Here is a 288,358-nt window from a genome sequence, read left to right as displayed (position 1 = left end):
ATACCACATTTAGCTTTTTGTTGTTGTTGCTTTCTCCTCTAAAATTCAACATCCCAGCTCTCCCTGCTGCCCAACACCTGTTTGAGGACTCAGCGGACTTTGTGCAGATGAAGGCACTCGTACTGTTTCAGAACACTGCTCATCTAGGTGTATACAGAAATAGCAACTTACATACATATTAAAACAGCATTTTAGTCAAGCAGAAAGGTCAAGCTAGCACTAAGTAAAAGTTTTGGTGCTATTTCCCCTCCTCCATTTACTATGTATCAGACAAGTTCTTTTAAATCTTACCAATTTTTCTTTCTCTATAGTGCATTGCACCACCAAAAGCTCTTGACCAGCCCTTACTACCCCAGCAGCATCCACCACTGAGTTGGTGACAACTGCTAACCTCCAGCTGGGGCTGTCCCACCTCTGGGCCACCACATCGGGGGAAGAGAACTGCTGCAGAAGACCCCTGCAGACCCCATCCGCTGAGGCTCCCTCAGCTGGAGGCAGCACAGACATAGGGGTTAACTCACCCCAGCTGGACCAGATTCACTCTGGAATTCGCTGCTGGAAATGAGGCAGCTGTGGTCCCTTCAGAGCAAGGTCAGTGGTGAGCAAAGCCTCTCCCCAGCAGTGTCCCGGGGTATGGGAGCTCCAGTAGTACCTCCGGGGCACATTTTTATAGTCCTGGGGCTGCTGTAGATGGGAAGACAGCAGCATGCGGTGGAACAGGGGCTTTTTGGCTAAAATGCAGCCAAAATGAGTGCAGGGTCAGATGAAGTGGCCAGGACTGGGGCTGCTCCAGGGAGTGAAACACTTGGCTTCCTTGAGGCTCTGTAGGGACTCGCAAACAGGGAAGAAAAGAAAGGCACATAATCACAGAAATAATTGCTGAGGAATATCAGAAGGTCTTTGTTTGTAGAGTGTTCTCTGAATCTCACAATAAAAGGTAATAAAAAGAACAGTAATTGGCCACTTGGGATGAGGTTAATGGTAAATACTCCTTTATATATATATATATATGTATATAAAAGTCTGTACTTCAAGTAGATCACTTATCATAGTGTTTCCTCAATATAAGGACATTTCCCCACACCTCTGCGCTTTTCTGCTTAATTTGCCAGTGACTTCTTAAATTATAGCATCTAAACAAACCAAAAAAGAACATTTTGCTGGTCTGAATTAAAAACAAATCTTCCTAGGTGGAGAATTGTTAGCATTTTTAACTGCTGTCTCTGGAGCTTGGCCTTCTGGGGTTTGGGATAGGGGGCACATTTGCCGTGTTTTACTTTTGGACTCGGTTGAACACAGAAGCACGTGCTTGGGAATGAAAAGTTCTCACAATACCTGTCTTCAAAGAATTATTCACTCTTTTTTTAAAAGGGAGCTAGGGGAATTTAAGGGAACAAAATTTCTGGTGTTCTTTACCCTGGAGGATACGTGCACCTGTACTGTGTGGCCAAAAGCAAGCTGAGACAGGAAGGGGCAGCAGCGCCAGAGGCAGGGCTCGGCCCGCCTGGCGCGCCTATGAGCAGCGAGACGTGTTGGCTTCAGGCGTGCGGTGCCCAGGACAGCCACAGCCGCGGTGCTCGGGGACCTGTCCCGTTCTTGCTCTTGCTGCTGAAGTCACAGGGAGTGTTGTCTGAATGGAGAGAAGACGGTTCTGGTCTTACAGGCGACCGATCAATATGCTTCTCAGTGAATGGTTCAAGTTCTGACGGATATTTTAAAATATATTATCATGTACGTTTAAATGCTTTCCTGAGTTTTAATTAATTTTTTAAGCTAGCAAAGAGAATGAACTGTTTCAGGCACCCAAAACAACACAGCTTACTTTGAAGCTGCTGCCGCTTTTGAAACGGTGAGAAGATGATGCAGGAAAACAAGCCATAACCCAAATTGCTATTGGCCACACTTGGAATTTCACTGTTGAGTACAGCACCTAAGTAAATTTATGTTGCTATACTTGGTTGTTTCAAGCAAAGCTTAGAAAAATTGCCAGTAGAGATCTATGCTCCTGCTTTCTCTTTTTGACATTCTGTCTGGAGTAACATATTCAACAACAAATGTGTATGAGAAACCCACACAGAAGAAATCAGCACAAGGCCATCTAATAAATGCTAGAACTGAAAAAAAAAATAACAGTTGATTATACACTGGGAGAAATTTGCAGTACTCTATCAAATCTTCGATGCTCAGCATCAGGCAATATGTAAAATGCCATACATCAAACCTGTGTACAAAAACCTGTCCTAGCTGAAAGCCTATGGTCTATGCGATAAAGAAAAGCAGACCAGAAAACTGTTATCACCTTTTTTACATCTTAAAAAGTTATTTTTATTAGCACAGTATATTGTGTGGATAATTCACAGGAAACCATATAATCAATGACTTTCACCTCTTTTTACTTTATATGTTGTGCAGGGTCACTTCTCTTGAATGCAGTGATTATTTTGAAATTATTCTCTAAATTATTTGCTTCATTTGTTCATTTTTCAAAGGAAAGTTAGTAGTAGCGCTTTGCCTGGGAGGTTGATGTTCAGAATTGGCAGATACAAAAATGACATTGTATCCTCCTGCTGTTTGACTGGAATGGAAATAGCTCTGCCAGCCAGATTTCTGGTGCAAATAGAGATTAAATATTAGATGTGTTGACAGTTTATCATTCTTCATCTAAAAAGATCCTATTCTATCTTCAGTAATAAACAAGATCTACCATCTATGTACTTTTCAGATACAGGAATGTATATCGAGATTAACTTCAGTGAAGTCAAGGGAGCTTTGGACACGTGAGATCAGTGTAAGAGGCACCAGGTTTACACAATGAAGATCCGTGCAATGAAGAGCAAATCTGACAGAAGAGATGAAAAATAGTAAGTGCTCTGTTGTTGTTGTTACTAATTGCTGTAAACCTCAATACAGCACTCCTGTGATTAATATACCCATTTGCTTACTTCCTTTTTTTAGTGTTGATAATATATACATACATATGTTATGGCGGTGGTTTTCTTTTCTTTATTCATATTATGGGTGACCTATTTTAAAACTATTAACCTTTATGTGTCATATAAGCTAAAATTGCTGTACAGGATCTTGGTTTGGTACTGGTCAAATAAGCCAAGAACATACTTCCAATTTTAAAAGGCATGGTCTGTTATTGTCTATTTGTCCTGTTAAAGGAAAAACAGCAACAGCTCCTCGGTGCTTTAGCCATCTCTGCTAAAATAAATAAATAAATAAATAAATAAATAATATTAAAAAGCCCCTCATAACATATTTACTTCAATGCTTTATCATCAAGACATCATTATGCAGGAAAATGCCAAAAATAATCACTGCCTGTTGCTGTTGCAGTGTTAAAAGGGACACTAAAATTACACTGTGCTCCCACTCCATTTTCAGATCAGATTTGCACGGGTTCTTGAGCCATGTGCTTTTAAGGTTTGTTTCTTCATGCCAGCACTCCTACTTACAGCTATTGACATTTATTTCCCTATTTTTGTCTGAATAAATTCAATTTATTGGAAAAAGCTACACTATCAAATCAATAAGACATATGGTACCCATCTAAATACATATGAAGTTGTACATATAGTAATTCCTCTAGGATTTTAGAGCTGCATCTTTTGAAATAGTAGCTGCTAAGAAGGCGTAGTAGTCAGAGTGCTGTAAAAAAAAAAAAAAAGGCAGGAAACTGGGATACATCAGATACTTCATCCCAAATTGTCAGTGGTCAGTCGTGTCTGCTGACATTTATGGATTATGCTTTCCTCCCTTGACGCCAGCAGGCTTTCCTAGGTTTGAAAAGCCCTTTCTGGAAGGGAGACCACGCTTCTGCTCCCCAGCCGTGTGTCTGCTGCCACGGCCCCAGAGCTGGGTGCTGGGCACTGGGGCGGGCAGGGCCCTGGGGGTCCAACGCGGGTTCTTGCTTGCATCGGGACCCTCCAAGAGCTAGGCCATGCATGATGAGCCACCCAGCCAGCATGAGCACAGGAGCTTTGCCCCTGTTTTCCTCAGCTGGTTTGAAAGCTTTGCTCCTCAGCTGTTGGGCAGAAGAGCACAAAGCAGTGCTCGTGTTTGCAGCAGGCAGAAGAGAGAAGGCACAGGGAGGAAACAAGCAGCTACAGGTTCAGAAAGCAACAAGACCTTTCATCTGAGAGGCAATCCTGTGTACCTCCTATACACAAATCCAGAATGATACAAAGAGGACAAGTACTACAGTATAAATATGCATGTGTTGCACCCTGAATAGAGTATCATATGTTTCCTGTCATCATAATAAAATCTATTTATAAATTCAGATTTCTTTGGAAAAAAGAAACAAGGCTTAATTTGACAAACCCTTGAATAATTAGAAGCAGAAACAAGATCTCATGATTTGACACCTAGCATGAGGATACAGTCATAGCACAGCTCACGTGGGATGGGGTGCTTGAAGCCTGTGCCCTGGCACCTACCCAGAGTAGGGTCTGGAGAGCAGTGATGCACATCCCACTGGGCAGCCTGGTCCTGGGGTCCTCAGCAAAGAGCTGGGGTCAGCTCCAAAAGGAGGAAAAAGGTATTGCTGCTGAGTCAAAACAATGCTTAAAGATACCACCAGGAAAGGACAAAAAATGGCTGCAGAGACAGCAATGTGCAATTGAGTGCAAATGTGCAAATGTCAGTGCTGCCTTCATCCTTGCTCTATGATGTTCAGACCCTGGGAGAACTGCACCAGTTGCCACTTGTAATTCAACTGCAAAGAACTATTTTTTTCTAGCAGCACTGAAAACACAGCCTTGCCTCCAAGATATATTGCCCCTTTGTCAAGAAAATAAAACCGTACCTTCATATTTCTGGATTGCAAAGGGTAAGACGAGACTCTGTATCATTAACTGGGCAGGTAAATATGACTTCAAACATATAAATACCTGATGTTTTATTCTGTACCCAGCAGGGCAACAAAAAAATGAACACCAGGCCCCAGAGCAGGACATCCCCTAGAAGCGGCTGCCACCTGTCCTTGCACCCTTTTTCACCTGGCTCGGCGCAGGAGGAGAGCAATGCATGGTGTGGGCCCGGCTGGGCACTGGCCACAGTCAGAGGAATCAAAGTGCTCTTGTTCCAGGACATCTTACCCAGCGCTCCAAATTGTGCTGCCGGATGCATGAAAGAAATACTCTATTGCTCCAATTTATTTATACCATTAATACTACTTATTCTATTCTGTTCTGTTCTGTTCTATTATAATTTTATTTATATTATTTATATTTTTTACCATCATATAACCGATATTATTTACATTATTTGTATTGTTTACACCATTTGTATTATTTACATTATTACATTATTCATTACATTTAGCTCAGTTTGGAGTCTTCCTGACTTTCATCAGCCCTTATATACTATATATATATATATATAAAAATATATATCAGTTGTTTTCATCTCCTTGTACTTTGGCAATTGAGGTTCAATAGGTCAAGATCTCTTCTTACTTCCTCTCTTGATTCATATGCATATATTTTATATGTCTATAATTATATACATGTATATAGTAAAAGGACTTTTTTTTTCTTTTTTTTTTGTTTGTTTGTGCTTGTGGAATCTATAGCCAGGCTGAATTACTCATTCTTTTAGTATTTATATATGCTTTGCAGGCAAATGGTGAATTTATCACCAGCAATCCAAAGAACCTGTGTATCTGTTGCTTTAATAAACTGCACTAGTCATTAAATCTAGCCATGATAGTTCTCATTGAATGCAACCAAACTCTTTAAGTGTGGCCATGGTAGTTCATGGAATGTGACTAGATTGAGGGTGTATTATGTTATATGTGAGTCTGTAATCGTGATAGTTCAGTGCCTTGAATGCTACCGGACATAAAACAGCTAATTGGGCATCACTCCCCATTACGTTAACCTTTAACACAACAGTGCTTATAAATTAAAGTGTCTTTAGATTTTAATGAACAATACAAAGGAAAACTCATTGTCCAAATGTTTGCAAGTAATATTCAGGATTTGAGCATGATACTTTTCTATTCCTGCCATACGGGGAAAAGGCACTTTAAGGCTACAGGAGGAAAAAATCAGAGCCATCTCTGTTGGTAAATGACACCAAAGGACTTTGGCAATTAAAGCTGGGCATGTGCGTAGCGTCTGCTCCCTCATGCTCAGAACTTATGAAATCTGTAGTTCTTCTGAAAACATTTCTTGAACCAAAAGTAGGTAAAGTTAACAAGACAAAAACTCTACAGCAAATTATTCACTCAGCTTTTCCACCTGATGATATGGTTCCCATTTAGCTGTCTAACAGTTATATACACTGAATGCCTGCACAGGAAAAAAAAAAAAAAAAGAATCCTTTTGCTTGTTAGATAATCTTTGCATAAATACCCAAGTGTATAAAATCACTTCCTTTGTTAAATTGAAGTAAAAACAAGCTATTTACAACTGCACACCAGTAACTTCTTAACCATGTGTAACATGAGGGGGAAAAAGGTTTAGAAACCTACTCTGGAAACACTGTAGGACATGAATTCTGTATCACCCACAGATGTAATAGCGAAATGGTATAATAGTCAAGTTCGAATGTTTGGAAAGTAATGCCTAAAACATTGTATTTTATCTTCAATTAAAAAGCTGTTGAAATAAGATAGAACAGATATTTCTGACATTCACAGAATTAAAAATGTAATTAAGCTTAACTGACGTGATATCAATTACCTTATTTTTCATCAGAAAAAAAAATCATAGCATCAATTTATCACACAGAAGAATAAATTTCAGAAATGATGAGAGAATGTGTTTGGACACACAGGGTTATACATGAATCTGAGAGCCTGTTGTGCTGGAAGCAGACTGTTGGGTGGGAGCTGCACCAAGGGCATGGAGCACGGCACAAGGCAGAGCCCCACAAGCAGCCAAACCGAGCACAGCATATCGGCATTCACAGCAGAAAGGGTGAACTGTGGCCCCCCACTTCAGAAAATACTCTGACAAAAGATAGCAAGTTCCCATGTCAAAACCAGGAGGTAAAGATCAATAAATATTCAAATTAAATGAGATGTTAATCAAAGGCAGGAAGGCTTATGACATTTACCCAGGCAAACCTGGGAACTAGCGGCAGCAATCACTAACATCAGTGATTATCTTCAAGAGCTCATGGGCATCCCAGGGGATAGGTAAGAGAGAAAGAGTGCTTATCCTTAAAAAGAGGGACCAAGGGAATTAAAGCCCAGTCAATCCAGATTCAGTAACTACAAACACAGTGCAGCACAGCATCAGGCAGGTGATTTATTAACCACTGGAGGTAATAAATAGAACTGGCTGCAGTGATTTTCAGTTTCAGGGCTTGCCTGCTGGTGTCAGTCCAAAATGATAGTAAGCTTTGTCCAGAAGAAAAAGGAAGAGAAAGAATGGTATCATAAATATTGGCAACTACCTATTTGCTGCAGCCAGTCCACTTATTAGAGCTGACTGAAGAAGTTACTGCCACCAGATCTTTCCTTCATTTGTTTGGGACTTTCACAAGTTTTGCAGGTTTGGGTAATTTTTACAATCTTCTGTCATGTTCATCATGGCATGAATATATTTTATAAGTACATTTGGGATAATAGGCAATTCATAAGCATTTTGCACCTTGTACTCCAAAGAACATATGTAATTTCTTGCAAAATTTCCATGGCCATGCTTTCTGTCACCCATGCTTCTCCTAGCTCCCTGAGGACCCAAACAAGACAAAAGCCTCCTCTAGCCAAAGCTGAATTTGAGACCCTGATGCAGTTTTTAAAAGCTACAGAGCTATTGGATTTTGAAGTGTAAGCGACACTCCAGCCCTGGTGCTCCTGCCCCTCCTGCGGAGCCCAGCTCAGGATGCTCTGCTGACCAGCCACTGGCTTCTGGATAGAGCAGCCAAGCCGAGGCGGGTGCGTGCTGTGAGCTGCAGGGATGTCAGCCCATGCAGGGTGAGGGTGCTTGTGTGCAGCGGCACCTTCCACTCATCTTTACTCCAGGAAAAGACTACCACAGGGCAGCGATCTGTTGGACAGTAACATCAGATGCAAGGACCACGGGGTGACAGCAGGCTTTCAGCAACAGGAAGCTGTTTATATGAGACTGGAGGGCTTTAATGCTCTAAATGCATTTCCTTCACCTCATGAGAATTTTTCACTTCAAAATAGGGCTTTATCTAACCAGTGTCTGGAGGAGGCTGCAGAATCTGCGTAAACCAACCTCTGAGCTTTCCCATGCCATTGGTGGCCATTCTGTGTCCCATATTCAATGCATTTTGCTTTCTAGTAAGCTACCTAGATCATGCCATGCATATTGCATACTCAGGAAAAACATTCAGTTACTTTCTTTACCTTCAGAAAAAAAAATAATATTTTATCCCCATGCCTTCGTGTATAAAAAGATGTACATCTTCTTTGTGTTATGGTAAAGGAAGGAGCGAGCTGACTTTGGGTTTTGCTCTTTAAACACCAAAATTCATTTTCAGTTTTGTTATTTGCTTCTAAAAGCAATACTTCACCATGTCATGACCTCCCACGTCTGATAATGCTGCACTCAGAGCTGTGCTTGTTGCCAATCTTTAGATTTGGCAATCAAAATGAAATACCTTGGTATGGTATAGCCAAAATTATTAAAAAGTCATAACTGAAATTTTCTTGATTTGAAAATGACAGTGTGTCAGTAACTGACTGAAAGCCTAAACAGACTGTTAAAAGAACCCATTCTACATAATATAAAATTCCTCAAATAGCAGCTTGTATTTTCTCAAACCCAAATTTTTTGTCACGCCTCTCTCTAGTTCTGCTCGCTCTCTTCACTCTAGACTCCAGGAGAGGAAGGGTGATTTCATGTTTTCATAGTTAAGTTATTCAGTGAGAGCTTAAGATCTATGGCTGTCATGTAATTTTACTCTCTGGCGTGTCACAACTGGTGTACCAAGCGTCACACGAGATGAGTTGTAAGTAGGTCACGGCAGAGCCACCCGTGCCTTTCTCCAGCAGCACCACTCTGCAGCGCCTGCTACCGTAGTGCTGGAGGGTGGGTTGTCTCCCGTCAGATGCCCAGGTCTCAGCTTGCATTTTTTGTTACAGATTGTCCCAATAAAATTATTTTTAAAGGCTTTGATTAGCTTAAAACTCCTAAGCCAGATGAACTCTGGCTGTACTAGCATTTTGTTCCAGCATCATGGTGTTTCTCTCCTACTCATCCCCTTCAGGCAGGAGAACCAGCATGGCTCAAGACAAGACAAGGAAGAAAATGTAAAAATATTAACAAAGCAAAAACATGTTATGAAGCCTCCCATCTTGAAAAACCCTGAGTGAGAAGTAATTCTATATCTATAAACTTTTAATGATAAGCTTAGTTTCAGCAGTGATATAAAAGTGGATGCTAGGGATGCATCCATTTGAAGCATGTCTACTGCCTGCTTGACACAGAATTAGTCTCCATGTGGTCCTGATCCAGCTCAATACTTACACATAGACACAGCCCCATTTGTATCCTGCTGAAACAGGATCTTGCTTACTTTTTATTAAGTTGAAATTATTTTTTATTCCTTCTTTCTAATTTTTGTCCTGCTGTTTCTCCCAAGTGCTAAATTTGGCTGCAGATCAGGATTTCCCAGAATTAAATTTGAGGAAATATGAATTTTTAATTAATTAGATGGGGTATAGCTGCCCTGACACAACTGGATCCTCCCCTGCTCCAGCCCAGCTTCTCCTCTTCTCCTTTCCTGGTATTGAACTCACAGCTATTAGTCCATTTCAACAATTTTCCAAGATTTGTACTATTCCAGAAGCAATCTTTCAGTAATCAGCAGGCTGTACTTCCCACTCTTCTTATATGCAAAGGTTGTATAAAACTGATACTAAAAATTAGCTTAAAAGTTATCAGTGCACTTCTATAGACCTCTTCCTATGGAACGCATTTTGCTGCATGATTTCAAATGTTTTTTAGTAAGCAAGGATCTCAACCAGAAAGGAGCCAGCGTTTTGCAACACTGATACCAAGTGACTTTGCATAATATGAATCTGAATTAATTTTGCAAAGCCACACATTTTGGGAGCAGAAAATGGCTGGTGTATTCACATTATGAGATTATCTATATGTGAACAGTTGTGGCTGCTCATTATTTTGACTGCAGAAAGTTCCATTACTGTGGGTGGATGGGCCTTGGTATAATAAAAATTATTTATGAGTACTGTATATTGCACAGAATGATAGTGCATGGTTTCTTTGATGGTATGTCATATACAATCAAAACATCTGTCACCGCACTAAATGTTTTCCTATGTATCACTTTTTTTTGCAAGGTCCCAATAAATGGGATGGTATGCTACCTTCCTTGACTTTATCAGGATTTTCATGAAAAAGAACACACCGTCACAGTGCACATGGAGGGGCAGGACAGTTGGTTGCAATGAAAATGCCTTTAATATCACCATGTACTAGATAAGAGCAACATTCTGCCAAGTTTTGTAGTTGGATAAACAAAAAAAGCTTCCTTTAATTCACACTGTGAATTCATAGAACCATAGAATATCCCGAGTTGGAAGGGACCCACAAGGATCATCGAGTCCAACTCCTGGCTCCACACAGGAACACCCAAAAATCAGACCCTGTGTCTGAGAGCGGTGTCCAAACGCTTCTTGAACTCCATCAGGCTCTGTGTTGTGACCACTGCCCTGGGGAACCTGTCCCAGTGCCCGGCCACCTCTGGGTGCAGAACCTTTCCCTAACCCCCAGCCTGAGCCTCCCCTGTCCCAGCTCCGTGCCATCCCCTCGGGTCCTGTCGCTGTCCCCAGAGAGCAGAGCTCAGCGCCTGCCCCTCCGCTCCCCTCGTGAGGGAGCTGCAGGCCGCCATGAGGCCTCCCCTCGGCCTGCTCTGCTCTGGGGTGAAAAAAACAGGGGACCTCAGCTGCTCTTCATACATCTTGTCCTCCAGATCCTTCACCATTTTCATAGCCCTCCTTTGGACATTGCCTAATTGTTTTATGTCCTTATATTGTGGCACTGAAAGCAGCACACAGTACTCAAGGTTAGGCCGCACCAGTGCAGAGCTGAGCGGGACAATTCCCTCGAGTGGCTAGCAGTGCTATGCCTGATGCACGCCAGTGCATGGATGGCCCTTTTGGCTGCCAGGGCACACTGCTGGTTCATATTCAACTTGATGTCAACCAGAACCCTCAGATCCTTTTCCACCAGGCTGCTCTCCAGCCTCTCGTCCCCTGGTCTGTATGTAGAGCCAGGGTTCCCCCAACCCAGGTGCAAAATCCAGAACTTGCTCTTGTGGCTGGTTGGTTACTGCCCAAACTTCTAATTTGTCGAGAACTCTCTGCAAGGCCTCTTCACCCTTGTAGGATTCAACAGCTCCTACTAATTTAGCGTCATGTGCAAACTTACTTAGTATGCATTTGAATCCTGCATCTAGATAACTTATTAAAAAAAAAAAAAAAAAAAAAGGAAAGGAAAGGAAATAAAACTGGCCCTAAAATTGAGCCCTGGGGATCCCCACTAGTGACTGGCCAGCAACCTGATGTAAACCAATTGTTCACCCATTGTATTATGTACTTGTCTAACTGTATACTGGACATTTTGTCCAGAAGGATAGTGTGAGAAACAATATTGAAAGCTTTGCTGAAATACAAAAAGATTACATCTACTGGCTTCCTTTGGTCAACTAGATGGGTAACCTTGTCATAAAAGGAAATTAAGTTCATTAAGCAGGACTTTCCCCTTGTGAACTCATTGGCTATGACCAATGACCACATTATCTTTGAAGCGTTTTTCAATAACTACCAGAATGATCTTCTCCATAATTTTGCCAGGCACTGAAGTGAGACTGACAGGCCTGTAATTACCAGGGTCTTCTTTCTTATCCTTCTTGAAAACTGGGATGATGTTTGCCAGCTTCCAGTTGATTGAGACCTCTCCAGATTCCCCAAACCACTAACAAATGATTGAGAGAGGTCCCACAATGACATCAGGCAGCTCTTTCAGTACCCTGGGGTGAATACCGTTGGGCCCCATAGACTTAGGTGCATCCAGCTGGAGCAGCAAATCCTACATAGGCTCACAGTCAGCTGGGAGTTTATCATTTTGGCAGTCACGGTCCTGAAACTCACAGCTCTGGGGGGCAGATTCGGGCATGACAGAGCAGCACCAGCAGCATTAGCCTCATCGTCACTTCTTCAGGCAAGACCGCGAGACTGCAGGCAGCATTCCTGCAGTTTCCAGACCCCGGGCACTCTGAGCACACCAGAGTTATGGCCAGCAGGAGTCAGACAGTCCCAAATCCTCTTGCTGTTGCATATTTAATGCTGTCCCTTTACATCATTTTAATATATGTCTTATATATAGTTATGCAAAAGTATAGCTACTTATTACCATCCTGAAATCTTTTTGTTATAAGCAGTCAGAGAAGGCCTGCATGTTTTCAAATTGCACAGTTCTCCTCTAATCTTGTTTTCGTAATGAAATTTATTTAAGTCTAATATAGGCATAATGTACAGTAATATATCTTCTGCACCTCTGAATGAATGTTAAAAGTATAAATTAATTATTTCTCCTCCAGTAGATCTCCTTTTTATCTCTGTTCTATAGACATTAGAGTAATATTTTTTTCTCCTGAATACACTGATGAGGATCCAAAACTAATTTTCACAAAAATGAGAACTCCTTAAAAACAGGCTTTTATCGTATTGTACAGACCTTTTCAGCTGTACCAGTGTTCTTCACGTTAATCTCAGCGTTTGTTTTTAAGTGGGTCTTGTTAAGTGCTTTTCTCCATCTGCAAGGGCAAGGCCAGGCCTGGCCTGGCACCTGCCGTTGCCCTGCCCCGTCAGCACGGTGGCCTCATGGCACAGGGCTGTTGGGCGAAGGGCTGGTAGCCACTCCAGCCCCACCGCCAGCTGGGAGCTCGGCAGCTCTCCCAGCGTTAAACTTCCCACCTGTTTCAAGGCCATGCAAAACCTGTAAGGGACATTTATACCGCTGTGTCATTTAGACAGATGTGTCATGGGCATGTATGCACTCAGACATGCTTGTTCATCATTTCATTTGCTCACTGGAGGTGATAAAACCTTTGACGCAAGGTGTGCAGTTAGTAATAGGATGTAATCATTTTCAAAGGAACCTTGTCAGGTTTCAGAAAGTTTGTATTCTTGAAAAGAACCACTAAAATCTCTGAAAACCCAGCCCTAAAATAACTGCAATTTAAAAATAGATCAGTGTGATTTTATTCTTGCTGTACGTGGCTCTTTCTTCATTGCTGTATGGAAAAATAAAATAAAATAAAATAAAATAAAATAAAAAAGATGAATTCCAATGAAGTAGTTATCCTGAAAGCTATTATCACAAGATTGATTAACATATACTGCTTTGTTTGAACAATAGGTTCTGGAGAGAGAAAAAATACATTTTCCCTCAGTCTTAATCCATGAAAAAGTTATTAGACACTTATTTCTCAATTGGCATGGTAAAAATCAATACCAGTTTTGCAAAGATGTGTGCAATTTGCTTTAAGAATTTGTACTTGCATGATCTTCAAATACTGTGAGTTGTTTGGTAATTATTTGCTTCTAAGGTTGTATAGATTCTTTTTTCATGTCCATGATTTTACATTGCTGTAACTTTTGTCGACTTATTGAAGTGATTCCTGATTTACAGCAGTGGATGGTAAAAGGAAAATTAAGATGCCACTCAATTCATCATCTGGGTTTGACTTCAACAGAAACACAAATGATGCATGCGTAATAATGGCTCCAGCTTAGATCAGTATCCAGCTACGTGGGTGACAAGCCCTGGTACATGTCAGGCATTGCCATAATACTTTTCATCCTTCCTGCAAATTGTATGTCGAGGTTCATAGGACCACGTACAGCATTTTGATGCTGTTACTTGTTAGGTGTATTGCATTAGGTAAGGACCACAATTTACGTATGGATCAGGTGCTGCCTTACTCCATCCTCATAGTGAAACCTTCGGCACATGGGCATTTGGTTGGGAATCCTTAGCAGCAAGAAACATCTTTCCTTGAACATCTGTAGAGCAATTACTGAGGTAAACTAAACAGATTAACAATTCAGGGGCAAAAAAAGTTGTATGGGAATATAGGGTAGACTGAGTAAAATACAAAACCCTTCCTTAAATATATTTTTTCCTTACATAAATACTCTTAGGGCTAGGTTCTGAGAATTTTCTTTCTTTGCACTTCTGTTCTAGTTTCTTCTAGGAAGTTCAAAAGTGCCATGAGACCACCTGCTATATCATATTCATAACCACTTCGATATCATGAATCAATGAATCATGTAATATAATGTAATAATAAGCAGGTTGGGCTCCAGTGTTTATTAGCTGATGCTCTCTTAAATAAGTTCATGCTGAAACAGAGTCCTTCAGCCAAATTTTTCCACTTACCCTGCTGTTCAGGGGCAAACCAGAAAAACTAAGGAAAAATCAGAGCTGAGAAGGCACCGCTACGTCTGAAACCTGCTCGGCCATATGAAGGGATATTAAAAGGACACAGATATCTGAGCACATTTTGCTAAAGAAGGCAGCCTTAATTTTAGCTGGCTGGCAGATGGGGTTTCTCATTAGCCTGTCTTTTCATCTTATTTCACGCAATTAAGCAGACTCGGGAGGGCCCTGCAGAACTGGCCGCCTTCCAGAGCCTCGCGCAGCCGGCCCGCACGGCATGCGCTCACTCCTCCTGGCCGGCGGCCCTGCTCTGCCGGTCCTCCACAGCTCCACCGTCCTCCTGCTGCCCCACTGCCGGCTCCAGCGGGCTCTGCCGGTCCTCCACAGGAGCACAAGCAGCCCGACGCGCAGACGGACGGTGTAGGCCTGAGAGCAATTAAATGTGTCGCACCCATTCCCAGCTCTTTCTCTAGCAGCTGGGTCCCTGTCAAGATGAGCGGAGATCTCCACTAGGTTTCTTCCAGGAGGCACACTGAGCAGCTTGATCCGACAGAACAGCCTCAGTAGATCGATATACAACCGCGTACCTGCAGCCTGTATATGCCCAAAGCCCCGGCCAGGACCGCCCTCGCCCGACGGCTCGCCCCGCAGGGCCATGGGGCAGCTCCTGCAGCTGGCAGCACCGTGCCCACCGCCACCCCACGAGCCAGGGGCGCCTGGTTCCCGTCTCTGCCTTCAAAGGGGCTGCTGGTGTGCACAAAGCCCACGCCTCAGGGCTTGGAGGACAGGCCCCATATTTTGCAATCCATTGACTCTGTGTTATTTCTCTGTTCCCATAGAAACGTAGGGGTTTTAAGGAGTAGTGAGAAGCTAAGACAATGGAAATAAAACAAAGCTAAACCCTATCAAACCTTTGTATATCCATGCACTGAAGGAAGAAAATAAAATCCTTGACTCCCTTCTGCATCCCGTAAAGCAGAGTAATTTAGTTGGCAAAAAAGAAATTCTCTCATAGATGTGATCCTTTTGAATTGTTTGCTTTTTTACTGAGGCAATTTCAGCAAAATGCTTAGCAACACATATAGAAGGGAGCTTCTAAATCTTTTTACTAATTCTAAAAACCTCAATTTCTTATTAAGTCACAAGAGATAGCTCTTACTTTGTTTCCAGCAAAAGGTAATTTGGGCTTTATTTTATTTAGAATGTTGCCCACCATGCTGGAGAGGCAAGATTTCTTAATTGCTTTGTTGCAAAAACAATTTATGTGTTTTTTTTAATGAGTTTAATTTTCTTTAAAGTTTTCCATGTATAAATGTGGCAGCATTTTGAAATCAAATAAATTATCCACATAGCTGCCTCAATGCTCCCATCATTACACTAAACACTTGAAGATTCTACCTACACAAGACTTATTGTATAGAAAATATGTGTACAAAGAAAGAGTTTGAGTTGGCGTTAAAAAAAAAAAAAAAAGGCAAGAAAGAAAAGGAGAGAGTTTATTACCTGTATACTGGAAGCTGTCCTCCTACTACAGAGCTGGGGGCTGAATCCAAACATGGTGAGCTGCCACAGAAAGATAAGGTCTTGAGAAGACGGTAAAATGTCTGATCATGCAAAAAAAATCACACTGTGTTTTTCCTCAGAACTTTCTTTAAAGCAACTCATATAACTAATGTAAGATCAGGATGGCACACAGGCAAAATCAGTCTTGATGGCCTGTATGTGAGTTTTCTTCCATTGCCATGAAAAAGAACGATGGTAACGGGTGAGGATCATGCCCAGTTGTGCCAGTACTATAAATAAACTGGCAATGTAGGACTTGGTTTACAAGACAGAGGTTAACAGCTCCAGACAAGAAAGCAAGCTTCAGCCTATGGGCTGAAAAAATACAGAACCTGTATGTGCCTGGTTTGTATTTGACTACATATACGAATATCAGCTTCTCCAGTAATTAAGTAAATATTTGTGCTTAGCATATTTAAAGATGGTGACTCGTCTGCAGTTTTCACTCCCGCCAGCGCTCTGCGCTGGTAAATGCGCGCTCCGTAAGTATGGTGTCAGCGGAGACAGAAGGGCTGGCTGCCTGCAGGGAGGAACGTCGCCTCCGCAGGCGGCGCGGGAGCGGGTGCTCACAGCCGTGCTGGAAGGAGCGCACAGGAGCACTCCACACGGATGGGTGAGGCTGATGAACAGCTCCCGGCCAGGCGAGCAGGGTCTCCTGGTGGGGCTAACTTCTTCCGAACCTTAGCAGAAGAATGAGGTGAGAAATTGTTACCATTGGAATTAACCAGGTGGAGGAGAAACTTGTGAAAGAAGAGGAAGAGAATCTGCTGTCTCCTCAGGCATTTTGATGAAAATAGAGGAGAGGCTCCTCACAAAAAGATGAAGAAAAAAAAAAAAAAAGGAACTACTGCAAAACACAAGAGAGAGAGAAGGACTGCCACTGATCAGCATCGCAGACGACTGGGAGCTAGATGGGAGGAAGCAGAACTGGACTGCAAGCAGGACACAAACAGGACCCACCCCATCACCGTGGACCTGCTCAGCCATCCCCATATTCAGACCTGCCTAGTCCCATACAGCAGCTACAGCAAAGGGTTGGAATAGGTCATAGCTGGGTCAAATGTTGGAGAGACTTCAGGAAAACCAAGTGATCCAAACCAAAATCTCTAAAAGTGCCTTAATTTCCTTACCAGGCTGTTGACCACAAGCTCACTATCATCTCAAAGGTGCAAGAACATGAAATACATGCACCATTCTCGCTTGTAAGCTGCAGGCACTAGTGGTCAATTTACATGATATATAGGTTACAGCAGATAAAGAATTCATGAAGTTAGGGTTGAATCCCTCTGCTGTCAAGCAAATGGGAACATTTCCACCACAGCAGGCTAATGATTAATTTATACAGAAGTACTGGGACAGCAGACAAAAAGTTCTGTTTATTGTCTAGACAGGAGACAGTTTCACCTTTCCCACCCCAAAGAACATTGCCGTTTCTAAAAGTTATGCAAAATTCATCCATAATTCTTTAGGAGGAGCATTAACCTGAAAATTCAGTTACACACAACAGGAAGGGCTTGAAAGGGAGGTTTAGGTGTAAGCATATATTTCTCTTATAACTTCAGTTATAAAGTTGCAATGCTGCCATCACAGTCTCAAAACAGTAAAATCCTAAAAACGGTATCTAAGAACAGAGGGGTTTGTTGCAATAGGAATTGTGTTCTCTTTTACTTCTTACTCATCTCCAAGCCTGAAGATTGTGTACTCTGACTAGCGAATTCTCGCTGCTCCTTCTTCATGGTGTTGGGGTGCCTGCAAGCTCACCCCATGCCCCAACTCACTTCCCGATGCAGCTGTCCCCAGGCCCACTGATGGTGCTCACCCGCGGTCCTGGAGCTGCAGGTACTCCCTAGCCTTGGTTAGCCAAGGAGAGAGGAGCATTCCACAGGCAGCTGGGCAATGGGAAACCTTCCCGTACTCCTGGCAGTGCACAGGAGGTCCTTCCTGGATTGGTGGCAGACTGGTCTTCTCAAGGACCCAGGGAATTTGCTCAAAGGTTTTAGAACTTTTTACTTGTCATTGGAAACCTGATGCTTGCAAAAGCTACACACAGCAGTGAGAACTCTTGGTCAAACAACATATGGTTTTCAGGTTAATTTGCTTCCTGCTTTTCTGGTGACCTCTCATGCAAGTACTGACTAGCATAATGTCTGCTTAATTTCTGATATTTGAGGAATTCACAGTCCCAGATTAGAAATGTTTGGCTCTGACTACCAGTTGTGTATATTTCACAGTTATTTAGCTTTGGCACTTCAGGTCTATCAGAAATACTCAAAACTTGGGTTAAAATATTGTTTGGGTGAAAACTGAGTAGAAAGCCAGAAAATTTGACTTCTGAAAGGAACAGGGAAAGTGGAATTAAAACCATGTGTGTTAGAGGAAGAGCCACAGTTTCCAGGCACACTTTCCCCAGAAGTTCTCCGTGAGCGAACCAGGAGGATGCTCTCCAGCCTCTGAGCTGCATCAGTCATCCCAGCTGCTCGTTATTCATCACTCTGACACTGCAGTTCATGAAGCAAATGTGGCATTTGGGCTCATGATCCAAACCAGGACAAAATGACACTATATATCAGCCTGTAAGCGTGGAAGCATTGTGGGGAGGATGGCAATCACACAGGACAAAGTAACACAGCTTTCCATCTCTCCTCCAGCACAGCCAAACATTTCAATGGTAAAACAGAAGCAACAAGGTGTTCCTCTGGAGCTGATGCCTTTTCAGGCATTCCTGAACACCAGCATCGACCCACACTTTCCTGAGAACAAGGGTCTCTGACTGCTGACACTGCATGTCTTCCTGGAAGCGCCACCTCCATGAGATGACAACTCTAAGCGTAATGTGACAGTGACAGCTAATTAGTGTTTTGTGATACTGTAACAGTGTCATTCCTTAAAGTATCACTGTCCAAAATGATGAGTTAACAAGGTGGCTCTTGTATGGCAAGACTCTAAACAATGACAGCTCGGCAGTCAAGTAGGTCATCCCCTGTAAGACTCTGGTGCTCATTATGTTTAGAAGTACCTCACTATTTCAGAACACTTGGACTAATATTTTCATTCACAATAAATACAGTTCAGAAGCCATGGAGTTCATCAGCCTGCTCAGGACAGCTATGAGCATCGCCAGCTATTTCACTAGTAGGACTGTTACCCTGGAAATGTTTTTTCTCCATAATAATGTTAGAGATTGAGATAGGCTGATTCCTAAGTGTCTATTTCCAGATAAGATATTATAGCTATTACATGCCCACGACACATGCCGGGAAATAAAGAGATAATCCTTAAAGTGAGATCTTTGTTGACCATCAAGTACACAATGCAGCCAGGGCATTTTCCTAATATTTGCTTACTCTCAGCATGAGCAGCAAGTATGATTTTGATTCATTTCTTACATGGCTTCAGGTGATTCATATGGATTTCCTTTTGGTCCCAACAATTCTGCATGCTGTGTGACCTAAAAGTCCACTGAGTGATCAATAGGGGCGGTGTCTGACAAGAAGGCCTTGCTTTGTCACAGGGGTCAGGAGCTCACACGTACGTGCAAACATACAGCATGTACTTCAGAGAAAGCCTGGCCTCTTCCCCGCCAGCACCGAGGCCCTCCTTTGCCCTCCTCTCCACGGCAGCCTGAGACATGTCACTGCTCTTCTCCACCCCCGACCAACGTTTCAAAATGCCTCCTGCCCGGCAATCTCCAAACGCAGACGTACGGGCAGCTCCATTCCCAGCCCGAGCAGCGCACCAGGCTACAGCTGGAGGCCGGATCAGCACCGCTGGCACCGCAGCGAGGCCGTAAGGAAGAGAGGGCACGCACAGCCCTCGCGCCATGCCACCGGCCCCGCTGTGAGCCCCCGCAGGGCCCAGGGGCACGGCCCCGCCGTGCAGCCGGCAGCTCCGTGAGGGGCTCGGGGCACGCACCAGCCCCTGCACGCGGCCTCGCGGGAGCGCGGCCTCACAGGAGCACGGCCTCGCTGCCGCGCCCCCGGTGAGCTCGTCACAGCTCCTAACCGAAACGCGCTCGGCTTCTCCTTTCTCCTTATTTCAAACAGGTTCTGCCTCTGTCAGGAAAATAAGCATCTGTGTTGCCATTTTTTTAGAATTTTTTTTTCAGAAAATGTGAGGGGTTTTTTCTTCTCTTTTTTTGTGCAAGATTTCAACTCTTTGACTTTGGAAAGAAATCATTGTGGAGAAAGTATTTCTTGAAATGATGACAGAAGCAAAATTATATTCCTTTGTAGAAAACAGGGACATTTGAAGACAGGCTTAGCGTCTTTGTTCTTTGTTCCAGGAAGTGTGAATGCTCGGGCTCCTAGACCATTAATCCTTCCCCATTTTACTTTTTGAAGATGAGTATTGCAGAGAATGAGGCATTGTGCTCAAAAGTTCTTTTCAGAAAATATCTTTTCCCTCCACAGTATGTTCCAGTCATCTGATAATTTGCAGGATAACTTGGCAATTCATGGCTTTTCCTCATAAATATTTATTTTCCCAGGACACCCCCGTGTGAATGGGCTCCCAGAGCTGCAGCCTCTCCCCTGCATGCGTGGGGGACCAGGCTTCACAGTGGCCTTGAACGCGTGGGAGGGACGTCCCCGTGCGCCCACCAGGCTGCCACGCCGCCTCCAGGCACGGGGCAGGATGCAGCCCCTGCAGCGTGCTGGACCAGGGCACCAGGAGCCCTCTTCTCTCATCACGCACCTTGTCTCCTGCAAGGGAAACCCGTGCCACCCAGCCTGGGCTCATTCTTCCTTTACTCTGTAAATATTAGTTTTACATTCGTTTTTCTCTATATTGCTGGCTCCAAGACTATTCCAAACAAGTTTTCAAAATCTGCTGTCATGAGGCTCAGAAACTTAATTTACTGCCTCCCACAGCACCTTAGCATGAATATCAAACAAAACTAGATCATGTTTTCCATATATTTCCTTTATCAACTGCTGCTCTTCAGGTAACTTTCAAAATTCTTCAAACATACCTACTTTTCTTGCTGAAGATAGATCTTAAAAAGGACATGAATATCTCACTGACTTTTGAGTCAGCTTTAAGAATAGTGTATCCCATTCCTCATTTCTACTGGATTTGCCTTATTTTCACAGTTATTCAGTCCTGGTATATTAGTCCATGTTTTTAAAATACTTATTCAGCCTTCAACGTATTACCCTTTAATATTTTCAACGCTGCCTCCTTTCTCTGTCAAAGCCATCTGGGATGCTGTTCCTGGTTAGAAAGAACTGGTTCCTGCTTGGAAAGCCTCAAGCCCCTGAATCACAAAACTGTCTTGTCCCTGCTTTACCTCCAGATCCTCAGCAGGCTGGAGGAAAGCTGTATGGGTCCCCAGGGGGCTTTCAGCAAGCTCTGCTTTCACCTGAAGTCTTCACAAAGCCCTGTGCCATGAAAAGCAAAAGAAAAGTGCAGGGAAATGTGCATTGCTATTAGAAAGCTTGTGTACAGATTTTACTCCTCTCTCTGGAACATTTTCCTTTAAAAGGTATTCTCCCATTTTTCAGCCAGTTTGAAAAAAAAAAATTGGCTTTTCCATGGAAAGAAAATGGATTTCACATGGGTTGGTGGTCCGCACTCCAAATATCCAACACCGGTGCATGGTGCTGCAGGAGCAGAACCCCCCCCTCCAGCAGAAATGCAGGTGCTTTGCAGCAGCACAGGACACACAAAATCGGGGATGGGGCGCAGGCGGTGCTGGTTGCGGCTGTGACCGCGCGGGCTGGCCCCAGCCCCGGAGCCCTGGGCTCTGCGTGCTGGTCGGGGCGAAGGGACAGGGCAGGGGGCAGAGCTGGGAACAGCGCAGGCATGACGCCCACCTCCTGCCTGTGTGGATGGTTAGCCTCTTCTAAGGCAAATTTGTCACTGCATGGAGTCCTGTGTTATCCTAATCCTCACAATGGATTTATTTTTTTTTTCAAGTAGTGAAGTTGCAAACATTTCTGAAGCAGGGAAGAGGTGCCCTGGTCACCACTGCGTGGGCACGGCTCGCTCCCGCGTAGCATCCTGCACCGCCAGCGCGGCAGGGCTGGCTTCCCAAGACGAGCAAAATTGCTCCTTTTGTAAAACCCACCTGCAGGCCGAACGACAATTTCCCTGCATGGGTTTGCAGGATGATCTGAAACAACTTCAAGCTATTACTGAAATGAATTTATCTTTCTATTTATCTTTCCATTTCCATTTCTATTTATGTCTCATGTTCTCTCTTTCCTGTATTATTGTGTGTCTCTCTTCTCTGCTTTCATAGATATTTTTGGATAGAAGTCATACTTTATTCAAATTTTATAGGGCTTCCAAGCCTACAGTTTCCTCACCATGTTAAAATTATGATGGAACTGTAATATTTACATGAAGATTTTCCCCACATTTATTAGGAAGTTTTTAGTTCTTTACTTACAATATTCTTCTTACATTCCAGCTTGTATAATCTGGTTATGTCCTTTTCTTCTCTGCATTTTCTTTCTTCATGGAAATATTTAAGACATTTTCCATTTAGAAGAACTGTAATGTTGCGTTTCGTTATGGAACATTGCATATTTTCACAGTTGCCTTTTTCACCTGCCTGTGCTCCTCTGATGTCAAATACTTTTTCCAAGTTAGATGAATTTCCAAAAGTTTCCATGTGGCATTTACCCAGAATTGTTGGAAATGTTCAAGAGGACTTGTCCTGCTTAGGCTGATGTGGGCAAGTCTCACAGTCCATGTAAACCTCTAAACCGAGAGGGTTTTTCCTTTTGCCCTATTTAACAGGGGTAAATGTCAGGATTACAGGCAAGCTCCACACATGGAAGGAGACATGAAATGCAAGCACAGTGCACACCTGGTGAAGGACCTGCCTTGCAGGTGAAGAGCTCTCTACATGAACCAGCTGGTGTTCAGGTGCTGGCCAGCTTCTGCCCTGCTGCTTTCACAAAGCTCCCTGTCACCGTCACCGAGGCAAGAAACCCCGCGTTAATCAACCAACGCGGACAGCACAAGAGAACCAGCAGGTTTTCTTGCCCAGCCGGTACTCTTACATCTTTTGTGTCATTGCTCAGAGTGCATTAACACCAGACTATGACACATGTGGAAGTGTGAATCTGAGGACCATTCAATCCTGTGAAGTTTCCCACTTTATCAGTTACAGAAGCATCTCTGCTAACTTTGTGCTGTGAAAATTCAGCGTTCAATACGCTCGCAATTTCTCAGCTCTTAAATGGTGTGGAGCGGTCTAAATGAGGGTGCGCTGGGCTGGTCAGCTGCCCTTGCATGCCGCGTCTGCTTCTGCGTGTGCTCCCATGAGGTCCTGCGAGCTCCGCACATGGACCTGCGCGTGCATCTGTGTCTGACACACTCCTCGCCTTGGGCCTCCTTGTGGCCAAGTCCTTCTCCACTTCTGCCAGTGGTACCAAGTCTCTGTGAAGTGTGAAGTGCTGCAGACTCTCAAGATGTCATTGGTTATATATAAAGAATATATAAAGTGTAAGGACAGTAATTATAACCAAAAAAAAAAAAAAAAGACCAAGCACAAAAACATGTGAGTTCCATCTCCAGAGCTGCTACTTGGAACATCTTTGATGAAACAGTTTTCATCAAATACGGTGTTTTATCAAAGGCAGTGTTTCAGCAATATAAAGATAGCTAACAAAATTTTGGGGAAGCATTATGAGTCTTCACTCATTTCAAAGACAGATAATTGAGATATGTGGACAATTTAAAGTAGAAGAGGATGCTTACAGAAGTATTGAAAACAACCCTGGAATTTTTAAGCCATTTAGTTTTAGAAACCTCACAAAGGTATCTATCAGAAGTGAGAAGCCAGCCTGGCTGGCTGGAAGGCTGTCAGTTCAGAGACAGAGAAGGCTCCTTCAACGGGAATTTCGGAGTTCCTGAGCTGGGTGCCCATCACAATACACTTTATATATTTTGTTCAGTATTCATTCCAATGTGAAATCACAACAAATTACAAAAAAAAGTGCTAGTATTTATAGCAATTTTATGTGCAATGCAGATGAATACCTGTTGAAAGTAACTTTGAATTCCCGAAATTTCCCATGTTTCAGTCTCTTCAACTGACAGCGTATTGATTTCAGGTTTTGTGCTCATACTGACTTCAGCACTGACGTGGAGATTTCCCAGACCCTTCCCTCTGTGTTAATGAGCAGGCCCATGGTCCCAGTAGTGGTGAGAATAGCCCCCCCCCATGCTCCTGTCTCAGGGAGAAAAGGAAAACATTTGATGCCAAACCCAAGTCAAATTCTCTTATATAGTTTTAAACGAAAGGGAACTGAGCCCTGTAGAACTGGCCCAAACTAGTATCAGGATCTGAGTCACTGCACGTGGCAAAATGGGTGAGGAAGAGGATTCTGGCCTCTGCCCGGGATCCATTCAGCAGCTGCTACCCAGCGAAGCTAACACCAGCAGGTGAGGGCACTCTGCCATGAAAGCACAGCGCCGTGCTGTGCTGCTGCTGCCGGCAGTGCTGGATGCGGCCCCTTGGCTTCGCCCTGCACTGCTGGAGCCCCGGCGCAACCCCTGGGGAGCAGCAGCCCTGCTGCAGCAAAGCTGGCTTCTGGAGCAGAGCCCACGCCGTGGTGTCATCACCCAAAACACAGCCGTCAGCTTCACTGCTTCACAATGTAGGAACAGAAAAATAAAATCTGGATGCCCTTCACCATCCAATTTATGGATGATAAGTGAAAAATGAAGCCTGAAGCCTTCTGGAGTGTTAGCCGTGCTGTACTCATAAACAGATGTCTTATTTACCTTATCTTGTGTTACATGAATAAATACTAAAAAAGCCACAGTAGTAAAGTATAAATGGGCTGGAGTGAAGATTGCTGATATTCCTGTATTTAACAAAATCAAGACACTAAGCAAGATTTCAGCTGCCTCAGATTCCCTCCAAAATAAAGGTAAAATCATACAGTAGCTAATACAACAGAGACCAATTTCCATTTGGGACCTTTTAGCTCTCAGCAGCAGCAGCACTTATAAATAAGAACAGCGAGGAGCACAAGTAGTTGTGTTACTGTAGTCAGGATCAGAGTTTTGCTGTAGACCTCTGTCTACAACACTCTGAACTTGAAGGGCATCACAGCGCACTGCTGCCAGGCAATTTGGCTTCGACACACACCATGTCACCAAATACACCATCTCACCAGGCTTGTGAACAGCCTGAAACAAGCCAAAGCCAGGTGTGAAACAGAGGGAGGGATAACATCTCGAGTTTGGGGTGCAGGACTGATTGCCCGGTGCACGCCGCTTGAGGCACGCCGGCGATCCCCTCCCCAGCTCGCAGCCATGGCACGGCTCCGCGCTGGCCCCGCTGCCAGTACTGGTACTGGTGCCAGGACCGGTACTGGTGCCAGGACCGCCCCTGCTGCCCGGTGGACCCCGGCCCAGCCATGCCACAGCCGAGACAGGTCAGAGGCCTCACGAGGCAGTGGGTGAGGAGATGGCTGTACCAACGGTGCACAGAAGTGTGACAAAGCTTTCTTATTAGACGTTTCCCCTGTCTCCCTAGGAAACCTTTGGGGGCCCGAGGAAGACCGGCAGCAGGAAGAGCTGGTGTGGTGCCTCGCTGGAGGCACCGCCGAGCCAGGAGAGCAGGAATAGCCCACTGCGGGCCTGGGAGGAGACACCTGGAGAGCAGGACACAGGGATGAGCCTGCAAGAACGGCCCCCAACCGAATATAAATAATATTGTTGTATTAATCGTAAATATAAATCATATCAAGCATATGCAAATTCCATAAATCATGTACATATGCACCTGGCTGCCTGTGAGTAAATCCCAGTTAATTGCTTAGATAGTCCCAAAACAGATGTCTCAGATCCAGTATACGCTTTTCATATACACTGTTTGCTTCCGTGGTAGTAAAAAACGTACATAAAATATAAACCAAAACAAAACATAAAGAGAAGGGACAAACCAAAACGTTCTCTGAGGAAGGGCACAGAGCATCGTGCCACCTGAAGTAACGGCCACAAAGCTTATTTAAATAAATCTTCCAGTTACCCAGCATATAATGGGGGAAAGCCTGCTTTTTGTGCGGCAGTTGTTCCAAGGTTGGCTGACTTCTCCAAAGCTTTTCTAAAAAAATAAATACACCCCCATGATCATATTTGTGCACTCCTGCCAAATTCTGTTTGTTTCTCTTCCTGAAAGGATCCTTTAAACTGCAGCTACACAGGAAGCCAAGAGAAAGGCACCACACTGACATCTAAAGACATCAATATACATACAGCAAAATGCATAAAGTCTCTGAATGAAACTGTGCAGGCCTGAGCACTTAAGACAAATCCGTCCCTGCTCCACCAGTGGGGACAGGCCCACTCCTCCCAGGGTGACGGTCAGCCAGCTGCACGGACAGACCTGGAGGAGAGGAAAGTCCGAAATCAGCACAGCTCAGGTGCCACCCATCTCTGACCAAACCTGGCAGGCAAGCTTAAACTAGAAGCACAAAAATGACCCAAATTTGCAAAAGTATATGACAAAGTGATTATAAAAAGCAGTAAAACCCCAGATACTTCAAGTACACCATCTTACGGGAACTGCTGAGACAGCTGGATTCTGCATAAAGATTATTTTATGATAATGCCACAAGGTCAGGGAGCTTAGCACAATTCACAGCTCTGCCTGAGCAGTGGTAATTTCAAGAGCAAAGCTCACGATCTCCTCATTTGGCCCAGCGTGAAGGATGAGCTCTGGAGAGGAGATGTCAGACAAAAAACAGGCAGCGGCAGAGACGAGCATCATGCAAAGGGCGCTGGAAACCTGGGACTCTCTGGTTTTCCTCCCTTCTCCCATTGTCAGATCAAAGGAACAGGCTGCAGAGGGGTTATAGATAAAGACAATCCCCACTTCTGAAAATCTCAATATTACAACCCAACATAATTTTATTTTATTTTTAATTCTAGATTTTAAATTTTTGCATCTTATTTCATTATACTCCATAACATTTGTTATACTCTATTTTTCATCTAATTTGCTATACTTCTTTAAGTAGGATATGAAATGTAAAAACAACATCGCACCATGGTCTCAGCGAGGAAAATACGAATCTCCGGTAGGAAGTGAGGCTTCAGCAAGGCCCTTCTCCCGACCACGTGCCTTGCAGGCAGGCGCCAGCGGCCGCAGTGGGACCAGGGGCAGAGCACCCAGCACATGGCTCCCTCCGGCAGCCCAACGGCGTTCTGCAGGGCACTGCTCTGTAGCTCCCATGTGAGCAGCAAGCACAGCGCCCAGCACACAGGGGGTGCCAGGAGAGGCACAAGTGGCAATTACGGACCAATCTCATCCAGAAATTACGGCTGCATGACCAACATCCACTGCAGCTCTTCCACAAGGCAGTGCACCAACCACCTTTTACTCACTCTGATGCTTGAGAGGAAACCAGCCCAAAGTGTTTCTCCAAGTCAGCATTTATTTACTATCTACCAAAGCTGAAACACAAATGCAGGCATATTTTTATCACACTTTTCAGCTCATCACTTGTTTTCTTTCTAGTATTTCCAAGCTTCTAAGTTTGAAGAGCCAATGTCAAAAGCCTTTTGAACTGGTTTATATCTGTGTTGGGTGTTTGTACGTGTGTACAGAAACATGTATAATGGTTTACAGTTGTATCTGCCACTACCATCTAGTTCAGGATCTGTGGAAAAATGTGTTAGAAACTTGTGTTTTTAAGGTTTGTGGCTTAACTTCTACAGTTTGCCTGGATGAGACCTGACAGTGTGTTATCAGCCTGCAGCTGATATTATACACCCCCTCCCATCCATAAAACAAACAACGCAGACTGTGTGCATAGTAATATAAAGAAAGTAATGCAAACATTTCTTATTATGCAAAGCTGAGCAGGTGTATACTGCAGCACTGTGACACCACAGATTGTAACAGCAGCAAGGAACAGGAGTGATTTGCCATGCCTGTACTTACTATTCTTATTCCTCATTGACAAATAGACCTTGGCAAATGAAATTGCATGTCAGTCAGCACTGAAAGTGTGGGGTATTATTCATGGAAAGTCTGTGCGTTACTCTAGCAGATGCAACAGTGAGTAGCTTTTCTGCTCAAAAAATAAGTGACATGGAGCTCATATTGAAGAGAATGAAAATCGGGGTTTAGGTTGAATGGGAGGGAAGGGTGTGAATTCCTGTGCTACTGAAAGAGAAACTGTCAGTTTTAGTATAAATTAATAAAAGTGACCATTTTCTCCTGTGTCTGGGGCACCAATACCCCTACTAGGCATGCAATCTTTTATCAACATATTGCTCATAAAATCATCAAAATAATTGCTTTCGTGCTTGATCACACCATCCTGTCATTAATAACACTGGCCCTGTGTAAATATAGCAAATATTAAATGCTGAAGATTATTTAAGCATATTACTTTCAAGACTTTCATGAAGCTGAACTGTCACTTGCTTATTTGGGTGAGTTTTTCAGGGGGCGAAGGGGGGAAGCCTATACTGTTTTGTTTACAGAACATAAAAAGGATCTGTAACATGGGGAAAATGAACCATAAAAAGCTGTTTGCTTTGCCTGTCCCTCTCTTCCTTCCTGGGGTAACTCACGCTCCTTGCAGTTTACTGCATGCGTTGTGTGTGTGTGCTCATAACCCGGGGGCTCCCCGGAAGCAGCGCCCAGCCACCCCGGCAGCGCCCGCAGCCCGTCGCAGCGGGAGCGGTGCCACGGGCATGGCGCGGGGCTGTGCTGTGCGTAGCTCCCGTGAGAGGTGGTGTGAGGATCCCAGAAAAGGATCTCTGGAGCACCACGCTATTTTACGTGGATATCCCCAGCACAGACCTTGCAAGCCCCTCTAAAATCAGAATAGCACTGGGAGAAAAAGCGCTCCCAAGCAATCCCAACCGCCTGTGAACGTGAAGAAGGAAGTGACAGAAGTAGTACCAGCACTGCCATCAGATCCAGCCACTGTGGGCTCAGGAAAATCTACAGAATAAAGACAAGATGGTAAATAGTGAAATAGTGGAAGAAAAGAAAGGCACAATTCAGCTTTTTCTTTTTTTTTAGCATTTCATTCACTACTGGCATAGTAATGAGACATCCCAAGAAGTGGGTACAGTACTCATCCAGTGAAAAACAGACCCTTGCCAGACCCAAGGGCACACCTGACTGTAGTTTAAAGCTTACTGTTGTAACTAACCAAATCCAAATAATTACATTTTTCAAGTCCTCAAAAGATTGTCTTTGCAAACTTTAATCTTATCAGATATGATTCTTACCATTAATGGGTTTTCCTTGGCAGTTTCAGAGGGCTAATGAGCTTGCTAACATTTTCACATCAACTTTTGGCTCAAAATATGTTTAAATGTTCTGGTTGTAAAAACCATGGTAGTTAACATGAGTTCATGGTTATTAATATTTTTTCTAAATGCATTTTCAAAGACACTGAAACTCTATGCTGCCAAGGCCACTGCAAACGAAAAACTATTTGGGGCTTACTTTTCCAACTCCCAATCCACATATGCCGTATGCAGTAAATCAACCCCTGAAATGTATTCACACAGCAAACAACATATGGGCGAATATTTCTCCCAGCCTGGTGACTATCCCTCTAAAAACTCCACCTTAGCCCACAGCCACTCTTCAAACTCTGGGTGTGCTGCAGCAGGACTGACCAAAGAATAAGGATGGAAGTAAGAGACTTCCCACCAGGCTCTTCCAGAAATGTACTCATTCTTGATACTTAATAAGCAAAAGCTGCCAAGAACTGAAGGAGAAAACACACCCCACTGATGCCAAAATGAAAATGAAGATGACTGTCAAACTCTGGCATCTCAGGTCAAAAAACATTACCCTTCAGGCTAGGTATTATACAAGCTTGGTAAAAGCCCGAGAAGGCAAATTAATCCAATTTTTATTTTACGCGTGCTGGATCCTGCTCTTCTTCCCTCTACCATCTCTCCTTGTCCCACACGCTTGCTGTGCTCAGCCAGAGAGATGTTCAAGGTGCGTTTGCTCCAGCAGTGCCTGAGATGTTCCGGGTCTGCTGGCACTGCTGCAGCGTGGGTTTCGCTGCTGGCCGACACAATGCCTTCAACACCCACGGGTGTGGGAAGTGTCACAGCATGCCTGCGCTTACGCAGATGCATCACACATCAAGCCACACCAGCAGTGACTCCTTTTCATCTTGCTAAGATTCATACCAGTATTTTGCCCTTTCTCTATCAATAGAGAAAAGCAGTCAGAACATTGCCCTTAAGCACTGCTTTAGGAAAAAAGTTTTCAGAAAGGGAAGTCGGGAACCATTCACAGAGTATTTTAAAAAGAAACAGTGTCTTTCACCATGAAAGAATCTTTTCTGTTCAGTTTGTCTTATCACCTGATTGATAGTCAAACAGTTTTTCAGCTCCAGTTCTCCTGCATGTGTTAACATTTAATATGTACACAGAGTGTAGGGGCATAGTAAAGGATCAACAAAAACTGAAATATCTAACTACTAAAAAATTTGCCCACTTCCTGATTGTTTCTTCTTCTTAAAGTTGTGGAGTATATGTGTTTTGTTTTTTTTTGTTGTTGTTGTTGTTGTTTTTTTAATGACACAAATGTTGCTAAACAGGAATCTGTACAAAAATAGCAAAAAAGGTTATCTTTCTGAAGTCAACATAAAAAGCAAATAATCACATGCCAAAATTCCTCCTCCTATAACATACTCTCCACATCTCAAGAGCTTTCAGCATCTTAGTAATGACTCTGTAAGAATAGACAATATTTTCTTAAACTCTCTTTTCTTTTGTAATTCTGCTTTTATTTATTTCAGTGCTCTCTGAATAACATGAGCATCCTGAAAATAACAATCACAATCCACTGTGATGCCTTATTTTTGAACTTTGGTATGAAAATCAACATTAATTATCCGTGCATTGGCTTCCAAGGCCAGATAGCCTACAGCTGTCCTGGCTGCAGTGGTCAGCATCACTGAGAGAGAAATCACTGGGCTGCAGGCAGAAAAAAAATCACTCAGGCTCTCTCTTGGCTGCAGTACTGCATCATCATCTTGCTCAACATTTCTGGACTGTGTTAATGTGCTGGGCAAATTAGTCACCTGATCCATTGGTGTCACCGAGGGTCTTTCCATTAGTTTTAATGGGCTTTGGGTCAGACCCATACACAGGAGTAGTTAGTGAATGACCAATCATAAAAACACCTTCTGGTGACACGTTGGATATTCTCGAACATATGCCAATATTCTCAACTGTTTATGACAAATAACCGTCACCCCTCGCAACATTATGCTTGCAGAAAGGCTCACGATGCACAAATCCAGTGACAGGATTTTCGCGTAGTTCTGTTCCGCACTGGCAGCGCTGCAGCAGTCATTGAAAGAGTTCACCCAGACGTAACGTTTGTGGAAATGGGTTTGCACTGTGAGGGAGCCTTGGGCTGCGTTCAGTCACAAACCCGAAAATACCCCCATGGTAAAATGCCCCGGCAGACAGCAACCGAGCAGGCAGATAGCAGCTTGGCTGCCGCCTCATTTGGTGCCTAAGGCGTTGGATGAGACAATTAGAGCTGTTGATGGATGAAGTACCTCAGCAATAACGCTCCCAGCGGAGATGGGGTTCAGTCTGTCTGACAGCCTTTTTGCCAGCAGCAGCCCGACCACCAGGGCCCGGGCTGCCCAGCGCCCAGCAGCCAGCGCTGGGCGAGCGGCTGGGGTCTGGGCTCACGGCCGCTGCAGGGCGGGTGGCACAGGGTGCCAGGAGGCAGGCAGGCAGCGGGGCAGTGCGCTCACTAGGATGGTGATGCTCTGCCTGGGAAAAGTCCCCCCCGACCCCGGCACTGAAGGGAGCCCTCGGGCCGAGCCAGCACCCCCAGGAGTGGGAGATTTCAGCAGAGCAGGGGCAGCACCTGGTGACCTCGAGAGGAACCCAGGGTCTCCCATGCAGAGACCAGGAAGCATCAGCCTGCAAGTGATGCTCCAAAACCAGAGATTCATTTCTCCATTCTTGTCCTTCTCTTTGTCCCTGTATGTAATTGACTTTAATTAAGCTCACATAGCTTCTGCATGCTGAAACCTAAACGTCTCTTGGATCAAATGACAGCATCAGGAGAGAAATGACTGCAGTGTAGCACGTAAGTATTACTGCACAAAGGAAAAATCTTTCTAACATTGGGTTTGTTTGTTTCTTGTTTTGTTTTTTTCCTCTAGATGATTTTCTTAAACTTTTTGCTTGCTCACTCTTCTGTTTATCCTTTGGTAAGCCATCAATAGTAACAGATAAATAGTGCCCAAGAGAGACCTGAAGTCAAAGTTTTAGAGGAAGACAGGCTGCAGACAATATAAATATTGTATTAGCCCATTTCAGTAAAAGGTCTTCCCAGCTGCTGAACTGAATCACATCACCAGTAATCCAAAAAGCACTACGTCATGCTGAATCAGTTGCTGTGGTTTTGCAAGCAAACACACCCCATCTAACACATGTAACCAACAAAATCAGACTCTGGAGTTAGCTGTGCTCTCCCAGCCTTGTACAGGTCAGCGCTGTGTTACGGAGGGCAGCAGCACCTATTCTGGATGGAGACCTGCTCCATGTGGGAGCCACGGGCTGCAGGGGGACAGCCTGCTCCACCAGGGGCCTCTCCCCAGGCCGCAGGGGAACTGCTGCTGCGTGCCTGGAGCACCTCCTGCCTCCTGCTGCACTCACCTTGGGGGCTGCAGGGCTGGGTCTCACTCCTCGCTCTCCCAGCTGCTGTTGCACAACACTCATTTTGGTTTTGTTTGTTTGTTTTTCCTTCTCTTAAATCTGCTCTCACATAGGCACAAACAACATCACTTACTGGCTCAGCTCAGGCTGGTGGCAGGTCCTTTTTGGATCTGGCTGAAACTGACCCGTACCTAACATGGGGCAACTTCTGGACTGTTCTCACAGAGGGCACCCCTGTAGCCCCTCCACTACCAAAACTTTGCCACGTAAACCCAATAAAGCCCTTCTCAGCACAGAGCCCTCCCCGGCTCTGCCTTGCTGCCTGGCCCTGCTGCAGCACAGGCTGAGGGCGCTGGGGTCAGCAGTGATGCCCCCCCTTGCCACACCAGCTCCTCCACCTAGCTCCGCGCTGAACCGAGGGCGGGTGACAGCCTGCTGTGGTCACCTCCCAGCACGGGGCCACAGGGACATCGTTGTGAGTCAGCTGCAAACCAAGGAGAGGCTGGGACCTCCTGAGACCCACAGCATGGATGCCAGAGGTCTACATGGGGAAGCGCATGGGAGATAAATCCTTTTAGTGTTACTAGGTATGCAGAAACTGCCCTTAAAATTTCTGTGCTTCAGAAAACCAAAAAATTGATAAATGAGGATTTTTCTCAGTTACCAGCTACCACTGATTGCAGCTAAACCAGAAGCAGCAGTGTGCCTTACCATGTAACTGCTGCAGTAAGCAGACACTAAACTTGCCATACTTCCTTTCACCCACCCCAGAACCACTGCCGCAATCCTTTGGCGTGGTCAGAGCCTTAATCCCCCGCTCATGACCCTCATTAGCCCCCACATCAAGCTCCCCCTGCTCTCAGAGACCTGATTAGGAAATGAATATCAGCTGTTTGTGCAAGTAGGGCCCTCACTCTCAGCTACTGATTTCACTTCTTCCATTGCTTATTGATCCCGTTGTAGCTCAGATCTCTCACCTCTAGCTCCGACCAGGCTCCCGCTGGCCACAGACTCATGCTCAGTAATTACCTGAAGTTCACAAATTTTGTATACAGCAAAAGCTGTGGAGTTCAGTTCACATCTCTTTTGTGTCAGTAGAGTACCAAGCAATCCCACCCATTTCAGCACAGTTACCCTCATTTTCTCCCAGTGCGGTGGCCATCAGAAACCAGCTGGTCATTAATTTATAGTTCCATGTTCACTCCGTGTGTGCCTGTGTGCAACTCTATGAAGATCCAGATATTTATCTGTTTCTGCTGCAACAATGAAAATATACGGTACAAGGTAGACGCAAAGAAGCTTTCAAACTGGAGCTAAAATTTGTAATAATTATGATGAATTCAAATAGAAGATTTGTAATTATTTGCTAGGTTCAGATATGGGAGTCTTTATATGCATGTACAAGAGAACTGGATGCCAAAATAAATGACTATTTTCTGTATTTTGCCCTTACTCTGTGAAAAAAAAAAAAAGACCTCAGAAGCTCTGAGCAGAAGCTATTAATGAGGACCAGCGCTTAATTCCATCACAAGGATTGATTTGCTGTGGAATTAGTGCAGTTTAAACCCAATGAGCACCTCAGGTTTGTTTTACATGTGTTTTCTCCCCAGATCATAAACATACACACACGGCCTAAGCTTTAGGAATGCAGTAACTGAAAGATCATTGTGACAGTATCACTTTGCGTCAAGGTAAAGAGCTAAATAATTAATTGTTTAAAATATTCATGTTGGTGCCTGATGGTTTTTCATGTCTAGATATTTCTGCCTGTAAGATCAGCAGATATGTTTAAATGTAAAGTAAATTATATGTTTGGCATCAGCTTTTTGCCCGTTAGAAAGAGATGCTACCTTGAGGTAATTGCTTCAAGAAGTAATGCTAATTTTGTTTTCACATCTTGCTTACAGAATAAAGGCTTACTCTAATTTGTGTTTTTTACAAAGATATAAAGTCTAATGCTGTTATCCTCATTGTATTTTGACACGGACCATTAGGATAAACAGCAGAACTTACATGCCGCGAATGCAATGAACAACCCCAAGTGCATCTTACTCATCTATGGGTTTTAAAAATACATTCAGTTTTTGGAATATGAACATAGAAAAGGACTGAATAGAGGGGAAATGGAAAGGAATATGCATACTGTGTGACGTCTTTAGTATTCCAGGGTGAGAAAGCCGCAAACAGATAGTTTACCGTGTGCCCTTTCATTCGAAAGGCCACCTGCCAGCTCATTCCCATTTTCCCTTCGCAGGGTTATCAGATGCATGTAAATGAAAGTATTCCTGGGACAGGCAGAAGTGCTCATCCGTGTGAGAACGCACCGCCTTTGTGAATGAGCCTGGCTGCAGTTGCTGCTCTTTGATACGTGCTAAACAGAGCATCTCCCAGAGCAAAATTTTTAACATGTATTGTCAGCATACTCTAAATTAAGCCACCCATGAATTAAACAAGGCAATTTTAATCTGATTTTATTATCTATTTTTTAATCTGATAGTATTCACAGCCCAAACGTCTCAGTGGCCTTTGATGTAGCTGTGAGTTCAACTTCTAAATCGTCCCTTGGCAGTGTTACTCGTGTCACTTTGCAGGCGTGCAGAGGGAGCCATAGCAGGGAGAAGGGATTTCAAGTGAAGGCAAAAAGGGGCTCCTGCAATTTTAGCATGGGAGCCTTGTCCTCCTGGTACCAGCCTGCGGCTGTGGAGAGAGGGCGGCTTGCCACAGAGATTTTTGTTGGCAATTTTGTAGAAAAGTCTTTCACTTCCTGTCACACCCCAAACAGCCAGAAAGCAGATTATTATTCTATTGTGATTCTGTTCAAAACAGGAAATGATTTTGTGCATGCCACAGAAGACAGCAGGGTTCAGATGAAGTCTACAAAAGCCTCAGTTTTTCTACAGGCAGCACAGCAAACATTCTTTTTTTTTTTTTTTAATGACGTTAATTTACCATACTTGTTTCTCTTGGGAATATATCCTCATTATGCCCCTAAGGTATATCTTCTTAACCTGCTTGCTTTCTTCCTGCAAGATGTTCCTGAAAAACTTCAGGAGGCAGTTGAGGAAGAGAAATGAGACACAAACAGTCGTTCACGGTATAATAACCGCTTTTTATTTTGAGTGAATGTTCTTCCTCTTACTTTTGTTGTTTTCTCTTGCCCTCCAATCGCGTCGTTTCCTCAGTAAATGAATGATTAATTGCAACAAGCAACTGCTGACCCTATCATAAGTGCTATTGAAATGTGGGCTTTATTAAACATGGTTTTTAATGTTACTAGACTCACTTAGCAACGTCTAGTGATGGATGGTATCACACAGAACCGCTCACAGCGGCTGACTCAGCCTGTCTGCACACACGCCGTGCGAAGCGTCCCCCTGGCAGCCGCAGCCCGAGCAGGCGGGCACCGCTGCCGCGCGCAGCAGCGAGCGCAGCTCACCCGGCTGCCTGCTGCCTGCCGTGCAGGAGTGGCCAAATCACTAGCGGGCAGGGCGACACGTACATACATGCCCCACACTTCCAGGGGACCTCACCAGGACTTGATCATGCTCAGAGATATACAAAGAAGGCCCTCGAGTTCTCGCCATCTCTCCAAGAGAGGCTTCTCAGGCTAAATGCCATAGACAAATACAGGGAAAGGACAACAGCATCTCAAGTGCCTTTCCCACGAGAAGCCTTAGCGGTGTTCAAACAACCTGAAGAATCCAGCACAGTGTTGACATCAGCCTCAGCAGCGGTGACCGTTCCCAGTAGTGCGTGATTAGCAGCATGCTGTGACGACCAGGAACAGCAAAGCCAGTTCAGCCCCTGACCAGGAACTGAAGTCAGAGCGCTGGTTATGCAGTAAAGGTCTCCAGGCCGTGGTTTGTCACAGCTTACATGTGCAGCATGGGAAGAAAAGAAAGCCTGCCTAAAATCTGGCATCGGTTTCAAAACTGCATCATCAGAAAGGCTGACTTGGCTGCCCTTGAATTGAAGTTTAAATGTAATGGGACTAGGGGCTATCCTTTATCAAAAATAGTCTGGTTTGGTTGCTGTGTGTTTTTAACCAGCTGAAAAATTCTGTAAGTTTTCAATGGACATCAAAATTAAGCCAGGTTTGAGCAATTCCGTCCCCTCCCTCCCCCCCCCCCCCCAAAAAAAATAGATAAATAAATAAATAATGAAATAAAGGTAGATACAATTTCTAAAAAGATATTTCAAAAACACCCATTTATTAATGGCATACTACTGCAGAGTATCATGCAGGCAGTTAATTGACCAGAAAAGCCATCCAAAATGGACAAGCAGTGAGGAATCAAGTAATCATTAAACAAAGCAGTAAATATTTGCCATGCAGAATTTCCTCAAACTCCTCCCCAGATTTCCCTGAACTTTCTTTACATTAAATTCCATGGACAAGAAGAGAAGAAAGCTTTCTATTTTAACTCTTGATGGAACCAGTGTATCACCTGTGAAGGGAACTATGTCAGACTTGTAATGCTAATTGAATTCTCATATCAGTAATATCAGAGTGATTAGCAAATATATTTACAATTATGAGACTCTTAAAGTATTATGTGAAATAAAAGATCAAACATACCTCATTATCAGGGAAAATGAGCTGAAATGACAGACTATATCAACATGCCACGCTGAGAAGATAAAGATCATGTTACCACTGAAATTTTCATATCCTCAAAAGGTCAAAATCACTTCACCATAAAATTTTCAGTGTCACAAAGCTTATAAGTTGTAAATGTGTTTTTGTTCTAGTCTAGTCATGCACACAAATTATTGGAACCCTTCAATTGCTGAAACATCAAATAAAAAAAACAGGATGTGATAGTTGTCATCATTACATTAGACTGAATATTTCTGAAAATCTAATCCATTGGAGGTGGTAATAATTACTGTAAAATTGCTTTTGAAACTAATTTGTTCATGCACACATAAATGAAAGAGAATTACATTTCCCATTTTGCTTTTTTGTTTGCTTGGGGGGAGGGTCGTATAAAGGAGAGAAGTGACAACAGACTCTTTTAAATATTTGGGTTTTACTTAGGTTTCGATCCGTCTTTGGAATTTGCTAATCGAGGACCTTGTTAAAGAAGCAGGGCTCATGCCTGAAACGCTATGGCGCCTTAGTCGGGACGTTCATTTCAGCCACGGGTTCGGCGCAGCCCTGCTCTGCTCCGCCGATTACAGCGGCGCAGTCTGCAGCCGTGCCCCCAGCCACTCCTCGCCACCCCGCGTGCTCGGTGCGGGGCGTGCAGCAGCCTTGCAGTGGCTGTGCTTTGCTCCATGACCAGATGCTGGAAGAGAGGTCACTGGCTTGAAACGATTAGCTGTGAAAACGATTGACTGCACTGTACCTGATCAGCCTCTTGTCGATGAGCAGCATCGACACACGCTGTTTTCTGAGAATAACCAGAGGCTTTGCATGTCCTGTTAGTGCCTGCACCGGCTTTGCGGCTCTGATGCTCTCTCACGCAGCAGTGCTCTCAGGATAAGCCTCTGCTGGGCTCAGAGGAGTTCTCCAGGGTATCAGCCAGGAAAGCTTGATTATTGGCTTACTTTGCTCTTCGCTTGCATTGTGTGGCTGGCCTGGACTTACATATATTTGCATTTAGTGTATCTTGTTTCTGTCAAGGAACCATTTTGTCAGGAATGGTTTTTGTTCAGATTCAAAGTCACAATGCAAAGTCAAGACAATCAATTGCTCAAAAAGCCAGCAAAATATATTGAAAATTATCCACTTGTATCTCTTAATCCTAGTACTGCCTGGCTTGCAGCAGTGAGACTGCAAGTGCATGAACTGCTTGCACCCACACTGTGCAACTTCTGCCTGGCCAGCTATCCCCTGTTGTGGCAGCACAGACGGGCAGGCAGTGCTGGCCAGGGACAGACAGGGGCTGGGCTGGGCCAGGCTGTGGGGATGGGATGGGATGGGATGGGATGGGATGGGATGGGATGGGATGGGATGGGATGGGATGGGATGGGATGGGCAGGCACTGGGCAGCCATGCAGGTGGGACTCAGGACCTCCAGACAGAGGTCTTGCTTTGGAAATGTCATAGTTTTCAGTCTTCCTGCTATTTCTGCATCGTTGGTATTTCTGCCACCTTGTAAAATAAGATAAAACTACAAAATGTCACTGTACTGAGAGATTTGTATATTGCCTTGCCTTTCATTTGGTCTTCCTTGAGAGCTAACCCATATTTAGCAAGTGTCTTTGGTTATCGCATGTTGTTTAAGACTTTCTGGTTTCATTTTGTGGGCCATAGCTTTATCCTTGTTATTTTCAAGAAGAAGAAAAACACATTCAGTATCTAGGCCCCAGGTGTGATCTAAAAGCAATTCTGAAGCATGCAATGAGTCATCAGTATTAAGGAAGATGGTTTTTCTCTCATAGGTATGGGTTTGTGCCTGCTTATCTCAAATATTTATTCCATGTTTATCTGAAAAATTCCTGACTTAATAAATTGCAGATAAGGGATTTGGTTCTGTTGCAATTTTGTTTTTTAATCATGACAAATTTTGCTTCTTTTCTAACAACATTATCATTCCCTTGTCATTATTTCAATGTCTTCTTTCTCTGTTGCTGATAAATGAAGCTTAATTGAACTAATATTGTAAACTGTGGGGGCAAGCCCATTAGCTTGCCTGAGCTACTTGAACTGTATTCATTGGTATAAATTAACTAACCGGATAATAAGGGAGTTTACAACTTAGTTGCTGACTCAGTAGACTGAGACTAAGGTCTCATCTGCATTTTTTTAACCACCTTCAGCCCCAGGATGTGAAGTCTTCAGTACTGGAGTTTTATCTATGAAATGAATCAAGTCCTGTCACTGTAAGAAAAGAAATTTTATTATGCACTGTTAATGAGATATTTTGCTTCCTGTTGTCAAGCACTAAAGTGTCATGAAAATTCCTGTGGATTAATGAATGCTTATGAAGCCAGAGGGACACGACGAGTTCAGATTTTCTGTAATTGCTGGAACTTGAACCTTCCACTCCACGTGCACACTACTTTCATCTGGGTGATTAAGTTTTTGAGAAGTGGGCAGATGGGAGACTATTTCCAAGCTTTGCCCACAGTACCTGTAACCTGTAATGTTTCCACTAAAAAGCTGAAGCTGCTATCACACACAGAAACAGAAAGTCTGCTAATTTTTTTTAGACCGAGAATATCCTTTGAACCATTATCTTGAAAGGAATCAGCTCCTGCTTCAAAACAAGGATTGAGATTTATTCCTTTACCCGTGGGTTGGAGAGTGTTGGCATATGGTAGGGTCCCTCATAGTAAAATCCGACAGAAAGAGCACTGTTTCTTGCAAGTCATGCTCAGTCTTGACTAGAATAGCATTTGGGCAGGGTGTTTTACATGTGAAATTTCAAGGGGGGGAAAGGGTGTTGAAATTCAGAGCTAAAGTGTGTTTGGTCTTCCAGCATAAATTACACAGTTGGTTAATATTATTTACTAGTGTAAAAATGTCCTCATAACATTCAGGCAAATATAGCAAACATCGAAATGCACATATTTGATAGATCTCTGTAAGAAAACAAGGTATGTCTGGGTATCCATGACAACAAAGCCACTAAGATCCATGGGTATGCGAGCAAGATACTGTTTAGCATTATGTAAATTAAAAAAAAAAATACTGATGCTGTTAAAGACAGAGCTTTTCATGCAAGCACATTAAGTTTATTACTTATCCCCAGTCAGTTTTCTCGGTGGCCAAGCTGCTGGAGGCATGTCAGAGCAGAGGGGGCTGTGGAGTGCAAGAAGGCCTCGGGGCTGCCAGCAGGGCTCCGCACCACCGAAACCCCCGGAGCAGGTCCACTGACACCCCGGGAGCAGGTCCACTGACACCCCGGGAGCAGGTCCACTGACACCCCGGGAGCAGGTCCGTCCCAGAGCGGCCGGGCGGTCCTGACCGTGCCCCCAGGGGTCCCCTGCTGCCCGTCACCCAGCCCACAGAGGCAGCGAATCTCTCCCGGGCACGGCCAAGTTGGGCCAAGAGCAGCAGCAGGCAGAGCCTGGCTGAGCAGTTCGTGGGCACCCCTAGGCAGAGAGCTGAACTGGAGGGGTGATACTCATGAAAAGAAATGCTGTGTTATGCTTAAGATGTGTTAAGGAGGGAATGGCGGCAGGGAGAAAACAAAGGCGTGCCTCTGTCCCACTCCCTGCTTGGTTCCGGTGTCATCGTCTTGTTCTGTGGACAACTGCTACGTAAAGAAGCACCAGTTCAGAACTACCTCAAACTGATGCTAAAGTAAAAACAACCTGGAAAATTCTGGCAACAGGAGAGCTGCGGCCCTCCGAGAGCTGCAGGAAGGAAGGAGGTAGCTTTAAAATTAGGAACGACGTCTGGCTCTCTTTGGATGGCCTCTCATGAAACTCAGCTCTGGTCCATCAGCGCTTGCCAAAAACCAAACCAAGTTAGTCACTTCCAGATTAACATAGACACAGTCCCTCAGCAGCTCTTCAGCTTTAAATCCCTCAAGCCTGAAGATTCACGTGGAGCAAGAACCAGAGGAAAAGAACAAGGACAGCCGAACAATGGCCACACATTTATTTCCTTGGGTTTTCATTGTGGTTACACTGAGCTTTTTTCGCTTCTCATGTGTTCACGAGCACTAAGGGACCTCTTCAAGTGTCATGGCTACAATAAAAACCTGTACACCATGGGAAGTTCTCAGTCCCCCTGTGAAGTCACCCTGTCCAGAAGTGGCTTTCAAAAAAATACTGTGGGTGTTTTTCTTCACTTGGCGATGCAGAGGAGGAAAGCTGGCCAGCATGGCCAAGCAGCAGCTGGGGACAGCCGCTGTGCTCTGAGGCAGTGAACAGTCAGGTGCAGTAAAAGGGATTTATGAGAAAGGTGGCCTTGCTGTGCAAATATTGATGGCATCTGGCAGGTGGAGCCCTGTCCAGTGCCAGGGGCAGCATAAAGCAATCCGCTTGCCCATTTGCAAAGTGTGTGTCTGAACCCTGCAAGAAAAATTGGGCATAATGTTGTTCCCTCTTCCACAGGTATGAGCCTGGTGGATTCAGAAAAGTCACATTTGTTATAAATCCAGCCTCATTATGCCTGTGTTCCCATCCTGTTCTGTTAGGTCAACATCTGATATAACCACTTAAGGAAAAGCAAATTCAGATTTTCTTCCATGACTTCAGCAGGGAGAGCTCCCTCCATCCAAGAAGGATGGCAGCAAAGGCAGGCCACTGACACAGTGCTGCCAGCAGCAGCGCACCCCCAGGACTGTGCAGAGGGGTCGGTGGGGCTCAGTGCTCCCTGCCAGGCTGTGCTGGATGCTCCTGGGGGCACCAAGTCCACCCCCACCGCCTGCACCCAAAGCTCGGTCTGCACAAGAGGTTTGGGATCAGCCTTAGCCAAAAGCCTGGACACGCTCTACATCATCAAGAAGAAGGCTCAACAGGCAGAGTACATGCCACGTGTTGCTCAACCGCAGAACTTCAGATGCTGCAAAATTTATTTTTAGACTGAATAGTTCACCTCATTGCCTCAGTTTTGTAACTCTTCATTTCTGACATAGCTAATTCTCCAGAGCAAAAGTGAGTGGAAAATGGGTAACTCTGGGACTGGAATTATGGTGAGGGTCACTGGGTAATGCGCATGATGCGGTCATGATTCCAGTTTCTCTCTGAAAGGCTTTGGTGTGTTGGTTTTTTTTATTTATTTATTATTCACGATTAGCTTTTTTATTTCCTGACAAACAAGCTGTGTGAACCCAGAGTGCCTGATGAACAATCTGCCGTTATATTTATGAACTGTACAACTGGCCAGATTTTGTGACACGGGTAGCAATTTAGCGAAGGAACAAAAACAAAACAATTTATGCCTGGGTGAAAACCATGTATGCAAAATGTCAGCTCAGGGCAACTTTTCACAGATAATATATAGTAATTATAACTCCTGAAAACAAGTTCATAATGGAATCGCTGGCACGACCTTCGTGGCAGTGATACGAACAAGATGCTGCCGTGGCAGCCGCGCACGTGCTGAAGGGGTCGAGGGATGCCAGCTGCCATGAGCACCGCAGGGATGGGACCCGCTGCCCACCGCCACCATCCTGGCTGCAGTCCCCTGCTTGGAAGGACAAGTGGAGGTGCTTGTCCACCACCCTGCTGGAGGGGCAACAGGGCAGCTGCCAGCCCCACCAGCATGAGCCCGTCCTGGCTCTGCCCCTCTCCTCCACACCGCTGCGGCCACCAACATACAGCCCTCCTGCATCTTTACTCTCTTCTGTCTCTGTGTAGCGGGCCCGGTAAATCAGCCAGCTCACAGACTTTCCCAGGTGCAATTAACACACCCTGTTCTTTTCTATCAAGTGGAGCTGAAGAATTTCAGCATGGCATAAATTAATTTAGCCTGCAGTAGTAAAGTGTATTACAGAGATGATTATATTCCTATACTAAAGTGTATGAACCTTAATAAAAACCCAGCTAAACAGCATATGGAAAAGGTAACATTGCAGATTTATCTTTTTTTTCTGTATTCTTTTATAGCCTCCATTTGCTTTTGTTCTCTTTTTTTTACCCTTCTTGCTTTTATGTTTGCAAGTGATAAATTTTTCCATGTTTTACATTTTATATTTAGTTTATCTCTTTATTTTGTACTCATTTTGCATTGAAAATGGAATGAGTCTTTAGAATAATACAGCTGATATTGAATTTTTTAAATTGCTATTGGGTATATACTGCACAAGGTGGTTATCTGATCTCCAACTTAATCATGTGAAAATATTGCTATGGGGAAAGCTGGCTTGGTAACAATGAGACCCCTATGCTTTCATAAAATTTATTTAACTATCAACCTATTATAAAGCATTAATATAGAATTCTCTTACATTCTGTGGCATTCAGGTCAGATTTATTGTACATCATTGCTGAATTCACACCAAAAATGAATTCATAAACTTACAGTCGCTATGCTGTATGCTGTTTGAGCTTATCAAGATATACTACTGCACTGAGGATTTCCTAGCTACAAAAGTCAGTAAAAATAAACAAAATGGTGGGGTTTTGTAGTTCAAAAGTTGAGATTCAGGGGTGACATAGAACATTATGTATTTGTTCTGCTAGAACTAATGGTTATCTAAAGCTTGAGGAACAAAAGGTAGATTAACACCCTAAACATTTCCAATACCTCAGAAAACACACAGCACTGGAATTTACAAATGCTACAGTCACAGCTCATACATGTCTACCATAGCTGTAAAAATAATAACAGCACTTTTTCACAGTGATCATTTATTGCCAGTACACTATTAGTATTGTTTCAATGCTTTTGTAAATATTGGTCTTATGTTCTTTAATGGCGCTACTGCAATGTTAATTTAATACAGCACTGTGGAGCGCGTGGTCTCACTTGGCAAAACAAGCAGCAATCCCGTGGATGGAAATGCTCCACTCAGCATCGGTCTGGACTGATCAGCCAGTGCACAGGGGAAGCGGAACAATGCGTCTACTAAACGCTGTTCTGCTAAGAGACCTCTGCTGCTGCAGCCCACCCAGTTACTTCTAGGTGCTGGATTTGAAATCCAAGTGCTGCAGAGTGATTGACATGAGGAAAATCCAAAGCAAAATCATTTTGTTGGTGATTTTGTACTAATCTACGCTCACACAAGGGTGACTGTGCACAACGTTTTGCCCTGTAGCCTGAACTTGCAATGCCCCAACTTGCCTCGAAGTGGAGATGACTCATCTGGCTGCAACGGGAGCAGATAACTGCGGGTTCGGGGCGGTGAACCAAAGCCACAACTCCGCTCTGTCCTTCAGGTCATGCCAGAGCCTTACCATGGAAATGTGAACAGCCACATGGTGTGTAGGTTTGGGACCTATCGTTCATCTAAACTAGATGCCTGTTGAAGAGGGTATCTTGCCTGACGTGTTTGATTTCAACTGGACTGGATTTACCTATATCATTTTAGCCTGTAGGACATTTGACACAGATGGCACAACACAAGGCATGCTGCCCTTGGTTAGCAGCTGCAGGTGTGGGCCTTTCACAGGAAGCTTGGAAGCTGCAGCCTTGTAAAGTTTCCTGTATCACAAGTGGGTTTTTATTACTACAATAATTCAATCTGTTCAGGGGCTCCAAGTGAAATTATTTCTTCCAGAATTTTTACTAAATGCAGTATTGATCGTATCACAGAATGATCACGTTGCTAAATTGTAATCTCCATAATAACTGACCCTTGGAGCAACACCCAGATCACACTGTCTGTAGAGGATCCTGTCAAAACTAGGTGACTTTGGCCTCACCTGACTCCAGTGAAAGTGGAAGAAAGGCGATAGGTTTTGTTGGTAAGCCCCCAGATGGACAAATCCAAATGTATACAGAAACAGAGGAAAGGAGAGAGTTAGTCTGAAAGCAAACAGTCCCTTTTGAGATATTATGTTGACTTCTCTTCACATTATTTAATGTGAGATATTATGCCCTAAGGATGCTATATATGAAGTTAGAGAATTACACTAAAATAATGTGAATCTGTAAAGTGCTTTTTTCCCATTCTTAGCCCACCCTAAAATGAATTTTGGAGGCATTCATGTCAGGCTGTAGAAGCAAATGGGGACTCTTTATTTTCTGTGCAACCTAATCACTCTATTTTTAGTGAATTTATCTCTATAGGGCCATCAGAATTTCCATGCTGTGTAGGAAAATCCAACACATCTGCTCCAGCTCCCCTTTCCTCAGAAGGCTAACATCAGAGATTTTTCCAAGGAAGATGATAAAATGCCTGAGCTGAGAGTTAACAAATACAAGAAACACAACAAAGCTACCATCATGCAATGATGTTTTATGTTCTGCAGCTTTTAGATAATAATATTAAATATTATTAATTATTTTCTGTATTTTCCGCAGGGACAGTATGTGGATGTTCTTGCTATTTATTGGTACCATTGGATGCTGATAATGACTCAAATGACGACTTTCAGCAGTGAATTCAATAGCTATTAATTTCTGAAGTAAAGTAGGAGTGGTTTTAAGCTGGTTCCCTTCTCATTTATGAGACATAAACTTGTGACAGACCCCCCGTGAATCTTTGTAGCTGTTACCTTACCAAAAGGGAAGGTGGAGACTTTTCTTCCTTTTGATTCTGGGAGTCATTACAATTGTCAGTATAAGTTGTTACACCTCTGGAACCAAAGTCAACCACAGCGTAAATCAATGGATGGATCCGGTCTGTTGGTTTCTTTATGTATCAAGGGGCAGTAGATATCATGTTTGATTTCTCAGGCAGTTGATTTCAGAGGCATTTGTCTGATGTAAAACCAAGTTAACAGAGCAGAGAACTTAGCCTACCTGAATCCAACATCACTTTCAATATACTGTTGTGGGTACAGATGTTTCGGAAGAGAGCAAAGGGTTAAAAAGGTAAGCTATTGAAGAGATGAATACTTAAACAAAAAGCAAGTATAGCAGAAGACTTTGAATGTTAACTTTCCTTTGAATGCAATTTTTCTTCCATTATGGAAATGGTTAACATAAAAGCATTTCATACTTGTTTTTCCAAAAAGTTTTGCTCAAGCACATTGCATATTCCCAGTAGAGAAAAGCAATATCATACAATTGATGAAAGCACTGCACACTGATGAAAGCATGGCTTATTCAAGTCTCTGCAATTGTGATACATACTAGGATCTTCTGCATCTTATTTCCCTGTGTGAGGTGAGATATACAGCTGAAGTTAGCCACTGAACTACTACCTGGAAGTGTGTGGAGCTAGTTATACTGATTGTAGCTGGTATAGCCAGCTGTCCTTCTGTCTGTATTGGATCTTAAGGCTTGCACCTTCAGCCTGTATGCAGTGAAGCTAATTTCCCTTACCAACACAGTAGGATTTGGTCCTTCATATTAATTCTAGTTTGGTAGTTCCCAGCTCACTCCTAAGGATCATCAAGTCATTCCTGAGGGTTGCAGTCACGTGAAATCCATAACCTCATGATCGAAAATCTCACTGTCAGAACTCAAGACACCTGTCTAACACCTACACACATGACCTTTAAAGTAATAATATATATTTTGACTGGTTCTCCATTTTACCTCATCTCCAGCATTTATTGTGATTTCAGACAGTGGGACATTCATCACAAGGTAGTTTTCATGTCATTCCATCAGAAGAAAAACTACTCCTCAAAACCTAGACTTCATTCTTTCAGGGCTGCAGAATCACAGTGCTAAGAAATTAAGCAAGGAATTCTGCAGCAACGGATGGGAGCTATAACAACTTTCCCCCATTGCCACTCTGAAGATTTTCTCAGGATTTGGGGAACTCAGAAAGTTTAATGCAAATTTCTTTATTCTGCAACCATTAAGAAACAATAGAAAAGGCTGTCTGGTGCTGTATGTTGACATACAGGCACTCGGGATCGCTGCAGATAGGACATGCGTCAGGGCAAAGCAACGGTGGCAAATTCAGGCTCTGCACAAAGGCCTAACAGACCAGGCAGACCCAGAGGTCCCTGCCAGCCTCAGCCATTCTGTGACTCTGTGATGTGTTGCCTTATTCTCTTGGTCTCTACCCCAAGTATCAGGGCCCCAAGAGCACAATGAATAGGCCATAGCAGCCTCAGTCACAGATCCTGTCTGTGTTCACGTGCACAGACACACACACATCTGCAGGCTGCAGTTTCACCTTGGGTACGCCGGGCTGGAGCTGCTGAAGCCCACGGAAGCCGATGCCAACCTGCGTGTACCGCCTCATGCGCAGGTTTGGGCATTACACGAGCTACGTTGCTTATAGCTCTAAAACTTAATTTTAAATGACTAATCATTAAAAGCAAAAGTTGGTCTCTGCCCTCTAATTTAAAGGTTAACTGGACAGAAGGAAGAAAAAATGTAGAAATTAGCTTATGGAAACATCACCCAAATGAGGTTACTCCTGCAGCCAGAACAGAGAAGCTGTGTCTGCCCCGGGCGTCTCACAGGGCTGGTGGCACTAACACTGACCATTAGTCCTCTGGTTCCTCTTCTGGCGCTAATCCTCATCTGCTGCTCACAGCAGAGCACTGAGCATCCACAGCACATGATGGGGCCTTTCACAGTAATTTTATTACACCGTTCTACTGATAATGGCTCAATTTGCTGGAGTACATCAGTGAATAAATGCACAGTACTGCGATTTTTTTCAGAAGACATACCTAGAAAGCATTGTTGATCTGCATAAGCAATATCATTTGGCCCCAAGTTTTAGAACAATAGTGGTGGCTGAGCTGTGGGGGAAGGAGGGCAGGCATGAGCCTGCTGAGGTGCATGTGCGTGTGGCTGGACAGGAGCACGGCCAGCAGCGCAGGCGGCCTCACTGGCTCGCCACCAGAGGCGAGCTCAGGAGCCAGGCTCTGCCAGCCACAGGCAGGTCAGGTACAAGCCTCCACATCGTGTCCTGGGGAGCAAAACAAAAGAAAAGAGGGAAGAAAAAGACAGATCTGAATTTTAGTAAAAGGTTTTAATTTTAAGCATCTTCTGTTTACTCCTCTCTTCTTGAGCATCATCGGTTAGTAAATAAAAATAAATTATCTTTGCAAACCATGCAGATTAAAAATAGATCATTATTTTATTTTAGTTGCAGTCTGTTTCTCAGCCATATGCCTTTGCTAATCCTACCATGGGCACCATTAGTACCCTTCATTCCAGGTGATCTTTCTAATACAGCCTTTGTGGCCTTCTGTATCTTGTTTATATTAGTTGGAGTCTAAATAGTCAGTTTAAGAAAATAAGCCAAATTTATAAATTAGTTTTCCTTCATAGCCCAGACCAAGAGTTTGCTGGGCATTGCCTGTATCTAGAGACCAAGGGCAAAATTAAAAGAAATGTTCTGATAAAGATGTGAAGGAAAAAGGAAAAAAAAATCATAAAAAATTTAAAGGCAATGGAAGTTTTGCCATTTTGTTTCTCAGGATGAGGAGTTTGCCCTTGGTGTTTATCAGCATATTCAGCCAGGACGTAGCAGAGCTGTGCTGGACCCACTTAGGGCCGGTGCCACACAATCTGAAGGTGGGGGCTGAGGTGCCTGCCCCCCCAGCCTCCTGCTTCTCTTCTCGCGGGGTGCGGCAGTGCCGGTGGGCAGCACGTACCCAGCCGTGCCCACACCCAGCACCCAGCCGTGCCCGCACCCAGCACCCAGCCGTGCCCGCACCCAGCACCCAGCAGTGCCCACACCCAGCACCCAGCCGTGCCCGCACCCAGCACCCAGCAGTGCCCGCACCCAGCACCCAGCCATGCCCACACCCAGCACCCAGCCGTGCCCGCACCCAGCAGTGCCCACACCCAGCACCCAGCTGTGCCCGCACCCAGCACCCAGCCGTGCCCACACCCAGCACCCAGCAGTGCCCGCACCCAGCACCCAGCCGTGCCCGCACCCAGTACCCAGCCGTGCCCACACCCAGCACCCAGCAGTGCCCACACCCAGCACCCAGCCGTGCCCACACCCAGCACCCAGCAGTGCCCACACCCAGCACCCAGCCGTGCCCGCACCCAGCACCCAGCAGTGCCCGCACCCAGCACCCAGCCGTGCCCACACCCAGCACCCAGCCGTGCCCACACCCAGCACCCAGCCGTGCCCACACCCAGCACCCAGCAGTGCCCGCACCCAGCACCCAGCCGTGCCCACACCCAGCACCCAGCTGTGCCCACACCCAGCACCCAGCAGTGCCCGCACCCAGCACCCAGCCGTGCCCACACCCAGCACCCAGCCGTGCCCACACCCAGCAGTGCCCACACCCAGCACCCAGCCGTGCCCGCACCCAGCACCCAGCCGTGCCCACACCCAGCACCCAGCAGTGCCCGCACCCAGCACCCAGCAGTGCCCGCACCCAGCACCCAGCCGTGCCCGCACCCAGCACCCGGCAGTGCCCACACCCAGCACCCAGCCGTGCCCACACCCAGCACCCAGCCGTGCCCACACCCAGCACCCAGCCGTGCCCGCACCCAGCAGTGCCCACACCCAGCACCCAGCCGTGCCCGCACCCAGCACCCAGCCATGCCCACACCCAGCACCCAGCCGTGCCCACACCCAGCACCCAGCCGTGCCCACACCCAGCACCCAGCCGTGCCCACACCCAGCACCCACCAGCGCCGCTTGCCACAGCCAGACGCAGGCCTTCAGGCTGCGGTCCCTCGGGCAGAGCCTCAGGAACCACACGCGTTCTCCTCGGTAACAGCAGCCTGAATTTCAGGTGCACCAGCCATTGACAGCTCCCACCACAATGCTGCCTGCCAGTACAGTTTCTTTGGGACAGAAAGAAAAGAGCTTTGCCAGTTTTCAGTCAACTTACGACACTGCCCTGATCTCCAGGCCCTGCTCGCACACCCTGTAGGACTGACCAAAGCCCGGCCGTGCCTTGCAGCTCCGCGGCATCGCGGGGGGACGCATGGCAAGGTGCCCGCCCACCGCCTGCACACCAACAGGACCCCCGCAGGCCCTCAGTGCCCATCATGAAGTCTGAGTCTGTCGCTTTGGTGTCAGCAAGTGTCTGCTGTCAGGCTTTATGTACGGAGCCGTCTCTAACACCCTGGCTTGCCCCAGCTGGAGACCAAGGCACTGCGCACCCCTGCAGCCACGCCGTGTGAGGGGCACTCACGGCAGCCGCGTGCCAGCACTAAGGAGGGATGTTCTCAAAGCCTGCGGTCAGGTATCTTGAAGTAAATCACACAAGGCTGGAGGTATGCATTATACGTCAATGTATCTAGTGAGATGCAAATTGAAACATAAGATTTTTCTCAGTAATGTACAATAAAAATTCAATGCTTAGCAGCTGATACAAAGCATATAAATATGTTTTCAAATAAGTACAACGGCTATGAAATCAGGAATCGGTAAGTCATAATGCATTTCAGCACAATACTGATGAACCCATTTTTCTGGCACATATGAAATAAGTAGCTCATTTTAATTCTTTATAAATAGCAGATAACAGCTTGAGAGGTATGCTCCATGCAATTCATTTTTATGACTCTGTCTCCTCCACACTTGATGCTCCCATGACACTGGGGTCGGGAGGAGAGGATGTATTATACATTCTTTCTTGCTTTTCTTTTCTTCGTTGCTTTAGAGTGTAGCTATCATTCCAAAAAATAAAAAATAAAAAAAAAGGCAAAACAGCAATTTAGTGCGTCAGAGTACCATTTGACTGATGTGGCCAGAGATCATGTCATTAGTAACTTTTTCTGTAATTTATTTCACTTATCCATGCTTCCTATCTCTGCTGTTGCTTTGTAATCATCACTCCCACTAGGCATTGTTTTCATATCAAGGCACCAACTAAATGAGCTGAGAATTAGATCTATATTACATCAGCAGTGGGCATTGCAGATATTACCCACACATTAAAAGAGAAATTCAAATGAAACAAACAAGAACATGTTCCTTCCTATTTCAGAAATTGATCCTGATCCCACAGTTTAGTGGCTGAACACTGTTCAGGAGGAAGAGATGAGTTTTGTCACAAGCAAGCTATTATATGAGATCATTAACTGAAATAAGATTACTGCTACTCTATAATTTCATTTTTCTTTGTTCTTAGAAGATTGACTACGCTGGAAGAGGGCTGATCCTTTGTTTAGGTAACAGTCTAAGGCTCTAAAATTTAAAAGTCTTGTTTATCAAGGGATTACACTTTTGCATATAAGGAAGACCAGCAAAAAAAACACAGGTCCACTGCTGGTGGAGGTAGTCAGTGTTTATCTCGGAGACAAAATGCTCCTTGTGTCCCTAGCCATTGCAGAAGTAGCACCACAGTGCTGTGGGAACCAGCCATCCTCTAACCCCCATGGAAAGGCAACAGAGTAAGGGGCATCAGAGCAACAGCAGCCTGACAACATCCATTTTGGTGGTTTTGCCACTTCTGCATTGCAAGTGAAAAAGCACGGCCTGCACCTCCTGAATCTTGTGGCTGTTTCAAATGGAGGCTAATCAGAGGTGCCTCTGAGATGCCTAACGTGGGTCTGATGAAGGCCTAATGAAGGTGGTAAGCTGCACATCTGAAAGCAGCAGTCAGGTTCCTTTTCTTCTACAAGAAGACTGGTATAATAATAATTAAATCAGGTCTCCATTCAGAAGAGAGCTGCCAAGTGTCTCATCTCAGCCTAATTCTGCATCTACTTCAGCAGCAGCAATGAATTTCCCATGCTGTGTGCCACACTGCTCGACCCGCTGAGCTCCTCGCTGGGGCGCCCCGCACTGCTGCATCCTCCTCCAGCCGCTGCACGCGGGGCCAGGGGGCTCCTCCCAGGTCCCCTCGTTATTGTGGTCATTCCCCCACTCTCCCACCAAAGCATTTTGCCTTTCAGTGGTTTTATCCATTGCTGTATCTCCATTTACCACTGGCATATATTGTTTTCTACCCACTCTGTGACATAACAGTATTTTTCAGAAAGGCCCTATTCCCCAAATACCTCTTCCCTCATCTCTCTGTAACCAAAGGAGCAGAAATATGCGGTTGCAGTTAAAACCTGGAGCACAGTAAGCAGCATGTGGGACAAGAGTGACCAAAGCCACCACCATGAGGCTGGCAGCACCACACACCTTGCCCCAGTGCCACTGTGGTTGAAGCCTCCTCACCCACTGCAGGCTGCTCGCAGACATGGGATGTGTGATGGTCCTGTCCCTGGCCCCTTGCAGGGGCTGAGCTGCTCAGGGAGATGCAGGACAGCATGGGACAAAGAGCTTCTGTGTGGACAGAAGCATGGACACACTGACAGCGGTGCCACCAGCCCTGCCAGCCCATCGCATCTTTCTTGTTGTGGGAGATTTGGCTCCAGCATCTGCCAAGGATGTGTATGGATGCTTGATCACACCTTATTAAGACTGAAAACAATTAGCCTTCTCCTGTTTCACAGAGTCTTTATCACGATGGAAATTCAACTTCATTTAATACACAGCACAACAGCAAACTAAGTGCAAAATGGCAGTTCTGTGGACTGTAGCAATCCATGGAGAACAACATGTGTATAAATTAAAAATCAGAGTCCTAGAAGGCATAAGTTTGTTGTGGAATGGTTCTTTGTAGCTGTCTCGTGAATAACTAATGATGAATGAACGTGTATTAAAAACGTTGAGTGACGTGGCAAAAGGCAGACATGGAAGAATCTCCTTTTGCTACACTTGGGCACCGTCTGCCCTATGCCAAAAGCTGTCCTGTAGTGCTGAGCTTAATCTCTTGTAATGCTAGGATTGATCCTCATCCTTGTATCATGGTTGAGAAATAAATGGTGTGAACTGTGTGATCCATATGTTCAGCTGTCCTCCTGGCCTCCACTGCAGCCTTTACAGTGTCCCACCCCAAGGGGCATGGAGCTGGTGCACGAGGTTGGGCCATCGCACCGTGCCGGCACTTCCATGCCGCTGCCGCTGCCGCTGCTCAGGCCGTGCTGGGTGCACGGAAACACACAACCAAATGTTTGGGTTAATAGTGGCCATCCTTCTTCTGTTTCAGAAGTCTCCGTCCTTCCATCAGATCTGAAATATCATCTGACCAACTGGCTGAAATAATGGATAGCGGCTGACTCCTAGCTGATGCAGCTGTAAGTATTAGCCAAATAGGTTTATACTTATCAGCGTGCTTTTCAGCAGTTCAGTCCATGCCCATGTTTTCTCTCCCCTTTTTTCCTTTTGCTGTTGCTCTCTGCTGCCTCTCCCCGCAGCAGTGACAGCGCACCAGGACCATGTGCCCACCCAGGCCCACCACCAGCCTCAGCCATGCCCTGTGGGTGTGGAGACCAGTGTCCTGAAATTCTCCTTGTGATAGCGAGGCAGCTTAGAGGACTCCCAGCATGGCCGTGTCCTCGCACAGCCTCCCTGAACATCCTCCCAGCGCACGGCACGCCTGCCCCAGGGCTGCTTTGTTTCTTCTTCACCAGCAAATTTGCCCCTCCAAGTTTCCGTACATGAAATTCCACATTGTGCTTCAGCCTTAGGAGGGTCTCTTTTCTGCAATGAAAGAAGAAGTTGAGGGCTAGGGAGAGGGGACACGTTTCTGGAGGTCTGCTCCCTGGGGAGGAGCAGGACAAACAGCCTCACAGGGCAACAGGCCCCAGGAGTGGCCTCCTGCAGCCACCCTCTATCTCTCTGGTGCCCACAGATCTTTGGCTTGCCGCTGCCAGCTGACTGTGTGCCCATGCTCCATTACCATCATTCCGGAAATGTGGAAAGGCTGCAAACCAAAACCTCTACAAATATTTGCTTTAATGTTTAATGAATTTGCTTCAGCTGTGTTTACCCTGCTTTTGTGTTCACTTTCTCCCAACACTCATGCATAAAAGCCTTGCAAATATAAGTCAAGGCTGAAGCAAAAGATCCGTTAAGGCTTCCTGCAGCTCTCTAGTGGGAGCGCTGGGCGGCACGGGGCAGGCACTTGCGGCACTGCCCAGGCACAGCACCCACCAGCGGCACCTGCGCTGGGACGCGGCAGCAGCCCCGGCAGCCGGCTGGGACCCTGCCACCAGCACAGCGTGTCCTGACGGCATGGAGCAGAGGCACCGTGGCGTCCCACCAGCCCCATGCCCCCGAGGGCTCTCAGAAAGCTGGCATTTGCAGAGCACTCCAAGGCAGGCCAGTTCCCAGGCATCGTCACCGTCTTCTGCTGGATGAAAACAGATGACATCTCCCACCCTGGGCTGAGCTCCCCGCTCACTGGTACCCATCACAAAGGGTCAGAGCATCTTCCCAGCATGGGCTAACCCACAAGGGCACTTAATTATATAGATAACATAGTTTGTGTCACAACTGATCAGACTTCATGTTACAAAAGAATCTCTTCTGAAGTAAGAGGTCAAATGCATCTTTTTTTGTGAATGACAGTATGCTCAGCTACTATGAGTAAAATTGTCCAAAGGGGGTGTTCTACCCACACCATAATGTATTTATTTATTTATTTATTTGGTTATTTATTTATTTTGAGGAGAGAATTAAGTTGGACCACTGACATTCTTAACTCCAGAAATGCAAATATATATATATATACATACATACATATATATATATATATATATCATGTGTGGATTAGTAAGTCAGGACAAAATAGAATTCAGTGCACCTCAGTATATTTGAGAGTGATTAAAATCTGTCACATGACAGAAAAGGTGCCTGCTATTTTTTCTAGCAAGAGGTGATTGCAATTCCATTTTTGTGTTACTGAGAACAATGGAGGCACACTGTATATTACGTTTATTCACAATGACTTTCACCTACTCCACTATAATCAATGTTAAAATTCAAATCAATAGGACTATTTATATGCCTTAAGTTGGGTTTGTAAATGAAGGTCATCGATGAATTAGGGTCTCACAGTGTAATCATAAAGCTTCAGAAACAAAATAAATGTTAAAGCATAACCATCTGACCTAAACGTACTTTTTATAGCAACCAATACCCAGCGTCTATGAACACTGTGAAACCAAAAATAAAGTCTCTCCATAATGGGATATTTGTTTGCATTTATTGTGCAGCTGGATCAAGACAGAATAATTGTTAGTTTCTGTAGCCCAGAAGAGCACGTACAAGGCACTCCCATTTCCTTTAGTTCCTTCTACTTGGATTTCTTTGTATTATAGGCGATACTAAAAAGTTTGATCCATGCTTTTCCTTAGTGTTTATACATTATTTCTTTTAATAGAGGAAATAAAATGTGAGTGGGTACTGTGTCTTAAGATAGATTCATTGCCAAGTTAACATTAGATGTTATTTTAAAATCTCATAAAATTGACAAGTAGCATGGCTTGATGAGTTGTAATAAAGAAATTTTGTTTGCTTTGAACAGCAGTCAGAAGTAATGGTTATATCTTCAGACTTACAACAAGAAAATGTTTTTGATGTATTTTATAATTTGTACAAAGAGCAAGAACAGTAGTACATGGTGAGGCCAGATGCCTGGAGACTGAAGTCTGAATGAAGCCATTTAGATTAGACTGGGTGTTTTAGTGAATGTTTCTTGAGTATTGGCAAGAGGGAAAGCATACTGGGGAAAAAGGGTAAAAGGTAAAACTCTCTCTTGTGAGACAGTCTTGATGATGCTGAATAAAAATAAATAAATAAATAAATAGAAACACAATTAGGGGCACAGTGCTACATGGGAAAGCTCTCTGCTGTTGGGCTGATAGCATGTTGGTGTTTTATGCAACCCAGGAAAAAGGAAAAAAAGTCAGGCAGGAATGTAGAGTAGCAGCATAAAAAAATAATGTTCCTTTTGACTGCATTCACCTGGCCTATTCAACTGATGCATAATATTTTCCAGAGCCTGTCTTTCCTTCCCAGCTGCATCACAAGATGAGGAAATTTGCCTTACAGAGATTTGTCAGCCTGAAAGTATGGAACCCCTGGCAAAGAAGGGAGCGCAACAAATGCACACGAGGCCTCCAGTGGTGTAGGGGACAGGGGCAGTGGCGTGGCGCTGGGGTACCTAGCACAGCAGGGGCCCAGAAAGGGCTCAGGATGCTGGGTCCAGGGTTCTGCAGGCCCACGGACACTGCATGCAGGTGCCTGCTGGAGACAGGCTCTCCTCGGCTTGCTTTGGTTTGGGGGCCTGAGGCAGAGCCTAGCGCTTACAGGTGCTGTGCCTGTTGGGAGCCCACAGCTCTTGCCCCTGCTCCGTGCCCACTCCACGAGCAGCACCAGGGCCTGCCTTCCTTCCACAGCCCCCTGGTGTGCATGCTGCTCGTGAGGACGCAGGGCTCTGCCAGGCCTTGTGCGCTCCCCCCACACCCTGTGCCGCACCACACATGGGCAGGATTGTAAGCAAAGATCAAGCTTCACGGGCAACACTGGGAAAAAAATTCTGTTTTGTCAAGGGGGAGAGATGGAGAAATAATTCTGACACAAGTTGTGAAGTTTGGGATGCGAACTATTGATTCTGAAGTATTTTTATTTCCTTTAAAGCTAGGACAACAAACTATGGATATTAAATGGTACTTTGCGACTAACCAGCTTCTCAGACCTTTATGTTCTTGCTAACGATTTAAAATATAGGCAAGCATGGCAAGGCAAGCTTTCATCAGACGTTACTTACAAACAGCTTACTGCTGTTTGCAGGACAGGAATAAAGTGCACATGCACCTTCTTCAGCTGTGAAATAAAAAATGCATTTGTTTTCTTAAAAGAAAGAAAATACCCCATAAGTGCATTGTGATAATGAAAATCAATTCAACCTCTGAGGTCTCCGAGGAGTCACTCTCATCACTCTGTAATGAGTGCCCGCACTCCCCATGCAGGGAGGAGCCCTGGAGCTGGGTGGCCTGTCCCCAGCACCGAGGGATGCACACCTCATGGCACCTGTCCCACAGGGAGCACGGGACGTGCTCTAAATAACACCCCCCTGCACATATATATTTATATATAAAAATATATATTTGTACTTATATGCAACTTTGCGGGTGACTGGCATGATGAAATACAGAATAAAATGGAAATGCAGTGGGGAAAACCACAGCTGAGCCTTGGTTCATGGCATGTACCTCCCAGCTACAGCAAAGAGAATAGAACAAACTTGAATGCACGTGAAGCTGAAAGCTGCTTTCGTAGCTTTTGTGCTGTATTTCAAGTAAAGTGCAGGGGGGCCTCACACCAGCACTTGAAGGAAGAAACAATTCCAGTTTGTGAGAGAAGGGAGGTCAGGATACCCTTTACATTTGCCCTTGTAAAAAAAAAAAAAAAAAAAAAAAAATGTAAAAGGAAGAAAATGTTGTTTGAGCAGCAGCGTTGCAATGAGCGGCAGCGTTGCAATGAGCGGCGTTCCCCTGTGGTCGGGCAGAGGACCGCCGTGTTGGGGTGAGCAGCTCTCCCGCTCCGAGGCCGCAGCCTGCACAGGCCGGGCAGCGCAGCCCACATGGGCCATGGCTCTGAGAGAGGGCCTGGGCCTGGGCCTGGGCCTGGCCTTTCAGGAGCTCCGTGTGCTGAGCAGCGCGCGGGTTCATCAGTGATTTACCTTCCACCGAAGCGTTTCACTGCCAGTCTTCACAAGGATCACCCGATGTGCTGAATGCTTTTAAAAACCTGTTAATCTGCTGTGGTGCCCGAGCATGGATTGAGTGCATTTGGAAGCGTAGCACCAGACCTTGCATAAACAGAGGGCTGTGCCTGCATGAATATGCAGGAAGGAAGAAAGGGCTTTCCAAATAAACTGTTCATGGCATATAGCTCCAATGGTTAAATGAAATAGATTCAGAGAAATGCTGACACGTTTTATAAAGTACATGTATCTGTGCCAGACATGATAGAGTGTTCAGAAGAGTGCTACAGATATTTAAATATATTCTCTGCTCCACAGGGGTAATGTTTACAACGCTCAAGGCTTAAAAAAAAATAAAAATGTGATTTTTGTTTGTTTGGTTGTGTGGATTTTTTTTGCAAAAATGTTGTCCATGAGGGACCAGGGGAAGGCTATGCCTCGGCAGGATGGGGCTCACCGTGCCGGTTAGTGCGGACCCTAGCTGCTTCCCAGCTGAGCCCGTCCCAGCCATCCTCTTCATTTTATGTCAACCAGCTATAACTGTGCAAAACCATGCTACTAATCTCATATTTTTCAGATTAATTCCAGCAGCATCAACATATTGGAGATTCAATTAGCTAAGTTTTTAATGTGTTTGTTTTCTTTTAAAATACCCACAGTCATAGTTGTTAGCTTTGTTGTTATAAAAAATGCCAGAACCTATTTCAATTATTATTACTTTTAAAGCCCAAATGACACTTTTAATATCCTCCTGGATGCTTATTACAGTAGGAAATAGCCACGGGAATCCAGTAACATCTCTCTTTATAATGGATATTTATGATCTTCTCGTTACTTCTTTGGCCTCACCCAGCACTCACACCCATCTTAGTGTTACAAGGCAATAACAGGAGCAAGACTTCGCCACAAGACTAAATGTGAAATAGAAATATTTTAAGATGGTAGATAATGATAAAGCTGTAGAATAATGTCTGATGGACATATGGAGTTGATCCTAGCTTCTCCTGGTCAAAAGGGGAAGCAGTCTGGCCATGAGTGCTCGGTGGCCCTGCTTCCCACCCCACCTGGCAGGAAGCAAGCTGGGCGACCGTGCCTAGGTGTGTGTCACTGGGAACTGCTATGAAGTGAACCTGGCAACCGTGATATCTGGGAATCAGCGTACACAAACACCTGAGAACATGCTGCAGGGGCATATGCAGAACCTCGGTGCTTGCAAAACAAAAGCTTTCAGCATCCTGGGGTTTGGTCCAGTGCACGGCTGCAAAAGTGTGCAGGGCTTCTAACCATCCTTGTTGAATCCTTGAAGAAATAGAGATACACCCCTTCAGATAGTAATTTGAACTACCCTTAGTAGTAGCAGATTACTACCCTTAATAGATTAGTCTGGTGATACAATGCCCCACCAAATTGCTTGCTTATGTACCTAAAGCCAGAAATGGACCTCCAAATGCACTGAACAGAGTGGTGGAGAGAAGCCTCCACTTTCTATTTTCTCTTTCAGGGCAGTGCTGAATGCAAGCTTTAGTGATTTTGCCCAGAATCTCATTTTACCTGATCAATGATTCCTAGGAAAATCATGCCACAAAGGTGTGAAGCATGAAGCTACTGATATCCTCAATAACACGTGTGCCCCCTCCTTAAGTAGGCATCGCTATTCAGAGCAAGCAGAGGTTCCTATGCCTGGGCTCAAAATGAAGGTGCTTTGCTTCAGCAAATGCCCATGCCTACCTCCTCCTCAGCTGGCGCCCACCGCCGGCACCAGCATGTGCCATTGCCATGCCAGGGAAATGGAGCTCCGTGGTCATGCCCATGCCGTGCTGCTGCAGCACTACTCCATCAAGGCCCGGTCTCCATGGATGCTAGGCTTTAGAGAGCAGTATGGAAAGGAAAAAAGGAGTGTGGATTACACTGAAAGAAGGCCTTGCATAAAGCCACTGTGACACACTCATACTTCTGCGCTGGCTTCTGCCAGAAACTCAAGAGTGGTCAGCAGAGCAGGAAGAAACCCACCGGTGCCCACACTCCTCTCACCTACACCACGTTAAAATATGGGTCTAACGGGTGTTGGTACAGCCAGAGCACGACCTTAGGGCAGTAACTAAAATCCAAACCCATGACCAAATTAAGAATAAAGTACAAAAATAACACACTAGAGAGATGCATTAAAAATACCCATTTACAAATGTACCTTTTAGTATCTGCATCTGCCCTGGCAATGTCTGGAAGATCAGCTGCTTAGCATTTGGACTGGAATTTATTTTGTGAACTGAAGTGAAAAGAGTGGAGCTCAATGCTCATGTTATTGATACGCTGGTCGTCCCAAATTTCTCACCTCACTACCCAAATTGCTTTCTAAGGACCTGATCCAAAGCCTACTGAAATAAAGAGGAGTTTTTCAATTAACTGCAGCAGACTTTGGATGGAGCCCTGCCTCTTGCAGGGGCTGTTGCTAAAAGTCATCGCTGTATAAGAATTGTATCGTATTTTTATGAACTGGTTCAGTAATATTCTCAGGCTGAGCCCTCAAAGCGCAATGCACAAAAGAGATTGTTTGTATATAGTTTTAATCATAAACTCTCACGTCTATGAACAGAAATATATCCTCCTCCCCACACATCCCACAGGGCAGGTATCCATCACCTACCCCTCCCTGTCCGAGGCAGCACAAGCTCACACGAGCCTTGCTGTCCTTGGATTGCTCTCAATTTATTGCTCCTCTGGCTACCAGGGTTGCGTTAGCGGTATGCTGTCCACCTGCACTACGGTACAGATCCAGAAGGATTAACACTGAGGTTCCCTTATGGCTCCCCAAAGCCGGGATCTCTGAAGCTGTGAAGAAGCCAGTGATGCTCCCACCACCCCGCAGTGCTCCGCTCCCTCGAATCACGGCACCCTGCTGCGCAGCACAGACTCAGGCGCAGCATATTGCAGCAATGTACTCCATCACAGACGACACTGCACACACAGCAGTTCTCTTGTTTTCTACACAAAATAATTGATGTTTTATCCATTTTCCACCAGCATTTTCCTTAGCCTGATTTTCAAATACAGTCCTGCTTGCAGAGCAGTTGGTGCACATCAAAAAGAGTCAAACCATTGTAGAGCTGAGCTCAATAATTAAACAAGTAAGACAGTATAGAAAGAAACGAACTTTAAGTGAAACTGGCCTAGATTCTAACACTAGAATATCAATTTGAAAGCACAAGGCCAAAACCCGCATCCTACAAGGCCTTACAGCTATCAAGACACATCTTTGAATTCCTGCAGAGGGGATCAGCTTTCTACTTAAACTTTGTCACATCCTCCTCACAGGAGAGCCTCTTTTAACTTGCAGATGCCTCTGACTTCCACTGTAAATTACTGCAACTGTATAGCCTAAAAGCAGCAATTGTAATGGCAGGCCCTGGCAGTTTAAATCACTGCATCAAATGCTAACAAATAGTTCTCTCTTCTTCCTGCATAAGCTAAATGTATTCATTACAAAATTAATTGTGCAAATAAACAGATACCGGGACTCCTGTCTGTCCATGGGATATATTGGCAGACTAGTATAATGTAATCAGCATCACAGACTGTAATCTGACCTCCTCTTCCTCCTTCTCTTACAAAACAAGGCTTGCACAGCACTTACTGGTAACAGCAGGCATCTGTTTGAATTCCAGAAGTTATGCATATACAAAATGAAACCTACTGATCCCGGGTCAATTGTTTTTAATAAGTCTCTTTGTTGACATCCATGAGTATAATCTTGCACCTCTCCTAAGACTGCCAGCACGCACCGCTCACAGAAAGCCCCTCGAGCCCCTTGTGCACCTCCCAGGTACCCACAAGTTCGGGTCACCTCAGTGTCCCAGCGAGAGGCATCCCAAAGTACGCCGCTCCTGGTCAGCCTGCCGCCGGCCAGCCCAGCACTCCGCCGTGTGCCTGGCACCGCGCCTCCGAGCTGCACGGCCCTGGGCAGGGATTTCGCACGTGGAGCAACCCTCCACACCCCTGGCCTCCTCCGCGTCGGCCATCCCTCGGCAAATCCCTGCTCCATCAGTTAGCGGCAAGCAGCTCTTCCTTCTGTGTCTATCTGATGCATAAAACACCCCAGCCTCACCTCCTCCAACCCCTGCTGCTGCTGCAGTGTTTTGCCGTGGGAGAGCGGCCGCGGTCCCTGCGGGTTCCCTCCTCGCCGCCTCAGGGAGCGCGAGGGCAATGCAGGTAAACCAGCTGTGGCAGGACATTTCTCATACATTTTTTCCCTTAATAACCATACTTGTTTTATGCCCCGTGAGCCCTCTGCCTCTGCACCATCTCCTCAGAAGGCTACCCTAGGCCCTGGACAGTGAAAGAGCCTCAAATGAGAGAGACGGCCACTGCAAGGAGGATCACTGCTGCTTCAGCCCCCTTCTAATGCCTTTCCCTTTGCCTTCTTTCCAGTGAGAACTGCCTGGTGCTTTGGAATCTCCAAGCCATTCCCAAAAGTGCACGCCTGTCTGCCTCTCCCAGAGACACTTCTCATCCCTACCCGTAATGCTAGCTGAAGTAGTCTGATGTGAAAACATTAATGACAGAAGATGCTTCCAGTTTCTATGTCAAAAATCCTCCGTAGCATAGGCTCTATCAGACTTTGCAAAGGTGATCGTTTTAACTTGTAGCCCTGTCTGCTTAGGAGGTGACAAAATATTCAAGTGAAGAAATGATAATAATATTAACATCCTCTCTTGATTTTTTTTTATGTAATTTAATATTTTTAGCTTTTTAAACTATTTGCCAGCACTATTTTCTCACAAGCAGGGCACAGCTTGTGACCTCAATCTGACTAATGTCGAATCAAATGTGATGCACTCAGGAATGCACAAATAAAAGCCTGTTTTCTCTCTCAGCTTTCTGGCCATCATTTGTAGACGCAGACTTGGCATGGGAAGAAGTCTGGTGGGAGCTGTCTCTGGTCTGGACTCCTCAGCTGCAGACAACCCAGCGTTTTCTATCTGAAGTGTCGTCTGCACAAAGCTTGGAACCAGCTCTCTCCACCAGCTGAGCTCCACATTTCCCCGGCACCCCGCAGAGCCCCCAGAGCCCTGCACACGGGGGCATGGGCAGCCTCAGCCAGATTGGCCATGGCCACGCAGGCCATTCCCTTCCCGCTGCCATGCCGTGACGCTGGCCAGCCCTGCCACCAGCAGCCTGGGAGCAGCGCCGTGAGAGCGTGGGCTCAGCCGGCAGAGAGAGAGTGCTCCAAACCAACTGCAGCACATGCAAGGACAAAAGGTCCGAGCTTTGCACAAGATTTTGAAATAAGCCAGGTGCCAAGGAACATCCTAGACATGACATATCCCAGGATGATAAATCCTAGAATTGTGCAGACCCATGGAAAAACTCACAGTTATGTAAAATTGACAAGGTAGGAGCAGGGATGGAAGAAGAGAAATCTCACCCCCCAAAAAATGAAATTACAAGAGAGACAATAAATCTGAGACTATTCATATTTAAATAGGAGCTAGACTCCTAAGAACAGGGAATTTCACTTGATGCACGGGCAAGTAGACAGAAAAAGGCTTGTTATATCTTCATCTTCAGTAAGCCAGAAAATTAGCTCCAATTTCTGCTGTCCTTACAAAGGACTGCTGTGACAACCCATAAAACTCTCGTCGTACTGCGATGCCATGGCTCAGCATTTCGAGTAACTTGAGTACTTTACCGCAAGTGTGTATATCTGCTGGGAGAGGTACCAGCACTTCACCACCACACCCAAGAAAACCCTTCCATGTGACATGGATCTTTGGGGGGTCCCCTGGAGGGTTCAAAAAGAGGGAGATTTGGAGATGTGTGCTTTGCATTTCCATTGCTTTGATAGACTGGCATCATTAGCTTCCCATTTCCAGAGTTAACAGCAAACTTCACAGTGAGTAAATCCTCCCCGTGTGCCTCATGGAAAACTGAAAGTTGTCCTGTTCAACCAGGGCCAGGTTTTCAGCATCCTTTATGCTCACGGTGTCTCTAATTCTGCAGTGTCCTGGCAGAGAGATTAAAACAACCAAAATCCATTACAAGCCCTTAATTGACTTTCTCCAGAAAATAGATGTTTGTATGCATGAGTCATAGTAGTCACCATTCATTATGATGGTGTTCTTGTGCTGCTAACTTTAAATAAACAGCAATGTTTTGATAAAGTTTGCAAAAACATAATTAGTCCTATGGGCACAATAGCTTCAGATTTCAAATACTCATTCTCCAGCTGTAGTTTTTATAGATTTTTTTTTTTAATTTCGAAGGAGCTGATCACGGTCTCCACTGAAGCTCAAGATCGGGAAGGCTGGGGTTTAATGGCATTCAAACTTTTATTAAATTATATGCAGGCTGAGAGATGCAGTATGTACGTCTTCATTTTCTTTGTTATATGCATCTGTCACAATCTAAAATGGTGAAAAAGAAAGAAAAATCCACTATAAATACAGTCTTCAACATTAATTCTATTGGGATTCAGTAGCATATAATCTTTTTTTTCATGCAGTCCTTTATTTCTTTATTTCTTTGATGGGCCAAAACACACTCTAATAACAGAGTTGCTCTTTCTGAAAAGCTGAAAAGGAAGTACTGTGGTAAAAGATGACAGGACGAGACGGGATGAGAAAACCACAATGTGTGCGTCATGCTGGAAGGGACCGCGGGGCGAGGGGAGCTGCCCCTCGGTGCACGCGGGACGGGGCCAGCAGAGTGGCACTTTGCAGCTGCTGACACGGGCACACGCCTGCGTTGCCAGCAGCCCCAGTCTTATCCACAGCCGTGGCCATCGGGTTGCACGGCGTGAGCTGGCACCTGGGGCCAGGTCACTTCACAGGCAGCCACGTCCAGTGCTGTAAGAAGTGCAAATCCCTGGGGAACAGGAGCCTTTGTACCCAAACAGCGGTGCCTGTAAGGCCCCCTGATGTCAGCTGTAATCAACCTGCTTTCAGAGAAATGGAGTGCTGCAGCATACTCATTTCCAACAAATTCAATATTTTGCTGTTTAGCCTGACTTTTAGATTTATTTCCCAATTGACTAACTCGTAAGAGCTTTCCTTGTACATGGGTGATGGCTATTCTTAGACTTTAGGAGCAGTGCATGGTCTGCTCGGGCTGTAGTGAAACAGTGAGTATTTTTTTATTTATTTTGCTCTCTTAAAATGTCAGGATTTAATACTGTTCAGCTTTAGCTCAGCTGCTTCAGCACAAGCACTTCATTGCAGTTTGCCAGAGCCAGGCTTTCTGACAGCTACAGCATAAATCCAACCACACTGAGCCAGGGCCCTTCCCAGCTAGGGAAAATTCCCACTGTGCTGGCAGGGGGCTTTGCTCGTGCTTGTTTGTTCTTCTAGGGTCCAAACCAAGCTCCCTGTAGGGCTAAAAAATGGTGTTTTTCCAAGGCTGGTGAGATGGAGCCTTTTAAGAGGCACAGCTGTGCTTCTCAGTGGCATTGCTGTTATGGCCCTGATGCAGGACATCAGATGAGGGCAGTAACTCCTCACCCTTACAGAGCAGTACTCTTGACGCCTGATGACACCAGAGTAGCAATGCCTTTTATTTCCTTATTCTGCATAGAGCAGTATTCTGTAGAGACAAGGAAGATGCTGCTGCTGAAGCTGCACCAGGTCCCCTGGCAGCATGCGCTGCTGGCTGCTGCTGGCTAACCCGCGCCCCTGGACAAGGCGCTCCCTGCCGCGTTCCTGCACTGCCCCGGCAGCACGCTGCAGCCGTGGGCACCGCCGGGCAGGCTGGGGCAGCCAGCCGACATCCCTCCAGTTCCTCACATGCAGCTCCGGCAGCTGCCTTCACTCTAACTTAACATCAGCTCCATAGCGCGTTATCACAACTGAATCTGAACAGACATGTCTGTATACATTCACCAGCTTATTTCTCTCTACAGAATTATAGCAGTTTTGGTTATAGTAATTTACTGTGTTTTGTCTTGGGAATTCTCTGTACCTTTCAGGTAGCAAATTCTGGGGTTTTTTTGTGTGGTTTTTTTTTTCATTGCCTACCAGTTTTTGCTCTTTAATCCAGCCAGTGGCCATTAACCCAGCCTGATCCATAGTTCACACAAGCTACTGGTTTCCCCAGCAAAAAAACAGAATGTGTTCTTTGGTGGTTTGACTAGATTTATTTCCCACGCTAGCTAAAGTAAATAGCAATTACTTTTGAAAACCATGTATTTGCTAGGATTTATATTTGAAACGTATAGATGTTTTCTTCACGCCTGCCACAAGACCATTCCCTGGAAGGTCAGTGCTCTTGGAAAGCTGGAGTTCCAGCCCACAGGCTGCTTCTGAGGACTTCCTGCAAGCTGGGTGGCAGTACTGCAAGGCAGAATAACAGAAAAAGCATGCACTTTCGACAGTAGTAACAGCATCAGGGAAGGAGACAGTGTGAGGGTGCATTCAAGCCAATAAAAGCTTAGGGCAAGCAAGAACCTCGAAATGTTACATTAAACCAGAAGTTTAAGGACTTCCAGCTTGGACAACCTGCACTTTCTCTCCTCTAGATTTGATCCATCTTTAACGCAAAAAGAAATAAAGTAAAATAAAACATTGAAATTGTCTCCACAAATACTCCATTAATATACTGCTGTGCCAGTGAGGGTGACATGGGAACGCATCATTTCTTTAAGGCTTTACAGATCATACCTAACATGTACCGTCATTTCTGTACTATAAATTCCAATAATTTGGGAACAGTTTAGCAAACTGCAGCAGAAATGGAGAAAATGAATGCCTTGCAACAAAAGAGCCTTAACAAACCACACAGATTTTCAAAGCAGGCTGTGTTAGAGGTTAGTTATGCTCCTTCATTTGCTATAGCAACGGACACTTTAGCTGGAATGTGTACGATGTCACACCATTTTCAGCTTTTTTTTTTTTCCGTAACCTCTCAGATGGCCTGGAAGTCTGTAAGCATCTCTTAATAGACTCTTGTTATGAAAATTCCTTTCTGGGAAGCATCTAGAGATAAAAATCTTTCACTCTCAAAAAAAAAAAAAAAAAAAAAGGCTTTCTCTGGTGCAATTGTAAAGCAATTTGGCATGCAATTAGTCAGGAAGCAAGAAAATGTTCAGTTCTTTTTTATTCTTTAAATTAATGAAGGGGAACCTTGTGTATGCATTTTGCAGTCCAAGCATTTCAAAAAGCATATCCGAGTGTTTCAGCGGACAGGGCAGAAAAAGCAAAGGCCACAAGGACGGTTTTTTGTTTCCCGAGAACAGGCTCGTTCTCCAGATCCAGACGCCCCTGGTTCGGGCCGGGGCCCCTTCACAAGGCGCTGCCGAGGGGCGCTGCTGGGCTTGGGGGCAGCGAGCGGGGCCCCAGCACGTGGCTGCCACCAGCGCCCCCCGGGACCTGCCCATAGCGGCCTGCCGATACGGCTCCAGGCCCCTGCCCCGCGACATCCATTCCATAAAAACATGTAAGGTTTAGACAAAAAGACCTATCATACTCTCCCAATTCAAGAGAAAGTAAGATTTAAAAAAAAAAATGAGGTTTGTAAAAACTGATTTTCAGGAGATCAAATTAGTTGGCTGAATTGAAAAAATATATTTTTTTTAAATGCGTACGGTTGACTTGAAACAAAAATATTCAGTATTGCCACCAAAGTAAAGATAGGAGGGAGTACACTTTCTATAATTTAAACATGGGAAACGTCTAAAGACAACGTTTGAAAAATGAAAGTATCTGAAGAAAAGTTCTGAAATTGTCTTTATTTGTGAACAGAATGCTTGATAGACAATTTGACAAAGCACACAGTAATTTGGGTTTAACTTTCTATTCTTTTAAAGCAGAAAAAATGCAGGCTGAAACTTTACCCACCTCCACCATGAGAGAAGCAATGAAATACTGAACCCTCTGCTGTCATCAGCACATCAAAATTGTGCTGAAACATTAGAAACAGCATGGAGAAGACCTACAAGAATAATTTGCATCTGGAAGCCTTCTTGCAGTAAGAGGTTTAGGGAGATCAATGATTCATTTTACCCTGAAATGCTCAGGAGTTGACTTAAACTGATGGCAGAGGGCTTCAACCTAGCACACAAAACTATCCTCACATCTGTGAAGAAACAATATAGTTCTGAATAAGCCAAAATGGATTTTTTTCCTAGATAAAATGCTTTTACTTAATCACAAGGAAAAGGGCTTCAGGAAGGATTTACAGGTTTAATTTTAAAGCTTCTCTTACGCAAGAGGTCAGACTAGCGGATCATGCTAGACACATCAACCATACAATCCACACATCTGTCAATAAAGAGGCACTTAACCAGTTTCCTGACGAGCAGGAGTGTGGTGTGCTTCAGGATGCTGAAGAGTTATTTTCCTTCATGGCCTCCAGGTAGAGGTGGGTGCGATGAACACACCCTCTGCTCGGTCCACCTGGCACAGGGACGCCTTTGCCACTGCATACACCTGACGTCTGTGCTGCTTTGACATCTGCAAAGTACACGGCCAACACCTACAGCCACACAGAAACACAGGAATAAACCGAACTGAGGAAAGGCCACGGAAGGGGCTCCTGTAATATTCCCCCTAACCTCACATGCAAAAGGGAAACTCTAAGGCAAATGTACCTCTTGTCCTTTCTCAGCATCAGCAATGACACAGAGCATTTCACAAGTAGCCCCCACCACACCAAACGGTCCGGCCCCCCGTTGGCACAGCTGCTGCAAGAGAGACTGCCAGGGTCCGTGCTATCAGCACTGGAAGCACTGCCTGTTTCACACCTCAGTCATAAAGCTGCGCAGAAAGGATCCAAACTCTTCAGTTTCACAGGCACTTAAGGAGCTTAGAGGAAATTAAAGGATATTATAGAAACATGAATTATAAAGGAGGAAATAATATGGGATTTTTCCTCCATTACGTCCCACAGCTATTCTAATTCCTCTCTGACACCAGTAGGCTTGGCAAGATCCCAGGTCACTGAGGAGCATTTGTAGGGAGCACCAAAGGGGGCCTGGTTCAAAGCCCTTGGAAACACAGCCCTGGACCTACCTGGGTGCCCGCCGGCCCTGGCAGAGCTTTGTCGCTTCCACACCAGGACCGTCCCACGCCTGCGCACATCCGCACCTGGGCCAGCGCTGCAGGGCTGGGCGAGGGCACCAGGCCCCCGGGGCAAGCTTTCGCATCAGTTTGCTCAGTCAACATAACACTGTCTTGGGACACAGGCACAAAATGAAAGGCTTTCCTCCTCCTTTCAACAGCCTTTCATTTCCTACACGCTTAGGGCCAGCTTTTAATTATATACACAAGAGAAATGTAATGTCTAAAAGGACGGGGTTGAAGAAAACCAGATGCAAAAGGGAAGGTCTCCAGCCTATTAACTTACATATCAATATGGTCTACAAGTATAAATACCTTCTTTTAAAAAGAACAGTTATCAGGGCTTCCTGACAGGAGCAATACGCAGAGAACGCGTACCCCAGAGCACCACATTCGCACCACGGCCCTCCTTGCACTGACGCCACCGGGGAGTCCGGGCCGCCAGCAGGGCCGGGAGCGCTGCTCGCCAGCCCGGCCCACCGCCCACAAGCCTGCAATGCATGCCTCCAGTTAGGAATTTATTTCTGAATAAATGGCAAGTAAAATGTAAAAACTTCTGCATTTGGACACAGCAGTATGGGATAATCGAGCAGCCTTAATAATGAAGATAAATTTCTGAGCACGTCAAAATATTTATGGAAAAGAGTCAAAGAATTAAAAAATGCACAGTGATTCCTCAGACACTCAGAGTAAAGTTGAAGACAGTATCCCATCTGTAAGATTTTGTTTCATTTCAGTTTCAATTATAAGATTTTATTCTTGCTATTAATTTCCACTGTCATCTGAAATCTAAGAATTTGACATAGTAAGACTCAATTGTGGTGGGAAATGGAAGCTTCTCTACTGTTTGCTGTGTTCAGTCACGACCGCTATATTTTTAGTATTAAAACAAAATTTTAGCAAGAATTATGCAAAGATTACCAGAAGTTGTAAAAGCACATCTTTATATAAATAATGCAATGACTTTGGTTTAGATGAACTCACCACTGCTGATTATTTTCTACCATCATTAAATTAATTTTTGTTGCTGACGTTGACTTGCCCTCGCTGGGATGCAGACCTCTGCACGCCCCCCCACCCACCTCTGTGCTGCTCACCACCGCTTAACTCGTACCCGTGTTGGGAAAGGCAGGGAGGAGAGGCAGCCTCTGCTTCCGAACTCTCCAGTCACTTGTCTGTCTCTGTTCCTTTGTGCTCCTTTCCCTGAAATGCAGTAAATCTTCTCCTGCACACGGGAATTTCATGCCAGCAGTGGCCAATCTGAGAGTAAGGACTGCATGGATGAAAAGGAGCTTGAAGAGAGGTGTTTGATGATCTGCCTTCACTCTCATCCTCCTCTCCAGGCTCCTGAAGTCATTGCCAATGCATAGCTAAATGAAACCAAAATTCTTAGAAGCTAAAAAATGAGCAGAAATCAGAAAGAATCTTTTCAAGTGGCAACGGAAATGCAGGATAACTCTGTTTTCAGCTATCTGCAGGAAATTTTATGTTATGATCCATCTTTCCCTCTACTCCCCTAACCAGCACCAAAATACACGTTTCATTTTTCACATCGCCTTCAACAAGCATGCAGAATCAGCTGCTGGATAATGTTCTGCAAAGACAAATCCATGCAGGAGAGGAGGCACGAGTGCCGGGCTGCAAACATTTGATTGGGATGGCAGCACCAAACCTGGGCAAAGAGGAGCAGCCGGCCAGGCTGGTGCCCTCGGTGGTCTGTCTGCCAGCAGCCCAGCGTGGCAGCCCTGTGGCACACAGCAGGAGCAGGCTGTCGGGTGCGCGGCACAGCCACCAGCCCACAGGGGCCCAGGGATGGGAGGTGGGGGCGTCCCCGCAGCCCCGGCTCTGCAGCCGGCGGCTCTGGGCAGCAACAGCGCATGCAATGGACCAGAGAGCAGCATCACAGATGAAGCTGGGGTCCTGTTACTTGTTAGATGAATTATTTGTGGAAGAAGGCAGATGGAAAATATAGAAAACCATTATAAATAAGCAGTTCTGCGTTTTGTCAGTTTTCCCATTATGCCATCATGCAATATCAGTAAGCAGTCATTTCTAATTGACTTTAAAATCCATCGTGGAGGAAGCTTTGCAAAGCAGCTGGGAACGCACCCATCCCACCAGTACTTGGGGCACGTGCGCTTGTGGTGCCCACCAGCAGCCAGCCCCGCGTGCACCGCACCAGCCCCTCTGCCAGGCAGGGAAGGAGCCTCCCCATCTTATCTGCCCAGGGTGGGCACCGGAGCTGGGGGACAACAGAGCAATGGTGGCTTTCAAGGGGCTCTGCTGGGGTTTTGGACTTTTCCAGACATAACTCAAGGTACAGTGAATTAGAGGCAGATTTGCAGGTTGCGTATCCTGAGCGGGGAGGTACAGCTGTGTGTCTTTGACATTGCCAAGTAAATCTGAGAATCAGTGTTTTTTTCATCATCTGTGAATAAACAGTGACTTTCTTCCTTTGTTGTTTGCTTACCTTTGGGATTATTATCACTTAACAGCACTGCAGGCACAATTAGGAATGCCTTTCATTGACCAGGGCCTCCTTTACACAAATTTAATAACAACAAAAAAAAAGAAATTCCTCCCTGAATTCACAATCTGAACATATTATATTAGCTCCTGTGAAGGCTCAGAGTACTGTAGTGGTGCCTTTTGTCAGGTTCAACAGCAGCTGAGAATAGGTTGTCACCTGGGCACAGCCCCAGCCGACACTGCCTGTTCCCAGAGCCTTACCTCGGGTACAGTGGCACAGCTGCAGCTGTGCAGCCGCTCTGCACCTTTGCACAGCCACCCCACATCCACGCACAGCCACCCCACATCCGTGCACAGCTGCCCCACATCCACGCACAGCCACCCCACATCCACGCACAGCTGCCCCACATCCACGCACAGCCACCCCACATCCACACACAGCCACCCCACATCCACGCACAGCCACCCCACATCCGTGCACAGCTGCCCCACATCCACGCACAGCCACCCCACATCCACGCACAGCTGCCCCACATCCATGCACAGCCACCCCACATTTGCACACGCGCGCCCTGGCCTGGCTCGGGCTGCATGTCACAAACAGCACTAATAATTCACTACAGCTGTGACACTAATGCTCCCAGCCTGCTTCCTTCAGAGGATCACTAATTTCCCTGTGATAAAAAGTGAATTTTAATGGCAAAGAAGAATTTTTAATAGAGCAGAGGCATTTCCTTGTAATACCTATGCCATTTGGATCGTATAGTTGTCAACTCCTTTCTCCTTTCCATGAGCGCTTCTCACCTGGTGCTGGAAACCGACCCCGCAGCGCAGGACGCCTGCAATGCCCACACCAGCGCCCATCCCTGTGCCTTCCCGTGCCATGCCGTGCTGTCCAGCCCTCAATCCTCACTCGTCCTCCCAGTCACGCTGACTACAGGTGAGGCCGGGGCTCTCCTGAAGGATGGGCACACTGGATTTCAGGCGGGCGTCCTGCCCAAGCTGGCCTTGCTGGGGCCGCCTCTTGGCTGCTACACTTCAAGTTTTCAGGCCCTATTCCACGGCACTAGAGCCGGCTGTCAGACTACGTTCACAAAGGACACCTGGGCTATTGCATCAAGAAAACTTTTTCAATCCAGCGAAGATCAAATGCAGGCAAGTACAGAGCCAGATTTTCCAAATTTTCTGCATGCCTTATCCCTACTGATAAGTAGTAATTTTGAACCAGGTCCTAACTGTATTAACCACTCCCAAATCAGAGAGGACAATGATTATGCTTATATGACTGCATTAAATAAGCAAGTAACCTCAAGGCCAAAATACTTGGCCATGGAAGAAACCCTCAGGGCTCATACCGGGATGGCTTTCCTGGTACTCAGTGGAAACCATAGAGGTGCTCCATGGGCACAGCTCTGCGTTCCAGGTCCCTTTGGCCTGGAGCTGTCTCATTTTCCTTAGCAAAGACAACACTGCACAGAAAACCAGCTGTGGTCTGCGTGCAGGATCCTGGGACCCTCCGTGGTGGCAGGAGGTTGCCAGGGTCCTGGCCTCAGCAGGCTCCCGACCCACGGCGCTGTGGGCACCGCTGGGCCCAGCCACACTCCCCCACCTGGCCTCGTGCAGTGCTCTTCGTGGTAGAAGTGAAACAGCGAGAGCAGAATGGACTGAGATGAGAAACGAGGGGGTGACAGAGGCAGAGGCCAGGGCCAAGGCTGCTGCTGCTCCCAGCTCCTGGGTGCGGGGCTGTGCTGCACCTCCCGTACCAGCCTCTGCTGCACACCATGGGTGAAGGAGCTCATCCGGAGCGGTGCTCCTGCGGGCAGCGATCTCCATGGACCCACATCCACAACGCTCACACATGAGGAAACAGCCCCACGTACCGCCAAGTCAAAAAAATCAACTATTAGAGCTGTGGACTCTAAGTCTTAAACTTTATAACTATTTTCAGCGAAATAAAGCTCTTCTGCAAATGTAAAACTTTTGTGGGCATTTTTTTTCCATTGTGTTGAGGATTATGTTTAACTAGGAAAAAAAATGAATTGGCAGCGTGCACACAATTTAGTCAGTAGTGGCAGAGTAAAATCTGTTTTTGATTCAGTTTATGCCACGAAGTATGCATTTTTTAAAAGCACCTTCAGCTTTAATGATGCTTCCCAGTTTGTTGTCTGTCCCACCCACACAGCCCCGTTTGTCCATTCAGCAGGAAAGCTAGCTGCAAACCTGCGCCGCCACGCTGCATGAACCACTTCCCACTTACAATGTTCACGGTGAATGAATCATATTTGCTGTGTGTGAAATTATTTTTTATACTCGTGAAAAGAGCGTGAATAGAAGGGGCCTATTTCATTTTTACGTGGCAGTTCCCAGGACAGCACTGCAAATGCTGTGGCACATCTCCAGGGCCTGGCCCACTGAGAACGAGCAGCAGCAGTGGGATGCGTGGAGGGAGGCGAGGGAGAGGGAAAGCCTGATAGCAGAAATCATCTCTAACGGGTCTTTAACAAAGTTATCAGTTCTGTGTGTAAGCCACTAAAGACATGATACTGACAACAGCACAAATAAATTGGAAGTCTGCAACACAAACACTCCTGAAAATTTTATATTTACATGGCAACCAGCTTATTATATTTACATGAACATCTGCTGCAGGTTCACTAAAATCTTTAAAGCAGATGGACACGAAGAAAGAGCTAGTAATTAACAAAGCTATATGTTGATTAAATCAGCGTGTGGTTAATTTTAATGATTACTGATCTTTATTGGGGTCCATAAGACTTCTCAAAATCAAATCCACTTTAGCTGACATGTTGATTAGCCACAGAGCCGCAGAGAACAATGCTGCTTGCTGACGTGCCACAGCATGGTGAACGCCCCCCAGAGTAAGTGGCAGCCTTCTTTGCTTCACAGGGTGAGGGTCTGATCCTGCTTCCAATGAAATTAATTGGAGCGAGTAATTGTGGGCCCATGCCAGAAAGGGCTGTCGTGGGCATCCATTGTGACTTGGACACAGAAAGTTTCCAGAATTAATTCGTTTTGAGCTAGAGCAGCCCTTTCAGAAAACCACAAACCAATCTCCATTAAGACATTTTGGCAATGAGGAGTCAGCCATTAGCTCTGGTAGGATGTTCCAGTTATTAAATTACTCCTGCTGTACATAAAATGCATATTTATCTCGGCTTCCAGCTTTGGATCTTCTTATATCCCTGTCTACTTTGAAGAGCTTTCAGTTATCAAATTCCTGCTCCCTGTGTACATATCACAGGCTGAGACCAAATAATGCCTTGCCTTTCTCTGCTGAATTCGGCAGATCAGCTCCTTGTTTGACTCAACTGTTGGTGCCTGGCCCCTTCTCCTGTCCCCCACCCTCCCCACGACCTCGCATCACTCCTGCCTGCAGTCCCTGTCCCCCACGTGTGCCCACGGCAGCTCATAGAGGAGACCGGCAGCCCCCAGCCCGAGCCACCTCTGCTCCCCGAGCCGCTGTCCCTGTGGATGGAGGTGGGGCCGGCCAAGCCCCTTGGAGGTGTCACGGTCACCTCCAACCCCTGCTGCCGTGTCTGTGCACGGCAGCCCCGCAGCCTCCTAGGTTCTCACCCAAGATGTCACGCTGCTGTCAGCAAATGCCATGCAGATACTTGTGTATCGATGCTTTTCCTCCTCTACCACATTTGTCATCTCATTAAAAAAAAAGTAATCCTTATCTAGTGGTCCTTTTTTACACCACCACAAGTTGATTGACACTAATTAGAATACATTTCCTAATTGTTCATCAGTCGAGTCCCGTGTCAGCTCTTCCCTTACCGTGCCTGGGGCCGTGATGCGCTGACCGGCCCGGACAGCCCGCAGTGAGCAGCGGGCCCCCAGCCCCAGCCCTGCTCTGACGCCCCCGCCTGTGCTAGGGGCGCGGAGCAGCCCCACTCTCCGTGCCACACGCGGCGCCCACATACCACATGCTTTGAAGATAAATTGAAAACCCCGTAGGTTTGGAACATTTTTACAAAATTTCCACTTTTCTTCAGGCCAGTTCTATTGATGAGGAGAAAACAACAGCAAAGTGTTAATTTTAGAACTTTCAATTTGTGTGATTTGAAAACCAACTGAACTTCCAACACCTACCATGGAAAAGTGGCCACGGTTCAACAGCCTCAAGCAAAAATGCTGCCCAATAGCTTAGGTCATCCTTTAAATACCACTTTAACCAAGAAAACTGAGTCGCGTTGTGCCAGTTGATGGAAGAGAACATGACCACCCCAGCTGGATACAAAGAGGCAGCTCAGCTACCCTGAATTATCTTACCTGTGAAAGCCAAAGTAATTAAAGAACATGGGTAACACAGTTTTGGCAATCTCCAGCACAGCATAGCAGCTCAGCAGCAGGCCCCACCAGCGCCGGCTCAGTGGGCAGCAGCCAGCGGCAGTGGGCTGGCGTGGGGCGGCGTGCCTGGGGTCGCGGCTCCCTCAGCCCTGCAGCCCCAGCACCTCTCGCCAGCAGCCGAGCTGCACTGCTGCTGGGGCCACGGGGCTTCCGGACGAGAATTGCCATCGCGCATCATGTCAGGCCAAAGCATCCCTCTGAACATACACGTAGCAGGCAGGAGAGCTTCACCTGGCTTCCTGTCACTAGTTTGGGTGAAGAAGGCTGAAAATGATTTCTGGGGGGGGGAAATAAATAAATAAATAACAGGGAACCTAGACCAGGAGTTGCAAAAAAATTAAATCCCTTCATGATGTCTGACTATGATTTCAAATGAACAAAGTGTAACAAGAGGAGGCCAATATTGTAAGGTTAATTTATATCTGAGCAACTACAATTTTTCTGTGGAAACCAAAGCAAAATGCCACTCTCACACAGTCTGGATTTTCTCCAGGGCAGCATCTGCTTTACCCCAGCTTATTTTCTGGTAGGTATGTTCATCAAGTCACATTCACAGGACACCGCATGAGCACAAGCTTCCTTTAATAGTTGCTGGAAGAGCGTTGAACAGCCATATAAACAGTTCAGGATAAAGCATAGAAGAAAATTCTCTCAAGGCAATTTCTGGCACACAATGTCTCCAGATAGCATTGTAGGGCCTTCTGCACATCCCAAAGAAGATATGTAGAATAAAATCGGCCCACTCCTGGAGGGGAAAAAAAAAAAAAAGTGTATTAAAAACATGTGGACTGATTCTGTTTTGTTAGCGAAACATAAGCTAAATAGGTGTAAAGGAAACCTGCAGGCCCAGTCCCTACCAGCCCTCCTTGCCCTGTGACGAGCAGCAGTGATGCCAGAGGTGCCTCCCACTGCCCCCGCTCAGAGCAGCAAGGTGCCGGGCAGGCAAGCCTAGGATTGACACGGCTGAAAAGCCTGCTGAAAGTTACTCACGGTCATTTCAGTAAAGATGGAAGAACAGGTTAAGTAATCCAAATAAAAGCCATGCTTATATTTTAGATGTTTAAATTTTGATATACTTGAAAAAGAATGGCTTAAACAGACTTGCAAAGCCAGCCTGGTGTTACACTAATTACTGTAAACGAATTCACCAAAGTGTGCAAACTGCTGAGTCTGTACTATAAAAACCTTCCATAAATACCAGGCACTGGAATCCAAAATGCTTCAGCTCGTCCTTAGCAGACAGGATTATCATAGCAACTCTCAGTGTGCTCACAGTATATACACAGAGAAGCATTAGCAATTTAACAGTACTGTTGGTATAAACACATAAGGCCTGAAACCATACCACTGCCATCATTGGGAATAGTCCTGCCTTCATCTAGCCATATACTTATTTAAAAACCATTGTTCTCTCTGCAAACATTTAAAACTAATCAGCACTTTTTATACTTCAACAAACAGAGCATGTGTGCCACGCTACCTCTGTGCATTTCACTGTAGCAATGCCCTGTAATTTTGTAAATTGTTTGCTCCTGCAAAAGTCTACGGAAACAAAATGGGATTTTACAGACTATTTAAAAGCGTGGTTTTATCAATGAGGAAGCACACAAAAATGGCCTGATCTCTAAGCAAATAGATAACTCCGATTAAAAGAAAATGGAATAAAAACACTCTAAAATGCTAAACTCAGCCATCACAGATAAGAAATGCTGCCATATGCTCCTGCATAGCTTTGCTCTCATTCAGCAGTCACAGGGATCAACAAAACATTGTTAGGAATTATTTCAGTTAGCATGGATGATACTGCAGAGATTATATTGATTAAACCAATAAATCCCAAGCACAGATCAAAAGCATCTGATACAGAGAAAGAAAGCTGAGTAAAAGACGGGAAGTGCTGCCAAGAAGATCTGCAAAGGTTCCACCAGTCCAGCGTAGCTGGCAAGCCCGGTGTGCTAGCAGAAAGCAGCACCTCCCGAGACGTGGGGCTGGCGCCAGGTAAGGACACTCGTGGGTCTGCCTCAGTGGCACACCGGGCGCTGAACCCCTGGCGCCAGCCACATGGGCGAGGACGTGACACCGCTGTCACCCCGTGACAGCCCTGCTGGGTGGAGGTGTCAGAGAACCACAGCATAGAATGGCTAGGGGTACCTTGAAGATCATCTAGTTCCAGCCCCCCATGGTGCCTGCCGCCTCAGGGAGAGTCGCAGTGCCCGCGCAGGAGCTCAGCCTGGACGTGACAGCCCAGGGACCTCCCCCACGGGCAGCTCTGCAGAGCCCTTCCCCTGCGGGGCAACGCAGGTGGTGGCACCGGTCACTGAGCATGTAGCATCTCCTGGCCCTTCTTGTGTCTGGCACCTGCCTGCGTACGTAGAGTCATAGCATCACAGAGTCATTAAGACAGGAAAAGACTTCCATGGGCACAGCCTCTATCATCGCTTTACCTGCGATACCGTGTTTTCATTCTGTCATTTTCAGAAAAGTGGTGCGATCATTAGGAAGAGTGAAGTGAAGAAATGGCATAAGGAATATTCAGAGGTATCAAAGAGAAACATACAGAGAGATACTTTCCCCTTACCAGACAGCTACTTACCAGACGATGGCAATGCAAATGAGCTACAAGTAAGAAAGAGGTCAGTAATTCTGACCACAGATTTTAGAGAAAAGCCTTTTTCAGAAATACACTTTTAAAAGTAGAGGGAAGATGTTTACTGTAATTTATTGTATATGGTGTCTTTCTTCCTGCTCTAAAGGAGGTGACAGCATATTAATGACAATCTGACAATCACAAGTGGCATTACCTTGGAAAATTAGCAAACCAGGAAATCACAGAATCACAGAATTGTAGGGGTTGGAAGGGACCTCAAGAGATCATTGGGTCCAACCCCCCTACTGCAAAAAAGTGAAATAATCCTACTGTCATCGGAGGAAATACAAATGTAAGCAGAAACAACAGACGGACCTTCAAAATAAACCTGTGAAACTCACTGCCAATGTATATAACTGAGATTGAACATTTGATAGAATTCAGAAAAATATAGATATGTATATGGGTGCTGAGAAAAAATGCTGTGATTTCAAAAGGATTTTATGGAAGATGATATAAACACTTTTACTTTAGCAAAGGTTTCCATAATTACCCATTTCTGTGTTTTTCCTATCCCTTCTGAAGCATCTGAACCTGGTAAATCGTAGAAGAAAGAATAACAACACAGATGGATCACAGATCTGATCTCATATATCAGTCCCTAAAATTTTAGTAATAAGATGAGACTCAACTGGAAATAAATGAAAACTATTAAGCAAGGTGAAAAAGCACATATTGAATAGGAAATGCAAACCTAGAAAGGTAGTAAAAGCTAGAGACCCTGGGGCTGGATTGGACAGTAAATTAGAAATGAAAATGCAATAGAATTTGGCAGCAAAAAAGGTCAATGCGATTTGGGACTATATGTGCCAAGAGTTTCCTTCACAGCGCAGGGAGGATAGAGCCCATTACCAATTTTCTAGATTTAAGCCACTTGAGTAAGTTTCAAATCAATATCCAAACATTTGGATGCTTAACCAAATCAAACCTGAAAACCCTTTTGGATTCTCACTTTGGTTCCTAACATCTTTATGTTTGGTCTCTTTTCTGAGAATTCAATCTGTTGCAAAAAAAAAAATGAATCTTTCAAGATAAGCATCTGCAGTTGACAAGAGGCTATTGTGATAGGCTGGGGGATGGCTTAGCATCCTCGCAAACTGGGATTTTGGAAATAGAAAAAATTGCTTTGCTTTTAGTAACACATTTCAGATGCCTGAGAACACAGCCATTGGTTCTCAGAACTACTGTTTTAGTTACTCCCAACCCAAACCACAGCTATTTTACTTAAACAATACTTTCTTCTGATGCCCATTACCCAGGCCATTGGATAGCACACACCAATAAGTAACGAGAAGTCTCCAAGTATGATACAAAATAGCCCTTTCACTTCTGAAGACCCAGCAGCAACCTTCCTATTGCCAGAGCTTCATTTACTGTCGTTTACTAATCCATAACACAATGAAAAACATCCAGTGAACAAGATTTTCTGTAGGTTTTCCTCTGAAATGCAAGGTCCTTAACATACTGAGCGAGGACTAAGCTTCAGAGCCATCCGCTTCCTCTAAAAATAATCTTACTCATACTTAATGCCACACGTATTTAGATATTATGGTGCAGTGAATAGTAAGAATTATTTCATCTTTGAATGCGTAGGTGTTGCGCTCCTTTTATAACCAAAATTACATCTTTCAGCTGTTCATTATTGTTTGATGTAACTAAATCTTCAATGTCAGGGAAGTTAAAATCACTTCAGCCTAGACATTCACTAGTAATTTTCTTTGAAGAAGGTAGAAATTTATTTGACTTGACCTAATGATTGAACTAAGTAGGTTTTCTTCAAGCCATCCACCAAGCGAGACATATTTACTTTGTGTGCTCTAGAGTTGCATTATAAATGTTCCCTTTAAGTACAACAACTAAGGAAGCTTTAAATGACCACACATCGTTGAGACAAATCCAGTGCTAAAACCTTGCTGGTTTTTTGAGGCCTGTCTTGAGCTGACTTTGCCCTGGCGGGACTGAGTGCCAAAACAGCACTGCTTCACACCACCTTAGACCTGGGGCATCTGCAGGGAACTGGGTTTGAGGCGAGGACTCTGTGTCCTCAGCAGTGCCATCCAATGCCAGCATCAGCACCATTGCCAAATTGTTTTACAGTTGCTCCAAAATAAAACAGCATTACAATACACAAACATTAGAGACAACAGAGTTCAAAACGAGAACTGGGTTCAAAATGAGAACTGGGTTTGCCAGTAGACATCCCATTTAATGGGATGGAGAACTGGGACTGCCCTAAATAGGTGGGATGGGCACTACTGCTCCTCATGCGTGGCAAGCCCAAGAGAGCTGCAGGAATGATGTGGGGCTTTCCCTGATGACCCAGCAGGCTTTGAACAGTTGAGGTTCACAGTTTCCAAAGTCCCTTAAAGCCTCCACAGTCTGACTCCACAGCTGTAATTCTTGCTTTCTTTCAACTGCTTTGTAAGAAAGTCACAATTATTTCTTGCTGGTCAAACTCTTTTAATTTTGCTATTGTTCCTTTTGACCTAAGCTGCAGGTTAACTGAGACCCAAATTATGTCTGTTGGATACAGCAAAGCACATAGCAAGTAACCTTAAAAAATAGAAGATTTTTTAAAAGAAATACCGAAAAGGCTTGGTGCTGCTAGTTATACTCAGTCTTTAATTCTTGGTCATTACACCAATAAATTATAGGCTCAAATAAATGTACTCTTTTCTGGTTTCCTGGAAGATGGCAACAAAAACCTGAGAAATTTATCTAATTGTCAGCCTCAGTACAATAATACATGGAAATTTGTATTTGGCATCAAACTACTTGAAGAGAAAATGATGCTGAAGGAACTCTTGCTCAGCATCACCCCAAAATGTTCCCCTCCATTCCATACCAGCTGCAGAGACAGCTAATGATGATGCTGGAATGGTTTGCTGACAATTACAGAAGGGATTGATGTACCTTAAACTGTCCCAAATGGCAATAGTTGCTCTGCAATGTGGGCAGAAAGGTCAGAAATAATGGAACTTTGCTATGAAGCTGTTCCCAGTAACACAGCAAACTCAGGGGCAGCTCCCCCTGTTTCTCTGAGGAAATAAAGCTTTGCTTCGTTTCCTGACTCTGCACCTTTGATTACTACAGAGGTTCCTGCTCCCTGCATTGCACAGTGGTGAGTCTAATTACTGGCAGTTGCAAACTTAAGAGCCTGTCATTAAAAATTCTCTGTAAGTCACACTACTAAGCATTTAGTGTAAATCAGAATGAAGATGCATTACAATGAGGATATCAATCTGAAAACCAAATTGTAATTAAAAAAAAAAAAGTTATCATTTGGTAGGGAGGGTTGACTAAAGTGCATTACAAGTTAATTTTTAAATCAACTACAATAAAATAATGCAGTGGTTGCTATACAGATCAGAGCGAGGCAGGCAGGAAATTAAAAACTAAGGTTTCTACCTGAATTCATCTGATACCCATAAAATACTCTATTCATTATAATGTTAAACAAATGTGAGTCTGTCAGACCTTCAGGTGGTATAAATTAAGAGATCTTCCATTTGTTTCGGTGTAACAGTAACTATTTACACCAACAGAGAAAGCATGGCTTGAAGTCTTCGTCTTCACATTTAATCTTTTGTCTTTTGCTAAGCTATCAAAAGACATTCTTACAAAAAATTATTCTTATTAATTTTATCAGGCTGCCTTCTGAGGCTGGAAGCATGGAGTCTGATTTTTATCTTGGCTAAGCTGGTATAAAATTGAAGGCACTCACCACTCTGGTGGCAATACACTGAACTTATCCCAAGCAGCTGAGATAATCTGCTGACAACCCTCCAGGGTTTCTTTTCAAGTTGAGAGACCACATTCAAATACTGATGAAGAGCAAGTACTGCCTGGCTTCCTTCACACTGACAGTCCAGGTAGACCCATTTACTCTTCCTGGACCCTAAAATGATAACTTTTTCTCTGCAGAATTTCACACTGGGGATCAATCAGTATATTGCAGACACAACTGAACACACGGCCTTTAGATAAACCTTTGAAAAGGACTTTCTAAATCGTACATTTATGGCAGAGAGAACTCAATTCTTTTTTTTTTTTCCTTTAAAACTCAAATCCACCAGTCATTCATTTATTCACTCCATAATTTCTGCCACGTAAGCCCCTAAGTAGTCATATAGCTCTTCAAAAATAATTTGAATGCTCAGCCACAGCCGCTTCAGAACCGCGTGAAGCAGGAAATGGTCGGCACGCCACTGGTGATGATGGGGCTGCAGCCAGGGCCCCCGGCCGTGGGGATGGCACAGGACATGGGGCTGCAGCCAGGACGGCTGGCCAGGGGATGGCACATGACAAGGGCCCCTGGCCGTGGGGATGGCACAGGACACCGGAGTACCCCCAAGCAAAGCAATGGCTGCTGCCCGTCAGGCCTCTGCAGAGCTCCCGCAGTGCTGGCCCCAGGCCCTATGCCTCAGGAGCAGTGGCTCTCCGCCGTGGCCTTGCCGGGGCTTCCTCCCGCAGTCCCACCACCACAGGAGCTGGGTTTTGCTCTTTCGTGATGCCACGAAGCAGGGAACAGCCTCACCCACGCTGTCAGACGGGGAGCCAGTGCCTTGTGCAGCTGTGGCTGGCTCGCGTGCTCTGGCAGTAACTCAAGCCTCTGCGTTCCTGTGAGAAGGTAGGGATCTGTGTACCTATCCGTATGACTTGTCCAACATCCGGCAGGCTGTCTATCGTAGACTGAGATATTGAACAGAGGTAGGATAAAAGGTAGGCTGGCAACTGACTCACTTCATGCCTGCTGTGCTGTTGCTTCATTTAGCTGACGATCCAGCAGACAATAGATGGTTTGTAACAATGGCTGTCTGCACAGAGACGGAAGACCTCTGTAGTGCAGCAGAAGTGACAGAGCAGATGATAACATCATGAAAACAAAGGAGTGAGAAGATGAAATTGGAAAAGCAGTGAGCAGTGGGCATGCAAATGGAATTTCAGAAGAGAGATTAATTAGAATTTATATTGATTAGGGGAATCACAAACCTATTTAAAACATGCTTATCATACATGAACATGAATTGCTGTCTACTCCATGGTTACACACCAGGGTTCATAGCGATGCTACACAGTCCTACTGTACTGGAGCATGCCCTTCTGCTCTAGTATGGAAATCTCATTGAAACACATGCTATAGAAATACAGCACATAGTTACCTTCAGTGACAAAAAAGAGCTGTGTTATAAAGCAAGTAGGAACTCCATCCATAGCCAATATAATATATTCAGAGACAAATCCACTATGGTCCCAGTCTCCTCCCATTCATTCAGAGATATCTAGAAAAGGAAAGCTGCAAGGTGTCTGCACTGTCAGATGGAGCACCAACGGACACTCGAACAAAAAGCAAGCAACATGCCATGCTTGATGAAAATCAGTCCTGAAGTTTGCCCAAAGGCTACAAAGGGGCAATGAGCCTTGTAATGCTAACATCTCCCTTGGGCAGCATGGAAGGACTGCAAGTTAGAAACTGCTTTCAGACCTAGTCTTGGCCAGTATGAGTACATGCCCCACCCAAGAAATATTTAATGTTCACAGGCTTCACCATCATCAGGAGTTCAAATCATACGTACATCTTTTGTTTAAACGCTGTGCTGTGGTGAAGCAGGAGGAGGTGAGCAGCCCTGTTTTGGTCCTGCAGTCTCTGCTCATGCCCAGATCTGGAGGACAGCTGGGGCTTTGGTACAGGGAGATGCCTCTTGTGGGAAACTTCCAAGCTGTATATCTACAGCATCCTGATGGGCCCCATCCGCGCTACCTGGTGCGGGGCAGCCCTGGCTGGCTGCAGGGGACACAACGCCCCGCACTGCTGCCAGGGGACCAGCATGGCGGGCTGAAAGCCACTGACGTTGACCAAGAATGAGAGCATCCAGGGAACCCATTTTAAAATAAAATTATCAACTGTTTGTGAATATACTTTCACCCTGGCATATATCATTTTTCTGCTTCTGGTTAGGCTCAGCTACTTCAAACACAGGTTTCAGAGCCTTCCCCCTTTTTGTGTTGGGATAAGAAGGATTTTTTAAGGGAGTGGCACCCATTTTTTCACAGTTGCACTCCATGCCAGGCTTTCTTTGCTAAATATCAACCATGTGTTACTAGAGTACTGACTGCTCTTAGTTTCTGTTCTTCTGTACTTTTATTCTTAAACCATGCCCATCACATCCTGGTGACAACATTCAAGCGGTTCTGAAGATACACTTTATGTATCGTTTTCTCTCCAAGAGTTCTGATGACTTTGTAAGCTAATTAAAATAAAGCTTCAAAGGGTTTTCGTAATAGATTATAATATCTTTGGTTTCATGACATCTGTTAAAATTTACAACTAAGGATGTCATTTTTGGTGAAAAGTATGTTCTTTTACATCCAGCCCATTTATTTATGTATTTATTTAGTGACAGAGCATCTAATTTATAACAGACATGCAAAGGCAATCATTAATCATACATTTGTCATCCAGCACCTTCCCCAGTAGTTAACTAAAAATCTGCAGACAAGCTGTTTGAATGTTCTGAAGCCAGTCACTGAAAACTTGCAAATAAAGCTGATAATCACCTTTTCATTATCCTTTTTTTTTTTTTTCCTCCCCAAAAAAAGTCTAGCAGAGCTTTGGTAGAAGAAAACAAATTATGGGCAAATTAGACACTGGAGTCATCTGGAGTTGTCTTGTTTTTTTCAGACAGTCTTTGCACTCTGTTATCGGAATAGTTGCAGAAAAGGTTTCATGCTTTTGTATATAATTCCTTTTAAGGAAATATCTTCTGCTATATTCTATGCTGTAATCAATTCAAAATGCTGGCATAATCATTTAAAGCACAACATGTCTGTTCATTTGATTTGCAATTTGCCTTGATGATCATTCTTAGCCCCTGAAAAAGACTCTGGACATGAAATTGTCCATGCAAATACGTTGTAAGTAATCTGCACAGGAGTTAATTTCAGTGTCTCAAAATACTACATTCCTCTGTATGTGTGGATATCAGTGCTTTTTAAAAAAATAACACAACTTCTCTTTTGCTGAAGAACTCAGCCCTGCCTTGCTCCCCAGCGGTGGTGGCTCTGTCCCCCAGTGCCTGCTGAGACACAGCGCTCCTGGGAGCTCTGAACTGACAGCATGCCCGTGGCTCTTGCTTTTGGCCATATTACATACATTTTGGGGTGATCTCTTTGCATGCTTACAGTGTTGTTCTTGGCACTGCTCTCCTTCTGCAGACAGCTTCAGAGGGAATGTTGTCCTGCTCATTGCCTGGGCTGAGAATTAGCATGTTTTGGTGTACCTGACATGGTTGGCCACATTGAGATACAGGTATGAAGGTCATTATACATGCCAGTGATTAATGGATTAATATATTTGCTGAGCTTTTGTCTACAATGAATATATTCAGTGTTCAGTGTGAACCCAGAGGGTATGCAGCTCAACTTTTAAAACCTATCTTGCAAAAACTGATGAAAAGAATTGTCCATTACCAGATGGGTTAGATGCAGTGCATCGTCTTCATAACAACATAGAAATACTAGTTTAAAAAGTACAGTTTTATATCTAAAGGTTGCTGGTTTTTAAACATTCATAATAATAATAGAAGCCTTTCTGTGGACTGTGCTGCAGCAAACTAGAAATTGTCCTTGTCAGTTGTTAATTTCAAGGTAAATGAACTTGAATAATCCAAAATTGTCCGTTATTGTGATTTGTTTCTGAAACATTACCTCTCCATTTTGGAGAATATAGACTTTGAAACATAAAACCCAACTAACTTACAGAGGAGTTGGGTATCCGGCAAGCAGAACAAGAATTGCATGACAGTTCCACAAGGTAATTCTTCTAAAATGTGTCGTCAACAGCAGTGACTGTTTTCAACACCCTTAGGATTTTGAGTGAATACCCTAGAGCAGGGAGCAAATCACAACTTAGCTAGTTGTCTCAGGAACTTGGCCTTTATCACCTGATAAGAACCTCTTTGTAAATTCAGAGGAAGAGTGCATTGAAACAAAGAAGCCATTACTTCCCCAGTGTGTTTTTTGGCGAACTCTGAAGCAGGATTACAGAAGGAGCTGGTGAGGACAACAGCACGGTCCCCTGGGAGAGCTCCAGCCACTTAGGCTGTGTCGGACGTTAACCAACATCACTCATGGTGTGGGAGGAGGGAGAGGAGCTCAAGCCTTCTTTGTGCTCCAGGTCTGACACTGCCTTCAGTCACAGAACACGTTCACACTGTGTGCAGCCATAATTGTCACTCTTTTGCATAAAAAGAAAAATATTAACCAGGTTACAAGTGAATCTCAGAAAAGTAACAGATTCATGCTAGTGCTACAAAAATGCCCTATACCTCCCATTTTAAAAAGGTTGTCTTCAACCTCTCATATTTTGATTTCTGAGCTTTAGTGCTTTTTAATTATGTAGCAGTGAGAAAACAGCAAAGGGCATCTTTAAAAAAAAAAATTTAAAAAAAAAATGTTTAAAACTGAAAATTGGTTAGATCACTGATATTCTGAAGTACAAATATAGACAGAACCAGATTGCCTAGGCTACTTACACCACCTCCATGCATTGCAAAACTTAGCTGGCCTCAAACTAGCCTGAAACTAGCCTGATATAGCTGAAAAACACTAAAAAAGCTTAATTTCATCTTAGCATTTTTTTTCTAAACTGGCTGGGATATTCACAGCCTCAAATACTTTGAGTTTATTGTAGATAAGGGAATTTTTGCATTATGACATGGAGTGATTTGATACAGAACTTCCCTTGACTATCTTTCCACACACTGCACAATGCTACAAATATGCCAAGTAACACACAGTTATAGCAGATTTTTTGGAATTTCTTTTACACTACTGTGAAGTGAATTGCAACATCTTTTGAAGTAAAACACTCTTGCAGAAATAAAGCAGACCCCTGTAGCAGAAGGACGGTGGTATTACATTGCTTCAGCATGGTACAGTATTTATTCTTTTTGAGAAAATGGCTTTTAGCACACCTTGTATTTGCTTTATCACACTAGGGAAGACAGAAATCCAATAATATTCACACAATTTCAAAATCTATTGCATAAAATGCATATATCTATGTGATATCAGCATGGGTTAGAAACATATTTCAACATCTAGAAGCGTGATAGAAGTGAACACTGCTGAATGTGAAAAAGGATCGCTGTGAAGCTACAACAATAACCTAGGCCTTGATTCATCTTGATCTCAAACATGTCTATATCTTCATGTAAACAAGTATCCCAACTCTCTATTGTCTTCATTAATCATTAGTACACCGAACAACAAAACATCTTTTGTGTAATTCTTAGAAAACTCACTCCCACTTGACACTTCCACATGACACGTCAAATACAAAGGCCAGAGGTACAACTATGGTCAATGCTCAGCTTACCCACCATCAGTGAGTGACCTGCTTCAGTTTCACATACATTGTATTCTTCATATAAAATTTTACTTAAAACACTTTGTGACCTTCACTTGCGGCTTGTAACCAGGATAAGGAATTAAGAAATGGGGTTCCATCTTTTGAGATCTTTGCTCCTTTCTCCCTCATCTTCACCACTCAGAACGAGCAACCTTCCCTTCAGGACTGTTTATAAGAGCCTCGTCATTGATCAAATATGCTACCAGAACGGCAAGCTCCTAATGTAACTCAGTGGGGCAAAGAACCTTTCTTAGCGCTCTGAGAATGCCAGAAATCACAACAGCCTCTGTAGCATCACCAAAAATATGTTATTGTATTTCTCTGTTTATCCCCTATATATTCCCCCAAAAGTAAAATTGTTGTGAATTAAGGACTTTCACTCAGTCTTCTTTTAAGAATACTGTTTTTTTCATACCTATAGGAAATGGCTCATACATTCATACATGAGGAAATGTCATTAAGATTTGAGATGCCTTGGTGAAAAGTCAGGCATTAAATGCAGGTGCACCACAAATGCCATGGTGCAAGGCTTGCCAGGATGTTCTTACCTTCACTTCTTCCTTCAGTAAAGTGTTACCAGAGGCAGGGCAGGGATCATTCATGCCATGATGCTTTCTAGAATCAAATCATCATTTCTGCAGTCTAAGGCAAAATATATCTGAATCAAAGGGCATCTATAGCAATAATATCAAATATGACATGGCAAGTATGAACCAGGTCTAAAGACTTTTTGACTTCTTAAGATGTTCAATTGAACATTTAAAACGTTTAGTCTCATATCAGGTCTAGAAAGCACCCTGGGGGCAGGCTTAAGTAACTACGCCATTAGGCAGTGAGCTGCAAATTGCCTATTAAGTCTGACTGAAACTGTAAAATTGCTTTTCACAATGCAAATTAATGTAAATAAGAACAATTGGTTACACATATCACAGACTATCAAACTGATGACAGATGATGCATACTGTTTTTTTTTTTTCTCCTGAATTAACATAGCTTTAAAGTTAAATTTAGTGTGTATTTAAGAGGATGTTCCCAGGATAAATTCTACCAACATGTTATAAAAAATATGTACGTCAGGATGTGTATCCTCTCTTATATGACATAGACCTGTTCTTAAGCACATCAGTGATACTTTCTTTCAAATCTAATAGAAACACCACAAAACAAGCCGTTTAGCAACATATTCATCTACCTCTTAACCTCATTCAGAAGAGTGAGATTATGAATCTGTTATAAAACCATTAGGAAGCAAGGGAAAAAGCTGAGCATTTCAAAAGTGTCAACAAATGATCAAAGCCCCCGTGTCGATCCTTCGGGCTTCAGTCATTCACTGGTGGTAACAGCTGTGTGCAATAGCAAACACTGTCATTGCTGAGAGCTTTGACTGGGCATCATATTTTTTTAAAAATTGTTTCAAAAAGATGCAATACAATGCAAATCAGAAAGACTTCCTTTTTGGCCTCATCCAAGGTTAAATTAAGTCACATAGGCACAACCAACTTAATTCCTTTGGAAGAACAAGGTCTATGTCAAGTGATGGACTCAGTCTTATCAGTCTACTTCTATTTCACAACTTCATCTTTTAGGAATGTTTCACACTGACAGTAAGGAGCAGACTTACTTCTGCAGTCAGAGCTAAGTTTTCCTATTTAGTGGTAAGGGAGTTGTTCTTATCAGGGATTTTTCTTATCAGAATTAACATATGTTATCTGAATTTTTACATTCCCATTAGCTACAGAAATATCTGTCATAAGTTTATTACAGACTCTTGCATAAATCAGATATCCTGATAGCTCCCCAGAGGCTGCTTCTTCCAGCCTCTACATCCATTACCCAGGCAAAGGGGGCATGGGTAAGCAGAGCATTTGGTAAGAGCTGCCCATACTGCCCACGCACACGGGCAAGGGTGGCCGTGGGGCCGCGTTCCCAGTACCATGCACCCATCTCAGCCCCGTGCCAAGGACAGCGATGCTCCACGCAAAGGGCACGGGAGTGGCCGAGCCCAATGCCCTCCCCGGAGCAGCAGCCCACCGAAGGGTGCCGTGACCATCCCTTATTCCCTTTGGAAATGGGCAGAGGCACCTCTTAGAGGAAGGCTGAGATTACCCTTTAGCCACACGCCTCCCAGCTTGCTGTCTCAGGAAGAATGTCATCCCATTCTTTTATTGCTGTACTGCTGTGTTTTCAGCAACATTTTCTTCTCTTTTTCTGTCATTTTAATTGCTGTTTTAAAGAACTGCATTTGGAAAGAGTGTCTGGTACAAGGTGCACGGGTCAAATAAACACCATGTTTGCTTATCTTTCAGAGTAATAAATTTTAAGCAAAAAATAATTAGCCACAAGCTGGGACTGTTTTCTTTCAGCCTTGGGGACCTTTCAGTGGCAATGAGCTTTCTCTGTCTCCCTCTCATTAACATATTGGTAGATATAGATTAATTAGACAAAAGGAACTTACACCACATATGAAAACATTGACCTATATTATAGGTTGGTTCTCTCCGTGTCCTCTGGGGTTTGTTCAGGTCTTGCTGAGTTTGGCTTTGCTGAATGCATTAGAATCCTTTTATATCACATTACTCATTATCTGGAACATAACATTAAAAAATTTTAATCCCCACATCAGCCAAGCTGCCCTTCTCTTCCTATAACATTATGGCATTTACTGATACGTTACAGATGAAGGCTTCATTTAAATAAAGTGCAGCTTGCAAACATTCAACAGGAAGATAAAATGGCATCAACTATGCTGTATTTAGCAACTCCTCTCATTGTTAATCCCCTGGAAATGGCTGGAAGTTCAGCAGCTTCCTGCTCGAGGGGCCAAGCAATAACCAGCACAGCTCTGCTGGGGTCACCCCTCTAAGTTACCCCTCTGCTAAGCTCTGCTGAGCGGCATGGAGAGACCAGAGCCCTCAGCTATGAAACCTCCCTGCAGCCTTTCAGCAGCTTCCAAGCGTTTTTGATGAGTCTCCACCTTGCCTCCAGGAAGTCTTTCTCCCGCATCTTCAGCGGTTTGATCATTAAGGAGCTACATCTTCAATGGCTGGTGCATCAGGCACTGCTCCCGAAGCTCCACAGAGCTGTACCATAGGTCAGAAAGGAGGCTTGGACACCTGCTTCCCAGATAACCCACAGCCCCTGTGCTGGCAGGGGCTCAGACATCACCCTCTCTTATGGCCTTGCCCGACCGACATTGTCTCTTGACATCACCCTGTTCAGACTCGCCCAGCCATAGCATTACTCATGCTGGTAACAAATAAGGCTCAGGTCAGCTTCTGCAGCGGATGGAAAACTGTACTCTCTCCCTGCAGGGTCATCTTGTACCCACATACCCATGGAAAAAACAGGAGCCCAGAATCTAAAAAATGGCTGGATCTGTAGTGTTTCCATTGCCCCAGGTCTCAGATGTGATCTTCTTTACAGTCAAGTAATAATTCAATGGAAGATGATATTGCACTCTATCTGAATATAGTTCCTTGATAATAGTGTTCAGCATATGCACACATGCTGAAAACCTGTATTAACTGAAAACAAAGTATAAAATTAATTCTGAAAATCAGCAAATTTGAATGTTAAAGGGCTGTTTTCTGAGCATCATGGCATTCCCTGTAAATCACTAATGATAAAATACAAGACTTTATGTTACTAGCAGACACAGATAATAGGAACAGACCCTTTATTAGGATTTTTGAAACAGCACCCTCTGTACATAAAATCATACTGATTTATTTTAATGCATGTTGTAAGTAAATTCTTAACAGATGGATGGAGCACCAGAAGGGTAACACAAGGGAATCAGCAGGTGGACAGAGAAGCCAAGAATGGACTGGCACTGATCAGATTATCAAATCCAAATACCTTGAGACAAGCACAAGCTGCCCACAAAATAGGCTGGCACTGATGAGATAAACAAGCAAAAATAGCATAGAAATGCAGACCTTTCATAGCATCCTTCTCCAGACCCAGGGATCCTTCCTGGAAACTAAAGCATTGCCACAGAGATTTCCAACAGCCTTTCCCCATGTGCCCAAGGCTGACAAGGCCACAAGATAGGAGACATAGTGCTGTTGATTCCCAGGACTTGTGGCAGGAATTAGTTCTCTCACATGTAGGCACAAACACATGACAAGTCTCTTTCACTATTCTGTACACAAAAGTAGATGTGGTTTGAGAGCTCCCCATTGCTAATGTGTCCTTATAAATACTCTTGACAGAACAAACCAAAACTGAATTATCAGACTGTCATTCAGTTCTTACTCCTAGTAATTTTTCCCAAGGGAAAAAAAAATTTGCTTTTCAGAACAATTACAATGCTTCATCTTAATGACCAGATATGCCTTTTTCCTGTCCTGCTTTCCGATGTTACATGTACTGTTTCACCCTTGTAATGACTTCTCTGGCTGGCTGCGCCTGTCATGCAGCTCTTACCTTGGTCCAGCTTTCACTGCATAAGTGGGGCTTCATCACAGTCCTCACCAGTACCACCACAGGAAGGTATTTGCACTTTGATCTGAAGGGCTGGCCAAGACTCAGTCCCTTGAGCTCTTTCTCCTGAGAGCTGAACAATTTGAAGTATACTCCTGACCCACAGCCTCCACTCAGAACAACCAACTTTAGTATCTTTAGATAAAAAACTTCCATATACATGTTGTGCCACAATTTGTAACAGGTCTCTTGACCAATTTTAATGCTTTACCATCCCATTTCCTACTGAAAAAAATAAATAAATAACATAAAAAAATATCTCTCTCTCTCTTTTTTTTTTTTTTTTTTAAAAAAGAGGGAATTCTAACTCTGGCTCCAAACCAGCAGAGCTCTCACCTACACACTTAGCTCACATCACATACGCTGGCCCATTGGACTTAGTAAGGGCATTCAACTTGCATAAATGACAGTAATGGCCTTACTGAGAAACAATAAAACAGAAAATTCACAATGTTAAGTGCTCAAAACAAGGAGATGTAAAACTTGCAGAAGAAATCAATCATTTTTGGTCTCTTTTCCACTCTAATGATTGTAGGTGTTGATGCAACAATTACAAAGAAACATTTTGATAAGAACTTGTAATATATATGTCAGTAGCACCTTTTAGCAAGATATAACCTGAGGGTCAATCAATGTGTGCCATTCCACTTGTTACTTTGCATTTTTATACATATCTCTTGACAAGTATTTTTATATCAGAAAAGACTGTTTATGATGTTTGGGAGAAAAAGAGCTTTAAGTCGCTAAACCAAAATCCTAACTATAACTGAAGATTTAGTTTAATTCTCTTATCCTTGAAAGTAATTATTTACTCAAAACACATTTCCAAAGGTGATCTATTATATCTGTGTTACATATCTGCAAAAAGTCAAGGAGTTATGCTTGTCAAAAGAGATGTAAGAGCCTAACATACTAAAATGCAACTGAAACAGCTTTTTGCTATCTTATAAACATTGCCAGGATTAAATCTTGCCTTATCCCTTGCCGTTCTGAGAGCATTTGCACGTGATTTAATAACATCTAGATGGGATTACGGTAATTCCTTGTTTGCAACTCCATCAGCATCACCATTACAGAATCTGCATTTTGTGCTCAACACCACAGCTTGAACCACCTAAAAGCAGGTCTGTCATGAGGTTTTGATACCAGTCCCTCCTCTTGCCACAACACAACATACCTGTCAAGTGTTCAAGACCCAAAGAGACTTGAGAATAGATTACTGAAGTGAATTTTTAGCTACACACTAAGTTCATTAAGGTCTCATCTTGTAGTCCAACGAGAACCATTAAATTCAAGTGAAGTCAGCCAGAGACAGAAGCAAATCTCAGAAGCCCAAGTAACATGGAAGGGGATTCTTCTTTCACAGCCAGCCTCACAGAAAGCTCTGGCTCTTTTCCTAAGCTTTCTTTTAAGCCCTTGCTCAAATTTAGCAGCGCGGCATGTTGCAGGTGATGGAACGGAGCCTGCGCATAGATCTGCGGGCACCATGCCTGCAATGCCCGTGTCCTAAGGACTGCAGGAGCAGGGTGACTATTCAAAACCAAACATCGGAGAACCAATGAAAATATCATGACTAAAGTCTACAGGCCAAAACAAGGTCAAGGCAAGCTTCTTCATCAAACCAAAATCCCTCCCAAGTAGCTTGTTGCCTAGACAAAACAAGATACTGCTCCAGTGTTTGACCTTACCCCTTCTTAAGCACTGGAGCAGTTACGCTAAATGTGCACCACTGGTTTGCTGGACCAACCCTTCTCAGCCTGAACTCTCAATGCCTCCATGGCCTTGTGGTCAGACAATATGCAAGTAAAATATCTCCCTCAGCCAGGGCTCATGAACAGTGACAGAAAACAGCATTCAGCTTGTGTGCAGCACAGAGGAAGCTAGACAGCACAAAGTAAAAAGTTAATCAGTTGTGCTAGAAAAGGTGCCAAGAGAAAAGTTCATCCTTGCACATATGCTGGACTTGCAGTGAAGCAGGGAACACTTACAGGAGGGCTGGAATATGCATCTTTGGAATGACAAGTCTGCCGCTCCTCCCAGCCCCAGAGACGTATCTGCTGGGAATACAGCCAGGGATGCCATTTGTGGATTATAGTTAAATGTTAAATAGCTAATAATGGACATCCCGGGGAACCCCCCGCTCCCTCCCCCCCCGCCCCCAAAAAAGAAGAAACCTCTGTAACCACCGTTACAAAGTGCCCAAAAATCAGCATGAAAGCAATTTCCACATATGTGCTGTCACTGTACTCCTGTACATTTTGCAACAGAGCATTTAAAAGGTCAAATAAAAAGACTTTGTTTGCAATGTAAAAGTCAATGACTTGAAAACATGTTACACAAGTAATCTGCAGGCACCGAGCGGTACCTCCTTCGAGCTGCCTTGCCATGCTGATTGCAATGCAATTTACACAGCTGGGCAGGCCGACAGGTGGCCAAAGCGTGCCAGGCAGGTGGCTGCCTGTTAGAGAGTGAAGGATTATGCAAGAGAGAACATTTCCCAGGGAATGGGATTTCATCAGCTATTAACACTGGCAACTGCCAATAGCAGGTGACTGTAAGTACAGGGGGCCATAAATACAGGTTTCACTGTACTGCAGGACACTCACAATAACCATCTAATCATGACAACTGTCTCCTGCATAAGGAAAGCCAGAAGCTGCCCCTTTATCCCAGAACTTTAAAAATCCCTCTGGTGGGTAGAAGTGGAATGTCTAAAAACATCTGCAGATGCATGATGAATGCAACCTGCAGAGAAGTGCGCAGTTGAGTTTTACTGCTGCTAACCCAGCACCTCAGCTGCATCTCGGGGAAGCATCTGGATTAGGTGGAAATCCAGAGCTTTGACTGTTAGGGCCATTTGAATTTGTCTTCCCTATTTCTGTGTGCACCTACCAAGATAGCCATTTGGCTAGCTAAAGCAGCATCATACAGATACCAAAGGAAGTATTATCCCCAGTTACTTCAGGCTTGCAGCATGCCTGTGATTAGCGCGAATAAGAACAGATGGAAGAAAGAGGTTAAGTAAACTGGCCAAGGTTATATACAAGCCATGAGTGGCAGACTCTTCTTTCTGGCCTCTCGGCTGCTCACATTTCTCATATCATTCCTACGTGATATGGAGGATTTAAATGCTACACCAAAATCTGGACCAGATAAATATACCTGCTTGCTTAGTCACTATCAAAAAAGGTTCATCAGTTTCCTCTTTTAGCAGATTCAGACAATATCTTAGGATAACTCACCAATTTATGACAAAGATTTAATATTATATGTGTACAAATGAGACCAGTAACATAAAATAAAGGCTAACAAGCCACCTGCTTCATGACACAAACTTTCATAAATGTCATAAAATTTTATGCTGTCATAAAATAGTGCAATGGAAAAAAACTTCCATTATTTCACTGCAAGGGGCAAAAGCCTTTATGGTGCTTGCCAGGACTTGTTCAGCAAAACACAAAAATAAGCACACAGAAACATATTGAGAAGAAGGACAAGGTAATAAAATTCCCCAGAAAGAAGGCTGATAATTGACGCATACCAGCATGTCTTTGCATGATGGTGCTCTATATCACAGTTTTTGATTGCAAGATTTCTAGGACACAGACTGTGTCATCCTCCCTCCTAGAAATGACGCACATTTTTACCAAGAAATTTATCCTAGACTGAGCAAGTGTCATGAAACACACCTGTAAGGATAAGAAAACAGTAACGCATTAGTTTTGCAGGTAGAGAGACTGAAGCAAAGTTGTGGAACAGTGAGGAGGGAAATCCAGTCAATGGCCCGCTTCATCCCAGTAATTATTTCTTGGTGTCACTGTATTAAAATATACTTCATTTAAATAAGGGAACATGATGTATTGGCACAAGCACAATCCAGATTACTTGCCTCCTTTTCTCTCCACCAGTATTCACATTGCTGTGCACATGGACAGCTCCCGAAAAACAAAAAGCAAGAGAACAACACTGCAAGATACCAAAATATTAGTGCTTTGTCCCTATGCTCTGTATTGTTTGGAAATTATTGGGATTTGGAAATTTTCTGTTCAAACTTTTCTGTTCACAATGTCATTTATATCAACACTGGGAAACGTGGAAAGTCTGAAAAAATTAGGCTGAATAAAAAAAATTAAACAAAATTCATCAATGTAAAGTATCCTGTTTTGAGTGTATACATTCACAGGAAGACATCAGTCTTTCAACCCACATTATCCTGGAACTTCATTTCATGTTTGTCTCAACTATTTCATTCTCACTCTTTCAGAAAAAGAAAAAAAAATGAAAAAGAAATGTTTGCATTCAGAATTCCTTACTGAGTAGAAAATTGAGATGAAATTTTTTTCCTCCTGACAGGGTGCTCAGCACTCTGCTGCACCCCAGCAGTGCTGTGGCCCTGGCACCTTTGATGGTCCGTGGCCAGCACAGCTGCACCAGTGCATGGCTGTTGGCACCACTAAGCTTTCTTTGGTTCATCAGTTTTCTGTCAGATCCAAGATATTCAGATAAATATTTACAGTCACTCTTGTATGAACTTCCCTTTCGTCAACACTATAAAACGTAAAACGTGACCAGCTCTCAGTTAGGACTCAGTTCATTTTAAAATTTCTCTCTGAATGAGAGAAGAAGAAAAGCTGCTTTGCAGGCTGCTCATTCAGGCAGCTGCAATGGGAAAGGGCTGCCCAGGATAATCACCAGACCATCCACCAAGGCTGAATCCCCAGCCAGTCAGGGAGGCAAGGCAGGTATTTCTGGACAGCACATCTCATGCAGCCTCAGGCCACAAAGCTTCGCTGTCGTGAGCATGAAGTCTGTCAACACCAAATACTGGGCTGGTGTAGGCTAAGGAGAGAGATCCCATCTCTGATTTGAAAGCAAAATGTGTTTTTGTGGGAGGCGCTTCTTATGATGTAAGTGATGTCTTTGTGGGACCTTCTAAGCTGTTTGCAAACATTACAGACCATCCCAGACAGAATAGATTAATGGGGTGACACAAACAACAACATTAGGGAATGCAGAACAAATGCAACAGCCATGGAGTTACACTATTTACCCTACCAATCTAAGCAGTAGGTGGTATACACATATGTTATCGGTATCAAAAAATGTAAGATTGTATACAAACCAGTTAACTGAAACACTGCGTGTTATATACCCTATGAGTCATACTTGTTAACATGAGGTTTTTACTGCATCATGTTTGCTACTGCAAATTTCTTGACTAGACATGCGTCAAGAAACAAACAAAAAATCAGCTCGTCAGTGTTAACTTTTTACTTTAATTCTCATTCAGGGATCTGCTGCCATTCGTTTCCTGAGGTTCACAGGGTCATCAAAACTAGTTTCCAGAGTGAATTACTGAAGGAGGGCCAAGGAAATTTCTGCCCTACCCACTAGGCAGGTGAGCAGCATTGCATGTTTCAAAATGCTTTTGTGTACTTTGTAGTTTAAGAGCACATGCATGAAATATTTGGCAACTTTCCACACACCCAAGCAGGGAAAAAACTGTGCTGTGTGTCAGATATTACATATTATTTAAATCCCAGCTCCCAGGATCCAGCATCCTGTATCAGCAATAATGACTAAAACTATTGAAAGTCATTAAAGAACTTACTAATCAGACTTCTAATTGAGGATATCTGCTTCCCATTACACAGAGACAAATTAAGCGGGTTAAAACAGTTCCCAGAAAACATCTGCTGAAGCAAGTCAAAACTAATGATAAATAAAATTGTGTTCCCTTTGTGGTTGATTTTTCTCCCATCTGTACCTACAAACACGCTATCATTACTCGTCACTCCAAAACAACTTTGAAGTACATTCCCATCCTCTCACAACATCTTTCCAATAGCCCTTTAATCAAATGTGAACGTAAACTGAAATATTCTCTTCCACACTTAAACATGTTCACTTGTCCACTTGCAGAGGGCAGAATACCATCTATGCCTGGTAGCACAGCATGCCAAGCTGTGCCTGCGTCTGCATTCCTGCCCAGGCAGTCTGCAGAGCAGCACACCAGTGCTGAGCACGTCTTACTGTGTCAGAGCCAGACGCTTCAAGGTGTGGAGCTTAAAACATGCAGGGGCAGGGGTAGTGAACTGCATCCTAGAGGCACTGTTGCTGTGCTCCTTTTTTCCAGGTGACTTGCCACCCCACCCCAAGCAGTGCAGATGACGTGACACGCTGCAGATGGCTCAGCAGGCACCCAGGCAGCAGGCGTTCTGCTCGCGGCTCAGGCAGGATCTCGTAGCGCAGGTGTTGGATTTTGCACTTGCCAGCTAGCTGGTTGCAGCCAATATTTTTGTGAGTGTGTGTGTTTTTGTTTGTGTTTTTTGTTGTTTTTATTTTTTTTAAGAAAAGTAGTAAAATCCCAATACCAGACCCACTAAGAAAGTGCTAGTAACCATCCACATTGCCTGCTCAAATGCTAATTGGTACATTGGAGATATAGATGTAGTACACCATCTGGGCAGATCTCCAGAGTCGTTCTCAAGAAAGGTATGTTCAGCACTGCATGTACCAGGCGGGCTCTTCCTCCTCTCAGCACTACCAGCACCATTCAATACAGCACACAGCATGCTCTGCTTATTGGCTGCTGCCCGAGTAGATAACCATGATCTTTATTTCCCCCAGAGGCAGCTATCTCCAGACGTCAGTAAATTAGAGAGCCTCCTTGACACTGACAGACAAGTTGTCATGGAGCTATTTTTCTCTTTAACTGAGCTGCAGAGAGCTGTGCCTGCGTATCCCATTCATGATAAATGGCCTGAGGTATTCATTTGCTCGCTTGCTTATTACATTGCCCACTAATATCTTTGCTCCAAGTACTCACATCACTATGGCTGTATAGAGCCTGTTTCCTACGTTCCCCATGGACAGCAGCTGTTCTGACAGTACAAAATTTAAAAGGACACCAAAATCAAAGTCCTTCTACAACAGTTTCTTGGTCTACCAGGTAGCTACACAAATAACATTTCCCAGCCCGGCAGGACCTTCTCCAGACCTCACCAGGCATGTGACAGCTTCCTTATTCACATGGGGCTCTCACACTTCTGCCACTGCATCCCTACCGTGTTTCCCAGCTCTGAAGACATTATGCAGAGCTGGCCCCGTCTGAAAAGCCATGATGAGATAAACTATCCACTTGGGAGTTTACATTTGTCATCTGACATGGTAATACTTAAAGGCCAGACTGTTGACAGGCTTGAGGCATAAATACATGCCCATAGCCACTCTGATTTTCAAATTACCTAGATACTCAGCTTCTCAGAATGGTTAAGAGGTTGGAAAGGAGCTCTGGATGTCACCTGCCCAACCCCTGCTCAAGCAGGGCCACCCAGGTTGCCCAGAACCATGTCCAGGCAGCTTTTGAGGATCACTAAGGAGAGACTCCAACACCTCTCTGGGCAATCTGTGCCAGCAGCCCACCACCTGCACGGCACAGCAGTACTTCCTGACGTTCAGATGGACCCTCGTGCGCTCCGCTTTGTGCCCACTGCCTATTGCCCTGGCACTGGGCACCACTGAAAACAACATGGCCCCATCCTCTTCGCACCTTCCCTTCAGGCATTTACGTGTATTGATGAGATGTCCCCAGATCCTCCTCCAGGCTGACAGTCCCATCTCTCTCAGGCTCTCCTCATAAGAGAGGGAAGAGAAAGCTTAAAAGAAAGGGAAGAGTCTAAATTTAAGTCGATGAAAATACTATATTAATAAGAATTGAGTATATTTCCAGAACAATTAAGCTTTGAGAAAATCCTAGTAAGCATCCAGCTGCATCTTTAGAAGCCTAGAATCTTTTAAATAATGTCTTCCAGTGACCAGAAATTTCTGCTTTCAATCAACAAACCCATACACAAACTCAGATAAAATTCCATGGAAGATGGTCAGGGAAAGTTTCATTCAAACTTCAGTTGCTTCAGTGAAAGCATGCAAATGAACATGGAAGGTCACTAACAGGTCCTGGCTGCCAGCCCGGTCTGGTTTTGGAGCAGTGAACGTGTGTAGCCCAGGCACAGTGCACAGAGCGTCTCACAGATGTCAACCAGAGCTCCCCTCTGCTAACTGAGATGCATTTATTGTACATGCAGACTCAGAAATTTGGAATCGTAGGGATGGTTATTGCTGAAACAAGGTCATTTGAATCCCCCATCTATTACAGAATTTTTGCATTTACATTTTATTAAGTTTTCACCTCCTTTTCATGTTTTACATGTGCAGATGGATTTGACACGTGCTATCAAATGCTTTTGTGAATGTAGGGATTTTTTTCTTTTCAAATAAGAAAGCTGTTCTATGAAATCTAATGCATGCATTGTCTGTCCTCCAGCTTTATCAGTGCCAAGTTTCCAAGCAAGAGCCATCAGGAAGCTTTCGACCATATACTTTCAAGACAGCTGTTACATATGAAAAATAAAATAAAATAAAAAATGCCCCAAGACCAGCAGGGAGAGTTTTCAGGTATCAGTAGTACCTAGCTGATTAGTACAGAGGTGAGACAGAGCAGGAGCCTAAATCATGAACTTCAGCTGTGCAGCAGAACCAAAGCAAAGCAGAGGACAGCAGTCCTGGTGAGCGCAAACTCAGAGCATCATTTCATTGCACGTCCTTGGATAACTCAGCAGAAGAGATGCTAGTGATACTGGTGGGGCACAGCCCCATCCCAGTGATCCTGCTTAAACAACGGATTTCACATTGGAGGCCTCCCAACGAAAGCACCTTGACATCTGAACCTAGGAATTTTTGTTTTCAGTTGTCTTACCTCAGCAAACATGGCAATTTACAGAGGCTGAGAGGATTTGCAAAAGCAACTCAAATCTTACAAAACGGACTAAGTGGTCCATATTAGAAAAATCCTAGGCAACCTTGCATAAAAGCACCTTCACACTGTCACTCAAATTACATTGAGCTGAGCTCACGCATTTAGATCCTGAGAGAACAGGCAGAGAAAAGTTCCTGGGGAATCTTTATTTTATTTACAGATATATCAGTGCCCTGGAGAGTTTACTCAAAATCCACTATTGATATTCAGATTATGATTAGTGAAAAGGAGACCAAGACCTGCATGACTGCTACAGAAGTGCTCTGACCACACAGCATAAGACTCAATATATGTAAAGAATGGTGTTTTGGAGGCATTGCATGATCCCACTACACAAACAGGGTTCAAGAAAATGAAAACAATTTTTTCTTTTCTTTTGATCTACTGCTAACACACTACTAGACTGACTCATGCTGCTGGTTGTGTTTCTCTCTTCCCCTCCTCCTATATCGTTCATGTGCAAGGAGGTGTTTTACCTCACCTTCAATGCATTTCAGAGACATCACAGCTTTTTCTGCACATCAGACACACAATGTCCTAAAGCAAGAAGCTGATAGGGCATATAAAACAGGTCAAATAGCAACACAAAAATGCTTAAGTAGCAGAAAATCCTTAGTTAAAGTCATTGTCTTGTTATAGTCTCCTTGTCTTGAGATTTTTGTATTATATTTATAGAATATTGGATGAAAGATATTATCAGGAAAAGAGGTGAGAAAAAGGGGAATAATGTCAGAAGAAAAAAAAAAAGCAGATAAGTTATCACAAATCTTAGCAAGTTAGATTTCAAAACTAAATTTGATTTAAATTCTCCTGTTCCCCAGACTCACAGATCCCAGAATCTAGTAATTGGCCAGTGAGCTTTTAGAGGGTTGTGCTGAGCTGGCAGTTCTCATAATAGTCCACTGCTAAACCAACACCTTAAAAGCGTTCTCCTCTTGTCTGCATCACCATCCGCTATAGCAGTGACACTGAAAATGTTTTTCAGAAGGAAGCTGCTTCACAGCCCTCTGGTTGGAGACTGTCTATACTCAACACAGACATCTTTAGATGTGATAAACACTTCTGTACTAGCAGGGACTACACAAAAAAACTTTATTTTTTTTTCTAATTCTGCTCCATATTTCACCACATGCAGCTATAAGCACATGACTGGACCTAATATCTCATATGAGCTCACAAGAAGTAGAAAGATATGCATAAACATTTGATGAAGCTTTCTGAGGAAAAAGGTTGAAAAAAAAATGTTCCAATTTCATCCAACACATTTTTCAGCTTTCGCTTTGAAAATGTATGAGATCCCAATAGACCAATTCTGCTCCAGCACAACACAGAGGTCATCACACCTACCACAGAACAGTAACACGGGGTTTGACTCCCTGTGACCATCTCCTTGGAATGAAATGGGCAGTCATGATGTATCTATATCCACTACTTCTGATGGTTAAAAAAAAGTTAATTAGAACTTCTGAAACAATGAGACATCCAATTTTTCAAATATGATTCATCCTGTGTCTGAACTAGCCTCCTGAGGGTCATTTTCATAGTAAATTAATCTCTCTAATGTCAGACTTAAATTATCGGCAGTGACACACATGACCATGGTGTCAGCAGCAGCAATGGCCTTGCTGCAGATAGGTGTGTTAGTGACACTGATGATACTGAGTCTGACAATATAAAAAATTAGCTTAAAATTAAAATAACTCTGATGACATCAAATGCAACAGAGACTCATTCAGACCCTGAATGTGCATGCCTCTAGCTGTAAGCTCTCTTTTTCCCATCTGGAAATGATGGGACTAACACTACTAGCCTTGTTTGTACAGTGATTTGAAAAGTACTGTTGAAGAGTGCTATACAAATAGATAAAAGACAAATATTCCTGCTGCTCCTAGCCAGTGGAGCAACAAGAGTAGCAATGGCTATTGCTACTACTTTCTGGGGAGGGAGTAGACGTATGGGAAACCAACTAGCCCGTATACCCCTGTTGGACGTGCACTCATCATATCGTCTTCTAGTCACCCAGCCATGGAGGACATAGGCCTTGGAACTGCTAAAATTAAACAGGATTTTCTTTCTGGGTTGATGCTAAGCCCTGTGTATTACAGCAGAAGCTCCTAAGTTGTGTTCAGCTGTGAAATTCTAAGAGGTCACAATACGTATTGCCAGCTAGGTAAATATAATCTAAGTAAAATGTAGCAAATAAGTATTCTAACTATTCATCAGTCCAGCCTCTGCCGCAGAGACTACAGTTTTCTTTTATATAGTTTTAAGTCATGAGCTAATACACCGCAGAAATAATTTTGTCCACTGCCTGTTTGCAAGCAAGTCAGATAATGTTTCATATTTTTGTTGGCAACAAGATAAACATTTGAAATGAGTTCTAGCAAATATACTGTGGAATCTAAACCCTCATTTCATTTGCCATCAAAATTCTACAACACTTGACCAAAATTTTCTTCTCTTGGCAAGCACTCTTGCCAAGAAATTCATTAGCCAGAAACTGCAAAAAGGGAAGAAAAAAATCATTATAAGCGCAGGCAGAGTAAATTCATTTGCTGATTAACACAGGTGTTGCTTTCATTTTTCTTTTACAGTCTCAGTTATCATTGTCCATATACAGGACATGGTAACTATTTAACCACATAACCTTTAGTGTCACTTATAAACTGGACTTAAATCGTGGCCAGGTTCCATATTGATTAAGCCTGGTATGGCACTTTGCTGAAGAATGCAATTGTAACTCTCATTAAAAAATACTATTTAAAAATAAGAGGCATGACTTTTTTCTTATGTATTTCCCATGTGACTGGTTGGGTTTCTCTGTTCTCCCTGGTACCTGTCATTTCCCACAGGCACTCTCCCATGACATGCCTGGGCCCTCTCCGCAGCCGCTGCAGAGATGGGCCCTTTCCCAGGGCAGCTCAGCATGCCTGCAAGCTCCCATTTTAACTGCTCAGGAGTCACCCATCCTCCCATACAGCACGCACAGAGCTGCAGCCCCACTCCAGGCACCTGCATTGTGTCCCTGGAAGGAGTGAAGACACCATTCAGTTTGTAAGCATGGCAGTACAAACCTCACAGGTGCATTAGTAGATGAGGACATTGATGAGTTTGAGACTACGGGATCTGACAGGTTACCCTGTGCTGGGTGTTTGTGTAACACGAGCCCCTGGTGCAACTGGTGATAACTTGTCTGCATTGGAAGAACGCACCCTCCTCCAGAAAACACAGTCTGAACAGTCAATGCCATAAAGGAGGGAATATATGCACCATAGTCCCACACAGAGAAATACTTCTGAGAGCTATATTAAGCAGTGGAAACAGCTTCATGGCAGCAAATGCCCTGCAGACAAAACAAGGGCAACACTTCCACAGGTAAATGTGCTCATCCTCGAGAAGACGCTAAGAAAAAGGTAATCTAAATTAACAACAGCTGTGAATCTAAAGCAGATTACTTAAACCTCATTATAACTTTGTGTGGACAACATTATTCAGAAGTAAAATTCCCCTGATTGCATTGAATTTAATTCTTTAACAAATTATTATTGCAAACTGTCAGCTTTCAACCTTCTTTTGAGTGTGGACACGTACAATAGGCCGGAGGGGGACGCTGCAAACCACCATGCGGCTGCGGACATGCAGCTTCTCAGGTTTGGCGTGCAAGCAAACCCCAGGACTCCCTGAACCTGAAACAGGGACTGAAAAAGTGAAGGGAAAGCCACATTAATTCTGCCCAGGAAAGCTTATGCATTAAGTAATCTATGCTAAGTGTTTATTTGGACAATTTTTCCTCAGTACGCACCCAGACAAATGGCTGGTAACACAACATTATCAGTTTTCTTTGAAAAGCCAGCCAGGCCTATAGACAAATATTTTGTAAACTTCAGAAAAGCTTTGCAATTTACACTGTTATTTAAAAAAACCCTCCCAGACATGCAATTTAATGCTACATTCATAAATCTGATCTACAATTAAGAGGCACGTTTAAACACTGTGGATTAAAAGTCAATACACAAAGTATAGCACTGATAAGTCATTCTGCCTTAGCCATATTGTGCATCATTTTGGTAGGAAAAAAACACATACCATCTCTGCTGCTATTATTGCCACAGTTACGCTAACAATTTAAAGAATAATTTAAATTCTGGAAGTTGATTGAGTCACAGAAGAATTCTGGGTGATCACACAGAGATAAAATGAGCTGTAATCCCGGCTGGAGAGAATTAACTTTCTTAATGCCCCGATAGCTCCAGAACAGATGTCCCAAACAGTCTATCCCAGAACATCAGGCAGACACGAGTGCTGCTCAGGCCCTTTCCCACCAGCGGCAAATTTGCCCACGGCGTGGGGAAGGGCCTGGTTTGGGGCTGCCCCCAGCCCTCCCTGGCCCCTCTCCTCACACCCGCGGCTGCCATCCCGACCGGTCTGGGCCCACAGCTCCTCTCCCTGCTGGCTCCACGTCCCAGCTTCTCGGCCTCCCCTCCCACAGGGCACCCAGGGCCTGCCCACCCGTGAGCGGCGGCCTTGACCAGGGGCGACTCACCCGAAGCAGCCCCACACACAGCACCCCGCTGTCCCTTCCCTAGCTGTGCAGGCATGCTGCCCTGTGTTTGTGTTCAGCCCTTCACAGAGAAAGTTTCAAGCCCCAGGTGTTTACCACTCCTGAAACAAACACGCAAAATGAAACCCAGGGACCATCCTTGCAACCACCATCATTGGATAATTACAAAACAAACTAGGCAACAAAATAAATGAAGTTGGTAATTTATTATTGTTTTATTGCTTCATAAGTGTGCTGAAGAATGTAAATTGGGTGCTGTATTAAAAGTGACAGAAGTGCATTGAATCCCGAACTGAGAGCGTGATTTTACCAAGTTGTTTGTGCTCTTCAGCATCTAAAGACAGTGACAGGGAGGGTGGAAGCAGCAACGCAGAGGTGCCAGGAGCTGCTGTGCACAACCAGATTACACACAGGAACGTAATTCGAGCGTGCGAGCTCTTAGACCTACTCTGAGAAACATCACCAGCAGAACGCTTGATGGGGTTGAGGAACGGGTGGCTCAGCTCTTGAAAAGCATCAGAAGAAATAGGCATATGGACAAAAACATGACCACTGGCAGGGCGCAGGACATGAGGAGAGTGATGGTGACCAAGAAGACCAGGGAGCCTGGAGAGTGACACCAGGGAGCTGTCTGTCGGAAACAGCAAGATCCGATGCTCCAGGCACTTCTTGTTTAGTAAGGCTTGTTCCTCCTGAAGGGTTTACTTCAGGGTGATCTTGCATTATAAGGCAGGATTACCCTGGCTGCCTGAATTCTGCCAAGTACAAAGCACAGTTTATGAATTATTGAACTCTTCATTTTCTATGCGCACTCTGGGAAATGGCAAGGCTGCATGTTAAGAGGACAACCTGCCGATTATTCAATTTTTATGGCTTTATTAACATGGCATATCAAGTATACACACATCAACAGCACAGAAAAAAAAAAATGTTTGCTTTAGACTCAAGTATTATGCAAAGCAAATAAATTATTACAAAAAGGGTTCCCCCCAATTTGTTAAGCAGGTTCAATTATCGTGCCACTTAACCTGACTATTTTAATGTTCATCTCCTTCTCACTCCATGTGAAAGCTTTATTACCAGCAGTATAATCATTTAAAAAATAAGCTAAAGCCTTAGACTGCTGAAGAGTTTGGGTTTTAGAGCTTAACTCAAGGTGCATAGCAAGAATTACTGAATCAGAAGAAAGTTGGCACGTACTGTGCCTGCTGTTGAATACATCTCTGATATCGTTGCAGGGAACAGAGAAAACAATCCCTTGTTATAATTAAAGGCAAAAGTGTGAACGTAGCTCCTCTGATGCCAGCATGAAACAAAGGTTCAGCAGTTACCTGTGTTCCTTATCACCAGGCAGACAAATTAATAAGATATTACATTTGTTTGTTTGTATTTGCCTCTATCAATCATACATATCTGCATGGGTAGTAGAAAATATGACCAAATCTAGTATCTGTCCAGATCAAACAATTTTTTACACACTCTTTGAGTTACTTACTCAGCAAGAAGATAGACTGTGTTAAAGTCAAGTACTTCAACTAAACTGCAGCAAAGTGGGGTTTGTATACAATACCACATAGCAGGCTTCATTGCCTGCACTTCATAAGCTGCTTCTAGGTGTCTGTTCAGACTGACCAACTAGTGGTTTTTATTATCTATTTGATAATCAAACAAATCAAATATAAAAAGCTCTTTGCTAAGACTAGTTTGGAATGACCACTACATTGTGTTCTACATAAAGCAACTTCATGAAAGATCTTCATGAAACCTATTAAAGTAGAATCAAAATTTAAATACAACTTCGTGTCGTGACTTCCTTGCTGTTTGATTCTCTTATAGACCTGATTCTTCCAAACATTTAAACAGGCCTGTAGTGAAGTGCATTCAAAGAAAATAATTATGTAATCATTTAAGTTAGAAAAGACCTTCAAGATCATCAAGTCCAAACACCAACCTCTCCTACCGAGTTCCGTAACTAAACCATGCTCCTTAGTGCCATGTCCATGCATTTCTTAATTGCCTAAACAATTAAAAAAAAAAAAACTTAAAAGACTAAATCCCAACTCCATCAGCCACTCCTCATAACACATATTTTCTAGTTTTTTCACCAGCATAGCTGCTTTTCTCCTCACACATTCAAGCAATTCAACATCCTTCCTTCCGTGAGGGGGCCAAAAACAAACAGTATTTGAGGCGTGGTCTCAGCAGTGCCACACAGAAATGATCAATCACTTCCCTAGCCTTGCTGGACACACTATTCCTAAGGCAGGCCAGAATGGCATTGGCCTTCTTGGCCACCTGGGCACCCTGCTGTCCCATGTTCAGACAGCTGTCAACCAGCACACCCAGGGCCTTTTCTGCCAGGAAACTTTCCAGCCACTCTTCCCCAAGTTGATGCTACTGCATGGGGTTGTTATGACCCTTACGACCCCAGTGCAGAACCCAGCGCTTACCTTTGTTGAATGTCATGCGATTGGACTTGGCCCATTGATCCAGCCTATCCAGATCCCTCTGCAAAGCCTTCCTACCCAGATTGACAGTCCCAGGTAACTTGGTATCGTTTGCAGTCTTACTGAGGGTACACTTGATCCCTTCATGCAGATCATCAATAAAAATGTTAAATAAAGCTGGCCCCAATACTATAAGCCCCGGGGGACACTACTGGTGACCAGTCACCAACTGGATTAACTCTGTTCACTGACTTTCTGAGCTCAGCCATCTAGCCAGTTCTTCACCCAGAGAACAGTACGTTTGTCCAAATCATGAGCAGCCAGTTTCTCCAGGAGAATACTGGGGGAAATCAGGAAGGTACTGAAGGACAGAACTAATTTTCAACATGTAGACACTGTTGACATACATGGGATTACTTGTGTACATGTTAATCGTGCCAGTAGGAATCCTGATGAATCAGTCAATACACTGTGAATCCCAGCTGCACAAATCAGGTATGTGCCAAGAATGCTTCTGAAAAAAGACGTTTTAGCATCTGTTTAATTCTAATGAGGTACTGCAAGCTTTGTTGAAATAAGACCTATGTAAGACAGATGCAAACTTTTTTAAATTTGAAAGGAAAATATACTTAACAAAATATATAAAGATGGCATCAGGAGTTAGTAAAACTATTCTTATAAAATACAACTATTCAGTATACTTATTCAATCATATTCTTTGTCATTTATCTGTCTTTACATATGTAGAAGAGAAAGATCTACTTCTATTTGCTAGATGCTTAGCTTTTTGAAAGAGTAGCATAATAACTGAATTGATAAGTAATGAAAGCACTAACTGTCATATAAAGATTATGACTCTAGTGCTTGGTAGTGCAATTAAATTTAATGTTTGTTTCTCTGTCTCTGTGAATAACGATAAGATTTCCCTTGTGACTATCTAGGCAGCTGACTGATAACATTAGGACAACTGCTCTGGTTAGCCAGTGCAATTCGTTACTAACCATGTCATTAAAACTAAGTTCTGCAATTACCCTAAGTGACCGTAAGTGGTAAGCAAGAAGATAGTATTTAAGTGTAATTACCTATACAATATACCTGCAAAAAATAAAATAAAATACAAAATAAAATACAAAATAAAATACAAAATAAAATAAATTATTCCCAAATCTGGTCACCCCTTAAAAAAAAAAAAAGCACAACTCAATAATACTGAGAAGTGAAGTTGTATCCATTTTTTTTGTTTTGTTTTCTATTACATGCTGTAATACTGGTATGATTAGATTCAGATATCAATTTATAATCCTCATTTTTTAATAAAACAGCTAGAAATACATTAATAACAAGTGAAAATCAATCAACATCAGAAATGGTCTCTGAAGAAAGGGTAAATTGAGAAACAAAACTTGGCATTTACAACAAATAGTTCTTGAGGGAGAAACATTATGTCTGATATATGTCAACTATTATCTAATTAAATAAAGGAAAACGTTCTGGTGGCAAGTCATCAAGAACCCTAAAAATCACACTTGTTCTTCAGGAATGCTTATTAGTAATAATGGCAGTATTGTTTCAGAGTAATGTGCATGTTCTTACAGAGAAGTCAACACTATTCAATAAAACCCACTTTTAGAGACAGCAAACATCTCACAGTAGAGCAGAATTTGAAGACTTCGGGACTGCGTAACTTTAATGTGTAAATTTAATGCAGATCATTTACCTAGCTCATACTGGAATTTTTTTGTGGAATATATTGCTCACCGTTTTCTCCCACTACTTGACCAGCCTCAGTGGTGTCTCAGGTGTCTGACCCACATTCAGTAATAACAGTAATGATCACCCTGTCTTCTGCTCATATAAACTAAGTTCCTCCATTTTACACAATATTGTCATGACTACCCTGGCTGCAGTTGCTGCTAATGAGAAATTAGTGATGCCCTAACAATAGGAGAAAGCTGAACATATTTAAGTCAGGTCAGCTCTAATTGCACTGGGTTAATCACTGGGATCCTCCTCCAAGCAAAGCCCAGTTTCCATCGTGCACCCTGCATGTCCATTTCTTTGCCCGCATAGGCAGGGCTGCTGCTGCATTTGGCAGACACCAGGTCCAGGCATGCTGGAGGTTCTGGAAGTCAGATGGCTTTAATGCTGCACCCATCAGGTCTCCTGAGTCCAAGCTTATAATTTTCCTTCATTTTTACCATTACAATCATCCAGGCATTACAGCAACAAAACTCTCTGTTGTTCAAAACAAAGTTCAGCCCTGCAACACCTACCAAATTTATTGAAGGCTTCCTCAATCACCTGAATTCTTGGTGATTTGAACTTATTTAATGCCCCCCAGGAGATTCAGTTAGTCAAGGTTGTACAATATGTGATATACAGGATGTGACTGATGTTAAATTGACTACAAGATAATTAGATGCTAATGTCACCGTTGTGTCAGGATGACATGAATGTCACTACCACAGCTGTGTAATTTGAGTGACTACAATGTCACCCTGAAGCTTATTTAATGCACTCCAATTGTGGTACCAATGACATGTTTGCAGTATTGCCCTATCTGTAGGGTGTGCTATTTGGGTGTAGGCAGACACTACAGTACAGCTGCTTACAAGCACATAGTAACATAACACTGCTTCACCTACGGTCGTTGAAAAGCATGCAACCAAAGAAGCAAGAATGAACTGAAATAACGTTCTTCACCTTCAGCTCAGCTCCCACCTAACGCATCTTTCCCATAGACCCACACATGGAAATGCTTTTCTCTATTCTCCAAGATGTGGAAAATGTCTTGGACATTCAGAATCTGATAATCCTGAGTAAATGACTACAGTCCATGTAAGAAGAGAAGATAGATGAAGTGTAGGCAGATTTTTGTAGCTTTTCTCTTCCTGAGTTACCATGGACAGCCCTGGAGGAGCACATTGTCCTATGCCAGCAGTCCTTGGTGGGTGATCTAGGATCACAGACAGGTTCCTCCCAAAGCATGTCTCTGTACTAAGTTTTTGGTCAGGAAGAAGCTTGCCCCCAAATGCTCATGGGGTAGGCACAGGGTTTTCTGCTCAGTACCAGCTCCTTGGCTGTGCAGACCTGGCCTTTGCTAATGCATGATGCACCAGCAACACAAGTCACCAGCAGTATAAGTAGGGGGGGGAAAACAATTTGGAAAGGATTTGTTCAAACCCTTTGAACATACCACTTTAGAAGAATGAATTAGGAGAAACTATGTAAATCCTGATTTATTTATACTTTTTTTTTCTCAATTTAATGAAGCATAGGTTTTAATGAAGAAATTGAAGGATTAGGGGGATGGGGGAAGAAGGGGCTTAAGGGCCACCAACAAGTAAGCGTAACATGTCATGTTGAATGTGTCAACAGATTATCATAAACAGAGCTGCATTTCACAAGACTACACTTAGCAGTTATCTCCTCTCCTCCAGTTTTTCAGCTCAATAATCAATATCTAATCAGGTGTGAATCATAATATTATACAAAGGATAAGAAATTCTGTTCCTTTAAAGGTATAGGATTCCTACTTCTGATATTAAAGTAACAATATTTACACTGATCCACAAAAGAAAAGTATTTGTGAACTGAAAAAACATCACTCATACCTGAAGCATTCAAAGCTCTCCTGTGACTCTTTCCCACCTCCTTTTCTTTTGCTAATTATACTCATGGGTCTCCTCCTGCTCCCCACCTCCTCCTGCACAGGTCAGCCTTCCTTCCCTCTCCTTTTCCAGCCCCTTCTCTCCAGCCTTGCAGAAGCAAAGGTCTATATGAATGTGCCTTGGATGGCCATACTGTAATCCCCATCCTGGCCCGGAGCTACTAGTTGTCCCTTCACTTTTCAGTTACACACTAATCTGCAATACTTTCCTACAATGCCTATTTAAAAACTACACAAGCACAGAAATGGTGCAAGCCATACCCAAACCCAAAATTGCCCTGCCTGATGCAGGTCTTGTCCATGCAACTCCACTTCTAAGGCTTGTTTTCTGAACTGTCTCCAAGGCAAGATACTTGGACATTTTGCAGTGTGTATTTTCCCTGACCATTCCTTCCACCAGGGCCTCTTCTCTGGGTGGCAGGGAATAATCACACTCACAGAATCATTCAGGTTGGAAAAGACCTCTAAGATCATCTAGTCCAACCTTTAACCTAGTACTAAAGTCCATTATTAAACCATGCTACTAAGTTCTAAATCTATGTATTTCTTGAAGACCTCCAGGGATGGTGACTCAATGACTTCCCTGGGCAGCCCATTCCAATACCACACAACCCTTTCAGTAAAGAAATTTCTCCTGATAGCCAACCTAAACCTCCCCTGGCACAACTTGAGGCCATTTCCCTTCATCTTACCACTTGATGCTTGGGAGAACAGCACAATCCCCACCTCGCTACAACCTCCTTTAAGGTCACTGTAAAGTACCATAACGTAATATCATTTCTTGTGTACACATCTCTCTCCAACGACTTCAGTCAAGCCACACAAGACTTGTGGGTGCTAAAATACTGACCGCACCAGGGAGGGAAACGTGGAAGTCCAAATAGCAAAGTATGACAGAAGAAAGGCAGTTTACAAGGAATTGCGCTGCACCAGGAAGAAATTCATGTGGATAATTGCATATCCAAGCTCCTCGACCTCAGCGAAGTGTTTGTGACAAAATGCCCTCTGCAGCATGAGGACTGAGCAGCACTTGCTTTCATTCCAGGCAATATAACGAGAGGGTACATGAGACGTCAGCACCCACTACACATACATCTCTTCTGTTTTTATGAGATCTGGTATGTAAAACCTGCTCTCTTCTGCACAACAAAACAGAATTTATTTTAATCTCAGTTGGATCTTATCAGACATACTGTACCTATCATCTCTTTGACACAAAAATCAGAGATAAAACTCAAAATAAAAAGAGATGGGCATAAAATGAATAAGGAAAAGGATATTTATAAAGATATGAAATTTAAGTGCACAAATGTAATTCAACCCTCCCTTTTTTTTTTTTAAAGTTGTTGTAGCCAGATGTCAGCCACTCAGAAGAAATACAATCAGGAGTAGCTCTATAGTCTACAATAAAAACATTCCTACCTATCCTAGCTTTGAATTTAATTAAGAAGACAACATTACTCTTTTCATTTTAATTACATTCTGAAAACTGTCTTTGTTAGGTATCTAGAAGTACAGACAATCTAGGTCTTAATAAATATATTCGTCCATGGTTTGTGAGATCCAGGCATGTATATTTGAAGCTTAAATGCCTTGTATTGGGAACTGTATGGAAAACCTGATATTGAAAGTTAAGCTCATGAGGCATCAATCACTGAATGCTAAGCAGCAGAAGTCAAGAAAATTAACTTTTTCTTTTTTTGGAGCTATGTCAGAGGTTGAGCTCCAATCGTCATGCCAACACCACTTTCATGAATACTCACCCAGTGAGGTACTAAATGCACTGCTACATGGACACGCACTGCCATGAGGAGAGCCATATTGCAGCAGAGTTTTATGGGGCTCCACAAGGGGACACCCCTGGCCACGCACATCCCACCCCTGAGCAGGAGCCACGTGGGATGGGGGAGAACACATCCGACAACCGCTGTTTCCCTCAGCCAGGCCAGAAAGAAATAAGGTAACTTACAGTACAGCACTACCATCCCATTCGCCAAGAGGCACGCTGCAACCCCAGCACCGCCAAGCTGCCACCTCCCATGGGTCTGTCCCCACGCAGCAGCAGCCCCCCGCAGGCACGCACTGCAGCAAGGCCAGCACATCCCCAGGCAGCAGGCAGAACGGTCCTGCGGGGCCGAGCGCCCAGGACTGGAGTGGTGCAGCCATGTCCACCAAGGTCCTCGAGACAAAAAAGCCAGACCTTCTAAGTCTGCCAGCTTCTGCTTAAACAGCAGCAACTCTGGGGACGCATCCTATGCCAGTAAACAATATTCATATATGCAAGTGACCAGTTAGGTGTATAATTGCCCCTTTATATTCATTCTCAGTTGGAACTTTTGAGTGCTGGGCATGTTCAGAAGCTTGACACTAAAACATGCAGAGTGGTACATTAAGGCATCAAAAAGGGTAAATTAAAAGTCATTGCCATGGCTACATGACAACTTATTTTGCAGTATAATATGTTCTATGAAATATGTATGATCCTATTTAATATATACCATTTGTTTTTAGCATTTCATTTCTGATAATAGCCTTTTAATGATAATCACAGTCTTTTAATGATTGTAATAATTAAACTCTTATAAATCAAGATGTTTTATGTTAAATACACTGAAATCCTCTAAAAATATTTATTTTTTCCCTGCACTTTAAAAGATGCTTTGCTCCATTGCACTGTCTGGAATCTGTTTAGAGCAGCATTCAAAAGTCTTCCTGGAGCCTCATTTCCTTCCCCCAGCTGTGAAGGGCTCCTTATACCTGTTTCTTCTTTCCTTAAGGATGTAATAAAGAAGGCAAAATCAAGCATCCATTGTTTTCATTTCAAGTGTCATCAATCATTCTTCATCTTTTTATTAACCACAAATCAGTGAAGAACTAAATGTTGGCAATGAACTTGTAAACAAAGAGCTCAGGACAACAACACAACGCTGTCTCCAGACAGCTAGAGACACCACTTGTTCTCCCCCAAACAATCAATATTTATTTTTATAGATTTTACTTTTTTCTTTCAGAGCTAATATTTGATAGCTAAGTGACTTAAAACTTTCCAATTCTTCGAAAAATCCACATCCTTTCAGTCTTGTTAAAAAAATATTGACAACTTTCAGTAAGGTAATGTATCCAGAGGGGAATCTCATAATTCATTTGATCTTGCAGTGCCCCATATTACATAGGAAGGTTTAATTATACATCTTACACTTACTCACTCTTTTTGACATAGTTTCATTAGATTTTTATTAAAGACAGAGCTAGGAAAATAGAGCACTATTAATACCGTTATTTATAATGCTTTACCTTGTTAAAAAAAAAAGCAAAGAAGTGCAGTGAAAGTGCTTCTATATATCTTCCCAGGCAGATCTGCCCTGTTGGTTATGCAAGGGCAAGATTTTTCTCCAAATAGGGGATTCACCAAGAAGTTGGAGATGGGCTTGACTGAGACTGTGTATGAATTTGGGTCACACTCAGGGACTAATTTCATCAGAAGAAACATCAGCATTTGGCTAAGTTGATGTTTTCCACCCACCCAGTTTCCTACATGTTTTTTGAAAGCAGGCACTTGATTATCTTAAATATTTCCATCCGTCTTTCAAGCTTAGTTTGGCTTATCCAAGAGGTTTCAAAGATCTTTGGAAAAGACATACATGAATAGAATGCATCACTGTTTAAGTCTCATTCTCTTGGGAATTCACCTTACAGAAATGAATGCATAAACTCATTCTTACAAGTTCTTGGTGCATAATGAAGTGCCTTCAGATACCCAGAAGGCTACTGAGCTAGGTCTCAGACTGAAACTCCGCAAGTCCCATATCAACACGTTCACCATTTGTCAAGATTTGTAGAAAAAGCAGAACACCTTTGAGCTGTGGGCTTCAAACGGGACTGGGGCACACTGAGCATCCCATAGAGACCCACAGAAAACAAGCGACTGCCTGCTCAAACGGTGTTAAGGTAGTAAAGGTGAGGCTATTCTATTTTATTGCTCCACAGCAGTTTTCATGACACTTAATGAGTGGTGCTTCAGTCTCCAAGAAGAGGTCTCTTAATATCTTCATTAGTCAGAAAGAGTCTGAAGGGAGAAAAGGAGGATTTTCAAGGTCCTAACATGAACCCCAGGATAAATGAACACTTAAATGACAGTTTGGCCCATTGCTTTTGTGCCCCTTTGCTAAAGCTTTCCTTCTGTGGCCTTGACAAAACAGCAATTTGATTGACTTACCAGCATCAGCTTCTCCTCTCAGCTGCAGCTCCCATTTTCAGCTGTCTTCTGCTCACACTCATAAATGGTCATAGCATTACAAGGTGGCATGGAAGCTGACATCCCTGTCCAGGCTGGCAGGGAGCTAACCCAGATGTAAGGATAGTTGTATTTGAAATAGATGATACTAAACCAGATTTGAGAGCTGATAGCACTCCCGATAGCATAAGGTTAGTCGGGTCAGGTCTGAGACTACCACACCTCGCACACAGAGCTCAGCTGTAGCTCTGTAAAGCATCACAACACAACTGTCAAGTGACACAGCGCAACTGTAAGCAGCCAGCAGGGTTTTAAATCACATTACACTGAGCAGTGGCACATCTTCATCCAGGTGATGACTCAACCACGGAGCAGACAGCACTACCGGAGTGGTGTTTTCTCTGATGTTTTCCAGCAGTATATACACAGTACTTCTGGAAGAGACGTGGAAGAAGAGGTAAGCTACCTGCACCTGGCTGATGGCCAAGCCTAAGGAACAAGACTGTCTCCCAAGGGGACAACGAGCACTGCAGCTCTCTGTGTGCACATGGAAGACACAGCACCTCACAGGCTGCCATGGCTGGTGCTGGTGCTGTGCCATGCCTCTTGCCTCCTTTCCTGCCTGTGCCCCCAGCATGGCCAGACCCTGTCCTGCACACCCATGACAGGAGGGTGACAGTGTCAGAAGAGGTAACTCTGCCCGGCCTGAAAATGAAGTATTTGGTCGAAGTATGAATCCATTATCATTCATCCAGATACTTTAACATTTTCAATGAATAAAAAAACTCAATTTAAGCAATAATTATAGTAGATCCCCTCTCTATAGTAACAATGAAAAGTACATTATCACCACCGCTTGTGGCAACAACTTGAACTAAAATGGGTTAGAGGGGAAAAAATAATTAGAATGAGACATGCACGCCTGACTCTGAAAGAAAGATTGTTTATGTCTAATACATTAGAGAAATTGCTCAAGAAGAGTTCAGCAAGAACCTGGCTTATCTGTCACATACAGGACACTGCATGCTGGCTCCACAGGTTGCAGCAGCCCAACGGGCAAGAACCGATGCCAGCTGCCAGCAGGAGGTCCTGACAGCATGTGGGCAACATCCCCTGCAGACAGGTATGTAAAATACACCTTACAGCTTTATCTCTAAGAGGCTCTGGAAAAATAGAGATGGAGAAGAGCAAGAGCATCATCTAGCATACCACCTGCCTCAGGAGAATTGCTCCATGCTGTTCACCATTGTAAACAGTAATGTAAGGCAGCATTGCTTATCGGGAGCTGGACCACGTGTCCCTGCATTCACGCTGCGGCTGTGGGCACACCAAATCGCTCAGACTTTAACACTATAATGGACCACTCATTTCATTCTGTTCATGCAGCAGTAAGTGGGCAGGACACACTGTAGCACCCTGGCCTCCTTCCAAGTGCAGAGCTATCAGAATCCAACCAGGAATACAACAAACGAGAGGGGAAGGCAGCTCTTGTGCACCTATGTGTACACACACCTGTGTGGGCATATATACCTATATACTTGTATGCATTACATACTTGTTTTGGTGTGCATACTTACCTGCTTCATATACACAAGACATCTCAAAGCACCTCCAGTCAGCAAAGAACCCTCCTGCCTGTAGCCATACTCTGCCCCATGGTAGCAGAGAATGGATGAAGAGCAAAAGAGTTAAATTAATTGGATGGTCTTTGGTAACATCTATTGATACTCGACTTTATATCTATGCTTGAAGCCAGAGGGGAAGGAACAAGTGACAACAGCACAGTTCACAGCCACCCTCTTCTCATCACGGCCCTTGGCTGCACGAAGTTACCCACAGACCTCGCCATCTCTGGACATCAGTGGGGTGATGGCTGACATGATCACATACATGTGTCAGCCACTGCAAGGTGATTGTGCACATGGAAGGATCAACCTTTTTCCACCTCCACGAAAGCAGCGTAGGCCACGCTCCGTGCCATAAGCAGAGCTCCCACATCTGCTGCGCTACGTGACTCAGGCCAGCTCCCACCTCTCCCACTGCTGCCCCACCAGCAGGGTGAGCTTGCTCACTGCCTGCTTTTACACACGGATGGGAAGGGGCTGCATAGATGGCACTGGCAGGTGGTGGTAGTAGTATAAAGCAAGGGTTTTTAACTAAGGCAAGGCTTTCACAAAAGAAGCTGCCAATCAGCCCACTCTGGGGGCAGCACTGACCAGCTCCAAAACAAGAAAAAAGAAAAAAAAAGAAAGAAAAAAGGAAAAAAAATCTGTTTCCTTTCTTTCCCTATCTTTGAAGGTAAAGTCCCCAAAACACATCAGTGCAAACAGTTGAAGGATAATGTACGTATAATAAATAAGTGCAAAAGCAGCAAAAGCTATGTATTAAAGAAAAAAAAAAAAAAAAGATATTGCAAAGGTAGAAGGAAAGTACTGGCAATAAACAGAAAGAAATATTGAAACTACAGTCAGGAGTAGTACAAAAAATTATGTCCCCCTGCATTAGCATCACGTTTTGCTAAGTATACCTAGAAGACACAAGATTTTGTTACAAAAGCTGATATTTGCACACAATCCTGAGGTCAGGAGACCTCCGCAGGGCCAAATGCCCGCAGCGGTGTGAGGAACCATCCCTGCCCCGTGGATCCCTCGGCTGAGCCGTCGCCGGCCACCCTGCACCAGAGGGCATCTCCCACTGCAGGCAGCAAGAGGGCCATGTCCACAGACCGACAGGGAGCATCCTCTGGCATTTCTATGTGGAGCTGCAACATGGGCTGCATCAAAAAATAATATTTCAAGGCACACTTGCTTTTCAATAGCTTGAATCAAATCCTTGTTTTAGCATTAATTCTAGACTAAACTATGGATCACAGGCCTTAATTTTCCGGGGGGGGAGGGAAATAGCGCCACACCCCTGCTTTTCTCATTTGCGTTTCAGGCCTGAAAAAAATACCCTACAGTCAAACAGGCTTTCTTCCAATTACTTCACTAAAATTTTTCTATTGAACTCCTGCAGTGTGCTTCTCAACAACTTCTAAAAGGATTTATTAGCATTAAGATCAATAGTTATCAAATATTTCCTGATTATATCAAAAATAGATGCTTGTAAACAACATCGTAAGAGTACATTTTGAACTTTTGTAAGCATTTCTTTCATTTTCCTAATGATTTTACATTCATTTATTTTAAACACTGAATATATGCTGCCATCTACTGGAATGATAAGTTAAATGATACATTAAGCAAAATTTAAATGTTTTTTCTCCAGAAAACTTGAGAGTATCAACCTCACTTCCCTGCAGTTGCTCTGGTTAATTCTAAGGGACTGACTATCACTTAACAAACATGTATAGAAAGACTAGGCTTAAAACAGTGGGAAAAAAGCAAAAACGGTGCAAAAAAAATCCTAATACTCCTTAAGGGTTTGATCTCCTTATACAAGGGGCAAAACTTACCTCTAACTCACTGCACCTTCTGCAAGTTTACTTGTCTTCTTCGAAGCCAATTAGTAAATTGCACTTTTTTTTCCTGGACTACATATTTAGGCTTTTAGTAAGTAAAGCACTAGGTGGGATACAAACTTTACAATTGACAAGGACTTGTCCCTGCAGCTCAGCATCGAAGCCAATGCCCTGCCCGCTCCATCCTGATGTACTCACCTCACTGGCACCCCCACACCGGGTCCAGAAAGGGCTCCCAGGGCACGGAGCGGCGTGTGCTCACCACGGCCTAACACCCTTTTAAAAAGGGAATTATTTTTGCAACATTGGACAACGAGAACAAATTAGTCATGATTTAGCTTTAAAATATTGTTACCAGGTAACTTGATTTACCAAGAAGAGGAAAACAAACCGTTGTCTGAACAATTCAAGGAAAAATATTACCAGGAAAATTACCAGAAACAAGCAGCTATTAATTAGTAAAGTACAATATTTAATTACCTCTGTATATTGAGGGTTCTATAGAGCTCAGTCTTGACCACCCTGTACTTTTCAGTTCCTGTCCCTCCACTGATAACTCGTTGGACAATGTGCAGTCTGACCTACGCACTACATGAATGCCAACCTGGGGGAAAGGGCAGGGCCTGACCCCGGGGGGGTGCAGCCTGGGGCCCCTGGGGAGCAGGCACATACCGGCACCGATGAGGGCGTTGGGTGAAGCTGAAGAGCACAGCCCCAGGAGCTCACCTGTACTGTCTCTCCAGCAACTACAGCTTTGCATCCGTGACAGGGGCATGCTGTGCCCCAGATTTCAGAGAAAAAAGTGTAGCTTACGTTGTCAGTCTCGCTTAGACTTACGAAGGGGCCTTCAGAGAAAATACATCCTGAGCGCCACAGTGCGGTCCTCCCCTACCTGCCCATCTGTGGGCTCACCGCCATTCCCTCTAAATAAGCACAGTTATGACCAAAAAGCATTTCTCAGCCAAACACTGACATAACGCCTTACCTTCTTTCAAGGATGCGCTTCTACACTGCCTGAAGAACAGTAAAACTTAACCTGTGTCCTATTCACCCCCCACATAGCTGGCCAGGCCTGAGCCACCCACCCACAGCGCTGCCTAGCCTTTCCCCACGTGCATGCAGATTTCTTTGTACCCCAGACTATAGCAAATGAGCTCCTGGACTGGCTGCCAGCTGGAATTGGTACAACAGCCCTACCTTGCTCATCAAGTTTTCAACATCTGATATTTTGTCACCACCAGGAGATCAGAGCTAATGCCAAGACCTGAGATGCCAAATTGGCCTGGTGCAGGATGCACAGGGAGAAAAGTTTTAATGGCTTACACTACCAAATGTCAGAATGAAAAAAAAAAAAAAAGACTTAGTGTTACTCTTTATTTTTCAGTGAAAAATAAGTTTGTGTATCCTTCATCAAGCTGTAAGTAACTTTGCAGAACTAAAGCTATTCGGTGGAATCTCATTTCATTTCTAAGTTCACGTGCCTAACAGGCCAACCTGTGAAATTAGAACTAACTAGTTAACATGCATGCACACCCAGTTGTAGCTCTGCCACACCAAAAGTGACAAATTCTCCTAAGAATTGTGTGCATATGGTGCAGCTACTGTCAGTATTTCAGATGTAGCTGTACCAGCAGTGGGAAGAAACCTCCGTGACACCTTCTGGTGGGTGAGATCAGACAAGATGGGCATTTCAGGTGGAGCCGCATGCTTCCTTTCCAGCACTGTGCTGTGAAGAGGGCGCATGCAGTGGAGCAGGCACAGACACAGGCCCTGGACAAGAAGCACAGCTGGTGCACAATCACTGCTGAAACTAAGAGACGATACCAAACCTTTCATATCCAGAAAACACATCATGAACAGTCCTTGTATAAATTTGCACTGCTCTTATCAGCTGGCTAATTCAAGCAGTTTCAAGGTCCTCATCAGCTATACTGTTGCTTAGGTGAAGAGGTCCTCTGGGCTAAGAATTTTTACATGTCTAGCCTGTGAAGGATGTTCCTGTTTGAAGAGGAGACTTGTGAGCTGTCGAGCACTGGCTGCTCCCACTCCAGCTCACCCACATCCCGGTCCTCCACCAAGGCAGAGTGGGAGCATGTTCATACCTAGAAAAACCACTTGCAGAGCAAAGCAGAGCTCTCTCATTAGACATACAGGAGCATGGCCGCTCACTGCGCTCTCCCAGGCCCGACCTTCTTCGCCGGGGCGGAGGTGCCGCAGGCAGCAGCTCGGCTCCCTGGAAGCTCTCGCAGTGCTGGCACAGCCCAGGGGGCGAGGCGGGGGCACTGGGGACGGCGGGTGCCGATGTGGGACGTTCTGTGACGTTGCATTTCCCCTGCTCTGGCATGGCCAGCAGCACAGGAACAGTGAAACTTCGGGTCACTGTGTGCACTTGTAAGAAACATTGAAGTCAGGCCTGTTTTTAATTATGAACCATTTAACAGTGTATTTTAGCTAATGCATGGCTAAAAATACTCAGCAGATTAAAGAGAATTTATAATGCAGAAATAATCTGGATGAATGATGGAAGTTGTCAGAGAACAGCTAGACCACACCAAACAATGAAAACACTATTGGAGACGGGCTATTTAAATATTAAATAAATATCCAGAATTTCTGTAAATGCTGAACAGGAGATATGATGAAATGTTATTTTTCCTAATCTGTTCATAACGTAATTATGGACTCTATACTCCAGCTAAAATGATCATTTATCTTACTCTAAGTATTTCAATTGCTTTTTCTCCAATAAATTACAGATATTACCTACAAATGGTGACTAAGCACATCACAGAAGTTTCAAGCACTGCTGATAAGCCTATAAAATATTTAACATTTGTCTAGCATATGACTTCATTAAAGTATTTTGTGTCTATTTTTGTGGAAGTTTTTTCTAACTAAATTAGATATTGCTAACTAATTAATTCTACACAGACAAAATAATGGAGGGGGGAAAGCTATTTACAGGTAAATATTCTGAACTGTATTCCTTTTTTTTCTAATACCACCAGTGATGCTAATACTGATAGCAATACATATAAGTTATTCTTCTGTGATTTGATCTGGGGCCTGTAGGCAGATTTCTGTGTAACAGCCACCAATACATAGCAGATATATTTCCATAGTAACACATACACGCAGAGAATTTATGCAAAATACACCAGAGGCATAATTAACTGTATGTATGAAAACGCATAATGACCATAATCAAAGTAGAAGATGTGTTAATGGCAGCCAGCAGCCAGGAAAACACTTCCGTGTCACAGGAGGTTGGAGAGAAGCAGAAAGCCCCTCAGCCATTCTCACAGCGCGCGGCACGATGCACGCAGCCACCCAGGCAGCACCGTGCTCTCCTGCTGCACATAGCCTTGGCACAGGGGGCATCTGGAGTCTGCTGCCTTCACAGCAGAGGAATTTCAACCCATTTTGGTGCGGTGCTAAAATCTAGTTCTAAGAAAATGGACAGGTAACTGCACGGATTTGCAGTACTTATTTTATCGATGTAAATACTTAATGCCACGGCATTCCACCCAAAATACCAGTTATTTACTGTTCTGGGATCACCGAAAAATCAGGGCTAAATAAGAGACTGCAGTGAGGTTGTTAATGCAATTTATTTATTTTTTTTTTTTTTTAGCCAGGTGAATATGAAAAGAGGGTCTAGTATCACAGTTTTGTGATTTCTAAGAATGAGTGCTCTTAAGAAATATTACCTCCTTGCACTAAGTCTATACAAGAGCTCAGCTCAAATTATGAAAGTGACCTCAAGTTTCAGCATTTCCATAAACACTCACAGTTCGAACATTTCATTTGAGACAGCAAGGTGATTGTATGTCTTCTACTAGAAGCTTTGGTTACTAATTTCATATTGCAAATGTAAGATAGCAGTTCCTGGAAGAAAAACACGATTTGATAGGATTTGGGTTTAGCCTGATTGTGTGAAACAATGACAGTCAGAAATAAACATGCTTGTTTTAAATATATTATGCTCTAGTGCAAGAGTTAGTGAGGTAATACACCTATTGAGAGAGAAATCTAGAAGTGGGAGGAACCAGACCAAAGGAATTACTCCTCAGAGCAGCAGCTTATGTGCATTCAGAATCATACCCATTGACATTTGGGACAAAAATAAGCATTTACTGATTTACAGCTAGAAAAAGACTACTGTGGTTATCTAGTCTGACCTTCTAGATAATGCAACCAATTTTAATTCTGTAATTCTTACATGAAATCCATAGCTTCTGTCTGACTAGAGCACAGACATACAATTTGATTCAGTGACTTCAAGTGATCGACCAGATCTCTAAGTGGGCTGTTCCTGTGGCAAGTTACACTGGCTGTTAAATAATTGCAACTTGTTTATTCTCTAAATTTGTCTGTAGCATCAGCTTGCAGTCACAGAAAAAAATTCCTCACAAAGGGTTCTCACAGACAATGATCACATTGCCTCCTCACTGTCTCCTGGACAAACAAGATAAATCCAGTCAATACACATGGCTCTGTGTAATTGATTTATCTTCTGCAACACCGTTTTTGTTTTTTATTCCACTTAGCCTGAAGAATAAACAGCTTAAGGGGAGTGAGCTGAACTCAATTACATTTTGTGCATGGTTTATTAATTTACTATTCATCACAAGTATAAATCAAAAGAACGCAGTTGATGAGCTTTGGTGTCACTGAGGTCATAAACTGAGGAATCAGTGACACAGCTGTAACTTACGACATCCTGCAAAATGTCTACAAACAGTAGAGAAACACAATATGGAAATGAATTCTCTCTCAGATCCAAAAAACATTAAACTTCACATTTATTTTAAAGCCAATTTTCAGAGCAAAAGGCAACTTGTAAAGTGCCCTTGGAAAGAATACTTATAAATAATACAGTAAAAAAGTAATTTCTGTGTATAGAGAAAAACATACTAGGCAATTTATTTTTAGCATTCATTTAAATATATATATATATAGCATTTATGGTTCTAGATAAGATCTTAGCCTAATTGAACCAGGATATATTTCAAAATTCACACTGACGTGCTTTATTCATTATTGGTTTTTTGCAGGCAAAGTGGCTTAAGTTAGGAAACAGTTCTTTGCCTTTCCTTTACAGTATCTTCACATTTCCACCATCAAGACTTACCCAACCCCGTGTCAAAGTAACACGTCAAGCACAGAAGTTTTGACCTAGTGAATACTCAAATGGCTTTGTTTCTTGCTTTCTAAGAACTGAGCATGCATTTGTCTCACATTTTCAGTAATCTTGGTCTTTTCATTTGATGCTGATGTAAAGCTCTTACAGTTCTCAAGCCCTCTTCTTCAATTTTTTTTTTTTTTTTCAGAATTCTGCTTTCTTTCTCTTCAAGAAACTCAAGAAACTCTTGAATGTAACGACTACCTTTCTCTGTGGTGATTTACATTTGTGTAACCCTATGCAGCATTTGAGTTTGGCTGTCATGTTGCTCATCCTCTGAGTAGATTATTATCTATTGCAGAAAACAGGCCAAATCGCCTAGATCCATGTCAACAAAAAGAATGTATGGCATGACACACATCAAGCATGAGGATGGGTATTAAAAAGAGCTAAACACAATTAGAAATTCTTTTTTTATTTTCTTTCCCCAACTGAAAGGATAAGCATTATCATCGTTGCACATTTATTTAACTACTTTTGTATGGTTTGTAAGCATCAGCACAACTGTCATATTTGTATCCAAATTTTATCTTGGAAATAGCTAAACTTCTCCTAGAATTAGGCCCACAAGTATCTGCTCCAATGTCAAAGCATGTGTTTGCGAAGGCTTGATGTAGCTCTGCACAGCTCTCCACACGCAGGAACGCTGGGCGTCACCTCCATACCAAGCAGCACGACCACTCTGCCAACATGGGGCCAGGAACGAGGGTCTTTCATGAGGCACCCAGCAGTTCTGGGTGAGATTAACAGCAGATATCACACCTGCTTATGTGCATGGTGACATCTCTTGTCCTCGTACAACAATTTTCATCTTATTTATGGCTGATTTTTTTTTACTTCTCGGCATATTATGAAAGAATTATGACCATCCCTTCCTCCATGGAGATTTTTCTTGTCTTTTCTAGTCTGATGCTAATCTTTTCCTTTCACAGAATGTCAGCCAACACACTATTTAGTTTTACCCTTTTAGTTCAGCCAAGCAACTTAGCCAGATTGGCTGTGATACACATCCCAATGCCCTCAGTAAATGATATGCTACCTGTAGTTTTCTTTCAATACAAAAAAAAATAAACGAACCAAAAAAATCACTTCTGGATACAGTGCAATGATGTATGACTTCTTATCTTACACATTTAATTTAAAAAAAAAAAAAGCAGTAACCATTTCTTTCAGTGATTATAATTTCTTTCAGAAATTATATTTTTCCTAGTGTTGTCTCACTGTCTCCCAAGGCATGTCTCTGAAGACAGATGTCAACCTACTGCCAAATTTAGATTTAAATTTGTTTCATACACTGTCGATCTGTGCCAGAACAGAAGTGACAGGTTAAATATAGTATTTTCTATCTGAGAGCTAATGCCCTGATTCATCTAGGGGAAAGGAGGGAGGAAAGATGCACAGGAGAAAGAAACTAGTGGGTTATTGTTTGGGGGGGAGGGGGGAGGGCTATATTGGTTGGGTTTTTTTTTTTTGTGGTAGTAGCCTTCCATAATATAAAGAAGATGTATCTCCTACAAAAGAACAGTTGCAGGATCTAGCTGTGCAGTAAGGTCATTAGTTAAGAATATGCGAGAACCAACTCTTATAGGAAAGACTCTCTCATTGTAATTAGTTAACAGGTATATTACAAACCTGGAGGATGACGCTTTTAAAACAATTTTTAAAATTTCTATTACTTATGGAAATTCACCACACTGATTCTAGACCTAGGCCAGAATGCATTGCTGCACTGAAAGCCTAGTGACAGTTTTAAACTCTAAGAATTCCTCTAATAATTCACAGTAGGTAGAGCTTAACACAGTGTGCCATGGGGAAGTTCCAGTTCTCCCTGTAGTGGCAACCATCCTCCTGTTTGTTTGCCTTTCTCTAATGTTAACTTATATTCAATCTCTAGCACATTTGCCACAAACTTTGTACTAAAAGAAAGGCAACATAAATATGAAACCCTTAAGGCAATTGAGGAAATGTTAAGAGCCTGATCTCCTGAAGCAAGTGACCAAACTCGTAAGAATAATGCATGATGTATAACTCTAATACTTCATAAAGAAAACTTTCATGAGGAGATGCTCCGTGGACTTTTCTGTTCTTGTTGGAGCAATGGCAACTACTTGAAGCAGTGGCAAGAAACGTAACATACTTTCACTGGACAGACATGGCAAGAAAAAAAACAACACACCTTCAAGACTACATAAGTGGTTCTTCATTGTGTTTATCATTGAATACCTGGTTCCCAGAAAATATAGCTGAAGCTAACTCTTCCAAAATGTTTGCTTCTTTAAGTTTCAGATAATCAGGATTGTTAGTTTTCAATTAACCATGATCTCACTCCACATTAAGATGGAAATTTTCCATATGAAAGTCATTATTGAATTACAATTGTAGAATATAAGCCCATTTAAAGAAGTAACAGATTGATGTTGTAAATAAATCACCTAAAAAAATGAGAGGGACCAAATCCAACAATTCTACCAACATTCTTTACTCTGAATTTCCCCTCATCTTTCTTACCTCTTTTTTTTTTCCTGACATATGGACTGCATGAAGTAATTTTGTTATTTTTAAACTTAAAAAGAAAAAAAAAAATCCTAGTCCTGCTCTCTGAAGAGAAAATTATCATTAACTGACAAAAGTAGGACAAAACCATCCTACCTTTTAACTGTAAAGGGCAAAAAAGCGTAGAAAAGGCAGAATAGCAGAGAAAGTTATATCTAAGAAGGAAGCAAACTTTTTCATCTATTCATAGAAGTGGGTTTTCTAATGTTCCTTATGCTTGATACCACTACGATAGTACAGCATTTCTTACTTCAGCATTGTAATATATGGCACATCTAAATACTCCCCTTGTTCTGAGTGGCAGAGAGCTCATATAGTAACAATACACTAAAGTGTTATATATGTATCAATGTATCTTAGAGATTATTGTGATAGATAAATACATAAAATGCCTGTCAGTTGCAGTAGCAATGAAATCATACTGTAGTAACAGTGCATCAACAAAATCAGGCAAAAACAACCACCACCACTACCAAATGCCTTCAGCTCCTTACTCCCTGTAATCCCCTCCATCTCATTTCCGCATTGGTTCTTCAGGAGCTGACTTCTTCAAGTACCAGAACCTTTAAAGACCAGTCAAATAATTAAGGATTTAGATTTCACATATGTAGGCACAGTAATTAAGCCTAGAGATCTACCTCTACCTTGTATTTCTATCATACGTAAACTTAGCTGTAGAAGGCTAACAGTGTCCTGTGCTGCACTGGGAGGAGCATTGCCAAGAGGCCAAGCCAGGCGATCCTTCTGCACTGCTCAGCACTTGTGAGGCCGTACCTGGAGTGATGGTTTCAGTCCTAGGCCCCCCAGTACAAGAGAGACACAGAGCTACGGAGAGTCCAGTGAAAAACCAAGATGATGAGGGGCCTGGAGCACTTCTCCTGTGAGGAGAGGCTGAGAGAGCTGGAACTGCTCAGCCTGGAGAAGGGGCAGCTCAGGGGGATCTTATCAATGTCTATAAACACCAGAAAGGGAGGGTACAAAGAGGATGGAGCCAGGCTTTTTTCAGCAGTGCCCAGTGAAAGGAGAAGAGGCAATGGACACAAAGTGGAGCACAAGAGGGTCCATCTGAACATCGGGAAGCACTGCTGTGCAGGTCACTGAGCACTGGCAGAGGTTGCCCAAAGAGGTGTTGGAGTCTCCTCCTAAGAGATCTTCCAAAGGCGCCTGGACATGGTCCTGGGCAACCTGCTCTGAGTGTCCCTGCCTGAGCAGAGGATGGACCAGAAAGACCCAGAGGTCCCTGCCAATCTTAACTGTTCCATGATTCTGTGATATTTTTTTTTCTTTATATAGTCTCTATTTCTAACAGACTTTTCTGAAATTCTTAGAAATATACTTTCCTCTGTTTGCAGAACTTATTTTTCTTATCAATAATAATAATAATAATGCACTTACTTGTTTTCCAGATGAAAGCTTTTCGCTAATAGTGTTCTGTTCAGGTTTAATGATGTGATACACAGTTTTTCCAATCACACACTGAAGGTGTGCTTTGACTTAATTTGTTCACCTTCATCTCTGACATAATGTCTCCACTGTAGAAGTTTAGGCAAAGGAATTCTACTATAAAAACAACCTTCATGACTATTTCATAGTATATAAAGAAGTAGGAAGTACTCAAAAATGAAATAAACAGGATTTGATATTTTCATTGGAGCTGAAATTAAATGAACCTCCATACTGCAATATTCATTTAATATTAATGAAATATCTAGTCTGAAAGTTTAGAAATTTTAAGAAAATCCATAGTTGAGCTCTTCAAAGCTCATTTTGCGTATCTCAGAAAGGTGGATGAATAATAAAGGACATTTTGATAGACAATATGCCATGACATATGCAGATGAGAAGTAATAAAAATGTAAGGTTTTTCTCAGATACTCTGTGCAAGAATTCCGCCAGAATGGGGTGGACTGACCAGCTGCCATCTACAAGAAGGAAAATTGACTGTAAAAATATCTGCTTACATCAGTCAAAGTTAGACCCATCCAAACTTTGAATTTCACAGCCAATAGACAAGATGACCCTGTCTGTTGAGAAGGGCAGTCTGCTCTCGGGTTACTGCTTGACTTTTGTCAGTTAGCTTGCTCCCTTGGTGTGGATGTTAACACAAAGATCATAGTATTCTGGTAAGCATGATTTAGTCTTCCTTCTATTTAGCTGATTACAAACAGTGATTCTACTTAAGTACAATGAATTGTATCTTTATTCTCACTTGAACAACATCAGACACAGCCAGTCTCATACAGATGCAGCCCAAGAAAAGATGGAACAAGAACTGTGCCAATGCCACGCCATGCGGAGGGCCAATTTTTCCCACGGTCCTGTAGCACCACCGTCAGGCAGTGAGAGGAAATCTTTCCGCTCTCTGATCCCAGGTTTACTCGATCCCTCTGCCACGAACCCGAAGCTGTATGTATGTATGTATGTATGCCCTGTTCCCTCTTGCCCAGCGTTCACCTCACGCACACCAAGTGCATGCTCCCACTGAAATCAAATACAAGGATTTACCCAATGAAAACCAGTGCAAACTACAGTCTTAACTTGGCGGGGGCGGGGAGTTTGATTTATTGATAAACTGAATTGATTTCTGAAGTAACCATAAAATCATGAAAAGAAACTGCTGTCACAGTGGACCATCAATGAAAAACCATAATAATGATGTGTAATAAATGACTGCCAAAGAAATTAAGTTGGATACAGTACCACTTTTGAGGTCAGTTGTGTATTCGCACCAAGAAAACTGTTCAGTTCTAACAACTAGAAAAAATGTGGGGAGGAGGAAAATTCACTTATGGAAAATTATATCATGTGTAGCTAAGCATTCAAATGAAGATAACAAGGATTGATGAAGGGTAAAATAAATGTGCACATTGAAAAAAGTACTCAAATTCTGTAATGATCAGAAGGGAGACTCGATATTCCCACTCAGTTTCCTATAGAACAAAACGGGAAAACATAATTTAATTTAAAAATACTAAATCCCAACAGGTGTCAAAATAATTGTCTTCAAGCAATGCCTACTTCTGCGGAAGGTCAGGACAGCCAGGATGGCATGGCAATGGGGAGAGCAGCATCTGTGCCCAGGGGCAGGTGAGCCCAGGCTCTGCCCCCGAGAGCCACGGCTGCTGCAGACTGTGGAGCTGGAAGCTCTAGAGCAGCATCCCCTCGCTGCCAAAAGACGGGTATTTTAATGTATAAAAGCATCTTAAACACATGCTTTTAAATATTTCATACTCATATGCTTACGTATGTTTCCATGTGTTTAGCAAATGAAAATAAGTTAATTCTAGAATTATGTTTTTTAATGAATTTTCTTAATCTTCTTGAAATGCAGCTGGCACTGGTGACTGAAAAAAGAAACAGTACCAGGTTCATCTTTCATTTAATTTACATCTGGGTTTGTTACTTAAGGAGCATCAGTCATTCTAAATTAACTTTACACAGATACTCTTTGTTCAATGGTAGAGATTGATTTTAATGCAACAGAAATTAGAAAAATTAGGATGCTTTTTATAAAAAGGTATTTTTTGTCCTGAATGGTTTGCCTCTGGTCTGTTATGAAGAGTTTAATCGAATGAAACATTGTCTGGAAGAGATCTTCAAGTTTTAAGGAAATCCTTGCTAGTCACAGTTAACATTCATGAAGTACAAAGAATAAGTACATAATTCTTAGAATGTAATGTACAGCACTTTAAGAAGATTGACAAAACATTGCCTGTTAAAAGCTTCATATTAACATACTAATGAAACAGTTTTCAAGCCATTATGGAGACACTGAAGTTTTTATGGTAATAGGTAATACAGCAATAATGACCTGTAAAATGCACAAGCATAAAGAAAAAAAAAATGTTAAAGGTCCATGCTTTGAATAGCTATTTGTTTAAGAGTACAACTGTGTTTGGGAATTGCTGTTACTTCTCTCTGGCAGAAAATGATCAGGACATTGACACCATTTCTCCCCTGTCCTAGAATGGAAACGTGAGACTTGCACAGAAAATTCTGCAAAGCAAGTCTTGCTGCTCTGTTATAAATAACACAGCTCTGAATGCTACACTGGAACAAATAAGACAATGTGCTTTGTGTCAAATTTGTAGAAAAAGGTGCAAACCTTGTCACTGGGACTATGTTTGTATTTAATCTTCCTATCTGCCTTAAGATCCAAAAATTACTAGTGTACAGTAATGCTCCTTGTACTTTTCTGGAGTATTTTGTATCAGACACCAAATACAACTGGTGAGAATTAAGCACATTAAGTCCTCCTTGGAATCGTATTAGCACACACAGATCATTTCCCAAGAAAAAAAAAAGAAAGAAAGCTATCATCTGCTCCTTTCACCCTTCCATTCAGAGCCCCTCACCAGCTTAATATCCTGCTGTGCACCTGACTGGCTCCTGAACCGCCTGAGTCTATTACACACTGCCTTTCAAGCTGTGCCTCCTGCTGCTGGGTTCACTATTTCTGCTGCCGTGCCATGCCGTGCCGTGCCGTGCCGTGCCATGCCTTTCTCCCTGCTGTTTCTCCCACAGTTCCTCTCCCACTCTCTCTTCACATTCCCTCCATTAATTTTTCCCTTTACTCTTCTGCCTCCCTGCCTCACACTCCAACATCTCCGCAGAGCTCCCCCCCACCCCGTACATGTTGCCCACCAGGATGGAGATGCTGTGCGGCTGCCAAGGCCTCTGGTGTACGGTCACCTCCACAGCGCACAGCTCATCCAACAGCAGCAAGCAGGCACCCTCCAGCTCAAGGAAGTGAGCAGAAGCCTTCTGGGCAAGGATAGCAGCTGGCAAATATTTTTACAGTACTTTGCATCATCTGGTCTTGGTCTTGACCTTGCTTTGAGGATCTTTCTCAAGAAAACTACAACCACACCTTTAAAAATACCTGAAGAAACGAGGCACAGTACTGAACTGGCAGCACCCACAAGTTTCTCTAGTGTAAGATCCTGATGTAGTGTTCAGATTTTCTCTTTCTACCTTTCAACTCCTGTCTTTCATTCATTTATTCAATCACTTAGTTAGTTAGTTAGAAAGCCTTCTTTTATCTCAAAAGAATGAGATAACTTTTCAGTGTTGGGTACCCAGTACAGGACACACCACTGTGCGCGGGGCTGCCTGCCCTGGTTCAGAACGGACGCATGAACTGGAAACTACTCCCAGAAGGGTAAGTGGGGCCCTCAAACACTTGCAACACCTCCTCAAGGAAGAGGGACAAACCAGATTGGGACTGCTCTGCCTAGAAATGAGACCAGTGAAAAATGAGGCTAACAGGGGGCAGCTACGACAGAACCCTAACGCAGCGCCAGTGCTGCTGCCGTGGCCCCACGCTGCCAGTAGCTGGGGACCCGCGGCGCTGTGCAGGTGGCACCACTGCCATCACAAGTCACCGCTGACCTGGAGCAGCACATGTCATCCTGCCACGCTGTGGCAGTGGTTCTTCTGCCCTGGGGCTGGAATTGGCAGAAAACCCTCACTGGCTTTTTCTGCTCCGCTTGGAGATAAAGCTGCCATAACTAGGGAGTTAAACACAACGGGCAAAATCATGCAGATTGCTGCGGCAAAACAGAAAATCACGGGTATCTTACTTCTCCATCCTAACACCTTTTCCCCTCACACACCCAGAAGACGTTTCTAAGAGGTGTCGCCGGTCACTGAACAAGTGTGGTGGCCCACACTCTGCCCGCCCCCTCTGCTTCCGAGCACCAAGGCTCTTCAGATACTCCGTGTCAAACAGCACGAGCAAAACCTCATTCCAGTGGGTTCAGGCACAGCTTCTGACAGACCAAAGCCACCAAGCAAAATCTGGCAAGGTTCTCCAGATATCCCACGTGGACATCTCGGTTGTAACACAGCGGTTAATAACCAGCTCCATCAGCCTTCGCCAAACACAGCACACTACTCTGGATATCCACGGCATTAGCGTTTTGAGACTGTTTTTAATTTTCTAGCTGGAGTGCGAAAATGTCACTCTCCCAGAGGAAACACTTGATCTTCCAAAATAATAATACAGACACTGTCACTCTTAGTAAGCTTAGTAGTTCAACAAGACTACCACTGGAGCACAGCAATTTTTTCTTTTTCTTTTTTAATCCATGAAGTAAAAATAGATAAAAACATCAGTGAAACAAATTGAAATAAGAAGGATCAATAAGCAGAAAAATAATGCCATGATCCTTTGTCTGTCTTGATTAAAATTCTGATGGACAGAATAAAATCACCTTCAGGAAAGAAATATGAGTTGAGGAAATACAAAGACTGAAAAGACCCCATTACAGCACCAGTCACGAAAAGGAAACTTGTCACAAGATCACCCAAAAGGTAAGTCTTCCTCTTGAAAAAATAACCACGAGAGCTTTTAACCACACATAAAACAAACACAGCATCATTTAACAACAGAAACAACCGCCTCCACAGAGTAAACTCCATGGAACATTGCTGTCGCTACAGGAAGGCCAAGGCCAAAAGCAACTACTATACCTAAAAAAACAGTTTTGTAAAAAATTGATAACCAAAGGTAAGGGTTCACTTATGCCATTTTCAGGAGGGGAGGAGCAATCTAACTTCAAAAATGATCTGTTATTGTCTACACTGAATGACATTAAGCAATGGCATATTTTATCTGCTACACAGGCATTCTTCTACATTGCTGGCTGACTTGTTCATGAGCACACTTGTTCATTCCACATATACAGAGACAGGGAACAGTGCATAAATATATTACAGCTTACCAAAGCTTGTGAGAATCAAAAGAAGTATATTCCATAAAATGCTCTTAGTCCCTCTTACCCCACTTTTGAAGGAGGAGGGGAGGGGAGGGGAGGGGAGGGGAGGGGAGGGGAGGGGAGGGGAGGGGAGGGGAGGAAGAAGCAAACTGTTGAGAATTGTCTTTTTACCTGAATAATTCTGACATATTTCAGAGATCCCTTACAAGATCAAAATATGTTCTTTTTGTGAAAATGTCATTTACCAGAACCATAAGGACGACTGTGAATAACATTTATAAGTATTCCACTCTATTTTTGAATCAAAGCTTTCATGCACATGTATTGGTGCTACAGCTGTGACGGTGTAAGTTGAACTGACTAAGTGAGCCACACCATGTTTCTAATTAAATTGTTTTGACCATTAACAGAACTCTGCTGCTTTCAAAAGCAAATCCTTGGATTTTGATATTAGGAAAAAATGTATCCTGGTATGATTTAATTTTTCTTCAAAGAACCTCAACTTTCTAATGACATGTTATTTGACTCCTGGCGTTCCAGTCCTTTTTAGATGAGTATGTTAAATACGTAAAGAAGGCCTTCCTTCTTCACAATAGAAAGTGACATAATTAACTAATGACCTCAAATTAGTTCCTACTTTCAGGCCTACAGTGTTTTTCCTAAACACATCAAGTCTATTAATTCTGATATTTCTTTGTGAACACAGCTCAAGTTTATCACCTTATAGAAACACAAAAACCAGGGAAGAGATGAGAAAAAGTAAAGACTGGCTCCAAGTCAGTCAATAAGCTCCCAGGTTCCACCCTGTTCCATGTTTGAGGGAGTCCTATATAGCCAGGATTAGCACGCAGCAGCATGGTGAGGTATTTCATAGAGCATTTTATCATATCATTATATTTCTAATTCCCATGTGTCAGCTGTATTAGCTTCCATCAAAACACTGGATGTATTGCCAGCAGACCATCAAGAGGCTTTGGCTCTGGTGTTCCCAATAACTCTGCTGTTCCTCCTGCTATGGATATGAAGTTTTACACTGCAGAATTTTAGTCTCCCTTCCCTTCCCTTCCCTTCCCTTCCCTTCCCTTCCCTTCCCTTCCCTTCCCTTCCCTTCCCTTCCCTTCCCTTCCCTTCCCTTCCCTTCCCTTCCCTTCCCTTCCCTTCCCTTCCCTTCCCTTCCCTTCCCTTCCCTTCCCTTCCCTTCCCTTCCCTTCCCTTCCCTTCCCTTCCCTTCCCTTCCCTTCCCTTCCCTTTCCTTTTTTTCCCCAAGCTGGTCTACTTGCCCATACATGATAAAAAAATTACTTTATTTCAGCTGCAAATGAAGGCTGGGAGAACGGGCCACGTTTCTGCACTATTGGGTATCTGTCTTACAGCAAGGAAGGGCTAGATAAGACAGCAATTCAATGCAGTCAATGACTGTTCAATTCACTTCTACAGAGACATTTGTTTGCACAGGGTTTAAAAATTCTCAGAGCAATGTCCAATATTGCATACAAAAGAAATTAAACGCTGGAAAAAATATTTTGGTGCTTTAAACTGTGCAAAAGACAAGTGAGTGAAATAACTTTATCTGGGGTGGAAGCTGGGCCATATGTAAGTTCAACTAGATCTCACCTTCTTTTAGCCATTTTTGATTGTCAAAAATAGGAATTTCTAGTAACTTACAGCTTAGTGAAACACCAATATGTAATTTCAGCTGGCTTCCACAGTTCTCTTGCATTTTTTTCAGCTTCTCTGTCTTCTTCATGTATTGCCAAAATTATAGTCAAGCTTAATTCACCTTACAGCAGAATATATTTGTGAACAATGAAGTATAACAGTTGTTTCAATAACACTTACTTCTCTCAAATCCTCATCTGAAAAACATCTGCAGATATAATAAATAGGCATATTTAAATATTCTAAATAATAAATAATTTGAGACCTTACTGCTTTTCATTCCCACCTGTATGTTGACCTTTCAGACAGACTGAACATCACCTTTCTCTCGGTAAATAAAGCAAGATTTATTATGGCATCTGCAAGATATATTATGGCATCTGCTACCGTCCTGGAATAACCTAAATTCTCACGTGAGGAATAAACAGTTAGCTCTATTCTTCACTTGGAGGCTTTCCAGTATAACAGCTCTAAAAAAAAATATTCCAGTTGTTTGCGAAAATATTTCAGTTATACACACTGCCAACCATTAGTCTGTTCAAACAAACAAACAAAAAAGGAGCTAAAAAAGATGCTTCCACAGATGATCGATTGGCCATATGTGTTGCCATTTGATAGTTCATCTATTTGTTCCTTCATTCCCGTTATTCATTTAGTCATTTTCTGCAAGTAACTGAATGTCAGGAAGGGTTCCTCAGCAGGTCAGATCTCTGCCTTCACATCATGCCTTGTGGTGGGTCCGCACTGCCTGGATCTCTCTATGAGAAACTCAGGGTGAGGAGCAGCCTTCCGCTCTGGGGCAGCTCCTGAACGTGTACGGCAGCCCCTGCTCTGCCACACGCTCCTGGCACTACAGCGCTGTTCCTTTGCAACACTGGAGACACATTCAGGATTCATTAAACTCGATCCCATTCTCACCACATCCCCCCTGCAACTGTGTGTCCTGGGAGCTTCTCACAAAAAAAAAAGCCTCCACAGCAGTCTGGGCACTGCCACATTGCTGAGATCCAAACCCTGCTCTAACCTCCCTGGGCATCCAACAGATGCACAAGGAGGACCTTATTTATAATGTAACTTTTTGAGAGGATAAATATTTGAAGTGAAAAAACAATACTGCAAATGCCCTACATTCTTTCAATACAGCTCAGGTAACCTCTCCGTGACTTTCTAGTTCTTTTACAAGACTTTGATCAATAGTTTGTCCACACTCGAACACTAGATTAAGTTATAATAAGTTATTCAGTATTCAGTTAACAAAAATAAATAAATAAATAAATAAACAAAGCTATGTGTAAAAAGAGAGTTTCAGATAACTGAAGAAAATGTCCAGGTATAGGTTACAAGCTTACTTATGAAATACCATACACCCACATGGTAGAAAAAATCCTGCGACATTAATTGTTTAAGCAAAAATACTGTTGTGCTATCAACATATTTTATTTGACGTATTGCATTCCAGAGGGCAGTATAAAGTAATTTGCTCTTGGCATGATTTCTTACCACTTACATTTCATTTACTCCACCAAATGTTCAAATATACACATACAATGAGTTGTGTGTTAATCCATCATCTCCACGCAGGGACTGCAGACCTAGGCTGTATCTAAGGTTGTTTACACCAGACACTGAGGAACAAGACAGGGCTAGCACTATCAGATAGGAGGTGAGATATCATTCAGCCAGTCAACAAAGTGTTTTCTGCTATTTGTGAAGACACTTTTCATAGTGAAATGCAACTTGGGGATTCATACTTAAGTTACAGTATCGGTGTAAACAGTTTTGCTATTACAAAAGCTCTCCTGGGATTCTTTACTATGCACAGCAAATGACAGAATCACAGAATGGTTTTGGTTGAAAGGAACCTTAAAGCTGCCCAAATCCCACCCAGCCTGGCCTTAGGCACTGTCGGGGATGAGGGATCTACAGCTTCTCTGGGCAGCCTGGGCCAGGGCCTCGCTACCCTCATAGTACAGAATTTGTTCCTAACGTCTAATCTAAGTCTCTTTCATTTTAAAACTCTTTCATTTTGTCCTATCACTACACCCCAACTCCTGTCCTCCCCAACTTTCCTGTAGCCCCTTTTAGGTACTGGAAGGCCACTAAATTTTCCCTGGAGCCTTCTTTTCTCCAGGCTGAAAAACTCCAGCGCTCTCAGCCTGTTTTCCTAGGAGAGATGCTCCAGCCCTTTGATCATCTTTTTGGCCCTCCTCTGGACAGTCCTTCATTTCAGGAGACAAAGAAATACAGTATAGATGAAAAACTAGTATTTCCTGGAATCAATTATTAGATTAACAGATTCTAAACTATTACTAGTAAAAGCATGAATAAGCATTAATCTGAAATAAGTACAAAAAGAATGATTACCATGAATAGTTGGATTCAGTAACAGACTTTGATTATTTTAGCGAATGCAAACAGATGCTTTAGGAAGTCTGAATAATGACCAGGAGCTCAAAACAAAAATGCATCACATTCATCACATAAAGTCCCAAACTGAAAGAGCAGTGGTGGAGTATTTATTTATTTAATCTTCTGCCAGCAGTCTACAGACATAGAAGAACTATGGATTTTTTGGCAACCTTTTTTTAAAAAATAATGAATAAAAAAAAAATCCTTGATTTTTTTAAGTAGCTGCTTTTCAACACCTGCAGCGCTTTTAGAGCTACTTTTACGGTAGGATTCACACACGGCGAGACTTCATGCGCTCGGCCACAGCGCAGCGGAGCGGCCCGGGCCCCAGCAGCCGCGCACCGAGCAGCGCCGCTGCCTGCGGCCGCCGCACGCTCCCGCCCCGCCGCGCCGCCGGCCCGCCCCCGGCCCCGGCCCCGGCCCCGGCCCCGGCCCCGGCCCCGGCCCCGGCCCCGCTCCCAGCCCGGCTCTTCCGCCTAGGCCGCAGCGGCGCCGGGCGGGGCGCGGAGCCATGCCGGCGGCGGGCGAGCGGAGCGCGGCGCGGCGGGAGGCCACGGGGCGGCGGCTGGCGCGGTTCGGCGCGCTCCGAGGTGGGGCGGCGGAGGCGGGCCGGGGGCGGCGGGGCGGGGGGCCGCGGGGGTGGGCAGCGCTCGGGGCCCGCGGCGCCGGGAGGCGGGCCCGGCTCCGGCCCCGGCCCCGGCTCTGACCCGAGTTCCGCTCCGCCGGGCAGGCAGAGCCGTGCGCCCCGGAGAGTTCTGGGACCTCGTCGCCATCACCGCCGCCGACGGAGAGCAGGAGCTGGCGTACCGGCGGCAGCTGGCCGCGAAGCTGGCGGCAGGGCAGCTTCCTCTGGGCGTGCGGTACCACGTCTTTGTGGATCCACCGGGACCCAAAATCGGTGCGCATTTCATGGCCAGCTTTCTCGGTGCCGTGGCGGGGAGCAGGATTTCATCGGGCGGTCCGTTGCGCAGGAAGGTCGCTTTGGCTGCAGAGGGACAGAGGGGCCCCGTGGTCCTCTGGTCAGTCCCCAGCGATCAGGATCCCGCTGGGCATAGGACTGCTCTGACGCTAGTTCCTGCAAAGGTCGTTGCGTGAGTTGTACTCACTTAATGCCCTGTGTAGTCATTCCATTTTCTTATTCCTCTATCCTGTGCTTATATAATTATGATCACTTTCAGTCAGGCAGAAGTCGGCTTTGTGTTTAAGTGCTGTGACAGCTGCCTCTTGCAGTGGAAGGGCTCCAAAATCTGCTAAAACTTGAAGTATTATTTGGAATACAAAAGTAGGTTCCGCATCATTACATAGTATGTTATTTTGATTCACGTGCACAGCTGCAAACATCACGGGTTTGGTGCTTTTTGGACTGCGTGTAAGTATGTTTTGGCAATTAAAATTTCCATTGTGGTAACTGGGACTCTATCATGGTGGTTTTGAGTGAGGATATGTTGATGATGCCGTAGGGCACTCTTCCGCATATAGAATACAGAATATCACTAACTCATGGTGGTTTTTTGTTTGGTTGTTTTTTTAATAAATTCTTACTACTTAGCTTAACCTGATAAATTTAAACTGATTCTATTCCAATACATTAACCACTGTGCAACAAAAACCTAGAAGAAAGTAGTCTTACTATCCATAATGTCATCCTATAATAAGTAGTTCACTTTGCTGTAGAAGGTAACTAATCTCAGTAGTATATCTGCAGTATAAAATAGTAGGCAAGGATTAGTTTTCAGCAATCCAGCTGTTCTAAGTTGTAGAAGCACCAAAAAAAAAATCCCAAACAATTATACTTTTCCCTCATTTCCTTATTGTAAATGTCAAAAATACTTTGGAAAGCTTGCATCAACTCACTAGTGAACTTTTGTGTGACGTATTTCATGCTGGAGCCAATTTTCTTGGCAAGTTATGGCCTGTTGAAATGATGAAACACTTCAAATGCTGAGGTTGCTCAGAGAAGGAATAGGAGGAAAAAGCATGTCTTTTCACAAGACCTGCCTGTTCGAGGTGCCCTTCTCTTTGAGTGCAGAGTTTCCTGAGTGAGTGTCCATCATCTTTGTATGATTTTATCAACTATGGTGCAGTAGAAAGACTATGCTGTCAGAACTGGTTGAGGAAATTTCAGATGGATATCTGTGCATCCATTTACAGTTTGTTAAAAAAAATTATCTCTGCAGTCACGAGGACTTTTAAAAAACAAATCACAGCTTATTTTCTACAGCAGAATGAAGCAACATTTAAAAAACAATACCTGATCACCCTACCATAGCACCAGATCCCAGTATGCTTCACGTGTCAATACATACATTATTGGTGTTCTTTTCAGCCGGTAATAAAATATTTCTTCCTTTAGGAAATGGTGGATCGACACTTCATGTTCTCCAGTGCTTAGAGAATCTCTATGGTGATAAATGGACTTCTTTTATTGTGCTGCTAATTCATTCTGGTAAATACTGTTTGACATGCCACACTTTTAAATCATACCTTTTTATTTTTAAAAAAATATGTTGGCAGGTAAGTAATAAGAGTTCTGAAATACAGTTCCCTTAGAAAAATAATCCCAAACATCGCTGATCTGATCATTTGAATTTCAGCTGAAACTTCTGGAGGCGTTGCCATCACTTAAGCATTTGTTTTCAATATTTAAGTTGTTCAGTCAGTCAGTGGAGAAGAAAATGTAATTCACAGTATCTAAATTAATCTTCTGCCTTGGCATGCCAGTTTAAGCAGCCTGGTCTGCCCAAGGGGGTCCTCATAAATACGTACAGAATGAATACTTACCACCTTACCCAACTAGTCAGAACACTTCCAAAAGCTGTTAGCTGGAAAACTCTGTCTCTTTTGCAGAGGAAAAAGAAACAAGGTAATAACCGGTCACCTTACCAAATTGCTGCTTATTTGACTCATCTCTGATTTAAAATTGCTTTGAGGCATTTTTTCTTTATTTTCAAGCAAAGAGCAGGAGTCATTTGATTTCGTCACTTTAGTTAATAGACACACGGTTCAGATTCCAGCTCTGAAGCAAAGTAAAGGTAATGAAATCAACAACTGTTTAAATAAAAGCTACTTAAGACATACTAAATTTTGGACATAAGGTCAGATCTGCCTTGAGAAATGTTTAAGAAGAAGGATGATTTTTTAAAAATCTGACATTTTCTAAGGAATACATAGTATATGATCAAGCTATGTAGCCGTACAGGTTTTGTTTATGCTTACTTACACTTTCTTAAGAGACTGTATATATACTCTGTAATTAAAAATGTCTTTTTTTTTCAGGTGGTTATAGTCAACGTTTACCAAATGCAAGTGCACTGGGGAAGATTTTCACAGCTTTGCCTTTTGGTGATCCTGTTTACCAGATGTTGGAGCTTAAGCTTGCTATGTACATTGATTTCCCCAGTCACATGAAACCAGGAATTCTCATTACTTGTTCAGATGACATAGAACTTTACAGCACTGGAGTTGCAGAAACAATCACATTTGATAAACCTGGATTTACTGCTTTAGCTCACCCTTCAGATTTGACAGTTGGGACCACTCATGGAGTGTTTGTTTTAGATCCATCCAGTTTTTCAGGAAAAGGAGGACTTGAATACGCATCTTGCCATCATTTCCTACACAAGCCTGATGTTGAGACAATGCGCCAGTGTGGTGCAGTATGTGTAAGAGGGAATTGTTCTCAGCCATGTTCCTCTGGAGACCACAGTGACTCAGAAATGGACTCAGAGTGTGTGTATACAGACAGTATATTTTACATGGATCACAGCATTGCAAAACAATTATTGATATTTTATAAGCAGATGGATACTCTTTGCTGTGAAATAGATGCATATGGTGACTTCCTTCAGGCCCTGGGACCTGGAGCCACTCAAGATTACACAAAAAATACAAGTAACGTCACAAAAGAGGAATCGCAGTTAGTAGAAGTACGGCAGAAGCTATATTCTGTTCTGAAAGGAACTCCACTTAATGTTATAGTCTTAAACAACTCTAAGTTTTATCACATTGGAACTACTCAGGAGTACTTGTTTCATTTTACATCTGATAGCAAACTGAAATTTGAGCTTGATTTACTGTCTGAGGCTTTTAGCATCTTTTCAGACAAAGCTGAGACCTTGGATAGATCAGCAAGTGTCATTCAAAGCATACTTGAGCCTGGGTGTTTTATAGGACCTGGATCCGTTATTGAATACTCTAGAATTGGACCTGAAGTCTTAGTAGGGAAGAACTGCATTATTAGTGGATCCTATGTAAATTTGAGAGTAGACATACCTTCAAACTGTTTCCTGTGTTCATTGAGTATAAAAATTGATGATCAAGTAAAGTATGCAAGTATGGTATTTAGTGTAGAAGATGACTTGAAAAAGAGTGTGAAATTGCTTTCAGATATATATTCACTACAATTTTTTGGGGTCAGCTTACTGGAATGCTTGGACCTCTGGGGTGTACAGGTTTCAAACCAGCTCTTCTCCAGTGATAATACCCAGTTTGGGTTGTGGACTGCTAGGATTTTTCCTGTTTGTTCTAGTTTAAGTGAATCAGTTAGAATGTCATTAAACATGTTAAATTCTGTGCAGCACAAGTCGGCTTTTAAATTGCATGGCTTTAAGCTCCTGTCTGTTGAAGAAATGCTTTCCTACAAAGATGTGGAAGATATGTTGAAATTTAGGAATCAAATTTATGATGAAATCTGTCTACAAAGACAAAAAGAGAAATCTGATTTGTAGAAGGATTGGTACTTGAAGAAATTTCCTGTCTTTCATTGTGGATGATGTATTACTTCCCAGATTGTAATAATCATAAGGAAAAAGTACACAGATCTTCTCATTGGCTCTAACAGCATGATATAGTTTAGCAGTAATTTATGTTTCTCACTGTTCCTACTGCCTTTTTACAATAGTGTTTCAAATAGGTATAGGTAAATTGATTTTATTTTTTTTAATCGGGACATCCTATCGAAGCATTAATAATTTCCTTTCCTTTTTTTTAATTTTGTATTTTTTTGTACTTACTGTTTTTCGTCAGAGAAAAAGTATTTGCGTGAGAAATCAACCTTTCCCTTATGAGTAATAACATTGGGGTCAATACCTGCCATCAAGACATGTCAATTTTTTGTAGAAACGTAGAATATCCTGAGTTGGAAGGGACCTGCAACAATCTTAGGGTCTACCTCCTGGTTGTACACAGGACTAACTAAAATTTAAAACATATGTCCAAGAGCATTGTCCAAACACTTGAACTCCAGCAGGCTTGGTGCCATGGCCACTTTCGTGGGGTGGGGATTACTGTTTAATTATTTGGGAGGTGTTAGATTGAGTGGGCAGCTATCAACTTTTTGTTATCCACCGAGATACTGATACATGTCATGGGCAAATTTGCACTTCTCTAAACTGAACTGTCATAGTCCTTGGAGTGATGTTTAATCCTCATGCAGACCAGTGGACTAAACAACAGAGAGATGAAGTATTTTGAGTGGTACCACAATGCACATCTTTGGGGAAACAGATAATATTACCTACCGTGTAATAACGATAAACAGAAATCTTTTGGTTTCTATTGCTCCATCTAGCTCCATATTCTGTCTTAGGTCGTGGCACCACAAAAATGCTATTCACAGAGAGCATACAAGCCTATGTATGTATTCATTCACATTATTTTCAGCAGTTCATTATGTAAGTAATCAGTCCATGCTTTTGTAATACAAGGTGAAAAAAGGTTTGCACAAAGTTTATATTCAGATAAATCATTTATTTTTAATTTGTCTTCTGTAATGACTGCTTTTTTATTTTTTCCATTTCACATTATTAAGAATGTGTTGTGTATTCTGTAACTGTAATTTGACAGCAACATAATGCATCTTTTTCTCTTGCATTTATCAGTGGGTTTTCATGTTTCATTTTGTGTTGTACAGTCTCCTTTTTAATGGAAAAAGAAATTGACCCCTAATTCTCCCAAAGTCAGGATTCAGTTTAGCTTCTCTTTTTTGAGCCACATTGGTGGTTTTACCTTACTGGGCAGCTGAACTCCCAACATAACCGTTCCCTCACTCCCCCTCCTCAGAAGAAGAAGTGGAGAAGAAAGTATGCTGGAAAGAAAAAAAAAAAACAAACCTCATGGGTTGAGATAAGAATAATTTAATTAAAGGGGAAGGGAAGAGGGAAAAAAAAAAAGAAAGAAAGAAAGAAAGAGCAAAAGCCTCACAAAAGCACAGAGAGGAAAAAAAAATTATTCTCTACTTCCCATCAACAAGCAACGTTCAGCCATGTCCCAGGAAGCAGGGCCTCAATAGGTGTAGTGGTTGTTTGGGAGGACAGTCGTCTTCATAATGAGAGCTTCCCCTCTCCTCCCCCTTTCCCGCATCTTACTGCTGAGTGTGGCACTGTGCGGCGTGGGATATCCCTCGGGTGGGTTTAGGTCAGCTGCCCTGCTGATGTCCCCTCCCCACCTCTTGCACACCCCCAACCTGCTGGGGTTGTGGGGGACTGGGGGTGGTCTGGAGGGAGTCCTGATGCTGTGCCAGCACTGCTCAGCAGCAGACGCGACGCTGGTGTGACACCAGTGCTGTTCTAGCTACAGGTGCCGAGTACAGTCTGTACGGGCTGCTGCAGGGAAAGTTAACTCCATCCCAGCCAGGGATGTGCAGTCATTCTGCAGGTTGGCTCCGTTTGCTTTTACTGAACTACTCTCATTTCTGGGGACTCCATCTTCAATGTGCTGTCAGAGGTAGGACACCTGTTCGACTTGTCCATTCTATTGCTACTTGGAGTGTAAGATTCTGTTTGTTTTCCAAAATGTTACCAGAAACTAACTGCTACAGTTACTTTATCATTCCAGGTTCCCTATCACTTCAGGATACCTGAAATTCTCTCAGCGTACCTATGTGTAATAGCTGCATAATAACTGACAATAGGCTGTGGCAGATCCTTTTCAGAGGTCTGGCATTGAGCTTTGGTTTTGGTTAGTTTTTCTTACATCCACATGTATTCTGTTAACACTTCAGGTTTCTCCCAGAGAATAATGTTGTTTTCAGTTTTCTTTCCATATTTTGCAACCCATTGAAAATTTCTCTCATAAAACTCTGCAAGTTCTATTTATGAACAATTTGAGTGCTCTGATAATTCTAAGCACTTCTAAAGCTGATAATTTAATCACACTAGCAAAATATCCTGTGTTGAGTTGCTTCAGAAGGAAGAAGAGGTTTGGATTATAATCAAAGATAGGGGAAAAGATGCCAAATCAGGTAGTAACTTGGCCTGCTTTTCAAAGTCACTCTTATTTTAATGCTCAGTATTGTAAAGAAGGACAAATATTATCTGATTTTTTTTATCGAGCTTCCTGTAACTTCATTATTACAATGTTTGTCTCCCTGCTGACTGAATTCCCTAATGGCATCTTTCTTATGCCATCTACAAAGTAGTAAGTACCATGTATTTCATTGCTGAAAGCAACCTGGGTATAAATGGGAAATGGATTTGCTTCTGACACATAAGTAATGGGGAAAAAAAAAAAAAGTAAAAATAAAAGTACACTTACTAAACAGTTTTGCATAGTATTGGGGTAGATATGATGAAATAGCAGCTGGTGTGGTCTTATAGGCAGTGTTCCTTCCCAGCAAACACAAATAAGGAAGGAGCGGAGACCTGGCCAAAGTCTTACACTGTCATGGTTGGCACCTGGGTCAACAAGCTGCCTCTGTCAGTCCACCAAGTGCACAAGGAAAAGAAGGAGGTATTGGAGTATTTCTCTCTCAGAATTCCTTTCTCGGAGTGCTCCTGACCTTCCTTGAACCACTCAGATGTGCTGGACCGGCTGCAGGCCAGAAAGGTAAGAAATGACCGCCTCTACTCACAGTCCTGCACAAAATGTTATCCTCTGAGACATGCTAGCTAATACTGTTATAATTGAATAAGCATATATTTGACCTTCCAGGTAAGAAACATTACTCTGCTTTAAGTCTTTATGCCATTCCACACTTTCCTTCTGCAATAAATATTCTTGTCTAAAATTTTGGAAAGCAAATTTTGGTCAATATTAGCCATCAGTCATGTCAGTAGAATGAATGAATTTATTCCACAGATATTGAAATATCTGTATTTGTATTATTTTTCTTTTTTAAACTAAAATCAAATATATTGTAATATGTATGAAAAACATTAAACAGAGCTCTGTGTTAAAATACTATTTTTATAATTTTCCTGTATTTTTTTATATAGAGTTAGTTGTGTGCATGTTCACATACATGTTCTGTAATTTCATTCTTGGATTCCACATTTATTTATAAGTACTTTTTATGTATAAGCTTCCACTGTTTTCCACTGAGCCACAGGAACTGTGTGTTTGCCCATTAAATTTCTAATGTATCCATAACCCTTTGTGGCTTTTTTTATTTTCAATGAAATCATTGTTGTGAAGTAGAAGATTAGAAAGTTGTGGAAACATTCTAACAAATAGAGGAAAATGGACCATGCCATGATAATATTACTGCATGAAGATTGATAATGGTATTGGAAATCCAGCCATACATTTGTCAATGGCTAGTCTAAATGAAAGATTAAAATACACATCCATTGAACTTGATTATTTTTGTTGAAAGCCTTTGGTAGATGAGTCATATTTTTTGCAGGCTTCTTTGAGACTTTTAAATGCTGCAACATGGATTTATCCTGTCAAGCTACAGCAAGTAGCTAGTTTTGTTGAATTTGCGGTATCAGCTTTAGAATAAAATCTGAAAACTTGGAATGAATTCTGTGTTTGATTGAAGTCACTAAGAGTTTTGCCTGTGATTTAAGCAGGGGGCAGGACTTTGCCCTGGGAAGCATGTTGATTGAGGAAAGGATGAGCAGGAGATTAGTAGGCAAAGAAAGTGTGAGAACTGCAGAACAGAGTAGTGGCAGGGAGAATGTTTAGTCTATGATGGATGTAATGTCACTTCTGAATTAACATGATATTTTTGTCAAGAGAAGAAGAGAGAGGAAGTGACATTATCCTTGATGACACAATTGAAAAATAACGTCTTTCTTTAGGCACTAAATAATTCTTTACTGTATGTATTACAGCTACATGTGTAGTGTGGATGTTCTTTACCTAAAACAAATTATAGTCCTTAACGCAATGGATATCTTATAATGTGATGAAATCTCACTAAATTTAAAAGGAATTCAGACTGGAAAGTTCCTGATGATAATAATCTAAGATTGATGTACAAAATACATATATCTATTTTATTTATATTGAATTTTACAAAGTTTAGCTGATCTTTCACAATTTGACTGTTAAGGCAGTTGACAACATTTTTCTTATTCAGCCAGCTGAAATAAGCATATCTCAGGGCAATTGAGAGACTTGTCCAAGGGCACACAGTAAAATTTAACAGTAAGATAATTGTTCCCAGAGAGTTTGTGGAGTCTCCTTCTCTGGAAATATTCAAAACCCGCCTGGATGCCATCCTGCGCAATGTGCTCTAGGTTGTCATGCTCAGCAGGGGGGTTGGACTAGATGGTCTTCAGAGGTCCCTTCCAACCTCGGCCATTCTGTGGTTCTGTAATTCAGGGATTGCTGGTTTCTAATACCAGATTCAGAAAATGACTCGCTGTGGAATCCTGGCTTATGATTTTCCTCCAGTCTGATTAATGAAGGATGCAATACTGAAAATGACAGTCAGGTAAAACTTTCTAAGAACAAGAGGAATCTATTGAAACCTGGAGTTTACTTTTGAGGAAGGATTGTTGAGTTTCCTAGATGGATGCAGAATTTCTATGGGCCTCTACGTCACTGCCTGTCTTCATCCATGCTGAAGTGCAACTGAGGCTGCTACAGTCTCAAAAAAAAAAAAAAAAAAAAAGCCAAGATGAATGTTTAATCATTTTATTCATGTCAGCTTTCTTTATTCAATTAGTTTTGCTCTGTTGTGCAATAATAGGCCTCATAGTGAACATCATCTTAATGATTTCCCTGTCTGCTTTCAGAGCATGCTATAATCAACAGAGATTTAGCCATATTGTATATATTATATTATGAAATTTGAGAGAAGGGGATTATTTCAGTAAGCTTTTAGGCAGGAAATTGAAATCAGGGCAATTGGGCACTTAAAAAAGAACACAAGGGAAGGCAGCTGAAATAAATAAATAAACAAGAGCAGTTGGAAGTTATCTTTGCCAGAGGAATTTGGGGAACTGAGTTAAGAAAGAAAGTTCCATCATTTGGATCTCAAAAGAAATTTACATCCTTAGGAAACAATTATGGATATGATCATAACATAATGATATTAAAGTAAGCATCGATTTTTTTTTAATCTAATCTTCTCAGTAAGTGATGTAAATGGTAAAATGTAAAATGTAAAAAAAAATGCCTAACTTGGACAAGGAGTTAGTGCTGCTCAGCATTTCCAGCTTCATGTTCCTAAATCTCTGATATAATAGATTCATTTTCTCCTCTCTGCGCATGTGGAAGATTAATCCCTGTGCAAATGCCACTGTAGTATTTTGATAACAAAAATAGCAGTACTAGTCTTCTGTACACTTCCTTTAATCCACTGTCACATGGAAGCTGTTGTAAACACCTGTTTCATTATATGGACTATTGAGCTCCTTCTGCTTTATTTTTATAATAACATGTTTTATTTTAATGTCCATTTCAGTTTCTGTGACATATCTGAATGTTACCACAATTACATGGAAATGTACAGGAGCAGCTTACAGTAAATTTACTCTTTAAGTAAATGATAGATATGAATATGTTCTAATTAATTTTAAATAACGATCATTTCAAAAGACTTAGTCCTGTAGGGCCTCCCTAAGAAGGACATTTAAACCCAGAAATGGGAAAAGAATTTTGCGCATGGTACCCTGTAAGATCGGGCATGACAGCTGCACATTCCAAACATACAGGCAAAATGAAGTAAAACCTCTAAAAATTAATCAAATGAATTTGTACGCCTGAATACTCTGTAAACATTACATTTGAATACAATACACAGTGAAAAAAAATTGCTTTTGACATGTTAGTGCTACTTGTATACATGTTAATTAGAAATTGCCTAACACAGTAGTAGATGTATTTACTCCTTTTTTGTTTGTTTGCAAATAGTCGGTTAACAGGTTCTGCATGTTTTAATTTTTTTTTTTTTACCCATATATTCAATTATTCTGCAACTGCTTCTCAGGGACAATGATGTGAATGTTTCAAGAATTCACCTGTTAATTGTTTTCAGAAGTGTAATACTGATGAACTAAACAGTTATGTTGACTTCACTGCCTCACTGCATTATGCTCCCTTGCTGTAGTTTCCAGTCAAAAGCTGATCTTCCCTGAGCGTCCATATGAGTTACCGTTCACCCTGAGTGTCTCTATGAATGAACATTCACCTACTCACATTTGCAAACAGTGAATAAAATTATACTATAGAAGCTGATGGGTTTTTTTACCTAACTTCATGATGTAGAAAGAATTAGAGAACAAATACTACGCACGTTATTTGCATCTTTCAAAGCCAATAATTTTACATCCGTCTCATGGAATTTACGTGCTGTTACTTTATAATGCTGTTGTAGTGTAATGCATTTTCTGCTCTTCAGCCCGTGGCTTCTTACCTCACCTCCCACCTCACCTTTATGCTTCTGGCTTTGCTTCACCTCGCCTTGCCTTGCGTTTAGATGCTGTTGAAAGCCTTTTCCCTCTAAGCAGTGCCCCATCAGCTGCAGGAGCAGGCCTGCAGACAGCAGCGCTGGGCACGGCACTGACAGCAGCCCCGGGATGTCCCCCACAGGCAGCACGAGCTGCAGCACCAGAGCCAGCCAAAAAAGGGGGATCCCTGGGCCAAGGAGCTGTCATGGACCTGTTTCAGACTATCCCATGATTTCTGCCTGAACTGACAAATTTCCAGTTTGAGTCCTACTGTGCCTCCAAGCCTGTAACTGACCGCCGGGTGAAGCCAAGCCCCTCTGCAGGCCAGCTGTGCGTGCAGTGACCGCCATGGCAAGTTCCCCACCCGGTGCAGAGCCCGCTACTCTGTGCTGCCCAGCATCTCTCACCGGCTCACCCAGGCCAAGCGGGCAGCTGGGGCATCGTCCTCAGCTGCTCTGTGCAGGAAGCCCTGTGAGGGCAGAGAAGATGCAGCGATCAAGCCACAAGGCACGTCCTGGAATGTTCAGGGGGTTGTGGGGAGAGGGTTATATTTTTATGTCCTTGACTGCAAGGGTTTTTTTTTTTTTTGTAAACCTCAGGCTTTTACAAAAAAGAACAATATTGTTGCTGTTTACAAAAGTGAAAGCAGACTGCTTTCATCCATAGTACTGGAAAAGTCTGGAACAAGGCATGCCTCTCCTGACTTTGATCACGCCACATGGCCGTTCTTCCCCGGACCCGCTGTAGGATGGACACTGGGGGGTGGCCACCTGCCTGAGGGCCAGGGCTGCTAGGAGCGCCTCGGTTGTCGGCGTGTGAGGGAGTGCTGTGGGCACGTAGGCTGATGCAGCGCAGCATGGCTGAAGGCAGAGCCTTTCCAGACATCCAAAGCTGGTGCAGCTGCCTTCAACCACACCGCTTGTGCACAGAAGCAAGGAGAGGGCAAAATGCAGCAGTGCAGACATGCGCACAGTGGAAATGGGGAAAACGCCGAGCCTCACACACCTGAGAGGGAGGTAGTCGAACTGCACGCAGCAGTGGCAGCCATTTTGACACCCGGTGTCAGCCAGCAACCTCTGGCTGCTCCAGCTGCAGGCCCCTCTTCCAGAGCTGATCCTAAGTGCACTGGTGACAAAGAAATAGGCAGATCTGTCTTATTTGACAATCTAAGGCAAAATTCCTTAAGATTGAAACTGTTGTGCATGAATGAATCACAAAACGCTCAGAAACCTCCGTTAATGTAAAAAGAAAAAAAGCTTGTTACTGAGTTCCTTAATCCAGACCATGGAAATAGATGTGTGCTGGGGTCTCCTGGCAGGCCTTTTTACCATAGCACGCTAATGGGTAGGGGAGGTGGCCAAAAACTTGTCTTGGGCTGCACAACCATGGCTGCCTTTTAGAAATTTGAAGAAAAACAAACATCACTAAGCTAATAAAAGTAGCGGGAGAGCAGACACCCTTTGCTGTGCTGTATTTACAGCTCTTCTGGTTGCTTGGCAACTGAATGAGGAGTATCGGTTAAGAGGCTGGTGCCTTTTTGCAAATATTTGGTTGCATATCACAGGGCATATTGTCAAAACAGTTCAGTCTTCTGAAATACATCCATGGTTTTATGTGTAAATCAGTGCAAATAAATGGATGAGCTCGTGATGTGTCAGGAACTATCACAGGAGTGCAAGTTTGTTTACAGTGGGGTGCAGCAAGTTGAAGATTTCACGTATATTATATTTACTTATCTTCTTGCCAGAAATCCTTAACAGAAAACTAAACAGAACAGCTGCCAAGGTCAATCAACAGACTTTAAACATATATACACACATATATATATATGTATACATATCACCATACACATATATAATGTATATATCAAATACATTTTAAAAAGCAATAAAAGAAGGAAAAGAGAGATACAGAAAACAGCACAAATCCTAAAATGTGCTGGGAAAATGACTTTAAAGTGGTTCCATTTGATAGGAAACAGGTAAATGGATATGAAGGGGGTAAACAACCGACGAGCACACCTGCGCTAAGCAGATTACCAAGGAGATTCAGTTTATGTGAGTGAAAAGCAATATTATTTTGCAATTAATTGGTCTTCTTTCTGGGTTCTTAAGCAGAAGAATCATCTGTGCACTCAGTCTAGATTCATTGTGTCATGGTTTGTTTGTGTTTGTGTTGAGCTCTGTTCACTGTTCAACCTAGCTGGATCATGTTTTTTCCTACATTATTGTGACATTGGGTCCAAACTAATATAATAACAAACAGAACAAATTAGATTGAGCACAGCATTTATTTATGTATTCATATAGATCCTGGCCCTCAGCTGTCTTGTCCATGGTCTGCTTGGAGTGTGAGGAAAGCAGCTCAGATACATCCTCCTTCATTTCTGGGGAAATTCTATCTGGAGCAGGACCCGCAGCACAACAAACTCAGGAGTCTCCTTCATTCTTAGTAAGTCTGAAAGAGGTACCAGCCCAGTCTTCTCCAGGTTAAGTCTTTCATTAGCAGTCTGATGGACATGTTAGCCTGTAGAGCTGATGCTGCCTGTGGTTGTGAAGGGGCTGGAGCTCTGTGGTGGTTCTTCACATAAGGACAGAAGAATGCCAAGTAAACGTACTGAATTCCTGACAGCAAACTCATTTTCTAGTTTAATTCAGTGAGACTTCCTTGGCATAGCAACACGTACAAATATTACTTAAGTGCAAGAAGTCAGTACTCTCTGATATGATACAATTTACACTTCATGACTAAAATACCCAGAAGTTCCAAAGCCATTCTGTATGTTATAATACATTTTAATGTTAAGAGTTGAGATCATCTCTAGCCTCTTCAAACTAAGGACCCTCAGCATGCCTTGGGGATCCTGAAAGTATGCTTGGGAGTCAGCTTCATAAATTCCTTTTTCTGTACAAAATTGGGAGCAAGCTGCCAACTCACCTCCTTCACACCAGTTTTAGGTATTCAACAGATGAACGCAAATATTTCTGTTGAAACAGACAGTAGATATTTAAACAAGCTGATTAGGTACCTTTATTGTTTTTTTACACTTGACAGCACACACTGCTTTGCTCTGTGTCATTGTTGCATGACATTCCATTTGGCGCAGGGTTTATTTTTAGCCAGAGACTATCAAAGTATTTTTCAGTGGGACTGTCACTGCTCTTGAACAAGGAATCGTATTACTGCAAGACTTTGCTGAAACAAAGAAGATACATTGAACAAATGGGAAATTATAAATCTAGACCAACCCAAACTTGTACTGGTAATTAATGTTGGCTTTTTTAAATACAATATACCATACCTCCATCTACAAGAAACAAATCATATTTGATGAAATAACTCATTGCTAATTTACTCTTGAGTTCACGGATAAGGTGTTATATTGTTCTTAGTTTACATTGAATAATCCAAATCATATATGCAGTCTGTAAAAGACAAAAAGCTAGTAAATTAAATTTCTTTGTGCTATCATGTAAGATCATATTAGCTTAATTTATTGTGTTGATTTAACTCATAATTCATTAGAAAAAACTTAAAACTTTGGTCTTTCTATGCTGTGTGTCTATGCTAAGATTTAGGTAATAAGAATTGAAAAATGCAACCTATGGTTAAAGTTTTCTCTTGTACAAATTAAAAATATTTCTGATAAGGATTCATACGTATTAGTTGTCTATGAACTCAGTCTATATGTATCTATGTGGGTTGTAGCAAGAATGGTTTAATGGCTGTCACATTGTAATTAAACTTTAATACTTCAGTAGAAAAATATATGAAATAGTGTATAATTGTGTGTTTAAAATTTAGTGTTTTGGTTAGTGGTACATTCAGATTTCAGTTCCTGGTTTTTGTATGTTTTGAAAGTTTCATGAGTTGGTCTTTTTTGTTGTTGTTAGATGAATGGAAGAAGAAAGTTAGTGAATCATATGCTATAATTATAGAACGATTAGAAGATGACCTGCAAATCAAAGAAAAGGAGCTGGCGGAACTGAAGCATGTTTTTAGGTAAAATATTCAGGAAACCTACTTACGAATGCCTTTCAGATGAGTATTTGCTATTAAACAATATTTTGAGGTTCAAGTGTTTTCTTATGGAAGGAGCCCATTCTTTAGTGTATTTCTTGGAATATGTCCTTACAGTTGTGGGTACAAGTCTCACGACATAGTACCAGAATTAGTGGCTGTTAATTACTAAATCAACATTTTGTAGCAAACATCTATACGGTTTTGTAAACAAATTAGCTTTAATGGTATGTCTAATTTTATTACGTACTTTAAGTTTTGCTGCGTGTTTCTTTATTCAGGAACAGGAATTAAGTAAAAAATCTAAAACACTTAAGCAGATTGTCTTCCAGAAGTGAATTTCAAATTCATAATTGGAGTCACTTTCTCAGGACAGCACATGCTAACAACCATGTTTACCCAACAAAGTAACATACCTACATGTTCATCACCTGAAAAGCTCAAATAGAGAAAACACCCAGCCCATTTACTGTGAATAAGTTAATTTAAGAAAATTTTCTGGTAAATAATTTCAGATATCAAAGCCACTTGAAAAAATAGAGGATTCTAATCAGAATACATCACAAACTTAAAAAAAAAAAAAAGCTGATACAAATTATCCATCTTGGTCAATTTCAGCTAGAACAACTATCACTGTTTGAGCTTGTTAATTGAAGGAAGTCTTTGGGCTTGATTTTGCAATATGCTGACCATTTTGGCTGTGACCCAGTAAGATACTTCAGCACTTCCCTAATTTTAAGCCTGTTTAGTAGTAATTATCTTAACAAACTGTAGCCAGAGTACTCATTATTTTAGAAAAGCAAAACAGTTGCGATACACTCAAAATTGAGATACACCATATAGAGATATACCATATAGGTGAAAGTGCTTAATTCCTGTATTAGATAAAAGAAACAAGGAACAGCTATTTCAAGCCTAGTAGATCTGTTGCAGCAAAGTTTATCAGTCCATCTTGCCAACTGAAGCAAGTCTCTTTAAGATGTCAGCCAAACTCCTCTTCTTAGATAAAGAGCGCTGCTCAGAGAAATAGTGGACACTGGTTATGTTGCATTGACAAGGCTTTTTTATTTTATTTATTTATTTATTATTATTATTTATTTTTTTTTGGCCAGGATTGAGGAACCAGCCAGATTTCTAAAATATCTGTAATCCAAATCTGGTCTATTAAAAAAAAAAATGGTTCTCTACAGTAGCAGTGGTTATTTTCTGAAAACTTCTTATCTCTGAAGTACCAGAAAAAATAAGTGATTCCCCCCTCCCTCCTCCCCAGTAAGTTTTATTTATTAAAAGAAGTTAGGACTAAGAAACAGGATAGCGGTTGGAAGATAAGTGGAAGATGCTAATTTGCCTGATTGAAATTAAATAAGTAGCTGTTAAAATCCCTGCCATGAAAGATTTGGAAGGTAAATAAAACAAATTTTTCAAAGCCCAGCAGAGGAAAGAAATGTCATTAGCCCCACTTAACACTTAGGGAATATATACACGTCAGTGGGTAAACTGTTCTGTGCTGGGAGGGGGTGGAGCGCAGGGAAGCACAGCTGCAGTAGTGAAAAGTAAATTTATAAAAGTCAATCTACAAGTAGCATGGCACCTGTCATTTCTTGTATAAAAGGTGTCCCTGTTCTATTCCTATATCTCAGAGTTAGTAAAGCAATGATTTACTAAGAAGACCACCCAAGAAATAAGAAGTGAGAATATCATTTCTCTGAAACATGCAATTATGTCCTCAGAAAGGAATTAGGAGAAGACCTAGATTTCCTAGACTTCCGTTGAGGTCTGCAGATTCCCAGACAAGCATACTGCTTGGTTCTCCTAGTTGCTGATGCTTGAGCATGTCAGAAAATACCAAATGCTCCCAAAACAAATGCCCCTTCTCCTGCCCTAGTATTTCTGATTCAGAGGAAGGACTGGATTTGGATGAAACCAGACCTTAAATGCTGGTAATTCACGTACAGTAGTAATCTGGGGATTCTGTCAGCTCCGTTCAATGCTATCAGAAATGAAAAGCCTATATGTAATTCTTAATAATGTTACAGCTACATGCATAAGATTTAAAGGAGTGTATGTGCTTCTGTAGTTCTTTCATATAAATATTTCTATTTAATGATTTTATTGTGTTTCCGAGATATGTTTTGGAGAACACAGACTTACTTCCTGAAAGGCTTTTTATTTTCTGTTGTTCAGAAAACAATCAAAGTTAGCCACTAACTTAATTTACTGAAAGATATTTCTGGACTACTGACTTGATATCGGTAAAGTATTTCTATATTTACAGAGTGCAAACTGGGTCTAAATTCAGCCCTGTGTCTCCAAAAAATCCCATTGATATTTCCCTTTAAATGTTTTCCAAATGAAAGAAACTATGCTAAAAGATGAAAACAGTAATCATCTGTAAAAATATTTTTCTTCAGCTCTGATGAAGCATTCTGCAAAGTCAATTTAAATTACCGCACAGAAAATGGCCTCTCTCTTCTTCATTTATGTTGCATATGTGGGGGTATGTATTTGAAATATAATGTTTATTAAGCATCTTATTTACCTGGTTATTACTTGTTCTGTCTAATAACTGTCAGGAAGATTATATCTTCAGTCAATTTCTTTCTTTGTGTTGTCATTGCTGACACTTGGATAAGCATCCACAAGTATTACTTGGAACTCTATTTGCCAAGCTGGTTGAATCAAGTTACACTGAACCTTGTTGTAACTGATTCTTTAGTCCAAGAGAAGTTGTGATTGATAATGTGGCATATTTTATTACAAATGTTCAATTAATTCAAAATTACTTACTATATTCATTAGTTAATCAATCCATATTCATCAGGTAGTATTTTTCTACAATTATGTATTCTGTACATGGCATAGACTTCAGGATAGGGAGCTAGTTTTAATATTTTTTGCAATATATAAAACATTTATTTAATTTTTTACATGTATTTTTATACAACGTATAGCCATTTTTCTAGTATAATGAATATGATAATAATGATATATGTATTTTATATCAACGTGATTAAAAGAATAACTCAAATGCTCTGTTGAAAAATATCAGCTGATAGGATTTTTGCAGATAACAAATCAGGGTATGCAAGAAAAGAGTGCAAGATGTCTTCCGGCATGTTCATAAATGCACATTAAGTGTGTAACTCAATTAAGTGTGTAACTCTAACCCAGATTGTTCCTTTGTTATCCACCTAGTGAGTCATTAGTTCATGAACAATTTTGCACTTTTTACACTTGCTGGGAGAAGCAAAGAGAATTTTACCCTAACATTTCAGCTCCACAAAATATGTACTAATAATATGCATAAATTATTTGCTCAATCTTAGTTAGATGTTATCATCAAGGAGGACTGGATCCTGCACCGCTGAGCACCAAATGGATCTTTACTCTTAATTTCAGAGAGTACGAGGTCATATCTAAAGATGACATCAGTACTTGGTAACATTGGAGTAACTGGTGGGAATGATGAGAGGAAGTTTAAGAAAACATACACTATTAATTAATTAGGTAGAGTATGTGAGCATTTAGTTATTACACCTGACATTGTCCTTGAATATAGTCGTGATTATTCAGAAGGAAGAACATTGTTTGAGATCATCACTGCAGCAGGAAAAAAGCATAAAGCTACTTTCTCAAGCTGATATTCATTAGTATCCGTCAAAACTATTGTCCCTGTAATAATACTGTGTACAGAGGGAGACCAGTGCTTCACTTCTGAAAGGATGTAGAGTTATGTGTCTGAGAAACCAGAGCTTCTGGAAGCATCTGTTAATTAACGGACTTCTCCGTAGCATAGTCTGGATGTTAAAAGAGGATTCTGTTTCTTTAGAAGTTCAACTATCCTTAACCAATTCTGATTCAAGTGTGAACAGTAAGCCACTTCATGGCCAGGTCCCAGTGTGTAAGGAGATGGTGCTTAATTCAATTTTAAGGGTGCAAAATTTTTATTACCTATTTCTCTTTGCTTTCAAACTCACACTGATGTTTCTTACTTCCATCTGCATGTTTTTACTGTAAATAATTTTGATTTCCAATTTTCATTCTAAAGGTAACAAATCACATATTAGAACTCTTATGCTAAAAGGACTGCGCCCATCCAGATTAACAAGAAATGGATTTACTGCTCTGCACTTGGCAGCTTATAAGGTAAACTATTTTGAATAGAAGGTAAACTACTTCAAATAGAATTGATGAAAAGCAATCAGAACTGAGCAGCTTTAGTTGTCTGAACTCTCCAGTTGAACTCTTTAATTGCTACTTCTAGTGAAAATATCAATTTCACATTTCCAATGAACAGGAAAATAACCTATAAAGAGCACATGTACAGGAAATCAGCATGTATTTTTGCACTGTCATCCATGAGGATATGATGTTGCTTTAGAAATATTGATTAAATTATGCAATGCATCTCAGGATAGAGGATTATTATTTTTAATATTACAGCTATTAATAGAAATAATCTCGAAGGACTTTATTTTACAATTTCTCTGGTTTTTGCTTCTTTTTTGTTGTTCTTCCTCAAGTTTCATGTACCGATGTAATACTAATTTTCTTCACCATTACATTCATCTGTTAAGACTCAACAATACCAGTAGCAAGGAACAGAGCAAAGACTGCCTTTTTTGAAAGGATTGTTATGATTCTTATTATGCAGATGGAGCATCTTGGAAAATTAATCCATCTACAGACTAGCTCCAGATCTACAAAAGCATTTAGCTTTTTAGAGCAAACTAAAATCAAATTTAGGAGTTTATATTCTAGAATACATTGTTCAATTCTTATACACCCCATAGGTGCATAAAATATCTGATCCATTATGCAACCAGCTACCATGCTTCAATGTCTAAAACTATTTGATAGGAAAAGGGATATTAACTTTTTGCTGTCCATTATTATCAAAAAGAAATTCCGAATAATTCCTGGAAATAGGAAAACCATTTCAGTATGAACAAATATTATACTTCCAAAGACATATTTTAGCTGCTGTTTCTCTGGCATTGATTCATTCTCGGCCTGAACTCATTTAGTGCTTATTTCCAGGAGACAGAGAGCAATAAGTAAGTTTGGAGCTTTTAGCATCTCTTTTGTCCTTACATTGTGTGCACTTCTCCTTAGCAAACAGTGAATATAAATTGGAGAAGTCTCTTCTCTGGGCTGGATGATGACAGAAGATAGATCCCTAAGAGTAAAAATTATGATAGCTTTGTTTGGTTCAGTTAGAACAAGTAATAGTGAGAAAAATGGCTTCTCCTATTAGTTCTGCCACCAGCCCAATCATTTCAATTCTCTGTGCTTAATTTCACTATTTTTAAAGGAGAAATTATTAACTAAATGTGTTAACATTTTCTCAAGCATGACTTTATTACTATCATTTGATAGTGCCCGTTGCTGTTGTTATACCTGGAAGGATGTGTTTGATATTGTGAATATGTTTGATACTCGAGTCCAGAAATAATGTTTTACATGCACACCTTTTAGGACAATGCAGAGCTCATAACAGCACTGCTGCATGGTGGAGCTGATATTCAGCAAGTTGGATATGGAGCCTTGACAGCCCTTCATATTGCCACAATAGCTGGTCATCATGAGGTATGTTTCTCCTCTTGTGTACAGGAAATGATATGAGTGAGTGCCAATATTAGGAAGTCATTTTGTTTGAGATTGATACCATTCAAAACAAAACTCAGAATTGGTTTAATATAGCTAATTTATATATTTATTTATTTTTGTACATTTTGGGGTAAACCACATCTGTATATCGATTTTTACATTGAACAGATATGCCCAAAGGGCCTAGATCTGTTTGTACATCTCTTACCTTAATATAAATATCTTTAAAGTCTTGGCAGTAAACAGCATTGCTTTAAATATCAGAAGCATTAACCAATAGATACATGATGAAACATTGTCATTCATACATGTCAGAATTCCTGAACCTGGATATGGGCTGAGGCTTAGAAATGCTGTCCCTCTGAGTGTGAAAGAAGCACAATAAAAGAGGTTTATTTCCTCTGCTAGGTCTCAGAGGCTCTGCTCCACATCTCTGTCATTTTTTCTTTGAAAGGGGAGAGGGATTCTCAGTTTAGAGCTATTTTAGCTTAGTACAGAGAAAACTATTATCAGGGTAAGTCATTCGTAGCATGAATCTCAGACACCCATAGTGGTAAGTTGCCTGTCAGTTGGAGACTCCCATCTTCATTGTTGTCCCGAGAAGCCTTTCTCTTGGGGAGTAGAGGAATGAAGAGAGGGATGAGATTCCCTGGATACCTATAATCAGGCCCTTTCCTTTCTAGACATGTTGTCAGTCATGAAACTGTTTTCTTTTCATTTACCATCTCAGTTCAGTCATTTTTTACATCTCACTTCTGTCACCCTGGCAACAGCTCACTCAGTGTAATTTATTATTTTTTTAACCTTGTGAAGTACTGTGTGTGCAAAATTACTTTGGTAATGAAGGGTTTATTACTCTAAACATACGCATGAATGTGGGCATTTTAATTTTTATCTTCTTTGGGTCCATTAAGCAAACAAAGATTTTGTCATCTGTTTGGTAAGTTTTGACTTAAATATGGAGTGCTAGACTAATTCATCAAGACAGAAACATCAGATTTCTTTGAAGAGAGATAATAAGCAAGAAATGCAATAAAAAAGTAACTAACTATGAAGAAGGAAATATAGATGATATTAATAACCAGCTTTAAGTTGTGAATTTAGTATTACATCTTAGACTTATAATTGCACTTCCAATATAAGAGTTTGGCTGGATGACTGGAACAAAAAGTGGCTGTAGTTTTGAACAGAAAAGAACTTACATGTATTTGCATGGCAAGAAAGAATGTATGTTTTATGAACACCCAAGTTACCACAGTTACTGAGATTACTGATATAAAGAAAGCCATCTCTTCTGCTACATTTTTAGTCAGATTATACAGACGTACACACTGTTTATTATACATATGTAGCTACAAATAGTTAAATAATTTTATACTGAATGAAATGGAGATAAGACATTTCTTTTCAAACAAACAGTTTTGCTGGAGAAATGATAATTCTAGAAATTTTGTATACCATCTGAAGAAATCTGCCAACATATAAGTACCTGGTGTAAGAAAGTACGAGGGTAGCCACTGAAGTTCAGCTGAGGAACAGTGATACTTCTTAATCTAGACAGTTTAGATTTTCTGTCTTTGACTTACTGTCTCTGTTTAGTCTGAAGAAACCTTGTGTTCTGTAGAGAGCCTGTGTATATGATGAAGGTTAAATGGAAAGAAGGTTAAAACAATTTACAGATGGACACCAAAGAATTCAATTAAAAAGCTGTCAGTCTTCAGTGTTTCAGTCAACAACTCTAACAGTGATCAGGGGACAAATCAGTCTCTAGCATCTGTTTGTCTGCAAGTGAGGAAGCATGTTAACAGGGCTGGCTAATAATTCATATTTCGAAGGTTAGAATTTTGGGATGGAATAACTAGGCTCCTCTGTATGCCTGTACACAAGTGAAGCTGAGAGTGGGAAAGGATGTGAGTGTTTACCTTGCAGCATTACATCTCTAATCTCACATGTGATGTCATTCCCTTCAAGTAAACATAAAGGGTTTTTTTAAATCATTTAATGGAACTCTTCCTTGTGTATCCTATTACTAGAAGGGTTTAAAAAACAGCATATCTTTTTGTTTTGTGCAAGACTTATGATGGAGATGCTAACCGGAATCTTAACCCGTTAGTGATCTTTTTAGTTTTTTTATGGAGTGTGTATTTAGTATTTCCTATATGGACTGTGTATCATTTGGTAATGATTTTTATAAGGAATTATATTTCACCTGGAGGAGATATCATATCATTAATGAAATTGTACTTGTTAATGGAGTTTCAAGACTTCACATTAATTCTATAGAATGTGTTACTAGTAAAAGGTTTGTTAAAAGTACTGTTTTTATCACATAATATTTTCTGAATAGGAGGGGTTTCCTCCTCATACCCTGTACTTGTTAACTTAGTTTATTAATCAGCACAAGTTTAGTACCTGGTTGTGTCCTAAAAGAGCTATTCATAACAAGTACCTTTTGTAGCTGAGTTTGTTGTTGTTGTTTGTTTGTTTTTAATTGCTGCCTCCTGTCATATTTGTAAAGCAGAGTCTTGTACTGAGATCTGCTAGTGTGATACCATGTGTCTAGTTCTGGCTAAACTCACTGTATGGGATTTTGATGCAAGCTGAGGGTCATATTTTTTAAACAGTCCTATGAACAGCTCTTTTTTTCAAAGACTTAGTTGCATAGACCTGCATATATCACTGCCTGAAGTAATGTCCTTGCCCTTCCAGCACCGATGAGTACGTGATCACTGGTTTGTAGTGTTCTGAGGCCAAGGCTGCAGGTGTGGGAGTTCTGCATGATATTTGCAGAAGGCTGTGTAAGCATGCCACTAAATAAATGAAAGGTCAACTATGCCACTTAATAGGTATTTTGCTCTGGACTTCAGTGATGCCATTGTGTTTGTTCATTCTCCAGTCTCCTTTTTTGTCCCTGGAAAGCGAGAACAATTTAACAATTATGTAATAAAACTATTGGTTACAGCAGTCATCGCTAGAAGTAAAACAAAAGGAAATGAGATTATTTTGTTCTGTTCTGCATGTGAGTTGCAATGAGACGAGAAAAGGTATGTCGTTACCCACAGAAGCTAACTTCTCAGCACAGGGGCTGCCTCTGGCATATTTCTGCTGTTTCTGTCACTTGAGAGTGACATACTCTGATCCACTACTAACAGCAAACTATGATTCATTTCAGACATTACCTTTTTTCCTTCTCTATGCAGTCCTTTCCAGAGCCCACAGTTGATGTGTTCACTGACAGAATATTCTGGCTTCAAGTCACAAACTGAGTCAGAGCCTTATGCTATGGCAAAATCTGCTGCAATAAGAACATGTTTATAAACCATTATGGGGTAAAGAAGTGTCTAAGTAAAGAAGTACAGCACAGCATGAAGAGCTAAAAGTTTACTATCATTTACAGCTATACTTCATACCCAAACTTTCTATAAGCCATAGAGAATTATATTACCTGAACTCAATTTTCTTGTGTGCAATGTTAATGTAATCTTCAGACCTAAACAATGCTGACAAACATGAACAACATGTATAAAGAGAGGGACTGGACATATTTATATAGTTGTGTATGCATAAAAGCTTTTCCATTTTGCTGATTTGTGAGGCATTCAATGTGTTTTAAAGTAAGTTACATTTACTCCAACCTTGTGCTTCATTTTACAACACTAGGAAAGGCAAGACATAAAACACAGGAAGAAGCAAGACTAAAATATGGGCCACTAATGTAGCTTGCTGTATTGGATCTAGTACAGTCATACAATTGAATGTTATTCCTGAAAAGGCCAAGTAACTTGAGTAATGTAAGGAGAGTCCCTACCTCACAGTGAAACAGCATAGCAAAAAGTGTCCTTGAAAGCTAAAGCCCTCTCAAATACCGGTATTCTGGTTTTGCCCTTTGAGGACAACATGTCTTGTCACGTCTGCAAATTGTTCTAGAGCTGCTGTTGAGTGCTGAATTGCTCTCCTCAAGGTCACTCTTAACATAAAAGAATTAGAGGCTGTCTCTATGTTTGTGTACTAGCGTTCATTCCTAGAGACTTTACATCACATGCTGGCTTTGATAACATCTGAAAGTGTTTTAAGTGTTTTGCAGTTGAAAGATACTGCAGGTTGTAACTGAAGGATGCTGAAAAGTTGATGACCTAATTGGTAATGTTTGTTTTGCTTGGCAAGCAACTCTGAGCTCTGTAAGACATCCATACGTACAATTCTGTACAGTAATTATCACACTATGCATAAAGCACGAAATCCATAATGCTGCATTAAACAGAAATCAAACTTGTTGATACTGAGGTCAAAACTGAAAATCTGCTGTGCTCATATCTCATGAATTCTCAGGGCATCTTCCACAGAGGTGTTCAGATACCTTACGTTCAGCATATGGTTATTGTCAGTGGAATAGCTGCTTCTTTTCCAGCTATGCTGAGACTGACCATTTCATTTTATGCCATTATATGAGGTCCTTGGTAAATGAAATTCAGTTCTGAATTTGGACAAACTTTCATGAATAATTTTCATATATTTACAAAAGAAGTGGTATTCAGAATACTTAGGTACACAAGTTTAGCTCTAAAGTTCACCTAGTGATTAAAGGTAACCATTTCCAACTTCTAAAATAAATATTAGAGGGATGATAAAGTACATATGTTTCAGTATTGTGAAGAAACTGTTCTGCATGTTGCCTTGGAGCTCATTCTTTCATTATAGACTTTGTGTGGGCAAGTGCTCGACATGCCCTTGAAAAGAGAGATCCAAGATAGAGAAGGATAAGAAGTATGATTGGACCTGTGTGAAAAATTGGTGCCTGTCAAGTAGAAATACAGGAGCTTACTGAGCTTTATAATCCCAGTATTCTGGGAATTAGATAAAAATAAAGGATATGTAAAGAACAATAAAACTGAAACAGAACAGTATGAAAGCTAGACCCATTTGGTAGGCAATAGACATATTAAATAAAAATAATGAGAACCATATATTGATTAAAAGTCAGACTGCTTTTTATTGTGCTAGTATCATAGAGACAGCCTCAAAACAGAAATAATTTGAACTTCCCAAGTGTTTTAAAAGAAGACCTCATGTTAGTAAGACATACAAAGGGTAATACCTTGGCACCGCTCATGCCAGGAAATGACCAGGTTTTAATATTTAATAACATGAAAAGGTCAGGTTTTCAGTCCTGAGTGAGAAGTAAATACGGCATACAAAATTCCCACATTTTCCAATCCAGGTAATTTAGTATTTAGGTACTATTTGAACAAAAGTAAATTTATTTATTGCTACAATGTATATAAACAAATGCATACATACACTATGAACTAATACTAAATCTCGTTTAAGACTTCACATTCATGGCACTGATTGGTTTGTGTTGCCAGTACAGAAAATGTTGTTTCCTAAAACAAGAGCCATTTGTCCTTGGAAAAGGCAACTTTTTCCATCATTCTTTTCATTCTCTTGTTATGTTTGTCCTACATTTCTGTTTGCATTTTCCTCCAGAGCTAAGAAGACTGAGCTTCCAGTCTTAGAGTGCATTTCTATCAGGGATAAATACTTTTAATAATATTACATTTAGATAATAAAAATAAAAAGATGCTAATATAAGTAGAGGATGCAGAAAACATTGAGTAAATACATACTTATGAAAAGATCCTTAAGACAAATAAAGAAATAAGTGGGAAATACAAAATACTCTTCTCTGCATTGGGGTTTCAAGTTATTTTTGTCATATCTGGCCTTATCTTGCAAATGTCAGTGGAAGTCCTGCTATTTGTTTCCCTTCTTTAGCTTCTGTTGAGCTTACTGAAAAACCAAGATGCTGAGTATCCTACATGGATAAGACCATTACCTTGATAAGAAAATTTATTGTGAACAGTTTTGAAAAGCCCATGATTTCTTCCTTGGAAGTGATCAACTCTTCATCAGAAGTATTCTCCATAAGTTGAATAGGACTGTTGACGACTCATTTGGTTCACTGGCTTAGCTGGGGACTGAAGATCTATAGTTCAAGTTCAGGCTTTTATTTGTTTCTTTCTGTATAGATCTTTGAAACTGTCTGTCAGCCGAAAATCTCCTTTGCTAGATTAAAGAGCTTATTTTCTCCAGAATTTCATTAATATTAATTGAAATATGGAATGATTTTAAACACACACACATAGAATAAATTTAAGAAAGAGAAAATAGATTTTTGTTATCTCCCTGATTTCAATAAGTTTAATAGTTATTCATACAATTAAATAAATAAATAGCAGAGGTACATACCTAATCCATTCAGTAGAATCTTTGACTACAGAAAATGACTACATTTAAGAGAAAAATAGAGGAAACTGTAGGGGAAAAAAATAGATTTGCTCCCTGATTTACTGAAGAATCAATCTACAGCTTTCATTCCATCAACACACCTGAAACAATTACAGCTAGCAGTTCTGTAAAAGGAGGATACTCAAAGCCATCAGCATGAATGAAATGTTCCAACTCATTTGAACCATTGTGGTATATAAATATTTCCTCTGTTCTATGCTTTAGTGTAATATTTTACTTCACCAAAACTATGCTGTTTGCTTACTTTATCTATTAAAGGAAATTGGAGTTCTCAATAGGAAGAATGAAAATTTAATGAAAATTTATAAAATATGCTGGAAACCATATCAGAAATGCTACCAAATAAGTTTAATAAATCTCTCATTAACTCAGGTATTTTTGCAAGCATTAAATGTTTCCAGCCCAGGGAGGTCATTGCCAAATAAATAATGCATGTGCCTCATGCACATGTACGTGTTAGCCAGTATTACCATGCTGGAAAACCAGTATCATTGCCTATTTTGTTTTGTAAATTAAAGCTGTCATTCTGAGGTTACAACATCTTTGGATGTGAGAACTGGACTGAGAGTTGCAAGCAGGATGAACCAATGCTACTTAATTTTTGCAACTTGCAAACCTGAGAACCTTAAGTGTAAATGTTTTTGTAGCAAGGATATGTTGAGGAACACGGAGATAGTCCCATCTTATAAATTTTCTACAGTAATAAACCCCTTACCATTCACAATTCAGCTGTTATTTCAGCAATTTTGTCACTTCCCGTCTTCACTTGAATTTTACTAGTAGTGGGCGTAAGATCAGATAGTTTAAGAAGCCTTGAAAAATTAAATTTATGTGAGTCTAAATTTTTTTTAATGTCCTCTAGTTCTGCTTTCATTTCCTTCATTATATGCTAATGCTTCATTTCCCAACTGCTTGTATTATCTGATAATAATTTTTCAAAACTTTCCAGAATCGTTCTGGAATCACAGAATCATAGAATGGTTTGGATAGGAAGGAACCTTAAATATCATCTAATTCCAACCCCCTGCCATGGGCAGGGACACCTCCCACTAGAACAGGTCGGTCAAAACCCCATCCAACCTGGCCTTGAACACTTCCAGGAATGGGGCATGCATAGCTTCTCTGGAAAAAAAAAAAATAGCTGTCACATGGCATACATACGCCTGCAAGATAATGGGGAATCAAAGATCTTCTTCAGTATTTGCCTCTTTGTGAAGTTCCAACCAGTTACAAATAGGGCTAGAACTCACAGGTTTGGAATTCCACAGCCTTTTTAACAGCTACCAGCAAACTGTGATGGTAATTGAAGTGAAGGATGCCTTTTACAGGCAATGAATGGGAGCACAAGATGTTCAGCAAACACCAGTGAAAAAGTATTGAGTTGTAACTCAGCTAGGCAGCTTTTTTTAACCTGGTGATACTAGCTACCCTGAAAACAGTGAGACATTTGCAACGGCTGTGCTTTCTGCCCACGAGTGTCCTTTGTAACAAATTGACGTGACTCATTTTTAGGCTAGAAGAAGTCAAATTAAATGCAACATTTTAAAATTATTAAATTCACAGTGATCTCTTTCCCAGAACAATTCTTTTAGTAAGATTGCACAAAAGTATTTATACTATTCTTTGTCTAGCATCTACTAATATCAGAAAAAAAAAATATTTTAAAAATCCTATTCTTTGGCTATCCTGTAGCAAAAACAATCTTGGGGACATCATGATAATTCAAGACACCAGTACCCGAATCTTCATTGTTTTATCTCTGACATTTGTTTCATATGATTGGACCAGCTAAGATAGAAGAGCATACAAAAACTTATTGCTGGTCTGACATCTGTCCTTATGTCTTAAATGAGAGTGTATATTAAATATTTCAGTATATTTTTTCTTAGAAAGACAATTAATTGTGTATTCATCAGCAAGTTATTTTTAAAACATTCAGAAACCTCAATTTCTAAATTCAGTCTGATAGGGTTTGTTCTGAAATTCTTACAGATACACAGAGGTAAGCGTTATAATATATTAATGCAAAGACACTTGGCTGGATTGATCATATCTACATTTGCAAAATTGGAGGAAATGAGGCAATGAGGAAATGAGGCTGGGGGTTAGGGAAACGTTCTGCACCCAGAGGTGGCCGGGCACTGGGACAGGCTCCCCAGGGATGTGGTCCCAGCACCAGGAGTTCAAGAAGCGTTTGGACAATGCTCTCAGACACAGGGTCTGATTTTTGGGTGTTCCTGTATGGAGCCAGGAGTTGGACTCGATGACCCTTGTGGGTCCCTTCCAACTCAGGACATTTTATGGTTCTGTGATTCCATGACTGGTGCAAGTGCCTTAAGTGTTAAAGCTGTTTTCTCATTTTAATTTTACCTGCTAAAAAGTCAATAATCATTGATTTTATTTTCTTAGAGGAATTCTTATCCCTTGCCCTTGTCCAAAAGACAAAGTCCTTATATATTCTATGTTGTTTTATTTTGTTGACTCCTTCTAACCTTCAGAGTAGCTTAATTAAATCAGTCTTTGAAGTGAACATAATTGACTGGAATGTTCAAAAAGCTTCTGATTAAACCTCTCATTAAAAAAAAAAATTATGAAGAGAAAACCAATTTTTAACTCACAACAATGCTTTATGGGAGGAAAGGTGAGTAATCACTTCCCTCATTCTACTGGTTGTTCCCTCGTTAACACAGCTCAGGATGCTGTTGGCTGCCATTGCTGCAAGGACGCACAGCTGGTTCGTGTTCAGCCTGCTGGCTACCAGGGTTCCCAGGTCCTTGCCAGCAGAGCTGCTCCTCAGCCAGGCAGTCCACAGATTGTGCTATTGCAGTGCAGGACTTCACATTTGTCCTTGTGGAACATCATATAGGTCACGTTGGTCCACTCTTCCAGCCTGTCTGGGTCCCTCTGGATGGCAAGACTGCCATCAAATACACCAAATTGTTCCCCCGTAATTTGATGTCCTTTGCAAACATGAGGAGAGTGCAGTCCATTACTGCCTCCATGACCACTATTAAAGGTGTTAAACAGGACAGGTCCCAGTGCAGACGCCTGTGGTACTCCACTTGATGCTAGCTTTGGGGTAGAGTACAACTGTTTAATTGATGCCCCCCAGGTCCCATTATTCAACCAGTTTTTTTACCGTGCTAGTTTTGCATCCAGTTATACCATAACATCTCAATTTTGATACAAGAATATTTGGGAGGTAGTGTTGAAAGCCATGCTGAAGTCAAAGTAAATGCTAAAAGTCATTTAGCCACTTAACCACTGCTCTCCCCTCACCCACAAACCTACTTGTTTTATCACAGAGCACAGCCAGGCTGGTCAGGCAAGACTTAAACTTGGTAGATCTGCACTGATAGATCTGTAGTGACTGTCCCCAGTCACACTGAGGCATTGAGAGGTTAAAGATCTTTCTTCTATCTTTTTTTTTGTTTTTAATCTGGACTTTGATGTTGACTACAGATCTAAGTTGACAATTGTAGATTTTAGTTCTGTTGACACAGAGTCTGGCTACGGCTGCATGGGATACTTCTCATCTCCAGGATTGCCTTCATTCAGGAGTCCCTTTCCTCCTGCTGTTTTCTGCCTGCTTACTTGCATGTGCTCAGATCTCATATGTCCCTGGAGCAAAACCACAGCAGCCAAATGCAAGCATCAGCATCTTCTGGGATTTGTTTGTCATCTAATTCATGAATGATGCTCGCTGTTTATCCCATTCCCATCAGAAGTATGTCTATCCCTGCCTAATATGCTCCCAGGATATTTTACTTTCTGAAGAATACTATTTGACAAAGATGTCCAGCATTCCCTGTTAGTACTGAGGTGCTGAAGAATAATTCCACAGGACAAAAGACATAGCAATTGTCTTCTCCCCTGGTCTGCTTTCAGTATAAGGGCTTAGTCCTTGAAACACTTAGGTCTCTTCTATAATGCACTGGGCCTTTTTCTATCCTGTTGAAGTCCCTGAAGAAACAGAATTGGATTTCAGTGCTGTTTCCAGGGGAGGCTTACAGCTGACATCATAACAAAATAGTTGAAATCAATTAGCAACAGACAAACTTGAGTATGTCAGGGAATGGACCTCACACAGAAAATGTATTGTCAGTCACATGGAAAAAAAGTAAATATAAATTTAAATTGTGTAAAGGAATAATGCCTGGATACTAATATTGCGTAGTAACAGGTTTTAGTTCTCTGAGTACTTGAGAATGACATGGATTTAAAGGACCGGCCACATCGTTGTATGTGTGAAATTGTTTGGTGGTCTCAGCTTAGGTACAAGTTGACAGAAATGTGCATCATCATAGCTGGCATTAAATGACATAATCAATAGAAATCTCAATGAGGGGATACAGGTATGAATATAAGCATATAAGCTGGCTATTACCCCTTCTTTGTGATTTCTTTAGACTGCCAGGAAGGTGTTGCCCAGTTACTACTGTACTGTGGGTGATTCACAGTCCAGCAGCCTTTGCTATCATTAGACTCACACATTTTCATCAGAATGATATGTAGAACTGCTTAGATAGTGCATGTTGTGAGCCACTGAGTGTTCATGAAGACTCCCTTGTACGAAGAAAAAGAAAAAAGAGGGCAGGGCAGGAAAGGAAGGGAAAGAGGAGAGGGGAGGGGAGGGGAGGGGAGGGGAGGGGAGGGGAGGGGAGGGGAGAGGAGAGGAGAGGAGAGGAGAGGAGAGGAGAGGAGAGGAGAGGAGAGGAGAGGAGAGGAGAGGAAAGGAAAGGAAAGGGAAGGGAAGGGAAGGGAAGGGAAGGGAAGGAAGGGAAGGGAAGGGAAGGGAAGGGAAGGGAAGGGAAGGGAAGGGAAGGGAAGGGAAGGGAAGGGAAGGGAAGGGAAGGGAAAGGGAAAGGGAAAGGGAAAGGGAAAGGAAAGGAAAGGAAAGGAAAGGAAAGGAAAGGAAAGGAAAGGAAAGGAAAGGAAAGGAAAGGAAAGGAAAGGAAAGGAAAGGAAAGGAAAGGAAAGGAAAGGAAAGGAAAGGAAAGGAAAGGAAAGGAAAGGAAAGGAAAGGAAAGGAAAGGAAAGGAAAGGAAAGGAAAGGAAAGGAAAGGAAAGGAAAGGAAAGGAAAGGAAAGGAAAGGAAAGGAAAAAAGAAAGAAAGATGAGCAGCTTTTTAAGCTTCAATAAATAATCCAAGGCAGTTTCATTTCAGACTTCTATTTTGACAGTTATTCAGAAAGCCAGTGTTTGATAATTAATAGCTGTTTATGACAACGTTGGCCTCCTGAAAGTTGAAAAAGTGATAATTTGAAAGAAAATGCTTAAGGTTATATGTTGAAGCCAAAGGGCTATTATCTTCTAAAATACAAAGAAATCTTTACACAATGAGGGAATTATGCTTGAGGATTTACCTGCATGCATTTACATTTAAAAGGATCTTTCATTCTGTTTTATTTACTTCTGAAAACTCTGATATGTTTACTGCTCTTTGTTCATAATGGTTAAAAGAAAATTAAAGGACAGAGTTGTTTCTGTGCCTTTTGCTTTGCAACTCAAGCTTTTTACTGGCAAACATCTTCAGGCTAATTTATAAAGCATCAGTGACATTCAGTGTTCAGATAAAGTACTGTAAATTAATCACTTTTACATGTTATACATAGTTCTTCACTTTTATATCTTGCTTGTTTAGGGTTTTTTGCTTCTTTTAAACTGGTGATGTAAGGATTAGAAATCTTGTTTTACTAGCCGACCTCATATATACAGTGCTTCTAACTGGAATTTTCTGTTTGTTTCCTTCTAGGCTGTTGATATTCTTCTGCAGCATGGAGCTTATGTGAATGTTCAGGATGCAGTATTTTTCACCCCATTGCATATTGCTGCATATTATGGTCATGAACAGGTAACTAAGTGGAGCAATTTCTGAAAGTTGAGTGTTGGAATACTCCAGGAAACTTCAGGTTTATTGTTAAATATTTTTACTTTACATTTCAGAGGGACCTACCATGAAAAGAGCTCAATTCCTGGTTGCTCTAGAGTCTGAATATTAACAGGAAATATCTACACTTTAGTCCTCTATGCTAGACCCTAGCAAAAATTGGTATCTTCCCCTCTAGGTCTCTTGAAACAAATGATTATCTAGACAGCTCCATTAACCTATAATAGGCTTGGACACATAGACATATTTAATTTGACTCTTATTCATCCCACGTTTCAGAGACTGGATAAGGAATGTAATGTGAGTACACTACCTTAAGTCTCTCTAAGGAAGTGAGTATCATTACCTACTAATAATTGAATGGCAATTCTATTGGTTTTCCTTAGAATTCACAAATCTAATTATAGACACTTTAAAGTTCACGGAAAAAAATATGGATTAGAGAGATGGATTTTCCATGAAGTATGGTGCATATAACAAGTTCAAATGTGCTTGTTTCTTTCACACAGATCATGAACTTATTGAAACACTACCTCAAATCCTGACCAAAGCCGGCATCCAATCTTCTAATTCTCTTCTTTTACTGAAGTATTGTCCATATATGGTTAATGTAGCAATCCATTCATTTGCCCTGAATAGTTCTTTTATGTCAAATGTAATAATGGGTCTATTTTGGCTTATGTAAGTCATTCCCCATACCTTTCTTTGGCTAAAAGCATGTACTCTGGGCCATTTTCAAGTTACAAAAGATGAGCTCTAGGTAGAATGTATTTTTCATTTCAGTGACATGTTACTCAGAGTGCATTGTAGAGTTATAGGAAAAGCTTTTGAAAGAACAGAGACCAGATGCACAGATGATTGAAAATGTTCCACTTCTGTGGTTGAATATCAGCAAGGTGCGAACCATGGATGTGTTCCTGAGATCCTTCTTTTCATATACATGCACCTCATCATCCAGTAACATTAAGAAACTCCTTGTATGGTGGTCTGAAAGATTAGTTTCTTTATTTGCCATAAACCACTTTGAAAAAATAATCACAGTCTTGATGAGATGCCTACATATAGTATTATCCAGTGCAATATTCCATCTGATTTTGTGAAAAGATTTATTTTCATGTGATATTTTAATCAGTCTTGATGAACTAATTAGGTAACTCATCTCTTGCTAAAATTTGGAGCTGATGTGAATGCAAGTGGGGAAGTTGGAGACAGACCTCTCCATTTAGCTTCTGCCAAAGGCTTTCTCAATATTACAAAGCTCTTGATGGAAGAGGGAAGCAAAGCTGATGGTAAGAAAAGATATTTTTAAAAATCATCTTTAACATGGTATTCTATAGATAATCGGGTCTTGAGTCTTGAATTTGAATTTAATTTCCTAACACTTCCTGTGTGTGTGTTTGTCTATTGTCTTTGGGCAACTGAAACCAAGCTAGAGGTGAAAGACAACAGGAGAAAACAAAATTAAGATTTATATACAGAGGTAACATTATTGAGACAGTCATCCAGAGAATGCATGGCTGTGTGGTGTATATTTCCAGTTAAAATTATTTTAATGCATAGTAAACTTTTAGTGAATGAGATACAGATGAAGGGTTTTAAGTCAAAATTATGCAGCAAGTAATTTAAAGTAATTCAGGTGAGAAATTTCACAAGCAATGTAGGAGCAGAAAATAGAATCTTTTTAGCACATCCTTCATTATGCTAAAAAAGCTTCATGTGCTTCATTGTGGAGCATTCACACATACTTTCTCTTATTGGGTTGGACTGATACAAAAGTCTGTTAGCATTCATTTTGGTATTCTATGTAAGTTAGGTATCTATGCATTTTATTTTACAGGCGATCTCACACTTTTACTAGTAAGACTGTAAGATTAAAGTTCAGTACTATGTAAGTTTAAATTGCATGACAGTGGATCTGTCCTCCATTTAATACAAAAATACTTTAAAATCTCAGTCTGGTGGAGACTCTTGTACTCATCTTTAGTAATTCCTGAAACAGTATAGTTATTTGCCACAACTCTCTTCTAACATGTTTTTGATTTATTTTGTTTTGTTTCAACTATGAACTTCTCCTCCTTTGTAAGGCAATATTCCAGTTCACCTGTTTCTTTTTTTTTCCCATTTAGAAATCAAAAAGCTATAAATTAAAACAAAACCCCTCATTCCATGTTGTAATTATATCATTCCAGAGGTAAAGAATATGGCTTGCAAGTAGTTGACATCATTTCTAACTGCATAAACAAAGGAGAAGATGTCTGTTTCCTTCCTCTGTCTATCTTACACCTTGTGCTGCAGAAGCTCATGGCTCTAACACCCCTGTCCTTCAGGCCATTCTATGGGTACATATTCTAAAACACTGACGTTTGTTGTTATAAAACTTTGACATTTATTTCCCTCTTATTCATTACATGTCAGAATGAATCTGTCTGGTAACACATCAAAATAAAGGCTTACATGTCACATGAATCCATGAAGTGAAGAATAATTTTAGAATAGAGAAATAAAATGATTTACTTTTGTTTACTCCTTTTCATACAAGACTGCTAGAAAGGTTGGTGGGGACAATTAATTAAATTTTCAGAGCAAAAATTTAGTATAATTTACAGAAATTCCCAGGAATTCTTTTTTTTTCTTTTTATTTAGCCTGAAGCATAATTCATCTTCGGAATTCTCTGTCACTAGACATCAGTGAAGTTACAAGTTCAGCTCAGTTTAAAGGATTGACCATTTCTGTGAACACTCAGTATTACTTCAGAAAGGTTTTAAAACAAGGTTTTATTTTAATATTAATTGTTCCTTATAATAACAGAGAATCAAGACAAGAAGCAACCTCAGAGTGCATTTGGTTTACCCTTCATCCTAAGGAGGGTCAGCTATAGGAAAGAATTGTTCCTGGCAGGTGTTAAAAACCTGCATAGCACAAGTTTGGACACTTCTAATGAATAGATTATTCTTTAGTACTCTATTAATTTCTTGTAAACTGTTTGAAAGATCTGGTGTTAAACCAAATTGAGAACAAAACGTTAGAAACAGTAGAGTGGATATGACATTTCTATCAATTGTGGAATCAACCAGTGTTATTGTTCTCACTCTAAATATAGAAAGGAATTTACTAAGAATCAGATAAATATATGCTCAGTTTTAAAAGTGAACAAAGACCTTCTCTGGATAATGCAAACAGTACTTGCATGTCGCTGCACCAATGGAGAGTTCTGCGTAGAGCCTTACCCGGTCTCCTCTTAGATTCTTACTGTATGAAGAAAGAGGACACGTCAAGTATATCCCTATCTATTTCAGGCATGCCTAGGAAGGCTCCCAGGTGCTGGAATGTGGTTGACTGTCCTGTAAATGGGTATAAGGCTCCCTGGCATAGATGTGGTACAGGGTAACTGGAAGTCTCAAACAATTCCCACCTGAGTTGAGGAGCTTCAAGGGACTGCTCCCCAGCAGGCAGGCTGCATGCAGCTAGCCTTAAAATGATTCGGTACGACTGGTAGATAGCAGCAGTTCTGTGACAGCTGGCCTCAGAGCCAGGAATGTTCCCTGTCATGTTTAATTCATTGGTATGCATACAGCCAGAGTCTCACACTACTCACTTGATAATAACTATTTGCTATAATTATGTTTATGTTATTCTATTACAGAATTATTTTAAAACAGATATTCATAATAGATGTGTAGGATTTGTGTTTGTTATGCTAAAATAACATCAGTCAAAATTAGATGGTTTCAGAAATGTGGTTCTGTTTCTGTGTTATAACCGAAACATTTTAATCTAATGGATTACTTACTGGTAGGTGTCCAAGAGCTTTGCTGAACCAGGACCCAAGCCTTCAAGAAGGAGTCTTGGTCTGACTGAAAGCTAATTGAACTGACTAATTTTTTTTTAATTCTCTCATTGCTTGCTAATGTTATCTACCCTACAACAACCCATCTATTGCCCCCAAAATGTCTGAGAATTTATGCTTAATTGAGAGGTATTTAGAATGAATTAATTTCAGTTTTCTTTTGCTTTTAGTCTTATTCTGTTGTGTGGTGATTAAAGCAACTGTTTTTGCAGCTAGAAGGATACAAGAATAGGTATTCAGCAATTTAGTACAAATACTTTTACCTTCTATTTTATGATAAGTCATGTGCAATGTGCAGAATGCATGATTTTGTGATTTAAAGTGCTGGAAGGGCATTTATCTTAAAAGAAGAAGACCTCTGTATTGCACGTTTTTTATTTTACATGTGAAAATATGTTCTACAGAGACAAATACCATTCCCGCCTATAAGAAATATTCAATAAGTCTAGTTTTGCCAATTCTAATATATAGTTTAATGCTATGTAAAAGAACACTTCTGTCATTTTAAATATCTGGCACACATATATAATCATCTTTGGAGGGGAAATTAAATACTGAGCAAAATGGAAATGTTGGAAATCCAGAAATTTGAGTGAATGCTCCCCTTCCTCTTTTGCATTTTATGCATTTATATTTTAGTTGTGTCTATGAAAAAAATATCCTATTGTGTCTCCTTTATTTTTAAGGTATTTTTTGTCACTGTATATCTGATTTTATTCTTTTATTCTACTGGTGACACTCGAAGATAACAGAGTCCTTAAAAACAAGTGCATTTTCCTCTCATAAGAGCGCCAAAGACATATGTTTCATCGTAGTATTTTTAATTAACAGCTATTGTTCCATTCAGTTGAAAAAACTTCAGTGGGTAGCTTTCTTACATAGAGTAGCTATGAATCTTAGTTTTACTTAACATTGTACTACGTACAACAACAGTTGTTCTGTCTACAGGTGATATGTAATCCTTGTTTAATTCCTGGAAAGCTACATGAAAATATTCAATACATCTGTTACTGGAAAAAAGCAGTTATATAACTTTAGTCCGAAAAATGGTCTAGACAAGGTAGTATAGATGATCCCAATTAATGCAGCTCACAGAAATTTCAAATTTAAAGAAAAATAATAATATTTTAGTAGAAGATATTTTCATAATGTATATGCAATATACATAAAGTATTATTGAATATTCAGAACAAGTTATGTTAAGTATAAAATATTTTCTTTGGTCTCTTTCTGGCTCAAATGACAGTGAATGCTCAGGACAACGAAGATCATGTTCCTCTGCACTTCTGCTGTCGATTTGGACACCATGAAATTGTAAAATTCTTACTCCAGAGCAGTTTTGAAGTTCAACCACATGTAGTTAATATCTATGGAGACACACCTTTACATCTGTGAGTCATGTGGAGAAGCTCTGTTTTACGTAGCTTGGGCCTAATTAAAAAGTTGGCATTGTTAACAACTCTTTACTGACTTCGTCTTCAGTGCTTGTTACAGTGGAAAGTTTGAAGTTGTAAAGGAAATAATTCAGCTCTCAGGAACAGAAAGTCTCACTAAAGAAAATATATTCAGTGAAACGGCTTTCCACAGGTGAGATATTTAAAATACCATTATCAATAGAATAGCACTTACAGATGCGTGCAGTGCAACACCTGAAATAACAAGCATCTCACCAGCCAGGTGAAGAACAAAGTAGTGAGCTCAACATGGATATTACGTTTATATCTTGACATACAGGAGAGGACATGGATTAAGAGGTACAACCAGACTGTGATCAAGGAGAAGGAACAAGGCAGAGAAGGAAATGTAGGAAGGGCATCAGGTCCACCAACATCTGTATGAATAATAGTTTCTCTTTCTGTCCAGTTTGGAAGCTGACTGGAGTTCTGCCCAGAAACCTTCTGGATTCTAGATGTTCTAACCTAGAAATGAGGTGGTGGAACACAGTTTGGTTACAATGCTGTGAGACTGCGAAGTGTTATATAAGAGAACTCTGAAAAGCAGATTTTATTAATTTATACAAGAATAATTAGAATGCTCATGAAACAACAGACATGAACCTATTTGCTTTGGTGGATTAATCATGCATTTGCATTTCTAAAGATCCTTTATTCTGTTACGCCATTTTTATCTCTTTGTAATTCTTTTTAAATCTTTGGCTACACAAAGTATTTGTCCTCTCATGGACTGTAGCATTCACTTTTCCTTTCACTTTTGCAGTGCTTGTACCTATGGAAAGAACATAGAACTTGTAAAATTTCTTCTTGACCAGAATGTTGTAAGCATAAATCACCAGGGAAGAGATGGACATACAGGTAACATTCTCATCTTTATTGTGTATTAGTGCATATACCAAAACCAAAAAAAATTGCCATACACACTCAGGATTTCCAAGGTAACTAACACGGTAATTCAATGATCAGCATCCAATTACCTCTCAGAGAGATCTGATTTTTTTTAAAATATATTTTCAAACAGGCTTAAAAGTGCTGAGTTCAGTGAGGATATGCCAGCTTGTATATGACTAGTAAAACCTGATGTAAAGTGATTCTCCCATAGTTAGACTTCTAAGCAGGTCTAAGAATTGGGCCTATTATTCTGCTAGGGACGGTGCATAGAGGATGTAGTGTCTAAAGGGCTGCATGCCTCCATGTCTCTACTACAGGCAAAGAAAAAAAAAAAAAGGCTTCTTTACTTCTACTTGTTTTTCCTCAAATGCAAAGTTGTTAAATGTGATTTGTAGGTGGTAGAGTAAACGCTGACATGTTGTATAGCAGGCAATAGATTGGTTCTTGCAGCATTATTTTTCCATCTCCTGCCTCAGGTTTTTGTTTCATAATATATTCCTTTATCAGGTAAATTAGTTTATTCTTTATAGGTGTTGCTGCAAGTCCTATTATGGTGTTCTGACAGTTGTCCTTACCATGCTTCTCTGATGTTCTAGGATTACACTGTGCTTGCTATCATGGTCATATTCGTCTAGTACAGTTTTTACTGGATAATGGAGCTGATATGAATCTGGTAGCTTGTGATCCCAGCAGGTCCAGTGGAGAAAAGGATGAGCAGACCTGTTTGATGTGGGCTTATGAGAAAGGTATTTCAATTTTCTGGTTTTCACTACAAAATTCATAGGAACAGCATAGGCAGGAGATAAGAGCACAAAATAACCCTTCAGTCCCTGTAGACTGAGAGCTCTCACCATCTGCTTTCTAGTTCATGGCATGAAGGGTTATAAAAACAAGCCCTTATTTTTATCTTCCCAGATATTCTGTTGAACATGAATTTACTTCAACACAAAGTCAAGGACAGAAGTATTTATGTGCTGCTAAAACAGGAAACAGAGCCTGTTCAGAAAGGCTGCTGGGACATACGTGAAGAGCTTTAATTTTATTAATGAAGGAGGCATTAAAAGGAACAACACATCAGAGTTAGCAATCTTCAGTTCTTGCAAATGTGGATCAAAGCAGAGCATTTTCCATGGTTCCTGGTATACCGTCCATATGTCAGCTGCACAGTGTGTTGGGTTTATGTGGCAAGGGATGGGTAGCAGGATGATCTGCAGGAGTGGCCTCTGTGAGAAGACACCAGGAGCTGCCCAATGTCAGAAAAGAGCCAGGTCTAGCCAGCTCCAAAAGGGACCCACTGCTGGCAAGAGCTGAGCCAATGAGCAATGCTGGCTGTGCCTCTGGGAGAGCAAAATAAAGAAAAGGTAAAACCTGCTGCACAACAGCAGTGAGAGGAGCAAGAAAAACATGAGAGAAACAATCCCACAAACACCAAGGTCAGTGAAGAAGGAGGGGAAGGGCTGCTCCAGGTGCCAGAGCAGAGGATCCTTTGCAAGCCATGATGGATGGACCCCGTGTTACGGACCCATGTTGGGGCAGTTTATGAAGGACTCCCATGAGTACTCAACAGCCATGTATTTATGTGGACTACCCTGCAGTTTATTATTCCTGGCATTGCCATGCTTATGGACTGTGAAAGGATATTTAAGTAGTCTCTTAATTGCTTTAGTGACGAAGTTTCCATCTTCGGGCTAGCATTTATGTTAATTTAATCAATAACACTTCAAACATTTATCTCAAGCGTCCTATGAGTTTGGATGTCCATAAAGCTGTTATCTGTAGAAACCTGTCCTTGATTTAATTTCCTATGTTTTAGAGAAGTATTCCTCTTCCGACACTCTTTGGTGTGAGCTCATGTTCCTAGCAGCATACTGAGCCAGCAGAACATCTTTCCTGGAGAAGATAGTTTCTAATAACAGAATGAGAGGGGGAAAAAAAAAAAGGCTTACTTACCTTTTCTGCTTTGTCACTGAGCAGGCAGGAAACTGCTCCAATTAAATGGAGCTGCAAGAGCTATTGAAATTAAAGATAGCAGTTGGTACATGATCAAAGCATCATGACCTTATTGCAAAAGCATGAGGTCTTTTTCTTCTTGCCTGCTCTCACATTTGTAAGCAGCAATCAGGAACATTTCCTATTGGCTTGTGTGTATGAATAAGCAATGCTGAGCCCAGCCCTTTACAGTGAGCACAAAACAAGAACTCCAAAATGCTGTTTTTTCTGTATGTTTTCCAGGGAATGGGGAAAAATACAAGTTAAATTTGGAGGACTCTGGGACATTCCCCCATCCTCCAAACCATTGCAGTACTATTTATTATGAGAATGATTGTAATGAAGTAAAACAGGAGACTTTAAGGGCCTTTCAAAAACATGATATTGGCAAAATATTCTGTACGAAAAATACTGTAGAAAAATAAATAAACAAATAAATAAAAAGAGAGCTTTGAAAGGCTTAGAAAGGATTTTTGAGCATTACCAAGCAGAATTTTGTACATCAGACATCTAAGAGACTGAGTATATTGTGCGCACACAGACCTCTGGTTCTTTACAAGAAGAATGACGAGTATAGCAACTGTCTACAGCAATATAGTGTAAACATTTTGTCCAGTTTAGAACACCATAACTGAAATATTTTCAGGCATTGGTTTCCCTTCTAAGGCTTCTTGAAGACTACGATCAACCTCCATTCATATATTTCTGCAGCAGTTTTTTTTTTTCTATTGCCATGTATCACATGTTAGTATTAGGTGAACTCAAAATAATATGCTTGCTTTTATTGGTAGGTATTTTCCCAGTATTTCTGTAGTTAAAAATTATATTAAATTTTAGATTAGCATTGCTGCATCCTTGCTTACATGTTTTAGAGACACAGTTCTTTTTTTTTTCTTTTAATCCCCTGATTTTATATAAATTGATTTTTAAAGTGACTATTGAGTTTACCTACAAATACTATATTCCCTCTTTCTTTAGGTCATGATGCCATTGTGACCCTTCTGAAGCATTATAAACGACCTCAAGATGAATCACCATGTAATGAATATTCACAGCCTGGGGGAGGTATGGTCTGAGAAATCACTTTAATTGCCAATCGAATGGTCTGATCCAAAGACCACTGGGAGTCTCTGGGAGTGTTCCACCAATGTGAAGGAGCATTGGATCTATTCTGTGTGGCACAAAGAAAACTAGTGTCATGAGAATCCCCATTTTCCACGTATCATATATCCCCTTTTTCTGTCAAAATTCTTCCTTTATCTGAAAATAGAATTGTCAGTTTCTATTCCTCGCTAGGAAGAAAAGCTAAAAGCTGTGAGATGATCATTTCCTAGTAATCATTACTCATAGCTTTTTACATCCTTAATACCTTGTTTAGCCATTCTCTTTTTGTTGTCTACCTCTGATGTTTCTTTGATTACTGACATTCAGTATATTTCCATGCTCAGTCCCTTTCATATTTTTTAATATCTTTAGATATCTAATTCACTCTTGGGAAGAATTAGTTATCCTTTTTTGCTACAAAATTACTCATTTGTATTGGCATCTGTATGGCAAGTGGCAAGAAGAATATTAATTCAAGCAGATAGATAAAACATTTTACAGTGTTTTGAGAATGTTCCTATGGAGGAGGTAAATATGTTATACATTGCAGCTTGTCCAGGTCATTGACTTCCTGTCACGTAAATAGGAAGAACCCGACAGTCAGCAACAGGATCATTCTCCTTCCTACCTTTCCATATCTACAGAGGAGTTTAACTTGTTCCAGGTTTAGGTTTTGTACATATCAAGTTCATGTAAATCTTTAGAGGACCAAGTTTATTCATGCATTGGACATCCATTTTGGCATTAAAACATCCAGAGGGACTTTTAATGTTGACTGTTAAAAAGAATTCAGCTCCAGTTTAAGTAGAAAAACAAGATGAAATTTATGGTACACAAAGCTGAGGTCTTTTGAAACATCTACTTAGTGAGCTGAACAGACCAATTTACTGGCAGCCCAATTGTCAGAATTTATTAATACGATCTGAGTACCTTTACAAAATCTGATATAAAACACTACATTGGCCCTTCTTAACATTAGTGAAATTCAATATTGTTCTACAGAGTTTAGTGAAGCTATAAACAAATCACATTCAAGAATCTTAGAATGGTTTGCTTTGGAAGGGACCTTAAAGATCATATAATTCCAACCCACTGCCATGGGCAGGTACACCTTTCCCTAGACCAGGTTGCTCAAAGCCCCATCCAACCTGGCCTTGAATACTTCCAGGAATGAGGCATCCACAACTTCTCTGGGCAACCTCTGCCAGTGCCTCATCACCCTCTGAGTTAAAGAATTTCTTCTATCTAATCTAAACTTACCCTCTTTTAGTTTAAAGTCATCCCCCCTTGTCCTGTCCCTACACTCCCTGACAAAGAGTCCCTCCCCAGCTTTCCTGTAGCCCCCTTTAGGTACTGGAAGGCCACTGTAACGTCTCCCTGCAGCCTTCTCCAAGCTGAACAACCCCAGCTCCCTCAGCCTGTTCTTGTAGGAGAGGTGCCCCAGCCCCTTGATCATTTTTGTGGCCCTCCTTTGGACGTGTTCTAATACTTCCATGTCCTCCTTGTGCTGGAGGCCCCAGAGCTGAACACAGTGCCCCAGATGGAGAGCTGCTCACAAGAGCAGAACAGAGGGGGAGAATCACCTCCCTCACCAGCTGGCCATGCTTCTGATGCAGCCCAGGATACAGCTGGCTTTCTGGGCTGCAAGCACACATTGCCAGCTCATGTCAAGCTTCTCTTTGACCAATGCAGCAATATAACATGCCACAATCTTTTGTTTGTGAATACTTGTATGTATGTTCATCCTGGTGTTGGTTTTGTTGTTCTTGTTGTTCTTTAAGCAATCATTGCCTTGTTAATTTATCTGTATACTTATCAGTATGCTTATACTATCTTTGAATTCCATAAAACTCATTCTGTTCTTTTATTTCAGATGGTTCCTATGTGTCAGTTCCATCCCCTCTAGGAAAAATTAAAAGCATGACTAAAGGTATTCTCAATGGCAAGGGAAAACTCAGAGTTTTATACTCTTCTACCCAAGGTGTTTTTCAGCCTAAATGTACCACACAAGATTAATTATTCCTGGATTTCTTTTCATTCAAAAATGTAGTGTTGTGCATAAGCAGTAGCTATATCTCCCTAGGATAATTTCAGGAAACAATTATGTTGAAATTTTTCTTCTTGGTGTCTGCAGAGGTGCTCAACAGCACGATAATTCCTCTATGCGTCTTACTTTCATTTTCTTTAAAATGTATATTTTGTTGGTTTTTAGGAGAAAGGGATGTGAATTAGTACTTATGAAATACACACACATCCATGAATAAATTGCTTTATTCTGAAACACCTGTAGATAAAACATTCAGATGAATATCTGTACTTCAAAATATTTCACTTTTGGTGGTCCTTTCAATTTTCTATTTCAAGTGGTCAGTCTGGGTTTAATCAAATCCTTATGTCCTTTACATAGCAGCATTGAAATGTTCCATTGAGAAATATTCTGATGAACTTTATAGTAATAAGCCAAATAGATTAACAAGAGAGAGATGTTCGTTAACTAAATTAAGTTGCAAAATTCAGATTCTGTATGTACGTAAGATTTTAAACCCAAGAAGGCCCAAGGCATCTGTAATGTTGCAATTATTTATTTGTTATTGGGGTTTATTTTGAAAGAAAAAGGAATAGGATTACCAGGCAACCACTTTACAGGAGAAAAATCAGTTTTTACTTTGTAATGGTTTTGTGAAGTTAAATGCTTATATTCTGTACTTCTGTGTGACCCTGCATTTTACCAATAAGATAACTGTTTTCTTTTGCAGAAAAGGCAGATGTTCTTCTCCTCCGTGCTGGTTTGCCATCGCACTTCCATCTTCAGCTCTCTGAAATAGAGTTCCATGAGATTATCGGCTCAGGTACCAGAAATAAGAATGCCTCCATTTTAAATGTCTGATGTTCATAAGAAATACCTTATCATATTTATTTTAAATTATTTTAGGGTCTTTTGGAAAAGTATATAAGGGACGATGCAGAAATAAAATTGTAGCAATTAAACGGTAAGCTTGCCAGCCTTTTCCATTCCACTTGGTTGATGACTTAGTTTGAAGTATTTTCATAATGATTTTATTATGTTTTTGTCTTAATTTTGTCTCATGTAAATTCTAAGCTACCGAGCCAATACCTACTGCTCCAAATCTGATGTGGACATGTTTTGCCGTGAAGTTTCCATTCTCTGTCGACTGAATCATCCATGTGTCATCCAGTTTGTTGGAGCTTGTTTAGATGACCCAAGTCAGTTTGCAATAGTCACTCAGTATATTTCTGGAGGATCACTCTTCTCCCTGCTTCATGAACAGAAGAGGTATTACACTTGGTCTTTGCTAGGGCTTGTGGTACAGAATTTGAAAGACAAGTAAATTTGTACTGATGTGAATGCTAATCATTTCACTATGAAACAATAGTAAAAGGAACACAATAGAAAAAAATTGGCTTTGATTCCGATTATTGGGTGCACAAGGGAAATTAATAACTAATCAAAAAAAATGTAGTCATTTTGTTATATTCTATACATTTACATTACACAGATTATATAATATTATTTTGTATTCAAAACAACATTAAAGGTTCCAGGATTTACAGATAAGAATGATTTACATTTATTTTTGTCTGTTTATTAACTTTGAGTAATACTATATTTTTTTTTCAATATATAGAACTCTCGATCTGCAGTCTAAATTAATCATTGCTGTAGATGTAGCTAAAGGTATGGAGTACCTCCACAATCTCACACAACCAATCATACATCGTGATTTGAACAGGTAACTGTCTTTCTTTATTCTAAAATTCAGGGAATATGAAGCTTCAAAGGAACAGCAATGGTCTACAGTCTCACCTATGCTTGCAGACTCTTGTAACTGTATGGTATCTCATTAAAACTCTTGGAGCTTGGAGGAGGGTCTGCTTGCATCAGTTGGACTGGGTAAATGGAACATGATACTTTCACATTTACTGGAGGCTTTAATACATTTTACTTGAATGACTTGACACATAGTAGTCAATTTCATGCTAATAATTAATTGACAGATTTCTTATCTGAAATTGCGAACTATTTACATCCTATTTGTATATATTAATCGTGCAGGATTGCTTTTTTACAATTTATGCAATGTGGTATATCCTCCCAGTGTATATTTGGAATCCAAGGAATTATATGATTCATTTCACCAATTACCCCTCTAATAATTTGGGACCTAATTTAAAATAGTCACTAGTCCCCCTAAGGTCAATAACAGAAATACTTCTTGACCTGCAGAAGGCAATCCCTCCATTCATCTTAGGAGCCTGTCTTGAAATGGGATGAGCCTAGGCTTGTTCCAGGAGGGAGTAGCCAGCTAGTTTAGATTAACTGCCTAACGCTTATACTCGCACTGTTACATTAGGTAGTCTACATTAGAGTCAGTCTAGACTGACAAGGGAGTCTGCCTGAGTCGGTTACCCAGATTTCCCTCTGGAAGTGAAACTGATTTGAAATATACTCACTGTTTTTATGCAAACTTCATGAGACACATTTGCTGAACTGTAATTTTCACTGAAGGATGCAACTGTTAAAAACAAACAAACAAACAAAAAACTATCTTCTTACATTTGGCCCACCGATGTTCAGTATTTCTTAGAAACAAGAAACATTTCTACTGAGTGGAATTTCTTTGTGTTATATCTATACCAGAATTCACTTAAACTAGCCATTCTGTGCTAAATTCTGCTTTGGGAGCAGACTAATCAAAATTACCTATAGGCATATATCAAGAAAAGCAACTAGACAAAGAAGTTAGTGCTGAACAGCTGTTGCACTTTTTGGCCACAGTAGGTTGTTTGCAAACAGCTCCTTCAAGTATATATATGATCACTGTGACAAGAAAGTTCTACGGAAATAATTTTTTAAAAAGTAGGATGAATTGAGTTACAAAATGGGTTTTCTTCAGTATCAGGCATACCTTTCTTCATTTGCCATTTGTTTTACTGCTTGTTTTAAATAGAATTAAGAAGTGTTCATTTTGTTTATACCTCAAGTGATTGGTCCTATAGGGTTATGATGATACAATGAAGAACATTTGCCCATGTCTTGCTCCAAGTTTTCATTTCCTAGCAATATTGAAAGGTGCATTGAAAAATTCCTTGTGAAATACACTCATTTTGGGGGGAAAAGGAGATTAATTTTTCCCTTGCTGAGTGAAAAAGTAAACTGATTGTGAGACTATGCCTAGCTCAGGGTTCTGGTATCAATTTGTGAAGGAAAGATATAAAAGAGACAGCAAGCCATTTTCTGTACATTGGTATTGGCATCTTCAAGAGAAGAACATGGCCTTCATACATGAAAGGTTCAGTTTTCTTGCTTCAAGTGTACCTACAGTGACAACACTACAAAGGACACCTATAAATTAAGGGACTTCAAATGGTTATATATTTGAAGGACAAATACATTTGTTCTTTATAAATGGGAGTTTTCTTGAGATTTAAAGCATGACATGAATACCGGGGAGGGGGGAGGGAGGAAGAGAGAGAATAGATCTGTATATAAGAACAGTCATAGACATGCAAGCCAAAGCTGACCTCACTTGGTATCCTTTCTCTTGCAGGGGCCCATTGTGAGAAATTTGAGAGCCAGGCATATATATAACGATTATATTATATATGAATTATATCTGAATTTTCTCTCAGTCCCCAAGAAATTTTGCTTCAAAACAGTACTTTTAAAAATGCTCTTGAGGTCCCTTTATTAAATGAAATATCTCTATTTGTGGTTATGAAAGAAAAAAACATCCCTGCATACTGAAGAAGTTAAACAGAAATTAACCTCTTGTAACCATTGCCAATTACACACCCAATTACTTGATTTAGATGTGCAGATATGGTGTTTCTGTGTGGATATGATGTTCATATGATGTTTAGGAGAATATTGATGACCTGATTTATTTATCTGTATATACTGACTGTATGGAGACCTAATAGAAGTATATTAGTATAAACCATATTCTGCAATTTTACTGTAACAGAGCTACATAAAATTTGCCAAATTTTATTTTATACGTTGCTTTGATTGACTGAACACTTTCAAAGCTATGTCAATTATCAAAATTCTTGTAGCCTAAGAAAGTCTAAACCTACATTTTAGAGGCCTTTGAAATGCTTTATTTTGACAATTTAAATAATTTTTTCTATTCTTGCTATTCTTTTAATTTTTACTTCTAAGTTTTTAAGTGAAACTAAGAACTTAATTCTAAAAAAAAAAAAAAATTGAATGTTTCATCACATGAACAAGTGTAATTCTGTTGAGAAATATCTGCTCCCCATTTTTATTCAATGAGGTTATGCTCCATAAAATGTTCTGAGTCAATGCAAAACAAAACAGTTCACAAAAATCACTTATTCACACATTTCCATGAATTAGCAGAAGACACTGGGACAGTCAAACTCCAAAGTGCACTTTGAATTCTCTTTCAATGCATTTTGAACTGATTACAATTATCAAATGATTTGGCTGCAAAGTTTTGCAGGACAAAAGTCTGACCAGTTAAGGAGGAATTCAGGTTTCAGGGAAATCTTACAAGGGATAGAACAAAGTGTATTCGTGACTACATTTGTAAATAATGCCTGTCTCAAGCACAGGCTGTCAGTGCAACGCTGATCCAGGTGAGAATCCTCCATCTTTGTTTTACCAGCTGAGCAGTATTTGGTCGTTGTGCAGCGTAATCTGGCAGTCAGAAACTACTCAGATCATGCCTTCACCTTCAGAGCAAAGACAGGCAGTAAGTGGACAGGCTGTCCACTCTGCCGCATTTATATCTGCCCTGACAGTGGCATGCTGAGAGAATCCAAAAAATAAAAATTAAAAAAAAAAAAAATGGTGAGCCCCAAGTATGTTCCCTCCCTGCACCTGTTGGCTGCTCTTAACCAGGTGGTGCTTTTACTAAAGGAAATGTTGCAGCTCTTGATCTTCTTAACAGCTTAAAATATCTTCTCCACAGGTGGCAGATTACCATCAAGTCTCTTCTTTCTTGTTGTGTTACCAGTTCCTTATATCATAGTTTTCTAGTTTTCAGGGGTATGTCCTGAATTAAGTCAGCTTTTGATAAAGTCAACTAATGTTTTGTCAGTTTCTGTCTCCCAGTCTTGCTGGTTCTCCTTAATATAGAGAATGCTCAGTCCTGACAGTTTGGCATTTTGGAGACTATCTTTGTTATAACAGAGATGATGAAATACTGGACACAATTCACTTGTTTCTGTCTTGTTGTTTGGATTTCCCATTAAGGCATATACTTTCTTCTACTGTTTTGGAAAGATGGATGCAAACAGTTTTTTAATCTGTTTGGTTATTTTGGAGTTGTTGGAGTTTTTAATTTTCCACTTGAGAATTCTCAGTTTATTTATAGCATAGCACAGTGCTTTCAAATAACAGTCATTTTCTTTCATTACTTGATTTCCCTCCCATTGTTTGTTTTGTCTTTTTTTTCTTTACTTTAAATATTTCCCCATAATTACCAGTTTATATCACTGTTTATTCGTTTATTTGATACATTTGTTACAGTTAAAAACATCTATGATTGGATCACTTGTAAGAGGTAAGATCTAGTGCAGGTCTGTGCACTCATTCATTTATCTTTGCTGATACCTGAGTTCTCAGAAGGTCTCTTCTTGCTTTCCTAGCTATGAAAATAGTATCATGATGTGCATATTATAGTGAAGGATGGTGAAATACCTAACTGTATTGAATTGTGAGATATTTACGTAAAAATGCCTCCTTTTGCTAATGATAAAACATGCTTCTTGGTTCTGCTAGTCTTCTAATACAAAAGTATTCTGACTGGGAATTTTTGGGCTTTGCTCTCCCACGGGATATCTGCACAATGGTGTGAACAATTTCCTGCCTTTTAATTGTCATCATTTTCTTTTACAAGGTATCCCATCTAAGTCCTCAGTATTAAGAGGAGTTTTCAGTTCTTCAGTTTGGGCCCAAGGCAGGAATGCTAACAGTTTCTAACTATGCGCCCTTTGGCAAATGGATCCTAGCCCATCTTGTACGACAAAGTCCGGACTAAGGGGAAAGAGAAACTGCTGATATTATAAACTTCCTGTTGAGTGAGGAAGAGCTTGGCACTGGACAGATGTTATCTACATTAAACTTTTTTCTCAAAAAAATATAGCTGTTTATAACATCAAGGTGGCTCCACCAGTCCTAGAGACTTTTGAAAAAGTTAAAGAAAAAAGCTGGTTCAGGCCTTAATGAGTGTCCAATTTTTAAATTAAAGGTGGATTCACTAGAAGTTGCTGTGCACAAAGCAACCTGGATATCAACCTGCAAAAATGACCAGTTAGAAGAATGGCTTCTTACTACCTTATTTTTATTTTTTCCTTTATGTACCTATAAAATACCATATACCTAGATTCTCCACTGCATAGCATCAATGTCCTCCTCCTAACACTCAAGATTCCTTCTTGTCATGCCACTATCTCTGACTTTACACATCTTCTACTTTCTTACTGTGTCTCCTTCATATAACCACATACTTTCATAGTTTACTTTCAGGCCATCAAACTTTGGAGCTCAGAGTGAGATGCTTTCTTTTGGAGCTGGGCTTCTTGTCTCTATCATGGCACAAGCCAAAACCCCCACATCTGAATGCTACAGTCTAAGTAACTCTCTCAGGACTGCAAAAGATCCAAACCTTATGGTTCAGTGTTATGCCTTGTCACTACTGTCTGTTAGAAAACTGCTTCTGCACAAAAGGATTTTTAAATAATGTTTTCCACACACACAAAAAAGTGTCTCACTAGAGAGCCCAAAAGTATATCATTGCCTAACAGAACTTATTCCAGATCACATTTGTAAGGGTCAAAAGATAAATTGCTATAAGGACATCAGTGTAGCTGATGTACAGTGCTGAGAGTAGCTTAACTTTTGAAACTTTTTAGTGTAAGAGCAGAAGTCATGTTTTCAGCATGAGTCCCAGTCAGCCCACAGACACAATTACTAGATGAAAATCTTTATGATAACTGAACAGAAAGACCAAGAATGAAATTCTGACCCTTTCGTGTTAAGTTTTGCCAGTGGCTTCTCAGAAGCCATATATTTTTTTTTTACCTTTCATTTTCATATAGCTTGTAACCCTCTACGTGAGTTCTGAAATCTAATGCAATGCACATAATGCATTAAATGAATCTGCAACATGGCTTGATGGAACAGAGAAGAAAACGAATCTTTCATGTCTCTACCCTGGAAAAGGGGTTATCCTTCTGCCGTTTTAAGAATAATTGGGAGTTTTATTTTGCTTTCCAGCTTTGGAAAAGAAGTTCTGACAGCTATCAGAAATGGTGGCATCTATCAGCTTATTACTACGTAAATCAAGTCTTATAGCGGTGAGCGATTGTAGTCACAATGATTATAACACTTTAATAATAATAATAATAATAAAAGACTATTTTAGTATCAATTTAATTTAAGCCATAACAGCTGGACATGGTTGGACTAAGCCTTTGAGAAACTAACCTTCATTTGATGGCTGTAACTATCTGTAAAAGTTTCTGAGAGCTGGCTTAGTGAGAAAGATGAAAGAGAGGATGGAAGCCTGGTGGTAATGGGGATGGTGTCTGCAACTCCTCTTTGTTATAAAATCCCCTTAAAACCTTAAAATAGCAGTTGCCTTTCATTAAACCTACAGTGTATTAAAGGTAGAAGGATCTTTTCATGGCCCTGTTCTTTGGGAAAGGAACATGCACTGAATATTCTTTCTCTGTCTCTTGTCCTTAGAAAGAGAAATTGTATCTGCCAGGCTCGCAGAACTACTTGCTTTTGTAAAAGCCAGGGTGATTACGCACTTTGATTCTTTCATCTTTTTTTCTTTCCTCTGCTTCATGAAGAGAACGATGCTTGGTCTCACCGTTTCAAACTGTGTGTGGCCTTAACAGAAGACAATTAATTGTGATTCTCCTGAACTCATTATTAACCTTCTGTCAGCTCAGATCAAATTTATCTTCCTGCATTTCTCAAAACAGAGTTCCTTTTGCATCATCTGTGGTTTTCAGATTTCCAAGTGCCATTGAGGTAACAATAGTGTTTGTGAGCTGAATCTTCTAAACCTTATTTCTGTGGGTTATATGTTTTTGCCTTAGAAAAATTGGTAAGTACAGTGTTCACTGGAGGTAATGGCCTGACAAACTCCTGCTGGAGACTACCGCCTGCTTTCAGATATGTTCATACACTCAGCACCAAGATGGGCATTTCAGCATTGTTTTGTTAGAAGCACTTATGTATGCCATGTAAAGACAGGGTGAGAGGGTCTATTTATTGATTTCTTGGCTTCTTCACAAAAACTGTCAAACCAGGTCTTGACTGAGCTTATTGTCAGGCTGGGTTTATTCAAAGCCTATACAGTCCTTGAAAAGATTGAAGTTGGAGCTAGGGCTCAATACATTTTCTTCACATCAAGAAATCGTGATAATATTTGTTGCTACTGACAGAGGCCAAATTTAAACTGAGGCCACAGAAAAGTTTGTACTTTTGCATGATTCATGTGCCTACATTCAAGCAAGGGTACAACATTTGAGAGTCTCTCTAGTTAGCCTTACATTTGATTAATGTTTTCATTTGCTATCTGGTGGGGGTCTCAAAACAATTCCACATGTCATACTAAAATTGCTTAAATATTTTTGATAGAAAATATATATGGAAGTTAAAATCAGATTTAATATAAATGATGAGAGTCATGGTTACACTGTAACCATTATATTTTTATAATAAAATTTATTATCCTCAGGTTTGGGTTCAAGTGAAACTAGAAATCTTAAAGATACTGATTTGTGGAAGTCCTGGCTGGGAGAGCTTAAGTTTATCTGTCCTAAAAACTATGATTTGGTAAAATTGTATTCCTCATCTAACTGTTCTTGCTCATATCTATAGCTCTAATATGGTCGAGTTACGCTTTTTTTGTTGAGACCATCAACATTACTTTCATTTTCCCTTCACCATGTCTGCCAGCTTTTTCATTTCTTTTTCTCATATACTTTTCACTCTCATGATTTTACTTGGTTCAGTCAACATTTTGATGAATATCATGTAAGCATTGTTGCATCCACATTCATACGCTTTTATGTAAAAATTATGTAGTAATTTTTTTTCACCTTGCTAAAGCATTTTGTGAATCTTTCCCCATGTTCTCAGTTTTTTTTGAAAATCTGTGATGCTAGTTTCTAAGCCTTTCTCTTTTATTTGGTAGCATGTAATTGGTGTTTTTCTGCTTCCTCTCTTGTGTTCTTTGCTGAAAAACTAAATCAATTGGAATAGCTTCCCTGATCAGTAAATCAATTTTCAGTAGACTCTATATACACTTTTCCTGCTAAGAAGCATTTTACAAAAGGCAAAAGAAATCTTGCCTTCATTGTCATGATACATATTCTTGTACTGGATCTTAGATATGGTACATGCCTTTCATTAGCAAATATTTAATTAGCAAACATTTATTTGGCAAGTATTTTGTTTTGTCCCTGAGCTTGATTCTTTACAAATCCCAAAGGATTTGAAACTGTGGCAATAGTTCACCTTCCCAGTTTCTTTTAACAGCTTCCTCTCTCATCAAGTTTCTGTATAAGGCACAGAATCACCCCTTTTTTTTTTTTTAAACCCAGTTAAGTATAGAAGTGAGGAGCTGTTATTCCACCTCTTTTCAGCTTTTCTGGTTGCTAATATTTATGGCACATCTTGTCCCTGCTGTAATATGTATTTGCATTCTATGATAGTATCAAAGTGGTTCAAAAAACAAGTGAATGTGTGTGTAAAACCTCAGGATTTCCCTTTTCTCCTAGAATAAGTGATATTGAACAAATTTCAGACTATTTCTGAGCTGCTTGGAAAAGTATAGACGATCCCCTAAGCTGCAGATCTGTTAGGATTAAAGACTGGTGCAGTTCCACTGCACAGGACACAAGGGACCTTCTCCTGGTGCTGGACTCATGCAGCTCAGGGCAGGCTGTGTGCAAAAATCTGCATGCGGCACTGACTCTGTTGTATGGCTCTCACTCTCCCAAACTCCCCCATTTAATGATATTTTACCTCCTCTTAAGCATGTGGATCCTTCTCTGCAGATTAAAATGTCACAAGCACCTGTTAAATAATCCTAATTCATGCTGCATATAAAATAGTTACTTCAGTGTTACTGACCTACAAAACGTTGACATACATGAGTTGACCAAATTGGGATAAATGTAATGTTTTGTGTGGAATATGCATCAAGTTCCTTTTTTTTTTTTTTTAATTTGGCTGCTGGCAGTGCTTTATCTTGATCAAGCACAGAAACAAACAAAGAAAAATAATCAAAGCTGCAGTATTATTAATTTTTAGTACCTGTTCTTCACAAGTTTGCCTTCCATTTGCTATTTTACATGCATACTACAAAGTCTCTCCCAGGAAAATAAAACTTTTTCAATTTTTGAAAGAAAAGCTTACATCTGCAGACATCCTTGTAGCATAATAATGAATTTTGATTCATTGTTGCTGTTCTGTGAAATGTAATTCACAATAAATGGATTCCATTGAGCCCTTTTAGAGAACCCAAAAATAAGCGTTAGCTTTCCCGTATATCTTAAACTGTAACCATGCTCGTCAGTGAGCATATGGTTACTTCTTTTTGTACTGACTGGTAGAGTACACCTGTCTCTGTCGTTATGTTGGTTTTCTGAAAACACACATTCAGAAAGGCACAGGTCCCACCACCGGTGGTATGCCCCAGCCTCCGCCGTCTGAGGAAGGCAGTTCTAAGGCTGTCTGCAGTCCACACAGAAGGCCTGCCTGTCCGTGCACACTGTCAGTGCCAGGAAACCCTCCAGTCTAGCACCCTGATCAGACCACGCGGGTGTCTTTTCCCAAGTGCTTGAAGAGCCTGGGTCTCGCTGCCTGGTGAAGGGAGTGTTAGGGACAGAGCAGGGGAGGGTGCAGCTGAGACAAGCGTGTCTTGTCAGTACCTTTGGCTCCAGGTCCCCGCTCAGTGACCTGATTTTGCGACACTGGGCTTCTTCAGTACTCTGTTGGTCTGCGTGCCACCAGTTTCACTAGTTCACCCTTCTCACAAGCTGCGTCTGGCCACGTGCCATATGTTGCATCAAGAAAAGAGAGAGCACGCCAGCTTCAGGACAGTGTGACTGAGAGTTCTGTGCTGGGGTTATTGATGTTAGGAGGTCTTTGTTGGAACATTTCCTTTTAAAATACCCTCTGAAGCACCTGCGCATTTGCAATAAAATACAGGCTGTTCTGGCCAGCCACCTTCCTTTTGCTGCATCTCCCTACAAAGAAAAGAGGTATGCAACTACCTGTTAAAATCCAGCTTTGGTGACAGCCACGTGTTTACCTTGAATAAAACTTAGTGAAGCACCAGAAAAATAGAAAAGAATACAAAGGAGCCATCCCATTCTCTCCAGTCACACTGAGAAGCAGCCTTTGCTGTAGCTGGCGTACGATCCTTGCGATCAGATGGGAGAATGGGCAGGAGGGAAAGGGGGAGAGGGAAGGTCAAGAGACAGTGTACTCAGTGGAGGAAAACAGAATCCAGTTATGGGTTTTAGGAAAGCAAAGACCTGCTTTGGAAGTGTTTTAGACATGCCTGCCTGCAGGTGTAGACAGGCATGACTGTCTCTGCTTTGAGCTTGCTGGAAATGAAGAATGCCTGCAGTGCTGTATCTGTGCTAAGTTTGCTGACAGGGCAGAGTGCATTGAAAGCAGAATTGTACCAATGCACACACAGACCCAGAGCTACCCAGTCTCCCACAGGGAAAATAATGCCCGTCTGTGTTCACTCAGACAGGCGCTGCACCAGAGGGCCCCCTTCATGGGCCCTCTTGCATGACCCCTGCCAGATCATTCATAATTTGGTAATATCATGTGTCTTGAGCCCTGAAAGGAACTGAGAAATCCTTTCTCAGTTCAAACCTTATTTCAGCATTTTGAAATTGCATTTATATCTATGCTGCACCAATCTTATGGGGTTTATATTTCTAAAAATGGAAGAGATAGCAGGGAATCATAGTAGAGATTTTAAATCTGTATTTCTACACATTCACTTTTGAAAAAAGCAGTGTACTTTTGAGAGGTGTTGGAAACCTTAGTTCACAGGTGTACGTGAGAACTTGGTGTATGTGGTGAACAGTACATGAGTCAAATGATAGTTATTGGCTCATATGATTTATTTAGCCAGCTTTCTCTGCTACATACAGTACACATGGCAACATGTGATTCAGAAACATTTTTAAGGGTATAGAAGGGCAGCACAGAAATGCTTATAACTGATTTGAAAGCCAGACTTTCTAATGTGAAGACTGTTCTGCACACACATATTTCTTTTTGGGAAAAAAAAAAAGTCAATATTACAAGAAAAGTAATTTGGACACTGATGAAATCAATATGTACTACAGCTCACATAAGAAGTTTGTAATATCCTCTGAAATCAATGCCCATTGCAGGATACAACCATTTATAACTTCACACAGATATTGTGAAGTTCACAACAGATCCACTGTGAGGTTAAGAATAAAGGATCTCAAAAGCTGTAAATACAGTGAAGTGAATCAGATTACTTTTTAGTATAACTAGATGCTATCCTAGTTGCAAACTATTGTCCCTTATTTTTCACAATGTATTGACTTGAAACTACGGCTTTCCAAACTGTCATCAACTATTCTACAGTTCAGCTTCTTTTCTAAAAAAACCTTCAGTTAAGAGTGTCATGTTGAACAAGACGTGAATCTGAAATAATACTGATGCCTAGGAAAAAAAAAAAAAAAAAGATTCAAAATAGCCTGTTTCTCCACATACAGGAGTGAAAGAACATCATTTTTCTCAGCTGGGAGGTATTTTCAAACACCGTACATAGTCTTTTTTTCATCCTGCTCTGTAAATAATAAGACCAAAAAGAATCATTTAGTCATCACTCAGTTTAGGACTGAGAGATATTATGTGAGTCAACAAACCCAGTCCTCTGCTGTCACAACCAACCACTTAATAGTCTGATATCTATAATGTAGGCTGTAAGTTTGGTTGACTAATGCATGTATTTCACTTGGAATGCCATTATGTATTCGAGACTTCAAGGAACAAATAATATATTAATCTTTTGATAGTTTATCTGCACTTAAAAAGTTGGAATTGCCTTACATCTATCATCAACTATCAACTGGCCTCTTCACATTCTCTTGGATTATCATAAAACTTCTATTCTCTTAATATTAAGTAGGTGCCTTCCAAAAAGGCTATTTAGTGTTCTTTGTCTCTTTAGAAAAGCTTTGCATTTTCCTCCTAGCTCACCTTAGGTTTTCAGCCACTAATCCTAAATCGTAATCCTAAACCCTAATTCCAATTTGAAGTTGCATGGTGCTGTGAGTATGCTTATGTTCCTAACTTCCTAGTGACTGCAATTTCATTGTATTAAATAAATGTTACAAGTTTGTGTTCAGCTTTCCAAATCATAAACAACTCCATCGAATGTTGTGGACTTGAGTCACACTAGGAGTTTTCCCAAGTGAAAGTCCTGTAGTCCAGGTGGATAGCAATATGAAAATACTGAAATTCTAAGCATGCAGATATCTTTTATTATTCCATAACCATAGTTTTCTTAACACAGCATATCTGAAACAGTAGTGCATAAATTGTGATGAGATTCTGTTATTCTGAAGGCATCCTCTCAGTTCTGAGAGAGACCTGCAACACCAAGAGAGAGAAACTAGTTCTTTGTTGTTCGTTAGCTACCCTCTGGAAAAGTGCTCAAATATGCTACACACCTATGAAAATAGGAGTCTTTCTACAGCCAGTTCTGAGCATGAGTAGCTAAAATGTATTTGTATACAGGGAGGGAACGCTTCTGTTTTGATAACCATATGCTGTCAAAGGTAAGTAAGCAATGTAGTAAAATGACACATCATTTTGTATATTCAATATATTATGAAGAAGAAGAAAATAAATGGATCTGAAAGGCATTTATGGATTCGCAGAAGCCCATAATTGTATAAACATGTATATAGGTGTTTATTCAGTGCTTGGGGACTGAATGAATTATCCTAACAAATCCCTGTCTAGTTTGTTAGTTTGTTGCATGAGGAGATGCTTGCATGCTGAGAGATAAAAGAAAGACTTTCTTCTTTATAAAAAAGAATTTCTTCTTTATATCTACTCTAAACCTACCCTCTTTTAGTTTAAAGCCATTCCCCCTTGTCCTGTCCCTACACTCCCTGACAAAGAGTCCCTCCCCAGCTTTCCTGTAGCCCCCTTTAGGTACTGGAAGGCCACTGTAACGTCTCCCTGCAGCCTTCTCCAAGCTGAACAACCCCAGCTCCCTCAGCCTGTTCTTGTAGGAGAGGTGCCCCAGCCCCTTGATCATTTTTGTGGCCCTCCTTTGGACGTGTTCTAATACTTCCATGTCCTCCTTGTGCTGGAGGCCCCAGAGCTGAACACAGTGCCCCAGATGGAGAGCTGCTCACAAGAGCAGAACAGAGGGGGAGAATCACCTCCCTCACCAGCTGGCCATGCTTCTGATGCGGCCCGGGATACAGTTGGCTTTCTGGGCTGCAAGTGCAAACTTCAAATTCCACAGTTCAGACAAAAGCCATGAAATGGGGGCCAGTATTAGGAGAAAGATAGATTTTCAAGATTTATGTTTGAAGATTCACTAAGCTATATCTACAGTGTCACACTGCTCTTAAAACCAATAGTCTCTTCTAAAAGACCAAGGACTATGTCTGTCTTTGGGAGATGTAACCAAGAGTGTCAAAGAATCTGGTTTGATTTAATACTCATTGCCATTCTCTTGGGATTAAAAGACTGAGAGAAGGGAAAACGATCTCTCCTTTTTTTGTCTTTCATTTTCCCTTTTGGGGCTATTAAGGATTGGATACAAGAAATAAAATAAGATTTAAAAAAAAAAAAAAAAAAAAGGATATATACCTGATAAAGACTATTATTCTTTAGTGGTTTAGTTCCACAATATATTGACAAGCACAAGCAACAAATGAAACTATCTTAAATTGTAATGCTATGTAAGATAACAGTCAGCAAAAAGATAATACTACCTATTCCAACATTGCCCATATTTTGTTCTTTTTCTCTATACAGCACTTCTTAGTATTGGCAAAATAAATGTCATTTAAATTATCTCTCCAGAATGAACATGTGCATTTAAACTAAAATAGGTGTTACCAAAGGGTGTAATTGATCCATATCACAGAGATCCACAGTATAAGAAAATTCAGTGGTAATGTCACATGCTTACAAATTGTGCATTGCATCTCCCTCTAGTGACCAGCCTGCATGTAAGCCTAGATCAGAACTGTGGAAACTTTCCATCTGAACTATATTCTACCAAAGAAGTTGGGGAGGGAGGGGTTGGTTTCTTTGTTTGTTTTCTGTAATGCATGAAGTTTATTGCAATTCCCCCTGGGAATGTTCCTTTTGATACGTGGTGTTTTTGCTAGTTGAAGAATGTAAGCTTCTAGGGTTTATTGTAATTTATAACATGTGCCAGCATAGAGGGTAAAGGCAGACTGGAACACTTTAATCATTATTTATTTTTTAGGTATTTACAGGTGTGCAGGAAACAGTCTTTTTTCTTGCACAGCATGTTATGAAATGTCTCATTTCCATCTTAATTTTCTTAATTCAGGACAAAAACAAAAGTTGAAATCTTGAAAAATTCCTGAGATACCTGGGTTTATTTTCTAGCCTGCTGTTGGAAATGAGTTTATTTGCAAGAACTTTAGGTTTAATTTTCTTTGTGACATTAACCTGGTCTCTATACTATCAACTTCCTGCAAATGTCTCCATCCCAGTGTCCTTTTGTTAATAACTCTAACAAACATATGCATCTTATGGATAGATCTGAACAGATAGCAGAAAAATCAGCAAGAACTCATTTAGCTTCTTGTTATTGCCGTGCTGTTGTTGTGTTCTTCCTAGGAAGTTGTATGAGTTAGGTTTTGAGAAGATGACAAAACTTTTGGAGTATCTTTTAATCTGGTAGCCTCTCTGTGTAAGTAAGATTGCATGAAAGACTATATGCATTCTGCATGAGCCTTCAGTACTTTCTGACCAGAGTCAATTAGAGGAAGTTTGTTTCACAGATCATTGTGATAACACATCTGTTGCAGATACTACTGAGTTACAAACTTAATGCATGTGCTGGGCACATGCTAAGCTAAAAGCCTTTCAGAAAGGTCTACATTTCAGTAACGTAGGCTATGCTATAACCATTTAGATGGTTGTGCCAGTTCAGTCAAAAAGCCTTTTGACCCCTTCAGTGTAGTTGTCTCACCAATGAGGAACGCGTCTTCTTTTTTCAAATCATATCATCTGGGTCAGCCACAGTTCTTAAACTGAATCAAGAATTCAGAGGGGTTGAATGGCCTTTGTTACGTAGAAGGTTGGAGTAGTCCCTAAAGACCTTAATCTGTAAATGCAAATATTAGTAGCCATTTCAGGATTGATAGGATGGATACATATGTAGGGTTACGTTTCCCTCCAGATATCCATTTCCATCACTGTCTTTGAACAAATAATATGTAAATAAAGCTGAATTTTCTTCATATTACCTTCAATAAATGGATTTAAACCACAACACAAATCTCCTAATTCAACTCATCAGTTCTAGTAGTTTTAAGATAAATCCAGTAGGCTTAACTCTAAGCTTCCAAATAGATCTCTGCCAACAGTCAGTTAAAGTTCTCGTTATCCAATCCTTTACATTCACTGAGGCTTGCAGTTGCTATGGTTTCAAATATTTCACTAAAACTAAAACACTTCTCTATGTGCCAGCACAACTAATTATCTTAGATAAATAATTTCTTTGATCTCAGGAGCCCTGACAGACAAGTCATACAAGTGCTCACCAAACAGAAGTTTTCCTGCATTTATTTCCTCCTCTCTAACTCCAGAAACTGGGGCAAAGATGAAGATTTATATTGAGATAAATACTTAATATATATGCCTAACATATAAACATCATATTTTCCTGGGATTTCTTGCTGTCCTCAATTCATTTAGCAGAAGTGTACATCAGCTTCTCCTAGGCTACGCCTGAAATCCTGGGCATTCTCCACTGTGCACAGTCAGCTGTAGTTGTAGTACATGGAGATGAGGTGAACAGATGCAGGGAACAAGCTGAAGTCAACAGTGCAGTCCTCACACATAACTCCAGCATTTTCAGTAAGTATTGGGCTTAACGCACAAGTGCTACACAGCGTTTCTGTCCATGAAATTCTGCTTGGTCAAACCACAGCTATGGCCACAGTCCTAAGCAGAGTGTGCTCCGTGTGACACCAGCCATTGCCTCAAATCTTTCCTTGCTACTGTTCTCAGATGCAACCACCACTCTCTAGGCATGCTGATTTCATTGTATAGACCAGTTTGTCAAGGGAGCTTTGGAAGGACATGCCAACAAGTGGTTCCACTATCACAATCAAAATGCACTGCAATTTTTGCAAATGTAATTTTTTATGATAAATACAAATTGTAATTCCATTGTGTGTGATCCTGGCTAGCCTGTACATCAAAATATTCCATCTAGTGGACTGGTGATTTTTCTGTATCAGCTTTCAAGGTGTTATCATCAAGCTGCTGAAAAATAGCTTCTATATATTTTATGGTCTCAACTATTTAAGCGATTCCACATCAAGCAGATGTGTTCGCAAACTAATGACTCTAATAATGAGTTCAGATTAAAAATTATCCTAATTACCTCAGTTCATTTAACCCCTAAAATGCGTCTGGCATGCTTAGGGCTATCATTCTGGTTAATTATATTCCTTGTGCACTCCAAAATGTTCTCACGCTTTATATGTCTGGATAATTTTTCTGAGGCTGGTGGACCCATGGTAAATGTCTACTGAGCATAGCACCTCTGGGAGTGATAGCCGTTCATGATGAAATACAAGGACAATACATTGGTAATACACCAGGGTGATGTCAGAGCAGACATCTTACAAAGAGAGTATTTTCCTTTGATCCTAAAGACCCTGATTGTTATGTCCTGGGTTTCCCCAGGAAGGGGAGAAAAACATATTTCAATCTTTTTCTAGTGCTTTCTGCTAACCTGAAATTAATCTTTAAGTAAAAAGAAGCTATGGTTGATCAACCAGTCTTACCTCTTTTGCTATCTAATCTGCTGTCATGATGAGAGCTACACACAGACCACAGACCAGCATACAATGTCCACTTTTCGCTGGGCATTGGCTTGAACTTGCAGTAGATTTTCCAAGTTGACATTCATAAATACAGCATAAGTACTGATAGTTGAGATCCACTGGCTGAGTTATTGTTTGAAAAATTAGCCTGTGCTTGTGTGTTTTCGTAGAGTGGTGAGACAGGCCTCGTACATCAAGTGAAACCCAGAAGTTTGAAATTTCATTTGTAAAGTAATAGAAAAATGGTTATTCTTCCATGTTTTGATTTACTCTCTTTGAAGATGAAACGATTGCTATTAACAACAGACTTCAAGAACTTAGTGTAACTGTTTATTCTTGCTGATACTAATCTGTTTACACTGCAGTTCAGGGAAATTTTGCTGTTAATTCTTTCTAGACATCAGATCTTTCTCATAAGGCCTATGTGCCTGATAACATTTTCAACTCTTAAATTTCTTTGTAAACCTCATCACAGGAAATTTAGGCTCCTCTCTTTAACTCGGCTTTCTCTTGGCATTTCGACCTATGCTGTGGCATTGCCACTCTGTCACTCAGGCGTTCCCAGGGCCTTAGGGTGGCCCTGATAGACTGGGCTTACAGGAACAGACACCACACCAACAGCTTTAAAGATAAACAGTTTGTAAATAATAGTACAGTAATAAATGCAAGTAGAACAGTAATCTGGGGGGAAACAATAGCAAATCCAGTAATTCAATAGTGGCTAAACTTTTACCCAAGCATGCGAAGATGGGCATAACCATGGTTATCGGGTGGGGCAGCAGCAAGGCGACTGCTTTCTGCAGGAGGTTAAACTAGACATCTCCTGTGATCCCCTCCAGCCTTAGCTGGACTGGTTCTATTTTTCGTTTGTTTATGTATTGGTCAACAGGCCATATATTGTACATAATATGTTTGCTAAATTTCTGAACTGGAACATGAATGGAGGGCAGGACTGAAATCTTACCTCCGGTGATATCAACAGACCAATCTCCATTAGTGTTATCAGGGACAAGTTTTCATCCTAGACACTGAGAAAAGCTACGGGATGGATAAACAGATGGAGATATTTTAAGAAATACAGTACCTTTGTCTCATGAAAGCATCATTTGTATTAGAAAGTATGGTTATTAAATTGAATAGGACTCCCTATTGTGTCTTTTTTTTTTTTCCCCAGATTAATGGAGGTCTAGCTTCCAGTGATCCATTCTATATGGGACTCTTCAGATCTATTCTTGCCCTTCTACACATTGACATAAATTAGGAAATGACACTATGAATTTACAGTTAGGGAAAGCGTAAATTACAGTTAGGGGAAAGCCATAAAAGACAAAAGAATCAGTCCACATAATTTTATTTAAAATATCACTGTTTTTATATTCAAATCCTTTTCACTCCATCACTGTGATTAAGTACATATATTTAATAAAGCTATTATAATTGATCAATAATTAATTACAGAAAATGTTTTGATCTAGTACTGATTAGAAATTGGTATTTCATTAATGAAGCTATTGGGTTTGCCTTCTCAGAGTTTATGTGTATTTTATAACAATAAATAGGAGAGACAGCTGAAGTGATTTATCTACAGACATTTATTTTCTTAAGTAAATGACTTAAAGTCATCAAGATTTTAGCTATGAATCAAAAACTGTAAAATTTTCAGCAACTGTAAGAGACTATTAAACAATTACCTATAATAAATATTTTTCTTTTTTTTTCCAGTCATAATATTCTTCTGTATGAGGATGGACACGCAGTTGTTGCTGATTTTGGAGGTAAAGAGTTCTTATGAAAAATCTACAAATTAACTTAAAATTTTCTAAAACTAAATATGTGCTGACTAAGGAAATGTTGAGGAAGTTTGTTCTTCATTTTGTTATTATGAAAGGAGAGAAAAGGACCCTTTTAAGGATGAGAATGTCCCTATTTTGTGTCTCAGACAAGTTAGCAGTTGCTGTGGAGTACTCCACTGTATATGTGAGAAGAAAACCCAGATGACGGTGAGATGGGTGCATCTCAGTTTGAGTATGTTTTAGCGGTGGGTTAGAGGAAGCTAAGTGAATGCCTCTAGTAGAGGACGTGTCCTCCTCTTTCAAGACAAGTGCTCAGGATCTGAGGACAGTGTTGTGTATAGGTCTGTTGCTGTTAGCAGCCAAACTCCAGGGCAATAGGACAGGTTTCTTTCATTTTACTTAAAATAGCAGAATGTAGTTTTTTATTTCAGTTATGGACTTCGCATTTTCTATTCAAAATTAAACTAAGCTATATTTTATGAATCTGTATCTTGTGCATTGTCTTGGTGTTTATCAGTCAAGCTGCACAAGAATGTGTTCTTGTTGGTGCAAGAATGGAGTTTGGGGAGCTGGTTTTGACCTAGCTCCTGAAGAACTACTTCACCTAAGCCATTGTTACTGCGCAATATCACCACAGATGTGATCCCTAGAGATGCATGGATATCAGCTTAACACAGGAGTGTGGTGTTAGCATGATACTATCTGTGAGGGATGCAGTGCTGACCCAGACTTGCTGTTGTCGAGCTTGCTGGAGCAAGGAGATAGCACAAGGTTTGGACCACATGGGAATGCCTCCTTGTCTGGGGTGTTGCTGAAAATACTCCTGTTCATATAGATGAAAGCATAAGTGTATTTTTCTGATATGTCAAAGGCATCTGAAGTCCTGCTTGGGAACTTATTTATGTATCACAAAATAGAGCACACACTACCTTCACTGTATTAATGCAAGATCTTGTCACTTCTAGGTGTGCTGCTTTTCTGACATTAAATAAGACTGACAAGCTTCTTTGGTACTGAATGTCAATGCAATGCTCAGTTACTGTTTGCTGTAAATCTAGATACATTGATATTGACCAGTACAAATAAATGTGAGGTTCCAAATTCTGAGCTGGATCCTCAGTTGCTATAAACTGCTATTAATGTCGGCAGAGCTATGTAGATTTATACCAATGTTGAATTTGGCAGGCAGGTTTGAGATGCCTCATTGTCTCTACACACCCTTGTTGAATATCAGCCATCACAATTTGCCTGGATTTTGCCTGGATTTTCAAAACCCCAGTGCTATTAAAAAATACTTTTTACCAAGACTTTATTATTATTACTATTTATAATAAGTCTGGTATCTATAGTGGCTTGACAGTAAAACTTTTTTTTTTTCTGTGTGTTTCAGAATCGAGATTTTTGCAATCCCTGGATGAAGACAACATGACAAAACAACCTGGGGTTTGTTTCTTATTTTGTGCCACATAGTTTGTATAAAACATACAGGCAAGCTCAGTTTAGGAGAAAATTATATTAGAAATGTCATTTTTTGATGGATTAGATGAAATGGTATATTGTTATAGCTCTTTTTATATTTTTTTATTCAGGCCTCTTTACTAGCAGAGATTAGTGAATACAAAATATATTTTCTTAAACTGCAGCAGAAAACAATTTTATAAGGCTCTTCCTTGGGCTCTGTTGCCCCCCAAATCCTTAGTAAAGCATAATTTTTTCTATCCACCCTTCCCCACTGATATACACACATTGGTGTCAGGTGGTCCCTATTTCTAATGAGGAGTTAGTTATTTGACACTTATTTTCTTTCAGAATTCTTTTCTCCATTTCAGGCATATTGTTAAGAGAGACAGCTTTTATAAAACAGCATTGTCATTACAGGTTTTAGTCCAAGTGCATTCTGTATATCACACTGTGGTCATGAGGCTTTCCATCATCATAATGACTAATTGTGGAATGCTAAGTCTAGGGTTCAGCACTCATCTTTTCAACCAGTTGCTGTGTGCACTCAGTGTGGAGTACCTACTGCAGGTGTAGGCCTGGGCCCTGTCAGGCTTTGATGATCAGGGTTTGATGATGTCTTGCTGAGAAGGGCTGCTTTGTAAAGAGAGAAAGGTTAGTTAGTGAGGTGCCAACAGCTGGCAAAGAGACCCTGCACTCATCACTCCAGTGGAAGGGTGATTGATTGCTTGTGAAGCAGCCCCAGAATTGTGCTTCTGCAGAGAGCAGTAATATCCCAGAGAGGGCACTAGCCCAACACGGTGGCCATCAGTTTTTCCCTTTGAATCACAGCTAGACAGCTAGAGTAGTATTTAACTGGTATTAGATGGCAAGCTCAGACCTTATACTGTGGTCTTCAGACTATGTAAGGTTGAGTGTTTTGTTTTTATTCTAGCAATAATCTCTTCCTTAAAGCTTGATCACTATCTCTATAGGGTTGAAGCATTTATCATACTAATGCTGTTATGTATCGTGAAATAATTTCCTGCCTGAATTTTGCATGCTATGGTGAAAACTTTTCCTGGCAAACTTACCAGTTGTTTTATTGAGCAATGGAGGCAAGGAAATAACAAAAGAAAAGAAAAATAACAATACAACTAGAGGAAAAGAGACATGCATGAGGAAGTAAACTCTCTTAATGTATACCTGATGTTTCCTCATATGCAGAACCTACGCTGGATGGCCCCTGAAGTGTTCACTCAGTGTACAAGATACACCATAAAAGCTGATGTTTTCAGCTATGCTTTGTGTCTCTGGGAGCTGCTAACAGGTGAAATTCCTTTTGCTCACCTAAAACCAGGTAAGGTGCTCAGTGAGTTAATGTTTAAAGATCAGTTACACTGCAAGATATTAATTGACATTTTACTAAAAATTATTGTTAAGTGCTAAAACTCAGTGAAAGGCATAGAACTACCCCACTATAATGCCATATACTACTTATTTTTTATCATTCTATATTAGAGGTTTTTGACCTCCCGTAACATCAACACCAGCCTTTCCAGTTTGTCCTCCTATGGCATGGGGTCGATTTGTGACCATGCTGTTATGCAGCTCCCTCCACACAGGAGATGGCCTGGAAGAACCCCAATGATGTATTTTACTCCAGCAACTGAAAAACTTGTGGAAATTGGGAGATTTTTTTGTTTGTTTTAAGTGGTTTTGGGTACAACGAATACAGTTGCTGGGGGAACAGATGTGCAACATTTGTCAGATGGCTTTCAGGCAGATTTTTTTGATGTTTGGAGAAAGCATGGCCAATGGCAGCATTCTGACCTTTAAAAAGGTGAGTTTCTCTTCATACAAGTGTTTGTGCCCAAGCAGAATATAAATGTTTGTAATATTGTATGGATGCATATTCTGTAAAAAGCAACTTTGAAGGTGCTGTATCATTTTTAATATGTATAAAACTCCTACATTTACGACATATGTTTACATAATGTCTATTCAGTTAAAAACAAATCCCATATTTTTATCAAAGTATGTATTTCAAGGTAAGAAATAACAGGACAGTTTTTAGGAAGAAAGTCTCGTATCTGTAAAACACTGTCGCTCTAATTATGCATCAATGACTTTTTTTTTTTCTTTTTTTATTGTTACCTTTGTGCAGGCTTAGAGGTCCAGGAAGCCATTCTTCTGAAGTTCATTGTCATAATTAAGTGTTGAAAGTAACACATGATTATAAAATATCATGCTAAAAAAATCTCACCCATTGAAATGGATGTATTATCACATCAAAAGCAATTCCATCTGCCTTACTGAACCTAGTACGATATCCAATTCTGTTAATGTGTACTATATACTGAATAAAATACCTGTTCATCAGTTCTTTACCTGATGAAAATGAATAAATGTTTTTATATTGGCTTATAGTTACTCTGACCCAGAAGAATGATAGATGAAACAGCCAGTCAAAAACAGAAAATATTCAGAGGTTTAAGGCTATTACACAGGAGAGTTGAAAAGCATAACTAAGTTCAGAATTTTGGGCACCACCCAAAACCTTTTTGACTCATATTTGAGAAGAACAGATTCTTGAATACATTTTGCTTAAAAAGAATGCAAGGGACTAGCCATGTGTTTGGATTCAGTAAATGTGTTATCACAATTGGGAAAATATTTTGGCAATTTTATGTTGGTCTGTAGGGGCTACAGCTTATAAAATGATATGCACTAGACTTTTACTAAAGAAACACTTTGAATTAATTTTAGTAATAGAATGTAATAGAACTAACCACAGGTTATTTTAAGATATCTGAGTTGTTACCAATTTATCTGCAACTGGATTACACATTATCCTGTCTTAATAATTAGGAGAATAATTTATTAAAAACAAACAAACAAAAAAACAACAACAAAAAAAAGGTTAACTCATTTTTTTTTTAGGGATGAACCTGAACTAGATTGTCTTTCCATTCAGGACCATGGATGGTCTTAGCTATCTTTAAAAATGGTATGGATTTGAAAGCCTCTTTAAGCCACAAGTTTTTATCCACAGGTGTGGTGGCTATGGACTTTTGTACCTGGGGTGTATGGCAGTAGCAGATAGTCTGTGTCTTCCCTAGGAACACCTGTAACACCTGGATGCTCACATGTCTCTGTTGGGCTGTTCCCTTGCAGCAGCGGCGGCAGCAGACATGGCATACCACCACATTCGCCCGCCCATCGGGTACTCCATCCCCAAGCCCATCTCTGCCCTACTGATGAGAGGCTGGAACGCCTGCCCTGAGGTGAGTGCCCCGGCTCCACACAGCTGGAGAGGCAGCAGGACAAGAGGTACGGACGCTTAGGCCAGCCATTTGTCTGACTTCACAGGGCTTCCCCAAAAGTACCCGTAACCGTGAAAAGTGCCACTGCAGATTATCTGGGACAGATAATGGTGAAATGCTGAGAAATACAGAAATACAGAATAGTTGGTGAATTGAGGAGGAAAGCAAACGATTATTTAGACGTTCAATTAAATTTTGAGTAAATATAAAAGTTTGATTGTGACTCATACCGAGTGGAAAAGTATTTTCTGCTCTCAGACTTCTGTAGACTTTTTCTATGAATTACTGACTTTTCTCCACATCAAAAGTGAAATTTGAATCATCAAAAAGAGGAACCAAGTTACTGTGGAATTGTGTAAGCTTATGTTTTTCTACCATGCCCTGAGGTTTTTTCCCTGATACACTGAAAAGATACCAGCAGAAGAGTTGTACGGAAGACAGCAGGACCCGAATACAGCCAGAAGTCCCCTCCCTGGCCTTTCTGGCACATCACTGTAGGATCACTTCTAGGAACAGCTGGAGATAGGACACACAGACAGAAGTTATGGGAATTCTTGTTTCTAGGGCTACTTTCTTCATGGCAGTTGCTTTCAGCTCATAACACACAAAATTTCTCACTCTTTTGTGTTCTTTTTCTTAAGTTGCTATTAAGATAAACTCTAGATTCTGTTTTTCTTCTCTCAAACAGAGCATAGTAAGGCTAATGAAGATGCATTGCCTGGGCCTAGAGACCAGTCCTAGTAAGGTGATATTTTAGCCATGCGTTTTCAGAACCTTGGGTTTTGAAGTTGAACTAAGAATGTTTTGGATCTGCTCAGAACTTCTTATATGCAAAACTCTGGGTTCCAAGTAGCATCTCTAGCTAATTGTTTGGAGAGCGTGTGGTGACTGGTTATGAGATCTCCAGCTAGTAATCTTAAAAGCAGTCTACCAGGCTGCGAATGGAAGAGCACTTGTCCTGGAGAGAGGGCCAAATACCAGTCCCTGCCACCTTAGGAATGGAATGGGTATGTGTCCTTTATGATGGAAGAAGACCAGGAATCTTAGTAAGCTATGTGAATTTAAGATAGAATTTAACGGATGCTGGTAAATAAATAAATAAATAGTATTTTCCATCAAGCAAACATTAGTAAGACAAGCACAGTGATGTTTTAAGCACTGCACCTTGTACATTAAAGAGAACAGATGTGAGTTCCAGCATTGTAAATGTGAATTTTTACATTAAATTAAATTGATGCTGTATGTTTCAGGTCACAAGCATCAATTGCTGTTCTGGTCAGTTAACATTTCCTGTTTTATCTTTTTCTTGCTTGTATTCTGTGTTGTACTGCTTGGCTCTGACAGAACCAGATGTTTGCTGTCTGATTCTTCCCATTACCAAGACTCTTTAACATCCATGATTGTGTTGCTGCTTATTTAGAAGCATTAGGTTGACAAAATCAGGCAAGCTCAAGGCTTCTTTTGAGGCAAAACTCCCACAAGGGATGCTGAAGGCTTTTGTTCTTACAGGAGTTGCTATAAAAGAGAAACAGGAACATGATTTGCAAGCTGTAGAAATATTCTGGCTTTTGATTTCTGTTTCCGATTATACCTTTAATCAAAGCTGTATATATAGCTAAAAACATAATATTTAGTAACAGAACAGTTGGCAAACAATGATCAAATGAAAAAGAAAAAAAAAAGTGTCGTTTTTTTTTTAGTTAAAAAACACTGTTTTTTTATGATTGCTCCAAGCAATCGTAGCAGTATTCCCATGGAGAGGACACTGAAGCATGGCAAAGGGAAAGGGGAGAAGGGGGAGAGGGAGAGTTGTGATGAAGTTCACAAACACTCTTCTTTGCCAAGTGCAGATGAAGAAAATGCTGTTCACCACAGCCCTTGGCTGAGCAGCAGGAATTCATACCAGTGGTTTGCACTCTTCATGCTGTGTATTGCAATCTCTCTGTCAAAGCACAGAGAAAGTTCCATAAGCCTGTCCAGCTGCATTTCCCAACTCACTGCCATAATCTGTCTTACCTGGGTTGAACTGCAGGGACACAGCCCTCCTCCAGTCTTCCACTTCAAAGTGCTTGATATCAGAAGCTTGTTATCAGAAGCATCTTGGATTTTTGTGCATCCAAATATTAGATTTATTTATTTTGCTACACCATAACGTGCCATATTCATTTTAAAAATTGAAAGCCATCTGTTCCATTATGTTTCAAAATTACTACATTGCTTATTATTATCATTTTTAGTGTTCTGAGACGCTTTTCTCATGCACTGTTCTGCCAGACTGTTTCATTCTCATAAACTATACCACTGCTAATCCTAAAATCGGTCTCTCCTATTCCAGCTTTCTAAACCCCTTATGGGTCTTACTATTATTTCAATTTGCTCCCTATATGATATGGAATTCAATTTTCAGAGGCTTAAAATAGTAAACATGACGAACACTTTTTTCCCCTATTGATAACACTGGCAATTTTCAGATGGGATTCTGATTAATGCTGATAGACACAAACCTCTGAAATAAGTTACAATTATTAAACTCTTCTTTATAACAGAAAGCAACTGTACTCTGAATTTCAAAAAATATGTGTTGCATTTGCTGTAATTACTCTCTCTAGTAGCCCAGCAGTTTCTGCAGGATAAGAGTCTGATATAACGTAGTTATTGTGGTAAAGTTGTTACTATGGCACTTCTCTCATATATTACAATTAAGATAGTTTTTTAATAAGTGGGGAAGTTTGGCTGATTACCCAATTAACTCAATAGCAACGGCATTAAAGAAAATAAAATGCATGAGTATTCCCTTCTGAGAATATACAACAGTGGTTAAAGAAATACTGTTTTATGTTGGGTTTTGCAAACTATTGTTATTTCTGCACTAAAGATAACACGAACTAACTAGTTCAAACTAGTAGCCTTTAGTGCCACAGCAGGATTTAATGGTGCTTGAGACCATCCAAATAGATGACAGACAGACAGCAGTGACCCTTTACTAAACAGTCTTTAGATCTCTGTCCTTATTTTGAGCATGAAATCTTCCAAAGCAGATTGATAACTAGAACGCTTCTGATGCCACATCCCGCCTGTATTTTCTGACTGGATGGATTATACACAGACCTGTGTATTTGCACATGACAATTCAGCTGCAACGACGAGAGTGTGTGGGCACCTGTGCTGGCTCAGACCAATCAGTGTTGTCTTACTGACAGTGTTATTGTTCTGGCATGTGTAGATCACCAGAATAATGGGTTTTGTTTATAACATCTGGGCTTTGACAGTGTTGTTTGGTGATAGAGAATGTCAAGCAGTCAGATGAGTGTCATCTCCATGAAGTTTTTCTCACAGAGGATTACAGAGATGGGTACATCCTGTAGGTCCTTTCTGTGCTTCTGTGTATCAGCCAGGCAAGTGACCCTGTGTCTATAATACCATCTTTGCATACATAGCTGCAGCAATCACACACACATTTTTGCATATTGCCCTCAACTGTCTGAAAAGCCAAGAAAAATGCTCCAGAGACTAGAAATTCAGTTTGTTTAGAAAATGTTCCATGAAGTAGGATAGCTACATTAGGAGACACATTGGACGAATGGGCTTTGGGTTTGGAAATATTTTTTTTCGTATGTTTGGTTTGCTGGTACTATGCTGGCATTCAAGGACTTCATTTAACAAAATGAGAGTTTCAATATGGATGAATGGGAAGGGATTTTAGAACTTCTATAATTTTCTGGTGTTACAGAAGCCTTGTTGCATATGCTGCTTCATATTATTGAACCAGATACTCTGACTTTGAACTTCACACTGGAAGCAGAGTCCTGTATTTTTGCCCTTAAGTACCATTTTTAGTTAGCTTAGCTTAGAAAGACAGGTTTTTGTGTTCCTAAACCTATCCTTATTCTGGTACTTGAGAGCTGTACCAAGACAGTGGAAGAGGGAGGTTTGTGTAACTTTGGGCTACCAATTGCCTTCAGAGAGTTTTGCCCCCTTACTGTATTCCTGACTGGATACTTACCTAATATTTCATTTTGAGAATTGCAGATAAAATGTGTTTTCTGTGCATGGCATAGTTAGCTTATTTCATAGCTATTTTACTTCATTTTTGTTAGTTTCCTGGATACTTGAATATGGTCTTGTCTTCCCCTTTTATGAGCTAATGTTAGGATGGAGTGGAGGGTGAGGGGGGCAGTTTGTTTGTTTTTTCCATGTAACTATAAAGCATCTGCTAATAACCATCAGCAAGTAACTCACATTCTGTTTAGAGTTATTAATAAGATGTCATAGTAAATTGTTGACTTAAGCAAGCAGTATGTAATGAATAGAGTCACTGTATCTTGTTAGCATTTCCACAGCTCATTTAGCCCCAAATAAAAAGAAAACATCCTTTCAGAATTTTAATGCACTTTGCTGCTCATCAGTATCACTTGAACATCATTTAATCTTAGTAATGTTATAGAGCTGCATGGCAGAATTATAAGGCAATTGATAGCTCAATCAGCCAGAGGATAACTTGAATTTTGCACAAAATGTGGGCAAAAACTTACCCAAATGAGCTTTTTTAAAAGGTGTTTTGCTACATAAAATTACTTTACTCTCAGTAACAAAGATTTTGGATTACTTCTGAAGGCCTCAGAAAAGTTTCAGGACAGCCATAGGACAAAGAACATTACAGTGTTATCACCTTCTAGTCAGCATTTGAAAGGTTTGCTGTACAGTCAAAAGACTATCCTAAAACAGTGAATACAAATCTAGAATACTGCTATAAATTCACTGCACATACTGCACTGTACATGGTATACATACCATGGTATGTAGTGCAGTGCATACCATGTATGTATCTAGCATGTATAATAATCGTTGACACATTGATAGCTTCTGAGCATAACACACAAGAAGAGGAACCGTATGCTATTAGTGAACCACCATAACAAGTAGAATGAGTGAAATACCTAAATGGTAAAAAACATCACCATATAAATATCCATTTTGCAGAATTTCACTGTAGGTGCATAAACATATTATTTGCCTCTGTATTTATTTAAAAGAGGGGTCATTTGTTAGGGGAAAATGGTTGAACTTTGGGGCTCAATGGGTGTTCACAGAATTCTCCTAGGTTAGCTTAGTTTAAAAAACAAAACAAAACAAAAACTTAGGCAATAAAATGATGTCTATCTAGATGAATTTTGCTGAACATCTGTGAAATGCCTCCAGATTTGAAGACTTATCCTTTTAATTGTATTTAATTTCATTCAAGGTTCATCCCAACTGAAAGTTAGTTCCTATGTATCATGTCACATTTATCAAGTACTTGAACATCTGCTTTCTGCACACTCCTGAAAATAGTTGTTTACAAAGGCAAATGGATGACTAGAAAAGAAAATTAGACTGGCTCTTAACAAGCATTTTCCATTAGATATTTTAACTTGTAAGATTTAATGAGAATCAAAGTATTTGCCATAGAATCTGTGGCTCAGTTCAAATAAACAGTGCTTTAGGTTTAGTAAGTAAAACTCTTATTTTAAAGGCACTGGTCAGTTCTTCCATAGTCTCTGATGGGCTTTTGATCAAGTTCTGTTGAAGGTGGTAGAGCTTGTCACATGCAATAAATGAAGTATTTCTTAAATACTTTGTAGACTAGAGCTCAGTGATACTCTAATATTGCAAGAGAGGGGACTTAGGTATGTGGTCACATACCACTTTTATAACAAAATCCTATATAAAGGGAGCCACTGAAATCACCTCACAATCAAGTTCCTGTCCAGTCATCACACAAGATCTCCTTTCTTCTAATCAGCCTTGCACCAGCCAAAGAAGAGGCAACTCTGAGAACTCCTTGACCCTGTGAAGGATACCATGTTTGTAGGGAAGTTATTCGCATGGGAACATTTTGCTAGGCACAAGTTATTCACAGCAGTGAATAACTTACTGAAGTGAATAACTTACAGCAGTGAATAACTTATTGAAGCAACTTACTGAAGCCTGAGATTTCTATGAGATCACAGTATCTTTCCAAAGTAGTTCCTCCTTGTTGGTTTTGTTTGTTTGTTTGTTTGTTTTTTTATCATCTGGAATATCTCATTGCAACAGTTGGCATCATGTGACAGAAAGAACACCAATATTTCATTATATTACTGAAATCTTATGACCTAATCATTATTAGTTCAAGTCTAATTGTTACAAAAAAATAGAATAATGCAGTTAACGTTAAGCACACGACTCTTAGTTTCATAGCTTCGTACTAAACCTGCAGTTCCCATCAGATTCCCAAGCAGACTGACAGCAATGCAATGAAAATCAAAGAAAAGGAAATGGAGGGGATTTATGATTCATCATATATCTGTTAGTCTTTTTAATCATAGAAGATGTCCCTTCTATTTTTAACGCAGCTCTGCTTTTTCTATTGTATGCACAGGGAAGACCAGAATTTTCAGAAGTGGTCGCAAAATTAGAAGAATGTCTGTGTAATATTGAGGTAAGGACCTTATTTCTGCTGTGGTATATCTGTGTGTATGCAGTGTCATAAGGAATACAAATAAGGGAAGCAGCAGGTGCTGAGGAGAATGGTGGCTTTTGAGTCTGAAAGTGCACTGAAAGTGCTTGAGCTGCTTCATCCTGTTGCAAAACAACACATTGCATTTTTAAGACACATTATCAGTAATGGTTTTCATGGGTGTCAGAAGGAGGCAGTGGGCACCAGATATTGCTGTGAGTGTCAGCAACTACTCAGAGAGAGGAACACTGATGACAGAGCGCGACCAGTGGGGTGGAGGTGTGGTTCACATTAGTCCTTGGCAGGTTTTTTCCTCCCATTCATCAAACCCAAGTCTGCTTGGTTTAAGAAGAAGAAAAGACAAACTAGACCCATGGAAGAAAGGTAAAAACACAAAACATAAGAAGGATGAATGCAAAGGCAAATTCCTGCTCTGCCCTGTGGCTATGACATAAATGGGTGTATCAGCATTCAGCCTGGTGTAAAATAAGTGGTCAAACAGCAACTAAACTTCAATCAGGGTTGCAGTTCCTAAAATTATATTTTCTGTGCGCATGTGTACGTATTTAAGAGTTTAAAAAAAATAAAAATCCTTCCTTTTAAAATGTATCACTGCTCTTGAGCTTAAGGATCAGAAAAGACACCTATAATCTACTGCATTTCTTCATGTTCTGACTACAGCTGGTTGCTCTACACGTAGGTGGAAGCTTTTAAGTGCAAAACATTGTGAAGCACTATATCACAAGAAACAGTGCCATCTCGTGGGACACCTGACTTCTATGATACACAGGCAGCAGTGCATGCAGGAAGAAATCTGGATCAAGAGTTCACACACACACACGCAAACACACACACACACACAAAACTGTATTTAGCTTTGGAGTTAGACTTAAGTTCCACTGTGTCCAGGGCAAAGCCTTGTTTCTGGGGAAAACTCTCCACTTCCCTCTAATTCCTGCTCTTCTTCTTGCTCAGCAAATCATTTCTTCTCCTTTTAAATATCTCTGAAACCAGGCATGACAGGAACTTTTTGTGCCAGCAAGTCTATGGCCCTGTTGCTGCATACATGCATTTGTATATACACACATATTAATGTGCTAGCCCTGTATTAACATTGTCCCATCAGTCCGAACTCCTGTCCTGAGACACTCAGACAGGACCACTCTGATCAGGCAGCACTGCCACCTTTCTGGCACAGGTGGGAAAGTCTCACACGATGGCTCCCACTAGGGAAGCAGCAATGCCTCCCAGCTGCACAGTGAATGCTCACAAGCCAAGTAACTTGCCTCTGGGCTAAAGTTTATCTTCTTGAAAGTCATCCAATCCCAGCTTGAAAAACTGCAGGCAATGATGAACCGACCACTTTGTTGGCAGGCAGCATCCAGTTGTCCTCCTCAGCTGTTCAAAGCCAGAAGGCATTTTTTTTTTTTTCAGCCAAACGTTAAGGAAATATGGGACACAACTTGTGAGAAAGAAAGAGCTGAGGAAAGATACGTATGAATGTAATGTAATAACAGTGCCTTTTGTCCTTTTTTTTTTTTTTTTTTAATTCCAGTTAATGTCTCCAGCCTCTAGCAACAGCAGTGGTTCTCTGTCTCCTTCCTCGTCTTCGGACTGTCTCGTTGCACGTGGAGGTCCTGGCCGTAGTCATGTTGCAGCATTACGTAGTCGTTTTGAGTTGGAGTATGCTTTAAATGCAAGAGCTTATGCTGTTTGGTCACAGAGGTATGTTCCACCCATTGCATGCTCAGGAGGGCTCTTACTCTGAAACAGAGAGAATCCTTCCCAGGGCTGTATGGCTCACTTGGCTCAGATGGGAGTTCTCTGTGGCAGGGATTGTCCCTCGCTACCAGGTCTGGCTGCATGGGAAGCAGGCAGTAGAAACACACCCTGGGGTATGCAGTACACAGCTGATCCGCTGCCAGGGCCAGCCTGGGAAAGCACTTTTGCAGTCTTGTCTTCTCCTGTAGCTGCTCTAACGTGGTGGTCTGGGTTATCTGAACGCTGAGGAAGCTGTCCTGCTGTCACGACAACTGCTAAGCATTTGCATTTTTCACAATGGATAACATCAAATTAGTAGAAAATTGCAAGCTTCCCTGTATGGACTCTACACACAGTACCACTACTTTATCACATGCAACCAAAGATTGATGACTGCCTATCCAAGGGGACAGAGACAGGTGGTCATTAGAAGGATGTCCCCTCATGGTATGGGAAGGCCAGTGATTATACCACAGTGTATTTTAAATGTGGAAATTTTCACCAAAGAAAAGCTAAAAGACACAATTTTCTTTGGGAAAAAAAAAAATATATATATATATATATATATTCCAGTGTGTGGCATCAGTAGCCAGATGGTAAACAACAGGCTAGACCATGGGCAGCACTGTATAACCAAATGTTGTGGTTGGAAGCAACACCTGGTGCTATTGCAGAGCCTTACAAACCTTCTTCATACTGTGAGCACTGGCCATGCTTTGGAGAACTGCTCATACAGTTACTTCTGTGAAGTAATTTCCATTTAGGGGAGCTGAGTCCTACAGGAGCTTTTGTGTTTGAAGAAGGAGTTTGTTATACCGGAGGCAGTAAAACTTCTAATATTGTTTGACAAATAGAGAAGGCAGTGCTAGTCTGCTGCATCAAAATAGGATGGCAGGACCTGCTAGTTATCCTCTTAGCTCAGCTCTCTCAGCAGAAACCTAAGCCCTGAAGAAATGTGCTAGGTGTACCTGCTCACTCCTAGCACAAGCATGGCTTGTTATTTCTGCCAAAATATTAGGTAGACGTCCTTCTGATGAGGAGGAATAAGGCATATTTGACAAAATCCAGTTGAAAATCCTAGAAATAAGCAAATTTGGGAAGAAAGAACCCACTGAAATGCCATGAGTGTGTGTGAGGAAAATTGCTTACTATTACATTTATACTTACATGGCCCTTTTATGGAGTGTATAGCTTGTGTCTGACCAAGAGTCTGAAAACCATTCTCTGACATGCCATCAGCCCTATTAGATTCTTCATATTAGTGGAATTTATTTACTGAGAGGCATTTGTACGGGCAGGAAGAACACCCAGCTGTCTGACCGTAAGTGCCTGAGGTGAAGATAAAACATGAGGAGAGTCTGGTGATCTCAGAGAATGGCTGCAATAGAAAAGCGAAGTAATTGAACAGGTGTCATTTTTTAATACTGTGTTTCTCAATTCTGGATTTTAGTTTTCAGTTTTTTTCATCTTGACCACAAATCATGATATGATCAAATGAATGATTTAATTAACACTGGCTAATGGTGTTGCACTGAGAAGAGCAAGCACCACCAGGTGCTGTCATTCTGCAGGTGAAAGCTTCCAGGCTAAAAAGGAGACAGGCAGAAACCAGGCTGTCCCAGAAGGTACCATGGCAAGAAATACAAATGCAAAGTCCCTTTTCCTTTAGGAAGAGGAAGGGATCTCTGCCTCACAGAGCACTGCTGTAGCTGTTCCTACTGGGGCACATCTTAAAATTTGCATTTCATTCAGTTTATGCCCATAGAAGGATAAGAACTCCCAACATTTTCAAGGCAAAGCAACATATGGGTTCTCTATACAACCACAACATTAAAGTTAATATCTGAGGCAGTCTACCCTACCACTCAGGAGACCTGGCTTTGAGGGCAAATTTAGCAGTCTCCTGTCTCTGTCCCATGGGGACTGAGAGTACTATGAAAATGAAATGGTCTCTTTATCTCTGCCAGAAGAGCTGTGCGCTTAGTCTAAACTTTACCCTTTAGCACCACTTAGCAGTCAGAAATATTAATAGCAGAGCAAGCCCTGCCCTTGTGATTCATTCCTGGTAACAGGGATGTGGAAAGTCAGACATACAGTCAGCTAAAATGAGGAGCTGGAGTAGAGGAGCATGGTAAATCAATCATTTCAGTTTTGGGGGCTCTGACAGAGAGGCAGATGGCAAACACCTGCAGACAGATGCTGAAAACTTCCATATAAAAATATAAATCACACCTAAAGTGTTTATCTGGCAACATAAGGTACCAGCTGAATTTCTTTGCTTTGATGTACATTGCCTTGGCAGGACATGGAGGTGGGGACTGAGGTCAAGCTGGAAAGAATGTGAACTAGCCTTTTATTGTCTATAAAGGACCAGATTTTGCTGTTAGGTGTAATAGATGCGTACAAAAGGAATAAGAAATTGGTGTATTTAGGTTACAGCGTAGATACAAGAGAGAGAAAAGGGACACTTGAAAGTGTCCCTCTTGTCCTGTAATTCAGTGTTCTCAATACAGCACTGAGGCTTGTTAGCACAACTAAATGAGCTCTTCTGTAACCCCACCAGTTATTTAAAGTTGTATGCTTTTATCAAATGCTCTGCCATACAAACTAACAACATTCAAATCTATAAATAGCACCCAGGAAGGCTCATCTAGAGGCACAGCATTCAATGCAAAGGGAATGGCTTCCACAGCTTTAGTAGTTTTTCAATTATACAACACCCTGAGATGATTAATGAATTCACTTTCTAATGACAATGGTTTCTTAGGATTTCTTTTTTGTAAGCATAGGCATTTTCAGAGAGAATGGGCCCTATTTTTTTTTTCCCCAGCTGGACTGTTTTTCTTGGGCTGTCCCCTGTTTTATCTGCCGACAGCTTCGTGTCCTATGCAGTACTGCACAGCATGCAACTCCATTCCACAGCAGAAACAACCCAGCTAACGAAGCCTCCATCTACTATGGATATATATATGGATATATATATATCTATATGGGTATGTATATATACTATATATATATATATCTTATGTAAACTGATACCTCCTGTCTAATTTGCAGCACTGGGCAACACCTTTCTCAGGGTCTTTCTTTGGATGACATGAGAAGAAACTTCCAGTACCCACCGATTGACAAAAATGGTGAGTTTTTGCACAATACACTTCTTAGCATCTTGCAGTGTTTAACCAGTGCAGAGCTACGGTCTCCTGCAGTATCAAAAAGCCTGATGAAAAAATTAATGTTCAATGCAGACTGCTAGTTACAGTCAGTGAGAGCTTGTGAGGTCTTACCCCATACTCCATGCAGCTCATTGCCACTTTCAATCTATTTGTGCCCTAAGCTTTTTGGGAATGGGATGGTCTGTTTTATCTGTGTGCATGGATCTGTGAGTGAAGAGAAGATTGTGGCATCATAACTTCACTCCTCTCAGAGGACATCCTGTCATTCTGCTCCTCTCCAGAACAAATGTTCTGACTGTTTCTTCCTCTTGCCTTTCCTTCTTGCCTTTTCTTCTTGATTTTCCATCCTACTACATTTGAGCATGTTTTTATGCATTGCCACACAAAGAGCAACCTAGCATTTCCTAGCCCCTGTAAACCTTTCTTGTTAAATAGATCTTGTTCAGGTCTCACCTTGCAGGCAGCAACATGGGGTTCAGTTTCTCGTCCACCCTTTCTGAATGGCTCATGAGCTCATTACCTGCTTCTTTACAGTTTCCCAATCAAAGAGTAGTTTCATCTTGGACCAACTTTTAGCCCAACAGCATAATTTATAAAAACATCCTTAAAACAAAGAGCATATGAAATGTAGTTGGCATTAGGATGCTATCCACCAGATTGCATTCAGATATCTTAGATAAATCTTTCTTGGTGAGGATCTGAAGGTCAGATTCTTAATCTCACCTTCATGCAGATTTTCATTCACACCAGGCTCAGCTGCTGCATTCTAGAAAGACCTACGATTGGTATGAAACAACTTTTGCTATGATGTGCTAGCTGTCAGGATAGTACGTTTTATGCCCAGGTGCTCAGTAATTTTCTGTGCAGCAATATGGAAGTGGGCACACCTACCAAGTAAACGATTTCAGAAACTCCCCCAGCTGCCATCCACCAGCACCAGCTGATCTGTTCGCCTGAACATCCTAAGATGCTCCAGGGCCGTGTCAATGGGATGGCACTTCCTTGTTTAAATGCTGACACGCAGCCAGGACCCATCTCCTGTGATTGTTGTGTTTGCTGAGCAAACATCAGCACAGCACACCGCAATTATCTGTACCTCATGAGAGCACCACAGTCCATGCTTCCTACGTTCACCCAGAGCCATGCAGATACTCTGGCTCTCCTCAGACCGTGAACAGGCATGAAAATCCAGGAAACCCTAGATACAGAGCAATGTATGAAGGTATTTTCTGAAACGATTGCTCAAGGGATAAACATGCCAGAGCACTGCCCATATACCCAGCAATGCCAGATGCAAAGCAAAGCTATGATACACTTTTACAAAAGAGCCACAGGCCAGGGAAAGACCTAGGCTTTGGCACTGCCCATGCCAGCTATTGGTTTTGAAAACTGGGTAGAGAATTTTTTTTACAAATGCTTGTATCAGATTTTGGCATGTGACTGACAAAGGAGACAAACAGAAGTGGTGGGAGCCATGAAGCTGACATGGTGGAGAATGACAGCAATATCTTCAGTGCCAAGAAGCAGAGCTGGACTTTGAAGACAACACAGACTTCTGAGGACGCTCGTACACTGTGGTCTCTGACAGCCAGGAGTTCCCACCAGGAAGGTGTTTGCTAGGATCAGGGGGTGTTATGTGCTATGTTTGATGTAAAGTCTTTGTTTCTCCCAGGCATACCTACTGAGTATGTATGAGCAAACATATGCTTTTCTCTATGTTTGAATCACAACTGTGTTGAGAGGATCCATTGGTTTTATGATGCTGCTGTCCTCATTCAGAGTTTGCTGCTGCCAGCTAAGCTGTCCCCTCTCCTGAGACACCCTCACCCCTTTCCTGTCATCTGTTGCCACTTTTCTGCTACTTTCCAACACATTTTAGCAACAAAAGAATTTAGTGTTTCATTCTGCCTGAAGCATATATACATCCTATTTGTTATCTTTGTTGTTTTTCACTGGCTTCAGTGTGTCTGTTGCACTACCTCCCCTCCTCTGAACTGAGCACATTGAATGAGAAAAAGAAAAAAAATGGTCATATAAATATTTACTGAGTACGGTGCTAAGAGCAGTGCTGATGCCATAACAAGCAGTGAGCTAATGACCTTTGAAACTGAAAAAAGAACAAAAACGTTACTACTTTTCTTGTTGTATCCATATTCCACATCTGCACAAAGCAGTTCCTCCGGGCACAGTTTTTATCATTCACCCAGAAGCTGAAAAATTTGAGGAGGAAGAAGCCAGGAACAAAACAGGGACTGTTCAGTGAACTCCTAGAGTAAGACCATCCAGGAAGGACTGGAGAGGGTCTCTCAAGTCTGCACTAGAAAAGGACAAAAGGGAATTAAGGGCTGGTCAAAAAAGAGACTGTCCATGGCTTCATTTAAACTGTGGAATTAAGGTGTGATTTCAGACTCCACACATGAAACCTCAAGATTTATTTTCAAATATTCCTGTTCTTGAATTTTAGTTTCCACAGAAGAGAACAAAAGTATGCAAGTGGGAAGGGAGGTATTCCCCAGCCAGACCTCCATGTTGCTGGTCTGTACACCAGGACCATGGTGCAGCACAGCTTGATTACAACCTTCTTGAGCCAAGAGCTGGCCAAGCTGAACCCTGCAGTAACTCAGGTAACAGTGGAAAAAGCCAGAGAGGTACAGAGGAACATCAAGATCCTGGCTGATAGACACAACAGGACTGGAAAACTCCATGCCATATACTTCATTTCATCAGGTTTATGCAGCTCAAAGTTCAGTCCTGTGGTGTCACCAGGAGAAGTATCTTGAGGACCATCAGAATCACCATCCCCTGTTACAAAGCACCAAAACCAGCTGCTCTGGAGGCCCTCCATAACATGCTGCACCCCAGTCACCACTCTCTCAGACTGCACCCCAGCCTTCAAGATCCTGGTAGAGTAATCAAGCCATTGCAATGCACAGCAGCACACCAGAAAACAGAAAGCCCTGATACCTTTTTTTTATTAGAGTGCTTGGTCTAATGCTTGCAAATATTTGCACTCTTTATTTATGGCACATAAACCAATTTCACTGTTGTCTCTCCTTATTCATCGCCATTTTGATCTTTTTTCTTTTCATTTGCTTTTTGCATAATGTTTTCCATTATCCTCATTTGCACTTGCAGGCTGTAAGCAATAAAGAATTCATTCACTCTTTTTCTTTCTTAGTAAAAGCCCTAAAAGCACCCTGCTCCCATTCCTGCAAGAGCCCTTGTCATAGTGAACAATTTTCTTCACTGAATGTGTTTGAAAACAGGAATTTTACAAATAAACACAGCCATGACCTCTTCAGTGAAAGCAAAGGACCTGCTCTTCGTGGGAAGTGTCACAAATTGTGAATTAAAAAGTACATTGAAAGGAGAAAAATCACATGAGATAGATACACAATGGCCAAAGAGAACTGTATATCCTCTAAAGTTTAAGATTAGCGTAAACAGAAAGTTTAACTTTAGCTTTGCTTATCCTTGCTCATCGCAGCACAGACACAGGCAGACAAGCTACTGACATTGCAGCAACAACCACCAAAGTTTCCCAACAGCAAAGATGGTCTTAACAAGGCTTGCAGCACAGCAGCTTTCCTGCAGCACAAGGAAATGCGTGCATTCCCTGAACAGCTGTGTGGCTGCACAAGCCAACGCTGTGGAGCAGCATAGTGCCATCCCTGGCCCTTGGAAATGGTACCATCCAGCCGAGAGGAGACACATAGGGCAGACAAGAAGAAACCCATGGGAGTAAGGCAAGCCAAGCAACCCAGTAAGCTTGTTCCTGGGTGGTACAAAACTCACAGGCACAGCAAGAAAAGAAAAAAATAATAATAAACAAACAAAAACAAACAAACACAAAAACACCGGTTGTGATTGAGGGGTTTGGAAACATGAAAGCATTTAGTAAAGCAAATGTTCCCCATTGTGTGGAAGTAGTAAAGTCAAAGAAACTGATGGCGAAGCATGTGGACAGTCTTCCACCCAGCATGATCAGAGAACCCCATCAGAGTGCAAAGTGCCGTCACCATGACCAAAGATGCCGTTAAAAGTACATCATGCTCTTGTAATGTGCCCCTTCACAGACCACCACTTTGTGAAGCACGATGGCTTTAACTTCAATGCTTCAATGAAGGCACATGCCTCCTTCACCTCCCAGCATCCGGGGCACATCCAGCATGCATGAAAACAGTCACAGGCTTCAGATTGCATATTTAGAACATGCGTAAGAATTCCTTACGGATACACTTTGTCATCCAGCTTTCAAAACACAGCATGCCACGATTAGAAGATAAACCAAGGTTGGTTATGGATTACAGCTTGGGGATGTAATGGTCACTGCAGTTTTAGTTACCAGAGTCTTAATTTTATGCAGCTGTGTATATTTTCTGTTTGGCAGTAGGAATTTGGCATGGAGGAGCATGAACAATGTTTTCTAATTCTCTCTCAGCCCCTACACCCCAGAAAGTTTTTGTGCACTAGCTTTCTTTGTTCCCTGAGCATCTGAGAGGGCTGTATGATGCATTGTTATCAGGAAATTTGAGATGACTACATAGAATCATAGAATATCCCGAGTTGGAAGGGACCCATAAGGATCATCAAGTCCAACTCCTGGGATTTATTTTTATGTTTGTACAGTAAAACAAGGAGAGTGGGAGCAGCTGACAATGACAGTGGAAAGGGAGAAATGGTTTCTTATTATTGGAAAGCTCATTGGAAACACAGCACTGTCAAGAGCAGTTGATGTCCATTTTGTAGTGTCAAGAATTAAAAAAGTTAAAATATTTTAAAAACATTTGTCAGAATGCTGATTTTGAGCTCTCCTAAGCTCTAGTTGAAAGGACAAAAAAATATATATTTTTAATGCCAAATGTTATTAAAACACTGAGATTTTATGTCAGATTTTATGTATTTCTTTTATGTTAGTCACCAAAGTTTCTTTGTGTTTGCCTACATTGCATTCATTCCATGAATGGTTGGGTCTGTTTACTTCCCATTTAAATTTCTCCTCAGTAGATGATATTGAATGGTGACTTGCAGACAGCAAAAAGGTATGTGTGATCGGTGCCTATTTATCTCAAAATGATACGCACGTTATTTTGTTGACATTGTCACTGCAGGGGAAGGTAGGAGAGAATCGCTTCTGTGTCATGACGCACATGAACTTCCCTCTGCATCTTGCAGGTTACGTGTCGGATCCCATGAGTACCATGAGATTTCATTCCTGCAGCAGCAGCGGTAGCTTTGAAGAAAGCAGCTGACAGCATGGACCGCCTTCCTGCAGAAAGTCACCAAAAACCGGCAGCAACTGTTCTTACCAGATCAGCCCAACTCCCAGGCATCGCGTGCTATATTGACGGTCCCTAAACTGAACCCTTTATTTGCTGACAATGAATGTCCCTATCATGTTATGTGCTAGCATCTTTTTCTGCTGACCTTGAGGGGCTTTTTCGTTTGGTGGTGTGCATCTACCCTTTAACAAAGTGAATGCCTGCACTTCCAGGCTGAGCATTAAAAATCTGAAGAGGTGAAAGTAAAGGTGTGTCTGTTATAGCTTCAAAGCTCTGCTGCAAGTAAGTCATTGTTACCTGGGTCTGCACCCCCTGACCAGCAGCTGCCCCGGAGCCCCAGCCCTCCTCGCCACCACGAGAAGCAGCCTGTCCCTCCTGCCACCGTGCCAGGGCAAGCTCCAGCTCCCAGCTCCTGAACAAGATTGTCTCTTTTTTGAGCTCCCCCCAGTCACAAAAGCACCCTGTCCCTCATTCTCAGTACCTCAGGCTCACACAGCTTGCCAGCACAGCAGCCCCACTACATCTTTTCTGAGCCCTGATCTGCAGTTGCTTTCCTGCTCTCTGAGAATAATGAGGTACTTGGGTAGCCATCATAACTGTACTCTTCCAGACATTTCTCACTTCTCATCTGCTTCCTTGTTTTGGTTCGAGTTCCTTTTTTTTTTTTCCTCTTAAAAAGTACATGCTTTAGTTCGGTCATTTGGTAACAAAAAAGCAACATGGGAACTTCAAAATAAACTTTTCACCAGAAGGGTAACACGCAAATCAAATCCCAAACCACCTATGTTTACTGCAGACAGGTAAAATCGTTGTCCCACAAGTGTGATAATCCTAAAGCAGAACAGAGCTCCATTTTTCACTCAAAGCAGTTCCGAGGCAAAGTGCCATCTAATGCATGCCGAGTGTGCCTGCCAGGACCGGGTTTGCAACAAATTTCTCACTGGGAGTTTAAAAAAAAAAATGGGGAAGGGCAAGACAACTTGAACTCTTCTTCTAGAAGCAATTACACAGTTAAAATTATGCTGTTATTTTTCTGGAATCTCTTTTGAAAATAGCAAAATTTTGCTGCAAGCAACACTGCTATAATATTATTCCTTAATTGCATTTGAATACACAACTGTCATGTTAGGTGGGTAGAAATGTGGGTTCAAGATTACTGCATGTTGCTCTGTGGATATTACTCAGCATGTTGGGTTCTTATGACTACAGTGTCTGAACTGAGCTCCGTGATAAGGCATTGTGCAGTGTGACAGACACGGTCTATAAATTAGTAATAGGCTCTGCTGACTCATGTCTTGCATGCTGTTAGTTTCATAATCCTGAAGCAATAAAAATGGGGAAAGTTTCACTTAGTGAGGATTACAAGTGTTTTTTCCATTTGTTTTGTTTCACCTAGGGAAAAATCTTCTATCAGTCTGTAAAACCAGAATATTGGGAGCTTGGTTGTTTTTTTAGAGCAATACAAGAAACTCTGAGAGCCAGCATGTTCCTAACCACAGGACTCATTTCCCTAATTGTTAAAATTATACACACAAGAACCATTTATAAATATTTAAGTATTTTAAATAATGTATTATCAGTTTTCCTGTCACTTACAGTCACTGCTGCCTTACTCTTTTGGGATTTCCCTGATGACCCAGATCTTCTGCAGCCAAGGAGTGTCTTGGGAGTTCAGGTGCCTCTTAGTGACCAACTCTTGCCTTCTTTTCTAAAAGGTTGGAATGGATCTAGTTATATCTGCTACCGCAAACTCACACCACCACTTAATCATCTCCAGAGTGCTCCGAATGTCAGGTATCTTTAAAGGAAGATTCCACCCATAAGGAAAAAAAAAAAAAAGGTGCTCTCATGGCTGAAGTGCCAGGAGCAGAGGCTGGAGGCTGGCAAGAAGCTGCTCCAGGAGGAGTCCCCTGCTGGGGTGGCCGCATGCACAACACTGTGGGGCAGGGATCCTGCCACTGCCTCACCTGCTGCCATTCAGCAGCCACAGAAAAGACAAGGACGCGCTGGGGCAGGGACGCTGCCCCGCAGCTGAAGCTGGAGAGACCCCTGCCTCGGGCAGAGCCACACAGGGCTCCCTTGCCCCAACGCGGAGTCAGTGCTGCAATGGGGACTCCAGTTCCCGTTCCCTGTGCTCTTGTTTTGCAGAGTGAGAGTATTTAACAGCATTTTGAGATGCTTTGCTGATCACTCTGGTACTTACCTACGACACACAAATCTCTTACCTTTCCCATTTTCATCCTGTGCTCAGTAAAGCAGATAAATGTCAAACAAGACAGTTGTTTGGTTCGTGACTTGCCTGAGTACAGCCTTGGCTGTAATCCTGAACCTTCCAGGGAATCACTGCTAAGGCAAATCCCTGCACTCCCCTCTTTCACCTTTGTCCACCCCTAACACTTGAGCAACCTGTGTGTATGCATGTGCATTCGTAAAACACTTTGGTCTGGTCATGACCACAAGCCGCATCCATTGGCTTTTCATACAAATCTGTATGATCCGGTTTTAGTAGCACAAACGCTCAACCCAACATTACTTAGTCATTCAGTTAGAAAGCAGAGATAACTACTGAAGACAAGGCCCTACTTGATTGCCAAGTATTATTCTTACAATTCGATCACTTGCAAAAATTCAATGAACTACACAGACTGATACATCATGGTTGGTTTTTTGTTTGTTTGTTTTTTTAATAGACCCAAGTAAATATGCAGATGTGCAAATATGTAGAGAAAAAAAACTCTGGAGAAGGTCATTAGCATTAATTTAAACTCCGAACACTTCGTATACCAGGTGTATTCAACTGTAGAGTATGTAAACACAGGTTATCTATTTACTGTAGTTTTTTATGTTGAGCAACACCGGAAATGTCTTGGTCCAAAGAATAAGCCAATACTGATTTTATGGACACTCCCTGGTTAAAAGGAAAGGACCATTGCTGAGTTCTCAAAAGTCGAACACACGCTTTGTAAGCAAATATTGCCTATCTTGCACAGAATAGGCATTTCCACTGCACCACAAAGGATCACTTAATGCAATGCTTTGTTTAAGCTGCTGATGACAGTAAAGCTATGAGTCTTCTTTGTCTGCTTTCTTCTTTCAAAATACTTCCTGGTATCCAGATTAAAAATACAAATGCAACCGTCTTTAGTACAGAGGAAACAAAAATGAATTGATTGCATTTAAATTTGCATGTGTTTAAATGTGTATTGATCTTAAATAATTAAGAGTAACAAACCTGTCAAAATCCTGCTTGTTCCAGTTCCATCCCTGATCTGAAAACCCAGCTACAGCCACGTGCCACTATTGTTACCGCCCCTGCGCCTGGCGGGCAGGACCTCAGGGTCCCTCCAGAGGTGGGGGAGCTGAAAAGGGGATGGGCAGCAGAGACCCATAGCCAGCCTGGGGTTGAAACGCCCTTATTCTGAACCACACGCTGCCACGGGACCAGCAGCAGTTCCACCACAGACTGCATGGGCCTGGGGAGTTACACCTAACACCAGTAAAAGCAAAGGCTCAGGCTTTCCTCATTTACATTGTAAATGAGTTACAACTGCTCTGATTTAACATTTCCCAACATCTTTTCAAAGTTCTGAGAATGCACTGAAGTGTGGCCTGGCTCTGCATGGCAAGCACTCCCCAGCAGCCAACCCCTGGCGGCTGCTGCTCCCCGTGACAGGGCCGCTTCCCACTCCTGCTGCAACACCGCGGTGCCCCTCACCAGATCAAACCACCGATGTGCTCAAGTGCCCTGCGCACGCCAATGAAGACGCAACCCCATCTCACAGTGAAGAGTTTACAGTTTAAAAAGCCAAATAACTCTCAGAAAAATGCACAGAGAGGAGATACAGTCAAGCACATAGACATACATTTGTAGTCCTACAGTAACACACACAGAGCACCTATCCTTAGCTGTCACTCCTATCAGCCAGCAGAAGCAAGGGGTGTCTGGGGAGGATGGGAAGTTCCCCACTGAAATATTTCTCTGGGTTTTGGAAATAGCAAGCGTGGCAGCTGTGGAACAATCCTTGTGATTGTGGTCTTCATAACTACGAAGGAGTGCTGTTCCCCGGGCTGGCATGCACTTGCTAATTTGAGCTGTCCGCTGCACACTGAGAAGCTGCTGTAGGAGAATGTGAGACAGTTGTACTCGCAAAGTAAAATAAAGGAGTATCCTGAAGGGCACAAATCTAGTAGATGTGTAATTGTTGCAGAAAACAGCACTGAAGAAGCTGCAGAAAAAGCTTAGAGGACAGTTTCTTCCTTGTCCTGGGGCCCTATGGAGGGCGTGACAGCTGCATCCAGGTTTGCAACATCCTAGGAAATGACGAGAAAAATGTTAGCTTTACAGAAAATAGGCTAAACTGAGGTACGGAGATACCACTGTAAGACACTTCCTGCAGTTAGATGCCAGAGCAACCGGAGAAGCCAGCTGCTGCTGCTGCCCTGCAGCACAGAGCTCACAGGCAGTGACAGCAGCAGTGGTGACACTGAGGCCACTCCACATCGACAGCAGCACTGGGAGCAGGAGCAGTGCTGCTGGGAGCCAGGAGCACAGGGCACTGGGCATGGCTGGAGGGCCGAGAGGACACGGGACTGCAAGCTTTAGCACCATGGTGAAGGTACATGCAACAGGGCTTCAGGAACAGGTAAGCACGCAGAAGCTGCCACGCAGAAGGATTTGTCATCCTGTACCCCAGCTACCAGTGGCAGATTCTTAAGGGGAGCATAAGAAAGCAGCAGTGAGAATATGAGACATCCTCTGCTCCCAACAGCCACGAGCCTGGGGACGCGAAGAGGAACGTGCCAGCAGCAGGCCCAGGCAGGACTCACCTCACGGCAGCTCCCATTCGTGGCAGCAGCTCCCGCATCTGGGCTTCCTCTCACAGGACTTTCCTTCCTCTGCTCCTGCGCCCCAGAGTCACCCTGTGCGTCTTCCAAGACACCCTCGGCCTTTCTCTTCTGGGCACTTTCACTGAGGCCAGACTGTTTCCCTTCAATTTGTGCTCCCGCCTGCACTGTCCCTCCCTGGGCTGCTGGACCCTCTGCCACTGCCACCCCCATCCTGCTCTGTCCCCCTGCTCCTGTCCCCCTCTCCCACGCCCCCACCTCGTCACCCATCCGGTCGTCCCCAGCCACCGCCGCCGCCTCCAGCCCCGCCGCTCCCCCCACCGGCTCCGGTCCCTCCCCGTTCCCTGCCTTCCCCACTGCAGGGCCAGCTGCCTCCCCAGCTGTGCTCCCGCACAGCCCCTCTGTGGGCAGCGCTGGTTCCTCCACCACCTCCTCGCCAGGAGCTCTCCCCGCTCCCAGCACTATCCTATCCCGATCTGTAGCACACTCCAGCAACCCCGGCTCTGCAGCTTCCAGCTCCTGTGGACCTGCCACTCCCCCCATGACCCTTCCACCTCCCAACTCAGCTCCGGCTTTCTCTGCAGATACTCCCATCACTAGCCCATCAAGTTCTTCTTCCATTGCTCCATCTGGCTTTGCTTCGCTGCCCAAAGATGGGTTTCCAGTCAAAAGTGCTTCTACTAAACCCTCCTCGTCTTCTGCTGTTGCTGTCTGCTCCAACGGAGATGACCCTTCACTTGCGGGATCCCTTCCAGCCTCCACCAGAGCCCCTAATCCAGATGCTACTTGTAACACTGGACCCCTGCCTGCATCCACAGACTCCTCCACCACCTCCTCTGCTCCTGGGACAGAGCTCTCTTCCACTTCTGGTGGTCTGTCAGTCTCAAATGTTGCTGTTCCTTTGGCAGCATCCTTCATCTCTGCCTTCTCTTCCCCCGACGCTTTCAGTTGGGAAAACTCATTTGGCTTTAGTTCTTCCCTGCCTGTGCAAACTTTGTTATCCCCTAATGTTTCCCTGAGAGCCCCAGGTTTCTCCACAGCCTCCTCCCCTTCAGAAATAGCTTCTTCTACAGCCTCCGCTCCTTCAAGGCCAGCCACTCCTGTAATCTCTTCTTCTACCAAGTTTGCATCCTCCACAGCCTCCTCTCCCTCACATACAGCATCCTCCACAATGCCCTTCCCTGCAAAACGTCCCTCCTCCACAGCCTCCTCTGCCTCAGACATGGTGTCACCCACTGCCTCCTTCAACAGAGGCTCTGCCATCCCCCCTGCCTTCTCCACCCCAGAGGCCTTCTCCATGGCCTCCCCTCCTCCAGAGAGCTCCCCGGCTCCCTCACCGCTCCCAGACACTGCCCCGTCTGCCTCCCTGCCCGCCGGCCCCCCCACGCCTGCCGGTTCCTCTCCCTCGCTCCCTAGCTCCTGCAGTGCTCCCGCACTCTCCATCACCCTCGTCGCAGCTTTCTGCCCCCCAGCTGCCACTTCTGCTCCAGGCACTCCCTTCCCTGGCTCCTTTTCCTTGGCATCTCCTTCTGCCATGCCCCCCCCGGCAGGTGCCAGTCCTGCCACAGGTGGCTGACCCGCCGGCACCATGGCCACCGCCTCTCCCTCGGGCAGCACATCTCCCGCCCGGGCCGCTTCCCGTCCTGCCTCGTCAGTGTGCGTATCTCCCCGCTCAGCTACACGGCCTTCCTCCGCCGGTGCTCGTCTCTGCCCTGCCACCTGCCCTCCTCGTGCCTCTTGTTCTGCTGCCTTCTGCACATCACGTGCTCTTGTTCCTTCTGCCAAGAAAGCTCCATCTGGTGCTAGTAAGACACAATTGAAACAGTAGTTTTACTGAGAGCTGAGTTAATGTTAAGGCTGGTTTACAGGGTTAAAAACGTTATTTCTCCCAAGTAATGAAGGGATACCAGCATGGTGGCAAGAAAGAGACTTGCCATGCTGCTTCTTATCATGCACTTGTGCTCTGACTAGGTTTCTGGTGCTGCCATTCTGGCATCTGGCGTGATAAATTTAAGCAAAAATGTTGATGCATGACTGGCTTTCAGTTCTGACAGTTCTGCCTGCCCTTTCCTACTCCTTTCTCCCCCCCTCACCTGCCTAGCAGAGAGCTTGTGTGTGTACACAAAATAGTTGCAAGCTTGACAATAACACTCAAAATTCAGAAACAGGTGGTAAACTGCTCATATAAAATATGCATACATGGGAAGAAGAACATAGCTGGTCGTGCAAAGTAATTGCTTCCCATGCGTTCTGTAATTATACCTGGGGAATAATACAGGGCCTCTTCCTACACCCTGGGAATTTAATGGCAACGTTCCTCATTGAATTTGGTGCTCCAGGACGTGTCCCTGGGCAGGCACCTCCAGCAGGCTGCGCTGCTGTACCCATGTTTTGCACAAACACAGCAGGCTCTTATTTAGAAAATGGGAGGTTTTGTGCCAGAGAAGAGAGCAAGGAGCAACGTCCTCCCCAAGCTACCCTTTTGCAAACTGGGCAAAGGCTCTCTTGCCCCAAATCGTCTCACGCTGTTTGACTCATTTGATGTTCTTGCACAACTGCTGCACTCCAAAATCATTGCTTTTTGCTGTCTGCTTGGGCAAGCACCCATGCAACAAAACCCCATCTCTGGAACAGCAGCCAAAGAGCACTCCAGGTGACCAACAGGCCGAGAAGAAAATATTTGTCTCTCATCTCTGCCAGCAGGACTGGAGCCCATGTCTGGTTTCCCACAACCCTTCCACTGGCCTTGCTTACCCCCCTCTGCCCCCATCCCTTCCTGCCCTTCAGAGCTGGACGTGATCACTCACTAGGTAGGTCAGCTGCACAGGAGCGCGGAAGGTGCACAAGGCAGCTCAAGCAGCTGCAGACAGTAAAGGAGCCAGAATAAAGGACAGGCTGAGAAGAAATTTTACAGAGAGAGAATGGAGACCATGAAAGGAGAGGAGAGAGCACAGAAAGCTGATTCCTCCCAGCAGACCATGCATCACCTGAACACTAGACCACACTTCAAAATTAATAACTCCATATTGCGTGTTGCAATATGAGAAATCATGCCTTCCTGCAAAAGCACCTTGCACCAGGTGTATTGCTTATATGTACTACTAGTTTCCTGCCCTGTATATTTAAAATTCTTCTTTTATATATATACACATGTGTATATGTGTGTGCACATACATAGGTCTTTCTTAATTAGTTGTCAATCAGTCATATTTAATGACTAGACAAACTCATGGGCATCAGATCCATAAATGGACACAAAAAGGCATAGGCAGGCATTTTTTTCTAATAGCTATTGTACACCAGATCTGAGTACAGGAGAGCTGTGAAATGACTGAAATACAGAAAACAGAGCCTCTCGTGTCCTTGTGAACAGCATCTTCTCTTGCCACTGTGAGACACAAACTACCATGAGAAACGTGCCTCTGGGCTGATCTGTTGGGCACTTCTGCTACTAGGAGGTCTGCTAGAAAAGAATGGGTTGCTTAAAAATAAGTACAATAAGACTGACCGACCTAGCAGCTAGTCTCATTCAAATTGTCTACCTGCCTCTGCCATGGAGTGACAAATAGCCTTCCAGAATCTGCTCTGGAGGATGCATCTGTCCCTATTTAAGAACATATTTAACCCATGGAAATACTGTCTTGCCTCAACACATTTATTTGTAGAGGTCTTCCAAGAATTGCTGTCTCTTCTAGGTGTCATGTATTCAAGGCACGTGTAATTGCATTTAACTGAATGTTCCCTCCAGCAATGTATTAAGAAAAATAGTTATCAGTTCTTCTGAGACTGGAGAAAAAGCACCTGATTTTTTATACACGTAGCTGTGTATATGGAATTTAATCTGCCTGCTGCTTCAGAATCAGAATCAATGAAAAGTTCCGCAAGGAGTGGGAGAGATCTTATTCCCACAGTCTTCCTTGCCACAAACTTGCATTCTTCTCTTCCCAAGTTCTTGTTTCTCCCTTGCCAGTGCACACCCTGTGATCTCTCACTTTTTTCCTATGATTTTTGTTTGTTTTTCTTTGTTTGTTTGTTTTCCTACGCTGTTGATTCTATCTTTCTACTTGGCCACATGTTACTTTTCTTCTTTTTTCATTTTTGTTTTCATTTTTTCTTCTCCTTCCTCCCGTGGTTTCTCCCACTTCCTGCTTACACCTATCCTTTCTTCCCAATCAGAAACCTGCACCCACACAGCTCTGAAGAGAAGCACAAGAACATTTTTAAAAGACCATTTCAGTTAACATTACAGAAAGCACTTGCTCAGCATGAAGGCCTTTTTGCCTGCACCACAGGTCCTAAAAAGTACTGATGGCTTCACTGCTGCTTTGACATCACATCTAGGTGAATCACTACGATCCGCTTAGCAAGGAACCATGAAAGATGGTCAGGGAAGTTCACAGGAGATCACTTATACGGTTGCTCCTGGGACCCAAGATCCTGACAGAGGTCTTTGAGCAATAGTGCACAGCCTGTTTGATTCATTCTGCCGTTCCAGTGCTGAAGAGAAGATAAGAAGCTTTCCACTCCAGGACATCCCTTTGCTGGCTCAGGCTGATGTCCAGGCAACACTTCCTTCAGACTCAATGAAATACCAAACGCTTTGCTAGCTATTGTGCACAGTGTTTTGCTTTGACCTGGTTATGGGCCTGACGTCTGACTACCTGGAAGTTCAAATTCTTTCCAGTTTTCTGCCTATGTAATACTTGACAAAAGAGAAACGGACAGTCTATCAAAACACAGAGCCCAGGGAAGGATGAGAAATACTGATCACAAGAACCCTCTCATAGGAACAGCAATATCTCCTTGTCACAAAGAGCACAGCAAGATCAGAAGATGCACAGCAGGAGCCCAACCCAGGCATTTCCATACTTCTGAGAGATCTTGTCACGCCACTGTTTATGACTTGCACAGACTCACTCTAAGGGAGCATTTTGCACCACTTGCTTCCTTCATCGTATATGAATTACTGTGATAATTTATTTCTGCACTGTTAATGACAGCATTGTTTTGGAGAAATCCTGTCAGGAGCAGAGCACAGTTGGTCTCATCAGGGCAAAACAGAAACAGTGTCCTATCAATCTCATGCAAACACAGGCTGGAAAGCTAATGAGAATGACCAGCCCCATGGAGAAGTTCATGTGAAAAAAACAGAAGCCCAAGAATGGACTGAGAACGAGTTCCCCCATAACCTAAATGACATTGTAAAGCAAGGGCTTATATTTTTCCCCTTCCTCAAATATAATAATGCAGACATTGCTTATATGGCTAACCCTCTTTTACATGCCCATTATCTATAAAGGTAAAGTTGAAACGACAAGATGCTCATTTTATCAGAAAATTAAGGTGTCACACAACTAACAGATCTGCTCCTTGTCAACAAATCCATGACAGAGTGAAGCAAAACAACTATGGAACTACTGATGTAGTTTTGATCCTCATCTGCTCCACCATGATTCACATAGCATTTTTTTGGTGTTCTTTTTGAATCTAGTATTTCCACATTATAAAGAGAATTCCCCAGTCTGGCACACTGATTCTAAGTAATGAATTATGTTCGGATTTTATAGTAATTTCATGATATGTGAAGCCTAACTTGTGAAGTAAAAACAGAATAGCCAAAGCCTCACACTGGAAACATTAGAAAAGACACAAAAAAAATGAGGTTACATTCTGGTTATTTAGCTCACAGCAATATATAGAGAGTATTTCAGTAGCTCGAAAATAGTCCAGCAACTGCATTCCCCTTGCTGCACCATGACTTAGTATAAAGGCAAATACAGCAACAGTTGCATTCACAGATCACATCACAGTTCTGCAGGGGGACTGTACTCACCACCTCCTTCGTCACTCTGAGGAAATTCTTCATTTCTATTCTCCACTTCCATCATATTATTTTCCAAAGGCACTAGAACATCTTTCTCCCCATTGTCTCTCTTGTTACTTGCATTCTTCTCCCCATCTTCCTCTATGTTACTTTCTACTGCCCCAGCCTGTCTGAGTTCCCAATTAACTTCAGGACTTTGATGCTGTATTGCCATTATGTTTTCATGAAAAATTTCAGTATCTTCCCCTGCTCGTCGATCTTCCGGTTTTGTCTTTTCTGCTTCATGTATGCTTTCCTTTTCCAGTGTAAAAGTTTCCAGATTGGCCTCTGTTTTGAACAGTTTATTTTCCCCATTCTCATTTCCGTATTGTGCATGTGCTGTGTTATCAGATGCCTTTTTGATATCATACTCCTCTTTGCCCTTAACATTTTCTACCATCTTTTCAACATCAGAGTCATCTCCACAGCTATACTGAGCACTGGTGGATGAGAGAGAATGTGCAGACCTCCTATCTAGAAATAGAAAACACAATTTTATTTTAGTATTTGTCACTAAGACATTTGCATTCATTGGCCACAGACAGATACTCATCTGATATCAACCTCTGAATTAAACCATCTGAAGATATTGTGACAAAACTCCAATAACGGTAATAGGAGAGCATTGCCCAAATGTATCAGTGTTAAAATCAAAGCCATTTAACATATTTTTTTTCTGATAATGGAAATGAACCTCAGTAGCTCCATCAGTCACAAAAAATACACTTTCAAAAGCCCCTGTAAATATGCTTAAGATGAGTTTTAGAATAGTTTCTTGAGCTCTGTTTGATAAAAGATTTCAACAATAGCAGCAGTCCTTCAGTGCACTGCTGTTACAGAATCATAGAATCAATTCAGGTTGGAAAAGACCTAAGATCATCTAGTCCAACCTTTAAACTAGTACTAAAGTCCACCACTAAACCATGCTACTACTTTCTAAATCTACATGTTTCTTGAAGACCTTCAGAGATGGTAAATTATCTCAGTGAATATCATAAAGATATCCAAAATCATACATAAAACACTCAAGTTGAATAGGAAGTGAAGCTCACTGTATCCTTTAATAAAACATACATGGAACATCATTTGAAATTCATAAATGGAAAATTTGCAGGGAAAAAAAAGCAGTGATAATTCTTCAATAACATTTAACCAAACAGTAGAGATTATTGCTCTAATAGTGTCCAGTGTCCAAAGTTCACATGGATTCAAGAAGAGATTAGTCAAACTCAAGGAAGAAAAAGCCATTTAGGCCTACTACCTACAAGGGACCACCGTTGACTCCAGTGATTTACAGTGGTGGGAAAACACAGTGGGGAAGCAGAACCAGAGATCTAGCAGAGTATAAAACTGAGGTTTATTCAGAATTTATGTCATTAAAGACAGCAGTTCTGAAATGCAAGGTGTTTTGTCAGGTTTCCTGGTGACTTCTCAGATAAAAGTGCACATCCCCAGGAAGTGTAAGTGGTAAACAGCATCCATGAAGCTATGACCATTAAGTGCTTATCTGTCCCAAGTATTTAGAGCCACTAATCTCTAACGGTGCTGACTGGCACCATCTCCATTTCTGCAACTAAACAGTTCAGCCATGTCTACTGTGAGCTGGCACATGCTTACATTGCCCCATAGGGTTAGCTTTTTTTCCGTGACAGTTGGTGGAATTGATAAGAACACAGGTAAGATAGCTATCTTTTACCAGTTCAGTAGGCACTACATGATCTTTTCTATGCAGACTCAACACACATTACTGGACATGCACAACATGTAAAACATGCATCAGGTTGACTTCTCTAAGCCTCATTATAAAAAAACTAACCTTGTTTGTCATCCTCCAAGTCACTGTCAGAATATCCATCACTTTCATCTCTCTCACTGACAGAGGCCTGCAGTGCCTTCTGTGATGAGTTTTCACTCTCCTTCTCATAGTCTAAATTATGTTTTTCATCATGTGGAGATGACTTTGACATTCCATTTCTTTGATCACTAGTCTGTCCTTCTTCATTAACTTCTTCTTCTGCTTCAAAATCTTCATCATAGTCTAAAATAAAAGAATCATACTGTGAGACAGGAAATGGAATTCAAACTACTAAAGTTCTTTTTCAGCAGACAGAGGTTAACTTCATTAATTTCCTTTTCCCTTTTCATTTGTTCACTCGTAAAACCCATGAGAGTCTCTAAAACCACAGACAGGAATAGTAAGAGCACATTATCGTAAAAAAGCATCACAGTCTTCATAGATAGAGTAGGACAAATGCAATAAAGCTACTGAATGATGTGCAAAGTATGATTAATACATTAAAAATAAAATAAAAAAAATCATTAGCCATTGAGAGGACTACAAGAATTAAGAGTTAGGCAAACTCAAATAAAATGCAAGACACTCTCTTATTACAGCAGAAAAACACATTGCAATGAGAAAAAAATAGAAGCAATAGAAAAAAGTGGAGAAAGGTAATATATGGTAGCACAAAGTAAGATAAATGACACAGCTAATTAACAAAGAATTGCCTTACAACCTGAGTTAATTAATTAAATCCAGGCAAAGGGTGCTGCAGAGGAATATTCTGCTATCACGCTATTCTAGTTTGCTCATTTAGTTCCCAGATGAAATCCTAGTACAAATGATGCTTACAGCAGAATTACTATTTTTACATCAGCAGGGTCTGGATTTCTTCCCAGGCTACTAGCCTGACATGTAACATAAGATAGATAACTTTGCTCAGCTCTGTAGGTAAAAGCTGTCTTCATGCATATGCATTAAAGCATCCTTTCCTTTCCAGCCAGGAGTGCACTATTTTAAATCCCAGTCACCAGAAAGAATAGTGATGTCTGTGATTTCCATTTAAAATTCAGTAATTCCACTGCTACCACTAGCTCACTGCACATGCTGCAGAGAAGCAACACGCCTACATCGTGATGGAGAACTGTCACTACTGACACACCAGGTGTCCCTCTTGGCCATAATTTCTCACCTTTCACCATAATTGCTCACTTCTTTTTTCTTTCCATCAGTACTTTTAAGGTCCTGAAGTGACAGAATGCCATGGGCAGAAGTGACAATTATCTGATTCAGAAGCAATTAAGCAAATAAACAATTACCCAGACACCACAGATTAAGGGAATAAGTATATTTATTTTCTGTATTAAAAATCAATTGAGTTTCCAACTGCATTGTTGGAAAAAAGGCCTCTTTAGGTAACTGTCAGAAAGATGCCTACCACCCTGGAAGAAAAAAGGCTTGATTAATCACAAAAGCATCTCCACTAGGACTAACAAGGAAGCTGTGCAGTAGCACTGCAGAATTATGAAAGTAAAAATAGGATTAGGAAGTAAAAATGAAAATCTTTCTCTGAGTAACACTTACTCTGAAAAAGGCATTTTAACAAGGAGTGAGTGAAAGAATAGGCGGAGCTAGCTGTCTCTTCCTTTAGGGGCAGACAGAGGTGTACACAGACTGATGACAAGAGAGACTAGTCTTAGGTGGCACTGGGAAAATGCCACATTCTCCGCATGAAGTTGGAGCTGCTACACATCATTTTTATACCACAAATGTCGTCTTTGTCCACGACATGAAACATCCCTTGGGCAAACTTAGAGCAAGGGCAGCCTCTCTCTGGTCTTTGTTTTTAAATCTCTGTCAACAGAAACCAGGTGGGGCTCAATCAAAAGGGGTAAGGTCAGCCAGGTACAGCTATCAATGGGAGTGCTAGGCAAAGGGAAAGGATGATCATCACAGCAGGGTCAGAGCAGAGGAGGCAAGAAAGGTGAGCTGGGAGGCCAGGGACAGAGGGAACGAATGTTCAGATGAGTGAGGAAGCTGGAGGTTAGGGTGGGTGGCAGGTACATGGTGCTTGGGGTTGCGTGATGGAGAAGGGACTGGAAAGAGCTTTACGTGAACAAAGCATCTTGCTGCCACTGGCAACGGATGAGAGAGAAGACTGAGGTATTTCAACTGGCTCTCAATCTTGGTGTCATTTTGCTGCTGTGTGTTCCTCCCAGCTATCAGCCACTGATAACTTCACCATCTTCACCATTTTTCTCACACATGAGCTGTCCTAAGAGTGGACACCACCAAGTGAGCTGGAGGCCCACAGTCCCATACCTTCTCCAGAATTACCCTCTCCTATTTTTCATCCCCTGCTTGTGTTTTGGAATACTGTACCATTTTTACCAGTGTCTTCCTGACTATCTTCAGTCTCATGATTGAATAGTTTTTTCCTTTCTTCTCCTCTATACTCCTGTCCAGTCTCCGTTTTCTCTTCAATGGTTTCCACACTTGCTTTATGACCTGGTAAGATGACTAACACCAAATCTTTGCTTGATTTCTGCTCAACACTGCTATCACTTGGCTCACTGTGCACTCCATCTTTCCAGGAACCCACTTGCTTTTCCTCGTAGTCCTCCATCGTTCTCTTGGGAGGGGATGGCTTTTTGTCCAGACCCATTGCAATAATGCACCTACAAAAAAAAAGGAGAATTGGAAAGTATCACATTTTTCTGTCAGTGAACAATGGAAAAACAGTAGACAGTGAGCTCTTCGGCTCATTACCAGTTGTGAGATCAGGCACATATCTGCCTCCACTTCACCTCTCAGACAACACCGATACTGATAATGACTGGCTTTGAGAAGCACCCTAAAATCCTCAAGTGCTCCACAGACACAGATGCAATTCTCCCTTGAAGGACAGTAAGGCTATCTGCACTTAAAGGTGACAACTGAAGGATAAGCAGTTTAGAGTCAAAATTATCAAAAGTGTTCATTAATTTCAAGCTACACCAAGCATGATCTGAAAAGACACAATCACTGTGAAAGGCAGACAAGCTCCAAGTCAGAGGTGTGCTGGATACAGATCCTGCATTATCAGCAAGTAAAGCAGTAACACAGGTTTTATGAATATAACATTGCCTGCTGGGTCAAATAACTGTGGGTGAAGAGGGGTATTGAATTTGGATTATTTAAAATTTCTGTTCTGTTTTTTATCTAACAGTAATCCAAACATCTGAAGAACAAAACACTTTGAATGACTTGTTGAGACTGCTCCTCTTGTATAAAAGGAGTGCCAAATTCCCTTTCTTACGGTTAGGAGAAACATGTAAGAGACCAGAGTTCCTACTCCTGATTTAGCATTACTCGCAGACATAATGAACAACTCTACACCACGTATGAGTGTGAGGACATTGTGTTGCATGTAATAAGTTGATTCAAATCTACAGGCAGAATGAAACTGAAACTGGAAATTTCACTTTAACTAATCTTAAGTCTCTGTGGATAATTTTATTTTCTTCATAGACAACTATGTCTTAAAAACGTTTCCTCCACCCAAAATGCTTTTCATATGTAAAGTTTAGATGTAAACAGCTGTAACGCGAGAGGAATTACAAACTACTGTGAATATCCCGTCATCAAGAAGTCTAGAAATCTTTTAGTTTTGCAGCCATAAAATGTAAATGTGCCAATTTCTAAGAAGAGACTTTAATTATTCCTGGTACTTTTCAGGGACCTTTGAGATACTCAGTCATAGAATCATAGAATGGCTTGGGTTGGAAGGGACCTTAAAGATCTTCTAACTCCAACCCCCCTGCCATAGGTAGGGATCCCACCCATTAGATTGGGTTGGCCAAAGCCCCATCCAGCCTGGCCTTGAACACCTCCAGGAATGGGGCATCCACAACTCTTGGCAACATATTCCAATGCCTCGCCATCCTTAGAGTGAAGAATTTTCTCCTGATGTCTAGTCTAAATGTAACCTATTTTAGTTTAAGGAAGATTATACTAAAATTAAAGCTTCTTGACAAAACCACAGTTGTTGCTCACAGCACTGACCTCTGCCCCAAGAGAATGGAACTCTTCTCTGCACAGATTTGTTTTCAGAAACATGGCTAACATTCAATACTGCCATATTCTGTAGCCAGGAGTATTACAGCAGAATTACACTTTAGAGGCAGAGCTGTTTAATAAATAATCTTTTTATCACAATCACAAAGAAAACCCCAAAAACTACAACTTACTAAACAGCACTCTTTATATTCCCTATCGCTTCCACCGGAAACATGAAGGTGGCATGCTTATACCACTCCACACCTATTCCTCCAAACTCTACTGTTGATGAAGCACTGAATGCCTTCCTGACAAGCTGACAGATGAAGTGCTATGATGCAAATATTGTCCATTGCTATGTAAACTCCACAGAGTATTTGAAGAGGCAGCACAAAAGTCAGCTGACTTTGATGACATCCTTGAACATAGGAGTTTGAAGGGTAAGCTTAATTATGCAGGTTGCAAAGGGTACTCAGAAACTGACCAGGTTCTACAGAGCTGTAGAACGCCAGAAAGATTTCAAAAGAGGAAACAAGTGATAAATACTCTAAAAACTGTGCTGCTAAGACCCTGTGAAAAAAAGTGCATGTGACTCCATACCTATAGCAAGGAGATGCTCCTTCCACGTTAAGAAACCCAAAGTATCCATGTCTGCCTCCCAGCCTGGAACGCTTCTGATGTTTGTACTCACAGCAAGAGCTCAGCCTGTCCACTTGCATCCCATTGAGAAAAAAGGTGAGGCTGAATGGGAAACCATGGTGCCTCTTTGAGACAAACTGGAAGGTCTCTGAAACCACAGAAATGAAAGAGTTCAAAGAAAAAGGTTATGCTTTATGGTCAGCCCACTGCACTTGTTGTATCTCATCTACATCATTGCCAGAGCATCCAGCCCTCTGAGGTCGGGTTCTTCCATTCTCAGCTGTATTAGTTAGTTGGTAAAACTCTACCCTCCTCCAAACACAACAGTCTTATCTCTTTCCAACCCAGGAGTACCAGGATGGACACACCTGCAACAAGCTAATACATCGCCAGTTTAGCCACTCGCTGCTACAGCATTAATAGAAACCAGAGACTCTCATCTCAAAAAAAAATGACTTTGGCACACATATTAGTGGCTCTGGGCCTGAAGTAATATGATCTTACTCATAGCAACACTAAGCAGCTGAAAGCTACTGTTTCTGAAGTTTTTTCAAGCTACTCTGCAAGGGCACTGTTAGGCATTCAAACTTTAAGAGCACTGAGGCTCCTACCCTGCTCCATTCCAAGAGAGACTGATCTGTACTGCCTTTAATTACAATTCATGGTATCCTTCCAAAGAAAACTGAGCACACACAAGTAGGGAGGAAACCACACTACTCCAGCAGGTTCCCTAAGAGGTATGAATGTGGCTCAGAACAACAGGACACACAAAGGACACCTTCTTGCACAGCTGGGACACAGCTGCAATGAGTATCTTTAAATCAGATCTGTGGGCACACTGCAATGCATCCATAACCCCAGTGGACAGACTGAAGTGCAGGGATCTCTGCACCATCTTCCCATATCCAGTAAAAATGCAAATGCAGACAGTGGGTTCTGTGAGCTGGAATGAGGGGTATAGCTCTCTTTCTCACGAGTGAAAATCTCCCAGTCATTTCCTAATTTTCCGGAACATAGTTTGACTTTTACTGATGAGATAAACCAGTGTGAGTAATCCTTAAGATACTGATGGAGTCACATTCATGTAAAAGAGATGGAAACTGGGCTCTCACTACATACTTTTCTTTCTGGAATAATAAACATGCACTGATATATTATAGCAAGTCAAAAAAAAGATAACATTTATGGACGGTTTACTGCTACAACTATTTTATTAATCATACATCTCTATACAAAATTAATCTAATCTAACAGTATTTTGATAAATCAGTTCTCTAAACTCCTTCTAACAACTTCCAAAAGTAATTGCAACCTCAATTTCAATTATGAAACTGTAGATCCAGATTTCTGTTTGAAGGCAGATGGTGAAAAATCCCTGGATGCACATATCTTGACTGAGCTCAGCTGAAATCATTTTGATATCACATCAGTATTTTAGCCAAAAAGAAGATGTTGCCAGAATCAAAATGAACTCTTCCACTCTTTATCCTTACCTCCTTCCAACAGCTTGCCTTTGTAGACACAAAGGTTTTCTCCTCCACAGTGCTGTTGACAGACTTTGACTTCATCTTTATAATCAGCATCATCATAAGATAAATGCACACTTTTTCCTAGAAAGATCATGGTAACAAATGCATTGCTGCGTAATGAGGGCTTAGGTAATCCTCCAGAATTCTGCAGCAGAAAATACATAAAAATGCACTCAGCTTCCAACAATAACAAAAGGTGAGCACAATGATGATACACATGCTGCATAAACCTGAAGCTTTCACTCTTTTAAGACAGTCCTTGAGCTGCTTAAGCTGAAAAGTGTTTTGTAGCATACAGAAGTGCAAGGAAAGATTTTGGACTGAAAATCCACTGCATTGAATTGCCTGAGATTGGACAGACCAGCTTTAATGACCCATATAGTCCGTTCCAATCCTGTGTTCCTGTAACTTCTCTTCCAGGAGGCATTACTGGCTGGAGATCTAGTGTAACAGATGAAGTTTTCATACACTCAGCGTGCTTCATAAATCCCCCTGAAGTTCTGAATATATCAGTGAGGACGGTAATATACCTGTACTTAAACAGAGAAGTAGAAAGAGACAACTTACCTTTGTTAAAAGTTGCTCTAAGCCTTTTGGTGTGGTGGGCGGGCAAAGTCGTCTCCCTCTGGGCATCCCATTTCTTGTTGCCTTTACACTCTTGTCTCCTTTTTGTAGAGGGGGAGGTGGCACTGGTATCACATAATTGTTAATGACAGGGAGTCGATATGGGGATTTACCAGTCACATATTCCACTGAGTTCATAAGTCTTAACTCAGTCTTCTCCCCCTGAAAAAAAATATTTAACCATGTTAAACAGGTCATGCAAAAATAGCTACTGAGCATATTGAACTAACCATGGTTTTGCTATTCTTTACTTTTCGAAACACACATACTTCTAGAATTGCATACCTCCACAATTTTGTTCTGTGAAAACATTTCTGTGCTAAACTCCTTTTTTTCCAATTTGCAAAGCAACAGGCACAAATGGAGAAACCAAGATCAGATTGGCTGAAAATGTCACGCATAGATATACACAGGATTGTAAACCAGGTACTACTAGTAACCATGCAGAGTCCTGATCACAAGCAGATAGAACTCCGCACAACCCCACAGCACTGCTGTATTCTCTCCACTGGCAAGCAAATTTCAAAGGAATCTTCCAATAGTAGCATGTTTTGGCACCAATTATATGAGGTGTGGTTCACAATGCTTCTTTCCCATTTGTAGTGGAGGTTTAGTCCACCTTCAGGAGGAAATGCAGACAGAACACCGGGGTCCTGAAACGGAGGACACGATATTCTGCAAGCATTGCATGCACTGGAACTGAGCTCTTTGACCTGTCTTCATAATCTATAACTAATTTAGTTGTTTTGTCAGTAGCAAGCATTAAAGAAACCATTTAAATCACACGTAATTTGAGAGTAGACATATATAAGAGTACTAAATAAAGCCAGAAAATTCTTGGAGAAAGGATTGTGACCATCACAATCCAGAGCAAATGCACAGCAGAGGTGAGCTATTCATACAGTGTCTGCCAGTCAGTGGTAGCAGGTCATAGTCCCATTCCAAAATCTTCCAGTCCCAAGGAACTCCTAACATAAGCCAGTTACATAACAGTTTTCTAGGACAGAATACAAATCCAAATCTCACCTGGGAGTAACTGTGTACACTTGAAGACTGTTTTGTTACTCTAAAGAGTTCTTGCTCTCTGTCCCCACTAGTGGGGCTTACTAGGACGAATGGTACAAAAAAAGAAAAGGTTTTTGCCACTTTGCAACTGTAGATGAAAATGAAAACTTATAAGACTGTGAGGAAATATTCCTGAGTTATCAGTGTTAACTGCGTGCCTGCCTTTTTCTCTGCGTAACAGATCTTACGTTATGAAAGAGAAGTCATCACATTTTTCCTGGCTGTGATCACGCATTAAACCATTAAGATAATGTCTTGAAAATTAAGGGGAGGATAAGAAAGAGAGTTTAGTGAAAGCTGCTAACCATTTGACAGGCATGTTATCTACATTAAGTATATAGTTCTGGGAACTACAGTATTTAGCAGTATTACGAAACTGTCACTAAGATATATTATTTTCAGAATGAAATATGGCCTCACCCCACTAGCTAACTGCTGATCATTTTCAAGTGCATGGCACTTTTGTTTAGAGCTTGAAGTCTTTGGAACAGACCCTACTACAGCACAGCTGTGAAGTGGCTGGAGTCGAAGTGGGTGTTGCATATTTCCTGGAGCTGTATGTGGTCGACAGGAAGTCTAGAAAAGGAAAAAGAAAACAGCTAGAAAATCTCAGTGTATAGTTTCTAGTGCAGAGCAGTACCATAGAGAAAAAAATATAGCACTGATCAAGATAATCAGAAGTGATGAGAGGAGCTCAAGTACCTTCAGCAAATTTATTTTCTAGTACCTTCTGCTTCTGAAGAACAAGATTCCTTTAGGGATCTCTAATTGAGCATCCAAAAACTGGAACTTCCAAAATAACCCTTGGCCATAAATCTAGCCTTTGTTACTGTCCATTCACGGTCTAACTTTGAAACAGATATAATGAACTCATAAAAAACCATAGCAATATGCTCTATTTTGCTGACTTGAGCACATGGACACAGAGAATTCATAATAAAATCATGTCTATTTTTGTTCAATACTCATCATTTTTCTGACTTTTATTTATTTCATCCTTCTCTTTTATACCCTTCAGAATATCAAGTTAACATTTTAACATCAAAAAAAAAGTTTAAAATTAACTCACTATCTTAAAAAAAGAAGTCTCCTTGGATCGGTGTTGATAAGAAGGATGTTCACCGCTATAATCTGCAAGTCCAGGTGCCCTCTGTATGGGATGAAGAGAAGAAAGTCATTCAGGATTGACAGTCTCTTTTCAGCCTGCACAAGTTATCATTATTGAAATGAAGAACCAGTTAGAACTGTACTATATATTTGGCCTTTGACCTTAGACTTTGGAATCACTGTATTTCAAGAGTATATTAACATTCCTTCTCTACATGTTAACAGAGAGAGAGAGGCTTCTGAGTCAGAGCTTCAAAGCAAAGATTTCTGGAATTAATCATCTTATTTCATCCCTTCAACTCCTTTTTCTAAAAGACCTCCATTGTTTTCAGGATTTTACAACATGTGTAAACTTGCCTACAGCCACAGTATTTATTGACCATATTTACTGTACTGATACATACCCAACCTTGAGTGACATGGCAGATAAAAGGAAAAGATTAAAGCAGATTTATCTCAAAGCAAAATTAATTTTATGTGTTCTAATGTGCCACTCCTGCAACATTGGCTTCCCTAAATTTCTCTTTAGTGACACAATCCTGCAAACAGGAAACCAAATACAAGTGATGAAGAATGAGGCTCTAGTCTGCAACAATCGGGACCATCAGTGGTCTAGGCTAAGCACAGATGTCATAGGTATATGTGCACACTTTTGGTTATGTGTGCTAATATTATAGCATAAGAAGCACTTGATGAAACTCACCATTTGTGAATGACTAGCTGGTTCTCCAGCCACTAAAGGGTGGAGTCCATAATGATTTCTGGGACCAAGTGGCGGATGTGGGGAGTGCACAGGGCTAGCACCTTCCACTGATCTTCTGGATCGTTCCACCTAAAAGAACGCAAATGAACATATCCGAGGTATTAAAAATTAGGTATCAAACAGCATGTTTGAGCTTGCCTTCTGCCTCTCTTTCACTGGACAGTTACGACAATTAGCTTGACTAGACCCAATGGATGACCTGCTAAGGAAGGAAGGAAATCATGGGAAGGAGGACAGAATGAGAGATGGATAAGGGAAAATACTTGTTCCCTTCTCTGATCCATTCCTCTGCAGCCCTCACCAGCTGCTGATCCTCCCAAATTCAATTCATCTGCCTTTTTTTTCTGTGCATCTCCCAATTCTTAGTTTGGTTGAAGGTCTCTCTTAAATTTGCTTGCCTCTGCCATTTCCTTGCCCTGACTGCTGCCCCTTCCTACCTTTTTTTCCTCAAAAGCTCCCCAGTGGACTGACTATACCTCTGGAAATAGAGAGCTATGTCTCTCATCCTCATTTTCTCAGTTATCTGTCTTTCTTCTTTCCTTTTAGATTAGTTACTCAGACACTCACGGAATGTGTGAGAAAAGAATAAATTACACTGCAAATTCCTGCCAGGTTCTTGAGTACCAATGTGGCATCACAGCAGAGAAACAGATCACATATCCACAGGCATCTCCCTTACATCTCTCACTGAAAGAAGCAGTTTTGGTTTATGTACCAATATTATCCAAGTGCAGAGTCCCTTAATAGAATGCCTTAGTCACACTCCTTCCCCACAACAACTATGCTGCTTCCATCTTCTAGCAGCAGAAGTTCCGTCAGTAAATGATGTCTTTGCAATTACCAGAGTTAGTGTTTTTCAAGTACATCTCTTTTTTTTTCTTGATGAATTGCTCATAAATGTATTATTTAAATTCTAAAAGACTTGACATTGTTTTTCAACTGCTCAAAGAAGCAGCCAGCTTCTCAATACATTCTTCTTAATGTATGCAGGCTCCTAATAAAGAAATAACACATTGAGGATATTTTAGCCAAAATGAGAAAAAATTTTCCCATAAACATTCAGATGACTTCATGGGGAGAACAACCATTGGCTTCTGTGGGATTTCATGGCTCTGAAACCACAGAAACAAGCTTTACTCACATCACACCAAAGTAAAGACTTCTGAAACCTCTCTTCATCACTTACGCACTGTTTCTAGTAAATATCACGTGGATAGGCAAACAACTGATAGCATGATCTCAGTGCTCAGCAACAATCAAATGCAGATAGTGGCTAGAATTACTAGGAGAAGAACCGCAACACTTATATTAAATTATTCATCTGGTTTGCCATTTCAAACCAGAAACAATAGAACCAGAAAAGGTTAAAAAAAATGGTGACAGTAATGAGAAGCCTGGAATGGCTCATGTATGAAAGATTCAATGACTGAGGCTCTTCAGCTTGGAAGACTGAGAAGGAATATGAGAAAGGTATGTAAAACCATCAATGCCTTGGAAAAGGGGAACAGTTATTAACTTTTACATACTGAGAACAATGGAGCATCAAACAGAGTTATCAGAAAGCAGATAAATGAATTATTGTGCAGAAATGCAAGGACATACTATTTTCATACAACTCTTAATTAAATTCCACAACCAAGAACACTGCAGAATTAGATTCAGAAGGACTCAGAAATATGCACGGAAGTTCCTGAATTGCTGGATAGAAGAAGGAGATGTAACCTGGGGCAGGATCATCTTCTGCTTGCCTGTTTCTTGTACTTGTCCCATAAACATCAGAGACAGGTCACTTGGCTCACTAAATCTCTGGTCTAACTCATTCTGGCTGTTATTTAACAAAGCCAAATTGCCATGTCCTACCAGTACTCAGTAGCACTCAAGCCTTACCTTGTTCTTCTGCAGAACCCTCTCCTTCCTCACAGAACTTTCAAGTTTCCTTTTTATTTCCAGCTGATGATGACGCTATTGATGTAAGAGAAAGAGGAATCTCATTAAGAGACATAACGAGATATCAATGAATACAAGAACACTTGTTTCTGTTCTGTTTATCACTTGCCTGTTCCCTGGTCATTACCCTCGTTGAACCCTACTATAAAGCTGCTATTGACTCAATCCACTTGCATTATACCTGTGTATCTTAACATTGGCAAGGGACCAACTGAGCATTTGTAAAGCTGTAGTGATTAACTCCATCCTTGATACACAGCAGGAATGTGCACAAATTTAGTTCTCAGATAAGATATGCAACAATTTTTTAATTAGTTTGACTGGAAAAGTTTTCAAACAAACTAGCCCTGTGAATATCATCTTATAATCTATTAATTTTAAATAGTTTTACCCTCATGTACTAAAAGAAATAGGTGGATTCAGGTATACTAACTACTAAAGCTGTCATCCCATAGAATGTATCACAGATTTATCATCTGATGGAACGAACTCCAGAGAGATCAGCTCTCAGCAGAATTACTGGTTCTAATTTCTCCCATGCATGCAACTTGTGCTACTGTTTCCCAACAAACTTTCCCTACATGCTTTCTTCAGCCTGTTGCCTCATTTATAAGGTGACCACCAAAGTGCAGTAAGTGAGCCACTATGATAAGTGCTCCCAAGGCTGGGCAGTGTATGGCAGTGTATGGTATCCCTGTCCATGGCAGGGGGGTTAGAATTAGATGATCTTTAAGGTGCCTTCCAACCCAAACTATTCTATGACTCTATGGTAACAACTAGAGGCCAGTGGAGACTTCACACAGGCTACATCAAGCATAAAAATTGTCCTAGATAACAGCCACTAGCTGTCAGCAGGGAAGCATCTGAAAAGGCTTATCCATTCCTAGTAAATGCATACCTCCATGTCAAGGACCTTACGAAATATGGCCCGAGCCAGGCACTCCTGTACATATCTCTGGTGATCCCTCCTCATAGCATTTAGCCGGTATTCTTTCTCAGGTATTATTCTTCCACTCCTTGAGATCTGCCATAAACAAATAATATGTAACTAAGAAGAAGAGGAGAAGACAGAATAAAATATATTTCTACACAGAGCACAATTTCACAGGAGGATTACTTTCTCATCCACTAGCCATCATCTCTGCTTCTGCCATGGTGCTGGGACTCACTTCCCCAGCACAGAACTGTAGTTTCTCTCACCCCATGGACCCTGTCAGCCAAATGAAGAGATCAGGAGAGAAGCAGTCACATTTCCTAAAAGCTGAGGCTCAATCTTACTCTTCGCATGCTGTCACCTAACTCAGTGGAGGGAAATTAAATACTTGCCTTCCTACAGTGTAAGGGTTGCATCTGCCTCTGCTAAACAGAGTCACACCTAGGAGTGCTTAAGTGCCAGTCCTCTCTCTTTCACAAGAAAACACGATGTTTTTTCCAAGCTGAAATGTTTGATCCTACACATACACTGCACCATGTCATCTATTCCTGTGATCTCTTCCTACCACTGTAAGTAAGCGGCTGTGTCCAATAATCTCTTTGTTTAATACAGAGGAGTTGTGAATTGGAAAGAACCGTCTCATTCATCACATGAAGAGAAACAGAAAATGAGTGCCTTGTTTGTCCGCACTAACTACAGGCAACACCGCTTACATCTTTCAGCCTGTCAATATCATTACACTACTACGCTAACAAGGGCAAGGAAATAGTGATATCTGGGGAGGCTGTAGGTGCAAGCAGAACACTTTTTACACTTCCCCAAGTCTGTGCTCCTTGGCATGAGGTTCTCCCACCGTCTAACTACGGATCCCCATCAATCCTGTCAGGGACTGGGTGGTGGAAACTGAAGGGGAACCCACAGCCCAAGGCAGCACCAAACACATAACTTCTCTGCCAAAGTCTCTGCAGCTTCCCTGCTGGTACATTTAATCACCTCTTCCTACAGCTGCTATGTTGTCAGGGTGCCAGAGGCAGCTGCTGGCTGTGGTCTGACAACAGGGGACAGGAGGCTGAAACTTTTCCTTCCAGTGTTACGCTGGCAGCAAGGAGCACAGCAGGCCATGCAGCAGCCATGCCCCTGTGGAACCACCACCCACCACCCACCCATGTGCCAGCATCTCCATAGCCCAGGTGGCCCTTGGACCTGGACGTCCCGAAACGTGCTCAATACCAGCAGCAGTATTTCCTCATCTGTACTACTGTCTTTAAAACCACTCAGCACATGGAGCTAAGCACTGAGCTCGGAATTACCTGTCTTTCTGCTGTTCTGATTTCAGCCATACGCACTACAGCCCCATCCACAGCCCTCTGATATCTTGCCAACCAACACTGGGAAATAACACAGTGAGAAATGTCTGGACTGAACAAACCTGCCCTGAGTCAGAATGTGATCATATGGTTTTGACCTGGCACAGCATCGTTTCACGTGTTTGGCTAGCTGGCCAAATTCTTACCAACAACAACATGTACCTCTAACAAATAAATGACAGAACCATCAGTGTTTTGACTTTTCAATATTAAAATAAGCACAAAATTCTTTTCTTTTTTTTTTTCCCTCAGAAAAGGAAACTTTTCAATCTCACCAGTCCTGATCTCTGAAGATGTCGTCTTATCCTGGTATTGCTGAAATACCCAGCCAGGTGTTTGTCTGTAAGGCTATTGTAGGTTGCAAGAAATCTGAAATGAAATCAATGCAGATGTCATAAAAGCCTCCTGACAGCCTACTTGCTACAGCTTTTTGCTTAAGTTATAAAAAATTACCCAATAGTTTGCTGCACAAAATGCTGTCTCGATGATTCACGTCCAGTATTTTTTCATATAAATGCCCATCAGATTTTGTAAAAGTAATATCTTGTTGCCCCATGAAGATTCATATCAGAAACAAGTGACTTCTACACAGCGTACAGCCGCTCAGAGCTGAACAGTGTACCAGTACCAAGGCACGGGTTCCAGCAGAGCCCACACCTGAAGGCCTCTTCCAAGAACTCCCACAAGAGCTGCCCCAAATAATAACCTCTGACCTGTGGCAGGTCAGTCTCATGCCATACAGAATTTGAAGCTGGATTCCTGGCTGAGTCCAGCAGACAGATCCCAGCACATGCTTCTGCAGCAGGCCCTGCTGGAGCTTCACAAGCTATTGCTAACCACCAGGAGAGAGAGTTCCCCAAAGTCCTGCGCCATTGCACTCCTTCCACTGCCCCAGCACGTGCTCTGTGCTCCCCTTCCTTCCATCGCCTGCTAAATGGTGCCAGAAAGGGCAGCCAGTTTTTGCCAGTTTTGCAAAGCGCTGCAGAATAACTTGGTTATTTCAAGTTACTGGAATTGGGTTGGGAGGCACCTCCAGAGGCCTTCTAGTCCAATTCCTTTGTGCAGATGAAGTCTGATGTAATATGCTTGAGCATATCAGTCCTCAATGCCAGCTCTCAGCCATTAATATCTGGTATGAATTACAAAAATGCAATTAGCAGTACAAAAAAATTTTTTTTCAGTCTACTTATGTTAGCAGAAACTTTTAACACATACTTTTAAGACATGACACTTTCGGTAATATTTTCACTAGTCTGAAAGTCAGTATACACATTATTATATTGGGTGTAAATCTTCACTCTGATTAAGACCACTCATTTGTGTTTTCAGCCAAAGCCATGTTTCTACCTGTTTTCATGTTGCCTTCCTGTTCTTTATTGTTCCCACCATCACAGGGATAGCGTATCAAATTCATCAGTTGGAACACCTACACAGAAAACTAACTGGTTTCAATTCTGGGTATAAAAACATAAGCTTAAACCTTCACCCTCCTTTGAATCATTTTCTCAGTTGGGATTCAGCTACGTGTCTGATAAAACGTTGCCTGGCCAACCACTAATTTGTTAATGAATAGAAAAGTCAATTTCCTCCATTTCGCTCTTACACCAACAGAACTCACAAGCCACACAAGAAAACCCACCCATGACAGCAAGATTAGGAACCATCCCGTCTACTTCAGGGACCATTCTTTCAAACACAACAGTTACTCTAGACTATTTAAACAAACATCCAAGAATGCTTGTCCCACAAATATATTTGTAAATTCAATTGCACAAAGCCTGTACAGGGCAAGAGTCATGACTTTTGTGATACTTACAGGCTACAAAGCACATGTTACTCTAGTACACTTTTTTTCTGGCTGTTACCATATCGTAGGAGTTTGTCTGAAAGTGCAGCTAGCATTGATGAGAAAACTTTTTTTTTCCCTCTAAATAAAACTACTTCATTTTACCAAAAATCATCGGGTCTACTCTATGGGACTGATTTGCTCAAGTTAAATTTAAAAAACAAACAAACAAACAAACAAAAAACTACTCTGCAGGAAACCAAAGAGTTTGTATAGAAGGCCAGCAAGCACAGTCATCTCTTACACCTTTCTGTCTGCATGAATGACAGCCCTGATACACTCACCGAGCTGCTATCCATTTACCACCTTTTTGCAGAGGCTGCTGAAAGGATGAAAAAGGGTACTCAACAAAACTGGGACATCAGAAGATGGCTGAGAGGTGAAGGACAGTGCCTCTCTTTCAAGAATCCAGCCTCACCTAGTTCAGAATTCACAGACACTGAAAAACCCACCATCCAGTTCAGTATTAACTTATGCAGGTCAAAGCTAAAGACACAGATCTATTTTGCCATAAAGTGCTCTCCAGATATTAAAGAGACTGGTCACCTTGTCCTGCAATAGCTCTCAAATGTCACTCAGTCTAACAGACTTCTGGGTCTATGCTGTTTTAGTGGACAGACTGCTTGTACTAGACTTCTTTCTGCTAATCTTTTCCTATTTAATGATCTCAGATTTAAGGTACACGTCTTCTTCTGTATCCAGAGCAATATAAAAAGGGACTGAAATTAAATGCAAGAACCTCTCTAGCTTTTTCCAGCTCCCAGTTCCATATACTGAAGATTCTCTTTAATGCATACATGTAACAATTTGAAGTGAACAAACTGCATCTCTCTTCTATTTATTGGTGAAAAACTGTAAAACCAATAAACATGGATAACCAGACAACGTAGACCAAAGCCCTCCCTTGCTGTACCCAAGATATGCCACACATCTCTGGAAAGCGAACAGAGCTCAATCATTGCAGCTACCAAAGGTCAGTGCTTCCAAAAATTGTACCTAAGACAGGAGGGTTGAACACAAAACTGAAGCATCCATAACCTATTTTTATATAGTTCTTAGCATAACTTTACCTTATTTCAGCCCCTGCAAAGCAGGACAAATAACAGTGTGACAGTAGGCTTAATTAGGCTTAATTTTTTAATGTTCTATATCCATTCACTCTGTAAAATGTATACAATCAGATACATATTGCATAATACATTCATAGTGACCTTTCATCTGTGTAGGCAGAGTATGTTTTAACTACACAATAAGAGAGCTCTTCTTCCCTTTGGCTTTAAATTTAAATGTCACTATACCTCTATTATATATCTTTCAATGGGATCATTCAAGATAAACGTCTATTGCTAGGCTGAGTTACCATGCACAGAAGTATGTTCAAGGAAAGAAAGAATTTAAAAAAAAAAAAAAAAAAAGAAGAAGAGAGAGAGATGATGAATTTACTGGAATTTTATCTGGGTTTTCACAGTAATCTCACAGGTAGCCTACCAACAATAAATTGAACTTTAAACTAGCAATTTAGTTTACCCTGTTATGCATATTGATTAAACACTGGTACTATAGCAACTGTTCTGCATTACTTTCTTCATCCATTGTTTGTATTTGCATTTGAAACTGCAAGATTACATCGGTTGCACCTAAGTGTTTACTTATCGCCTAGCAATTGCATATGGAGGCAGAGGAGAAACTCAATTCAATTCCTTTCCATTCCATTTGATTCCTTCCATCTAATATTTCATGGACCATGGAATTAGTTAAAATGCAGCTCCCCTCTGACCACACAGATGTAGCAAATGCAGTTTCACAGACATCTTTTTATACTTATTTTCTCATTTAAATTATGAACAGGTGAATTAAATTCAAAGTTCAACAGAGTATTGGGAGAAATAAGAAAATGTTTTGGGCCTGAACCAAAAGCCATGGAAGCGTTAGAAAGAATGCAACTGAATCCAGCGGGCTTTGGCAGAGCCACACGGCCAACAGAAGCCTGAACTCCCCGCCCAGATGAACGAATGCCTCCTGGCCGAGAAAACAGGGTGCCCGCGGGAGGAGCCATGCACAGCACCCCAGGCACTGACCCGCATTCAGCTTCAAACCAAGCGCAGAAAGCAGGGGCTGGCCCTGCAAGCCTATGCTCACTTGGAAGGACATCTTCTGACAGTTTTCCTGCTTACTTCACATGCCCAGTTCACCTTCCTCCAGAAGATTTCAGGCAGGCGTAGGTGGGATTGGGTCATATTAGCACTACGCCTTGGCTTGGTCAAAATCCTTCCGGAGTATCCCATCGGCATCAAAGGCTCAGACTTGTGCAGTGCTCCAGAGAACGGAAGGCAGGCATACTTTCCAGTCTATGGGCTGCCAGGGTAAGACATTATCCTCTGAATGAGATCTGTGCCCTTCATTCACACACGTATCTTCAGCGTATCTTCAAGCCCAAGCTTCAGCCGCAGCTGGTGTTCCCTTGTGCCAACAGATAACCAGAGCACAGGCGTGTGCAGTGTGGTCAAGGGGCCACATCCCAAGAGCTATTTCCTTTCAGTCTCTGCAGACTCACAAACCATAAAAATTCAGAATGCTGCCTACAAATTACAAAGGTAGAACACACAGGAAGATGATTCAGAAAGATACGGTAACAGAGCTGCTACAACACAGATCTGGGCTCATTATTAGCTTCGCAGAACAAGGCAGCAGCCTTTAACTTCTGAGCAAGTTATCTGAGATATAATACTAAAGCTATCTAACTTGATATCAGTCAGAAACAAGCTCCTCAGCAAAGCAGATTGTTGGTTTCATTTATTCCTCTGATCCTGCACATATTAACAACAAAAAAATAGATAATAGAAGTTCCTGTCAGAGAACTTATCTCCTTCAGATTTAAATATTGAAGTTATACACAAATGTCACCTCTAAATCCTCTATAACAGATGAAAGTGCAGAACTGATAAAAATGCTTGTTAGGAAAACATACAGCAAAGAAAAAGCATCAGTCTTAAACAGTATTACGCAAAATGCTTGTTACTGTTATATCTTAGTAAGCCCAAAAAGTCATTTTTCTGGATATTGGTGGGAGTCATTTTTCCCTGTCCATCTTGTTTATTCTCTTATTTAAAAAATCTGGTTTTTTATTACAATTGCAGGCATTTTTTCTGGCACAGAACCTAGACTGACTGACCTGTAGTTTCTGGAACTAGTTTTGAAGCTCTTCTCAAAATTAGTATCTCACTTGTTTCTTTGGTATCACTGCCAATGACTACATATCATCATTCATTCAGTAATTTCATATTTAAGGCTCTTCAGAATTCTTGGATATACACAGTTTGTTCCTGATTTTTTTTTAATCAATTTGTTCAAAATCCTCCCTCACTTGCATCTAAATTTGAGCTGAGTTCCCCAAATTCATGTCCAATCAAGACTGATTCCAGTTAAGAAATCTTAAATTTTTCAACAGTGACATTTCAGGCATAGAACTTTTACTACAGTCACTGAGAAACAGTAGCATTGTATTTTAATGAGAACTTTTCAATTAAGTCCACTTTTTTCATAAATGTCCTTTATCTTGCTTACAATCAGAGGCCAGAATACACTTTACGTTACACTAGAGATTTATTACAGTCTTAATTTCTAAAGCAAAAAGTCAATAGTCAAAAAACATTTTGCTTCTCACCTGACTAGAATTTTACAGCATGGGACAAGGGAAGGGAAGGGAAGGGAAGGGAAGGGAAGGGAAGGGAAGGGAAGGGAAGGGAAGGGAAGGGAAGGGAAGGGAAGGGAAGGGAAGGGAAGGGAAGGGAAGGGAAGGGAAGGGAAGGGAAGGGAAGGGAAGGGAAGGGAAGGGAAGGGAAGGGAAGGGAAGGGAAGGGAAGGGAAGGGCAGTTGGAAGGGCAGTTGGAAGGGCAGTTGGAAGGGCAGTTGGAAGGGCAGGGAAGGGCAGGGAAGGGCAGGGAAGGGCAGGGAAGGGCAGGGAAGGGAAGGGAAGGGCAGGGAAGGGAAGGGCAGGGAAGGGCAGGGAAGGGCAGGGAAGGGCAGGGAAGGGCAGGGAAGGGCAGGGAAGGGCAGGGAAGGGCAGGGAAGGGAAGGGAAGGGAAGGGAAGGGAAGGGAAGGGAAGGGAAGGGAAGGGAAGGGAAGGGAAGGGAAGGGAAGGGAAGGGAAGGGAAGGGAAGGGAAGGGAAGGGAAGGGAAGGGAAGGGAAGGGAAGGGCAGTTGGAAGGGAACTTCCATGATCATCAAGTCCTACTGCTGACCCCTTCACAGCTCACCAAAAGTTAAAGCACATTATTCAGGGCACTGCCCAAATGCCTTTTGAACACTGACTAGCAAGGGGCATCAACTGCCGCTCTAGGAAGCCTTGTCCCAGTGTTTGACCACCCTCACAATAAAGCAATTTTTCCTAATGCCCAGTCTGACCCTCCCCGGCCCAGCTTTGTGGCATTCCCGCACACCTGTCATTGGTTACCAGGAGAACTAGCAAAAAGGAAAACTGTTCCAATTTACACACAGCTTTTATTAACCAGCCAGTTCTACTGAAAAAGAGCAGACCTCTGAAGCTCAGTTAACATGGATCTGCCAAGGCGGGGAAGAGCTGCCAAGGAGCTCTCCCATCAGGTGAGGCCAGCTACGATTCCCATCCCCAAAGTCATCTGCGCACAAAGACTTTCCGGACCCCCAAAAAGGTGGGAAACTAAGCCAGGTCACTTCCTCACCCAGGGCGCACACTCTACCAGAAGTCATGACGTGTGGGGCACATGCTCTGCGTGGGTACCTAATGGCCTCAGGAAGCCCAGGCCAGAGGGAAGCAGAGCACCCCCGTGCCAGCCACCAGCACGGGGCAGCAGGCTCATCCCCCCCCAGGGCTCTGCACTGCAGCAGCTTCGCCTTCGGCCTCTGAGACAAGCAGCATTTCCGCTGCTTGCCTCTCACACTTCGGTATCGCTTACATTTCCAGGGTGACACCTTCACAGCCCATTCAGGAAAATTAATTGCTGTCACTGGAGCCAACTCCTCTTTTTTCCCCAATAATAGAAGTAATAAATTAATAAAGGCAACTACAAATACCCAGATTAACTGGCAGAATGGTGCCACAGAAACTGGAAGAGCCACAGTTTATTTTGCCTTTTTAAAAATGTAATTTGGGGCTAAAGTACAATACGCATCAGTCCAAAATGCGCAGAGAACTCCCTTCGCAGCACAGGGAGTCCAGCCATGTGTGACAGACCACACAAAACATAAAACGCACTCCAGCTGATGACTAGGACTTCAGTAAATCAAGGAACTGCCCATTTGGAACTCTATATTCTACAGGAGTTTCACTGCATTATCATTGCCACCGTTATTTTATTAACAGTATCTATTTTTTTATCAGCTCACAGTGCGCCTTGCACTGTATTCAGAGCCAGTGCTGTGTATCACAATGGTTTTGACGACACTCTCAGTGATTTGAAGGGACGTCACGACAAAGTCACAGCAGGCCTCTTACATTAGTTTTACAAAGCAAATGTTCAAGGTTAATAATTTACAGTGCAATGAAGTCAGTGACTGCTCACCAAATAAATAATCTAGGAGGGCATCAAACTTTAGTTATTGATTAGTAGAGGCACAGGGAATTACAGCTCCTGTGCCGTACGCTACAACTGCAGCTTATTGCTCCAGTCAAACGACAGTCCCAGCCCTGACCGAGGGGCATTCCTAACCTTTAACAAACCACTGAATCTTGCGCTGTTTCTGCTGGATACATAAACAAGAAAAGCTTGTTTGGCTTTCGGGCAGAACAAATCTAACTGTAACGCCAATGCACAAGCTGTCAACCACAAACAGCAACTTCAATATCGCACAAGGCAGGGGCACCTGCAACAGCACAATCTGTTTGGGAGACAAGACAGCTCTCACAAGGCCTTCCAACCGCTATCTGCCATTCCCTCCATAAGGAAATTATTCAGCCACCATGAACTACAGCCTTCTTCCCAGAAAAGACTGTCACGGTCTTTAAAGTTCATTAAGATCAGATTTGCCAAAGTGTTTTTTTCTGCAGAACTGGAATTCAGGATTAAATTCTGGAAGCCAGGACTTTGTGAATCCTAGCTGGGAATGGCCTAATTGTCACACGTGCAATAAAAAGATGGTACAATTTCATCACTGACATTCAGGAAACAGACTGCCGCCTTTGTTACACTCTGCAGCATAAATGCTGATTTTGTTTGGTGACTCCAAGTTCAAGCTAAGCGAAGGAAATGCAGAAACTGACCATGATGTGTTTGCGTTCCTCTCTCTTTGGGCCTCTCCTCTTCCTCTTAGCCACCACAAAAGGAGGGTCTTGCCCTGTTAGGATACAAGCTGTAACACTTGCAACTAGGCCTTAGATCACAACCCTTCTCCAAAGAAGGGAAACCGTGCACCTGAGCAATTGGGTCACTGACTGACCCAACAACTGCAATGCCTTTGGGCTTTACCCCCAGGCACAGCTTGGGTTTCTACATTTATTAATGCCCAGTACTACTGCTCCTTTTATGAGAAGCCATGCTAGAACACAACTACTGAAAAAAAAAAAAACAAAAAACTCACTGAAATCAGCAGATGACTTGAAAGTTTAATGGGACTTTGGATTCTAACAATAATTAATCGCTTTATTTCGAACCCACAAAACCCTTAAGCACATGTGCAGTTTTACTCAGGTGGTAACTCAACCAAGTAAGGGAGAGGTTGTGGTTGCTCCAAATCACACTGTATCTCTGCTCAAATATTTGCAGGACCACTTCAGCCCCAGTCATTTGGTCTCCCACTGAGACAAGGACACACAGGTCACACCTGCCTGGGTTTTTGTTTCAAAAGCTTTACACAACTTTCCCTACCCTTCTGATCTGACCTACTTAATGGCCAAAGCCCTGAGGATTCTTTGCCCAGATACTCAATGAGAATGTTATCATTTATTTTATGAATGCTTTGCCACAGGGGGATGGTCACCAAGCTCTGTAGGTCTAACAAGCAAACGAAAGTGAACTTGTTCTGCTGGTACCCAAAAGCAGCTATGCTGCACTGGAAGCAGTGACTCACTCAACGCTCAGCCTGAGCCTGGTGCAGGAGCCTTAGGAAGCGGAAGGCACACAGAAGTCCTGGTGGCCATGCCCCTCCGCACGGCCTGGCTGTGAGCTGCTCTGCTGGAAAGGCCCTGCTGGGTCAGGAGGGCACGAGCCGAAGAGGTGCCAGCTGCAGGCCCCAGCAGCGAGGGAAGCCAGCGGCACCCTGGCTGTGCGGAGGGGCATGGCCGGCAGAATGAGGGAACGGTCTGTCACCATTACTTGGCCCTCACCAGACCCCACACACACTGCTGTGTCTGGTTTTGGACATTTGGAGGCCACTGGGACATTGGGAGCTAGAGCCCTTGCCATGGGAGGGGAGACTGAGGGAGCGGGAGCAGCCTGGAGCAGTGGCAGTTCTGGGGAGCCCCTTGCCAGGCCCTCAGGGAGCTGACAGAGAAGAGGGAGCCAGGCAGGCCCCCACTGCCATGCACAGTGGGAGGACGAGACAACAGATGCTGGTAGAAACACGAGAGGTGCAGGCAGGGTCTGATGGAGAAGCTTTTCCTCGTGAGGATAGTCACAGGGTGGAGGGGTCGCCCACTGGGAGCGCAGTTTCCATCCTTGAGGTTTCCAGGATCAGTCTGTATAAAGTGACCTGGCTTGGTCTCACTGCGCACAGGGGACTGGACTACAAACCTCATGCAGTCTTCTCCACTGTGCATTATTTTTTGATCCTATGATTCATTTGGCAGTTATACTAGGCTGGCATAGCTTTACGCTTTCTGTACAGAAACTGCTTTACACCCAGTCTGTGAGGAGCATAGGGAAAACCCACGTGTTGGATGAAGTGGTTTGCTTCATCCACTTCAGCAAGCTCTCTGTAAGCCATGGCTGGGCAACTTTCACTGCTTTCGGTGTCAGATGCAGACTGGAGGTATTCCTTGACATAGCTGTGCAGAGAACACAATCAGCCACAACACTGTTGTTTCCCAAGAGTCGAATTAAGAACAGACGCCTTCCAGACTGCAGAAGTGCCATTTGCAGTAACTAGGGTGAAACAATCTTCCAATAATAAGATTCTAAGTATTTTGTTAATTAATTGTATATATTCTATATGGTTCTTTATAAAAGGGTTTTTCACACATACCAGCTTTTTCAAAGGATTTTAAATAATCAAATTATGCTACAAGTTCCAATCCTGAACACAACTAGACATGGAAAAGGCCACTAAAAGACTCCTGTTGTGCAATAAACTGTTGCATGGCCTTGAGCAAGTTACATTATGATTTCTTTATTCAGAACATTGTCCGCTGAAACAGAACGTCTCAAATGCTGCCGTGGATATGGAAATCTGCAGAGGTCCTCAATCACAAATATCGAGGAGCTCACATCAACTTGGGGAACTCTGGAAATTCAGAAACCTCCAGAGCTGGGTCAGACAAGGAGGAAGGCGCAGGGCCAGGGGCCACTCAGGCCCCGGCATTACAGAGCTCGCCTCCGCAGGCTGCCCGAGGTCGGTCCGAGGCATGCATCACAGCAGCCAGACTCCTCACAAGCATCCAAACCACTGCTTTGTCCACACTGGAGCGCAAGAAAATACCTTTAGGTCTTTCAGGTCGTTTGCAGCACTTAAAGTCGTTGCTCTTACAAAGCTGAAAATGCACATAATCATTAAGAAAGAGTCGCCTACCAATTCAGACCCTTCAGGTAAGCTGTCCCGCTGCCCGAGGTAGCAGGGCAACGAGTACATTTGCACGGTGACTCCTGCAACAGATTCTCACCCGGTTCCTCGTCTCCCCCGGCAAAGCAGCCCCGCCGGGCCGCCCCCGTGCCGAGCCCGGCCGCGCTTCACCGCGGAAAAACCGAGGGGAGCCGGAACATCGCGGGGCGCCGAGGGGAAGGGTCGGCACGGGACGGGGCGGGACGGCACGGGACCGGCGGCTCCGCGCCTCCAGCCGGCGCCTCAGGCCCCGCCGCGCCGCCGCCGGGATCCCCGCCGAGCCCCCCGGCCCCGCGCCCGCCGCCCCACTCACCCCGGCCGCGGGTCGCTCATGGCCGCGCCGGGCGGCGGCGCCCAGGGGCAGCGCTCGGGGTCCGCGCAGCGCGGCCGGGCGGGGGCCTCGCGCTGCCGCCGCGTCCCGCGCCGTTGCCGGGGCACGGCCACGCGGTGACGCCGCGGGGCGGGTCCGGGGCCCCCCGCGGGCGGGGAGCGGGGCGGGGAGCGGGCGCTGCGGCGTTCACGGCCCCGCCTGGCACGGCGCGGCGCGGCCCGAGCACCCTTCCCTCGCTTCCAGGACAAATGGCAAGCCCCGAGGCACGCACGTTTGCGAGCTCTGCGCTTGCTCGAATAAGCGAGATGCGATTCCCGCCCCCCCCCCAAGTGCTGCACTTCCCCTCATCCAGCCGAGGCACAGCCCCCGGCAGCACCCCTGTGAATGGCCTTCTGCTGTCCTCAGGCCTTCTGGGCTTCATTCGGACTTGTCTTCTGTAAAGGAAGCGCCCACCAAGAATGTCAACATCCCCGAGTTTTGTGTTTGCTGCCCCTCCGTTATGTCCCGTGAGCTGCCTGCACCACACCGTGGCGCAGGAAGACATCAGGAATACCCGCAGGGGACCCCATGACCGCAAGGCAGGGGGAACGCTTTCAGTTACTGGAAAGCCACGGGAACAGGCTTCTGGGCACAAGATTACCAAATACCAGGTGCTTTTCAGAAGAACTCCACTCTTCTCTGCTTCAGAAGCACATACAGCAGCAGTTTGCAGGCTGCACCCACGCGTCTCCGCAGCACGCGTACCCGAGCTGAGCCCGCCGAACCCCAGCCTTCCCTTCTGCCTGAGCGAAGGCCAGCACAGAAGCGAGGCTCTGCAACCCGCTCCCGGCCCTCGCGGCAGTGTCAAGCAGACTGCCGCTGGGAACCACTGCCTCAGAAGCCCCAGCTGATGAAATTGGGACAAGTTGCTGTAGCACAACCTGGCTGACAGGATTACTCTGCCCCACTCAGTTGCCTGCGATCCTCATCCTCTTGCTCCATCCTTTTTGCCCCCACCACTGGAGGCAACATCTAAAACAAGGATTCTCCATGTTGATGGACTGTATGGATGGGGTAGCACAGATCACATACACCTAAAAGATTAGGCAGAAATGTGACTAATGAGGGCTCTAACAAATTTAACTGCAGCAGCTGAAGAAGTTGTCTAGCCGAGATGATTGTCCCTTCACTGCTCATTAGTGTCTCTCTGACAGCGAACGCAGCCTGGAACAGCCATGAACAGCTCCCACTTGCAGACCATAATGAAAGCGAACTTGCACTAATACACAATAGTCCTAATATGAATTACTGTAACTGAGTCATGGGCAAATTTAGGTTCCTCTAGGGAACCTGCTTTGGCAGGGAGGTTGGACCCGATGATCTCTTGAGGTCCCTTCCAACCCCTACAATCCTGTGATTCTATGATTCTTTGAAATTTGTTCCCCCCACCCTTGGTATGACAGAGGTGACAATGTCTTACACACCAGCTGGAGCCCAAAATTACTTTTGCAACAATACCAGCAATAAAATTCTGGTCTCTCAAATATGTATCTCCTGCACTTATACTGAAAACACTCACTACAGCTTTCTTACTCCCTCCTGCATTTTGTGTTCAGTGCTATGCCATTATTTTTATTCATTTTTTTTCCAACATTAAAACACCCCTTTCCATTTGTGCAAAATATCAAAAATGCACAATAGAATTGTTATTCTACATTTCTTCACAAAACAGTCTGTTATGTTTTCTTACTTTGCTATGTTACCTTTGTACAGAGAAGCCAGCAGTGTAATAACAATAGCAGAGCTACCCTGACACCTTGTGGTGAGCAACCCCACAGCAGACACTGCTCAGGACAACTCTGCTCTGAAATTTCATCTCTTAACACTATCTATCTGTAATACAGAAACTGCACAAAGCAAGAAAGGGAAAATTGTAAATCATAAGCCTCTCATGTAACACCCCCTGACCAAAGGTCAAGCTAAAGAGTATTTAAAAGCATACATTATAAGTAAAAACAGGGAGGAAAAAGGAAAAAAATCTGAAAGAAAAAAAAATATTCAGTTCTTTTCTACTGCAGCTAGATATGTAGTTACAATTAATCAATTCTTTAAGGCCTTACTCCAAATAACACAGGTACACGACTTAACACTCTCGCCCATCAGTCACCCCTCCAGTATCAGTTTCCCCCAAAACATCCTCACCATGCTTGAGCCACACTGGGTCGAATCTCACCCTCCCTGGCAGCTGTCATCAGGGGTGTCCCTGCCAAGGGGTGGGCTGTCAGTGTGCAGGCAGCTGACGGAGAGTCTGAGTCCACACCAAGAAGAGGTGGCTCCTTTTATGTGGACTTTGCTGAGTCCATTCAAACCAGTTAAACATGAATCTGGTGCTGTTGATGAGCTCTGCTCAGCTCATGTTTCAGGTCGTTACTAGCACATATTATTGTCTTCGAGTTTGTAAAACACTTGCGTTTTTTCATTCCCTTTATCTGTGTGGTCTTACAATAGTGGTCCACTAAGCATTAAAACAAAATGTTAAGACCTGAGGAAGAGACAGATTGTGGGCCCCTCTCTTACCTTAATACTTTAACAATGGATTACAAACATGGAGAAGAAATCTAGACCCTTCAAAAGATTTTGCAAAAGAAAAGGCTACCCAGCCATTTCCCATCAACAAATCAGCCACTTCTGCCAACATGATCAGTTGAAAAGCAGCAAATATTAGCATACAGCTTCAGTGTTACCATCCCTTTGGATTAACTGTGACACTTTCACCTCAAATACTAAGTCAGGTACTCCAAGGATGAAACTGCCTCTGCTTTCAAATAGTTCATATTTGATCCATCTTTTGAGATGGAAAATGAACCACTTTGATAATAAAAGCTTTGATTCCAAGTAAATTCTGTGACAAAGGATGAACAAAACATTAGCTAAAGAATTTACAGTCCTAGTTACATGCATATAGTAAGCTACATATATTTGTCTATCTGCTTAAAAAGCAGGCTTCATTTTGCACTACTTATAGCTTCCCTGTAAAGAGGATGATCTCAAATTCCAGTTTAGATACCAGTTTCCCTATCACTAGGTTTCCATCAGAAGGCTGCATCAGCAGAGAAAAGTTATGATTTCCAAATCAGCCAAAAAAGTTACAAAAATTAAAGTATGCCCAACTCAATTTCTTAGAAAAAGAAAATGGATTAATGAATCAATGTAATTAATTAATGTAAGCTAGTATTTACTGTTCCTCTAAAACCTGATCAAAAGTATATTTTATAAAATATATTCAATGAATCATATAAGCAAAGGTGCAGTTAGAACAGCTGGAAAATAAATGGAGGAAGACTTTATGGAACGAGCACCATCTTTCCTCGAGCACCACTGCTATGAATAATGTCTTCATGAGCCTTAACCACTTTCTCCAGTGGATATTCGGAGCCTACAATTGGTTTCAGCCAGCCAGCTTCTATGCCATCAAGAAGTGCTGTTGCACATTCATGCCTCTCTTCCTACATAAAACAGAAGACAGCATTTACCACAAGGTGTTTACATTTTAGAAAAGTATTAATAATTTCTGCAAGTTTTAAACCAAATTTTACAACCCAAGAATATTTTATGATGTTCTGAGATGAAATCAAAATGTAAAAGAACAAATAAACAAGTTCCTTCCAGAAAAATTATGCTTTCTTTACCCCTTTTAAAATAGATAAACTATTTCAACAGGAAATACAGAGGTACTGGAATAGGTCGATAGAACATTCTTTAAAATAAAAATGTTATTTTCATACCTCAGTTGCAAGGAACAGACTAACTCCTATTATGCTAGATTCTTTACTCATAGTGTCTCTTGGATTTATCTCAATGGTACCTCTACAGCCCACGACCTGTTACAATGAAGTTAAAAGATAATTTAAGATATAACTGTTGAATTGCACTGCTAAATATGCAAAACTCAAGTCAGTGAGTTTTATATACCTACCATCACCCTTCCTGCACAGGACAACAAATGCAAGTCAGTAGCAAGATTGATGTTGGAGAGCATTTCTATTATTATATTGACTCCTTGCATTCTCGTGTATTCCTATGCAAAATACAATAACATGTTATTAAAGTCACTCTAACTACTGCTTTGGTGCTGTTGCATATTTCATATGCTACTGATAACATATATTTTGCAGTTTATTATTTAATTTTTATATACAGGCTTTGTAGTAAGGCTGAGAGTTAATAATTTTAACTTTAGCAAATATTGATAAGCTGAATTACGATACGTTATCATATTGGCATTTGCTGAAATGCGTAAGTTTTTAAATGCCATTGCCTGTGAAGAAAGCTCAGTTTTTCTGATCTGGAAAATCTTTTCTTCTTGTAGCAATGAATCAGGCAGTTCACTATTGCTCCTAAATAAATGTATTTTTAAAAGCTTCCACGAACAACTGTTTATATATTTTTGTAAAGTTAATAAGAAAAATAGATGCTGCATCAGCTAGGCCTGATACATACATACCTTTATTTTATCAATGTAATTAGCTTCTCTGTGATTAAATACTTGGTGAGCACCATTTCTCAGAACAACATTCATGCCTTCCTCAGTTCCTGCTGTACCCAAAACCTTTAAACCACAAGCTCTGGCAATTTGACATGCTGCTATTCCCACCTGAAAAAGAGGAAGAAGGAAAAATTAAAAACATTTTGCCTTTTCTTTCTTAGCATTTTGATATTTGATAAATAAAATTTATCAAATTTTATTTTATTTTTATTTGATTTATTTACATTTATTTGACTTAGAACTTAACCATTTAAAAAGTTGGCCTGATACTTTTTCATCTATAATAGGTAATTTGGATCTTAAGGATAACCCAATAGTCTTGGTAAATGAAAAATATGTTTCTGGAGACACAGTAAAATTTTGTGTTTTGTTGTGTGGAAAAGGGTGGACTTTTTCCCAGTAGCAGATCATCAGATTTTAATTATATTAAAAAAAAAAAAAAAAAACACCAACAATTAAAATGCATTACAGCCAGACCTATTATCAGTGAAAAACTCAAAAGGGGGTACATTTTTAAGAATCATTATGGAAGACAGCATGACTTTACAGAAAAGATGCAGCACAAACTATCTTTTCTCTTCAGCATGTGATTCATCCCTATATGTGTATCTCACAGCTTTTGTAAATGTCCCCTTAGCAAAGGGTACAATTCCACAGAAAAACAGATTTGGACTATATGTTTCAGCAAACCAAAAATCAATATATCTTTTCAAGAAAGCAAGTAAAATATGTAACTATAGAAACACTACATTTAGCTTATAGAAAAAAAAAAGAGGCTATGATGCTGAATGTCATTGCAGTATCTTAGAATGATATCAGAATTCTTCCCCATATGAGACTGTCAAAATCACTTTTTTGCTGTCTACCAAATAATTCGTAAAACTGTCACTTTATAGCAGTTGTTTGGCTCATCAGTAGAAGCTGAACAAGAAAGTGCAGAGTATGAGACATGAGTTAAATTCCTATGTTGTGTGACAGAGATATAAATTTACCTTGTCATGTAAAACCAAGGAAAATTAGATGTGCAATTTCACATAGTATTCAGTCATAAATTTATATGTTCCAGTATCTCTCCGTGGGTAGGCAGCTGTCAGCTAGTAGAAAAATATCCCAGAAACGCATAGTTGCTACGTAACAGTGATTACTTCTCAGAGAACTGAAAACATCTTGTATGTATTTTAAAATTACAGCTTTTTATTATTAGCTTCATCTGAAGAAGACTGATTATACAGTTTCTGGATCAACTTCCAACTGCAGCAATGTGTTTATTATGTGACTTCTTTATTAGGGGCCTTATGCAATCACTCATGCAGTTTCATTGTTGTTAGGGATAACAGGGCTTTCGCTTTAAGAAAAAAGTATCCTAAAGTGTCTGGAAGAAAAACCTATTTTGTTAATCAATTTATTTATACAAATGTGACCGTAAATCAGACAGAAGCAGATAGAAAGACAGAAAACAGTATTTTCTATGACCTGCGTTCTCAAAATACTTACACCCCCACTTGCACCATGCACTAAAACACTTTCCCCTGCTTTGGCATGGCCTCTGAAAGGAAACAAAAACAAACAAACAAACAAAAATAAAATACGGACATTACAATTATGATACATAATCAGTAAATATTAGAGTGCATATACTGACATTAAATATTATCTTTTACACATAATTATTTCCAGTTTATGTTATGACTAAACAGATATAATCAGACTCTCGAAAACAAGGAGACAAAATAAACTTTTTAAGTAACATACAGTTATGTCAACATGCAACTGGCAGCACGTAACAGTCTGATACTGAACCCTAATTCATGATCTTCACCTGCTAAAAAACTTAAAATAAACCACACTAGTTTTAACCATTTGTTCTACTACACCAAACCAGACTTTCAATTCTAAGTTCTCATCCAGCTGACATGGAAGTCTGGCTTTTACTCATTATACAGTCCTGCAGACAGGCCTATATAGAGAGTCTCTCTACCAGAGAGGCTCATAAAGAAATGAGATGATTCTGCTCTACAGCGCATTGTCAGGTTAATTAAGAATTAGAACTATTCCTGGTTTTCCTCCCTAGCTAGAACACCAGTGAGCACTGAAATAGAGTTGCACATTTTATTACGTGATACATACTGGAGAAGCCTTTCCACATCTGTTCTCTTAAGAAGAAACACTTAACAGGAAAGTACAGTCACTAGCTTCTAGGTAATAATCATCTGACAATTCTCTCAGTATAACAAATTTAACTTAAGTCTTTTAAACATTTTGCACTCACTAGCGTCTCCATCCCCCCACTTTACAGGACAATGAAAACATGGGCTTCAGTATTTTAAATGTTCAAAAGTAAAACGCAGAAGCTTGGATTTGGCAACTTACTTTTGGAAAAGAGCACGATAAGCAGTGAAGTAGGGTATTCCAATTGCTGCTCCTTGTTTGAAGTCCAATTTATCCGACAAAGGAAAGACTCGATTAGCTGCAGCAACTGCATAATCTGCATAACCTCCAGAGATTGTACCAATGCTAAAAACCCTGTCTCCTTTCTAGAAAGCAGGGAAAGGAAACAGAGAAATTAAAAATTTGTCTTACTTCTTTCTATAATAAACATTAAGAACCAGTTTGGTCTATTTCTAACAGCTCTCCCGTTAAAAATGAACTGTTATCTTTGCCACAGAGAAGATTTTTATAAATGCTAATGCATACAATCAATGTAACAACAACCATATAATTTCATAGATTTGTGTCATAATTACTGCTCTACAGTGCTCTACAGTGTAACACACAAACCTACTGTCTCGTTAATATTAACCTTAATAAATTTGAACATCAAAAAATTCCATCCACAGATTCCAAATGAAAAAAAAGTTTTACAAACACAAAAGAAAGGTCTCTTAATTATTTTTGTTTAAAAGTGGAAAAAAGATACACTCTTAATATACCCTAAAGTAAGTAAATACTGCAGCTGTTCTTCATCAGCGAATACCCAAGCCATCAATTCACTAGGTTACGCAGCAAACAGACCACCTAACACTGCACTTTACATGTGTGCTTAGGCGCTTCGGTCCTGCTGGTGGACTGGAACGCCAGCCGCTGGGGGCCGGGTAGGTGTCCCACCCGGTGTGTATCTGCTCGCAGAACACCATCATCATCCATTTAATGTCACGGTTACTGAGGTCTGATTTTTCTACTATTTGCGTGTCGACTGCCATAAATACACAGCACGCAGACTACTCTCTCTTTTATTCAAGCAATGAGCATCATGATTTCCATAAGAAGCAAAAAGCAAACATAGCACATACAGCAAGCTACTGATAAGAAAACACGAATAAACATGATTCTTCCCTCTGGATAACCAAATCTCTCACCTCTCCCACAACAGTTACACAAATTTGAAGTTGAGAAATTCCAAAACGATTTTAACAGTAATTTATACATTTGTCTGAGACCAACAGTCTGCAGCAACTTGAAAGGAAGAACAGATGTAAAAACTATGTAAATTTCATAGGTATCTTTTAGCAAAATGATAATTGCCTTCTCTTTTCCAAAATATCCTCCCCCCCTAAGAAAACCTAAGTAAAATTACTAGACTGTATTTGACCTGTCTTAACAACAAAATATGTAATTTATGCTGTTTTTTTTTTTTTTGGTCAGCAAAATAAGAGCTATTTTCATTTCCCCAAAAGCTATACAGAATTATTTAAGTTCTGCATGGAATTACCAAATAAGCAGCATACAATTTCATATATTTCTGTGATGCCATAAAAGTACTTCTGAACCACAACTTCTGTACACTTGATATCATTGCTTTAAGCAGACAAACTGAAGTGCCTTGTCCAAGACCTTGTAACTCTTGGGGGTTCACAGCAGCCTAAAAACCTTCCCCACAACTCAGTCTGCAGACACTGCATTGCCAGTATGATCCTGCTGCAAGCTTTTACCAGTCAATGAAACTGATTTTCTCCCCCCAAAATAGATTAAATTATTATAAGCAATAAAACAGAAACAATAATAAAGCAATCACACAGAGAGGATTCAATAAACAGTAATGAATTAAAAAGCACTGTATAAATACCTTGAACGCTGTCACATGTTCCCCAACACTTTCAATCACGCCAGACACATCAGAGCCAGGAGTATAAGGTAAAGCTGGTTTTCTAGCGTAATTCCCAGAACGAATATATGTCTCAACAGGATTTACCCCACAGGCATGGACTTTAATTAATACCTAAAAGAAAGTAAGTTTGTTAAACAATAATTTAAAAGGTTTAAAGTTTAGAATTCACAGCACAGTATCACAGCATTTTAACTAAACTCTTACAGTCAGCAAAAAAACAACATTGAACTGAACTAAATGAGCGCTGAACTAAAGCTATTTTCATGCAATCCTTTATGTGGAATGTGTACAGCAGTACATAGAACCGTTTAAAAAACAAACATCTGCTAAATATGATGTCGTGGACAGTATTAACAGGCTGATCAGCAAGTACAAACTCAGGATGAAAAGTGTTGCTTTGTATACTTCACCATTTACACTCTAAGTGTAGCTATTCAGGCCATACAACTCATATACCTGATTTTCTTTTGGGACAGGAATTAAAACATCTGACTGGAGTTTAAGCACTTCAGGGCCACCAAATTCAAACACTCTGACAGCTCTCATTACATTTCTTGTGGTTGCCATAGCCATCAGAATATCTGGAAAAAAGACAGAAAACCACCTCCTCTCAAGCAACTGATTAAAACAAGCCCCACTCCTGATTTAAATTTTGCTTTAAAAAAAAATCTCCCCAAAAGGCAGAAAAATAACCCCACCATTTGCAGGACTTAATGCATATCAAGAGTCACATGCAAATAATTTATCTGTAGAAGTATTTCTACAACAGCTTCTGCAAACATTGCACTGGCTATACCACATGCAGAGACGTGTGGTACTTTGGGGAAAAGCACTGTCAATGTAGTATTACCTTCTTGCACAATAAACCTTGAGTTGCTGAAGAAAAGCCTGTTGCACACTGGCTGACTGGCTAATCTAACCAAGCGGCACTGCAGTCCCTGCTTCGCTTACTATCAAGCTCATGTGCAAAAATGAAAAAAAAAAGCAAAACAAAAAAAACAACAGCTTTCAAAACTAAAAGACACCATTGTATATTAAAATAAGTCAGGAAAAAATAAAGTACAGATTCCAGTTCATAATTCCAGCTGGATTTGGATTTAGCCACTGCAGCTGAATGCAGCAGAGATGATATCACAGCCCCGCGCACTGATGTACGTGATGACAATTTATCAACACGTCAAGCCGGGACTATCCCAACTGCATCCATTCGCAAGGTATTAACTAACACCACAATCAAAGCACTTCTGCTGCATGGAAAGTTGAATGGAAATCCTTCAGGAATTTGAACCGTTCAGACATAACCTTTACTGGGCACAGCAAACCCCCGCGGGACTGCACAGACGGGTATGCGGTGCCGCAGGAGACCTGCGGGTCGGCCTCGTGGTCAGCTCTGGCCACGAGCGTAAGGACGGTGGCAAGACGCAGGCTTTCTGGCCACGGGCAGTTTGAGCTTTTAAACATCCCTGACTGCTCCGCTGTGCTTCCCTCCTAACGCAGACCGTAACGCTTCCAACGTCTGGTTACCCGTCCGAGCCGAGAGGGCCGGCTACAGCTTGTCGCAGGGGCGCACGCTACGAACGGCTCCCCCGGGAGGCGGCAACAACCCGCGCCGCGCCGCCAAGCGCCAGGTACGAGCGGGCGCCGCGCCGCAGGCCAGGGGCGGCCCGGGGGGCGCGGCACCGCACCGCACGGCACGGCACGGCACGGCACCGCACGGCACCGCACGGCACGGCCCGGCACCGCACGGCACGGCACCGCACGGCACCGCACGGCACGGCACCGCACGAGGAGAGGAGCCGGGCCCGGCTTCTGCGGCGGGTGGGCCCCGAGCTCCTCGGGCCCGGCCCCGCGACAACGCCCGGGTGTGGGCGGAGGCCCCGCAGCCGCGCCTCCGGCCGGCCCCCGCCCCGTCAGGCCCCGCTGCATCAGGCCCCGCCGCCCCGCCCCCGCCCCACGTTCGCGCTCTCCGCGGCCTGCAGCGCCCGGCCCCGGCCGCCGCCAGCCGCCGCCGCCCGCTCCCGCCCCGGCGCCCGGGGCAGAGCGGAGGCCCGGGGACAAATGCCGGCCCCTCCCGCCGGCCGCGTACCTCCGCCGGCCCCGTCCCGCGGCGGCAGGCCGGCCTCCGCTGCTCGGCGGCGGGGCGCGGCCGGGGGCGGGCGCCGTACCTCCGGGCGCGTACCTCCGCGGCCCCGCCCCCGCGCGAGGGAGGGAGGTTTGGCCCTTGCGGGCGCCCGTCGGCCGCCGCCCCCCTTGCCGCGCCATGGCGGCCTTCGGGCGGTGGAAGGCGCAGCGCCTGGCGCGCGCGGACGCCAGCCGTAAGGGCGCCCTGGACGAGCGCGCGGCGCCCGTGGTGCGGCTGCTGAACGGCCGCGCGCGGTTCTGCACCACCAGCTCCTGCGCGGGCCGCCTGGTGCTGGCGCAGGGCGGCGCCGCGGTGAGCGCGGGGCGCGGCGCGGCGGGGGCCGCCGGGGCCGGCGCGGACGCGGGGAGGGGGCCGGGGCCGGGCGGGGGCGTCGCGGGAGGCCGCGCGTCGGGAGCCCGCCCGTGACCTGCTGTCCCCGGCAGGAGGACGCCGAGCGCCGCGGGGCGCCGAAGAAGGGCTGCGCCTGGCTGCTGGTGACGCACGAGCCGTGCCGCCGCGACGAGCTGGTGAGCGGGGCCGGGCCGGGGCCGGGCTGCAGCCGCGCTGTCTGCGCGCCCCGGGGCTGCCGCCGCGCAGCGAGCTTCCCTTCAGGCGCTGCGCTTCGCCGCCTCTCGGCGCCTGTCGCGAGGAGAGCGCTCTTGCGCCGCGCTCCCCGCCGAGCCGTAGCCGCAGCCGGCGGCCCCGCGGCAGCGCCTCCCTGCAGCAGCGGCCGGCGGGGCGCGCGGCGGGAGACCCTCCCCCAGAGAGGAGTTCCGTAGCCTAAGGCAGGGATATTTCCTTTGAAAACGCTGCCCGTATTCAGAATAAGCACGATTGGTGTGTTGTTCTTTTTTTTCTAACAAGTATTCTCCCCTTCCTGAAAGGCTCCTTGTAGAATAACTGTGTTTTGCATCTGTTCCTTGTTTTTCCTGCTTCTTGGGTTGCCAGCGAGGTATCAACTGGAGGTTAATTCTGGTTTAAATGCCTTCGTCTCCAAAAGTAAAATAAGACGTAATTTTTGTAGGATACTTGCTGGTATTTTTACGGTGATGACTGAGTCGTTAACAGCCAAGGCTGGGTTAAAGCAAAAGAGCGTGTGCCTTGTTAGTACCGAATTGCTACGGGAAAATAGGTATTGGCCTAACAGGAGTTCCAGGGCAGCACCTGAGATGATGCTTACTCCACGGGCAGGATGATGCGGCCTTCGTCCTGCTCTCCAACAGTCAGAGCCTGAAATATGCGTTACAGCAGTAACTGTAAGTGCATCCTTCAGAATGGGTCAGTTCTGGTTAACAAATATTTCTTGTTATCGTCGTTAACTTCCATAACCTGTGGCTATTTCTGCTTTGTTGTTTTGGTCAGCAGTTTAAGAAGCAACCAAAATTAATTCCTTTGCTTACATTAAAGGCAGACATGTTTAGGTTAGCATGCCAGGGAGTGAGTGTGTTCATTTCGTATGTAGTAGCTGCTTCGTTAAAAATGGTCTTGAGCCCAGCTTGCTGTGAGAACAGCCCTCGTTTATAAGCAGACACTTGAAAATAGTGTAACAGTGAATCTCTTACACAGCATTTTTAATTTAGTGTCTTAAAATCCCCTGAAATATAAAAATAAATATATTTTTTTATTTTGCTTTCAGAATACTATGCCTTCTATGTGCATTTCTTTCCATGGTCTGTCCCAAAATTGAAGCAGTTACAAGGCCCCAAATTCCTTCTCTCAAATCACAGCTTGCTCTGCCATATGCATACGTTTGCACACATGCATATAAAAAATTTCCTCCAAATATTCTTATTCACTGGTATTTGTTTTAGCAGAACAGAACTTGCTGCTACTTCCATCAGTATATTTCAGGCTGAGTAGGACACAGTAGGATGTTGCTATTGACTTCTGTAAGAGGAAATACTCTGATCTTTCCCGTTCCTTTAGCAGGTAAACTGGAATTTTTTAATGCATGAATTGTAAGAAAAATGTCTTTGAATATTTTTTAAGCACCTTTGATAAAGGTTTGCCAGTCCAATATTTAGGAAATGAGAAGGGAAGTCAGAATCATATACTCTGATTTGCTTTTCAGCTTTCAAAGTGTTTGACTTCACCATGCATGTTAATAAGCATGAGATGTTTATTTTATTTTTATCCCAGTATCCTCCCAGTACTTAGAGAAAAAGCATTATGTATTAAGGACCTCTTCACAAGGTTATTGACGTGACACAAGCATAATCTCAGAATTACACAAGTGACATAAAACTGGTGTACTTTTTTTCCTTCACAATTTACTGGTGTGAGTTTCAACCACCTTCAACTTTGGATTTTTGGATGTGTGTACAGCAGAACTGGGGTAGCCAGCATTTAGTACTTCAGGATATGCACATGCAGAGTGTTCAGTTCTACCAGGACCTATGCGTACATAGTTTAGTCCACCCGTATGTATGGATGGACCTATAAAGTATGTCTTCAGCTGCTGTTTATTGCTGACAAACCTTTCAAAGCGTTAGTACAGGATACCTCACAAGTACTTGACTGTGAGTATAAGGTTTCTCACAAGTGCATCATCGCTCATCCCTGTCTCGTGAGCAGGTTTTGCCAAATGCAAGAGGCTGTGTGCTGTTCTTGTCAAACTGTAACTTACCCAAGCTAGGAGCCATACAACATGGAAGTGAAAGTGTTTGCTGCAACACAGACATTTGCTCTTTCTAAAATAGCGGCCGTTTTCTGTGTTAGTAAATGTGCTGCCGTGATTTCATTAAATGATATCAGTCATTTTCTGCTTCATATCTCAATCAATTGCTCTTGTGGTTGAAAGAGGGATTTTCATCCTTATGAGCTTTCTTACTTACCAGTGACAGATACTTTCTGTCGTGTCATGATAGCAGTTAAATTTTGACTATTTAGACACTGGGTTGGAACTAGACGATCTTCAGGGTCCCTTCCAACGCAGGCAATTCTATGATTCTGTAACGTGAGGTACCTCCTCTGTTCCCACTAGGTATTCTCCCATGCACTTAACTGGGAGCAAGTCTGGGCCTCAAGGTTTGTAGAATTAATAGGGAACTACTGAAAGTAATTTTTTATTAATTAGAGTTTACAGAAATTTAATTGATTTAGAAGCAATAAGATGATGATTTAAAAAAAAAAAAAACTTTACCAAAAATGTTTTGTTCCATTAGTAAGCTTTCTGATGAAATAAGTATTGTAAGACAGCTTTGAGGTGGTGCTAACAAGCATTGATAATTTTAGCCAATATGGCTTTTGTAGCTATTTGTATTCTCACTGGAAACCTACCTCTAAAGTATCTGCTAAATTAATTAGCTTTTGCAGAGGAACAGAAACCCTTAAAAACACTCTCACTGGAATCACACACGCTGCTCACAGCTAATAACGCGTTCTCTGTTATAATACTTGTGGCAGAGACAAGTCTGTCTAGCTTGGCTTCCAACCACAGTAAATGCCAATCATTTTGCTGAAGCAGGACGCTGTTGCTCAGATGGCCAGAACTGCGTTTCAAACAAGGGAAAAAATCTGAAAAGGCAATGAACGTGTTGATGTCAGGTCCTGGCCTGTGTTAAGCCCCACGAATGCCGGCTGCTGCGTGTAGTGGTACCCCTGCGGACACCAGCGCAGCCCAGACAGACGTGACACGGCGCGGGGGCCTCAGGGTGCACACAGCCGCCTTGTGCAGGGCCCTCCAGGGGAGCTGCACCGACTCCGCGTAGCCTTCTGGATAGGGAAGCTTTTTCACCACGTTAGCACGCTCTCAAGCAGGGCATGTGCACCTCAGTGGAACGCTGTGTCAACACAACTGGTTTCCAGGTCCAAGCAAACGCTAAGTAAGTCAGCTTAGGTATTTCTGTACAACACTGCATTATGCACTGTTGGTCATTTCTGTTTCTCATCAGCTTTAGCGCAGCCGTGGTTACTTGGCATTTTTTAAAATCTGGCACATAAATTACAACTTAGACATTCAGGAAGACCTGCTTTCAACTCAAAATAAGAACATTTACAGATGGGATGATGCATAAATACATTTACATATTTTGCAATGTTTAAATGAAAAATGTGTTACTTCAGCAATTTTCTTTTATGTCATCGTGCCTTAAAAAGCATGTGAATTTGATTATTTCCTGAAGGTTTTATTGAATATTTTTGTCTTACAGAAAAGATGAGAGGCTAGATGAAACAAAAAAAAAAATACAGGAAAGTCATTGAAATTTCTCAGGTTAACGTAGCAAGCTTTTTAGCACTGTAAATTAAAGGAAGTGACGGTGAACAAGAGCCCTAAATACAAGCAGTACTTAGGATTAAATCATAAAATGGAGTAAATAATACAACTGCATCAAAGCAGTCTTTCTGAATGGAAAAAAAAAAAGTCCTATCAGCCCTTAAGGTTGCTCTACATAAAGATAGCATTGAAAAGTAGAGAAATTGTACTAATATGCTGTATAGAATGTCATATAGTTTTTTCCACACTTGCAAAACCAGAAAAAAAAATGTTACTAGCATCTCATTCTTCTACCAGAACTTAGGTCTTAAGGTAACTTCTTGAATTGTTTAATTAAGTTTTGTGGTTTTTTGTGTCTTGTGTGTTTATATCTCTAATTTCAACCCCTGAAATGTTTTTCTTTAACTCTTACACTGTAGGCTAAGCATTATTGTTTAAACTAGGATTAAAATGTGATCAAATATGTTAGGCCATAAATTCAATTGGCTGAAGCCCAGAAAGTTTTCTGAAGTTGAGAAATACATTTCAGAAAGTAAATGTCGTTGTTGGTAAAGAACAGTGTAACAAAACAAACACCTGACTTCTCAGGTTCCATCTGATTTCAGTTAAACAGTCCTCTTGCCATACTGTACTGACCGTATGAATTCATTTGAATATACAAAGAAATAAACAGGGAAGCACGTTAAAAGTTTTTGAAGTCTTATCTTACCATGAATTTCTGTTGAACCTAATCAGTTTAGCAAACAGAATTGTGGAAATCTGTGGAATTTTTGTGCATTATGAGCAATGAAAAATTGAAAGCAGCTGAAAGAACAAGATAGCTTGGATCTCATTTGCTACGTTTTTAATGTGCGCTTCATATGCTAACTATTATTTTCATTGTTTTGGTACTAACAATACATATTTACAGTATTAATATAAATGCTTCATGTATTTTTCAGATGACAGCACTAGAAAAAGCCACTGGTGATGTTGTGTTCAAGTTCGAACCATTTGTTCTTCACGTGCTTTGTCGAGAGCTGCAAGATGCACAGCTTCTGGTAAAATTACATCAAGTAACAATGTAACATTGTTGGTCTGTTATATTCCTTGCTAGAAAAGTAAAAGTATTGGCTCTTGAGTAAGTTTTAGCACTTGAAAACAGTCCCAGATGTGCTATATTTTTAACAACTATGGTAGTAAAAGCTGATGAAGAAAACACAGCTTTAAACTTAGGAGAGACTTTGCTGTACTTTTTAGAAAACAAAATTACTTAACTACAGTTTAATCTTCTTGTTTGAAACAGGTTGACTCGTAAAAAAAAAAAAAAATAAGCAGTGAGCCTGGATTGCTTTTGCTGGCTGAAATTGATTTTTTTTTTTTCAAATGTTGTTTTGCTACTGGCCAAGCCATTTGGCTCCAGCATTTCAACTAGTTGAGTAGCACCTTTGTCTTCTGCTTTTTCAGAGTGACTCTGGAGAGCAATGCATGACGGTTTTGTTCCTTCATTAATGGAGAGGAGAGTTGATTAGGTTCTTTTAAAGTACTGCTGCAGTTTTAACTATGAAAGTGTTGTATGATTGTCTGTATGGTTACCAGCTCTTCAAGATGCAATAGTAAAGTGCCAGGAGGGATGTAAATGGCCCATCTGGATTAATGGTTTAGGATTAGACAATCAATTGGCTGTGGTTCTTTTGAAAACCATCCATAAAAATTTGTGGCTCTTTGTGGGTTTGATCTTAAAACCATCTCAATGTAACTATTACTGCATTAAATCAGGGAAATGGTTTTGAATAAGTTCTTTTTTTTTTCCCAAAACTGAGTTTATAAATTGCGTTGCAATGCATCCCTACTTATTTCTTGCTGTGAAAGTTTATATGACATGTTAACGACATCTATTTGTGCTGCAGCATTCAGTGGCTATTGATTCTGGGTTTAAGAACTCTGGTATTACCGTTGGCAGAGGAGGAAAAATTATGATGGTAAGGACTTACCCTCTTACCTGTAAAGAATATAAAAAATATTTCATTAATGTTAACCTCAAATATTTACAGTTTAGACTGTGGCTCTTAATGTGAAGCACAGCTATCAAAGAGAAAGCTATTGCGAAGAAATAACATTGTTTTATTTGACTGCAAACTGTGTGGATAAGCTTGGGGGTTTTGTTTGGTTGTTTTTTGTTTTGTTTTCCTGTAACGAATTGCACATATTACTTACATAACCTTCAAAAAAAAAAAGTATTCTAGAGAAATCTTTCTGTGTTTTTAGGCTGTCCGGAGTACTCACTGCTTAGAAGTTCCATTGAGCCACATGGGGAAGTTGATGGTCTCTGAAGAATACATCGAATTTCTGATACACGTGGCTAATCGGAAAATGGAAGAAAACACAAGGAGGATTGACAGGTTTGTTAGATAATACTAATCCTATTCATGACATCTAATTCCAAAAGTGAAAAATGCATTGAGGGTGTTATTTAAGGGGGGAAAAGAAGTAAATAAACATACCCCAGATGTCTAAATTACAATTTCAGTTAGTTTTTTTTAGCTCAGAAGACTATAAACTATTGAAGCAAAAAACCTATAAACAACGAGTTTGCAGACTGTGTGTTACTGAGTGTTGTGGTTTAACCCGGCTGGCAGCTAAACACCACACAGCCGTTTGCTCACCCTCCCCCCTCCCTCTCTGGGATGGGGGAGAGAAACGGGAAAGTGAAGACTGTGAGTTGAGATAAAGACAGTTTATTAAGACAGGAATATAATAATAACAATAATAATAATAATAGTGATAATGATAATAGTATTAATAATAATAATGTGTAAGAAAACAAGTGATGCACAATGCAATTGCTCACCACCCGCTGACCGATGCCCAGCCTATCCCCGAGCAGCCGGCCCCCCACCCCGGCCAGCCACCCCTATGTATTGTTTAGCATGACGTCAGATGGTATGGAATACCCCTTTGGCCAGTTTGGGTCAGCTGTCCTGGGTCTGTCCCCTCCCAGCTCCTGCTGCACCCCCAGCCTGCTCGCTGGCAGGACAGAGCGAGAAGCCGAAAAGTCCTTGGCCTGGTGTAAACACTGCTCTGCAACAATCACAACATCAGCATGTTATCAGCGCTCTTCTCATCCTAATCCAAAACATAGCACCCTACCAGCTACTAGGAGGAAAAATTAACTCTGTCCTAACTGGAACCAGGACACTGAGTAGAATTTAAGTGTTTTTTTCCTAATGATTACAGCAGCATTTGTTTTTCTAACTCAGTTCAGAAGTATTCAGAATGCAATGCACACTTTAATCCACTAAATGCTTTGTATAGTTTCCAAAACCAATGTGCTTCATGAAGGTGATAGAAGGCTACACTCTAGGGGGTCTATATGTTTATTTCCAGACGAGGAACAGAATAGGCAGAAGAGCCAAAGAGCATGAAGATCAAAAGGATGCTGAGGAGACACCTATATGTAATAAGATCAGTTTCTTTTTATATGTCCATATGATCATCAGTGCCATCATTCATCAGATATGTGACCTGATAACATTCATGTTTTCTGTAAGATTAATTGGATCTTAATGGGACATGAATATATTCACTAATAGACTTGTATTATTTGTAGCATTGTGGCATCACAGAGAAAAGTGGAACGACATACACAAGGACACGTGCTTGTATTTCTCATTTTTCTTCCAGAATTGGCTAGACCGTTTCAACATTAGTAAGGATTTTCTTAATATGTTTTGATTGCATTCCAAAAGCATTCATTTCTCAGAGTAGTTTTGCAGATTCTGAGCAAACCAACAAAAATAACTACATGCTTGTCTTTCTAGATTCTACAAATGCTTACGGTTAGCTTTGGAGGCAGACAGTGCAAACAACTCTCCTTCTGAGGAGACGGAGAAGTATCACTCGGTGTACGTTCACAGAAGAAAGAGAAAGACCATTCAAGAACAAGATGTACACACCTCTCCGAAGGATCATAGTGAAGAATTAGAGCCTGAGGATGATCCAGATAGTAACCTTGGTATTTTTGCTGAAACCATGATGTAGACTAAGGCATTTGAAAGCAAATGGCAAACTGGATGATAATTATAATGTTCTTTATAAGAGACAGAAATTGCTCTAAGTAGTAACGCTCCCATGGACATTACCAGAAAGAAAAATAATTAAACAGAATTGTGGACAGATGTAGTGCCATAGAAGCACAGGAAACAAAACCTCAATGTTGTTTTTTTGTGTTTTTTTTGTTGTTGTTGTTAATAGCACTGTTGAATTAACATTCTCTTACTGTGTTTGTCAGTTATCACAGAAGTAACTGGTTTGCTATAGCCTTTGGCCCTGTTCTTTATAGAAGCATTTCCCTTTCAATTGCTGGGTTTAGGCCTGCTGATTTTTTTTTTTTCAGAGGAGAGACTCTAAAAACTGTGTTGTTATCCTTGAAACTTTTTAGACCCTGTTGGAACTCAGAAAAGTGTGCAGCAATGTAGATGGCCCTTTCAGAAAACACAGCCACTCATTAGTCAGCTGAAGTATAGTACCTGGTCTGGAGGTTAGTACAGAAAAGAAAAACTTAAGTATGGCTGCATGCAGACTTCAGCCTTGTGCCTCCAGGATCCCGTGCCAACTATTGCACTGAGCAGCAAGGTTGGCACTGTTTTCCTGCACTTTACTCTGTTTCAGGCTCCAGCCCGGCTGTGTTCACCTGTTCTGCTTCCCTTGGCCAGGGGCTATTGAGTGTTACTTTTCTTTGCATCTTTTAGCCAACTCTTTAAACTGTTATTTCATTAACTCACTTAGATACATTTCTATCTGGTCAGCACCCAGCATCAGTCCAAACTGTCGGGCAAAAAGTCAACCAAGTATATGCGAACAAGCTTTCTTACCAGGGTATAAAATACTGACACGCCTTAAATGTTACAGATGTTTGCACTGTTTAATCTGTATATATTCCTGTATTGTACCTCTGAAAAAGTCAGTGCATACTGGAGTTTATTTTACAGAAAAATGATGAATTTGTAAATTTTAGCAACAATGTATTCTGAGCTGTTGTTTTTATGAGTGAGTGGTAACTAACACCGCCTCACAGGACCCTGACTGAAGGAAATGGTTTATTTGGTACAGTTAGGTGGTTGTCATTGTTTCCATTACATAAACCTATGTCTTGGGGACACTTTAATTCCACTGTAAAAAATTTGGCATGCAAGGTAGCAGTCAAAGGGAAAAGTAACTGAGGGCTTTAAATAGATTCTGAAAGACGGGTTAGACTGTGTCTGCAGTAGCAGGCTCTCCAAAACAAAACAAACAAACCAAAAAAGCTCATGCCTTTTGTGGAGTTTGTTAGCTTTGCTAACTTACACATTGAGCACTTTGACAGGGGCATGTGCATCTGTTTGGGGCATGGGAAAGCGAGAGACCGAGACGTTTGTGTGGGGAAGGTGTTGTCAGTCACACGAGTGAAAAGGGCCTGTGCTTGACGCTGACCTTAGTTGTTGGCTGCCTGCAAAGACTGAGCAATTGGAGACAGGCCTGTTCTCTTCCTCGGTGGAGGGGACAAGGCACTGCTGGCAGATAGCGAAGCTTAAAGCGAAGAAATGGTTGAACGTCAGCTGCTGCCACGGCCGCGCCCGTGGGACGCGGGGCACCGCCAGAGGGGCGCTCCCGCAGCCTCTCCGCGGCCGCCGGCCCGGGGGCTGCCGCAGGCCTCGGCGCCCGCACTTGTGCGCGGCTGTCTCCGCCCGAGGCGCCACCGAAGCTCCTCGTCCTCTGCCTCCGCCACCCGGCGAGACCGGGGCGCGCCCGGCCGCGGCCCAGCCGCGGGAGGGTCCGGACAGACGGCTCGGCTCGGCTCGGCTCTGTCGGGCCTGCGGTCTGCGCGGCGGCCCCTGCGCGCAGCGTGGCGGGGGTGCGGGGGCTGCTGCCGAAGCCCGGCGCGGGCCGCCCGAGCAGCGGCGCGAGCGACCCCAGGCGGGCCCGGCCGCGGGCCGTGTCCGCGCGGCACCGCGCTGCGCCCTCCGGCCGCTCGCTGCCCGCCGGCGGTGCGGGGCCGCGGGGCCGCGCCCGGCAGGAGCGGGCGCTCGGCGCCGCCTCGGTTCGCGTCGCGGCCCCCGAGTGGAAAAAGCCGGGCGCGGCCCCTGCCCTCACGGTGCGCGCCGGCACGGGCGGGCTCTGCGGCCTCAGAGCCACCGCCCGCGTCAGAGCCCGGCGTGCGGTGCGGGCCCGCACCCCTCGTAAAAGCGATAGCACGTTCGGAAGGCTGCGGCTGCTTTGGTTAACAGTCGTAACCGAACTGTTACCGGCTCGTCCCTTCACACGTGTTAACTGCGATCACTGAAGACTGCTAGAGGGTCTTCATACGTTTAAAAATAAAAAGAAACAAGGTGCTACAACAAGGAAAATAAGTGGTCGCGTGATTCTGAGCGAAGGATTAGGGAATCATTTTACTTAAATACTTAAAATCTTGAGCCGCTTTTACAAGGCTTTCCAGATTTTTTACGTCTCAGAAGGTGATGCCGCAGCCTGTGTTCCACAGCCCCTGCGCCCTGGCAGCAGAGCACCAGCACAACCCCTGCATGCACCACTGCCGTCTGCTTTGCCTGCACGCCTGGGGACAAGCACACTTTTCCGAGATTCACGAGTTCCTTTTGAGACTGGTTTTGTCATGCTCTGCTTTACTTCCGGCTGCTCTAACTAATCCTGTTATGCTTCTAAAGCAGTGTTCAGAGTCAGACTGCCTGCATCCAGGTGGATGGCAAGGGCACACGTGACACCGGACAGCAGCCTTTAGCAACGCAATTCAGGGGCTCTGGGAGAAGGAAGGAATTGCTGACAAGCAAACATTTTCCTAACATTGACAAATCTTTGCCATTTGTAAGTGTGCTCAGCTACTTAATTAATGAAAGGGTATTCTCAGCCAAAGCTTTTTATCTGCTTTTGCTTTCTTAAAATACCAGGTCATTTTTAATGACAATTTCATTCACCTTGCGTTAAATTGTTTCTGGGGAAGCAGACATACCCATTCACTCTAGTAACCGACTGTCTCGTCTCACCCCTAACGTTGAGCATCCATACCAGAAAAATCAACGTAAGTTGTCATTCCTCAAATCAGAGCGAAAGCTGTAGCCAGTTGTGCTCACAAATATACTGCATCCAGCAGGCACTTCAGCGTGAAACTCACTTGACTGTGCCACCGAGACAATCCTATGTGCAAATCACAGAAGTCACAGGCACAAGTATTTGCTTGACGCAGCTTCTTCCTCTGAACCGTAAGTGCCTTAAATCAGTTTACAAGAACGTAACAGAAACAGCGTCAGATTGCAGTGGCAGACATTGTTTTCAAATGTGGTTAAAAATCTCATTACAAGACCGCTTATGAGTTCTCAATCACCCCTCCTATGGATGCTTTACTTGAATTTGCCTGGGTCTATGCATTTAACAACAAGCAATTACATAAAATTTAGTCTCATTTTTTAAAAATAGCTTTGTACTATTAAATACATCCTGCAGTGGCGTCTTAGAAGGTCCTCAGTACTTCCGGTTACTGGAAATACGTGATTACTTCACTATATCTTGGCAATTTGATTTTACAAAATGCGATATTAAGGAAGATGTTTAAATCCTGCTCTACCAACAGCTGAATACAGTACCACTGCAGTATGCTGTGCATTAAACAATTAACAAATAAATAACTTTGAAAGGGAATTTAAGAGTCTTTAAAAATAGATAATAATGTGCGTAGATTTTTTTCAGCTGCCCACATAATTTGTTTATACCAAGAGAAAGAAAAGCGTGTTAGAAACACTGCGGTGTGACAACAGCAGACAACATCTAGACATCAAAATGAAAGTGTCTTCAGCTCCTTTTTAAAAACAGAGACCAACATCCAAATCCCCCATAGCGATTATACATGAGCTTTTATTCTGCCTTCTGGATACAGTTTATTTATAGTAACCAAGCAGATAGAATACTTCAGTCAATTTTATACTGGGTAGGGAAAAAAAAATGGTTTTCATTTTCTGCATGACACCCTGAAAAAAGGCATATTTTTCTCAAACCCACCTGTGAGGTTTTTTTAATCAAAAAAAGAACATTTTCTTTCATCAAATAAAACTGTGATCATATTTTATAGTTACTGTAACTAGCTTTTCTGAAGAGGAGTCCCAAAAGCTAACGATTTAGGTGACGTTAAATCGCTTCGCCTCGGTGGCAGACATGCCCACTTCAGCACCCCGTCACGGGAGCGTGCACCTCTTTGTTCCGTCTCCACTCCGCAGGCACACGGTTAGGGGAACGCTAGCGCTGTGCTGCCGCAAAGCCCAGCACGGTGCGCTCCTTCCTAACAGAAAGCGAAGCCCTGACCTGCGGCGCGCAGGTTGCCGGTGGCGAAAGGTGTCGGAACAACCGGGCCGGGGGTGAGGAGGGTCAGAAACAGCCCGACCCGTGACCGTCCGCGTGCGGGTGGCTTCGCTCCGCGCACGGAGCGGGCTTCCCCGCTGCCTGAACGCGCACCTCGGGAGCGCGGTGCCACCGCGCTTTTACCGCGCCGCGGGGAGCGCAGCAGTCCCTGCAGCGGCGGCGCGCGGAGCTTTGCCCTGCTACGGTAGCGCCGCAAACCGCCCCGGACCGCCCGGGCCCGTCCCGAAGCCCGGCGCCGCTCCGAGCGGTGGCGGCGAGACCCGCCCGAGGGGCAGCGCCGCGGCCCCGCCCGCCCGCCCCGACCGCTCCCGGCGGCCGCAGCCCGGCGGCGCCCGCACGGCCCCGCGCCGCCGCACCCGGCCGGCCCCGAGGGGCCCCGAGGGGCCCCGGCGGGCGGCGCGGGCAGGAGGCTGGGGCTGCCCGCCCCCGGCTGGCTCTCGGCGGCCGGGCGCCCCGCCGGGCCGCTCGGCCAGAGCGAGCCGCCTCGCTCAGCCCCAGCCCCGCTCAGCCCCAGCCCCGCTCAGCCCCAGCCCCGCTCAGCCCCAGCCCCGCTCAGCCCCAGCCCCGCTCAGCCCCAGCCCCGCTCAGCCCCAGCCCTGCCCGCACGCAGACGACGGCAGGAAAGGTGAAGCGTCACCCGTGCTGCTTCTAATCTCGGAACTAGAAGCGCTCGCCCTCTGCTTCTCCGTTAAACAGTTCCACCAGTGATACTGGAACTTTAAACTGCGGCTCTCTGCACCCGCAACTCACTGACATCTAAATTAACAGGTGACTTATTTATTTTATTTCTTTATTTTGCGTATTCCTCTCAAATTCCCTTAATTCTCCAAGTTCGTTATGCACGCAGGGAGCTCAAAGTCCTTTGCCATACCCCACGCCCCAGCCTGGCTGCAGACCGGACTGCATCTTACAGCCACTTAGCGATGTGGTTTTTACGACAAATGAAAAAGATACCTTTCGCATCACAGAAGCTGTAAAGTCTCAAATCAAATAAACAGATTACTACAGTTTTACTTAAGGCTTCCCGTAGAAAAACAAGAGATGCAGTATTTCAGCTTCATAGCAAGTCGGTCGCTAGGCTTTTGCCTGACGATGTGTATCGGAGTCTTTTTTACTCGCAGAACTATCTTTGAAGAGAAAAATCATGTCTTGTGACTTGTCTCATACATGCTGCTTTCCGTCACTAGGAGTCATTTAAACCCACTCTCCTGAAATACTAAACAGCTGCACTGGAAACCTGTTTCCCTTGGAGTGACCACCAATTTTCCACTAATAGAGATGTAAATGTATCCTATTGCTTTGTAAGGTTTTCTGTCCGTGGTCAATTACGTATCCGTGTTACCCTGACAGTAATACTCTTTTATAACCAGCTAATTTAAATATTTTTCACATAACATTGCTGACAAAAAAATCAAGGAATATTTACAAGTGAAATGCTCCCAGAGTTTAGGCATATAATCTACTTTTTTCCATTATTTTTCACCCCTCCGTGGCATATTTTAGACTTAAGTTCCACTGAGACTGGATCAGGTTTTGCTTTCTCACTGAAAGTAAGCTCACCTCAAAATATTGCAGACAAATAACAGTGATGAGAAAGTAAAAGGCAGCAGAATTCTTAGCGGAGTTCTGTGCAGGATATATGTTTTCCCAGCCCCATTTTCACCTCAAAATGACAGGCAGGACCCAAGGACATGCCACTTTAGGGAAAACATATGCGGGGATGCCGTGACTAGTTCTACATGGAATCAGCATTTGGCCCAAACTGTTCAATATTATAAATGACCATTTTCCCCTCATTCTTATTACCTAGATATGAATGTTCAAATTCAAGAATGTGCTTTCAAATCCACAGCACTCTAGGGTAATATTAAATGAACTCCATTTAATAAAACACATTCCAAGTTGTTATTTTGATTGGAGCATTAGACTTTTTGTCTTGCAATAAGTAGTTCAGATTTCACTGGGTCACTGAAAATTTTTAAATCGGTCTCTCTTCAAATCATATTTAAAATACAGACTTAGAGAGCAACGGCATCAGATAACTACACAAAACAGAGATCAGGTGTATAAAGCTGCAGTAAAACTGTAGCTGTGTTTATCTCCTGAGTCAGTGAATGGAATTTTGCCATCCTCCAAACTATACTGATTATCCTTTTCATAAAACATATCACATCAGTTCACAGAGCTCGATCATCCAGGGAGATGATGACATCCTATTTTGTCCTCAAGTCACTAAAATAAGAGGTATTTTGATCACAAATACCTGCTATTATCAATACACTACCATGATTTCAACAGGACAAACTAACACAGGTAAAGCTGCACACAGGTCCCCCTGGCTTTTTTGTTCTGTGACACACTGCATTTGTTTTTAAGTGCTTTGTCATTCAGAACAGAGGCATCCGACAAGTCCGTGTTCTGATCCTGGGCAACTGGGGCACTCCCTGGATTCATGGCTATAAGATGCAGTATCTCAACCCCCTGATTCAGCGGGTTTTCCCTATAAAATGCATATGTGAAAATGACAGCAGATTTGCAGAGGACGTTTGAATAAATATTTACATATATTTTGAAATATGTATACATTTACGTAGGCAGTTCTCCATGCTTGAAACAGGAAAACAAGTGCAATAAACATAATTAAGATATCATGGTTCTGGACTAATGCATACTGCGTTCTCCATTAGAATAACCTATCAGTTAAATGTTTGTTCTCCTCTCTCACCATGCTGCCTGTATCGAGGTGGCACTCCGAGATGGGGACAGCGGGGCACCGGCTTGCTCAGGCTGGGCAGACCCCAACCCCAGCAGGGCTGGGCTGGCTCCATGAGGGCTGCCCAGGGCTGCCCAGCGCCCCACGCACGCAGGGATGCCTCGTTGATGTGTGCAGGTGCTGTGGCGCCCGGCAGCGCTGCCCCCTGCCTCAGCACTCATTTGGGAGGTTTCTGACGCACGAGGCTTCCCACCCATCACGGATCCCAGCAGACCTGCTGGAGTGGGAGCCCCAGGCCCCATGCAAGGCTCTGGGCAGCACTGCAGGAACAAGGGGAGAGCCTTTTCACTCCTCTTTGTGTGCCTCCGTACATGCTTCTCACACACCAAAGCCCTGTGATCAGAGTATCACTCTCGGCTTTTCTTTCTTATATATTTTCACTTTATGTTACTTTCCTTCTGGTGTGACACCAGTGAGAATCAGTGTGGTGGAAGTGGTAGAGCAGCAGCAGGAAAAAATATCTGACAAACAGCAACAGCCTCCCAACACCCCTTTAAAATAATAACGATTTACCAAATGGTTGGGAAGTTGTTATAATTCCTTTTCCAAATTATTGCTCGCCCTTTAGATTAGAAATGAGGCCAGGGTTAGCAATCAGCCATAAATGGTAGGATTTCTGAAGTAGAAGCACTTCTCTGATTGTGAAGTGGAGGCCATTATTGCCTTGATTGGGTCTTTTTTTTTTTTTTTTTAAAGCTTGCTTGATTTGAGGCTGAGAGCGCACATTCACTACTGTACTAGCAGCAATCAGAGCTTTCCCTGCTCTTTTTTGCTCAGCGATTTAGGGTCCACTACTTTGGCACAGCTGCCACCTTTTAGCCTCCATCAAGAAGAGATATTTTTAAGTGAACAACATTTTGTGTTTGTCTTTTCTCCCTCCACCCTTTTCCTTCCCCACCCTTTTACTCCTTTTTTTTGAATCCTTTTATTTTTTTTCCCTTTTTTTTTTTAATGAAAACATTGTGTGAATTTTAATTCCAAGTATGAAGTTGAAAGA

General features: G+C 42.1%; 5 protein-coding genes and 6 long non-coding RNA genes across 28 annotated transcripts in view; 4 read left to right on the top strand and 7 right to left on the bottom strand.

Annotated features, from left to right (window-relative positions):
• Nucleotides 1-977, bottom strand: part of LOC308198981 — a 6,891-nt gene extending 5,914 nt beyond the window's left edge. For 2 of the 3 annotated variants that reach the window (XR_013954311.1, XR_013954312.1), the window contains exon 1: nt 522-977. This is a non-coding gene — a long non-coding RNA (uncharacterized lncRNA). Of the gene's footprint in view, nt 1-291; nt 468-521 lie in introns of those variants that run through there. The other variant, XR_013954313.1, reaches the window with a different exon arrangement.
• LOC308198982 lies at nt 510-5,549 on the top strand. The gene is made up of 3 exons (XR_013954314.1): nt 510-591; nt 2,723-2,861; nt 4,922-5,549. It is a non-coding gene; the product is annotated as an uncharacterized lncRNA (long non-coding RNA).
• A 59,219-nt stretch (nt 5,550-64,768) lies between these two features.
• LOC308199402 lies at nt 64,769-133,737 on the bottom strand. 4 transcript variants are annotated; one of them, XR_013954612.1, is made up of 5 exons: nt 133,640-133,709; nt 89,957-90,085; nt 88,050-88,143; nt 67,825-68,015; nt 64,769-65,875 (listed from the first exon to the last, which is right to left on the bottom strand). It is a non-coding gene; the product is annotated as an uncharacterized lncRNA (long non-coding RNA). The 4 variants fall into 4 exon arrangements; XR_013954614.1 differs by having other exon boundaries at nt 89,957-90,077; nt 133,633-133,693; XR_013954613.1 differs by having other exon boundaries at nt 64,770-65,875; nt 88,050-88,116.
• On the bottom strand, nt 113,453-119,629 carry LOC308199405. The gene is made up of 3 exons (XR_013954618.1): nt 117,294-119,629; nt 115,699-116,150; nt 113,453-115,548 (listed from the first exon to the last, which is right to left on the bottom strand). It is a non-coding gene; the product is annotated as an uncharacterized lncRNA (long non-coding RNA).
• A 4,121-nt stretch (nt 133,738-137,858) lies between the features above and the next one.
• On the top strand, nt 137,859-143,597 carry FPGT (fucose-1-phosphate guanylyltransferase). 4 transcript variants are annotated; one of them, XM_080602195.1, is made up of 4 exons: nt 137,859-138,291; nt 138,432-138,720; nt 140,055-140,147; nt 140,978-143,597. In XM_080602195.1, the coding sequence occupies exons 1-4, from the start codon at nt 137,992-137,994 to the stop codon at nt 142,426-142,428; spliced, it is 2,133 nt and encodes a 710-aa protein (XP_080458321.1). In that variant the 5' UTR covers nt 137,859-137,991; the 3' UTR covers nt 142,429-143,597. The 4 variants fall into 4 exon arrangements, with proteins under 4 accessions (XP_080458321.1, XP_080458322.1, XP_080458323.1 ...); XM_080602196.1 differs by having other exon boundaries at nt 138,137-138,291; nt 138,432-138,599; XM_080602197.1 differs by lacking the exon at nt 140,055-140,147 and having other exon boundaries at nt 138,137-138,291; nt 138,432-138,599.
• LOC308198935 lies at nt 142,672-149,964 on the bottom strand. Its single transcript, XR_013954292.1, has 2 exons — nt 149,306-149,964; nt 142,672-147,511 (listed from the first exon to the last, which is right to left on the bottom strand). It is a non-coding gene; the product is annotated as an uncharacterized lncRNA (long non-coding RNA).
• A 1,261-nt stretch (nt 149,965-151,225) lies between these two features.
• LOC308198929 (serine/threonine-protein kinase TNNI3K) lies at nt 151,226-225,181 on the top strand. 2 transcript variants are annotated; one of them, XM_080602194.1, is made up of 25 exons: nt 151,226-151,773; nt 153,216-153,324; nt 155,754-155,839; nt 157,391-157,488; nt 158,821-158,931; nt 171,017-171,115; nt 172,302-172,440; nt 176,246-176,390; nt 176,482-176,586; nt 177,217-177,311; nt 177,941-178,090; nt 180,312-180,398; nt 182,311-182,367; nt 183,194-183,286; nt 183,370-183,427; nt 183,538-183,732; nt 184,085-184,189; nt 202,299-202,351; nt 203,760-203,812; nt 205,034-205,166; nt 206,984-207,093; nt 213,533-213,592; nt 215,166-215,335; nt 218,429-218,508; nt 221,726-225,181. In XM_080602194.1, the coding sequence occupies exons 4-25, from the start codon at nt 157,417-157,419 to the stop codon at nt 221,893-221,895; spliced, it is 2,340 nt and encodes a 779-aa protein (XP_080458320.1). In that variant the 5' UTR covers nt 151,226-151,773; nt 153,216-153,324; nt 155,754-155,839; nt 157,391-157,416; the 3' UTR covers nt 221,896-225,181. The 2 variants fall into 2 exon arrangements, with proteins under 2 accessions (XP_080458320.1, XP_080458319.1); XM_080602193.1 differs by lacking the exon at nt 151,226-151,773 and adding an exon at nt 152,364-152,584 and having other exon boundaries at nt 223,723-225,181.
• Nucleotides 182,378-202,292, bottom strand: LOC308198934. 2 transcript variants are annotated; one of them, XR_013954290.1, is made up of 4 exons: nt 201,541-202,292; nt 184,911-184,972; nt 183,557-183,715; nt 182,378-183,253 (listed from the first exon to the last, which is right to left on the bottom strand). It is a non-coding gene; the product is annotated as an uncharacterized lncRNA (long non-coding RNA). The 2 variants fall into 2 exon arrangements; XR_013954291.1 differs by lacking the exon at nt 201,541-202,292 and having other exon boundaries at nt 184,911-186,137.
• A 1,297-nt stretch (nt 225,182-226,478) lies between the features above and the next one.
• Nucleotides 226,479-261,578, bottom strand: ERICH3 (glutamate rich 3). 3 transcript variants are annotated; one of them, XM_080602192.1, is made up of 15 exons: nt 261,221-261,578; nt 250,606-250,699; nt 248,928-249,053; nt 247,970-248,044; nt 246,023-246,151; nt 245,282-245,362; nt 244,633-244,788; nt 243,091-243,309; nt 242,488-242,668; nt 240,956-241,142; nt 238,700-238,995; nt 236,354-236,575; nt 234,508-235,011; nt 228,657-230,476; nt 226,479-228,140 (listed from the first exon to the last, which is right to left on the bottom strand). In XM_080602192.1, the coding sequence occupies exons 1-15, from the start codon at nt 261,238-261,240 to the stop codon at nt 228,069-228,071; spliced, it is 4,182 nt and encodes a 1,393-aa protein (XP_080458318.1). In that variant the 5' UTR covers nt 261,241-261,578; the 3' UTR covers nt 226,479-228,068. The 3 variants fall into 3 exon arrangements, with proteins under 3 accessions (XP_080458318.1, XP_080458316.1, XP_080458317.1); XM_080602190.1 differs by lacking the exon at nt 261,221-261,578 and adding an exon at nt 254,316-254,755; XM_080602191.1 differs by lacking the exon at nt 261,221-261,578 and adding an exon at nt 254,316-254,755 and having other exon boundaries at nt 238,709-238,995.
• Nucleotides 261,579-264,021: 2,443 nt separating this feature from the next.
• On the bottom strand, nt 264,022-272,989 carry CRYZ (crystallin zeta). 4 transcript variants are annotated; one of them, XM_080602202.1, is made up of 9 exons: nt 272,418-272,989; nt 270,325-270,449; nt 269,827-269,979; nt 268,134-268,297; nt 267,258-267,309; nt 265,722-265,871; nt 265,194-265,295; nt 265,003-265,098; nt 264,022-264,723 (listed from the first exon to the last, which is right to left on the bottom strand). In XM_080602202.1, the coding sequence occupies exons 2-9, from the start codon at nt 270,439-270,441 to the stop codon at nt 264,562-264,564; spliced, it is 996 nt and encodes a 331-aa protein (XP_080458328.1). In that variant the 5' UTR covers nt 270,442-270,449; nt 272,418-272,989; the 3' UTR covers nt 264,022-264,561. The 4 variants fall into 4 exon arrangements, with proteins under 4 accessions (XP_080458328.1, XP_080458326.1, XP_080458327.1 ...); XM_080602200.1 differs by lacking the exon at nt 272,418-272,989 and adding an exon at nt 271,955-272,086; XM_080602201.1 differs by lacking the exon at nt 272,418-272,989 and adding an exon at nt 271,393-271,521.
• TYW3 (tRNA-yW synthesizing protein 3 homolog) lies at nt 272,021-281,181 on the top strand. Of its 3 annotated transcripts, XM_080602205.1 has the most exons (7): nt 272,021-272,302; nt 272,434-272,517; nt 277,148-277,246; nt 278,096-278,167; nt 278,454-278,587; nt 279,796-279,894; nt 280,007-281,181. In XM_080602205.1, coding segments are annotated over exons 1-7 (663 nt in total). In that variant the 5' UTR covers nt 272,021-272,128; the 3' UTR covers nt 280,008-281,181. The 3 variants fall into 3 exon arrangements, with proteins under 3 accessions (XP_080458331.1, XP_080458330.1, XP_080458329.1); XM_080602203.1 differs by lacking the exon at nt 279,796-279,894 and having other exon boundaries at nt 272,048-272,302; XM_080602204.1 differs by lacking the exons at nt 272,434-272,517; nt 279,796-279,894 and having other exon boundaries at nt 272,047-272,302.
• The last annotated feature ends 7,177 nt before the right edge of the window (nt 281,182-288,358 follow it).

This window comes from Anser brachyrhynchus, assembly GCF_964034855.1.
Source record: "Anser brachyrhynchus genome assembly, chromosome: 8".
Taxonomy (NCBI): Eukaryota; Metazoa; Chordata; class Aves; order Anseriformes; family Anatidae; genus Anser; species Anser brachyrhynchus.
Note: the sequence above shows the minus strand (reverse complement) of the source record. Positions and strands in the feature narration are given on the sequence as shown.

Excerpts from the sequence above, each read along its gene's own strand:
- FPGT (XM_080602195.1), top strand. The coding sequence starts at position 137,992 with ATGCGCTCGGCCACAGCGCAGCGGAGCGGCCCGGGCCCCAGCAGCCGC. Across the intron at positions 138,292-138,431 it reads GCGGTTCGGCGCGCTCCGAG|GCAGAGCCGTGCGCCCCGGA; the intron begins GTGGGGCGGCGG and ends TCCGCCGGGCAG. Across the intron at positions 138,721-140,054 it reads AGGGGCCCCGTGGTCCTCTG|GAAATGGTGGATCGACACTT; the intron begins GTCAGTCCCCAG and ends TTCTTCCTTTAG.
- LOC308198929 (XM_080602193.1), top strand. The coding sequence starts at position 152,545 with ATGGGAAATTATAAATCTAGACCAACCCAAACTTGTACTG. Across the intron at positions 155,840-157,390 it reads TTTATGTTGCATATGTGGGG|GTAACAAATCACATATTAGA; the intron begins GTATGTATTTGA and ends TTCATTCTAAAG. Across the intron at positions 183,733-184,084 it reads CTGCTTCATGAACAGAAGAG|AACTCTCGATCTGCAGTCTA; the intron begins GTATTACACTTG and ends TTCAATATATAG.
- ERICH3 (XM_080602190.1), bottom strand. The coding sequence starts at position 254,467 with ATGCCGATGGGATACTCCGGAAGGATTTTGACCAAGCCAAGGCGTAGT. Across the intron at positions 238,996-240,955 it reads GGAGCATCTCCTTGCTATAG|GTGCATTATTGCAATGGGTC; the intron begins GTATGGAGTCAC and ends TTTTTTTTGTAG. Across the intron at positions 228,141-228,656 it reads CGAATGGGAGCTGCCGTGAG|GATGTTGCAAACCTGGATGC; the intron begins GTGAGTCCTGCC and ends GTCATTTCCTAG.
- CRYZ (XM_080602199.1), bottom strand. The coding sequence starts at position 271,794 with ATGCAGCGGGGCCTGACGGGGCGGGGGCCGGCCGGAGGCGCGGCTGCG. Across the intron at positions 265,872-267,257 it reads TGCATGGTGCAAGTGGGGGT|GTGGGAATAGCAGCATGTCA; the intron begins GTAAGTATTTTG and ends CCTCTTTTTCAG. Across the intron at positions 264,724-265,002 it reads GTCTGTTCCTTGCAACTGAG|GAAGAGAGGCATGAATGTGC; the intron begins GTATGAAAATAA and ends TGTTTTATGTAG.
- TYW3 (XM_080602203.1), top strand. The coding sequence starts at position 272,129 with ATGGCGGCCTTCGGGCGGTGGAAGGCGCAGCGCCTGGCGCGCGCGGAC. Across the intron at positions 272,518-277,147 it reads CGTGCCGCCGCGACGAGCTG|ATGACAGCACTAGAAAAAGC; the intron begins GTGAGCGGGGCC and ends TGTATTTTTCAG. Across the intron at positions 277,247-278,095 it reads TGCAAGATGCACAGCTTCTG|CATTCAGTGGCTATTGATTC; the intron begins GTAAAATTACAT and ends TTTGTGCTGCAG.